The sequence below is a fragment of the Polyodon spathula genome, chromosome 39 (genome assembly GCF_017654505.1).
Source record: "Polyodon spathula isolate WHYD16114869_AA chromosome 39, ASM1765450v1, whole genome shotgun sequence".
Taxonomy (NCBI): domain Eukaryota; kingdom Metazoa; phylum Chordata; class Actinopteri; order Acipenseriformes; family Polyodontidae; genus Polyodon; species Polyodon spathula.
In genome coordinates, this window is record NC_054572.1 from 3490193 (window position 1) to 3778550 (window position 288358).

Below are 288358 nucleotides of genomic sequence, written 5' to 3' on the forward strand. Positions count from 1 at the left end.
AGATGAGGTATTTGGATCAGCTTCTGTGAAGTGGGCATGTAGACACACACGTTGGAAACAATGTTGCATATCATTGATGGCCTGAATTCATCAGCTACTTTTTTTGTTAGTACAAATCTTAATCCCTTGAACCAAACTGATTGTTCAGCCCTGGTGAGTGATACATTTTCAGGAATAGTAGCTACTTTCCTTAGGTGTGTTCTAGTTGTGATGTTCTGATCAGAGTTAGAAAGTGTATGCTTGTGACAAAGTGCCCACCCTTGTGTGTATTTTCTGTTATATGGTGCGTGTGGTGTGTTAAATGTTGATGTATAGGCATTGGTACACGGGATATAAACGGGTCTGTGTTTCACATGTGTTTAGAAATGTATCATTGTATTTAGGCACGGGATTGTACATCACTTCACGTGCATTTAAAGTAGTTAATATGTGAGCATGAGGTTGCACATAATTAATTCACGTGCTGGGATTCAAGTGAATAATTAATTGGTAATTGAATCCCAGCACAGCAGTATATATAGATGCACGTTTTACTCACTCAGGGTTGAGTGTTCGGTGAGTGGAAAACGGGAGATAGAGGAGGGGGAACAGAGTTTAATATCAATTGCTATTGCGTGCTGGTGGGACCAGCATGATACTTGTTTATTTAACTCACCGTGTTTGTTTGTCGATCTGCTCACCGTTTGTTAAGTGTTAGTCCGTTTTTGTTTGTCTATTTATTTTGGTGTAAAGTGCCGTGTCCTGTCTTGTGTTTGTTTTAAACCTCTTATTTTCAATAAACCGGCGCAAGCAAGTGCCTTCATCATTTCACCTCATCTGTCCTGTCTCTGTGTATTCATTTCCTGGTTCTGACATCACCCACTCCAGCCGTCTTTGTGACAATGCTGCTTTACATTTTTCAATGCAGACCATTTCTTACTTCTGGTAATCTTCATAAAATCATAAATATCAGCATTTGGTTCATGAATAAGGCGACGTGCATTTTAATACATGTTGATCTTGTTGCTAAGATAATTTTTTTAAAGATGTTCTAAAGTCGGTCAATTCTTGATCTAGTTTTAATACTTTTTCTTGATAGCATTTTACTGTTTGCTTCTTAAAATTGTAGATTGCACTGACCTGTAATATCTTTTGTTATCACGGTTGGGATTGAAATTGATTCTGAAACCTCTTGGAATAATGTTTTCCTTCAAACTTTTTCTGATGAAATTAATGTTTTTTCAAGACTCCCCTTGATGTCATATAGAAGAGACACGAATATAAGAGAATATGTGGTACACAGTGCTATTCATTCTTCTGGAGAACCTTTGAAAGGCACATATCCATGTAATAGACCACGATGTAACACCTGTAAATACATTCATTCTGAAACAGAGATTAGAGGCTTAAATCTTCATTCAACGTGCATGAACATTTTACATGTACCTCTAAAGGAATAGTCTACTGCATTATCTGCAAGAAATAATATATATATATATATATATATATATATATATATATATATATATATATATATATATATATATATATATATATATATATATATATACAGTGTGTGTATATATTTATTATAGCCTTCCTGTAGCTTGAGTTTCTTGTTCTAACTTTTGATAATGCCATACCAAATAAATAATATTGTGTGATCTGCTTTTTTTAAAAAAAATAAAAAATAAAACAACATTTTGTTTGTTCATTTTTTAAAATTAATTAATTAATTGATTAATTAGTTTAGATTTTAAATTAATCAGAATCTTGTCATTTATAAACAAGTGACCTAGATCTTTTGGATGTAATCCCTGACCAGTCAAATACTTTTTTTTCCCCCTGCTGTCATGACATGCAAAGCTGTTTAGTGTATTAAAGTGCATCTTGAGAGTACACTGACTCAGTCTCTCTGTTGACAAGGGGGTAGTCACAGTAACAGCACAGCCCCTGTGTTGATAGCTTAGCATCAGAATATTCCTTAAACTAGCGAATTGACGTGGTAACAGCATAGGGCCAAGGAAAAGTACATTTTAAACTTATTGGTCTTGCATTCTCACATGTAGCAATCCGAGTGACTAATAGATGCAAAATAACAAAGATAGCAAAGGGCAGTATGATGAATAGAGCAATTGGCAAGAGCAAGGGCCTTAAACAAGATGTGAGCAGTGATAGGGAGCCAGTGGAGAGTGCGCAGCAGAGGGGTAGCGTGAGAGTAGCAGGGTTGAGAATACCAGACGAGCACAGGATTTTGAACAAGTTGAAGAGGGCAAATAGCCAAAGCAGAGACCAGCAAGGATAGAGTTACAGTAATCCCATCTAGAAAGAACAAGAACTTGGACTAGGGGTTGAGTGTAATAAGAGTGAAAAAAGAGTGGATTCTATAGATGTTGTTAAGAACGAAACAACAAGTATGTTAATGAAGAGATGTGTTGAGAAAAGGAGTGTGAAGGGTACAAGATAACATCTAGATTTCTTGCAGAAGGAGAAGGATCAATGTCCTTATTCAAACACACACTTAAAAAAGAGTTCAGTCATAAATATAGACACATTGATTGGAGGCCTCTTGTATTAGGGACGGCAACACTGTTAAACACTTTAAAAGCGACTCACACACAGTTAGCAATGTTGCTTTTGTTAAAGTCCCCCTGCTTCGCTGATTTAAACAACAGTGATATTTAAATGTGACACTGTTTAGAGTGATTGAATTAGACCCCTGTGACTTTAAAGGATTCATCCCCTTCAGCAATTGCAAAAGGGGCAGTAGAGGAGGGAGGGGGATGGCTTTTTATGATCAATCTTCTGGAAGATTGATTTCTCATTACGATCTGCTGCTTATCCACTGGTCACCATCAAAGAGCTGTTGATGCTATTGCCTTTAAATTCAGATAGATGGTATTTTACTCAGAGAGAGAGAGAAAGAAAGAGGAGAGAGAGAGGGATAGAAAGAGAGGGATAGAATGAAAGAGAGAGATAGATAGAAAGAAAGAGAGGGATAGAAAAAGAAAGAGCATTCTGAGACAGAAATTTGAACAAAATAAAGAGAGTGATAGAAAGCCACACCTTGGATCATCTTTCATTCCAATTCAATAAGGCTCTTCTGAGCAGCTGCCTTCTGTACTGTGTGTGAAACTTGATTGGAGTGCCTTGTATACTGTGTCTGGACTGCTTTTATGTCAGATGAAGAATTCAGTGTGTGAGGTAGAAAAGAGAATGCCATTCTCATCAGGACTCAAATTTAATTAATGAATTAAATTTAAAAAAAAGAATAAGCAATATTAGGAAGGTTTGTATCTGTATTTTTCCAGCCATTGATTCATGTCCTTTGCAAAGCATTAGCCCCAGGGCAAAATAGAACTGTATCGCTACCGTACTTCAACCTGTAAACTATTCAACATACAGTACACATCACTCTTAGCATCTAAATACTTACTTTGAAGAAACCTTGAAACTACTGAGTCATGGCTTTATGTGACCATTCCAGTGAGAGGGTCAACACACACACAAAGGATTTCTAGTTCTGGCTATAAAAGCACTTACCAAATCCTCAAATCCTTAATCATAGCAACAGTATTGTGAGAGGACAACTCTCTCTCAGAAAAAATAACATGGAATCTGTCCACTGGGTTACTTCACTATGGGAATTATTATTATTCCACTGGACTTCCTATAATCACTGTTTTATTTCTGTAAAGATCTGCTTGAAGACCTGTTTGTTTCCACCTTGTTCCGTCAAACCATCCATAATGTTATAAAGATGCAGAACAGGATGCAGTATATATTATAAGCATAGGGCCAACATAGTAAACAGCACCAATAAAGAACAAATGCTGAGGTGGGGTCATGATTATTGAGGCACATGAACAGAAATCAATGGGGAAAATGAAGGAGTTTGGCTGAAACCAGTGGTGTTAGTCCCTTCCAGCCATCATTTTTAAAAGCACACACAGTAAATAAAACCTTTAATACAAATTACACATATTAGTGCATGTAAATGTAACAAGTTGACAAGCCTATTAAATGCCCTGTGATTAATTTTAATTAATAAAATCCTTAGCCACTGCTTCCCCTACAGTCTGAAGAAGGCAAATCCAAAGGGCACATGCACATCTAGCCAAAGCACAGTGAAAGCAGAGGAGGAAATGATGCTTTTAGTGCTTGTTTTAGAAGAAAAATCAAATTATCCATGAAGATGTGATCCAACCGAGAATTAAGACGACTTATTATGGGCTGCTTGTAGGAACGATTTTAGTTTTTATTGTTGCCCCCAGTACGCTACACTAAGTACACAGTACCAATTATTATCTTTAAAATAGTTTGTTATCTGAGATGCCCCCTGGAAAGTTCTTTGTTGTGCTGTTTCCCATTAAAATAATCAGGCGAGCAGAGGAAGAGAGGCTCAGCCCTTTGACTGTGAGCACATGCTGTTTACTTTCCACTCCCTGCATCACTAGGATAGTGCTGGAAACTGATTGGTGGGAAGCACTTGGAGAGCTCAGGTTTGGTGGCAGTGTTGTCTTGGAGAATAGGCTCCAGTAATTAACTAGCGAGGACTGCAGACTTCTGTAGACAGGCAATACTGTAACCCTGCTGTCAATGCAAATCACAGCAGAAAGGAAAGACAAAACATCAGCCTTGCTAATGATGGGGATCAGTACCGCAGGCACTGCGCTTTAGTTGAAATTGACTACTGTCAGTTGCATGGAGTGTGATTGGAATGCGTAATCTGCCGAATAGACAATAGTGAAACTAGATTACGCTGTAAACTTCCCAGTAATGCTATTGCTCGGGTTCTGGCTATTAACAATAGACCATACAATAGAAGTAAATTAGGTGGTAAGTTGAGCCTTGTTCTATCTAAGCAATGACAAACTGTGCTGCCTTTAACAAACAATGCAGGAAAAGCAAGAAAAAAGTGGGATTGAATATATGGAAAAAAATAAGACTGTGGTTATAGACAAGGCGGTTTCTTCAAATATACCCTGTGGTAGCTCCATTCAAGAGGAAACAACTTCCATGCTTTTTATGGGTGGCAGCTTGTAGACACTATTCCTGTCTTAGAGACTCTTGTCCTTTGGATAACGGTAACAAATGTATAACAGCTGGTATGTACAGTACAATAAACACTGTAATACAGGTTGGGTGGTGGCATTAGAAGCAAAGATCTTGTGCTCAACCCTCTTGACAGCTAAACTAGCCTCAGAGAGGCCAATGTTGTCAACACACCACCGCTACTCCCCAGCAGAGGGAGCAGTGCCTTCTGATTTCATGGATCTCATGCTTTGGGAAGAGGATCCAAAATGATACTGAGGGTGTGTAATCGTGGCTATTTTTAATAGGATTTAGCTGTAGGATTTGCTGCTATGGTACATTGTAAACAGTCGTTGTTGTTGTTCTGGCCTTTAAAGAAACCCTTATAGGATTACAATTTTGATCCAAATCCTTTTTGATCATGTTCTGATCTCGATCAAAACTAATTTAATACAATTTGATCGCAGACTATTTATTTAGATCTTTCACATGACATTCTTTTCAACAAAGTAGATCTGTGCTTTAAACAATTCACTATAAAACAATCTCACCTCAGGAGTGCTCCACGGCAAACAAGATATTTCAAACTGAACATGATTCCTCCCAGACAAGTTTGGCTTGATCTAGTGTGTAAGTCGTTCTGTATTTTCACTTTCCAGCATGAAAAAGATTAGACTTCCCATTTACAAAGAAAGCAATTCACCAGCAAGTATTTCAATTCCATCATAACATTTCAAACATTCTCTGGAACAGAAGCAGCAGCCCAACAATTGATTGAATGCAAATTATTACATTTTTATGTAACATTAATCATTTACCGAATTACACACAAGTCTGAATTTTAGAGTCACTGAGAAGATAAGAAAAAATAAATCTCTCTCTCTCTCTCTCTCTCTCTCTCTCTCTCTCTCTCTCTCTCTCTCTCTCTCTCTCTCCCTCCCTCCAACAGGGAGGCGTGGCAAGTGATATGACCTTTCTAAACAATGACAGTCACCTAATGATAGGCAAAGTGAGATATTGGGGGATATTTTGGCGAGTAAGGTTTACCTGGAATCGTGCATCAGTTCCTCGTGTTATTTTATAACTGGAATTCAAACCACTGCACTAGTTGACACCAGTCCTAGGATTGTATTTTAATTATGACACTGCTATCCATAAAGCGGCTTTTAAAAAAGCAAGTGATAAAGACAACTTTGGATGGTGTTGGACATTTAATGAAATGATTCCAGTGACCACTACTCATGCAGCACTTACAGAACAGCGTAGATTAAAAACTGTAGACTAGCTGTTTGCTTGCCTCAATTCACTGCAGTTTTAACTGCAGTCGTCCTCCAGGAAAAAGACTGGAGTTGTCTCCTTCACTGGAAATTTTAAAGGGATAGTAAGACATCTTTTGGAACTTATATATCGTATTTGCTGTTGCAGAGAGAGGCACAAAGAGCCAAGACCCAGGGGTATACCTCCTAATAACAGAACCCTGTCAGTGAAATGGGTTGATATGAAGCACCTTTTATACACAAGCACTAGTCAAAGCGATGCTATATATAGGGACATCACAAAAAATTGTGAGAGGGTGTGTGGGTGATTCACTTATAACACAGAAGTCAGAGACGGTCTTTGAGACAGCGTCCAGGCACATAAGATTTATTTGGTGCTTTGCTACCCTCAGGGTTACTACCAACAATGGTATCCCCCCCTGAGGTGCTGTACATGATGAAATAATAATCTATAATGAAAAGGGGAAAACAAAACACTGTAAATAAAACTACAAATGAAGTGCTCTTTTAAGCAGAGTCTCGCCACCTCCGCTAACCTGCAAGGCTCTTAATAACGTTCTCCTATTCCATAATACTTTATTGAGGGTATCAGCTCCCCTGAGCTACACTATACAATATATAACAACCCCTTTTGGGGTACATAGAAACTACCCTCACGGCTGTTGTCTCCACTGCTGGTTCTCTTTCTCTGCTGCCTCCTGCTGCTGTGTTAAGCACAGCCTTCTTTTTCTCAAAAAAACACACACACTCGATGGATTTATTTTCCAGGCATTAGTTAAATGACAGATTGATTTTCCAGCTGTTTTTTAAAACAACAGATTTTGCCTTCTGCTTCTGATATATGCCTTCAATCCCTGCTTCCTGGCTGATACATCTCCGGGGCTGCAAAGAGAATAATACAGATTACCTGCAAACAGAATAATGCATGATCTCACCTGTGAGGGAGGTGCAAAGAGCAGGTTCACTCAAGGGACTTCAACAATGGTAATACAGTCTACTCCGGATGGAGCACTGTGGCAAAGTGGCTGAGTGGATGCAGTGCAGTAATGAAACAAACAGAGATTTGTAATCCTGTTTGTAAAGGGCTTTATTTATTTATTTTTTTATCCAGGTCTGGTGACCAAACAGACAATATGCAACAATGTGTACTGCACGGGGTAGAAAATAACAGGATTACAGTCCCAAATAATAAACACAATATCTGCCCCACAATATTATTAACACTGTCACCAGTCCTGGGTGCGTGCAGTAGTGCTCATGGTGGGTGATACAAGTTTATTTAGTGATAGTGGTGAAGTGATGTTCCGGCTTAGTGCTGGCCCTCGGTGACAGCTCCATAAATGTGTTTAGACATATAGTAATTTAAAAAAAAAAGGACAATTACAAACAAATACAATACAACACTCACGATACTGTTTCTCACAGGGTCTCTCACAGTCCTTCTCGGTTCTATTTAAAACAAACCAATGTGAAGGAACAGATTATGATTCTCCATCCCCTTTTATGTTGTCAGACATGACCCCTTGGGAAATGAGTGCAACCGCCTCTCCAATCTGCGGCTGCCACGTCGTTTCCCTTCCGGGATAATGCATTATTGCAACAGACTCTCGCCCCGTTCCTGGCTGGCTGACTTTTTCCTTGAACCCTGGGAAAGAACTGTCAGGCCAGCCTGTCCAAGGAACTCTGTTCTTGCTGTTAGCGCCCTCACAGGTTGGGAGGTAGATTTACAACCAAGAATCATAGTATTTCCTTCACAAGCACACACTTGGGTCCCATTCCAACACAAATCTATTATTTTGCTTGTATTTGATAAAACAGCTGTAGTACAGGAGAGTTGAGACCATTAGCAGAGTGGGTGTGGGAGCTGAAAATCAGTTGAGGACTTGTCTTCCCATTCCAAATAGTCTAAATCAATAAATAATAAAGATCTCTGATATCTTTCCAGTATTGTCTTATTATAATAGTTCTTCTCAATAAGGAATTTGTTTCTCCCAGAAATGTATTCACGGGCAACACACTGGCTCCTTAGTAAAAAAAAAACAAAAAAAACAACACATTTGCTTCAAAGGGTTTTGTTAGGAGCGAGTTGCAAGACAATGTAAATTATTCTGAAGAAATATCTTCATTCTATATCTATCCATTTAATAATTTAATTAAATTAATCGTTCGCTTATTAAAAATTAATTGCACATGTTCGTTTATTGTGAATTTCTGCATTGAAAATGCCATCTTAGTAGAAATTAGAGGACTGGACACAAGGTGTGATGATGGGTGGCGTTTAAAATGACACTAAGGAAGTAAGGAGAGCAGCTGCGATGAAGACTGAAGCCGGATCTTGAAGTGAATTTGTGAACTCGTTATATACTAAGCATACATATTCTAGTATGATTTCATCCTTTTGGATCTCAAAAGATATTTTTGTTAGTTGTCGGATACCCTTGCATCTAAGTTGTGCCAGATTAAGTTGATGATCAAACCATACTTTAGGCACCAATCTGACCGCAGTGTCAGGGGACAGTACCTAAATTTCCCGCAGGCTGTTAATTTGGGGGGTGGTGTCTGGCCTTGTCTTTACCTGCTTTTCTAAGAGTTTTCCTGACTGAAAGGAATATATTATTGCTGGTTTTAAAAATGTTATGCCAATGCAAGAAATTCAGCTGGAGACTGAATACTGGTTCCCAGCTGAATTTCTTGTATTGGCATAAAATTCTTTTAATGTTGTTGAGATTTTTTGGACTTATTCCATAAAATTAATGTCCATATTTTTTTCTTTAAGTACATTAACCAGCCTATGCTGTAGTTTTTTTTTTTTTGCGCGTTCTTTAAATCTTTGATTTCTTCTATTTCATTTAGCTGTTCCTCATCTACTGTTATGTTTCTACTCTTGCTGGTGCACTTATTTTATTTTTTTTTTTTTTCAGATGGACTGCTGTCTTCACTCAGAAAGTTGGTGTTGTACCAGTTAAGTGGAGTATAGGAAATAGCTCAAATGTCACTCGTTTTTGGCTGTAGCTTTGTAACTAATAACAAATAAAATGGCAGTTTGTCATGGAATTTAGAATGCAGTGATGCATAGTGATTTATTCAGTGTAAAGCGGCTCATTAGTATGCAAGTGTGCTATATATACATACACGCATGGTCATGTGATGCTGTTGACCAATCAGAGGTGGTTATCTTCAAGCCGAGTTATAAATATATATTGTGTCTGTGTGTGAATGGGCGAAAGCTGTCCGACATGATTGATTTGAGACCGGTGAAAAATGTAGCTGACGTGGATAGGGTTAAATCCTCATCCCTATAAATCTTGTGGGAATGTGGCTGGAGCCTTAATAAGGTAATTATTTGATTAATGGGTAATTAAGGCTCCAGCCACAAAATATAAAAGACCCACTCCGAGCTCATGGTGGAGGGGGTGTTGGAGGAGAGACAAGACGTGAGTCTGTGAAATATATCAATTGCTATATTAATGTACACTTGAGTATGCTTTGGTTCCGTTTTTGTCTGTTTTGTTTTGGCCCATGTGCCCATTCCTTTTGTGTTTCAGAAACATGGTTATTTAATTTAAATATATAGATGCGGACGTTTCAGCCCCTTACCTTTTCTTTTTGTCCTGCTTCCTGGTCCGTGACATCATCACACACCTGGGCACTGCAACCACTCTGTCACATTCAAAAAAAAAAAAAAAATTCTAACTGTATTCATTCACTTAGCCCACAGGTTTAGGATATGAGTGTGACACGTGTGTCATCTTAGACTGCTTGTAGAGATCTGTGCAAGCAAACTACCCCTGTGGGAAAAGAAATAAATACATTCAGTGAAATGAATTCCTCATTACAGGGGGCTCTCATGGAAACAGATACAGGGTGGAGTGTTGGACTTCAGATCTCTGTGGGGTTTTGTTATCCCTCAGCATCCGCGTTGAAAACCACTTGATGAATTCTGACCCTTTTATGAAGTGTTACAATCGCCAAAACAACAAAATAGATTAAGACAGTGAGATCCAGTCATTTGTTAAAATGATTAAAATGAGGCCCCTCTAAGGGATATATGAGTATCTTGGTAGAAATTTAGATTACAAGACATGGATAGCCATGTAATTACATTATAATAACTGTTACTTGATGTAATTAAATGGTCCCTGCTCTTACATGGTTGCAACTGGCAGGCATCTAGTTGCTTGATGTAATAATATGGTAATTACACACTTATTACATCAGCAGGTACCATGTAATCAGGCATCCACTTTTCATCAGGTTATTATCATCATCTATCAGCTACCATTTGGATGAATTCACTAAACATGGGAAGTGTACTCTGTGCAATACCAAATTCATAAAGCGCAGGAGTTTTTTTAAGAATGATTTGCATTGCAGTTATTACTCAGAGAATGCATGATCGCATTTATGAATAAAATGTTTATGCAAAAGATGCTAGAAATGGTTAGTATTTCGGAATTAAGCTCTGTGGGGCTCATTTATGAAAGGGCACTAGCTGTAACATGCACATTAAACAGTGAGCCTAACATGCACCATAAATCTAAATTTACTGCCCCATTTGCTAAGACAAAGCATCAATTTACAAGCACAGTATATGGCTAATTTACATGCCATAGCGTGCACACTACATGTATTGTGAGCGATAATTTAATGTGCATGGTAATGTCAGAGACTTTCCTGTGACCACCGTGATATAAAAACCCCCAGCAGTCCCGGTGTATCTTTTGGTCTTATTATGAAAGGTGGAAGTTGCTTACATTGACCATTGGCTTTCATTGAAAATGAGCGATCAACAGACGCAGCCCTCCTCAGTGGGCAGGCAGAGGCAACACAAACTAAAACTGCACACAGAAGAGTTAGAAATTCTAGTGGAGGAGGTTGTTTTAAATGAATACCTTGTATGGTCATTGCCCTGGGTCAAAGGCAAATAGCCGTATACATGTTTAATAAAATGAACTGGGCAGAAAAGAAAAACTAAAGAGGCGATTGTTCAGACCCGCTCTGTGCAACATGCACTGGAGGAGGACCATCCAGACAGGGGGAGCTGACCAGCCTGGAAAAGAATATTGAGAGCCTCTTCTCCCCAGAACAACAAGAGGCTGTGCAGGGCCTCATTGACACCATGAGAATTAAAGGTGATTCTCAACCAGGTAAGTTACAAACCACCTCATAGCTTTTATAAAGTGTATTTCATATGCAACATACAATACAATACAATACAATACAATACAATCTGTTTTTATATAGCGCCGTTCACAATGCACAAAGCATTGTACAATCAAGAACATCTTAAGGTAAAAAATTTAATATGATCTAAGGCAAACAGACACGTTCCGTGTGTTCGATGTGGAACAGGAACAGGTTTTAGCCAATTTGCGAAACAATTTTGTTCAAATTTCAAGATGAAATCTTCAGTTTTGAATTCATTCATTCTCTGCAGCTCTTTGGATCCTTCCCATATGGCCTCTGTATGTAAGTGATGTCTCCATGATGCCAGACAGATTTCAGTCTAGAAAAATCTGTTTAAATAGTGCGCCTAACAGTGGTTAAAGCCTGGTTTCCAAACTAACTAATTATCGCTCACTTTAAGATGCACACTAAGATTATCACTCTTTAGTAAATACAGTGTGATTAAAGCTCATCTCATTATTCAGAGTGGGGTGTCTCATTTAAATAAATTAGCATACATTAGCATGCATATCACATGTTCATTCTGATTACCACAGTGTGAACCAATACAATCACTGTGCACCATAACATGCCCACTATTTTGCACATTAATGAATGCAATTGCAATAGTAAATATGGAAATCATGAATGTGCACACTAATTGAAATGAAGGTGCACCATGTTTAGTGCCCTTTTGTAAATGAGGCCATATGTGTAATGACTAAGTATAGTGCAGTTACAGTATTAAGCTCTATGTGCAGTGACTGTGTGATTACAGTGCACTTACAGTATTAAGCTCTATGTGCAGTGACTGTGTGATTACAGTGTAGTTACAGTATTAAGCTCTATGTATAGTGACTGTGTGATTACAGTGTAGTTACAGTATTAAGCTCTATGTGCAGTAACTGTGTGATTACAGTGCAGTTACAGTATTAAGCTCTATGTGTAGTGACTGTGTGATTACAGTGCAGTTACAGTATTAAGCTCTATGTGTAGTGACTGTGTGATTACAGTGTAGTTACAGTATTAAGCTCTATGTATAGTGACTGTGTGATTACAGTGTAGTTACAGTATTAAGCTCTATGTGCAGTAACTGTGTGATTACAGTGTAGTTACAGTATTAAGCTCTATGTGTAGTGACTGTGTGATTACAGTGTAGTTACAGTATTAAGCTCTATGTGTAGTGACTGTGTGATTACAGTGTAGTTACAGTATTAAGCTCTATGTGTAGTGACTGTGTGATTACAGTGTAGTTACAGTATTAAGCTCTATGTGTAGTGACTGTGTGATTACAGTGCAGTTACAGTATTAAGCTCTATGTGTAGTGACTGTGTGATTACAGTGCAGTTACAGTATTAAGCTCTATGTGCAGTGACTGTGTGATTACAGTGTAGTTACAGTATTAAGCTCTATGTGTAGTGACTGTGTGATTACAGTGTAGTTACAGTATTAAGCTCTATGTGTAGTGACTGTGTGATTACAGTGTAGTTACAGTATTAAGCTCTATTAGTAATGACTGTGTGATTACAGTGCAGTTACAGTATTAAGCTCTATGTGTAGTGACTGTGTGATTACAGTGTAGTTACAGTATTAAGCTCTATGTGTAGTGACTGTGTGATTACAGTGTAGTTACAGTATTAAGCTCTATGTGTAGTGACTGTGTGATTACAGTGTAGTTACAGTATTAAGCTCTATGTGTAGTGACTGTGTGATTACAGTGCAGTTACAGTATTAAGCTCTATGTGTAGTGACTGTGTGATTACAGTGTAGTTACAGTATTAAGCTCTATGTGTAGTGACTGTGTGATTACAGTGTAGTTACAGTATTAAGCTCTATGTGTAGTGACTGTGTGATTACAGTGCAGTTACAGTATTAAGCTCTATGTGTAGTGACTGTGTGATTACAGTGTAGTTACAGTATTAAGCTCTATGTGTAGTGACTGTGTGATTACAGTGTAGTTACAGTATTAAGCTCTATTAGTAATGACTGTGTGATTACAGTGCAGTTACAGTATTAAGCTCTATGTGTAGTGACTGTGTGATTATAGTATAGTTACAGTATATATATATAGTATATACAGTGTATATATATATATATTATATATAGTATATATATATATATATATAAATATGTAGTTCAGTATTATAGATCTATATATATAAAATAATATTCAAGGTGCTGCAAATTGTGGTATTAGACTGTTGAGAAGTGGCTTAGCAGTGGGACTAAGAAGGTATAATATAACACATGCAGTTAGCAGTGGGACTAAGGCAGTATAATACAACCCATGCAGTTAGCAGTGGGACTAAGACAGTATAATACAACCCATGCAGTTTCAGCATTCGGTGCAATGCTTAACAGTGATGACTACTCAACATGCAATTATTAATTGATTGCCCAAATGATAAATGATTTTCCTCATTTAAAATGACGTTTCAGATTATAGCTTCAGAGGCTCTTTCAGATCTCAGATGTGCTTCGCCTAGCTTATCTCATAATAGCTAACAAGCCAGTGCCACATTTTTTTTTTCTTAATTGAGTATAACAGAAACCTCTGGTTTAATGCTGTAGAAGTTACCGTGGGGTCTGGAGTTTCACATTACCATATCCCTCAGATATGTTCAGAACAGGCTGTCTTCATACACTGAATTGTATTTGCCCTGTGGGCCCACTATACAGTATGCACAGGGTGTGCTGAGGCCTTCTCTCCATATTGAGGGACGCGGGCAATATTAAATCCCATGTGAGTGTATTCTGAGAGACGGCGGCAGACTGCTACTCTCCCTGACCTGGAGCTTTCTGTGGATTCGTCTTCTTTACAGTAAGCCTGTATTTGTATGCATGCAACACGCAGTGATGATCCTTTCAAATCTCCAGATGTTTTCACTGCACTTTTCCTTTTAAACTCACCAGTTTATTGAGCTGAAATTGTATTTATTGAACAAAAGTGCTGTGTGACTGTAAACATATTTAAAACACAATGACACAGCATAGATTCATTGCATACATCCCAACGACAAGACACTCAAAGAGAACAAATGTGATTAATCCCACGGATTTTGGGACATTTGTAAAAGTATTCACTGGTGCATCTTAATTTGTGCACTTAATTTATCTACATTGCGTAAAGCCTTGCATGGATGGCTGGGTTTGTATTTTCTCTGGTGTGGATTCTGTACATTGAGCCTCTGCACAAGCTGTACAGCAGGGAGGAGGAACTAAAACAGGGTTACTGGCAAGCTGTTCAATGCACCCTGTGGACACTAAAACTAAGAGAGGGGACATTAAGCCACTAACCGATATTGAGCTCAACGGACCGATAATTCTGCAGGTTCGCAAGCTTGCTATTGATCACAGAGGGCACAGGTTCAATGCAGGGGCTCACACTGTAAATAACCACAGGAGTTAAGTAATCCCAGTGGTCCTGTGGACTTAGAAGGCTCTCTTATAAAATCTTTAATTTTTTCACACAACCTGCCAGTGAGGGTTATTAAAAAAGTTGTGGCTAGGGAGAAGGTTAATCTAGGGCTGAATGTGCTTAGCAGCAGAGAATACTGTGTGAGGCCTGTGATCTGTGATCAGGGTACAATAGCAACAGCAGTTGGCTGTACATCTGTTAATGAAGCAGGGATTTACATGGTGCTGCATTTATTATAATAATAAAAATAATCTAATTATTATAAGCATACATTCCAAACTGGTCCTTTGATGAGACAGGGATCTGATTGCAAATTACTCTGCAGCAGCAGCTGTGATGCAAAGTTCACCCTCTAGTCTGTGTATATCGCTTTGGATAAAAGTGTGTGCTAAATCACTAAATAATAATAATGACTTATTCTTCTCATTATTATTATTATTATTATTATTATTATTATTATTATTATTATTATTATTATTATTATTATTATAAAGATGGTAGACCACATATCAAGACTGGCAGATAAAAACCCTGTCCACTGGAACGTGCTCACACCCCATATTGCCAGTCCTCTGGGAAACGAGTACATGCAATTCAGCCTCCCCTGCAATGGATCGCTTTGACTGTTGACTTCCTTTTAAAGAAGGTGAAGGTTATATAATTAAGATTACAGAAAAGATTGTCGCTTGACAGATACTGCAAAAAAAAAGCCCATTAAAAGTAAAATGGTTGAATACAAGCAAAGGAAACACAATGATACCACCCATCACCCCAAGACATTAGCCATTGCTGTTGCTTGAAGACAAAATAACAACCCAGGAGGAGTTATCTGACAGCTTAAGAGCTGTCAGAGCAATCAAATACTGAGATCTACCCCCAGAAAACATTAGCGTTATAGAAAACAAAGAGTAGGGTTAGGGCTAGGGTTAGGGTTAGGGTTAGAGTTAAGCACTAGTTGTCTTTTCTAAAGGGTTGGATGTGTAGTAGGGTTAGGGTTAGAGTTAAGCACTAGTTGTCTTTTCTAAAGGGTTGGATGTGTAGTAGGGTTGGGGTTAAGGTTAGGGTTAGGGTTAGGGTTAAGCACGAGTTGTCTTTCCTAAAGGGTTGAATGTGTAGTAGGGTTAGGGTTAGGGTCAGGATTAGGGTTAGGGTTAAGCACGAGTTGTCTTTCTTACATTGTTGAATGTGTAGTAGGGTTAGGGTTAGGGTTAGGGTTAGGGTTAAGCACGAGTTGTCTTTCTTACATTGTTGAATGTGTAGTAGGGTTAGGGTTAGGGTTAGGGTTAAGCACTAGTGGTCTTTGCTAAACAGTTGAATGTGTAGTAGGGTTAGGGTTAGTTTTAGTGTTAGGGTTAGTGTTAGTGTTAGGGTTAAGCACGAGTTGTCTTTCCTACAGGGCTGAATGTGTAGTAGGGTTAGGGTTAGTTTTAGTGTTAGTGTTAGGGTTAAGCACAAGTTGTCTTTCCTACAGGGCTGAATGTGTAGTAGGGTTAGGGGTAGGGTCAGATACTATATAGCACATGCATCAATGTAAAGGTAGTGGATACATTCTTATTTCATAGGGTTGAACAGAAGTAAAATCTGAATAACATTCATAATGAAATCAAGTGAAATACCACAGTAATATCATCTAATGCACTGAAATTCAAAATCATTTGCAGCCATTCTTTTTAACTGAAAGCCATTAAACATGCATATCAGTTAAAATACTGACATGGAAACAATCATGTTCTGTCAGTGCATCCCATCATTAGTGAAACATGTGCAAAGTCAAAGCAGTTTAGTAAATTGTCAGAAGGTTTCTACAAGACCATTCAATAGCTAAGCTATGAGGTGTTGATAACACGTTTGGGGAAATTAAACAGTGTGTTACCAATTCAGAGCTTTATTTTTTTGTTTTGTTTTTTTGCACGGAAATGCGATAAGTGAGAAGGCCCAAGGCCCAGAAGTGGATAATAAATGAATCGTTGAATATCTGAATGAAAAACTTTCTAGTGAATGACTTGAAACTCCCAGGAATAGCAGCCATGCATTTCTGCAGCATACTGTACAAATGCCCAAAGCAAGTTTATGACAAATAATGAAATATTTAGTGTTATTTCTTAAATGGATGGGTACTAGTTTGGTGCAAAAGCCTGGCGACAAAAGAGAGGAATGTATGAATCTGTGTGCAGTTGTGTGTCGGGACAGAACCCAAGTTTACTTTATTTTAAAGATGGTGCTGCATGTTCACACAACTCTTTGTTCACAATATGCTTGTTCATGTATTTACTATATTGCCTCAAAGATGTTCCCTTAGTACACACACACACACAGACAGACAGACAGACATAAACACTCGGACATAGAGAAAAACAGACACATGCACGTACACACACACGCACTCACACACACACACTGACATGCACACACAGAGCACAGCACAACACAGCACACACACACACACACACACACACACACACACACACACACACACACACACACACACACACACACACACACACACATGCATTCACGACAGCCAGTCCCTGGTGTCCCCTCTCAGCAACACATGAAAGAATGGGTCAGGAATGACAAGAACACCTTCACAAGCTTCCTGCTGTCAGTGTCGGCATGATATCATTAAAAGGGCATCAGTTACCAGGAGACTGGTGGCTATTTCTGAATGTATAAACATCAGTTCCTCCAGCTACAATTAGCCCTGGCCTAGGAAAAATCTACACAGATGTTTCCAGAGGGCAAATGCAGTGGGCTTCATGACTTTGCAATGTTAATAAGTAATGCCATCCATTTTGTTGACGAAGGAAACAGGGATTACTTCAGACATGAATCAGAACAGCTCACTTGACACGTCAATCATCAGTGTTTGGAAAGCTTTGAATTATATTACTAATTAAACCAGAGTTGGAAGGAAAAGAAAGAAAGAAAGAAAGAAAGAAAGAAAGAAAGAAAGAAAGAAAGAAAGAAAGAAAGAAAGAAAGAAAGAAAGAAAAATCTGCTACACCTGGACATCTGCATTGATTTGCAGCAGAAATATGAAATAATTACAAAATTCTTTCTCTGAAAACTGTCTACAAATTCACAGATTTGCATATTAACATTTTAGGGCTAGCCCCCAATAAATAAACACAAATATTGCTAATTAGAATTGAGTACAATTTTATTTAGAATTTCCTTGCAGTGAACAACCTTCTGACCTGATCTAACCTGTAAACTGCAAAGATGAAAGCTAGTACATTTTCCTAAAATACGAAGAAAAAAAAGTATACATAAATTAGCTTCATCATTTTTTCCACTTGCCTATTTTTGCTCTCTCTTTAAGATATTTTTCCTTAAACCTGTTGATGGCACATGTGACATTATAATCATATAATGTAAGTGATGTGTCAGTCATGGATTAGAGGAGAGCTGATTGAACTAGCTATCAGAGGGGGCATGACTAAGGATAATTTAAGAGATGTGATGCCGTAATCTGTTCCTATCGATGTGGTTACTGAAACGACCCGTTAAGGAAACGGAAGTAATTAATTATCGTGAGTGTTTCCTGTTTTGTTTGTTCGTTGTGCTAACTGTTTGTCATTTGTCTTTGTTAGATGGCTAAGCACTAGCTGGTAGCTGAAAGCCAGCGCTAAACCCAGACTACACTACACCACTGTTTCACAAACTGTTTGTCTTTCACCACACCTGCACAAGAGCATGCACTATTGACCGAGGAGTGACCGTGTCTGTGTTGTGTGTTAATTATTAGTGTCTTATTGTTTCGGAACTGAAACCATTGTTTTCACACAGCGATACACATTGCTGGGTAGCACCCATGCTTAGTATTAGTATCGTAAAGCATTAAATGCACATGTGCATTTCCCTGGTAAACACAAGTCCACTATGAAAGACACTATATAAAAATAAAAAACATATTATTGTGGCAAAGTGCCCGCCCCTGTGTGTATTTTGTGTTATCTGTTGTGTGTTAATGTTGGTGTATAGTCATTGGTACACGAGATATAATCGGGTGTCTAACACGAGTGTTTAAAATGTATATTTGTATTTAGCCGCGAGGATTGCACAGCACTTCATGTGCAAGTAAAAAGTAATAATATGCGAGCACGGGGAATTGCACTTTATTAATTCACGTGCAGCTGTACTGAGATGCCAATTGATTGATTGATTAGCAATCGAGTCTCGGTACAGCTGCATAAAAGCAGCATGTTTTCACCCACTCGGGGTTGTGTGTTCGGTGAGTGGAGACTGAGGTAATAAGAATAAATAGTAAAATAATGATCTTTAAAGAAGCTAACCGTGTTTTGTTTAGTGATAGTCCGTGTTTATCTCTTTTGTTTTGGCGAATGTGCCGTGTCCTTGTGTTTTTGTTTGTTACCACCATTTATTTTTTTATCTGTTCTGTTCACTCATTAAATGCTGAGCGAAGCCATTCGCTCAGCTCCACCAAACTCAACCTCTCTCTGTTTAGTTTCCTGTTTCTGGTCAGACGTCCCCCACTCCGGCCATCTAAGTGACAATTATATTATTATATTTATGTGTTGTTGACATGCATCCCAGCCAAATAAAGGAGCTGTTTTATTAAACTTTCACTGTCTTCTGTGTGTTATTCCAGAGCACAAAATAAAACAGACCTAAGGTCAGACTGGCAGTTACCTTCACTGATCCTTATTTTTACTTTCCGTTTACTCTCTCTCGTTCCCGTTCTCCTCTTGCTCTCTGTCTCAGGTTCTCTCCTCTCAACTCCCACACAGAGCACAGAAAACTACAGGCTTTTATACTGGTGACCATCTTCCGATTGATTGAATCAATTAACTCACAGGGTTTAGAATAAACAACAAACAAAACACAGCTTTTCACCGTATTATTTATAAATAAATAAATCACACCAACAATAATAAAACAGCGTGTTTTGAACTAAACACAAAATACATGCAAATCATACTAACAATAACAAAACACTCATTTATACATACTAGAATGCACCCGTTCTTAACAAACAATGCATCCTCTTTCAAATAATAAACCACCCACACATTTCACCTGTGATAAATAAACACATCTACTCAAGCAGGGTGCCCCCTCTAATAGGATCTCTCCTGTTGCCCTGTTACATGCGTATTCACTTTTTTTTCTACATTTCACCTGACAGTGTTGGGAACTACACATTAAAAGTGAAATGGTGCTTTTGGCTGATTTACTTTTGCTGCACCAATATACCCTGAAAACACGTGCGCCAATACCATTCCTCTCAATATAACCACATGTTCAATTAGCATAATAATAGTGTCTTTCACCACCCCCTTGAACTGGAAACTTCTGGTGACTGATGACATCAGAGCTGTTTTAAGAAGTTTCATTAAGGAAGCTGGACAGGAATACCAAAAAGAAGAAGAAAAAAAGAATTACCTAGAAATCCTGATTTAGCCCCTGAATGATCTTTAAAGGTCAAGTATTCTTCCTGGGAATGCATGCAGTGAGAAAGAATACAGGCTTCATCCTGCAAGGTTCTTAAATTTATTAAAAGGTCAATTATTTGTTTTGGACAACTCCTGACCTTTATAGTGATCAGTGGAGGGCCGTGGTGGTATATTTCAATAAGTGATTTAGACACGCTCCATTGCTTTACTCTTTACTCTCTACTCTTTATATAAATGAATGCAGATCACTCCTGATGCCCATGAGAGCCCAAGTATGAGTAGCTCACATTGCTTTCTGCAGGTGTTCTACGCCACAGACTCTTCCTGTAAAGTGTCATCCTCTATAAAACCATGACTGGGTGTGGAATACAAGGGGCATTCAGAAAACATCTGAAGTGAGTGGTTCTTTGAAAACCCTCCTCTCTACTGTCAGTGAAAACGAAAATGTGTTAATTATTTCTTAGCTGGCGCCCTTGTCCTGAGCAACTGACAGCTGTCACAATATATCACTTTGTATTAACATGTATTGTTCGATTGATAAGATTATCTGATCGTAACCTCTTGTTGAGCTGAATGACCATACTTTAGTGCAGCAATTTCACAAACAGATACTTGACTACGTTTTATACTTTTGAAACCAAAAAGCTATTTTTTTTCTGGGTAATAGACTTGTGTTTACCAGGTAAAAGCACATGTCCATTTACAATTAATAACAATGCCACAGTCTTTTTCAGTGTGTTTATATGTGCAGTTACCCCTGTCTCTTCAAATATACATACATGTCCAGGAATAAATCCAACCTTTGAACACTTAGTAAACTTGCTTCACTTTTTATTTTCTGACGTTTTCAAATACCTTTATAGCTGAAAATGCATTTTCTAGATGATACATGACCTGAAATTTTGAAAAGCTATTCACACACGCACACACACACTGCAGAATTCCCACTTTGGCACTTTACAATGATTTATTGCAGAGTTTGAAAAGGTCTTACCAACCCTATTTATTGTCTTCTGGGTTAAATCTAGCTATGAAGTTAAATCATTAGTTGATACAAATAATATGCCATGGTGATGAGGGACCAAGAAAATGCAAAACACACCACAGTGAAATGCCTGAAGCGAGAACTAAGCAGCACATATAGATCTGGCATGTGAGTGTGGCAAGCAAGAATTGCAATAGGAGACGTGGGTTCATTAAAAACCACTGAAACTGATTCAATCAAAAAAACTTAATTTAGGAATAAATTAATCAAAATTCTGAGTTACGGTATTAAAGGGAGAAGGTTAAACTTGTATTCCAAAGACTTTTTTCTTTAACTGACTATGTTAAAAAATACCGGACAAAATAGTTTCTAGACAGTAGTAAGGAATGATATACGTTTCCCATTGTCATGGGGAAACAAAGGGTTTGTAGAGTATCTCTCACCAGGAACAAAGTGCTTGTAGAGTAGCTCTCACCAGGAACAAAGGGTTTGTAGAGTATCTCTCACCAGGAACAAAGGGTTTGTAGAGTATCTCTCACCAGGAACAAAGGGTTTGTAGAGTATCTCTCACCAGGAACAAAGGGTTTGTAGAGTATCTCTCACCAGGAACAAAGGGTTTGTAGAGTATCTCTCACCAGGAACAAAGGGTTTGTAGAGTATCTCTCACCAGGAACAAAGGGTTTGTAGAGTATCTCTCACCAGGAACAAAGAGTTTGTAGAGTATCTCTCACCAGGAACAAAGGGTTTGTAGAGTATCTCTCACCAGGAACAAAGAGTTTGTAGAGTATCTCTCACCAGGAACAAAGAATTTGTAGAGTATCTCTCACCAGGAACAAAGAGTTTGTAGAGTATCTCTCTCACCAGGAACAAAGGGTTTGTAGAGTAGCTCTCACCAGGAACAAAGAGTTTGTAGAGTATCTCTCTCACCAGGAACAAAGGGTTTGTAGAGTAGCTCTCACCAGGAACAAAGGGTTTGTAGTCTCTCTTGCAATCCAAGGGAGCAGGATCACCAAAGCCCAAGGGCTCATAGCTGAAGCTGATCCCAGTCATCTTTAATTGCAATCAAACAAGCTGTGAAGTAGAAGCAGAGAAAGATAGATTTGCTTCAGAAGAAATAAATAGTGGGGTGGAAACAACATGCCAATATCTGAAAGCCTATCCTGGTGAGCCGCCACTAGTAAAATATTTATAATATTTTATCATTTTTTTCCTCCCTGGAGAATACTCATGCACCTCAACAAAGGAGTGGCCTTTTTATTTTGCACCACAAGAGCTCTAAGAACGGAACTCTTCTCTTGTCAGACAGAGCTCACCTTCCAGGGGAAGGCTTGGCAGACTCCAGCTGAGATTCAAGGTGTACCACTGAGCCAATAGCGCAAAACATTCCTCATTGTTTTATCACTTATAAGTTTAAAACTCCTGGTGGTTTACATGTGATGCTGGCATGCATATCTTGCTGTTACTTTTAAGCTTTCTTCTGAGATACATGTATAGGATGTCTGTGCGGTCATGTAGACATAGTTAAGGTTCCAACGAAGGTCCTGTTTGAAGTTGATTTTACAACCAGCTCAAAAGGGGGTAAAACCCCAGCAATATGCATGAACACTGTTATGTGTGGTTAGATTAGCAGGCTCAACAAACCCTGTGAACGGGGAGCATTTGGCTGAATACTTTTTGAGTTACAGAGTGATGAAAAAACAGCTGTTATTTATTTATTTATTTATTTATTTATTTATTTTAGTGATTAACATGCTTTTTATACACCTGTATCTCAAAAAGTATAGCAAATTAAGGAACCACGCTTGGCATACACATAGTCCCGGGGCTGTAGATGTGCAACAGGGTATTAACATTTTTAGGGGGCGGGGGTCCTAGTTTTACAGAAATTGAACCTCAAAGATAACAGTCTGACGTCACTGCTATCAACTTCATTGCTGGGCAGAGTTACTTGTCACTGTTCCATTGCACTGAATAGGGAGACATGCAATATATAGTTCTGCACACATCTATGTTTCTGTCTGGATTACAAATGGTAATCAGTGATAATATTTTATGTGTTTGTGCCTTCAGCACTGGGGAAACTAATAATCTTTTTTCATTTTCTTTCCCCCTTTCACTTTTGTTGTTATGGTACAGTTGGGAGTTCAATTATACCGTTCCATTCCACAGACAAATCTATGCTGCTGCAGGTGTTAAAACTACAAACTTCTCTGTGCTTTTAAATAATAAAACATGAAAAATAAAAGTGACCTTGTGTATAGTGTTACTTATTATACAATGAATGCTCATTTTGTCTTGTTTTTTCCCAGACCATTGTCACGCTGGTAACAGAAATGACAGAATATTGTATTTTCATGCATGCTGCTTTGTTTCTACCACATCTAACTTATTACAGTCCAACACTTGACGTGACTAAAGAAGGTTGAAGGACCAGTAACACTGAAAGGTGGCTGTGCAGCGCCATGCAAATCTGGAGAATTACTGAACAGTCAACGTTCAGATTTGCAACCAATCATTGAGAATTGTGAGGGTTTATTCACTGACTGTGGCTAAAATGAACTGGTGGCTATCCTCATCTGAATGATCACTCTTGCTGCGTGAAGTGGCTAGACTACTGTAGTCTAACAATACAGGTACCATTGTTGTGTGTTGGAATTATTCTCTTCATCCATGATATTTGTATGTCTACGTGCAAACGACTTTCCTTTGTGTGTAATGATAGGCAACAATTGTGGATATCAACGCTATCATGTCACATTACCTTGACATGTTTATAAAGTGTTCAAACCACGACAATCTTCAGTGCTCAGGTCTAAACATTTTTCTCATGATTTGTCTTCAATAAATCTGGCTTTTAAAAAAAATAATTATATACTTGGTGCTGTCTCTTTCTTCTGTGAAATTTAATGTCTCAAGTTGTGTTTCCACCACTGCATTATGTGGCAGATGTGCTTGTTTGATTTTACAGGATGCCGTCTGCAAAACTATGGATACTCAAAGGCAAAAACTTTGTTAAAGTAAAGTTAAGGTTTGGTTGCAAAAGTCCAAAAGGTTAGGAAGTTGCAAGATAAAGTAGCCACGCAACCTTAACTCTGCACCCTCATGTGTATGTTTCCCATCATACTTGACATCACATATGACATCATCAAAGGCATGGGCAATGACATCATGAAGCACATGACAAATTCTCCCCGAAGACTGGCCATACTGATGTAGTCCTTGTGATTGGTTACTTGTTCAGTAACTACATTACTGCCTGACTTGATCAAGGTCACAAGAGCTGCATAAAACAAATTCCAGTTGAGGTCTCCAGGCATTATGGCGAGCAGAGTTATTGTTCTTATTGGACTATGTCTGGTGTTGAATTGCTCTGCTTGTGCTCAGAGAATAAACGCTATTTCAGCTGCAGCGCTTTGTCTTTGGAGATACGCTCCAAGGCAGTGGATGAACTTCGAGCTGGGCTTATGTTTTGATAATTAGCAGCCAGAGAAACTAATAATGCTTAAGGACATCCAAAGGGTCAAAAACAAAAAGGTCCAAAAGTCTAAAAAAAACAAAAAAGCAAACAAAAAAAAAACCCACCGTCTTTATAACAAATCTTGCTAAAGAACGTAAACATGCATTACTTGCAGAGTTGTTCCTGTTGGCATTGAAGCCGTTAGCCAAGTTTTAGAGCCTGTTTATACAGGCTGATGAGCTGCTAGCATCTGGTTCACAACAAAAGAGTGATCAACCTGAGGCTCGCTGTGACAGGAGGGGAAGGGGTGTCATTTATTGGTGGCACAGTGAATACATTTGAGATGCAAAGTAATGAACAGAAAATAAACTGTGTTAATTAGCGGAAACTTTTCATGCTTCCAAATTGTTGTTGTGGCGTGAATGAGCTTCGCTTGATAGACTGAGACGGCTCGGCAGCTCTCTCAGAGATCGCACGCTGAAATTAAATGAACGTTTTGTGAAAGACTGTGACATAGTCAGCTGGATTTCATTGATGTAAGGATGTTCAAAAAGATGTCCAGAGGACAATACATCTACTTAATTAGTTAAGCTAATTAACCAGGGATCCATGCTCAGTATCATCCCTGCCACCTGACACACACGGAAACTGCAATGTTGTAGCTAATTTGCTAGTGTGTGTGTATCAATTACATCTAATTTCTAGGCACTGGTTTCTATCTTTTGTGATCCAGAAAATGTTTGAATAAAGGGATGTATTGTGGTCTGGGCTATGGACCAAGAGCCTTGATGTTTGCAGCCCTGTGGAAATCAAAAAACAAAACAGGTATTGTTTATATTTATAAGCATTTATCTTCCATATGTGGTCCTGCTAAGCTGTTAAAAAACAACTTTAAAAGGATAAAACATAAAAAAGGCTTAAATCAGGGGGGGGGGGAGGGGGGGTATATTCGGCAGTCACAGTGTACGGAACTGAGTATTAGTGCTAGAAAATCATTTACAAGTGATAATTAATTTTCAACACCTAATTAAAGCCCAAAGGAGAAGCACTCGAGTTCTTTGGTTTAGAAGGGCAGATCAAAAGGGCCTGTGTTTCATTCCCCTCTCTGAGTTGCAGCAGCGAAGCTCACATTGCTGCTCCATTAGCTTTGAATAATGCATGCACTAGCCGTGTCACAGAATGCATTTTCTGTATTCTCTCATCTGTTACAGACAGAGGCATGCATTAGATCCCCGTCTTCAAAAATAATTTTGTAAAAGCAGGAGTGCTTTCCTGTAAACAAATACAAATTCATAAGACCTCTGGCTTCACTCCGACCCACAAGTGGCCATCCTCACGGTAGGAATGTGAGGGGCATTGGCAAAGTGGTTTATTGTAGACAGGTGCAGGGGTGATGCAGTGCATGAAAGAAGCAAACAGAGATAATTATAATCCAGTTTATAAATGTTTTATTATATTTCCAGATCTGGCGACCTAACAATAATCCCAGGCAATACACAACAAAATGAATTGCACTGTTTAATAATGACATGTTGCCGTCCCAAATAATAAACACAGTTAGTACATCCACAATATAAAAGCACGGTCACCAGTCCTGGGTGTGTGCAGTAGTGCTCGTGGTGGGTGATACAGTTTATATTTGTGTCAAAAGTGCAGTGTTGTCCGGTTTCGTGCTAGCTCACCTCCCACCAGCAGAGGGAGCAGGAGGAACCTGTCCACCCAGCGGGCTTTGGTAACTACAGGGTTAATATTCCGTAGGAGCCTGTTTTACTCTGCACCCCATCTTTCTCTTTGGGTCATTTAAAGGGCCTTCAACACTTCATCAATCAGATATTTAACGAGGCGGGAACCTACTGAGAATAGAATTTGATTTGACTCTTGTGATTCTGGGGAGACTTTTTGGTATTTTACTTTTTTAAAGTAGAAATAGGAAATCTTCCAGTGGTGTACTTCAGTGAGCAGGACCTGTGTTTAATGTCCCTTCTGAAGGACAGCACATGTTACGGCACAGTCCTCGATTCCAGTAGCATGCTGAGACACTGATGATGCTCTGAGCCACCTGCACAGTGTCCTGTAGCTCCTGATTCCCTGTCTCAGGTTCAGGTTCCATGGTGGAATGGAACCTAATATGTTTATTACAAGAGAGTAACAGAATGACCTTTGAACCCAAGAGTGCAGCCACACATGAGCAATCCTGAATAGTAAGTGTGTATGGTTTCCTACCATTCAGCCTGAGACTCAACTGTAGCTACCCTTGTAGCACAATCGTCCTTCAGTACAAAACCATTGCATGTGATATGCTGTAGCTCATTCAGGTTAAAAAGGCTTATTAGAAAGTCAGTGATTCTGTATGGAATCGTTGTAGTTTTATTAATACATTAACAGTGTCTGAGTCTGGTCTCACATTATTAGTGTTTAATTGCCAATTTACCCTTTTCAGACACCAATGAATAAAATATGAACCTATGCTATGTAAATGTGGGTTTGAAGTTGATTTATTTATTTAGTTGTTATTTTTACACATACATTTAATTTCATAATGTTGAGCTAATAAATAATTTCCTGGTTTCAATGTAATACACGATTGTGGTAAACAGTGTTGGATTTGTTTGAGGGTGGTCTGTGAGAGGGAGCTGAGATCCCAGGGTGCACCTCTCCAAACCCTGCGATCCACTTCCATAATGCATGGAACATGAACAGTGTCAGTGTCAGACTCCAGATACAAGAGATGGGGAATTAACAAACTGTCTGTAACCTCACAGTGCTCAATCAGAATCAACATAAGAAACTAAGTCAACAGACAACTTTTCTGCTACTGCCTTCTTCAGTACACCTCCTTGCCTGTATTTACTGTAGAATTAATACATGAGAAACATTGTCAATTTGTGTAGGTGTCGACATTATGGCAGCAATTAATGAAGAGCTGTGCAACAGTAGCATGGAGTAGAGCAAGGTTCTGCTTTGCCTCGTCTCATTCCTGACGTCATTCATGTTTTAAAAGTTCATGTGAAGTATGTAGGGTCTCTTATTGTTTTAAGAGATGGCATCTCATGCAGTTGGTGCAAGAGAAGCTGAGCGGTTCAGGCTGCTCATACTGTGTTCAGTGATATTGGACACCCTCCCATCAATGTATTCTCTTATTATGAATCAAACTGTTCAATGATATGAGACAAACTACACATGAAGTCCTTTCTTATTATGAATTACAAGATTGTACTCAGGAAATACTATTAAACATAAAAAAAATGTTGTTGGGTTTTTAATTGCTGGAACTAAAACAAGGTTTTGGATGTGTAGACAATTGTTTTGACGACATCTTGTTTGTACAACTTTCCAGGCTACCAGTTTAACAAAGTGTGTTCGGCCTCTGTTTTGATGGAGCGAGGAATACATTACGTGCACACTGGGTTGAATAGTAAGTATTGGTTGCCTGGTGGGACTTTTCCCCCCACTGTCCCAATGAAATGGAGTACAGGAATTAGATACGGCTATATGTGTTTTTGTACCCTGGACCATGATACAAAAAACAGCAACAAAAGAGACTTCATTAACTGAACTTTTACGATGATACTAGTAAAGAAAAACATATCGAGCAAGTAAAATTACAGTCACATTGTAGTAAAAGCTCTCTATCAGTGCTTTCAATTTACAACTCTTCGACAGTTATTGCTAAAGCAGTAAAATGTGACCGTCTGAGTGGAACCACAGCTAGTCAATAATATTAGGGCTGGGCAATGCACTATAAAACAAGCTGACACTGCACGGCAGCACAATTCAAGACCCTTCAAATGACTCTGGGATTGTCAGTGTCCCCAAGGCGTGCACACCTCATTCTTGACTTGAACACCTTCTGCCATTCAATCCCGTGCCTCTCTTTAGCAGAGGCAGTGAATCGTGTTGAACTGTGACACGTTGTGTTTTATGATGTGGACCTGGTCTGTAGGGAGCCAGACTGAGAGCAGAAACTGTTTCTAAACAAACAGGTCTTCCAGATAGCTGTCAGTCACTCAATGTAAAGCAAAGTGTGACACTTTGATGAACTGGAGGGAATACATGCACTGACAATGTTGTTAATAATGAACCGCAAGTGCTGATGCATAATGATTGTGCTCCAGGGTACACAGTAGATTACGGGCACACCAGATCAGAGTTTAATATAAACATGCTTGCAAGAAGAATTTGTGTGAGTGCATCACTAATTTAATAGAAAAGATGTTCTCCAGACCAAGCCTGTCTTTGCAATGCTACTGATGGAACCAGATTGAAGCAGGAGCCTGAATGCATCAGGTGTTCTCCCTCTGCTTGTATCTGAGACACAACATTTCATTGAAAATACATAAGAACATGAGAAAGGTTTCAAACGAGAGGAGGCCATTCAGCCCATCTTGCTCGTTTGGTTGTTAGTAGCTTATTGATCCCAGAACCTCATCAAGCAGCTCCTTGAAGAATCCCATGGTGGCAGATTCAACAACATTACTGGGTAGTTAGTTCCAGACCCTCACAATTCTCTGTGTAAAAAATTGCCTCCTATTTTCTATTTTGAGTGCCCCTTTATCTAATCTCCATTTGTGACCTCTGGTCCTTGTTTCTTTTTCCAGGTCAAAAAAGTCCCCCGGGTCGACATTAACAATGCCTTTTAGAATTTTGAATGCTTGAATCAGATTGTCACGTAATCTTCTTTGTTCAAGACTGAATAGATTCAATTATTTTAGACTTTCTACATATGACATGCCTTTTTAAACCTGAAATAATTCTGGTAAAGTTTTAACATTACTTCCCTTGATTTCAATTCAACACTTTTCACTATATATCTGAGCATTCTGTTGATTTTTTCTATAGCTTCCCCACATTGTCTAGATGAAGACATTTCTGAGTCAACATAAACTCTGAAATCTTTTTTTATATTAAATGTCAGTTACCATACTCCACTGGTTACCTCACTCCATTTTGAGGTTTCTCCTCTAATCAGTACTTTCTGTTTTCTACATGTTAGCATCCTCAAAAAAGTCAAGCAGGTTAGTTAGACACAATCTTTCTTTCCTAATGAATAAAATTAAATAATTTCCTCCATGCTGACTGTCTCCCAGGATACTGGTACCATATAAGTCATTTTTCATTTTGGATCTTTTTTGTTTCCATAAGTTTACACATAATAGAAGTCAGGCTTATTAGTCTGTAGTTACCTGGTTCGGTTTTTGGCTCCCTTTTTGTGGAATGGTATTATGTTTGCAATTCTCCTTCCTTTCTTTGATGGGGTCTGACATTTTCTCTTAATGATAGAAGACCTGTAATCTTTGTCTTTCTAAAACTTTAGCAGACGAGAACATGTCAAGTGGCATTGTTCAAATCACGGACAATCAGAATTTTCAAAATCCTTTTGCTTAGATTCAGGCATGGTAGGGTTCGCAAGTAAAGCACTTGTAGCTTCAAGTCCTTCAAGCGATGCTGCTCTGCGCTCATGTGGCCTGTGAAGGATGTGACCTTGCCGATGTTAAGATGTATCTGTGCCGTGCTTCCCCTGCAGCAGGGCTGCTCAAGGAGAGGAGTCTGAGTTTTCTTTTTTTAACTCGACCTTTAAACTCATTTTTGCATGATGATGTCTAATTACATTAGCATACAATTGCAATTAGCTGGAAAAAGGCATCCGAGCTTTCGCATGACTAATTCAGTTATCAAAACACATCAGTGTCTATTATCGTTTTTCATCTCATCTAAGTAAAAAAAAAAAGAACAGCTTTGAGGCTGGGGAAACAAGGGTGCTAATTTCAGACAGAAGGGGTGCATCATCTGCATTGCAGTCATTAAGACCCAAGCAAAGAACACAGACCCTTATAGATAATACAATTGGGTGTGCCCTGCAGCCCAAAACTGATCCATTTTAATGATTAAACTCAGAATTCATGATACAGATTGACAATGATCCCTGCACTTTCAGATAATTCAGAAGCACGTTCTAGTTTGGGTAAAAGGAAATGCACATACAGTACATAAGGATAGCCCAATAATACCATTCCAAACGTGTGTTGGACCAGAGGGAAGATCAGCATGTCTGTAACAAAAAAGGAAGAACCACTTTTTCTTTTTCACCCATGGAATAGTAAATGTGTATTTTAATTTACTGGATGTGCCTGTAATGTATAAACATTAGGGACAGTTTATTTCTAATCTGATGGTGCAGCCCAGCTTGTACAATGTGCTAACAGGGGACCAGCCTCCTCTTAAGGATAGTGGTAAAGTGGTCACCCCTTTTATTATTTATGCATTATTATTATTATTATTATTATTATTATTATTATTATTATTATTATTATTATTATTATTATTATTATGTTTGTGTGCTGACGGTCGAAAGCTCTCTGACATTATTGTTTATTATTTGAGACCGGTGAAAAGCCAGTCTCAAACAGTGTAGCTGGTGGGGGTGGGGTTAAATTCCCATCCCAGTAAAGCCTGTGGGAATGTGGCTGGATCCTTAGTAAGGTAATTGTCTAATAGGTAATTAAGGCTCCAGCCACAGTATAAAAGACACACTCCGGGCTCAGATGGGGTTGTTGTTGTGAGGAGAAATAAGTAGAAAGAGGGAATGCTACCAACCAGAGAACAAGGTACTCTTTATTATATAGAGGAATTATTTGTTATTTATCTTTTGTTTGGTTAATGTGCCCTTTTCTTTGTGTTTTGTTAAACTGTTTGTTTTATTTAATAATAAACACCCTGCACGCAGCCATAGTGCTTCAGTTTCACCCGTAAGTTCAGTTGAATCGTGAATCACTGGGGAATGGGGTTCAGCATTATATAAAAACGTGTTACATGGTAAGGAACAGTGAATGCATGCTGTGGCATAAACACGTGGAACGCGTGTTTACTTGCAAGTGGTTTGCTAATCGTTAAAGTTTTGAATGGCTGGCATGAGGGGGCGAATGGGGCGTGTCTACATCCTTTCCACTAAGATCTCTTTCCAGAGTAACCCGTATCCTTCTGCATGTTTCTGCAGGTCTAAATCGAGGAGGCTCACCGCAGCGCAGGTTTATTTGCATCTTCTCAAATGATCGCTCTGATCTTCCCCAAGAATGTTATGCAACCTTCATCATTCTCCCTCCCTGCCTGCCTGCTTGCCTCTCTCCCTGCCTGCCTGCCTGGCCTGCTTGCCTCTCTCCCTGCCTGGCCTGCTTGCCTCTCTCCCTGACTGGCCTGCTTGCCTCTCTCCCTGCCTGCCTGTTTGTCTCTCTCTCTGCCTGTCTGCTTTCCTCCCTCCCTGCCTGGCCTGCTTGCCTCTCTCCCTGCCTGGCCTGCTTGCCTCTCTCCCTGCCTGCCTGCTTTCCTCCCTTCCTGCCTGGCCTGCTTTCCTCTCTCCCTGCCTGCCTCCCTGTCCAGTGAACTTTTTCATTGTATCTCAATTATTCTGCAGGGAACTGAAAATGTTTTTTTTTTTTTTTTTTTTTTTTTTTTTTTTAAGTTTTAAGTGTCATAAAGTCTGAATTTATATGTTTTAAGTATCAAAGTCCCACGTTATATAAGCCTCTCCAAGCTTGCTCAGCTTGATGCAGAACAATAATCATGCTACTCCACCATTACTGAGAGAAACTCCTGCTGTGTAGCTAAACACAGTACGAACAGACGGTCCTCAGAGGGTAAATGTCAACGCAATATGTTCACTTGGGATGAGTCCCTCAGACTACACATTAAACTGCTAAAGAATTCCCTCAGCTGTTTCTTGTTTTCACATTTCCAGCACTCTGACCTTCACGGGTGTGACATGATTTACACCGGTTACACTTTTTTTAAAAAGGGTCGGACAGTCTGCATGCACAAAAAGGTTATCCGCATGCTCTTAAAAAGTTTATAAAGGCTCTATCACACTGTGATTTAATCTTTGGTCACTCTAATAAAAGTGAACCACTCTATTTTTGTAGTTTTCCCATAGTTATACTATGCATTTACCATAGCTCACCCTGGTTTGCCATGTTAGATAATATTATTTACTATACCTTACTATTCTTAACAATGCTTCCTTATGCCTTGCCATGCAGTCATTCTGCTTTATTACACTCAGCTATGCTTTTACTATGAGAAACTTTCATATACCACTTTCACACACAAATACCGCCACTGTGCCGTATCAGAGACATTATTTATTTTATTTTTTTAAAATGCCCATTCACACAACACGAAAATGCACGATCTATGCCAGTATAATACCATCATTACCCTTTCACACAGGCAAAGGGATCGTGTGAGGACAGCTTTCAAACCTGTCAGTCAACGAATCGCTTTCATGGCAATGGAAACAAAACAAACAAATAAGCATTGTAGGTAAGCTACTTAAAAATGCTCGCTTTGTCCTCTCTATTAATAATATATACAGTATGCATATAAGGGGAAAAATTAAAGTGGGCATTATTAATATTTTCATTCAGCCTTGTGGTACTAACTGCAGTGTATTAAAAGTTGTAGGCTTGTCGACCATAATTTTTTTTTTTTCCTGTTGCAGATGTGTTGCTTTATATACTATATATATATATATTAACAGCCTGTTCTGTCTGTTGCTCACTTTGCTTACCCCTGATCATATTAACTGGATTTGCACAGGGTCTGTGCCCCCAAAAGTGCTGCATCTGTTTAGTAGCTATCACTCCTTAGAATTGTAAAGTTAACAATTCCTTAACTTCTTTTGGTCTCCAATTCCTACCTCGTTCTTGATCAGCCATTGCATTTGAAACAAATGAAAACGTGTAACATCAATGATAACAATACCCAACAGGTCTGGTATACAGTCACATGTGATTTGACTTTGAAACCAAGAAGTGAACACAGGCACCCTAGTGGGAGCCTTGGACAAGGAGAGGCCAACTTCCTCATAAGACCTGGACCAATGGGAGACACATCAGACGATAGATCCCATATTATCTTGAGTATGGTTGTATGTGGAACGCAAGGAGGTGCCAATCACCGAGAAATGGAAATAAAAGTCTAGGGAAGTGGTCAGGCTCTTGTTGCTTCGGTACTTTGCGACAGGGTCCTAGTGCAACGACCTCAGACCCGGGAACTCAGTATCAGCAGGTGTTTGTTCCACAGGAACAGAAGCAACCGACATGGAAGGCCTACCATGTGTGGTCTGGCTACTTGGGTGCAGAGAAGACCCCAGAAAGGATTTTATTGGCTTGGGATGGATCGGGAAACAACAAAATGGCTGGCCATGTGTGAGCGCTGTATACTGCGGAAAGCGCCACTGCAGAGAAACTCGCTCCTAGTGTCCATCCTCACTGAGCACCATAGACTTCCTTACCTTGAGAATATCTTGGTGGCTACTGATCTGTTTACCCCGTATGCTTGGGCTATTCCGACGTGTGATCAGACAGCACGCACCGCAGTTCAAGCATTGCGGCAGTACATCATCCAGCCTTTTGGATGCCTGGAATGTTTTCATTTGGACCAAGGTCCGTATTTTGAGTCAGCATTGATGGCAGAACTGTATAATTACTATGGATGCAGGAAGAACCGCACAACACCTTACCACCCAAAAGGTAACGATACTTGTGAGAGGTTTAACCAAACCCTTCTGAACATGTTGGTCACATGGAAGTGGAGCAACAGAACCAGTGGATTCAACATCTACCAGAGAGGATGCATGCATACAACAGCACCACCCAATGCGACCATAAGGTATTCAACTTTGTTCAGACGTAATGCCCGATTACCAGTAGAAGTGACCCTTGGACTGGCCAGGAAGTGGTCAGTACAGAAGAGTTGGTGTAGGTCCACCACAAGAGATTGGTGCTGTCTTATGACAAAGCAGGGGAGCAATTTACCAGGGCCAAGGAAAGGGAGCTGCCCCTCTTACCAGGGAATGGGAGCCATGAAGGTGATTCACCAGAATCGGATCCAGGTCTGTCCCCACCTCAAAAGCTGCTCCAACGGAACAGGTAATGTCTTAAGAACACTATGATCCCTTGTCAATGTTTTTGAGAGGTGCATGTGGTCACTTTGTCCCCCAGGTTCAGGAAGCTGTTGGTCCTGCCACTCTTCAGGAGGAAGAAGCTTCTGTTATCGTTATGGACCTGCTGCTCCTCCAGAAGAGGAAGCCACTGCCATTATGGGTCCTGCCACCCATCCAGCAGATGCTGCTGTCTCCATGGGTCCTGCCTTTCCCCCACCTGAAGGGATCACCAAGGCTGGAAGTTTGCTACATCCCCAGAAATCGACTGAGGGATGCTTCCAGAGCAATATCGAGAGTGATCACCTGATCCTTGTTCCCAGTTAGTTCCCAGGGCGGGAACTGACAAAGCAGGGAAGTGTGTTACACAATGACATTGACCTTCTTGCAAAGCCCCAATTAAACACTATTATTATTTTTGTCACATTGTAAATAAGTATGTGTGTGTGTTTACTTGTTTTGCACTCGTTATGATTTATTTATTTATTTTTGAGCATGTTTATAAATATATCTTGTTAGTAGAACATCTACATGGTAGAAATTGCTTGTGTATGGAGCATGGGGCTGTGAGAAGGGGGAAGCAGGAAAGCAGCAGCAGGACAAGAACAGAAGCAACCGAGAGACTGACAAGGAAGGAACTGGAAGAGACTGAGGAACAGGACTAGCTGCAGCAGAAGCAGAGAGCAGGAGGAAGCAGCATGGGAAATCCTTTTTGGACTTAGACTTGGCTGGAGACGCAAAAGCACCGAAAGTACCCTGGACAAGGAGAAGGTCCTCAGCTTTAAAGGGAAGTGGAGTTTGTAGTGTGCACTTACAGCCATTTTATTCCCATTGGCATTCATCTTAGATGCCCATTTTAGTATCAGGTTGGTAGAGAGGGGGAAGAGGAGACAGCAAGTGACCTGTCATTTCTAAAGTCTTTTTTTTCCAGCATTTTTTTTCTTTGCATCTCCCTGGCAGAACCCCTATGAACTACTGGACCAGGCCATTTTAATTTGATACTTTGCACCCTAGCCTAGTGGTGGGCTCTTTTTAATTTGATACTTTGCACCCTAGATAATTGGTTGGTGGTGGCCTTTTTTGCCAAGTGTAGTTTTCGTTTTATTTTTTATTTCAATACCTCAAATAAACTTCTGTTTTAATTACATTGCTGGTGTTGTCTGTCTATGGTCGGGATGGTCTCTTTTCTCCTACCTATGTCACAGATTAAACATATGCAAATTAACGTTATTTCTGTATACTGGGTCCTGGTGCCCATTGCCACCAGGTGGCGTAGTCAAACTACATATATATATTTGTACTGCTTTGCCGAAGTGTACCACGACACAATCACATAGCACAATAAAGAGCTGAACATGAATGTGGGCTGTACTTTTCACTACATCCCTGCCACTATCATCTAGTTACGCCAGCAGCTTGCCGGCTCATACAAGGAGAATGCTTTCTATTCTTGAAAGCAATTTCATGCTTTGAAGGTGCTTTGGATAGGTGCAATAGACGGCTCCTCTGGGATTCACAGTACCATCATTGTTTTAAAGCAAATGTTTAGTTTGATCCCCCTGTTATTAATCACAGAGAAGAAACATAGATATGGATATATGGGCATAGATTAGCTTATATCAGAAAGCTACATTTTTTTTAAAAGAAATGATCAAATCTCAGTGTAGTAAATACTGAAGCCAGATTGGCATTTCCAGATCTTGCTCTGTTTCTTGTTCTTGCTCTGTTTCTTTCTCTTATCTTTCTACAGAGTCAGTAGTTTTCTTTAAAGTAGCAAAGCATCAATGTGTGCTATCTTTGGCTGTGTAGATGTAAGACACATGATTATACTTGAGGATTAGAATACAAATGGTAAAACACTAATAGGAATTCCTGTTGGAACTGACTAAAATGGTCTTCAAAGCAAACCTGTCTTTCAGAAAAAGACATTCACAGATACATTTATATCAAACCAGTCTTTATATTGAGAAGATCAAAATGTGGGAGTCGGCTATACTGGAGTATGTATGAATAACTGTTGCGTGTAGATGCCATATTTACTTCTTTGGCACTGCCACAGACTTCCCCTCAAAATTGTATTATAATGGTAGACCTCACGGTCTTTTTAGTTCTACTGTGCATCTTACAATTGCTTACTGTCCTGGGTGGGATATTTTAGTAACAGTAAATAAACATTATTATTCCAATTGAAGTACATGTACAATAGCAAAAGCAAAGTTGTTGTTTAATTACAGTGTACTTATTTATTTCATTTCAGTGTAGTTATTTATTTAATTAAGGTGTACTTATGTATTTAATTTTAAGTGTTAATAACGCTACTTAAAGTGTAAATATTATTCCAAAATGAAAACCCTACTCAGCTCAACCCTAAGGAGTACATTCAAATGACACAACTCTGGATATGACACTCAAGATATGTAAGTGATGCAAATTGGATGGTGTGTATCCCCTCGGAAGCACAAGAGCTGTGTGGCACAACTGGAAGAACTGTGAAGTGCCTTTGAGTCTGTGTCTTTTAATGAGACAGAGTCTGCTGTTAACACAGCTCCTTTATTCAACTGTAAACAGATATGCACTGTCTTTAAAGGTAACAGGCTCCTGCGACCCACCTTAAGGAAATTTTCACTTGCATACTGTCATGTCCTTAGACAGCTGCAAAGACTCTGAACTTGAATTCCAATGCATGTTCCCATTGAAGTTCAGTTTGTTTGTTTTAGATGAACACGAGGTGAGTGTCAGTTATTTCCTCTGGGAAATCTTCAGATGTCACCTGGCATTGTGGGAGCAGTGTTATAAAACAAAACAATCATATTAGCAAGCTGCTGTTTATGAAGAGGTCAAAGAACAGAGACAGGCTCCGGAGACTCACCAAAACACAGGGCTGCCCTTTGGAGCTGCTGGCTCTGACTCAGACCACAGGAAATTATATGTAATAAACTATAATTATTACAACTACTACTGCTAAGGAGAGAAGGTTAGCCCTCTCTTGACAAGGATGGAAGAGGTCCTAGTGGCCTTCAACACACATACAGTTAAGGCTTTGTCACTTACTTTGTGGCATCTCTAACTACTACTACTACTACTAATAATAATAATAATAATAATAATAATAATAATAATAATAATAACAATACTAATAATAATAATGGAATCTGACAACACATTATGGGTCCATTCACAATGATCTAAACAGTGGCAGATCTAAATACCATATTTACCTTAATTTTAACCCTGGCACATCATTCTCAAACTCATGCAAAGCCCTGATATATCGCAGACCTTAAAGAGTAAAACAGAGTTACACTTCCCCACGTGTTGCTACAACTGAATGACATGCCAGTCATTTTTCTTTTCAATGTTAACATCCTGACATCTTTTTATACTTAAAAGTCTACTTCAAAGCTCTTTTCGAAACATCCGCTCTAGTGCACTAATAAGGATGATTGCTCACATTGTCGAACAGGTGACACAGCAATAACGATCCATGATGTGGAAGGGAACAGAAAAGCCACAGCACTTCTTGTTATTTATTTATTTATTTTTTAAATCGCTCTTCCTCGGTGGTATAGTATTAAATCCAAAAGTACCAGAACGCCAACAAAATATAGATTTATTAAACAAAAATGATACAAATTCCCCTTTTATTTATTCATTGAGCTTGAGGTAACATTTAACAGGTAATGTGACTTTTATAGGCTACTCCTCTACTCAGTGCTGCCTGATTGGCAGTTTTCCAGTCAAATTTGTCTTGTTTTGAAAGCATCTTGCTGGTAAATACTGTCTTTGGTGGTTTAGTTAATTTTATCATGAATGTTCTTTTTGTATTCCTTTCGATTATGAGGTCATCACCAGCGCAGAACTTCAATCACCACAGCGTCCTGTATAGTATATCACGTCCTCCCCTGTCTATGAATCACACAAACGCTGTTATTTTCTATTTGTCACTGACTTCAGAAGTGTACAATTACAATTTTTTTTAAAGAATATATCTGCTGACAGTGGTTTTGGTACTGTAAATAATGAGAAAAACAAAACAAAAACAAGCAACGCAGATAAATAAATACATAATTTATAACAATAACTGTGTTTTTAAAATAAATGTGTAACATTTATGCTTATGTAATATATATATTAATTCTTAAATGTAAGTGTGTTTTTTGGTTACTTTGGAAACCCATTTTGGCTGCTTCTTCATCAGCATTATTACTAAAAAAAACATTGTTAGCCCTTTTAATTTTGAGTACTGTAGCTTGTAATAGAAGTTCCCAACGTTCTCTTCATTGCATCACAAGGACGGCTGACTGAATCGTACAATTGTGCAGGAATTAGGAGATGTGTGTGACTTGACTCTGCAAACATTTACAATATGTTCTGGTTATCGGAAACGGAGACTCCGATTCGTGTACCATCAGTAGTGGTACGCAGGGAATGTGGTTCCTAATGCCTATTCAATGGCATGGCACAGAAAGACTATTTGGATTTCCACACGGAAAACAGATTGCTTCAGCGGTGAGCATGCATTGAAATTATTCTTAAGTTGATTAACTTGTAAGTCAAGGTTCTGCCTATTGAAAAGAGTACCAGAATGCTGTTCCGGCACATTCCGACTGGACTACACCACTGCCCTTCCTGCAGTGATTTAGAGGGTAGATCTCAAACCCCCATACACCAGTGCAACCGTTTTGAAAAGAGCTTTGAAACCGACTTTAAAATATAAAAAGTTGTCAGGATGTTAGCAATGAAAAAAGAAATGACAGGTATATTTAAACAGTTGTAGCAACATGTGGGAACATATAAATCCACTACTTACTATGACCTTAATAACCGGGACAATAAACCAACCCCACAGGAAAACAATAAACAATTGAAAGAAGACACTTTTTAGATCCACCACCTATGTGCACACACAATGCTACATTTCCATTACCTGTTGGAGGTGTAGCCTCTTTAATGGAGTTTGCATGTATTAATGCAGTGGGGGAGGGAGGTGTGCTGCTCCGAGGAACACAGGGGTTGTGCCTCCCCTGCAATTTGAAGAGAGGTGGGTGTTCGCAAATGAAAGGCTGATGCTGAATTCAGTGTATCCCTGTAGCAATGTTACCCTGCCCGTGGGTGTATTTCTGTGTTGTATGTTGCGTGTTGTGTGTTAATGTTGGTGTATAGTCATTGGTACACAGGATGTATATGGGGTATGCGGGCAAGTGTTTAAAATGTATATTTGTATTTAGGCACGAGGTTGCACAGCACTTCACGTGCAGATAAAATGTAATAATATGCGAGCACAGGGAATTGCACTTTCTTAATTCATGTGCATTTGTATTGTTTATTTTACAAGCGCTGTTCACATTTTTTTTATTATTATTATTATAAAACAGGTTTAAAAGGCACTGCATAGCAAAGGACACCCAGTACTGCATCTCCAACCAAGCCCCACCTCTTGTTCGCTGTATTTTTCACATACCTCTTTATAGACGTGCATACTGATAAATCCTCTCCTGATCACTCGTTTTATCACCAAACTCCTCAATAATGTGAGCCAAGTCATTATTTTATTACTATAACATCTCAAAAAGCTCTGCAAATGTCTGTGGTATTCTTTGAGCGCTGGATGGAGAAGCAGCTATCTTCTTTGTTTGTGTACGTGTTATCTCTGTGGTGCAGGGGCTCTGTGTATTGCTCAAATATGCTCCTTTTTTTCCGGTTCCCCTGGCTCCTATCGGTCTAACTCGGCCATTGAAAGGTTTTCTCGGCTTTTTCTGGAAAAAAAAACAACCAGAGACCTGTGATGGACGTCTTTTCGATTATGTCGGAAAGGGTCCAACATGGAAAGGGAAAATTGTAATGTCGGACCTGGTCCGACGTAGAACTGCAAAGGGTTAATGCTAGAGTGAGGTCTGGTGGGCTCAACCTGGCATCACAACTGGCACTGAAAGGTATGGTAAAACTTCTTCCATGTGTACAATCTCTGCAACTTTAAATCCTTTTCCTTAAATGCATGCATCTTGCTACGCAAAAAGTAATTGGTAATTAAAGAAAAAAGTTCCCATTATTGATTTAATCAACAAGTACCATGGAGACATTTATAACCTATTGGCACTCAGCCAATCACTGATCCCCTGAAAAGGCAAACTAATTACTGAGTGCATGTCAATCTCCTGAGAAGAAGGTAATGGAACCGAATGGCTGTTGTCTTGTGCTTACTGACAATATATGATATAATACAATGGAGTACTTCAGGTGAGACGCAAGTCAATCCCTGGACCTCATCTGCAGTATCTGGGCTGTTACACTGTAGGGCAGATTCATGATTAAAGTTAACAGCAAATGCGTTTAAGCAGTAAGAGTCCTAACACAGAGGTGGTGTCAGTTATAGACTGTTTGGGGAAATGAAGTATGTCAGTGGATTTTAACTGGTGACCTTGTTTGACACTGCCATCATGCATCATGAGTTTGAGAAGTGTAGGAATAGTTTGAAGCTATTAAAAGATAATTTATTCTGAGTATGTGAAACTTTGCTTCTAGTGTGATTGTATAATGTCACAATAAACCCCTGGCTGTGCAGTACACTTCTAATAATGACAATGGCGTCAACCTAAATTGAACTTTTTAGCACACTGCCCAACAGTCCACGTTACCATCAGCACACTGAACTTGACGTAATGTAACCATGCCCACTGTGTGCTAAGCTTATTTTGAAATCAAACTCCTGCTAGCATTATTAATGAGTTCAGCTATGAATCCCATACTGAGTGCCCTGTGTACTGGATACCACAGAGTCACAGAAAAGAGGTAAAGAACAAAACTTTGAGCTCCCTCACTCACTCTTTCTCCTTCTCCCCATCTGTTAAACTGAGACTGGCACTGCATGTCACTCTGCAAAGGTAAGTAGGCTGACACCATAACTGTGCATAAGGAACCCCTTCCCAGCAGGACTGCAAGTGGCAGCAATTCAAATGGAATTCCGTTAATACACCTGGTTCAGACCAGAGGCCATGGCTTTATTCCTACCCATTGCTGGCAGAGCCCATCGTAATTATACAGCATGTCTAGATTTCCAAACACCATGCCAAGAGATATCAGTCAGTCTGTGTCAGACAGACTCTTCAAAAAAAACATACTGAAGGAAGACTGCTGTGACCCAGGCTGACTCAGGACCATCTGATCTCTCAGCGGTTTGTCTTCCCAGGTAACCAGACGATTGCACAGCAAAACAGTTCATGTTCTCATACACCACTTTGAACTAAGCAAGATGATTACCTCCAGGTCCTACTGGTTTAGGGTATATCATTGCAGTGGGTATCATCCTTCCTCACAATAGGCTCCTATTCTATTACTCATTTATGTATTGGAAATATTTTATTCTAGAATATCCTCTTAGCGTGGCTCACTGTGCAAAGGCAAACTACATGTATTAATCACAACCCTGAACTCAGTAGCACACTGCTCTAATATTAAAGCTAGGGGCCCAGAAAGTGAGAATCAGCTTGTCAATTCTTAGTAAAAAGCTTCTTAATGCAGCCTGTATAATGTGTTTAATGAAGAGGTATTATGTCGGGTCTTAAGGCCCCTGTTGATGTGTATGTTGTTGTGTACCATTGTTCTTGTTAACCAGCATGCCCCTTTCTTAGCCAGACTGCAAGGGGAAAATAAAGTGGCTTTGTTATCCTTTTTTAACTGGCTGTGAGGCTCAGAGAATGGGATTGTTAAGGGGCCACAATAGTAGGAAAGGCTATTTTTTGGGATGCTTGTCTGTGAAGAAAATGTTGCTTGCATACCTTACCCTGTAATTCAGATCCTTCTCACTGGATGAACGGTCTCTGTAGTAACTGAGTTTTTGTCCACCATGCCGACTGGACCAGGTCACTGTCTCCCTCATTGTGAGAGACCTCATTTACTTCCCTGAGAAACAAGTTATAAAAGTTATAAAGCTATAAACACTACTGTGACAGGGAGAGCCTTGTCTCTTGTTATTGCATAAATGTGAGCAGCTGGGATGCGTTGCTGGGCAACCAGTTGAGCAGTTAGGCTCACCCAGCGTTGAACTGATCAGGAGGTCCGGACAACTACTACGGAAGTCCTCAACTGCAAGACGGTGTCTGTGAAAGCTCTACTCAGCCAGGACCATCGCAATGACCCGCAGTCAATAAAAACCACGAGAGCTAGCGACCGCACCCCCACAGGCCAAGGGAGGGGTGAGGTGGCGGTGCACCCCCACAGGCCAAGGGAGGGGTGAGGTGGCGGTGCACCCCCACAGGCCAAGGGAGGGATGAGGTGGCGGTGCACCCCCACAGGCCAAGGGAGGGGTGAGGTGGCGGTGCACCCCCACATGCCAAGGGAGGGGTGAGGTGGCGGTGCACCCCCACATGCCAAGGGAGGGATGAGGTGGCGGTGCACCCCCACATGCCAAGGAAGAAGTGAGGTGGCGGTGCACCCCCACAAACCAAGGAAGAAGTGAGGTGGCAGTGTACCCCCACATGCCAAGGGAGGGGTGAGGTGGCGGTGCACCCCCACATGCCAAGGGAGGGGTGAGGTGGCGGTGCACCCCCACATGCCAAGGGAGGGGTGAGGTGGCGGTGCACCCCCACAGGCCAAGGGAGGGGTGAGGTGGCGGTGCACCCCCACATGCCAAGGGAGGGGTGAGGTGGCGGTGCACCCCCACATGCCAAGGAAGAAGTGAGGTGGCGGTGCACCCCCACAAACCAAGGAAGAAGTGAGGTGGCAGTGTACCCCCACATGCCAAGGGAGGGGTGAGGTGGCGGTGCACCCCCACATGCCAAGGAAGAAGTGAGGTGGCGGTGCACCCCCACAAGCCAAGGAAGAAGTGAGGTGGCGGTGTACCCCCACATGCCAAGGGAGGGGTGAGGTGGTTGTGCACCCCCACATGCCAAGGAAGAAGTGAGGTGGTTGTGCACCCCCACATGCCAAGGGAAGGGTGAGGTGGTTGTGCACCCCCACATACCAAGGGAGGGGTGAGGTGGTTATTCACCCCCACAGGCCAAGGGAGGGGTGAGGTGGTGATGTGGACATACGACATCTTTTCTCATTAACTTTAGTTTATGAATGAACATTTGCACTGCCTCCAAAAAAGTAATGAGACAACTCTTTCAACCAATTAATATTAAGCATTGCTATGCAAGGGCAGGCGTTCATTGCTTCAACCTATCACTGATAGTATCAGCACCAAGCACTATCATACGAGAGACAGCTTTTACTTTACGGGTCATGACCTAGCAGCTACTTTCGCTATGATAGCTGTGCTTAATGATGTCGGATGGCAAAATAAATAAATAAAAAAATCTCTGTATCTTCAACTTCCAGAATTACATCTATTATCTTGAGAATAAAGGACATTTAACTGTTAACTGTCAATATCTTTCTTAATAAACAAACCATAACCTTCCTGTGTTTCTGTATAGTAGTAATGACCAATCCACGTTGTGGATGTCACTTATTTTAATTTAATTAAATCAAAGAACTTGTACTCTAACTCTGTATTTTTAGTGCTGATGTCTTCTCCGTCATGTTCTTTTTTTATTTTATTCACTATGCCCTTTTGTAACTGTGTTACTGCAACGGCCCAGGCAAGTGAGCCATGATTATTTCCAGTACTAGTAGACTCTTAGTACTGTATTTAGAATTTATGATTTTACTAATGGCTTTGAGTAGAAGTGATATTTGATGTTTTCGGTAAGAGCTCAAGAAACGACGTTCATCATTAGTTAGGGCAGATTAACAAGACAAGCTTACGTCTGTTTTAATTAATGTATAACTGTGTTTCTTGGCACGGCATGACAAACCTTTTCATTTTTAGCCTCTAATACTGAATAGTTTTCCCATTGACCGTTGTTGATTGTCATTGATTTTAATGTATTGTAATTGACAGCAAGAGAATGGAGGAGTTCCAAAATACGTGTTTTGCATCTTTGATAATTCTACATTGTTGCTATTTGTTAAGTTTAACAAGCCGTGTGTGTCCAGTCAGAATATCTGTAGGCCTACATCTACATCAGACTACATCTTCCTTACAGTGAGAGGAAAGCCACCAGTTTTCATTAAGGAATGCAGAGCTACAAAATATCTGAGGTTGATTTAATCCAGCCCAGGGTTTAACAATGCTAATTACAGCTTTAAAGACAGGTAGAGAGAACAGAAATACTTATAAATCTAGCAACCCTATATTAGTAAGTAACAGTTGCTACCAAATGCCTCTAGTAGTGCACTGCTTTTTGATGTTCGGCTAGAGGGAAGCTATTCCTCTATTAAAGCTGAGCATAACCCTATATTTGGGCTGACTTAACTAACTTGTTTTTTTACTCTTGAACTCCTTGTGAGTTTCTAAGTGCCAATGCGGGTTTTCCATGTGAATTTCTAAGTGCTATTGTAGGATTTCCACATGAGTTTTTGGCTACCTGTGGGATCTCCCTGTGAGTTTCTAATTGCTACTGTGGGATTTCCTTGTGAATTTCTAAATACCACTGTGGGATTTCCATGTGGCGCACAGGGAATTGTACAGTTGGGTAAGTATTCTCCCAAGAAGAGGTCCTTGCAGATTTTAAATGGGTCCTGCACCATCAATCCAACTCTTCATATGGTGCATGCCTTTCACACTTCACTGCTGGGGAGCCATTCAGCATGTACAACAATGAAGAGTTATCTGACACTGCCACAAAGACGACTGTAGTGGGTGATGTCAGACCAGAAACAGAAACCAACACAGAACAGACAGAGAGACGTTGAGTTTTGGTGAAGCGGAGCGCTTGCTTGCGCTCAGCATTTAATGATTAAACAAACAGAAAATAAAAGGTTGAAAGACAAACAAAACACAGGACACGGCACTCGTAACCAAAACAAAGAGACAAACAAAACAAACTACAAAGACAAACATGGTGAGCTGGTATTATGATTTGTTATTAATTGCTATTACCTTTGTCTCCAATCCCATTCTCCACTTACAGAACACACAACCCCGAGTGAGTGAAATCATGCTGCTTTTATGCAGCTGTACCGAGACTTGATTGCTAATCAATCATTCAATTGGAGTCTCGGTACAACTGCACGTGAATTAATAAAGTGCAATTCCCCGTGCTCACATATTATTACATTTTACCTGCACATGAAGTGCTGTGCAATCCTCGTGCCTAAATAGAAATATACATTTTAAACATCCCATGTACCAATGACTATACACCAACATTAACACACTACACACAACATACAGCACAGAAATACACACAGGGGCAGGGCAACATTGCCACAGGCACGCATGATATACAACCTCTAATACATACTGTATAATTTTACATCATTGTAAGACATTAACATACTGGGTAAAACAAACGAACAAGCAAACAAAAAAAAAACAGTGCATTAACACGAATTAAAAAAAAAGAAAAAACATGTTTTGCCTAAATGTATATCCAGTGTGTTTTTACTACATTATCTTTTTTGTCTCAAGTCAGGTTTGCTAACGCTATTCCTAATTCCGGACAGGGTTCCTTTGATTTACCTGAAAGTTCAGTTATGTCTGGCCCAATACCTCTTTGCAGGGAGCGAAAGGAACACTTTCCTTATTATTGACTCTGCTATGCAAAGACCTTGATGAGTTCAATCAATATTCTCTTTGTTCATTAAAAAAAGTATTGATAGCCGTCCTCCACTTATTACCTGCTAAATGCAAAGCAGGAACGTTTTATATAAAATCTATTTGATGACTAGATGAACCCAAACAGCCTAACTCCGGTCTTTTTAACGTGTAGTCTGAAGACAGACAATAAATTTAGTCTGTCTTAAGCATTACAACACTGGATATTCCTGGTAAGGCTATAGGTCTTCAAGGCTCCGGTCTACAGATCCACTGCCAAACGTTTACTGCTATCGGGTGTGCGCATGACTTGTTCTGGTTGAGCACTGTGTGATCTTGAAGCTAGTAATCAGTTCCACTGACAATAAGGCTCAAGCTGTAATTAATTAGTAAATATTAGTTGAAATATGATGCTTATGATGAGTCCGAATGGTTTCTGATTAGGTTTTGAACCCTTAGCCCCTATGATGTCTTTTCCTGTTTTGACCCCTGTGTGCACATTCAACCTTCCCTATGAAGGGCAATAATAGGAGCAGTGTTGAGAATTTCAATTTACATGGCAGAGCTACAGAAGAACAGAAAAACAGAAGAAAGTTTACAAACAAGAGGAGGCCATTCGTTGTTAGTAGATTATTGATCCCAGAATCTCATCAAGCAGCTTGTTGAAGGATACCAGGGCGTCAGCGTCAACAACATTGATACATAAATATTTAAACAAAACAAAAGATTTTACATGAAACAAAGGAATGGGCACATTTGCGAAAACAAAATAGACAAACATGGAACCAACATATACTCAAGTATATATTAATATAGCAATTGATATATTTCACAGACTCACGTCTTGTCTCTCCTACAACACCCCCTCCACCATGACCCCGGAGTGGATCTTTTATATTTTGTGGCTGGAGCCTTAATTACCCATTAATCAAATAACTACCTTATTAAGGCTCCAGCCACGTTCCTACGAGATTTATAGGGATGGGGGTTTAGCACCATCCACGTCAGCTACATTTTATGAGACCGGCTTTTCAGCCTTTGAATTGTTGTACAGTGGACACCCTAGAGGCCCGTTGGATTTTGCAAAATGAGCTTGGGAACAACAACAGTCACCATTTGGGAGTTTGATAGAATATGTTTCACAAATGCAGTGTCATATTGCAGCCATGATGCCATTTGTAAAAGAGCATATGAGGCAAGCGCAGGAAGCCCAAAAGACTTCCTATAAGCTTACCGCCAGACTCGGGGCCTTCCAGCCCGAGGATACGGTTTTGGTGTTAGTCCCCACAATAGAAAACAAAAGTAAGGCAGACAAAAGCAAGGTAGGAGAAAAGCGGAACAAATATATCACATCAACCTATTAAAACCTTAGTAGTTGTAAAATCTTTGTCACAACCTGAACCCTCAGTAAGGATAGACAAGACTCTTTTGAATCATCAATAACATGATAACCAGACAATTCTTCAGCAGGAATAAAGATGTATTTTCCACAGTACCAGGGAAAATGGATGTCATTAAACATGATATTGTGACTGGCACAGGGCAAAGGGTAAACCTCAAGCCCTATTGCGTGCCAGAAGCCAGAAAAAAAGGCTATCAGTAGTGAGGTAAAGAAAATGCTGGATTTAGGTGTAATTGAGAAATCAGAATTGAGTGGTTAAGCCCCATTGTTTTGGTGTCAAAACCTGATGGCTCTATACAATTTTGCAATGACTATAGGAAATTAAATAGCATCTCAAAATGTGATGCCTATCCCATGCCGAGAGTAGACGAGTTGATAGATCCACCGGGTACTGCATGCTATATCACCACACTGGATCTAACAAAAGGGTATTTGCAGATTCCCCTTAAAGAAAGTGCCAAGGATAAGACGTTTTTCTTCCAGCCCGATGAGCTGTTCCAGTACACGGTGTTGTGATTTGGGTTACTTGGTGCTCCTGCCACATTCCAGCGAATGATGGACAGACTATTGAGACCACATAAAGCGTATTCCGCTGCGTGTTTAGACGAAGTATTCATACACAGAACAGATTGGGACACACATCTCTCTAAATCACAGGCAGTACTACAATCCATAAGGGGGGGGCGCGGGCCTAACCGCTAACCCAGGCCATAGGTTTGAAGGAAGCTAAGTATACTATTGGCTGAGGGTTAGTAAAGCGTCAAACCAGTAAACTGGGAACCAGTCAAAGGTGGCTGAGGCCCATAAACAAAAGACAGGTCAGGGTTTTTTAGGATTAATCGGAAATTACAGAAGGTTTATGACAAAGTGCCCGCCCCTGTGTATATTTTCTGCTATATGTTGCGTGTTGTGTGTTATGATGGTGTATAGTCATTGGTACACAGGATATAAACGGGTCTGTCTAACACGAGTGTTTAAAATGTATATTTGTATTTAGGCACGAGGATTGCACAGCACTTCACATGCAAGTAAAAAGTAATAATATGTGAGCACGGGGAATTGCACTTTATTAATTCACGTGCAGTTGTACCGACACTCCAATTGAATGCTTAATTAACAGTTGAGTCTCGGTACAGCTGAATAAAAACAGCATGTTTTCACCCACTCGGGGTTGGGTGTTCGGTGAGTGGAGAATGGGATAGGAGAGGGAGGTAGAAATAATAAGAATAGTAGTAATCGTTAGATAGAAGCTCACCGTGTTTGTTTGTTTGCCTATTGTTTGTTTTGTTTAGTCCGTTTTGTTTGTTTATTTATTTTGGCGAATGTGCCGTGTCCTGTGTTTGTTTGTACAACCTTTTCATTTTCTGTTCTGTTTATTAAATGCTGAGCAAAAACATTCACCACCACGCTGTTTAATTTCCTGCTTCTGGTCTGACGCCACCCACTCCGGCCGTCTTTGTGACACCGGGTTATTGATTCGACCCGAGCCAGAGGTCCGGTCATGGTAAAGTGGAGTCAGTGGTCAAGCACTGAAAGATGCTCTCTGAGCACAACCTGTGTTAGTCACTCCTGATTTTGCAAAGAAATTTGTTGTGCAAACGGATGCATTCGAAGCTGGGTTAGGGGTGGTTATGTCTCAAGAAGTGCGGGGTGAGGAGCACCCTATCATATTTCTAAGCAGAAAAATTATGCAACCAGAGAAAAAGAGTGCTTAGCATTTAAATTGGCACTCAAAACACTTAAATATTTCCTCTTAGAGAGGCGGTTTAAGTTAATTAAGGATCACACGCCATTTACATGGATGCATCAGAATAGAGAAAAGAATGCAAGGGTAACAAGAGGGTTTTTAAGCTTGCAGCCTTTTTAACTATTCTATTGAGCACAGAGCCAGAGCTAAACAAAGTTAATGCAGATGGGTTGTCTCGAGTATGCTGTTTTTTTCCTCTAGGTCGCTAGACCTGATGGATCTAAGCGGGGGGGGGGGGGGGGGGGGATGTGGTAGGATGGGGAAAAGTTATAGAGGGGCGATATGTTGGTCCCCAAACAGTTTGCAGTTTATAGCCCCTATAACAGAGCAAAGAATAAATGTAGTCCTTGAAGTTAAAAACATGGTCATGGGTAGGACTACATGGCCCAGAAACCCTGAAGGGTTTTGAACATGGCCGTTTTATAGTACTGCACTTTTAAAACTTTACATGACGAACTTGATCCAATATTCTACTTCATATTCCAAATATGCTGTTTACATGGCAGAATGTATATTCGGATTATTCAGTATTCCAAATACTAGTGAAATATTACTGGCCATGTAAACACAATGAATGACACAAATACACTAAAGAGACTCTGGCTCATTGTTAAAGATAATGGTTTTCACAAAGTCACGCTTTTTAAATGATCAATTGCTGCATTTGGATCCTCCACTGTTTCAATACAAACCCACCCCACCCGTGTGTAAAAGCTGTGCTTGTAATTCTCTGCTTTCTTGTGCGTGCTGCCCTGCTTCTTCAGTGGCTTCTTCTATGGTCTACTGCTTGCTGCATTGAGATGACTTGACCTTGCATCACTAAAACTTCTGTTTTTGCTTCACACTGTGAAATTATCTCAGGTGTGTTATACAATCCTTTTTTTCTGTGGGTAGGTTCAATCATAGGTTAATTGGTTTTCTCTGGGAAAGCTCTCATTTTACCTCACTGGCAGCCTACGCAACTAAAGAAATATAATTGAATAAAACAATATTCGGTTGCAGCTGTCACAGAGGACTCTACTGAAACATGTAAAATACCAGTTAGACAAAAATGTCCTGCTGAAATGCAGTCACATGTGCTTTTTCTCCATACATTTAATTCAATCGGGTGCAAAGTGTGTTTCTCAGTCTTAGAACAGAAACATCACAGTGGCTGGATAATCAATAGCAATCATCTACTTATTTATTGTATACACAAGCAGACATTGCTGTAACCCATTTAATCCCTGGTTAAATGGGTTACAGTTGACATGCTTTGCCAGCTCAAAGCTAATCAGGTTGCCATATCAACAAGATTTTTGCAGAAAAGCATGTCCTTGAACATTCGAGATGGACTTACAGGTGTGCTTTGAAGAAGGTGCTGACTTGCCATTGAATTGTCCATGGTCTTGCTATTTTTAAATTACTCCCATGGCCCTTTTAGTTCGATTACTCACATTCTGGTATTTATCTGAAATACTGGATAAACAGTCAAAGTGATGCCAGAACAGAAGACTGTTAGAGCTATAACAATGACCAGCATTGTTAAAGCTCTAACACAACAAGATGCTTCTTATGAAAAGGGACACACACACTGGTGATGAGATGCTTCCTACGAGAAGGGACACACACACTAGGGATGAGATGCTTCCTACGAGAAGGGACACACACACTGGGGATGAGATGCTTCCTACGAGAAGGGACACACACACTGGGGATGAGATGCTTCCTACGATAACGAACACACACACTGGGGATGAGATGCTTCTTATGACAACGGACACACACACTGGGGATGAGATGCTTCCTACGAGAACGGACACACACACTGGGGATGAGATGCTTCCTACGAGAAGGGACACACACACTGGGGATGAGATGCTTCCTACGAGAAGGGACACACACACTGGGGATGAGATGCTTCCTACGAGAAGGGACACACACACTGGGGATGAGATGCTTCCTACGAGAACGGACACACACACTGGGGATGAGATGCTTCTTATGACAACGGACAGACACACTGGGGATGAGATGCTTCCTACGAGAAGGGACACACACACTGGGGATGAGATGCTTCCTACGAGAAGGGACACACACACTGGGGATGAGATGCTTCTTATGACAACGGACACACACACTGGGGATGAGATGCTTCCAACGAGAAAGAGAGGTTGAGACAGATCAGGAGTATTGCACTGTATTCCACACCCACACCCACACATACTTTTAGATAGGGTTGCTTAAAGCTGAACTCATTGGGTGGGCTGGATTGGCTGGGGGTCATGTCCAGGGATGAAAGAGTCTGCACCACAGCTCGAGATACTACAACGCAATGTTACACAGAGGGGCAATTTGTTTACATCAAAAAGGAAAGTTTCCGCTCTGCAGGATAACTACTACGGAACCCTTAAACTGCAACGTGGTGCTCAGCCAGGTCAAAGAGTACTCTGGACGCAGCAGCAGTAGGTTAGTTTAGGGGACATTGATCCCAACCAGTATAGAGGGTTTCGTAGTGTAGTATGTTCCTGGAGAGGGATGTCTCTTTTAGTGAGGCTAGCGCTCACCTTGTGTAACAAACCTTTATTTTTTAACTTTGTTTTGCTGTGTTTCTTTATTAAACCTGACACTAAGGCTACCATTGCTGGTACCTTAGTGTCAGCATATGTGTGTTCAATAAATCTGCGTGCCTGTGCGACCTGTCAACACCCAATGCTCTGTCTTACTCATTACAATTCAGATACATGCATATTTAATTGCACACATTTGCTAATGCTTCAGTGAATATCATTTAAATGACCTCCCTTGGATATAATTTAAGAAAAAAAGTAAGCAAAGATACTTTAAAAATACAGTATGTCTCCTGACAATTTTTAAAATATAATTTTCATCTTCTAATGTCTGTCTCTGAAACACAGGACCATGCCCTGCCATCGTTGATTGTTCATGAAGCTCTGACAGTGTGTATGAGTTGCGTTTGTAGGTGAAGGTCGGTAAGAGTCATGCATAATGTATACGATTCCTGTAGCATTGTTATATGCAGTAGCCACTGATAGGATGTAGATACAGGTGTGCATTCTCAGTTTAAATGTCAGTAAGTAGTGTTTATAGAGGCGTAATCTGTCATTTGATGGGCTGTCAGAAGTCATAATTGCAGATTAATCAGCAGCCTGAGAAAACATAATTGCAAGTTTCTACAAGAATAAAATTAAACCCCCTTTCAGGAGTGGAAGGCAGCGGAGAACTTGATATAAGAGGATTGTGACCAGAACGTACCTTATCATTTCAGAGAGCACGTTCTACAAAATAATATGTATTTACAGTATAATCGTAAATCTCGAAAAACTACTTACTTCTAAATCTTTTTTTATTACTTTAGTATAAATACATGTTAATTTGGATTCATATGTTGTTTTTTTCTGACTTTATGTGAACGAAAGGACACACATTTGCCCGTTTTCCCATTGGAAATAGTGATATTTTGAAATATCACTGTTCTTGTCACAAAAGCAAAGTTATAATAGCCATTTTCTATACTTTTGAGGCATAAGCAATTAAGAAATAACACTTACTACCCAGGAACAAAAATTGTGTTACATAGTGTTATGTAATGCATTTTTTTCTAAGCCAGTGCTGTTCAATTGACCACAGCAATACTGTCTGAGTACAAGCGCTCATTGTGTTTAATGTATGTATAGTTTTAGATAGACCCAGTTCACTGTATGTATAGTTTGATATAGATCCATTACAGATGAGCTTCATGTCTTCCACAGCTTCCTAGTACTATTTTGAAAAATGTCATAGCGCAGAGATGATATCTTCTGGTGCCTCCAGTTTAGCTGTGTAATGAAACATGTCTCCTATGATGTATGGGTGTGGTGCAATCCAAATTGACAACTGAATCGCACTAACTTAATTTGTGATCAAGCAACCAAATAACTTGCTGTGGCTTTGGATTTCACTGGTGGGGAAAATTATTGTATGTTCATACATGAGCTGTCACTGGCAAGGGGAATCCTGCTGAACGTGTCATCGTTGAGGAGAAAGGATTTTTCAGCCTGTCTAAGTGTGCAGCACTGCCGTTAGAGTCAGACCCTTGACCTTGCGATCAGGTCACACAGGCGAGTCTGGCCCTTTTGCATATATCTCTGGTTTGCAGTGTGTGCGCCCAGCCTCCACCCTGTTACATGCACAGTTGTGCCTATGCAATCTGTCCAGAGTGCTGGGAAGTTCTGTGGCTTTGCAGAGCTACAGATGTTTGGGCAACCTGTCAACTTACAGTATGTACAGAATTCTCCAAGGGAAACAAAACTTCCTGAATCAGTTGGCTGATGATGAAAGCTCTGTCTTACTTTATCATGTAGAAACAGGAGGACCATTATTCTTGTAACTAGCATTAATGTGTTAGAATAAGGGTTATCCAGTTCAAAAGAATGAATTTGTGAGGTATGCATTTACTAATGTTCTAAAAGTCAGTCTTTCACTACCCAGGATTATTACTGACTCTTCGGTGCTCCTTTTAGCTGTACTTAGGTTTCGGTGGCTATTTTTTAAGTAATGAAGGCAGCTATGTTTAAACATGTCTTGTTCTGGCTAGAAGCCCCTGATCAGCAAATGCAACACTCTGTAAAACAAAGAAGCCTCTTACTGTTTCAGATTGGTACACGTTGAGGTAACACTTTACAAGAAGTGTCCCTAATTACATTGTATTTACACAGTAATTACACAGTAACTACATCTGTAATTACACAGAAATACAGTGTAATTATGTATTGTTACAATGTACTTAGTGTAAATCAGATTATCAGTATATGTAAGTACACAATCGATACATTTATAACTACAATGTAACTATTTTTTTAAAAAATCATTGTGATTGTTATAAATGTACTTTCATATAAATCTTACCTGTCCCAATTTTTCATTAAAAAAGGAGAAATTAATCTAGTGCAAAATTTGATATCAAAAGTTTTAAAGTTGAAAGCACAGTCCATGCATAACACATTAACACGGATATCGCTCTACACTTTCTCACATCACTTACATTTATAAGTGAATTGAATATCACGCAATAGCTGTGAAAGAATTCCTTTCCTGTTTTCCTTGCCTAACCAATAAGCCCACTCAATAAAAGCGAGGTGCTCCTTCAACTCTTTTTACTTGGGTTTCCTCTCAGCCTCCACACGTGTGTTTTGACTGTCTGCCATGCTCGTTCGACATGTTGAGTGTGACAGCCAGATTGTGGGGCAACAAAGTTTTGGCTATGATTGACAGAGTGATGCCTAAACCCCTGCCCTGATATATGCACGCCACTTGTCACTCAAAACTGATGCTCCTCTTCGTACATGTTTCCGAATGATTGTGATCAAAGTATCCGGAGAAAGATTTTTTACTATTTCCAGACTAGGCCGACACCAACCCTGCTTCACTTCTCAAATTTCCAAAGACCCAACCTTTTCTTCCCCAAGTTGTTCCAAATCGACGGTTGTACTGAAAAACAAAAGTAACAACAATAAATAGAACAATAAACAATAAACAATAAATTTATATTTATGAGAAAACTTGGAGTCATCAATTACAACACACTTCTGTTATGCACGGATTTTAAGATGTTTTCATCTTCTGAGCCTCTTCATTGCTTTGACACAACCCTTCAGAACAATACAAACCAGAGTGAGTATTCTGATTCAATTATTAGAACTGATTTTGTTGAGTTTGAAACAGTTTTTCATTACTTTTTATTGAATGGTATTTTTATTTATTTTTTTAATAATAAATCAGATGTAAACAGATGATTTGTTTGCTAAAAGCATTGTGGATTTTAAACATTACTCCCCAGACGCCCTATTAAAGAATGCAAAAACGATTCAGAAATAGCATTAATTAACACTTTAGCACTTTTCCGGTTGCGGCCTTATGGACCTTTTGGTCATCTTAGTTAGTATTCGAGAGCTCTGGGCAATGCCATCCTCAAGCCTATCAATCTGTCTCAGGTGAAGCCCCTGGAAATCTAACATCATACAAATATTAAGAACATAAAACACACATTTCGCATTAAAGCTTCTATTATGATTAAACTTTGGCCACTATTCCTAAATATTATTGTTGAAACTTTATACAATATAGTAACACCCTGTATACAATGTGCTTATTTCAGCGACACATCCTGCAACAAACGTAATACATTGTAAGGTCTTAAATAATTTAAGTTAAACAAAAAGTAGACATGATAAAAAAAAAAAAAGTGTTATAATTATTATTAACAACAAGTACACTTCTGATAATGATACAGAAAGTACTTACCATAGGCATCACGTCCTGCATGATGGGCAAGTTTCATGTTACACTGTATTCCTTTACATAGCAAGCCTTTCTTTAGCAACGGCTTTATTAACCTCTTTGTATTATTCATATACACAGCATCTTTAAATCAAACTGTATGCGCTGTGATGTACGCACGTTAACTTTAGTTAGCATTTAACCGAAGTTTGAAAAAATAACGGAAATAGCGAATTTGTGTAAAACCCTTGATGAATAATAGACCTAAGTGCCTTATTTGTTTGTATGTACAAAGACCCCAAAAAGTAACACTGTAGTTATTCTCAATTTATTTTGTGGATGCAAAACATTATTTTAGCTCATGCCATTGTTCTTGAACGTGCTGATGTGATGATTGCAGAGAAAGTGAGAGAGAAAAAAAAGAAAGCAAGCTGGTGGTATTGCATTAATTGATAAAAAAAAAAAAAGAAAAATAAATTGGCATAATGTTTTATTTTTTGGTACATACCGTCAGTGAAGAACAGGTAGGTTTAATGTATACACTGTGTACAGTAGAGACCCTTCAGCCATTCTGCCTTGAAACGAGTCAACATTTATCACTGTCTATGTCAATATTATTTGAGTACATACGCGCACTGAAAGAGTCCTTTGGTTTTGCTGCTAAATGTAAACGTTGGATTTTAGGCAACCATTTATTTTCATTTTTATTTCTTTTAGCTCATTGTGGCAGGCTGGCGAGTGGATAGAGGCCCAGAGACAGACTGCAGTTCAAAAAATAACTATTTTATTATAAATAAACACAAAAATGAAAGGGCACAAGGGCCAAAACCAAGCAATTTAAACACAAAGAAAGACAAAAAGCAAAATTTACAAAAATAACAATTTCCAGGCTGGGCAATGCCTTCACTGGATTCAAACTTTCCAAACAACCAAAAAAAAAACCAACCTGCTTCCTCAGCTCCCTCTCTCCAAATGAGAAGCAGAGGCCTCCTTTTATATCAGGTGGCTGGGCGCTGATTGATCGTTAATCAACCTAATCAACTAATCAACCCCAGCCACCTGAACATAATAAACCCAGGCAGGTAGGGGAAGTTAACCCCATCCCTGCCAATTTAAAGGGCAGAGCTTTGCTCTGCCACACTCATATTGTAATGGCTCCACCAAAGTCAGGAAGAAAAAGGAAAGTGACAGAACAGAAGAACATTTTAATGATGAGACTGAAAATCTGAGTGCTTTTACACAGAAGCTGCCCAAGAGTCAGAGATGAGCAGCTGTACAAATATATAAATACAGAACTGCTAGGCTTTTGAATTAATAACTTAGACTTTTATGTATGGTCTCACAGATGCTGATTAGTTCAAATTTTGGACTTATCTTCCTAATGTGAAGTCAAACAGGATACCTCAAACTAATGCTGACCAGGGTCTGTGAAACGACCCATTAATGTCACAGTTCAACTCACTAGCTGTTACTGAACTACAGTGCTATCACTACGTCTGATTTTAATTGCCTTTATTTTAATAATGAATACTGTTCTTCATGTCATATATTACAATTGACACATTACACTAAAGCTGCAATCATGCAGTGTAGCACTTATTGCAGGTTCCATAAGGCAGTAGTACTGACTGCAAGATATTTCACTTTCACCTTATTTATCTTCCATTATTATTTGAAGGGGAGGGAAATACAATGCCTGGAATCAATATATTATACTAAACCTTTTCAGATATGTATTTGGTGCTAATTATGTTTTATTTTAAATGGATTACTTTTTGTTATACAAATTAAAAAGGAAGACAGTTAAGTATTTTAAGAATAGCAACGTAGTTTGTTATATTTAAAGGAAATGTTTTATGGTGTTTTCTGTTGAAAGAACCAGATCATGATGACGAGGCCTCCACCGCTCCAGCACTTTACCAGCGTGTGAGGCAGGAAAATGCATGGCTTCAGGAAAAAGTCAAAGCAAAGCAGAGGAAAAGCGAAGAGCTGCAGGACAGCCTGACAGCTGTTTCCAGTAAGTGACACTAATTCTTACTTTTGGATAGTTAATCAACAAAATGAAATATTTCGTGCTTTTACAATAATTTCATTTCATAGGACAATGCCTAAAATAGAACAGTGCGCAAAACATAGTAGGACTTTTGTCGACATGCCGAGATTCTGATGTTTAACTCAAAAGAACATCCATGTCACAGGGCTGTTCATGAAAATTTTACTGCTGTGCTAAGCTATCACTTTTTTTCTACTGATAAAACAACATAAAAACTGGTAAGTGTTGCATAAGTCTTTTAGGATGTTAATTTAAGGCTTACTAAAATAACTTTAAATATGATATGGTACCATAAGGAGTTTGTCTGTTTTTAAAAAGAGGTGGTAAATTTAATGGGGTGTAAATGTTTTATTAGTACAGCTGTGTTTTTACACAGTGTCTTTTAGTTTTAAACATATATGATTTCAGATTTTGAAGTTATGGAAGATTATAATTAGTACATTTCTGTATTTTAAACAAAAATAAGAAAATTACACCAATGCCATGTCCCAAGCTCTAACAAATCCAGAGATTTTGAACGTCAAGATGGCTGCTTAAAACACACAAACAACAAAAAAAAAAGCCCTTAATTTCAGAACCACTGGTCCAATAATGTCTCATAGAAAGCTGGTCCATAAAATCTGACATGGTGGGAAGTTGAAATGACACTCAGATGTCATGATGTGTCACATGTTTTTATTTTATTGGTGCATATGGTAAAGTGTCAAATTATGTCGATAGGTACTCCAAGGGCCCAATAACAAAAGAATGATGACAGTCCAAATACGTTTTTCAAATTTTAAGTACATCCTCTTCAAGTGATGCAAGTTCCACATCTTCATCATCAGATTGACAGTCCCAAGAAATACAAGAAGATGAAATCATCCCCAAAAAAGAAGAAGGAGGAGCACTGCTTTGGTAAAACATCATCAATGAGAGGTAGATATAGGTCTAAACAGAGCATTGAATAAGTACACTGATTTGTTTTTGGGAAGTGCTGTTCAAAATAAACAATATACACATAAACAGATGAGTAAGGGGAGAAAGACTTCACATTTTGGGGTTTTTAAGTTTTTAAGTTTGAAAAATGTTCATAGTAAACTACAAAACAAGTTATCTAATTTATCACAAGTTTGAAATCTGCTTTCAATGGCAGTGTTTAAATAAACTATCCAAGGGTTTCTGTTGTGTTTTTAATTTTCAGTTTGCTCAATTCACAAGTACTTATTATTTATACATGTTGAGGAGAAATGAATGTACTCATATACACGGGCATTCACAGTCCTGGTCATGAAGGGCTGCAGTCCATCAGATGTTCTTTGTCTCTTTAAATCACCACTTCACAGCTGATAGAGTAGCTGTATTGTATGAGATACTAAACAGGTTCTCAGTCCTGTTCCTGGTGACCCATTCTCTTCTGGTTTTTGGTTCAATGGAACAATCAAATACTTAATTGAACTGTTTAAGAGCTTGGGGGGGGGGGGGGGGGGGGGGGGGGGGGGGGGGGGGGGGGGGGTGGGGGGGGGGGGGGGGGGGGGGGGGGGAGGGAGTATAATGTATTAAGTTATTAGTTCAATTAAGGGTTTGATTAAGTAATTGAGTGCTCAGCTGGGGAAGAGTCAGAAGAGAGAGTGGGTCACCAGAACCCTTGCATTACAAAATCATAGATTGCAATTAACATTTTTTTTTTCAGTTTAGCCTAAACATAGGTTCATATAACTAAAATGTATATTTAGCAACAAGCCCTGAAGATGTCCTAAAAAGATACCAGATGGTACTTCACACTTCCAAATCTGAAGACAGGCTTTCAAAAGAGTAAAAGTTGACCGAAACACTGGCATTAACGGCACCATTAGCTGAAATAAAGATAGCTGCACCGCATTTTTTTGTCAGAGATTGACAGCTTCAAACCACTGCAAGAAAAACGTTCTGATTACACACAACAATGCGTAAGATGCAAGACCACAGAAGTAAAGCAAAAGATAAATGAAATAAAAGCTACTAAAAAAGCTTCTGCCAATTACTTACAAACTGAAAAAATGAAAGGTGTGTGAAGTCAGGGATGGAAATAAGACTCCTAATGCACAGCAGTTTGGTTCATTTCAGGTTTTACTAACTGCAGACCCTTGTATAAACTGTAGTGAAGAAGCAAAAAACACGAGAACCTGCAGCTCATAAAACCCCAAATGGCTACAATGCTATGCAGTGGGAGTCTCATTCCTGGAAGTTAACATTAACTGATCTACATTTCTTTTTTTTCATGGTTTGATAATATCAGCAGATAACTACATGTTGATAATTGATAGGCTCTACGTACTGTAGAATTTTGATTTAGAACCCCATCAACCCTGTCATTTTTGCGGTGGGTTTTTGTTTGTTTATTTGTTCTCTACCTTTTGCAATGTCACTTCTTAAAACCTGCCAATGTTAGGTTGCTTATTGAACTTTCATGGCTGTGGCTTTGTAGGGGTAGGAGTATTTCTGACCTGTCAAAATTAGTGTTGTGAATAGAACCATGACATTTACATCAATTATCGTGCAAATTGTAATGATGATTATCGAGTTAAAATGCTTTAAAAAATAAATAAATAAATAAACACTTCCCTCACAGGAACAGTTTAAAGGAACAATAAGTCCTCTTTTTATAGAGCATGGTATAAAAACTCATTCAAACAAATTCTGATGTTTAAAGACACGTTTGATAGATGCACTGACATTTAACTATAGCACTCTTCAGTTTTCATATTCCTGCCATCACTAGCCTTAGCCTTAATTTTGTGTAAAATCTGATACATTTCCAGTGTAAACATACGGTAAATTAAGAAAAGAAAAAAAAACAACCCCACGTTTAAATATGTATAAAATATATCTTTCATACATCTATGTGGAGTAATTATAAATTAACTTACTGCCCACGTCGCAACCAAGATATGTAGAATATCTTTCATACATAGGCCTAATCAATCTACACACCACGTCATGTGTCACAAAATGTGTGACAACTGATATTGTTAAAGTGTCCTCCCAGCGAATTTGTATAACTAATAAAAAACAGCTATTTCACACACCCCAAAACAAACTCCAATGCTCTGTTTCACTCACAGGTTTGCTGTAAAGCAGTCTCATTTTAAGTTTTAAATATGTGTTTTGGTAAACAGGAAGCCTGCTTCAGTGGTTGCTATGGAACTCCTCCTGTTGCTATGTGACATGCGCAGGGGAAGCGAAGTGGAACATTAGCAGCATGGCAACGCAGGCAGCTATCAAGTGTTAACATGTTGTTAATTAACCTATATTTCTTTAACAGCGATATGTTTTATGTTTGTTGAACAATCATTCATCCTAGCAAGTACTAGTAAAGACTGCAGGTACATTATTTGAGTTCAGACAGGGGGTGCCAATACTTAGGTCTGCAACTCAGGAACTGCCCTGATTTTGAAATGTGATGTTTTTTTTTATAAAAGTACCTTTACATAATATTACTGTGTTACTATCATGTTAAATTGTACTCTTACCCACGCTTGTGTAAGGCAATCTCTATTTTGGTGTTTGGACTGCTATCTGACATCTCTCTACACCTACCCTACACCCTGCTGGAGGAAATGATTCGGATTCGCCAGTGACACCTGCACTACACCCTGCTGGAGGAAATGATTCGGATTCGCCAGTGACACCTGCACTACACCCTGCTGGAGGAAATGATTCGGATTCGCCAGTGACACCTGCACTACACCCTGCTGGAGGAAATGATTCGGACTCGCCAGTGACACCTGCACTACACCCTGCTGGAGGAAATGATTCGGATTCGCCTGCTGGAGGAAATGATTCGGATTCAAGAGTGACACCTACACTACACCCTGCTGGAGGAAATGATTCGGATTCGCCAGTGACACCTGCACTACACCCTGCTGGAGGAAATGATTCGGACTCGCCAGTGACACCTGCACTACACCCTGCTGGAGGAAATGATTCGGATTCGCCAGTGACACCTACCCTACACCCTGCTGGAGGAAATGATTCGGATTCGCTAGTGTCCTCTACGCTATCCTCTGCTATACTGTCATTTATGCTTTCGTGATCTTTACGAGACTCTTGCAAGATCTGTTAAATAAAATGATTTATAACATGACTAACAATTAATCACAGACATGTGTTTGTAAAGCTCATGGGTTTCCGTTTATTCTGTGTGGAAGATGCAGTGACCTGTACTATAACGGTGTAAAGCTAAGTAATCAGATCTTCTGAGCAAGTATTCAGAAAACAAATTACCAGACACACAGCGAACAACTTCCATTTCATATTTCTGTAGCAACAGCCAAGATATTAAATGGTAAACAAATAATGTACAAGAAAAACGTATGATTTTTTTTTAAATGAAATACATCATATATGATCGATTTCAATAAAGCACACATTGCATCCATATCAAGTAGCACATTATTGGGGATCCTTACCCAATAAAAAAAATAAATAAATAAATTCTCCGATAAAAAGGCTAAAATTGAAAACCCCCCATCATAAATAAATAAATTGGGACCAGTAAGATTTATATGCAATTACATTTGTAACAATCACAATGATTTAAAAATGAGTTACTAATGTTGTAACGATTGTGTACTTACTGTACATATACTGATTATTGGATTTACACATTAAGTACATTGTAACAATGCATAATTACACTGCATTTATATGTAATTGTGCATTGTTAGACGTAGTTATTGTGTAACTACTATGTAAATACAATGTAATTAGGGACGCTTATTGTAAAGTGTTACCCAAATTGGCAACACTCCTAAAGCCAGCACCTTCGATTCAATTCTAAAGCTAATTTCACAAAGTTAGGGAAAAAGATAAACTCACAGAAAGTACAATAAAAATGTAATTGACTGGTTCCCATGGAAACCTATTTAGGACCAAAAAAAAAAGAGCAGAACACAAACACTAGAGCTGAGAGAGAGAATGAGAATGCCTTGAGTGGAGAATTGTTACTGTGCCTTGGATTTCTAAGAACTAAGTGATACTAACTATAAAGTAAACAAATATTTGATTACTCCAGTCATTGAGATTGTATATCCATGGACATTGAATGGTTCAGTATGGGATGTTAACTTTCATCTTTAGGATGACACACCAAACTTGTGACTTTGCCAACTGAAAGTTACGGTAGTTGTCTTCAGCCGCAATCACTTACAGAACAGAACTTGCAATATCTGTCTGACTCCCTGTAACCAATCTAGCAGAATGTGCAGCACAATTCCTGTTTAACTTTCCAAAGCACACAATCTGCACTCTTACCAATGTCTTCACATAGACGTGCTGCTGCCTTGTATGTGCGCACTGCAGACTGTGTAAGCCCGCTTTGCTGGGATGCGTTCAGTGGGCTCTGTTCAGAAACACGCTCCTCGGTTTATTTTGTTCTATCTTGCAACATGTCAGCTTTCATTACTCTCTGGTTTGTGCAGACTAGCATGTAAGGATGTATTGTTGCTTTCCAAATGGCTAGAGCAACACAGCCCATTGGAGCGAGGCCTGTGATGAAGACATAATCCTTAACAGTGTTTCTGTGAGAATGAATAAACAGTGGCACCTCTAATGGTGTGTTCACTGTTCTCAGCCCTCTCAGATGAAACAACAGATGGTTAACCCTTTGCGGCCCATTTATTCAGCGTCTGTCAGGCGCGTCAGGTCCAATTTATTTTCACAAGCGCTGTTTAAGCAATGTGTTTCTGTCTGTCTCGGTTGTGCTGGCAATCCTTAAAACACTGCCCCTGTTCCTCCGCATCCCTTACCCATTTTCTTCTTGCCTAATTTAATCACTGTTTCCTTGTTGAAAAAAAAACAGAACTAATTAGGAAGTGGAATCAATTGGAATGTATTTGTTACGTTTGAGTGGCTGTGACAGAGATCCAACGATTCTTGGTGTTAGATCTCCCTCCCGACCTGTGAGGGCGCTGTGTAAAAGGAACGGAGTACCCTAAACTAAATGGCATGACAATTTATTCCTTAGGGTAGGTGGAAGTCGGTCATTTAGGAAGGGGGCTGAGCTATGGCATCCAAGCTCAATGACTTGGACGGGAGACGGCGTGGCATCTGAGGATTGGAGGAGCGGATGCGCTTGTTAACCTAGGGGTCATGGGCGAGGGTATGGTTGGAGATAACCTTGAAAGGAGTAACAATTGCTGAGAATCGTGAGTGTTTGTTTTGTGTTTGTAAAGTGTCGGCTGTAACTTTTGTCTGTCTTTTTAGACTATCAGTAACACGATCCGAAGCTGGAGTACAAGCCAGCAGCCAGCACTAACCCGGACACCACTTTTCACCCCAGCATTTCATAGAGTACTGTAACCACAACTTGCACTTAATTTCACTCACTGTCTTGTGTTTGTGTTGTGTGTTTAGTGAGGGTGTTTGGAAAACCTGAACTTTTGGTTGTGGTTTCAAACCCGGGGATTACAGTTACGAGAGATACACGGCGCTGTATCACTCCAACATTTATTATTTACAGGTGTTTGCCTTAGGGCTCTGGATATTGTTATTATTATCAATAAACACCCCTGCACCTGAAAGTAATTTTCTGTGTGTTTTGTACCTGCACTACACTCACCACTTTGCCACAGTGGCAGAACCAAACAAATATTCTGTAGAGAAGCATGTCTGTCTCTCTCTCTCTCTGGCACTCACAGACATTACCTGAAACACTGCGACATGTGTGTGCTGCTGCCTGTCTGCTTACAGAAGCACCATTAGCATTGCACCCCCTTCAGACAGCTGCTCGGCTGGATCTGATGGAGACCCCTGAGATTGAATGACTATTCATGCAAAACTGCTAAAAAGAAGTCAGGCCCTAAAATAAAAAAAGTTGGAACAAAAATCATTGAAGATTTATCAAAGAACTCAAAGGAGTGCCTGTGTTGTTTATAACTGGTTCTTGGCTAACATTAAAAGCATTAAAACTAGCCATTGCTTTTCTCCATCCAAAGGCATCCTAAATACAATGTATTGGTGTCTGTTTATAATACAGTGTGCCAAGTGTCCCTCCCCTTTATGTTTATTTGTGTTGTATGTTGTGTGTATTGTGTTAATGTTGGTGTATTGTCATTGGTACATGGGATATGAATGGGTCTGTGCAACACAAGTGGTTTAAAATGTATATTTGTATTTAGGCACGAGGATTGCACAGCACTTCACGTGCAGGTAAAATGTAATAATATGTGAGCACGGGGAATTGCATTTTATTAATTCATGTGCAGTTGTACCGAGACTCCAATTGAATGATTGATTAGCAATCAAGTCTCGGTACTGCTGCATAAAAGCAGCATGTTTTCACTCACTCAGGGTTGTGTGTTCGGAAAGTGGAGAACGGGTGAGAGAGAGGAGAGGTAGTTTAAAAATATAAGCAATTGCTAAAGTGTGCTGGCTAGAAACCAGCACGGTACTTGTTTGTCCGTTCGTCCACCGTCTTGTTTAGTGTTGTCCTTTTTGTTTACCTTTTTATTTTGGCCGCAAGTGCTGTGTCCTGTTTTGGTGTGTTGTTTTTGTTTAAATCTTTTGTTTATTATTATTATTTAATAAAACACTGAGTGCAGTCATTGCGTCTCAGTTTTCATCTGCCCAGTCCTTGTTATGGAGTGTGTTTCCGGTCTGACGTCACCCCTGCAAAGCCATCCTGTTCACGCACAGTTAGAAGGTTCTAAAGCCAAATCATGCTCTCACAGGCTGCAGCAGGGAGGTTTCAAATTGCATTTATTTATTTATTTAATATGTTTTACATTGACCTAAAAGTAACAACCCCTTTTTTTTTAATGTTTTGAGCCAGACAAATCTCTATACCTGTAACTGTTCTAGGGCCTTTTAGGGATCTGCCATTCCAAGCAGGATTTGTGTCTGGAAGGATGATAAATATATACAAGGGTTATATAAGGGGGGTGTATAAAGAGGGTTACTTGACATTCGCTTAACATTTCATATGTATGGTGAATTTTCTTATTTAAACCATGCTCTCCTCTGACCTGCAATCGCCACACACATTACCATTCACATCTGCCAGCCACAGGGTCTGTATATCCTGCAAACGTCTTCATTAGCATCCCAGGGTCAGACTTTAGTAACCTGCACAGTTTGCAGGGTAATTTACTGAGCACCTGCAACTGTTACACTTGCTAAGACTTGCCAGTCATTAACAAACAGCCTAAACCCTACAAACACTGGAGCACAAGATAACAAAAATGAAAAAGATGCATTCCTGGTGTGGACCAGTGCTCTCTTAGTGCTAGGCTGATTTACAGAAGTATAAGGGCTAAGCAGTGAGGATCACTGTCTGCAAACACATTTTCACAAATCAGGGATTTTACTAAATGTACCAAACCTTGAAAAGTTCACAAAAAGGTCATTTTCATTTGACTGTTTTATTTAACAGTGATTGTTGAGACAACAGCAAGCCTCTTAAAAGCTGAGTATAGCGCAGGCCTACACTTTTGACTGTTCTTCCTGTTGACAGATGAGAGGCTGGCCTCCAGCAGTAGGGCTTCCCAGCATTGCTGAGACACAGCCAGCCGACGGCGTCTGTCGCACTTGGGGTGTAGCCGAAAAGCTCTGAGCCACAATTGGATTGGGTGCATGTGGAGTAACCCCAGTTGCCGTCAGACCCAATAGTTTTTAACACAACAGCAATTGTGCTGTGAACCCTTGTTGAACAGGGCCAGACAGTTGCAAATGGTGGCTACTCTGTTGTCCGACAGGTAGGCTTGCATCGTAAAGGAATCCAGCCAGACCCAAGTAGACCATACTTCGCCAGCGTCTCATTCTCTCCCTTACCAGAGTACAGGAGGGAAGCACTGAGGCTACCTGCCGAGACGCCTTGCATTCTCAGTAAGAGCGCTGCAATTCCTCTACCGCTGGTCCAAAGCAATGGTCAGGCGAGGTAGGGGTTGCCTCTGAAGGAAGGAGCCACCTTCTGGTGAGGCCACGATCAAAACACATCATGGTCCTCCTCAGCAATGCTGACATCGGGTTCAGAACATCTGGGGTGACCGCCGGTGCAGACGGGGTCAGCTCCGGGGCCGGCGTTATCGGCTGAGGTGGGGCCAAAGCAAGGGCTGGAGCCTGCTGCCAGTCCAGGGGCTCCCAACGCTCCGTGTGCAGGATGTGCAGGCGTGGAATTTAGCCATACTTGATGTCTGTATGGCCCCAAGGGTGCTGTTTAAACACTGGAGGGTGTAGACCTGTGTATTAAATTACTCCCAGGCACCAAGGGTGCAGAAGCGCAGGACACTGAGTGAGGTAGAATACAGTACTGGTGCACCGAAAAATTGGGGCACCGAGTGCAGGTGTTATTGACATGCTGGGGCACTAAGCACTGAGGCATGAAGCGTCTAAGCACTGAGGGCACCGAAGCACCTAGAGATGCCTAGCCTTAACCGCTTGTAGTCAACACAACCCGGGGTAGTGCATAGCATACACCTGGGTGGATAAACAGCGTGCCGAGTATGCGGGCTGAAACAAGCTGGCGGATGCCACTCAACAGTGGGGCGCAGCAGAGCTGGGTCCTGGGGGAGGGATTGCACTTTTTTTTCTGATTCCAGGGAAGTGGCAAGTCAGCTTCCAGCAATAAAATTGCAGGGGAACTGCAAGAATTGTGAGGGTCTGGAATCAACTCCCCAGTAATGTTGTTGAAGCTGACAGCCTGGGATCCTTCAAGAAGCTGCTTGATGAGATTTTGGGATCAATAAGCTACTAACAACCAAACGAGCAAGATGGGCCGAATGGCCTCCTCTCGTTTGTAAACTTTCTTATGTTCTTATGTTCTTAAAAAGCTCAGAGAGAGAGAGAGAGAGAGAGAGAGAGAGAGAGAGAGAGAGAGAGAGAGAGAGAGAGAGAGCTGTTTCACACAGGCTCAATCACAACAACTGGACAAGGGTGTCTAGCCTGGACTACGTGCAGTCACACAACCGGGACAGCACGTAGCCTATAGCGGAGTGGAGCACCGTCTACAGACAGAGTGCATCAAGGCACTGCATGCACCCAATGTACCAAGCCCCGAGAGCGCTATCCAGCGGTGCCTACCCAACCGTGTGTAGTCAGCCGCCTGGTCGGCGCTCAACATGCACCAGGGGAGACACACAGGCCGAAGCCACAGCGGGCGCATGTGCACAGAGCAGCGACTGAAAAATCATAGCGGACAGAACACACTTTTTTTGAAAGCCCTACACCGGCGAAGTCTACTCTACAGAGGGGCAGGTTAGAACACGGCTGCCTGGTTGTTTTTCTTTTTGTGTCGCGCAACCGCATCGACACACAAAAGTGGACACGCAACAATGACAGTGCACAGTAATATATATGTTTATATTTCGTCCAACTGCGCGCATGGCAGCCGGCGGAATCGATCAACAGTGGGGATAAAGCAATGCTTAGCCCCAGTGGAGGAACTGTATTCTCCCCAAGAGTGTAGGCTACAAAAGACAACACGCACTCCTTTAAATCAATACTGCACAGGCAGTCGCTCACATATGACAGAGAGTAAGAAAAGGCAGCCTGCAACGCATGAGAGCAGGCTGCTGAGGAAAGGAGAAAAAAGAGACTCTGAAATGGAGCCGCTGACTGCAGGGGAACTGCAGTCGATTTGGAAAAGAGCTTTCAAAACATACTCAGTTAAACACAGAAGTCTTACCTTACCGTAGGTGAGAAGCAAAAGAGATCTTGGCTTCCGTGAGTTGACTGTTTAATCCCTCGGTGGGTGGGACCAAGGGCATCACTCCAGGAAGGTGTCTGCCAGCAGCTCAGTGAACACCTATCAATAGGCAGGCATATCCCATAAGTACGGTCGTCTTCAAATTGAAAGGGAAGTGAGAATTATACAACACCAGAAGATTTTCTTAAATCCATGAGCACAGATACAAAAGCATTTTAAAAATCATATTAAATTATTTGCTTTTGCTTTCCAGAGTTGTTTAATGCTTCTTTTGCTTGATTTTTTTATTGAATATTTTATATTTAAAAGTTCAACGCTTTGTAAACACAGTTAACAGCCACTGAGTCACAGAATATGTTGTTTCAACAATAAGAAAATCCCTGCTTTCCAGACTGAATGACTAATCTCATCTTTTAATATATACATACGGTGTATTGTTTTTTTTTTTTTTTATCAAAGTGTATTTTTTCCATTATAAACAGTGAACTTGCTGCAATATAATTGTGTTGCTAACAGTAGCTATTCTTACTGTAAAGACACACAGCAGATGAATTGGTTCCTAACTGATAAACAAGGCTAGGACACCACTGTCTGCCTTACATTCCACTTTTCAAATAGGCTTTTTTTCTGATTAATTAACTCAACCCACTACTCACTATCAAAGTACAAGATGCAGGTTAATTACAGTTTTAACATGCACAGCAATTACTGAAAATTTAGTGATTGATTGTTTGAAGTTAGTATTGATTCATCTAGAATAAACAAAGAATAATCTGGGCTTTACAAACTAGAGAATAAACACCTTAGAAGAAAATCACTGCGTTTTACAATTAAAACAAACATGTTTCATATTGAATTAGGGTTTGTTTCAGAAAAACGCTTTCATTCTCAGACAATACAGCTGCTAACAAGCTGATAAAAGCTTGGTCTAAGAAAAGAAGTTATTGTTGATTAAATGCACAGTCAGAACCATGCACATCATCAAAGCATTAGCAGATTGATTTAATGAGCACATTTAGTTTGAAAATCACTTCACGTCGCTCATTTCAATCAGAACACCAGCACCGATGCAGGAGAGAGCATGAACTGGATACACCACAATGCTTAAAAAAATATCTTTTTCTCCTGGAGAGTAAAAGCTGAACAAAAATGTTGGAAAAAAGTTGCCAACATGGGATATAGCAATGTTAAAGTAATGTGTTTGTTGTTACACTGCAGGGGGTTCTCTAACACTAAGTTAGCAAGTGGCTGACTGCCATTGTGTAATTCTCATTAGCACTTCAACAACCACATGTTTCAACTAAAGTGGACTTACTGTACTAACCTGTCAGTATATATTATTTTATCTGAAAGAGCAGCAGTGTGTCTTTTGTTAACAATTGTACTCCATAAAAATATTACCATAAGAAGGTATGAGCAGTGATTGACTGACAGCATTCCTTCACAGTTTAATCTTTGTGTGAACGGAAAAGGGGGGCAGCAATGCATGTGCTTAACCACACTTGAAATTAGCTTGCAGCTACCTGTCACTTGACAAACCAACCAGGCATTGGTGTGCCATGGGGGGAGGGGGGGGGGCATGAACCAGCTCAGCATACACCACCAGCTCAGCATACAGGACCAGCTCAGCATACATGACCAGCTCAGCATACAGGACCAGCTCAGCATACAGGACCAGCTCAGGATACACGACCAGCTCAGCATACAGGACCAGCTCAGCATACACCACCAGCTCAGCATCCCACCAGCTCAGCATACAGGACCAGCTCAGCATACATGACCAGCTCAGCATACAGGACCAGCTCAGCATGCAGGACCAGCTCAGCATACACCACCAGCTCAGCATACAGGACCAGCTCAGCATACACCACCAGCTCAGCATACAGGACCAGCTCAGCATACACCACCAGCTCAGCATCCCACCAGCTCAGCATACAGGACCAGCTCGACATACACAACCAGCTCGGCATGCACCACCAGCTCAGCATCCCACCAGCTCAGCATACAGGACCAGCTCAGGATACACCACGAGCTCAGCATACAGGACCAGCTCAGCATACACCACCAGCTCAGCATCCCACCAGCTCAGCATACAGGACCAGCTCAGCATACACAACCAGCTCAGCATACACCACCAGCTCAGCATACCCACCAGCTCAGCATACAGGACCAGCTCAGGATACACGACCAGCTCAGCATACAGGACCAGCTCAGCATACAGGACCAGCTCAGCATACACCACCAGCTCAGCATCCCACCAGCTCAGCATACAGGACCAGCTCAGCATACATGACCAGCTCAGCATACACCACCAGCTCAGCATCACACCAGCCCAGCTCAGCATACAGGACCAGCTCGGCATACACGACCAGCTCGGCATACACAACCAGCTCGGCATGCACCACCAGCTCAGCATCCCACCAGCTCAGCATACAGGACCAGCTCAGCATACATGACCAGCTCAGCATACAGGACCAGCTCAGCATACACGACCAGCTCAGCATACACCATGAGCTCAGCATACAGGACCAGCTCAGCATACACCCGACCAGCTCAGCATACACGACCAGCTCGGCATGCACCAAATATGAAAACTGAAAAAGGAAGTCACACACTTTCCCCCTAAGTGATGTTAACAGAAACGTTTTGCAGGATATAGTTACAGATCTCACTTTTACCACCCAGTGTGCATAAGATAGCAACTTTTTGAAAAATGTAAAAGCTATTTTTAAAATCATATATAACACAGCACTTTAAGACCTTCAGGGACTGTTGTACAGGATTTTGTTTCTCATCGCTGGCTGTTGCTGAAATTTCATGGATGCATCACATGTAAATTAACAGACATGCACATGGTACAGCAACAACGAATTAGCTTAGCAATCAAGGTCATGACAATAATACAGTGGTGGTCAATATATCAAATACTGCGATCTATTTTGGTGGATCTCAATGGAACCTTCCCCTTACTCAACCACCGAACTTCTCAGTGCAGAATCAGATCACCGTATTCTGTGTCTACTTCCTCCAGAAAATACATGAACTGTCTGTGAAACAGCTCTTTAGCGCAAATAGTACTAAAAATACTGACAACAGTATTCGTAATGAACAAAAGTCGCTGATCTGAAGCCTTGGATTATACAATGAAAATTAAGCAAATTTGGCAATTGTTATTGCATTCATGCTACAAAACCACTTGAAGTGCCAATCATTGCAGGAGCTCCGTGTATGGTGGTAGATACAATTTTTTCGAGAGGAAGTCCATTTTCCAATAACACTCTTCTGACAGCTTTAGAAATGTACTGTAATAATTTAAACGTCAATTACAAACACAACCGCGGGGCACACTATAAACCTTTGGTGGAACTTTCTCTGGTGACGTCATGGTAGGTGAGACCAGACATATATGAGATAAAGTAAAGACAAAGTACTGCCACCATCTATTGGTAGAAGTAATTATTTTTTAATGTATTAACCCTTTGCAGTCAATTTATTCAGCACTTGTCAGGCGCGTCAAGTCCAATTTATTTTCACGTGTTGTTTATCTTATATATCAGGTTTAAATGGCAGTGCATGGCAAAAGGACATCAGTACTGTATCTGCAGCCAAGCCCCAGCCCTAGTTTGCTGTATTTTTCACATACCTCTTTATAGACTTGCATAATGACAAGTCCTCTCCTGATCACTCGTTTTTATCACCAAACTCCTCAATAATGCGAATAATTACTATAACATATCAGAAAGATCTACAAATGCCTGTTATATTCTTTGAGCGCTAGATGCGCAAGCAGCTATCTTCTACGTTTGTGTCCGTGTTATCTCTGTGGTGCATAGGGCTATCAGAGATGCCCTTTTTTTGGCTTTATTCGGCTCTTATCGGTCTCACTTGGCCATTGAAAGTGTTTCTCTGCTTTTTGTGAAGAAAAAAAATGACTAGAGACCTGTGCTTGACGTCTTTTTGATAATGTCGAACAGGGTCCGACATCGGACTGGAAAGGGAAAGTTGTAATGTCGGACCTGGTCCGATATAGGACCACTAAGGGTTCATTCTTAGTCGTGCATATTTATTTGCCACCTTCCGTAACGAAAATGGTTATATGCTTATGTTAGTGTTCAGATTTGTCTTGAGATCCACATATTGACCATCATCGCATTAATAGATGGACATGTGAATATCTGAGGCAGTCTGTACCTCAAAGTAACATTCCCAATCTTAAGGTCTTGGGTCTTGGTAAATGTTTAAGAGATACAAATGGCAAAATCGTAGATGAAGAAAAAAAAACAGCAAATATATTAAATGATTACTTTTCATAAGTTTTTACAAAGGAAGATACAGACAACATGCCCCACATGTCATCCAGTTCCTATCCAGTTTTAAATAACTTTAGCATAACCGAGGCAGAAGTGTTAAAGGGACTAGGAGCTCTTAAAAAAAACAAATCCCCTGGGCCGGATGAGATCCTCCCAACAGTACTCAAAGAAATAAAATAAGTTATTTACAAACCGCTAACCAAGATCATGCAGCAGTCTCTTGACACAGGGGTGGTACCGACAGACTGGAAAATTGCAAATGTAATACCGATCCACAAAAAGGGAAACAAAACTGAACCAGGTAACTACAGACCAGTAAGCCTGACTTCTATTATATGCAAACTTATGGAAACTATAATAAGATCCAAAATGGAAAATTACCTATATGGTAACAGGGTCCTGGGAGACAGTCAACATGGTTTTAGGAAAGGGAGATCGTGTCTAACTAACTTGCTTGATTTTTCTGAGGATGAGAGGAACATCGACAATGGATAATTGCAAAGCATATGACATGGTTTATTTAGATTTCCAGAAAGCTTTTGACAAAATCCCGCACAAAAGATTAATTCTCAAACTGAACGCAGTTGGGATTCAAGGAAATGCATGCACATGGATTAGGGAGTGGTTAACATGTAGAAAACAGAAAGTACTGATTAGAGGAAAAACCTCAGAATGGAGTGTGGTAACCAGTGGTGTACCACAGGGATGAGTATTAGGTCCTCTGCTATTCCTAATCTACATTAATGATTTAGATTCTGGTATAGTAAGCAAACTTGTTAAATTTTCAGACGACACAAAAATAGAAGGAGTGGCAAACACTGTTGCAGCAGCAAAGGTCATTCAAAATGATCTAGACAAGATTCAAAACTGGGCAGACACATGGCAAATGACATTTAATAGAGAAAAGTGTAAGGTACTGCACGCAGGAAATAAAAATGTACATTATAAATATCATATGGGAGATACTGAAATTGGAGAAGGAATCTATGAAAAAGACCTAGGAGTTTTTGTTGACTCAGAAATGTCTTCATCTAGACAATGTGGGGAAGCTATAAAAAAGCTAACAAGATGCTCGGATACATTGTGAAAAGTGTTGAATTTAAATCAAGGGAAGTAATGTTAAAACTGTACAATGCACTAGTAAGACCTCATCTTGAATATTGTGTTCAGTTCTGGTCACCTCGCTATAAAAAAGATATTGCTGCTCTAGAAAGAGTGCAAAGAAGAGCGACCAGAATTATTCCGGGCTTAAAAGGCATGTCATATGCAGACAGGTTAAAAGAATTGAATCTGTTCAGTCTTGAACAAAGAAGACTACGCGACGACCTAATTCAAGCATTCAAAATTGTAAAAGGTATTGACAATGTCGACCCAAGGGACTTTTTTGACCTGAAAAAAGAAACAAGGACCAGGGGTCACAAATGGAGATTAGACAAAGGGGCATTCAGAACAGAAAAAAGGAGGCACTTTTTTACACAGAGAATTGTGAGGGTCTGGAATCAAGTCCCCAGTAATGTTATTGAAGCTGACACCCTGGGATCCTTCAAGAAGCTGCTTGATGAGATTTTGGGATCAATAAGCTACTAACAACCAAACGAGCAAGATGGGCCGAATGGCTTCCTCTCGTTTGTAAACTTTCTTATGTTCTTATGTCTGTGACCCATGGTCATGTGACAGTGACATCATCACGCTCTCCCCATTCTTCTTCACGCAAATGCTGTGCCCATCACGTCCTGAAGTTCATTTTCAAAACCTAAAGCAGGGTGTTATGGGTCAGAAACACTGTTTACATGGCTCCAAAAATGCAATATTCTGCACAGACTTTGTTTAAGCGTACTGTCAGTAAACTGCTGAATTGTACAATGTGTTGGATCGCTGGCTTGTGTTCGGTAGCTGCACCGCATAAAAGATACATATTCCTGCAGCAGTTTCAGACAGCAAAGGCTGGACAGGAGATCACAGTTTGAGAAGAAGGCTGCACAGTAGCTGGGTGTTGGTTAGCTGCTGCTGACTCATTTTATACACTCACAATATGACATGCACTCATCAGCACAACTTGGACACCCGCAATGCCGTCATTATAAGAAGTGATACCCAAAGAGTTTCATTTCACAGTTTAACAACATGGCTATAAGAAGCTATTAGCCGTCAATGATGGCACACCCTGCCAATATAGAAAGACAATTAGGAGATACTGAAAGTAATTGCATTTGTTCCACTCCAATAAGCTCTTTATTTAAATTGTAATTAACTTGATAAGGGAGATTTAGCAGTTCACTACGGATTGTCGAGCTCAGATTAATAAATGAGATAGACTGCGCTGCAGTGGCCTCAGAATGGTAGAAGAGAGAGGGCTGTACCCAAGAGAAGCATTAGCCCTGTGTGTGACATGGATTCATTCAGAAAGAACAGCTCACTCAAGCCTTGTATAAAAGCATCAAAAGTACTTTTCAGCTTTCTCTCTCCTCTGCAGCTTGCAATCTCAAACAGCAAAGCAACATCTTGCTCACCAATTGAGAAGCACTCAGCACAGCGGAGAAAAATACAGGGCTTCATCAAGTGTGTGTGCTACACTTCATCCTTGGTAGGGACAGCACTAAAGAGCTGCACTCCCTTTCATGTTGATGTGGACAGAGCGAGTCCCTTTCCACTCAGAACTCAATTTAACACATGTTGGGTTATCCAGGTAAGTAAAAACAGTTAAATACCTCCCCTGAAAGGGTCTGCATTACCTCAGATCAGAACACTCAGGGCTGCAATAAATGACTGAACACCTTGCAACATTTGGGCAAGCCTCCTCCACTCAGGACGAGTTGGAAATACAGGCTCCATGCAGAGGGTTTGCAGTTCACATATAGACCTTAAAAAAGGGTAAGGAATGCACAGGATTCACATCAAATGAGACACTGCGAAAAAGGTATCATAAACTCGCTGTTAGAGGAGTGGCAGCCTCCACACAGAAACATTGAACAAGAGGTAATTAATGATGACATTTTTAAAGGTAACAGCAACTCGGAATGAAATGCTCATTGACTCACACGGTTTCCTCCCTGTACATTGACTCAGATGATAACTGCTGGAACAATCACTCAAAACATCGAGTTCAACCAGCGTCGTGAGATTCTTCCTTCCCATGTGTGCACCAACCCCTTGGAAATGGCACTGAATAACTTATTTAAAAAAAGAAAGAAAAAACCTGCAGCACTTGTTCATTACATAAGCTCTATAAACTGTAAAAGTGCCTCTCTGTAAGTCAAGTCGATTAGTTCACAGAAGTTTAAAAGACATTTATTTCAGATGACCATCGATTATTTCTCACTCACAGACACTGAGGAGTAGTAGAGAAGGTAAGGGCTCAAGCTTCATATTTGTTAAGAAACAGTGACTTTTCTAAAGTACAGTGGAAATAGGACAATTGCACTTCATCCAGATAGTTTTAAATATGATTAATTGTTACAGGCTTAAACAGCAGCCACCTAGTGAGTTGAGAATGACACTTTGCATTTGCGTTGCCCGTGTCTTTTTCAGCAGTGTCACTGGGATTGCCTCCTCCATTACAAGCGCTGATGAGGAGTCCCGTGAGCATGTTTAGAGACTTTCCAGTGCTAGTAGCTGTGCTGCATGGGGATCGTCTCCTTCATTACCAGCCCTGATGAGGAGTCCCGTGAGCATATTTAGAGACTTTCCAGTGCTAGTAGCTGTACTGCATGGGGATCGTCTCCTCCATTACCAGCCCTGATGAGGAGTCCCGTGAGCATGTTTAGAGACTTTCCAGTGCTAGTAGCTGTGCTGCATGGGGATCGTCTCCTCCATTACCAGCCCTAATGAGGAGTCCCGTGAGCATGTTTAGAGACTTTCCAGTGCTAGTAGCTGTACTGCATGGGGATAGCCTCCTCCATTACCAGCCCTGATGAGGAGTCCCGTGAGCATGTTTAGAGACTTTCCAGTGCTAGTAGCTGTACTGCATGGGGAGCGTCTCCTCCATTACCAGCCCTGGTGAGGAGTCCCGTGAGTCTCCTGGGCCAGTATAGGGCTATTAAACGCACCCTGGCCTGGCCTGCCTGATCTTCTCCAGACACAGTGGGAACAGCGGAACGGTGGAAAAGCAGAGAGTAGAAGTGCTGGCCATAGGTGTGCCAGTGCATCTACTCCTAGAGGTCCCCCGTCTCCTTGTATGGAGAACTGCAGGGACAGTGTGCTGACTCCTGAGAGGCAAAGCAGTCTACCTCTGCTCTCCCGAATCTCTCCCGAATGAGGCTCATAACCTCGGAATGCAGTCTCCATTCTACAACGCTAGGGACCCCGTTTGAGAGGAGGTCCACAGCACAGGAGGAGGTCCTGTTGTGCCCACAGCAGAAACACAAGGTGGAGACTGGGTGACCACAGACCACCTTGGTGGTTGATGTAGGACACTACAGACTTTTTGTCCCCCCCCCCCCCGCTGCAGCTCTAAAAAAATGTATGTGGTGACCCTTCCCTGGGTACTGCCACACCCCTTGCACTGCACGTCCATGCCAAACGCCGCTCTAACCCGACTTGGACACGTCTGTGGTGACAAGCTCCCTCTTGTAGACGCTGCCTCGTGCCACACCTAGGCGTAGACGGGCCTGCTGTCTCCACTAAGAGAGTGCCTGTAGACATCGTGGAGACACTGTAAACATGAGGTTGTGATTCAACACAGGCTGACCAGCCGTGTGCTTGAACCAAGCCTACAGGGGACGGATATGCATGAGTGAGAGCGACAGTGTCGCAGTTTCTGTCAGTGGTGTGTTAACAGGGATTCCCACATGTAAAACAACCACTGGCTACCCTTCCAGCCATTATAAACACGAGACTGGAAGCAGCCTGCTTGTAAACAAGCCTTTGAAAAAGTGTGCTGATAGCTGCATTAACACAGCATCAAACTGCTAAAGTAGACACGCCCACAGTAGCTGCTTGGATTATTTTCAATCCTTACACTGTAAGAAAAAAGAGAGAGAAACACAATACTAATATATTATAATAATATCTAAATAATATACAATATATTTTACACACAACCGGAACGTGACAAGTCAAAATATTATTATTTTTTATTTATTTTTTATATTCCAAGGGAGTAGAACATTGCACAGCCGAAGGAGTGCTAAGAATCCCAGGAAGGACGGCACTGGAGCCACAGGCTTCCTGCGAGGCAATAGGCCGTGGCGGGACTTTACCACCACTCGGCTGAAAACACAAGAAAAGCTAGAAATAAACTATTTGACTTCAGCGATCCAATATTTTAATTCAACATTAAAATGACAAAGCTAAAAATTTAGAAGAAAAGTGATAATTTAATATCAGCTCTCTTTCAAGTATTCAGGATCAGCTGAAAAGGAAAATGGCATCGTGGTCAGTGTGCGCAGCTCCTTTATGCTCTCGGGGGCGGAGCAGCAGCTGCGTCACTCTGCTCTTATGAGAAGACTTTGGTATACAGTTTCAGGTTAGGATGTCTTAATGGGAAACACCCATTTTTTAAATGGTTAATATTCTCTACCTGAAAGGGAATTGCTGTTTATTGTAATAGACCATTCTTAGAAAATGCATTTTCCAATGCATTTTCTGCATTGCACAGAGCTCTGGGTAACACAGGTACAAGGCACCAATGAAAGCTGACCATGAAACAGAAACAACAACAACATTCTTCACAAAAAATTATCCTCAAAAAGAGCTTATGCATCAGGCATTGTGTGACTATTGCTGAAGACTTTCACATTTCATGTTCATTAACAAGAAGTAAGTATTTTCCATCTTCCTAACTGAACACATGTCCTTAATGGAGGTGCACCATTATTCGTCCCTGGTCCCATTTCTCCTTATTCATGTGGAATCCATGTTCCAGGAAGCACACAGTGAAAATGTATTAGTTGGGTATTTTGCTTGCATGTCATTTCATTTTTAAAAGGAGGGAATGAGAGGGAGGGGGGAGGAGTAGGGAACAGGGAGGGAGAGAGAGTAGGGAGTAGGGGGAAGTGGAGAGGGGAATGAGAGGGCGGGGATGAGGAGGGGGGTGATGGAGCAGGGAGGGAGGAGGAGGGAATTAACCAAAAAAAAGAGGCTCATTGCTTTACAACAGAACCCTGCGTCGAGGACCACACACTGCATATCTGCCACTTAAACCCATATACACAGTATACAGATAATACAAAAGCAGCAATTTTAAAGTTACTTCAAAACCCACTAAGCTAAGACAGCCATTTCATAAAAGCACATTTTTAGTCTTGAAAACTGTAACGGTCCCAGCTTCCCTGACAAACAAAAACAGAGCATTCCATAATTTAGGAGCTATACAAGAAAAAGCCCTCCCTCCTCCCATGTTGCTTTTGTTGACACTAGGAATAACTAGCACCCTTGCATCCAGTGATCTCAGAGTGCAGCTTGGAAGATACAGTGTCGGTAACTCCAGCAAATGACTAGGTGCTAATCCATTCACGTTTTGGGACACCAGAAAAAAGTGCTTTACAATAATCAATTCTAGATTAAACAAAGGCATGCATTAGTCTCTTGGCATCAGATACAGATAATACTTGATCTAAGTTTGGCTATATTTCCCAAACTCTTAATTTCTAGTTTAAGTTTTGAAGAGAGACTGCCAGGGTCAAGCTTGTGTAACCCCACATTAACTTTAAATGATCTCACGAGCATAACCTCTGTTTCATCTGAATTCAACATTAGAACATCCAAATCCTTGAACTGAACATGAAAAATGACATTATTAATAAAAAGTAACATTGGCAATGAAATTGAAAGCAGTTGAAGGTTAGATAACAGATGCAGGTTATTATCTTGTGGCTGCTTTGAAACGACTCATTGTGTAAAATGAAAGGTAAAATCCACTTTGAGTGTTCTTGCAGAAGTCGTCCTTGGTTTGTTGTACTTGTGGTTTCGATTAGTTAAGACACCCCTCAAGGACAAGGATCATATAAAGCAACAAAGAGACAGGCACACCAATCATCCTTGTATGGCTCCAAAGACATTTCTTTGTTGATGCTAAATTAGAACTCCATCTGTCGAGAACCCAGGAAGGCCGATCTGAATGTCTGCTTTCAGGATCACGTCAGCACATCACGTCAGAATAAAAAGGCTGATTACCTGGCATACCCTTGCAAACTCACTATCTTCTTGATTTGTGAGTGCGGCCAAGGCGATGGGGCGTGAGCAAGCTGGAGAAGCTGCTGCGCTGCCACTGCCCGACCAAGACTGTACACTGCATACCCCTCGGAGGGAAGGCAATGTTCAGAGCTGAGCTTGCTATGCTGCTTTGCCAGGCTGTCACTGTTAATAATTGCAGGTCCTTGCATAGACTGTCCAGAGCTGTCATTACAGGGTTCTCCCTGGTGAGGAATGGGGAGGATTGAAAAACCAGTACTGCGTTACAAACTAGAAAAATAAAGTATTTGTTTGAAGCCAGTTGTTTCTGCGAACGTGACGGGAGATTTCAACTTCTATTAGTCCCATTGTTAAAGGCAAATTTATTCTAAATTGCTCCATGTCCATCCTTGGATTTCATTAGTAAACCTTTCAAGTGCACTGTACAGTACATATAGTTCTACACATGACTCTGTCCCCACTTCATACAATGCTGATTCATGTCTCCTGTGTGCTTGCGTGATCTGGTACACACAGATTTGGATGCCGGTACTAGACTGCAAGAAACTAGGGCTCAAATTCATAATGCTAAGGGTAAGTCAGAGGCAGGAAATATGTTACAAAACAGCAGAACACAACTAAGGTGCACTTTGAAGCTCCTAAAATAATCTCCTAACTTATTTATTTGAACTTTGGAGCAAGAACATTTGACTAAACCCAGTTAGAGTCACACAGACCAAGGAAAACAACATCAGGGCATTGTTTATGCATGAAGAACAGAACACAATGATTAAAAAAATCAGTTACATCAGTACAATTAATCATTATTTTTAAATAATTTAACTAGCCAATCTGTGATAGTCTATTTTATTTAGCTTTTAAAACCAATTCCCAAAATTACACATGACTGCACAGTGTTGGTGCTACGCACTGGAAGAACACAGACTGCGCAGTGCTGGCGCTACGCACTGGAAGAACACAGACTGCGCAGTGCTGGCGCTACGCACTGGAAGAACACAGACTGCGCAGTGCTGGCGCTACGCACTGGAAGAACACAGACTGCGCAGTGCTGGCGCTACGCACTGGAAGAACACAGACTGCGCAGTGCTGGCGCTACGCACTGGAAGAACACAGACTGCGCAGTGCTGGCGCTACGCACTGGAAGAACACAGACTGCGCAGTGCTGGCGCTACGCACTGGAAGAACACAGACTGCGCAGTGCTGGCGCTACGCACTGGAAGAACACAGACTGCGCAGTGCTGGTGCTACGCACTGGAAGAACACAGACTGCGCAGTGCTGGCGCTACGCACTGGAAGAACACAGACTGCGCAGTGCTGGCGCTACGCACTGGAAGAACACAGACTGCGCAGTGCTGGCGCTACGCACTGGAAGAACACAGACTGCGCAGTGCTGGCGCTACGCACTGGAAGAACACAGACTGCGCAGTGCTGGCGCTACGCACTGGAAGAACACAGACTGCGCAGTGCTGGTGCTACGCACTGGAAGAACACACCTGAAAACTCCACTGGAGTCTGTGAAGAAAATTAAAGTGCACAGTTTGGAGACTCAGAATGCAGGAAGGAGTCCTTGGATACTAAAAAGTCAGCAACTGCTGTGATGAACAATCATTCTGAAGGTCAACTGGATATTTTATAATCTGGCGCTGTCATGATCTCGGTGTCGAGGAAGGCTGTGCAGAGTATGCTAAACCCAATACTTCAATTTCACAGTTCTCTGAGGTCTCTGAAATGCTCTTATCTTTGGGAAGACCCTGGATTAGATCACACTTCCCCCCTGTACCATCAGGTTTTACTTCATTCGCAGCTTCATTAGAGAATCTCACAAAGCTTAAATACAGGCAGGTGATATTTATTTGGAAAGACTGTTCATCTTTCTAATGTTTTTGTTTAAACTCCTCTGCTTCTGGCTTTCAGTATGGAATTGGTCTGGTCATTTCCAACCTTTGGACCTACATCTACCTGCGGATAAATCTGACCACTGAAAGAATAATAGGAAAAATATGTGTTACAGTATAGTAAGTGTCTGGTGCAAGAGAATAAAAACTATTTCTCCCAAGACTTTAGCTTTGAGTTTTACACAGCTAACGCATTTTGGTGAAATGTGATTTAATATATTCTTGCCTGAAGGGTTTTGTGATGCACATTTCTGCAGCACCCTCATGCTTAGGTTTTCACACTTGGCTCTTCGCAAAGTCAAATCAGAAGTAAGCCTCACACTTTGCAGGATGAGCAATAACTTTATTTCATCTCTTACCTTTTGAGGTCTAGCTGCTGACATTAAAAAAGAAGGAAGCACTGCCATGGTTAGTATAAGGCAGCAGCATTTTGCAGGACGGAGGATGATAATCATGAGCTTTTTTTTAAAGGGTCAGCTTAAAACTATCAGCTCCAAAAACAACAGAGAAATCAACTACTACAAAACACCAGGTAACACACCACCACCTGCCCAACAGTAAACTAAATACCATGGATGTGCTCTTTTCCAGAGGGCCAAAACAAAGGATTTACATTTTTTTTCTGTGAAGAAATATGGATTTAGAATGTATCAAACGACATAAATACAGCTTGTGTTCAGATTTTTTCAAACATAAATACATTTGGCAATGGGTCAAGAGGCTTCCTCTTTCATATACACTTACCCTGAACATGAAATGGAACACACACATTACAGAGCTTTCCCAGACACTACCCTCACAGGAGGAGGTGCTCTCTTGAAGATGCACTTGGAAAATCCATTACCTTGTCCGTTCCCCCAGGACGGATTACCAGAACGACACGTTCCTCCACTGCCCTGCAGACTATATGTGATCAATGGGATGTGTCCAGAGGGGCCGCGCATGATCGATTTAATTCATATTTGGTGACTCCACAGGCAATGGCAACATTTAGGTCCTTTGACATTTCATCCTTCATGCGTGGCGACACTGTGACCACAAAGATTTTCAACAAACAGCAGTGTTGTCTGGGGACAGGATTTATTTCATCATTAGCGCCATCTCAGCCCCCTCTTTCAGGCTGTGCACAAGCCCTGCAATGTACTGTATACCCTGCTGTTGTACGGTATTGGAGAGTCAGGGTGTGAAGCTGGCATTGGGGAGTCAGGGGGTGAAGCTGGCATTGGGGAGGAGTCAGGGTGTGACGCCGGTATTGTGGAGTCAGGGTGTGACGCTGGTATTGGGGAGTCACGGTGTGAAGCTGGAATTGCAGTGTCAGGGTGAAAAGCTGGCTTTGGGGAGGAGTCAGGGTGTGACGCTGGTATTGGGGAGTCAGGGGGTGAAGCTGGCATTGGAGAGGAGTCAGGGTGTGACGCTGGTATTGGGGAGTCAGGGTGTGACGCTGGTATTGGGGAGTCAGGGGGTGAAGCTGGCATTGGAGAGGAGTCAGGGTGTGACGCTGGTATTGGGGAGTCAGGGGGTGAAGCTGGCATTGGAGAGGAGTCAGGGTGTGAAGCTGGTATTGCGGTGTCAGGGTGTGAAGCTGGTATTGCGGTGTCAGGGTGTGAAGGTGGTATTGGGGAGTCAGGGGGTGAAGCTGGCATTGGGGAGTCAGGGTGTGAAGGTGGTATTGCGGTGTCAGGGTGTGAAGCTGGTATTGCGGTGTCAGGGTGTGAAGCTGGTATTGCAGTGTCAGGGTGAAAAGCTGGCTTTGGGGAGAAGTCAGGGTGTGAAGCTGGCATTGGGGAGGAGTCAGGGTGTGAAGCAGGTATTGCGGCATCAGGGTGTGGAGCTGGTATTGCAGTGTCAGGGTGAAAAGCTGGCATTGGAGAGGAGTCAGGGTGTGACGCTGGTATTGGGGAGTCAGGGGGTGAAGCTGGCATTGGAGAGGTGTCAGGGTGTGAAGCTGGTATTGGGGAGTCAGGGTGTGAAGCTGGTATTGCGGTGTCAGGGTGTGAAGCTGGTATTGCGGTGTCAGGGTGTGAAGGTGGTATTGGGGAGTCAGGGGGTGAAGCTGGTATTGGGGAGTCAGGGTGTGAAGCTGGTATTGCGGTGTCAGGGTGTGAAGCTGGTATTGCGGTGTCAGGGTGTGAAGCTGGTATTGGGGAGTCAGGGGGTGAAGCTGGTATTGCAGTGTCAGGGTGAAAAGCTGGCATTGGAGAGGAGTCAGGGTGTGACGCTGGTATTGCGGTGTCAGGGTGTGAAGCTGGTATTGGGGAGGAGTCAGGGTGTGAAGCTGGTATTGCGGCATCAGGGTGTGAAGCTGGTATTGCAGTGTCAGGGTGAAAAGCTGGTATTGCAGTGTCAGGGTGAAAAGCTGGCATTGCAGAGGAGTCAGGGTGTGACAATGGTATTGGGGAGTCAGGGTGTGAAGCTGGTATTGCGGTGTCAGGGTGTGAAGCTGGTATTGCAGTGTCAGGGTGAAAAGCTGGCATTGGGGAGGAGTCAGGGTGTGACGCTGGTATTGGGGAGTCAGGGGGTGAAGCTGGTATTGGGGAGTCAGGGGGTGAAGCTGGCATTGGAGGGGTCAGGGTGTGAAGCTGGCATTGGGGAGTCAGGGTGTGAAGCTGGCATTGGGGTGTCGCGGTGTGAAGCTGGCACTGGGGAGTCAGGGTGTGAAGCTGGCATTGGCGTGTCGTGGTGTGAAGCTGGCATTGAGGGTGTGAAGCTGGTTAATATCACTTATTTTTAAATATATATTCTTAACCCTTAGCACCTGTCAGGCACGTCAGGTCCAATTTATTTTCACACCCGCTGTTTAAAAGTATTTTTTTCCCCCCAAAGTAAAACAGGTTTAAAAGACACTGCATACCAACAGGGCACTCAGTATCCATTGAAAGGTTTTCTCAGCTTTTCCTGGAGAAAAAAAAAAAATGACTAGAGACCTGTGTTTTACATCTTTTTGACAGGGTCCAACATCGGACCGGAAAGGGAAAATTGTCGGACCAGGTCAAAGGGTTAAAAGTGATGTCAATGAGTTAAAAGAAAGACACTGAAAAATAGTTTTTTTAGGCCTTGTGGGCTATACAATCTTGTTTAACAAAATCTTCAAACTTCTGTATAAATATAAAACAAAAGTAATACAAATAAAGAACATTACAATATTGTGTATCTTTGCCCATATACAGGAAGAAACAACAACAAAACAACCCAGATTCAAAACCTTCACAACACAAAAAAATTTAAAAAACATACATACTTTTTTCAATCTAACATTGTGTAGTATGTTATTTTTTTTATATCAGAACAGTTGATCAATAAAAGAGATGTAATGTACCCTTTCATACTTAAGACAAGCACTTTCTGTACTCATCATGTAAGCCAATACAAGGTACCTGGTTATAAGTTTTAACAGAGCACTAAAAACAAAAACAGTAGCTAGTACACTAGGTGGTCTTTTAAATACATTTTTTGGCTGCTTTGTAATTTATAAGGTAACAAATAGATTAAAAACATAAAATCTAAAATTTCTTCTTTCTTTATTCGCTCTCCCTAAAATCAAGTCTTGATTATTTGGAATGGCATGCAATTAGTTTTCCAAAACATGTATGCATGTCAAAATACTGTGTTTGTGTTCCAAGGCCATCCTTACTGTTGCTAAATAGATGTGGTTCTGCTTTCAAATATCTTGATATTTATTTGAAAAGTTCTGCAGTCTTTCTTAGATCTGCCACAACCCTCAAGCTAATGTCCTTGGGTCTTGGGAGCTACGGACCAGTCCAGGACAATATTATGAATTGGTGAAATGTGTACTGTGTGTTTGGGACAAATGTCAAAGCATAGGACAGAACATACCAAAAAACTGTAGATACTAAACTTGATATCTAGCACTGAATCACTATTTGGGATTTATTTAGATTCTATTGAGCGAGTCCCACTGTGTGCCACCATCCAGGCTGCCGATGTAAAACTAATCATAACAAAATCAGATGTGAAGGCCAAGATGTTTAGAACATTCCAGATAGTTTGCCAAACTTTCTGCAATGACACTGTGCATGCGTACATTTGCACATCATGGTTTCATGACAGAATTGTACGAACACTGCATTTTTCTTCTAACTTTAAAGGGGCAAGTTAATCTTTTGATTCAGGTCTTCCATCTACCGACTGACAGGTCAGTTTATTCTGAATGCTGTTTCAGCATAAGGACGGAAGGCTGGAAACTACTAACCCACTGGATAAATGACCAACAAAAACTATAAGAAGAGTTCAGACACCCAGTATTCCTACAATATCTGGTTCTCTCACATTATATAGAATAGCGTAGTTTTTGCAAAAGCCCAGCTCTCACAGTATTTGCAATAGGAAACTACACAAGAAACATATATGATGTTCAATTCCAATTCTGATCCAATTCAGCTGATTTGTAGTTTCACAATAGGAATATTAAGTTACTACACCCTACATAATAGAATAATAATTTAGGAATATTGAAGGCTGCACATCCACAGCTGGAAAATATTTCCCAATCATTTATCTATACAACTAAACTGAAGCAAGGTTATTGATTGCAATCCTATGTTCCAAGTCAAGCCTATTTTAAACTTGAACGGACCTTTCTCTGTGAATTTCATCAACTGGGAAATGAAGACAGCCGTGTCCCCAGTGTCACTTTCCAGCTGACTCAGACATTAACATTCTGGTACGGCAACTTTTAAACAAAAAAAAAAAAAAAAAACAATTATTGAAAAGCACTTTAAATGTTTGCCATGACCGCGGAGCTGCTTACAGTGTACAGTACTTCACTTCACTTGTAGGTTTGCATCCTCCACTTATCTCCTGTAGTGGCTCGGCGCATCTGCAAACATATACTTGAGTCTATAAGCTTCTGCCAGCAGGAGTCCCACTTCTTCGTTCCCCCAGTGTATTGTAGGCAGGTTCTGTAACAGCAACAACAGACCCTGGATAGTGATGAAAAAGAACATGCATCACTACACCCGAAACCACACACAACCAAACCCACAGAAACATGAAGACAATAAAGCATTTCTAGCAGGGTTTCTCAGCATGCCGTACCGCTCTGATTGCAGCGCTTCATGTATTGCATTCCAGCGATGTGTTTTCTAGAATTATACTTACTTATTTGATTAATGCTTGGTGACTGCCACATTGTATTTTTTTCCCCAGCATTTTTACAATTCAAAGTATTTCACGGTTCAGTTCTGCAGTTGCTAACGGCTACTCCCTGTAGGGCAACCGGTCACAGACTGCTTTGAATCTGATCAGTCTAAATAAGACAAGTGCACTGTGTTAGAGTTAAATCACACTGATCAAAAACAGATCCCATATACCCATCCATGTCTAAAGAGAAATACCATTCCTCTCATCTTATTTATGATGTTTAACCTTGTCTCACCTTGTGAGAGAGTCCTCCAGTCTACCTGGGGGTTAAATTCAGTTAGCAGAGATTCATAGCCTGCATGATTTCCCCATTTCCTAGTTCCCACGTCTAAATGTCATAAGCATGTCTCAACATTCTAGAAGCATTCTAGAATTGAACATATATACAGCCAGCTGCTCCACGTCTCTGTATGTGTAACATGCCTTTGTCAAGGCAAGTGTGTTTGAAAAGGAACCGTAGAGGCACGTCAAGGCTTTTGATGCCACGGTAACTACACTTATTTCTATTTAAATCAATGAATGTGTTTCTGATGTAATTCATATTGAAGTTACAGTGACGTTGAAATCAATTAAAAGTTTCAGAACAATAAAAAGTATTATCAATGTAACAGCACTGTGCGTGTTATTGAAAATCCAGCTGTAAAGCTGCATTCACAATGTATCAATTTGTTTGCTGTTCACAATTAACTGCAAGCATTGGGACCATGTTAATTTGGATACAAGCAAAAGGTTTTTTTTTTTTTACTGTAAACCTCACGTTTACAATATCTTAGCAGAGACATGAGTTTTGCCTAAGAGATGTCATTATTACCAACCTAATGTTTGCCCCCTGGTCACTTTTGATTTAAAATAAAAAATAGAGAAAGAGATTTCTTTTTTTTATCTTTACAGAAAGTGAAAATGGGGATAAAATAGTTAGAAAAAACCCAGATTATTAGTGAATTCACTTCATGCTGTAACTACTGTAGCATTAACTACCGTCTCCTAGTTATTTTATACATTGACTGCTGAGCTGGTAAATCTACACATATACAGTTAATCTATAGATTAAGGGCTGTCACTCGATTACAATGTTGGATCGGTTAATTTTTTATTAAATCGGTAGATTTAAAATCAGCAGATTCATCCCTGCATATTTTTAATAAAGGTAACAATCTTTTAGTAGCTATCCTGCACAGTAATACATAAAAAAAAAAAATCAACAGAATCTAGAATAACATGAACCCAACAGGAATTTGGTCGTTTTAAAGGCATTGATATTTCAGTAAATGTAACACATTTTCACAGAACAACTTCAATCCATGAAAGAGTTTAATAGAAAAATATAATGCACAAGAACTAAGAATGTTTTTTGGGTTTTTTTGTCCTGGATGCAAACATACCGTATATAAGACTTATGGCTCCTTATGAACAACCTTTATTTTATTTATTTATTACATTATATTTAGGTCTTCCAGGTTTTCAGCATTAAAAAAAAAAACAAAAAAAAAACACACTTTTCAGGAACGTGAAACAGGTAAACATGAGTCAAAACAACTCTCTACCAGTGTTCCACAATCTAAACAGGGCTTCTGATTTTCGGTTTTAACAGATAAAACCAGATAAAACACTCCTGATGCAAAAATAATGAAATTGGTGGCTAGCCAACAAACACCAGAAAACACGGGAAAACTGTGGAAATAGTTCATCAATCCATGTTGAATTTACCCTTTTTACATTAAAAAATAAATAAATAAAAAAAATAATAAATAAATTTCCCATGCTGCTGGGCAAAGTCCCGCCTTCCTGACTTGCAACTATCATTTGTTTGTTCTGAATAGTTTAAACCCGCCCCAATTACTGAGTGACAGCACATTCCTACATTTCTATTGGAGACTCTGCTTGCAAGATTTAAAATGAGTTTACAATCCGGATGGAGGCTTGTTAGCGGGATTTAAAACTGTATTACAGTTAAGATACTGAGGATTTAAAACAGAATTGTGGCAAAATGTACGAAAATGCCTCCACACAAAAAGAACGTGCCCGTGACCAGAGGGATTTCATTGTGGAAGACAGCAAAGGAAAGAAGGGACAACTTAAGTGTGCAAGTACTGTCGAGTTACTACTATACACATTTTGTCAGAAAAACAAACAAACAAAACAAAAAAAAAAGCATTTTGGAAACACTAACTTTATACAGCATATCAAAAACAAAAACCAGAAAAAAACCTAATTTACATAAAACTTGAAAATAGCTAAAATAAGCACCGAAAAATACAATTAATAAAACCCGAAAAACAGAAGACCTAAATATAAATTAGTAAACCACCTGAACAGTAATGTAACATTAACACTGCTGACATCAATAAAACAAAACGTTACAGTCGCAGCTTGTGACTCTAGTAAAAGACATTCACTAGCCTGACACCATGCAGGCCAAATGAAGGAATCGTGAAAAATAAATGCTGCCCTGCACAGTCAACTCAAGGTAAGGTAATTGTGTCCTCGTTAGGGCAATTTCATTCATCGGTGCAAACTGGGAGCTTCCACAGCACAGGGGTTGAATACTTATGCAAGCAAGATATTTCAGTTTTTTATTTTTCTTAAAAATATTTCCCAACATAAAACCAATGTCACCTTACAATAACTGATTTTGAATTTAAGTGTTTTAAAATAAAATATCGAACAAAATGAAATTTCAATGTACCATTTGTAATTCAGTAATATGAGAGAATTGGTCAGGGGTCTGAATACTTTTGCAAGGCACTGTGTGTGTGTGTGTGTGTGTGTGTGTGTGTGTGTGTGTGTATGTATATATATATATATATATATATATATATATATATATATATATATATATATATATATATATATATATATATATATTATATATATATATATATATAATATATATATATTATACGACCGTATTAATAGAAGTATGATGGATATGGCCGTATTCATTCCTGCTTCTAGGAATGATGTTTATGCAGGTTCACATTCTGTATATAAAGCCAGCATGAACACCAAAAATAATAGCTCTGTGGGAACGAAGAGAAAGCCCAAGTAGAAGCCATTAGACCTGAATGGCATGACTGCTGCAGGAAGGAAGGGATGGCAGTGCAACGGTTAACACATGATGGGACTTCTTCAGGGCAGTGCAACGGTTAACATATGATGGGACTTCTTCAGGGCAGTGCAACGGTTAACACATGATGGGACTTCTTCAGGGCAGTGCAATGGTTAACACATGATGTAACTTCTTCAGGGCAGTGCAACAGTTAACACATGATGGGACTTCTTCAGGGTAGTGCAATGGTTAACACATGGTGGGATGACTTCTTTCTTTGCAAGGACAGACAGACAGGACTCGCTAACGTGCTAAATTTTCAATCAATTTCCATAAATAAAATAAGCATGCCGATTTCCATACATAAGAATAAATAAATAAAAATGAACCACCTTTGCAAATAAGTCACTGTTCATTCAAGCAGTGCTCTTTGCTCAAGAACCTGATGTGTAGATAATCAGGAGTCCTGCTGTCCCAGCTAAATAATCTTTTATCCTTTATATTTAAAACCTTGGTGAGAGGTGCCAAAAGAAAAGGGAAAAATAAGCAAAACTCCCTGCATGGTGAATTTGTACAATGGTTTTAAATATCGCACTTACTTGGAAGTCCACTGCCTCCAGGATTTCTTTTCTCCATTTGATGAGGAAAGCAGCGCAGATGTACAGGTGGAAATGAGAGAATCCCTCTGCCTCAGCCTGTGGGGAAATGGAAGAAGGAGAAATGTCTAATACAATCTGGACCGCTGGATTGCACCGATTCAGCAATATTCATCTTTAAATTCTATTAGCACCACTCCCCGGACACAAGCATATTCACAACAGATTCCACTGCAATTCACAAACCAGCAAGGACACAAAACCACGAGCTGCATTCACTGTAGGAAATAAATGTCATTTGCAAAAGCACTGTACGTTTAAATTGACACTGTCAATCAGGATAACTGCACATCAGCAGATTGGGACCTGAGATTTTGATGATAAAATTAGCTTGGGGGGGGGGGGGGGGGGGGGAATTGCCAACAGTGAAAATGACTAACAGATTTACTTCTATAAAACTGGCATAAAAAGTTACATGTTTTAAATGACAGTTAAAGATTTCTAAAAAAAAAAAAAAATTTACATAAAGTTTATCTCCAACATTCACATTTCCTTTGCTTTGTGAGTTCAAGGTTAGCATTTTCTGCACTGGGATCCACATACAGTACAACCTATACAACACATATGCTGTGTGGCGCTGGGCAGCTGGAAGCCACTTGAAATGCAAAAGCAAGCTGACCAAACTGCTTCACAGAGCAGACTCCTGAAGGCTCTGTAACCACAGGATAGTCAAAGCTGTTGGTACCAGATCTGTGCCTGTGATCCTGAGGCATCAGTCCTGCAACAAGGCTAATAAATGACAAAGAACTGGAGTTTCACATGACTGAGTGGAAGCTAAAACAGAGGAAGGGAGGAAGGGGGGTAAGCCAGCCAGCACTGTGTGAAAGGTCGAACGATTCTAACTCAGTGGGAGGACAGTGTGTAAGGAAGGATTATCATGTAGCCTGTGTTTTTCAGGCGGCATTGCCAGATGTCAATATGATGCGGTCTAAACAGTTGGTGTATTGCTGACATCCACTGACAAACACACAAAGAGAAGATATTCCAAGATTATTACAACAGTGGCAACATGAGAGAACTGCTGATGGCTGGGGCTGCTGCCCACCAGATATTGCAGGGGATTGGAGAACCTCCAAGTGACTCCAGTAAGATTACCTTACAGTTACCTAAACTGGGCCCAATCACCAGGCTTACCACATTATTCATGCTATATGAAAGTCCCATTATAAAAATGATTATCCTTTTGGGACTACTGCAATGATTGCCCTGTCAAAAAATGATAAGCTCCCCCCCTCGCCCCCCCTAGACTGGAGGCCTGTCTTTCAGCGCCCCCTCCTCTCTTGACTAACGGTACCTCCTGGTTTGCCTGATAATGAGATGCAATTGGTTTGCGTAAAACAAAAAATGACAAGTGATGTCTCAGACTAAGCAAGTGAGATTTGCACATTTATCTCATTTATCTCAGATTGGCAAGACACTACTGCAGTGTTGGCTTTAGAAAAGATGTTCGGATTATGGAGATTTAACACTTTCCATAATTCAGTTCAGAGAAAACATATTTAGTGCAGACTTGCAGGACACCTCCTAGAACATGAGGTTTCTTCTCAATCCTGGTCAAACATGCCACTACTAAACTGAACATAATGTAAACCCATTCTCAATCCTGGTCAAACATGACACTATTAAACTGACCATAATGTAAACCCATTCTCAATCCTGATCAATTATGACACTATTAAACTGACCATAATGTAAACCCATTCTCAATCCTGATCAATTATGACACTATTAAACTGCTTATTCACCAGGCTATACCAGGAAAATACATATTCATCCTAACCTCAGAATGCACTCACTGTTACTGTGTCAGGATTTAGAACCATTTAAACCCCAGTGTCTTCTAAATCAGTGGCTGCACCTCTGCAGAATTCACAGCTCCCGCATTCGTTCTCTGTAAAGCTACTCCCTGAGGTAGGTTAAAACTGAGGGCACATTAAGCCAGCCATGGTCTCTTTCTACAACTTGTGATGCACTCTGGAAGCAAACTTTCATTTGTTCAGTAATCTGCACCAGTGACAGCACCCCAGCACTGCACCAGGCAGAGGCAGCGGTGACAGCATTCCAGCACTGCACCAGGCAGAGGCAGCGGCGACAGCATTCCAGCACTGCACCAGGCAGAGGCAGCGGTGACAGCATTCCAGCACTGCACCAGGCAGAGGCAGCGGCGACAGCATTCCAGCACTGCACCAGGCAGAGGCAGCGGTGACAGCATTCCAGCACTGCACCAGGCAGAGGCAGCGGTGACAGCATTCCAGCACTGCACCAGGCAGAGGCAGCGGTGACACCATCCCAGCACTGCACCAAGCAGAGGCAGCGGTGACACCATTCCAGCACTGCACCAGGCAGAGGCAGCGGTGACACCATCCCAGCACTGCACCAAGCAGAGGCAGCGGTGACACCATTCCAGCACTGCACCAGGCAGAGGTAGCAGTGACAGCACCCCAGCACTGCACCAGGCAAAGGTGGGTCAGCTGTGGAAACAATTGGAAACAGCTTGGGGTTCTGACTGTGAAGTTGCTATTTTTGCAGCAGTTACTGGGGGAGAAAGGGCGAAAGAGCTGGAACACCAGTCTCAGGAGGATCCGACTAAAAATACAAACACAAGCCAATAGGTTTAGTGACTCTCCTTGCTTTGTCATTCTGTTCTTCACAATAGAAAACAAAAGAACTTACTAGCAGCAGGGAAGCAGCTTCCGAATTTCAGTAGAATATCTGAAGTGCACAAAACAGACGAAACCTCTGCATGTCTTTCATGCTATATATTCAGATTTTAGGTTGAATTTTTAAAAGATGAGGTTCTGAAGGCTGCTGCCTATGGAGCTCATGATGAAATGATCTTTGTATCTAGTATTTCCACCTAAATGTAATAAAAACCCCACATGGAAAAACGGTTTGCGTATTTGAGCTGCAATGCAGCTTGAATATGAACATTCATTAGCTCCTGCTGCTCGGGGCAGTATCAGCTACTTTATCACGTAAATGCCCATAATTAACCCTGAAGAGTTTAAGGGGTAAAAGTGAATCAGGATTTCCCAGAACCTGACCTCACACAAAACAGGAAGTACTGTATAAATAAAATGGTGTCAAACTAATCGCTCAAAGTGGTTTACCCTACAACCCAAGTAGACTCACAGGGTGCTTGGATCAAGCCTTCATTTACAACCACCTGTAGGAGGTCTTGATCTTTCATTAGTCCCTCCCTTCTCCCCTCCCCTCTCCAACCCAAATTAGCTTTGCTCCTTTAGAAATACCAAGACCAGTCCTTTTTTTTCTAAAGGTCTTGCTTATTGACTCTATTAGAGACCTTTCAAAATCGCACTGGATTGAGGTCAAGGTGTTAGACTTACATAAAACTCTGGTACTGTGTGGAGAGATTCTGTAAAGCAATTTGCTCAAGTGCGAAGGAGCTGTGGCTGTATGGCCTGCTGTCCATCTCCATTTTCACATTAAAAAGGATTGATCAGAGACAGGCAGCAGGATAAACACAGGTCAAGTGAGGACTTATCCCAGAACAAAGGTCACCCACCGCTCACTATCATAAACTCCTGGGAGCCATATGCAGGAAGCTTCTGCCCTTTCCATTTTGACAAGTAATTGCAGAGCATTACTTAAAGGAACAGTCAAGTGAGCTGTAGCGGAGACGTGTAAAAACACATTCATTCAGGTCTCAGAGTGGCTCACCGGGTAGAAGCACAGCTGCATGGTGCGCAGGGGAAGTTAAAAACACATTCCTGCAGGTCTCAGAGTGGCTCACTGGGTAGCAGCACAGCCGCGTGGTGCGCAGGGAGAGTTAAAAACACATTCCTGCAGGTCTCAGAGTGGCTCACTGGGTAGAAGCACAGCCGCATGGTGCGCAGGGGGAGATAAAAACACATTCCTGCAGGTCTCAGAGTGGCTCCCCAGGTAGAAGTGCATCTGCATGGTGTGCAGGGTGAATCATGCAGTGCAGGTTCATGTCCGGGCTGTGCAAAGTAGGCTGGTCTTCACTGGGGACTCCATTGTACTGGCTCTGGCGCTCCCAGATGAACACTTGGCTGCTGTTTTGCGAGTGGCCACAGCTACAGATATACAGCCAGATAGCAAGACACTGGTGCAAGAAATGAAAGTGCCAAGTGTCCGGACAGAAGTCATAAAAAGGTACATTTCACAGTGGTAGTGTTTAATCACATTTTCACAGGTTGCCATTATCTTTTTTTTTTTCAGTGGTGTTAAAATATATATATTTTCTATGTATATATGTGTTCTAGGAAAGCTGCTTCTTGTTATATCTGCCTATTTTTGTACTATAAAACACATTAGGTAACATGTTGATTAATTGATTGAAACCGTGCCTGCATGCTTATTGATGACTAGGAATCGTGCAGTGCGGGTAACGTGTTTTGTGTAAAGTGATATATTTGAGTATATCTGCCTACATACGATTCCTGTAGACATTTTCAGGTACATTACTATATAACATATTAAATGGCCCTTGACACCCCTGGTCTAGGATTATATCGGAATTACTAAAACTGAAGCTTTATTACCTACAAAATTATTACACTCTGCATATACAACATTAATAAGAGAAGATTTCTGCTTCTGAAAGAATGTCCTGGGGAAAAAGTCTAATTCATGAGTGCAAACGGAATGAATTCCTGCACATGCTGAAAATGTCTCAATTTAATTAACAAAGTGTTTCTCTGATCTCATTAATCATACATACACGCGTGCATGCCCTGTGCCCAAAACTAACGGTACTACTGCAGTACGTTTCCCGTTTGTACAAGTGATGCTACTGATATTAAACGTTGAATCCTCCACTACTGCAGCACAGAGGAAACTACACTCTGGACTGATGAACCTCTGTTCATGCCATCCCTAGAGGACAGGGATTTCATAATTGAAAATCGTTTCAATCATAGGAAATGCATTAGAATAAACGTAGTAGACCCTGCTAGTAATGTGACACAGCCATCTGAAAATCCTTTCTATCAGCTGGAAATGGCATCACAATAAGATTAGCTATACTGTTTTATTATTCCTACTTCACTTCAGAGGGAATGCATTTTTGCTCCACACATGTAAACTTATCTGCACTAAATAAGCAATGTAGTAAAGGCACATTAGGAATTTATAGTTTAGTTAAGACATGCTTTACTGGACCTGTAGCACATCAGAATCAGATATCGCTTTGTGCTGTCAGGGTTCGATGAGAAACTGCACTCCCTGTCGATAGAGTCATGACAAATACTGTACATATTGTATTTAATTCAGTATTAACATGTATGAGATTAATTTCAGCGAAACCCAAAACCCCACTCTATACTACATAGTCTATTTTAAGAGACCTAAACCATTAACATGTATGAGACTAATTTCAGCGAAACCCAAGACCCCACTCTATACTACCTAGTCTATTTTAAGAGACCTAACCCTTAGTGTGAAAGTATGCAGAATCCTATCTGAATCACCTTTAGTACAACATGCCCTTCTGTTAGGAAATGCAATGCTTGGGCACACAGTTTGTTTCATGCATAGCTCCAGGCATTCAGGCATTGTTTATCATCAGCTTCAGAGGTGTCAGTACAAACCTGACAAAGACAAAGCTCTGTACTGATAATTGTAAAAGTAAAACATTCAAATAAATAACAGCAAACAGAATATGCAACATGCACATGCAACTCATTGTGAAACAAACACAAACACGGATGTGAAACTCCAATCCTGTTAGATCTTAGAAGGAAGTGCTGCTGGTAGCTTTGTTCGGAATTCCGGGAAACAAGAAGTCTTCATGGATTCGTCCTATACACATACCTCGAACAAGCAATTCAATTAATTTAGCCAGCTGGTAAGCCCCTAACTTATACTGTTCTTTAAAAACAAGATTTCTGATGGTTTTAACACAGGCTTGGGAGCCAGGTACTGCACTGTACAGCAACACCAACAATGTCCAAGCAGTAGATCACAGAGGCTAGCTTATGCATTGATGCACTATAATCTTATAATTGTCTGATTGTTGTTGATTGTATTTACATCACTGTAAAGTAGATGCTGCGTCCAACAAGTTTCACAGGGAGGACACAAAGAAGTAAACTCAACAGTCAGTTGAAGACTGACTTGCCATGCACTTGTTAAGCATTAGAGCCTGCATCTATGCTAAGTCAGAGCCAGCTATGCATCATGTGTGCTGCACAGATTGTGATTTTGTCTTGCTTCTGTGTAGCTGGTGTACGGACAGCGCAGCTCTGACAGAACAGAAACAGACAGGCTGAGAGATAGACTAAACGGGCGAGGGCATGTTCTACGCTGTATTCCTAATATCATATATACTGAAGCCTTATCGTATAAACCTTACACAAATGCATCCCTATCTTTCACTCTCTGATACAGCAGGTGATGATACTGTATGTTCTCCTTCAGATTGCCTTGATGGGATCATACAGCACAATGATTCTAATACTGACTGCCCGATTCCGAGAAGCTAATTCATGCTTTTGTCTCACCTAGACTCGATTACTGCAATGCCCTTTTTGCTGGTTTACCAGACCATGTCTTGTCACGGTTACAGGCCGTTCAAAATGCAGTGGCGCGGGTGCTTAGTAAAAATAAATAAATAAATAAATAAATAAAAAGTGACAGCAGAACTCTCGTGGCGGCTTCTCTACGCTGGTTTCCAGTACGATTTACACTTGATTATAAGATCCTACTTTTGACTTACAATACACTTCATGGCCTGGCAGCTGATTATCTAAAACAGCTTTTGTCCCTGTATGTACCGAGACGTGCTTTAAGGTCGTCTGATTCTGGTCTTCTGTCCCTCCCAAAGATTAAGACAAAAAGGAAAGGAGAAAGCGCTTTCAGTTACAATGCTAGCAGATTACAGAATAAACTACCATCTGATATTAGAGTGACTCTGCAGCTGATATTATAGATGCAGAGTGACTTAATACTTTTAAACTAAAAACTCACTTTTTTAGATAAGCATTTTATACAAAATGTTTCTTCTCTTTTTATTTCTCTACTAAGTTGCTTGTTGTTTTGATTACTTTTACAAGAACACTTTTATGTTTAATTCTTGTTATTACTTTTTATATACATTTTTCACTGACTTGTGAAGTGCTTTGAGATACTGTTGAACGAAAGGGGCTATATAAATAAACGTAATTAATTGTAATATATTCAGTGAAATCTGTTATTTGAGGACTGGCGACAGTGCTGCAATGAAGGTGCATTAGTTAAGATGCATATACTCTTTGCACATCAGTGGCACAAGCAGAAAGCACTATTTCATGTTCGATGTGTCTCCGATACCCCCACACCCCTCATGGGACATCTAAAATACAATAAAGTGAATTTCTTTTAAGGGCAATGACTCATAAGCACTGTGATTAAGAGAACAGTGGAGCAAATTCATTTTTATTTTCCAACGTAAGCAAAGAGGTCATTGACATCAATGTGAAATACTGCAGATTCATAGCCACTGGGCTGTCTCCAGTGAGAGGGGCTGTTGGTGAAAGATATATTCAGAAGCAATGGCCTGGAAAAGGTTTATTTTAGCTTATCAAAGGTATTAAAAGGAACTGAAATGAAATGCAACACCCTTCAAGACGCAGCACTGAGCCACGGTTTATGGTCACTAAGATGCATTAAACATGGGCTGGTAAATAAGGAATCGCGAGTGTGAGACTGAATGTTAGTGGGAGAGAGCTGCAGCTTTAAATAGTGTGCTTCACGGACAGCCATGTACAAAGGGAAGGGACAGAAAAAGAACACAGATTATCTCTTTTTTTTAATAATATTCTGGCTTACAAAGCGAATTAGGCTTTTAAAGCTGGCACAAGTTAATTCAAGTTATGAGATATTCAAGATACTTTCAGTCCCGTCAGGGAATGGTTCACCGGCCCAGTAGTCATCATGTAATGCTTTTTCGTTTCTGACCTCAAAGCGCAGAGCCAGAGAGAGGAACAGTTTTAGTTAACGCAATCACAATTGCAATGGATTAGCCATGCAAGCCTCAAGCTGAACAAATTCAGCATGAAACGAAATTATACACTTTTTGGAATACATCCAGGATTTACAGCTACAGTATATTATCAACTTTATAAATCTACAGCCTCAAAAAAAACCAAGACAATCTATTACGGGTTTGGAAAGAGAACACAGTTTCTCATATCTTTCTTTTTAACAATGATTCATTACATTGGAGCCGTCAGTGTAAGTGTCTGATACGACTGACAGGCTGTGATTGCAGCAGGAGTTCAGCTGTTCACTCTGTGGAAAGGGATCACGAAAGAAGCTTGCAAGGAGAGTTTGGTACATTAACACATGCAACTCAGACATGTGCCTGCCATTTAAAACAGTGACTCTCAAGAGAGGCCTGGCAGTGCACTTGTACACATGGATTCAAATGTAAAGAAACCCTCTTATGTTCATATCGGTACCTTAGCTGTAATCAGATATACAGGAGACAGTGACACCTCTATTTACCAAATAACAGTCTTGAATAGACTGGGACCAGGTGGGTGTTCAGATAATTGAACTGTTCAAATAATAAATCTACAGTCGTGAAATTATTTACATGACTTTCCCAATCAAGAGATCACCTAAAAAGATATTATATGCAACCCCCTTACCTTTGAATACATGACATACAGCACTGTGCTTAAATACCAGAGAATAGGGCCATTTTTCTACAACAGGGCAGAAGAGCATAGCAGAGTTCCCAATGGGATGTAGGCTAACATAGGTATTCAGATAATCAAGGTAACACTGTATTAGCAAATCCAAACTACAGTAATATGGTTCAATATTAGTTCTCAGTAGGCTGCTATTTTTATAGTTAAATACAGTACAGTAGAGAACTCAGCAGCTGAGTTTGTAAAGCAATCATGATTCAAAACTGGCGAGCCAGAGAAATCTTGAGAGAATACAAAGTTAGTTCTTTTCAACAAACTAATTCTTGCAAGCATGTACTGGTATTTAAAAAGCCAACCAATTATCTCAGCATTTGTGAATATAGGTAATATACTTAAAAAACAAACAAACCTTATTATAACTACCTCATCTTATCAGTAATCACTCAACTGAAAAAAAAACCAGATAATTGATATAAAAATGTCTCAAGCAATTTTATAAATGACTGGTCATAATGCATCTCTGAGCTAAGCAGACTCAGCAGGTTGATTTGCTCCTGGTTTAGTGATTTCTTTCTTCAGACAGTGGAATGGCATGGCCATTACTCAGTGTAAAAGTTTCAGAAAGTTTCATTTGAGATGTTGCTGTACGTTTCTGCAGGGACGCTACATGTGCGGGAGAAAGAAGTGAAAACTGCTGCATCAGGACTAAATGGAAAAAAGTAACTTTTGTTTCTTATTTACAATAAACTAAACAGGAGGTGCTACACATTCCCAGATTTTTGTCTTTGCTAAAGAGTAAGGGTTAATCCCATGTACAGTACTAAAGATGAAGGGGTAGATGTACTAAAGTGTTGTGGCAGTCGCAGCAGTCACAAGCGAGTCAGAAGTCTGGGATGAAATGAACTAAACAAGTGCAATGCTGTAGTGACTTTTTAGGGAATGCTTTGCGGCAGCAGTTTCTTTCTGCGGTTCAGCCTTAGATCAATATGTAATTATGGGCGTTCCTGCATAAATTTGCAAAAATGTGGGTGCTCAAATAATATAATGAGATGTACTAAAGCCGCTGGCAAGTGCAACAATCTGGCAAGAACCGTGCAGTGCTGTAACCATCCAGTGCTGTGTCCATGCAGTGCTGTAACCGTCCAGTGCTGTGCCCGTGCAGTGCTGTAACCGTCCAGTGCTGTGCCCGTGCAGTGCTGTAACCGTCCAGCGCTGTGCCTGTGCAGTGCTGTAACCGTCCAGCGCTGTGCCCGTGCAGTGCTGTAACCGTCCAGCGCTGTGTCCGTGCAGTGCTGTGTCCGTGCAGTGCTGTGTCCGTGCAGTGCAGTAACCGCCCAGTTCTGTGCCCGTGCAGTGCTGTGCCCGTGCAGTGCAGTAACCGTCCAGTGCTGTGCCCGTGCAGTGCTGTAACCGTCCAGTGCTGTGCCCGTGCAGTGCTGTAACCGTCCAGCGCTGTGCCCGTGCAGTGCTGTAACCGTCCAGCGCTGTGCCCGTGCAGTGCTGTAACCGTCCAGCGCTGTGTCCGTGCAGTGCTGTGTCCGTGCAGTGCAGTAACCGCCCAGTTCTGTGCCCGTGCAGTGCTGTGTCCGTCCAGTGCTGTGCCCATGCAGTGCTGTAACCGTCCAGCGCTGTGCCCGTGCAGTGCTGTAACCATCCAGCGCTGTGTCCGTGCAGTGCTGTAACTGTCCAGCGCTGTGTCCGTGCAGTGCTGTGCCCGTGCGGTGCTGTGCCCGTGCAGTGCTGTAGTGATTTGTGAATAAGCTGGTTCCGTGGCTGCAGCTCTGGATCAATCAATGACAACACAAAATACGTACACGCTCCGGCTGGGAACTATGTCTCCACGCAAGGGGGCTCGTACTCCCCTTTGTACCAAACTCCTCCCCGCAATAAGCCCGTTACCATGGTTTATCCAATCGCTGCCTGACCCGTATCTGATTGCAATGGAGTTGTTTAGAGTGCTTGTAGCTACTCGCTTTCCCCAAGATGGTCAACTACCCCTCCAGCTCATTCTGAGTATCTGTATAGGAATAGGAAACGCACCTATTCTATTAATGTGCAGCAGTGGTGGCTGGTGACCAAAAAAATGTGGAGACAGAAAAAAGGCAGAGGGCTTGGGGTCCCCTTAAGAAGCCAACAGCAGTAGAATCATATTATTGTATCCTGACTGACACCTTTCATATTATTATTATTATTATTATTATTATTATTATTATTAAATCTCATTTTTCATACGCCTTTATCCAAGGTGACTTACAGGTGTTACAGGGCAGTACAGGGTTACAGTGCAAGATATATATTTAAATACAGTACAGTTTACAGTAAGTGCAAATAATACAACTAAAATATAATATGAGCTAGGATGCAACAAGTTAGGATTACAAGAAGTTATACTACAATGACATATTAGTAGCGCAACAGTGCAAGAACAGTGCACATCAGGAGACCTACAAGTGCAGTCTAAACAGGGTTAACCGCAATTCGGCTGTTAAACACATTTTCTACACTAGCCAACAGAGAAAAGAAAAACCATCCTAGCTTATTCTAATAAACTTAACTATTATATACTGCCAGAATATGTTTAAAAAGGCACTGTGTACAGCATGAGTATACAGCTCTCAAGACCACGCCACTAACATACTTTGAAAAGAACATTTTCTATACAGAGTTGTTAAGGCAGGAGAAAGGCAGAAAAAAAAAAAAAAATCAAGCACATCCTATTGAATTAATTTGCTAAACTTAAATAAATGACCAACAAAATAATTATATATCGTACAGGCGAAAAGAAAGTGAACAAACACTGTGGGGAAGGGCTAAAATAATATAAATACAACTTCCAACAAGCACAAACAGAGGAAAAAACAAAACCAACTAGATTTGTTCCCAGAGAAAGGAAGTGGTATCATAATATGAAACCTTGAAAATATATCTCACTTTACTGAAGCTACCGGTGTCACAATGCAACGAGCACACGGGCGCGCAATGTCTTCTGGGAATAGTAGTTTATCTGCTACGTGCCGAAAGGTGTTTCCAAGCAACAGAAATGCAGACGAAAACTACAACTCCAGTCATCCATGCAAGTCAACAACACTGGCTTTGAATAACTTTGGTTTAATGGGGACTAAACAGCTATAGGACTGTCCAGGCAATTGAGCAGTGTCTATCGTCCCATGTGTTTTTTTTTTTTTAATTTTCCTACCGTTACAATGGATTTCTTCTTCTGATCAAAATCTCCTTAAATCACATAAAATCACGCAGTAAAGCAGTGCTTCAGCGGGGGGCAGGAGGGTTTGACTTGCTCCTCCAATTAAAATCAGGGATCAGATCACTTCAACTGCCATTGCTAGCAATGTACTGTGTATGGTTACAACAGATAGAAGTTTGTAACAGAGGCTTGCCTCCTCTGATGAAAAAAATATCTGGGCCCCTCCAATTAAAACCTGTGCTTAGATAAGAATGTGGCATATGTAAAGAATGGTTTTCACCTGACGTTCTGCACCCAGTACCAAATTAGCATCTAGGCATCATTAATCTATTTAAATGATATTGAAATGCATTCAAATGAGGAAAAGAGCATGGAACTGGGTGGGGATCTGGAATACTAAGCGGGCACAAACATTCTAATGAGATGCAAGGATTTGCTGACCCTCCAAAAACGTCTGACAATGTGCAACCCATTGTAGAAGTGAGCAATTAACAGCTGTATAAAACCTTTTCTTTTCCGTGCGTCAAGAAGACTTTGCTGCCCTTCCTCTGACATTTTTTGTTTGGTTTGATTTTCGTGCTCCACAAATCTCACACAGCGCCTGCTGCTCTCTGCACTCCTGCCTCCCCTCTCCTCCGGGCTGTAAGTAAATAGCCCGATGCACAGGCGGCGCTCATTGAGACCCTCACTATCACGACTGCAGCTCATTATTTGTGTGTGCTGAGTAATTTCCATTGCTCTTAAGCTTGCATAGGCCACAGTGCAAAATAATTGCCTGTGATTTTACAACCACAATTCTTTTTGCACTGCGGCTATCCTTAATCCCATATGTACATGGTACTCTCCCACTCCTTAGACTAAACGCCACTCTCAGGCATACACAAGCAGACAACTCCCTTTCCATTCTTTTCACAATCCACCAATTCAATAAACCCCTTTGGTCCAAGCTGAAAAGGTGTTTTTCCCCAAATGCATCACTGCCTCCCTCTGAGAGGAGTGCTCAGCATCAGAATGAATGAATCCTGGTGCACATTGTTTTCTTTCTTATGATAAAAATGAGAATCAACAGGGCCAGCTAGCAATAAATACAGCATAGCGAATAGCAGTCCATTCCTTTGATTCATGCTGTTACAGCGATGGAGCTTTATGCCATTCTGCATTGATCTTCGGCAAAGCAGCCACTATGACACGTCTTTCAGTTCATCAAAGTAATAGTTTGTGAGTACAGCTTTGACACAGGAGACATGGGCGTTCATATTCCCATGTGCTCAATAAAATGGCACAATGCGGATCTTCAAATACAGTTTACATTTAAAAATGTATACACATTTCATTACATTACCTTAAAAACAGGCTGTGGCAGGAAATGGCGTTGTGTTGACGTCAGGCCAGAATAAGAAAGAGTAACACAGGTTACTGCAGTTCAAAAATACATGGCGTGTGCCATTTTATTTAGAACAAATAAATAAAATAATTAAACAAAAAGACACTGTTCACAGAGCAGAAAATAAAAGGTTTAAAGGTTTAACAAAACAAATAACGAACACAAATATACAAATATACGTCAGGCTGGGCAATCGCCTTCACTGATCCTATACTTTCCTTTAAATCGATCTCTCATCTCGCTCTCCTGTTCTCCACTTCCGAACACCCACCACGAGCAGGGAAAACTGCAGGGTTTTTATACAGGTGATCATCTCCCAATTGGCAACAAATTAATCATCTAATTAATTCAGGAGATGGACACTTTCTGCATGGGTTTTTAATGTGGATGGGGCTTCCCATACACACTGCAAAACACATACAAAAACATTAACAAAACAAAACGCACGGCCATGCCGTCATATATACAAATACATACATAAATAAATCATAAGACAAACACAAAATAACATGACACGGGCAGAGGGGGAGACCCTGTTCTAAAAATAAACACAATGCATTTAAACAGCAGGGCTTTCCTACTGCCCTGATACACAGACATAACCTATTTTGTATCCCTATGTATTGAAAATCCAATATCAAACGCAATTATTAGTTCTGTTGACTATCATGAAGCAAACCAGGGTGTTTCCTCCAAAGGCTATTTGTAGTGGCAGAATACATCCCCAGGTACTATATAGTCTGCTTAACTAGGATACACAGCTCTTCAGGGGACTTCATGAGTGGTATAAATATCAACCGTTAAAACTGTATACAAAATAACAATGAAAAAATAGATTTCTACAGAAACAAACACTTTTTTTTTTTTCTAAAAGCTATACATACACCTTTGCAACTGCTGCAGATTTCCAGGCAACAGAAATAAAAGAATGTGCCATTAAGAACTGTTTGACTGAATGGTTAAGGAGTCCTGGATAGGGAACGGGGAAATGAAAACGAGAGTGAAGCGACTGGCATACTCGGAGACCACTGCCAATGATGCATCAGCTGCCTCGGCTCATCTCCCTCGAGGGCTCGAATCCTGCAGCTTCCTGGAGAGCCACTGTGTTTATCGCTAATCATTTTCCGATTTCCTCCACAAGAGCAAAATATATCAAGGGGTGAACAACAATTTATAACCAACCGAAACCACCAGAGACTGTGATGTAACAAAGCAGCCACAGTACAAGGGACGACTGAGAAGCGGACAGAACATTCAAAATAATCAACTAATAAACACAAAACCTGCATCCTCTTGTAAGCAAGAACAACAGATAGCTGTCCAGGAAAAGTGTGCACGGACAATTGGCTGAGCTTATTCTTATTGAGAGCTGCTCTCCTTGAGTGATCTCATTTTCCCCAGCACGGTGAGGGTGTGGCTATGGAGGAGCCACACAACAGGTGGCACCTCCACACCACTGTGTCTCAGGTCATTCTACAAGCCAGGAGAGCTTGTTTGGCCACTTTCTGATTTCCTGTTGATTACAGTGCTCTGCAGGGACATGCACGGATTATCCAAACCATGCCTCTAAGTTCTCTAATACTGAACGGAATCTGAATGGTTTCAATTCACTGCCGATTATTTTAATGGTGGATTATTGTTAATTAGATGAATGGCCGAAGGTGTCTGTTAATTGGCAGAGGAACCCTTTAAGAGGAAAAGCACAGCACCACAAAATCACTTTTGAGCACTATGCACATTATTTTAAAATCATCAGCACTTGTGCACAATCTCTGCAAGAATTCAATAGGAAATAATTTAGAATTCTCATGCAGCTCTGGTATAGCTTGAACTAGTGGCTGTTTATTGTCGAACCTGCAACTGTAGCCAATCCTGTCAGCGTTAATGTTTAGACATTCAGAACCCTTGCAAAATCATATGTAAAAAAGCAGCACCGGACCAAAAGATACAACACAGGCAGCTCCGAGCTCTCTCATGTGGAACCAACACAAAGTGAGTTTCACCCACATCACATAAAACCAGAATATTTTCTCTGCCTCCCCTCAAGAGCTCATCTGTTCAAGAGGCTTATCAAGCCAGTACTCCAAACTTCATTACACTTCAACTGCATGTCATACTCTGTAATAAGGAATATATACTGTATTACACACCTTTGTCCAGGGAAAGTGTGTTTGAAAACAAACACTGGAGGTACGGGCAGGCTTTGGATGTCATGGCAACCAGTTCTAGTTCTAGTTAAATTAAATCGTATTTAAAACCGCATACTGTAGTTGGTGTAACAATTGACTGTTCCTTTCATTTAACCCTTCAGGCATCCTGGTCCTGAGGTTACTTACCCATTTATTATCTTTTAGTTTTCTATATTGCACATTGTCAAATTATTTTTTTTCTAAAACTATAAATTTTAGGTCATATTCATGTTGTGCTTGTTCTTTGTAAAGTGCTGAACCACTGGTTAATTTACTGTTGTATTTCATGTGTCTGATGGGTGATTCTTTATGCATTTGTACAATGTTGTACCGGTCTCTCCTACATATTGAATTTTACTACATTTTTGGCAAAATACCATAAACAAGGTTGCTAGTTTTGCATGAGGGATTTTTTAGTTTGTTTTTTTTTCTCTAATGTCCTGTAATGTGTCTACAATCCATTTATGTCTACTATGTACCTAAATGTCAGCTACATTTGCATCCCTTCTTAAAGCCACATTCAGAAATATTTTCCTGAATTATGAAGTATGTGTAAATGCTTCCAAACTATGTTTGAAATGTTGGGTAATAATTTAGAACATGTAATTATTACTGGTACTCCTTTAACCTTCTCTTTCCTTTACATTTCCTTTACAGAGTTTGTCAACTATTCTTAATTATTTCTCAATAATCTGTTCTTTATATCCTCTTAAGATTTTTTTTTTTTATAGTAAATTTCATCAGGACAGACACTTTTTATCCTTATGCCCAGTCCTTTAGGAATGTCTCTTTTTATATGGATAGGATATGCTGATGACATGTGTAGGTACTGATACACATCAGTAGGTTTTGAGTAAAGATCTGTTTTAATAAATCATTGACCAAATTTAACCAAGGGATCTAAGAATTCAATATCTGACTTTGTCTACCTTAGATCTATAGAAATATTAGGATGGATTTTATTTGGTAATTCATGAAGCTGGAAAAGAGATTCCTCTCCATGTGTCCATATTCCGAAAATATCACCCACAAATCTTATGTATTCTAAAGGTTTCTGATATACTTTACTCAACAACATATTCTCCCATTTACCCATATATGTGCTTGCAAAATGCATGCCTAACTTTGAGCCTATTGCTGTGCCATCACTCTGCTTGAAACATGTATTTCCAAATGTAAAACAACTATTTCCTAAAACTCTCTTGATCACATTTAATATCTCTTCTGCAGGTACTGTGTTCTTCATTTTTGGTTACCTCTAACCAAACCTGCTCTTGGATTCTGAGGAAGCATGTCATTTTTTAATTCTTCTGATTTAATAAGAACATAAGTGTTCATATTTAGCAATATATATGTGTATTATTTTTAAGCTGTATGTCCTGGCTGAGCCCTTTCTCGGTATGTGCATACACTTATTTGTTCCCCATCTGTTTTTTTGCAGGAACTTTAATCCCACAGTGGCGAATGCCTGCTGAGCAGGTTGTTTAGTGAACCCTTTCAACGCTAGCGTTATTCATCAGACAGCCCCTGTGGCACTCTCAGCTCCACCAGCTCCCTGTAACCTCTAAAACACTCATTCTCTTGTTATCACTGTTCCTTGCGAGGAGCAGGAAGGCATTTGCAGCAAACAGGCACTGCTGGAATACTAAGCAGCTTCACCAAGGCACAATCATGTATTTATATCCAGCTTCCCTTGGGGCATCTCCCTTTTACCTGAACAACATGATTTCCCGCGTCACTGTACACTGAACTTGCTTAGCAAACTGGTTGCATCTCTTTTCTTTCTCATGTCTTCATTGCAATCTCGGTGGCAAGCTCTATCAAAATTGCCATGGTCCTTTATAACAACCGTCAACTTTTGCAGAGGATACTGCCTGTAATTAGCCAGTGATGATGCCTTGTACATCGAGGACTGATGCTTAATTACATTTGTTTTATTGGTGCCCCTAGCATCATTCACTCAAGTGTAACTCCTGCATGCACCTCTGCTTGTGTGAGTGTGTGTGTACACGTTTCTATATAAACCTTAAGGGGACAGATGGACTCTGCTGTGTCACTAAGGCTGTGTATTTGCTTTTTATTCCACCCTACTCAAATTTCAGATTTTTTTGCTTGACTTCAATGCATTTTCTATCTTTTCTGTTTCAATTTCCAGAAAACACTACCCCCCTCTTCAAACCTGCCACAAGCACTCTCGCTCAGCCACTGGAGCAATGAACTGTAATAAAACCAAGGTGCACAAATTAACCAGCCGGTCACACGATTTGTCCAACCACTGCCTATTTATTAAAGCAGTGGCTAGACACACACTGGCAGACAGAACAGCAAAACAGCTTTAAAACGGATGGCTGTTGGTTTGATAATCATTAGGGGATGGTGCCAACTGTCTTGAATAGCTCTTTGCATGTTTGTTGCTTCTCTGAACAGCACACAGTACATTGATAAATTGCATTTTTGATGCTAATTGTTTGCAAACGGAATGTCTGTGAGAGGCACTTGAACACACAGCTGGACACATCTCAAGTATGGTGCTTTACTCCAGAAATACGCCTCCCTGAATCATTGGCAGACTCACCGGATCTTGGGCAGCTCAGTGTGCAGAATCAAGGCGTGCCAGCGTGTGAAACACGTTTCTATTCTGTGCCTCTCAACCCATCTTAGAGCCCACAGCCAGGCATGTTCATCACAGCTGTACAGTGGCTGTGCAATCACTGTGAAGGGGAGGCATTGAAGATTTGAGCACAGCGGTGCTGCTTCCGTCTGTTCTGCAGGAGGAACACAAACAACTCCTCGCTTTTTCATCAGAGCAAAACTGGACCAATCCCAACAACACATCCTTGGCAGCCCAATGCCTGCAGTAGAAAATGGGGGCTTTTACAGTTTTTAGTCTTTTTAACCTGACTAACAAATAAGTGTTTTTATCTATTTTATTTGCTTATTTTAGAAATTTTGTGTTCCATTATTCTTATTAATTTCCTGTTTTCTTCAAGTGTTATTTCTACTGTTATTATTTATTGATATTATTTGTCATTTGACTTCTTGATATTGCATACTTTTGTGTTTTTTTTTTTCTTTTTTTATTTATTGTTTTCTCCTCAAATTAGTAATGTCCAATTAATTTTAAGCTCAGCTCACCGCTACCACCCCTGCGCTGACTCAGGCGGTGCGAAGACAAACACATGCTGTCCTCCGAAGCGTGTGCCGTCAGCCGCCCGCTGCTTTACACACTGCAGATTCACCGTGCAGCCATCGGAGAACAACGCAGCCCTGGGCAGCTTGCAGGCAAAGCCCACAGGCGCACGGCCAGACTACAGGGGTCACTGGTGCGTGGTGAGCCGAGGACACCCTGGCCAACCTAGCCCTCCCCTGTACTAATACACATCAATGCAGCAGCCCTGTAGGTATTCCTGTTGGATTTATTCCAAAGACCTTGCTTTACAATTTGAAAGCAAATGGAGAGTGTTCTAGAACTTAAATAAAGAGCTATATTATTTGTTTTGTATTATCTTATCATACTGGAGTAAAAATAAGGAATGTCCATATATACAATAGCAAAGTGCTTTTTTTAACATCCGCCCCCAAGTTATTGAAATGATCTGCTAAAGATTAGAAACAGCATGGATTACTGTAACTTTTACACGTGCACGAAACACACTGATTATACAGCAGGTAGCAGTGCAATAAATATAGACAGAAAGAAGATTAAAGGGCAGGAATTGCATAACTTTTTCTATCTCATGTCGCCACCCTCCATATGTTACAAATATACTTAGCACACAGATACTCTGATCCTTTTTGCAAAGGACAAAAAAAACACACACAATCTACTGCATCTGGGAAATTTGTATCTTGAAACACAAACAGAGGTGGAAATACACAACAGTGCAGGCTTGCTACAGCCGCATGCTTCACTATGAATGTTGAATGTATTACTGTGACACCTTAATTGCTTTGAATTAGAGCTGCTTCTGAAGAGATTCAGCTCCCCCTTGTGTTGCAGGATGCATTGATAAGCACCTGTAAGCATTTAATTACAGGCACTGGCGAGGGTTAACAGGGGACAGCCATTTATTACGATTTTAAAATCTTGAATTTTTTTTTTTTCTAAAAATAATGAAATCACATGTTATCACAAGGCGAGGCACCTGAGATGTTGATATGCCAGCTCCAGCTCCTTCGAGAGTTCGGGGTGGCTTACACAACATACAAAAGTCACAGCACAACAGTGTAGGCCCACACTCCCTGCACTGGGCGCCACGAACCCATCTCGCTCTGAAAAGCGATCTCCATTCATTATTTCAAAATACTGTATCCCAATTAAAAGAAGTGACGTCTCAATTAAACAACACGCACAGCATCAGGAAGAACCGTCTCCCAGAGTTGTGTCCCATTTAAGCAGAAATCCTTATATCAGTATCCCGATAAGGCGGCGCAGACTGTACAATCACTCTGATAGAGCGAGGCTTCTTATTATGTTATAAAGTCAATTCCTGTATAAAGTTTGCTTTAGTTGCATGTTTTATCTTGGTATGTTTCGAATATTAGTATCCATCATTTTTATAACATATTTATAGATGATTACTTTAGCAGATAAAATGTTATCTAAAATGGTGCCTTTTTTTTTGCAGGGTGGATTTGGGGATACTAAAATGACACCAGCCCTTTTTCTGCTGCAGTGCAGGAGGACCGCAGGGTGGACACAAGTCTTTCGTGGAAGAACAGCCTGTTAAATGTTAAATGAGACAGTTGCTCCTTTTAATCCTGTAAATCTCTAGGAAGGGTTAATCAAACTGTTTTCCTGGCAGATTGTAACAATAACTGACCCAGAAATGATACCACCATGTTTGGCTTCCACACCCCCTCCATTGTAAGCTCCTGTTTATTTCTACGTACGAAACTCTGGTCAAAGCAGAAACAAAGAAAGATTGGAGGAATACTGGCTTTGAAGGGAACGATTAAGCTCAATTAAGTGCTTTGAGTTCTATTGATTTTCTTTCTTTTGCACAGCAATGGCCTCTCTTTACGCGACTTGTGGGAAAATACTATGGCTGCCATAGTGAATTAAAAACATTAATGTAGTGTTTTAAAGGGAAATGCCTCCACTTTGGTGATGCAAACAGACTGTGACAGGCGTACAGATGCAACTCTATCTAGGTCCTATGAAAGGTTACCCGTGTCGATAAACACATGCCCAGCATGCAGAAATCACCACACTGACCCTCTGCTCCTGCACTTCCTGGCATGTCAGAGGCTGCTTTTTATAGGCTAATTCTAGTTTTTTTGTGAATGGTACTTGGTATAACAACAAGATGGAATTTTTTTTTAATTTATTTCCTGTTTTCATTGTAGAAAACCAACCTATGAATATTTCCAAACCGCGAATCAATGAAATAGCACGCTCTAAAATGCAATGCAGCTGTACTTTTTGTTCATTAGCTTTTCCCCCAGAATATATTTTTTATGTGGCTGATGAAAAAAAAAAGAAATAGGCTCACAGAGCCGTTCCCCCCCCCCCCCCCCCCCCCCCCCCCCCCCCCCCCCCCCCCCCCCCCCCCCCCCGTGAGGACTGCCTGTAACTACACCATATGGAGCTAGCTGTGGTCTGTCTGAAAGATGGGTTCCACAGGATGAATCACTGTTTACTTAATGCCTCTAAATGCTTTCTCAAGAAGTAATTCAGCTTCACACTTTCTTTCAGTAGAAACACGCCCTGGAGATTACCTTGGTAAAGACAGGCAGGAAATGGGTTCTGGAGATTACCTTGAGAAAGAGAGGAGTTTTTAAATATTGTGGGAACACAACATTTCATTACAGGAAGAAATGCAATTCAAAAAAAGGAGCAATCCCTTCACTTTCTGTTTCTATAGCAGACAATGACTTACCTGCAGATAAAAGATTGAGGCTAATTAAGAACATGTCTCTTGCTTTGCAAAGCACTGAGACAGAGAAAAGAGAGAAACAAAGATATATACAGCATGTCCATCATCTGAGATGGGTTTCACCTGATCTAATGGGCAGTGGACAAAGTACGGAAACCTGATAAAAGGGCGAATTTTTGCTGACATTCCAGTAGTGAATGTGTGTGTCTAAATGTCAGGGCAATATTACCAGCAATACACAATGTCCACAGAGCATCAGCTTGCTCATGTACATCTCAAGCTGGTCTCTCGGGGCTGTGGTTAGTGCTCATCACAATAATACATTATGCCAGGCAATGGAATTAGAAGAAAACAGAAATTGAAACTGCTTTTAAATTGCAAAGCTGAAGGAATGTTTTATATCCTGACTGTTTTTTTCTTGTCATCTTTCTATGCAAATAAAGGTTATGTAAAGTAAAGCAAAGTGGGTTCTACTTGTTAAGTGCAATTGTGCACAGGGAGTCAAAGCTGCAACCTGCAAGACAGTCACATCAGATCATGCATGCAGACACAATATGGTAAATAATGAACAGAAACAGTTTTTGTTGGCTGGAAATGATCATACTTAGTCATTATTTAATCCATGTCACAAGATTAAAAAAACAAACATACACTGAACATACATACGTAAGGTCCTCTTAATCTGGACCACTTTCATCTGTATGTTAGCTAAAGTTCGTATCAATTCATTGGAATCTGAGACTGGAGGTTGGAAGACCATGACAAACGTTTGTGAAAATCCAATGCAATTACTGTTTAAACCACATAGACTGTGAAAGACAGACAGACAGACAGACAAACAAACAGCCATGATCATTGCATAAATGAGCTTCAAAATTCACATTTTACTTTTAAATACTAATTATGAAAGTGCCTAATTATGCGTATATGAAAGGCTAGAATGGCTGGCACTGCTGTGTGTACTGCTTTCTTTATTATTATTACTGCTATTCAAGTCCATGCAGCACCAGTAAATTAGCACCATCACGAAGTGTAGCAGAAACAGAATGTGGTTTTGGTAGAACTACCTGGCAAATTTGCAAGAAGTATTCTATATTCCCAAAACCACAGCTTTCACCACCAACCAGATTACAGAGCAATTAGGCACACAGTATTCAGAAAATGGGACCTGTGTCAATAATTTGAGTTCTGTAGCAAAGGTAACTGCCAGCTAACTCACTTGGCTAGAGTCTGAATCACTTGCACAATCTGCAATCCAATTAATTGCATCTGTCCCTTATGATTTAAAAATAAGTTTACCACCATAATACATTGCTGCATTCAAGGTTTTACTAAGAGCTCGATTAACCACAATGCAGGTAACAAGCTAAGCTGAGTCTTTAAACTCACAGCAAAACAAGAAATGGGTCACACTGCTAGGCAATAGGAGTAGTATTTCCACCCCTGGCATTGGCATACATTGCATAATAAAGGATTTTCGAACTTTACTGTTACAATTTCATATTTTTCAGCCAGTTAGCATATATATGTAAATACGATATTTTATTGCAGCACCAAACTGTATCAAAGAACTAAGCTTTTTTTAAACTTACTGCATGCCGGTGCTCTACTACCTCTACAGAGTACTTTTGAAAAAATGGAAGGATGATGCCCCTGGAAGCTAACACCTGTACAGCATTTAGACAGACCCTCTGCAGCTAATTATCATTCGACAATGCAAGCTCTGTGCTGGTGGAAAGCAGGATTTCTGATTAACATTTACTATGGGAGGGGAGGTTAGATTTCTTGCAAGTGTTGAAATCCGTGACCCGAGACAGCCCACGTCCGATAGATATTTTTTTCCCCACACATTAAAGACACACATACTATCCTTCTCTGACAAAACAGAGGCTTTGAAGCCAGCAGGGGTTTCTGTACCTGGTAAGTGTCCCAGAGTCTGATGGTACACCGCAGGGGAAGCTCCCTCATTAGCAGGTTATTCATCCATCTGAATGCAAACTGCAGATACTCCACTTCGTACTTCTGGAAGTGATTGTGGACATGCTCTGAAACACAACACAATGACAACTGCAGGGCAGGGCAGAGTAGGCAATGCTTGCAATAATAATCGAATCACAAATCACAATGCAACACTGCACCAAGCCTGTCCCCCCCTGTGGACTAGTACTCTTTATGGAATGTACTGAGCCACATCAACAACTCATCTGTATCCTTCTACTGTTCAAAAAACAGCAATAAAAATAAACAGCCACCGCATCCTTTTATTTTCTTCCCGTTTACTGTATCGCTTTGTCAGCTCAAGCTGCAGAGTCAAAGGATAATGATGTGTGTCTCACATGTTGTTGTTTAAACCATTGAAAGGCACGTTGGTCAAAGGTAAAATGATGCCTTCTTTTCTGTGATGAATAATTTTTACTATGTACTATGAATTGGTGACTCAGTGCTATATACTATATAATAAGTTTAAAGGGTTTCTTTTGTTTGGTTTCAGTAGCAATGCGGAGACCCTTTATACAGTGGAACAGGTTATAAGGCCATTACACTAGCACTAGTATTCTCATTATAAAGCGTAAAACAAATAGCCCAGACTCTTAACTATGGATCCCTACTACAGCGTTATAAAGGGGAAGCACTGTATGTTGTTTACAATTGGGGTAACAGGGAGGGGTCATGTTGCTGGACTGAACAGTCTTCTCTCAACAAAAGGGAACTGCAGTAACTGCTCATTTCAGCCCAGCATTGATGTTCAGGTTGTCATCTCCGAGATGTCAAGCGTCCCAAATGAAATGCGATAGGACGGAAGGCCATGATTAACACAATTTGCTCCACCATTTGTTTCCATTTCCTTTCCCTGAGAAACAAACCAGGTTATGAAGGTTCTTTATCCAAGGCGTCTTGTTCATCAGTTCGGATGATCATCAGGGCATCCGAATCATAAACACAGGGTGTTACCTTTCCATGGGGAGGGGGTATCCAGTGCACTGACAAAGACAGGGTTCTATAGTGATATCCAGCGCACTGACAAAGAGAGGGTTCTATAGTGATATCCAGCACACTCTGACAAAGAGAGGGTTCTATAGTGATATCCAGCACACTCTGACAAAGAGAGGGTTCTATAGTGATATCCAGCAAAGACACAACTGTGTTGCCTGTGTGTTCTGCGAGGCACAGCTTTGGGTTCACTTGGTAAATAAAACCTTTCACGGAAGAGCAAGACCAATCAATTTTGACAGAGCTGCGTGCAACCAAGAGACCGAGAGAAAGAAAAATGGGTACCGATCTGTAGCATATATATTCAAACTGTGGCCCAAATGCATCGCAACCTTGCTTTGTGACTACTGTTTCATAGGGATCACACAGCATCAACATTCACCTCTGGCCTTACATTTGATAAATGTGAAGACAGTAGCAAATTGAATCAGGCAAGTGTTCAGGGGTTCACAAGAAACTGAATCCTGTGGGCGCTTGAAGGAGTACATTACAGTTTTTTTTCTCCCCCCAAAGTATATGAGCCTTTTTACAGTGCTGATGCAGCAATACAAACCAAAACATTTGATTGTTGGCAAGAGTCTTTGGTCCTCAAATACAGAACCCTATGTTGTGTGGGTATTATTCCACTGCACTAACTCCCTGACAGGCAGCTGCAGTTCAGATTCAGTGAAAATCAATGTCTTGCCTCCATCACGCTGGGTCAGAAGACTGTTATACAACATTCCCTTCTGATTGACACTCCCAGCGACACATCCAGATTCCATTATTTCTTGCTTGGCTGGTGAAGGGGGACACGAGAACGGCAGCTATTTAGCTGAGTCCAATAGCAGAACCGAAGGCTATCACTGCGCAATTCTGAAAATCAGATATTGCCATACTGAATTTGTGATGGAACCGGGCTATTTACTTGTGTCATGGCATCACAAATGAAAGCAGAAATGGCAGACTGGAGAGAGCAAAACTAACAGCAAGGAAAACAAGAGACCAGACTAGAGAGGATAAAACTAACAGCGAGAATACCAAGAGACTTACCAAGAGAGGACAAAACTAACAGCAAGAATACCAAGAGACTTACCAAGAGAGGACAAAACTAACAGCAAGAATACCAAGAGACTTACCAAGAGAGGACAAAACTAACAGCAAGAATACCAAGAGACTTACCAAGAGAGGACAAAACTAACAGCAAGAATACCAAGAGACTTACCAAGAGAGGACAAAACTAACAGCAAGAACACCAAGAGAGAACAAAACTAACAGCAAGAACACCAAGAGACTTACCAAGACAGGACAAAACTAACAGCAAGAATACCAAGAGACTTACCAAGAGAGGACAAAACTAACAGCAAGAATACCAAGAGACTTACCAAGAGAGGACAAAACTAACAGCAAGAATACCAAGAGACATACCAAGAGAGACAAAACTAACAGCAAGAATACCAAGAGACTTACCAAGAGAGGACAAAACTAACAGCAAGAATACCAAGAGACTTACCAAGAGAGGACAAAACTAACAGCAAGAATACCAAGAGACTTACCAAGAGAGGACAAAACTAACAGCAAGAATACCAAGAGACTTACCAAGAGAGGACAAAACTAACAGCAAGAATACCAAGAGACTTACCAAGAGAGAATACCAAGAGACTTACCAAGAGAGGACAAAACTAACAGCAAGAATACCAAGAGACTTACCAAGAGAGGACAAAACTAACAGCAAGAATACCAAGAGACTTACCAAGACAGGACAAAACTAACAGCAAGAATACCAAGAGACTTACCAAGAGAGGACAAAACTAACAGCAAGAATACCAAGAGACAAGAATACCAAGACAAGAGAGGACAAAACTAACAGCAAGAATACCAAGAGACTTACCAAGAGAGGACAAAACTAACAGCAAGAATACCAAGAGAGAACAAAACTAACAGCAAGAATACCAAGAGACTTACCAAGAGAGGACAAAACTAACAGCAAGAATACCAAGAGACTTACCAAGAGAGGACAAAACTAACAGCAAGAATACCAAGAGAGAACAAAACTAACAGCAAGAATACCAAGAGACTTACCAAGACAGGACAAAACTAACAGCAAGAAGAGACTTACCAAGAGAATACCAAGAGACTTACCAAGAGAGGACAAAACTAACAGCAAGAATACCAAGAGACTTACCAAGAGAGGACAAAACTAACAGCAAGAATACCAAGAGACATACCAAGAGAGGACAAAACTAACAGCAAGAATACCAAGAGACAAGAATACCAAGAGAGAACAAAACTAACAGCAAGAATACCAAGAGACTTACCAAGACAGGACAAAACTAACAGCAAGAATACCAAGAGAGAACAAAACTAACAGCAAGAATACCAAGAGACTTACCAAGACAGGACAAAACTAACAGCAAGAATACCAAGAGACTTACCAAGAGAGGACAAAACTAACAGCAAGAATACCAAGAGAGAACAAAACTAACAGCAAGAATACCAAGAGACTTACCATCGATTCTGCTCACTAGCTCTTCCAGGGCTTTGACTTTTGTCTGAATTCCTGGCTGAGCAAACGTGTAGTTGTCCTTCAAAAGAAAAACAGAGCATAGCATTTTACTCTACATTAGCATAAATAAAATTACTGAGTACAATGAGGTGGTAATGCTAAACCAGTCTGCTGGAAGTGACTGGCATAAGTAGAGTTGCTATGGTAACAGGTTTAAAATGATAACGCATGTGCAGAAATGTATGGGAAAAGAAAAATTTGGTAAACAATTAACCACAGTAACCTTGTTAAATATAGTAGTTAGTTGTTAGTTGCACTTGAATAAAATAACATCTGAATAAATAATTTATATTGATAACACTATGTAACACAATTTTTGTTCCTGGGTAGTAAGTGTTATTTCCTAATTGCTTATGCCTCAAAAGTATAGAAAATGGCTATTATTCCCCACAAACTTTGCTTTTGTGACCAGGATAGTGATATTTCAAAATATCACTATTTCCAATGGGAAAACGGGCAAATGTGTGTCTTTTCGTTCACATAAAGTCAGAAAAAAACAACATATGAATCCAAATTAACATGTATTTATACTCAAGTAATACAAAAATGACTAAAAAGATTTAGAAGTGAGCAGTTTTTCGAGATTTACGATTATACTGTATTTACAAAAAACAATTAGTTACACGGTATAATTAGTAAGATAACAAAAAACAAACTCTGTAGTCACGTATGTTCTGAGCCTACTCTTGTACAAATAGCAGGAATAGAGGCACACACAGCCAGGGTAGCCTCTAACACCTCTAGGATCATTGTGGACCATCGGTGTGTCAGACTGAGTGCTCGCTCCAGGGGTTCAGGTAATCTGATCCATTGCCTATCTCTGTTAATACTAGACGCACGTATCGTGTCGTAAACAATAATGCTCAATGTAGAATGTAATGTGGGTATTTGGAACTAATAAATGGTAAACCTGTTGCACCTGTTACAACATTCCTACAAAAGAAAAGAAGCATTCTAGCATTGTAGCCTAGCTATTTCAGGTTTTTCACTCCATCTTACTCGTACGATTCTGTATGACACACACATCCACAATGTTTAGAACTCACATCCTAGCCTTGTATTTAATGTACTATGCCTGTATTTAATGTATTTGCATTTTTTTTTTTTTTTTACTGTATGTATTTAACGTACTGTGTCCTGTATTTCATTGTATTTAATGTATTATGCATTGTTCCTCACTATCTTGTAAAGCGCTTTGTGATGGTGGTCCACTGTGAAAGGTGCTATATAAAATAAAGATAGATTGATTGCTTGAAAACCAGACTCAAATGTGCAGATGGTTATGTACTGTATATTCAACAATTTTGATGCAGATAAAGAACAGTACAGATTATTTATTATGGTTTCGAATAACTCTAAACGTGGTCTTTTGGATTACTTGGTGTAATAAAGTAATAATATTCAATCCACCTGTTTGACACGGGTTCCACGTACCCTGCTCTTTCTGGTTTAGACAAGTTTTCTCATTTATATTGTAATCCCTGAGGATAAGCACCTCATAACCCTTTGAAATTCTGCATGAGCACTTCTCCATCCCAGGTGCATCTGGCCAGAGCTGGCCCCTGCAGCCTGTAAGCACTCGCTCCTGACAGCCCTTGTGATAAGAGATGCTCTTCAGCTTCACAAATAGCAGCAAAGCAAACACACATCAGCAGCTTCTCCAGTAACGCTCATCCTTCTTTGGAGGGATTTCCGCAGTTTGGGAGGGCTGTGAAGCTGTCTAACTCAGTTTCTATGTGGGCTTCAATCCCGTAATTATGTCTTTGTAACTACAGGTCGTGCATGACCTACATAACTTGAACCCCCAGAGCAAAAAAGTTCAAAGATCTCTTTGATACACAAAGCCTGCAGTATGCATAATCAATAACCCACACTACAATGTCTGGAAGATAACAATGTTTGTTCTGTTATAATAAAACTGTGCGTATGCAATTCTGAACACACTACTGCACCAGTCAGGATACACAGCAGTGAACATGCATGAGCCGCACACATTACAGAACTGTACACTCTTTCACCTCGCTTGTGTGCTGCACTTCAAAGGTTAAGTTTGCAACATTTTTGTTTTTTGTAAAAGGTGAAACAAACTACTAGGGTTAGAGCACTAGCAAGAGACAAGGGAGGTGCAGGAACTTTTAAATGAACCTACTAGGGTATATATTTGAAGCTTCACAATGAATGTTGTATAACAAAGTAGGGAAATGTTCTGTGTTCTGAACTTCAAAAGGTTTCAATGTTTTAAATGCAATCTGTACTGATTGTTCTGGACTGTGAGTGACAGCCAGCACATGTTCATTACAACATGCAATCATTTATTTTCATGAAGTAATAAAATGCTGCCGCTGAAATATAAAATCGGCACTATGAATTGAACATGCTGCAGAAGCTGTGTCCGCGCTACGAGACCTGTGTTCCCTTCTCAGAGCCCAGCTGCCACGTGGCAAATACTTCTTATACAAAAGAAATGACAGGAAAATGAGAGCCGTGGAGAGTTCCTCCTGCTGTAACAGAGCGAAGTGGCAGATATTACCTGGATTCCATCAAGCAGTTTACTCATGCACCAGAAACTGTCAGCTTCGATGTTTCTTTGCACATGTTGAGGTAGGGTTGTCACATCAAAATTCTCCACATCTTCCTCTGTAAAACAAAGTGCATGAAGGGTTTTACATAGATATAGCGCATATACATTCATAAGAGATCTGGAGTTTTGATGAATGCAAGGCTTCACCTGTACTTCAAACATAAACAGCAGGCAAGCAAGGCTAAGTTCTCCAGTTGTGCTATTCCCAGATATAGGTATAAAGCAAGGTTATCACAAAGCTGCTTCAGTGGGGAGTGTTTTTGCTTTAACCTTTAAATGCTCTTTCAATAAACTTACTACCAAGTACATATTTTGGCTTCCACAGCAATAATGTACTGAGGCAGCTAACCCTTAAACATGTTTACAGCTTATCTTAATAAAGCAGGACATGTCGAATGGGCCTGAAAAGCACAACACTTCCAATGATCTCAGGAGTTGCATCACACAGAGGGTTTAATCTTTTTAGTTGAAGATTATCACAGAACCCCTCAGGAATACAAAGGGGTGGTACTGACAAGAGCAGGGCCCCCAAGTCTCTTCTCAGGGTGCATTTAAATCCACATGGTGTATTAAACATTAAGAGTAGCTTGGTATAAACCGCAGGCTGATGAAGCGAGGCCGTGTCTCTCTCCTAAACTATCACTGGAGTTCCGGTAAATAATGAACCTGAATATTTAAAAAACAATACATAATAGATGCTTTGAAAGACTTCCAAACCCACAGCATACACTTATAAAATGAGCAGTGATGTTACAGTAAGGGGATATTAAATTGAGGTTTGAGTTTGTTAAACCAGCATTGTCAATGAAACAACAGCCACCAGAACAGACCAGTGCTCTATATATTGGGACAACATGGGTAAGGCAGGCTGGACTGAGCTCAGCTACTCAGAACCTGAGCATCTGTCAAGTTTGAATGTGGTTTTGCTGGCCAGTGTATGAAAGAGAGTAGTATACCTCTCACCAAGGCTTAGCAGGGTCTTTCAAATCTTAAAAGGAGTTGATAAAATTAGTCCCAACCAATACTTCAAGAGCAGTACAAACACCAGGACCAGAGGACACACTTGGAAATTCAGTGGAGATAGATTGAGGGTCGATGCAACAACCAATAACCCAGATTAAATCAAGAATTATATTTTAATCATGTTACACAAAACTTTAAACCAGGTTTTAGATTTAATACTTAAAAAAAAAAAAAAAAAAAAAAGTGTGAAAGGGGCTTAATAAACTTTAGTGGCCTTCAATTAATCCAATGTATCGTCTCTAACTTCAAAGCTTTTTTGCCTGAAAACATCATAATCAAGGACAATAAAATGAATATAATATAATTTGCCACTTTAGGTAGCCTACAAACACTTTCACACTGAATATTTTAAAGTTTACTCAAGGTAAAACAAAACTAATTGACATTCAGAATGAATGCAGGACAATCCGGTCGGCACAACTAGAGATCAGAAGGGTTGAAGGAAAGCTGCAGGCTGCATGTTATCGCTTTTTGAGAATTAATATAAAACATCATCCCAGCAGAGAAATAGTATATAATGAGTAAAATGAACAGAATGGAATGCTTGAACTCTTCTTTTTTGTTTACATTTCCTTTTATATTTGCTAAATCTAGTGTATACAAATACTGACTGATTGCTGATCAAAAATCTAGGATTACCTGCTTATTGCAAGATTCACTAATCCTGTTTACATGTTTGTGGTGCAATGCAGCTGTGATTAGAAAATAACCCCTGATCAACTAACCCAGGTTTAGCACTAAACTGAGCTTTATTTAATCCACGATGGTGCAATCGATCCTTAGACTTATCAATCAGACAGCAGGAACCGGGCAGGGCGAATGACATTCTCTCATTTGTAAAGAGTCTTCTGTTCTTATGTAGAAACCAGAAGAATTCGATGCACATGCAGTATACACAGTGAGAGCACACACAGGGTCCATTTTTAACTACACTAGCAGAGAAATTCTCACTCTGAGAGGCAACAGTATCACCCCATTGAGAATCATAACCACCCGTTGTCATGCAACAATACTACTCTAACAAACACAATGTAACAATCAGTGATTATTATGATTACCAGTGTGTACGCAAGGGCTGAAACAAGCAGCCGTGACTCTGGGTACAATACAATGATGGACAAACGCAGCGGCTAAAACAAGAAACTAACTGCAGCTCATCGGAAGCAGTAGTGGAAAGACTAAACGCTTCAGCGTCTTGTATACTGAAAAGTTAATACAAAAACACACTACAGCTGCACGGCGAAAGGATGACGGCTGTCCCGAAAGCTTGGAGTTAATGGTTTTAAAAAAAGTATCAGTGATGCAAGCGCGTTCATGCCGAAACAAACCCATCCGTCATGCTAATATACATTAGCATATTAGATTAGTTTACTGGTCTGTTGTTTTGAGCGGTCTGTTTCCATGAATGTCACATTATAGGTACTGAAACGATCAGATGGGTTTTTTAAAGCAGCGCCGTACCCAGGATGGACTGGAACCTCTCTTGTTAAGCCAGACCTGCCCACAGCCCACATGCAGAAATGACATCACATACACCATGACGTGCTGAACACAGAAGACGGCAGCAGTGTAACAGTTAAGCTGCCTGTACTGGTCCCCCACTATATCATGCAAATTGGATGCCACTGCCCTGGGTGAACATGGTCAGGATTCACACTGACAGTAACCAGTCCACACTGCTTGACTCAATGGTGAACATCTCACTGACTTTCAAGAGGCTCAGGCAAGCAGAAGTATTTGCTCAGTTGGTACTTCTAAAGCTGTTCCTTCCTCACAAGCTGCCTCCATGAGAAAAAATCACTGTTTCAATTTGTCCGTTTGTTGACCACCAGTATTGATGATTCCATAGATCACGGAATTGAAGCAGGTGAGTTTCAGTGAAGGTCTAGAGTTTTCATATCAGTTGTCTATAGAGATCACAGACAGCAATTCAGATAATCTACTAACTGACACACACACACACACACACACACAATTCAATTCAAACCTTCTCTGATATCAATCTGAAAGCAAACCACATCAACTACAGGTTCTAATTTGACCCCATACACACTGTCACAATGTTAGCAGGTACATTTCATAGCATGTGGAGCACAACAGTAATGAGGGTCTGCAACACATCTTCAGCTAAAGCAAAACTGAACTGGCAAGGATAAATAGCACAGAAAAGCCTAACAACCCTAACAAGCAATCAGCCAGACTCTTCAAACCAGAATCCATTCGCATACAAAAGCCAGAGTACACTGCAAACGGGAGGGCGCTTTCCAACTAATTCAAGGGCGTACACAACTTGCACATCCCTGTGCATATTAATCAAACTCTTCACTACCTAGAGGAGAGGAAAGACAGTGCATGTTCAAAAGCATGTTGATTTCTTAGAAGCGTGTAACAATGTAGCTGTTCTTGCATCCTGTGTTATTGTTACTCTCTTATTCACAAAGCGCGTTTATCTCTGCACGTGCTGGAGAGGTGGCTAACCAGAACACAATAGAATCTCGTAAAACAAGGGAAGAGCTTGTTTAAGGCTGGCTTTAACCTCTTTCAGTCACATGCAGAGCTAAAACAAACTCAGTCAATCTTTTGTTTTTCCTTTGCATGTACTATAATTACTATAATGTGCTACTATAAAAAAAAAAAAAAAAAAAAAAAAAATTGCATGACTTTTTTTTTGTGGCAATTTAATAGTAAGCGGCAATGAGGTGTAAATGCATACTTATCAAAAACACTTTGAAGTCCCTGGGATCGTTTGTCTACTTGACTTAGATTTCACTGTCACGTTTAGTGAAGAAAAGTCTACTGCCTGTACAATCTTTATTAAAATGTCGCTATGGCCTCCATTAGATTTATCACAGCCTCTAAACGTCGTGTCACTGCATGTACCAGCTTCTTTGTACCGGTGGATATCTTTTGCCAGTTTTACCGGCTCAGTTCTTATCCCAGTTTGTCAGAAAGGTCGTTCCTGAACCCCTCTCACACAGCCTGCTATTATTACATCCTGCATGGTGTGTATTCCAAGCACAGGCTGTATGCAAGCTATTCCTCCCCCTCAGGCACCTAACTTCACACACAACTCTGAGCCACACATATCAAAGCCTGAGAAAGATTCCTGTTCTCCCGAGAGCTCATCCTACAGTTTTCTAGTTGACTCTTAACACCAATTTATTCAACATTGCATTTCTGCAGAAAGGAAATGTTTCTGCCTCTTTAACCTGGTCCAATTGTTGATCAAGGCAGCTTTCAGCAGGACAGCTTCTACATTGCAAAGCCAAGAGCAGGAGGTTAAATCAGGGATCAAAATAATTGGGTAGATTCAGAAATCAAAGGCAAACCAGACTGTATGACAGCCCGTGGACAACTCTGCGCATGAGAATTAACAAGCAGCGAAGCTAGCTATATGGGTTCAACTTGAACTCTTTTTTTTTCAGTCTGTTAGATAAAATAAAAACATGATTACTCGGAGAGTAGGACTTTAGTCTCCACATTAAACAACACACTGTAAACATATGAATGATCTCAATGAACAAATATATCTTCATCAAGTCACTCCTTTCTGGTGCTGTGGTTGATTGAGGATGTCGGAGAGACACCAGTAAGACAGCAGCCTCAATGCTAATTACAAGTAGAGGGACAAACAAACATGGTGGATGATTTATTATTTATTTATTTTGGTAACTTGTTAACTATGGATTTAAAAATAAATAAATAAATAATAATCTTTCATTGCTTTTGTTTTGCAGCTAATCTTTTCTGACTTTGCCCTGACCCAGGTCAATAAGCATACCTCCTTCCTTTATGGGTCTCACCTTTTAATCACCAACCCAAGAGTCTCGCCACATGCATCTCAAAATCGTAACAGAAAAATGATTTTATAAAGCACTGGAACTCTTTGCTCAGTCTATAGAAGCCCTGCTCTACACCTAGAGGCAATGCCAGCAGCCACCACTACCCATGATCTCAACACTGGAGATCAATTGTCCATTCATCCAATCAGAGGTACACACAGCACATACCAGAGACCAATCAAACAACAGGGGTAGAAAAGAAAAACAAATTCAAGCAGTTGCTTCATCAAGTGTTTCACTAGGAATTGTGAATCAGTTCAATCAGCGAGCAGCAGTGACCCTCACAGTCTACACCTGCTTGCTCTGGAGAGCTCTAACCAAATAAATGAATCATTAAAATTATTTCATAAATAATATAATGTTACGGGCAAACCCTGAAACTGAGCGATTTGCAGATTGCCCGGGCAAAGTCTGAAATGAATCACAAAGACCTTTCATTTGACGTTTTCAGAGCTTGTTTGACCCGCCTACCCAAGTAGAATCACTCACTCGCTCATGTCATTCACAAAAACTAAACAGGAAGTCCGCTTTCAGAAAATAGGCATATATTAAAAAATGTATTTTTATTGACGACATGACTAGATAAAATATGCAATGATATATGACATTTATTTTAAACAAATTATTAAGCTTGATATGTATTACGAGCTTAACTTTAACACTCTGTCACTCCACTGAGTGCGCTCTCCCACTCTCAGATCGCTTGTCATGAACACTGAGAAACGGGAATCAGCCAATCATTCACGTTCCGCCCAGTAACTGCATCCACCTCTCTGATTGCACAGTTCAATGCAACTCTTTAGTATTATTGGTTGTGATTACATTACTAATAACACTATGTAACACAATTTTTGTTCCTGGGTAGTAAGTGTTATTTCCTAATTGCTTATGCCTCAAAAGTATAGAACATGGCTATTATTCCCCACAAACTTTGCTTTTGTGACCAGGACAGTGATATTTCAAAATATCACTATTTCCAATGGGAAAATGGGCAAATGTGTGTCTTTTCGTTCACATAGTTGTTGAGTTGTTTTTCGAGATTTACAGTTATACTGTATTTACAGTATAATCGTAAATCTCAAAAAACTACTCACTTCTAAATCTTGTGTAGTCATCTTTGTATTACTTTAGTATAAATAAATGTTAATTTGGATTCATATGTTGTTTTTTTCTGACTTTATGTGAATGAAAAGACACACATTTGCCCATTTTCCCATTGGAAATAGTGATATTTTGAAATATCACAGTCCTGGTCACAAAAGCAAAGTTTGTGGGGAATAATAGCCATGCTCTATACTTTCGAGGCATAAGCAATTAGGAAATAACACTTACTACCAAGGAACAAAAAAAAAAAAAATGTCCTTTTTATACGCAAGTGTCAGAGGAGTTTCTCATGTTCATTTTTGTTCCATTTTGTGGTTAACATTGTTCCGAAGTGCGATGCTGGTTTTATAAACATCTCGATTCCTGCCCGGCTGTTGCCGACGGTACTTTGCAAGTGTCAATGGGGGGGTCTCATGCTAATTCCTTGCTGCATAGGTCTGCCTGTCACTCAGAACAGGAATGAAAAAACAGAGGGAGTGATTCTGACTCTGCCCAAGAAGCAGTGGGCAGACCGTGGGTTGCCTGGGCAAAGCCCCAAATAAGTTGTTTTAATTTTTATTTCGGGTTTTGCCTGTAACACGCACACACACGCACAAGGGCTTGCTGTGCCTGTCTAGTGCAGTCTTCGGAGGTTTCACTATTTTTTCACTATTACACAGTCAAACACTTAAACAGTCAAACAATCATTCCCTCGTTTATACAATCAAGCAATGCCATCACCATGTAAAGCTCCAAACTCCCACAGCCCGTGCTCATATCACAATATTTATACGTATGTGTGTGTGTGCATGTATGTATAAGCACATATATGAGAGCACACAGTAATTGGTTTTGCAGTCACAGTGTAGCACACAGTAATTAACAGGTTTCACACCACGCTACCCTTGGACTATGGAAGAAGCAAGACACTTGTTAGAAGCAAGTGGGAGACGTAAGCTAACCTTACCAGAGCGAGACGTGACAAGCAAGCAGACAGTTCGTTGTAGGAAGGGAATTATCGTCTCGGGCTTAGGAGAGAGGCAGCAGGCAGTGCCTGTGTCCCTGGAGAGGGCCAGGCTGATGGAATTTAAAATAATAATTCGGGGGGGATTTTCTGAGGATGTTTTTTCATTAGATGTTATTGAAGTATCTGTCACTCATAACCGGTAGTTTTAATGAAATGCTTGTGTACAAGTGTGTGCGTACATGCAAGCACCCATATATTAGAACAAAGCTGAATTCATGTTAACTGACAATGCTCCCACCAACCACATGACCTGATGTGACGCGACCCCTTGAAATGAGGCTCCAGTCTCAATGGATAGGATCTTGCTTAAAACAATAAGACAAGAAAATCAAGGTTTTGAGGGTGACCTCATACCATGAACTGTAGCTATGCATGTATACACTCATACAATGGCCTACAGGACTACTGAATATTACTGTCCTCTCTAATGGAATAATACTAATAAATACTAATAAATCAGGACACACACTCACATGCCCATTGCGTAACTAGATGAACAGTTTGCAATGGAGATCACTGATAAGACCCCATCAATCTTCACTCTTTGTTCTTATAGACTGCTTCTCAGCACTTTGACTCCTGCTTCATTGTGCTGGAGAGGCAGATTATGCCTCATTATAGTGATCCAGCTGCTGTAAAGGGTCAGCACAGGAACACTAGAACACATCCTCTCATCAACATGTCTGCAAGCGTGTAAGTGACAATCTACCAGGTCAACATCTACAATAAAGGAGCCAGGCGATGGAAAGTGCAAAGTTGTCAGGCATTATAGTGAAGCGTTGGCTCATCAGTTGACAGAACATTGGGAAAGCTGACATCAGATCTAATTGTTCAGGGTTAAAAGTCACATTTGAATCACTAAGTGCAGCCTTGGAACAAAACCCTCTCTAGAGCTGTCACTTTTCATCCAGGCTGTTTTTACTAGAGAATGAATTGCAGCTGCCCGAGCATCTGCATTGACAGCTGCCCATTGAACCAATCCAACATGTCCCTGGTTTCTTGTTTTCATTGTTTGTCAAATCATAGGGGTTATTCATTAAACCTATGTGCCCTTTGAAGCGTGAGCATATTTAAAAACGGGAAAACAGTTTCTTATTGATTTTTTCAGCCTCCCATTTTTCTCAGCTATAATTTGCGCAGCAACACAGGTTCCAAACTAGAAATTGCTACCAATTATTTTTCCTCTCCGTCCAACTTTAAAAACCATGTATGCTTCAGGGTGCAATTTATTTTACAATACACAATCTGATTGTCTGTTTATATATTTAATGTGCTGTCACATCACAGCCAATCTGTTTTTCATACACAGGACGTGTCTGTTACAATAATTCAAAATTAACTTGCTCTAGGTAACTCTATACAGTGCTCCCTTGATATTTGTACAAATATGGTTAGTCTATGTTGTACTATATCTTACTGCAGAAGGGCGCTTCATTGATTCATAATTTCTTTGACGTGCAAGTATGTCCTTCTTGAATTATTTGCATGCTTTAAAACAGTGGTATACAGATCAAGCAAGCTTTCACAATACTGTATCCACAGCAACAACAACATCCCGCTTTATGATTGTCACATAAAAGATTATGAACATTCTGAATTCTAAATTGTACTTTACTGAGGTCTAGTAAAACTTGAAATCAATTCCAACATGCATGAACCACATTAAAAAAAAAGACAGCTTTAGTATCATTCTAGACTTCTTAAAAAGATGCCAGTTGAAACTGGACCTGCTTTAGTTTATTTACGTCTGTGAAAGGGTGGTGGGTAATTCACTAACACATAGGAGAAAGAAAGGTGTACTTGAAACACCTCACAGGTGCCCAGTTTTATTTATTCAATTTATTTGTTGTTGTTTTTTCCATTCAATGATTTATTTTAGCCTGCAGAGGGTGCTGTTATCCGTTGCCTGACTACTAGCGATGGTAGGCAGGACCACAGGGATACCAATGCTGGTAAACAATTCAAATGCGGGCACACTCGCATGTGCTCAAAAGAATAATCAAAAACAAAAGGCGAAAGAAAAAGGGAAAAATAAAACACAGTAAAAAAACTATAAAATTTGTGCACTCTGCAGCGTTACCCTGACATCACTATCCGCACGGCCCAGGTCTTTGTCCTACACTCACTCCCTCAGCCTGCTTTCTATACATGTATGGTGTCTGCCCAAGGTTCATTCTCTATTAATATTTTTATTTTCTTCTATTTGGGTTTCTTTTGTTTTTTTCTTTTTCCGACCGTTCTCGGTCCTGGAGCAGAGCTTCCACTAGCTCCTTGTTACATCCTACACTGGCACAGCTGAGGGAAGAGCAGAACGTTATTTTATAGGGCTAGCAATCCTCCCAAGGCCTGCCTCTCAGCCACTCAGAGAGAGGGAGAGCCAAACACACCCTCTCTCCTACCTCTCTGTGTCACTGCCATGACCGACAGCAGATATTGTAAGGCTGCTGCCCTCTTCCTGCAGCACTATGAACGCACCAGAAGAGTCAGCACAGATTTCCCCTGTTACAACGTCTTATTCATAAAGGGTAGCATATTTTGATACTCTGCATTGTCCAGTTAGAAAGATCTGTAATCTTTTTCAAACTGTACTGCAAGCAGGTAACCAGGCAACAGAGTCAGTGCAATGTCAGCTGCAGAAGCATGATTTAAATGAAAACTGGCATACAGTAGATATCATAAAGATTCGTATTTTTAGATTTTAAATACACACACACACACACACATTAATGGCTGTCATGCGGCAATTGCTGTGGGTGCCCTTCACAATTGCCGCAATGTCCCTCAAAATAAGTGTCTATTCATGAACATTATGGCCGCAGTGCCCTTTCAGTTACAGTAACTAGAGACGCCTGTATTTCAGGTTTCAAATAAATGATTTACTGTAACTAACTTGACTGTTTCAATTGCTGTGATCCCCTGTAATAAGAAAAGATGGTCTTGAGTTGTAATTCAGCCTCCTGATAACAGAGGGCGCTGGGCCAGTGCAAGGGTTCTTGCAGAGATCATATGACCGTGACGGACATCACGCTTTTACTCAACGCCATCTTTGTGCGGGGCAACAGTGTGGGTACGTTAACCCTGTGCACTGAGGTCAAGTGTATTAAGAACACCTGCTGCTTCTAAATAACTATTACTATTGAATTAAGCTTTGTTGTTTCTTTCTGTGGCCAATAACAAGCTTTATAATGAATCCTATATAAAATGACTCATCCCACACTTTGGCATTGACTTAAGTTTAGTAGCCTTGGTGCACTCTCCAAATATACTGAACTGAAGGCCATTTTTGTTGCCAATTTAGACACCCTGTGTCGCTGTGTGTGTGTGTGTGTGTGTAATAAACAACACACAGCTGTCCAGTTATGAGATGCCCCAACACTGATAAGCAGCAAGAGACTATGACAAGTCAGTTTAGATCACCCTGAAGTGCATTATCAGTGTATACAATGCAGCAGCACACCAGTCAAAGTGTTGACCTAGAAAGCTGAATGCAGAAAGTCTCATCAGTTTGCACAGCAGTGAGCTGAACATCTGGTCAGTTATTCTGTAATGCGCAACACTGACTAACGCTCCTTAGAGGCAGAGTGTCCGTTGGTTAGCCCGACATAAAATAATATCCCTTCCTTAGCAAGAGAACTGTACATCCCACCCCCAAGTTTCCATTCCACAGTATAGTAATGCATAGATTTGCACCGTATCAAATGATGTTGTGTTTTGGATAGGGTCCAGCAGCAGTAATACTGTGCTGGAAGCAATGCTCTCCCTCCAGACCGGTTAAGAAAGCTGTTATCTCTAGTGCCCTTCCTGGTGGGTTGATGGAATTAAACAATACCCACAGGGCATTGACAGATTCCTCCTCACAAGTCAATTTTCTTCAACGGAACAGTGTACTGAAGCACAGCAGAGTGAGTTTCAAACTATATATCTTAGGAGGAATGTACCAGAGGTATTCTCGTATGGGACGTTATGTAAGGGAAAGATAACCGTGTTAAAATCATTTCGTTCCAATTGCATGAGAAGATGTAAAAATCAAACCATACTAATTTTTGATGCTGACGTGATGGTTCTGTTGTCATGAATCAAACCATACAGTTGGATCTGGTGTAATCCTGTTTCCATTTAAATAATGCTTCTGCTGCTGACGTGCACTATGACACTGTTGCCTAGTTACCTGCTTGCAGCACAGTTTGAAAAAGATTACAGATCTTTCTAACAGGTCAATGCGGAGGATCAAACCATGCTGCCCTTTATAAATAAGATGTAATACAATAATGCGTTTTTAAGACAAGCAGATAAAACAGATGGGGTGAAACAGGCTGCTGTCAGGAACAGTGCGTTCCGTCGAAGTACTCGTTAGGAATGATGCTTTGTAACATCCAATGAAGCCCCTGGAAGACAGTCATTCCTCTTAACCTCAAGCCCCCACAAAGTTGCATTATATTTCAGTTAGGTTGTTAAAATAAATAAATCAATGATACAATAAACTACCGAGAAGCACGTTCCTCTCCTATTCAGTGCATCTGAAATGGAGAAACATGCATTGTTCTCATTGAAAAGGTACCATTCTGGGGGCTCCCTGTATTAACTTAAAATACTGAATTAATCTGCGTGGCTCTGAAGATAATGCCCCATTCAGAATTCTTTGAAATGAGGTGTCAACGGAGACAGTGTCTCTCAGTCCTGTGCAGCTCTGTGGATATGGAGAAGCAGTACGTACCTGACGTTTTCAAGCAAGGAGAGAGACACCTCTGAATAAGCTACTTTGTCTGAATCTACCACCACAAACACACATTATCAGACACCCTGGGAGTGAAATCTGTTCCCATCCGACGCTGCCATAAGTACCAATCGATTCCTATAAAAATGATCATTGTTATTGATTTAGCTGTGGAGGACAACAGCTTGTTTTTGTGAATGTTTTATTTTTACTTAACTATTTTAATTTGCAATTGCACAACTAAACACATAACATCAATATCTTCTGGTAAATAGGTGCGATACCCCAGCTTCCTGAACGACTCTTTCAAAATACCTTGCAGGCGTATGTACAGCACTCACATTACAATGTCATTTAGCTTCATGGCTCCGACTCTCTGGAACTCTCTCCGAGCTTTGGTTCGTGATGCTCCGACCGTAGCTCGCTTTAAATCAACTCTCAAAACCCACCTGTTCTCTCTTGCTTTCCATGCTCCTTAAGCCTGATATCTGTTATTAGCTGCTGCTACTATTTCACGTATTGTTACTGTCATGTATTCTGCACTTTCCATTGTATTGTACTATTTCACGTATTACGCATTTCTCTATTTGAAGTATTATGGATTTTCTTGTATTTATTGCATCTTGTAAAGTGCGTTGTGATGGTGTTCCACTATGAAAGGCGCTATATAAAATATAGATTGATTGATTGATTATACCCAAGGATATCTTAAAATGGATTTCTTCTGCTTTAATAATACCAGCTTATGAAATGACACACAATGTTTCATTGGAATTGTGTACTACAGAATAGTCATGCTAGGGCATGATGTTTACGTTGTCTAATTATGCTGGTATTACTTTCCAATACCCCTTGATTTTAGGGAGCAATAGCAGTATTGATTATTGATTTGTTGTAGGCAGTGTAAAGCTCTCAATGGCTCATTTTTAAAAGCTCCTTTTTTATTTGCAATGATCGGTAGCACCAAGTCATCTAACTCAGGCATAGGAGATATTACAACAGCAAGAGAACATTCAAAGAGGAGATTAAATGTTTAAGAGATACAAATGGCAAAATCGTAGAGGAAGAAAAAAAAATAGCAAATATGTTAAATGATTACTTTTCACAAGTTTTTACAAAGGAAGATACTGACAACATGCCTCACATGTCATCCAGTTCCTATCCAGTTTTAAATAACTTTAGCATAACTGAGGCAGAAGTGTTAAAGGGACTAGGAGCTCTTAAAATAAACAAATCCCCTGGGCCGGATGAGATCCTCCCAGTAGTACTCAAAGAAATGAAAGAAGTAATTTACAAACCGCTAACCAAGATCATGCAGCAGTCTCTTGACACAGGGGTGGTACCGACAGACTGGAAAATTGCAAACGTAATACCGATCCACAAAAAGGGAAACAAAACTGAACCAGGTAACTACAGACCAGTAAGCCTGACTTCTATTATATGCAAACTTATGGAAACTATAATAAGATCCAAAATGGAAAATTACCTATATGGTAACAGGGTACTGGGAGACAGTCAACATGGTTTTAGGAAAGGGAGATCGTGCCTAACTAACTTGCTTGATTTTTTTGAGGATGCAACATCCATAATGGATAATTGCAAAGCATATGACATGGTTTATTTAGATTTCCAGAAAGCTTTTGACAAAGTCCCGCACAAAAGATTAATTCTCAAACTGAACGCAGTTGGGATTCAAGGAAACACATGTACATGGATTAGGGAGTGGTTAACATGTAGAAAACAGAAAGTACTGATTAGAGGAAAAACCTCAGAATGGAGTGTGGTAACCAGCGGTGTACCACAGGGATCAGTATTAGGTCCTCTGCTATTCCTAATCTACATTAATGATTTAGATTCTGGTATAGTAAGCAAACTTGTTAAATTTGCAGACGACACAAAAGTAGGAGGAGTGGCAAACACTGCTGCAGCAGCAAAGGTCATTCAAAATGATCTAGACAAGATTCAGAACTGGGCAGACACATGGCAAATGACATTTAATAGAGAAAAGTGTAAGGTACTGCACGCAGGAAATAAAAATGTACATTATAAATATCATATGGGAGATATTAAAATTGGAGAAGGAATCTATGAAAAAGACTCAGAAATGTCTTCATCTAGGCAATGTGGGGAAGCTATAAAAAAGGCTAACAAGATGCTCGGATACATTGTGAAAAGTGTTGAATTTAAATCAAGGGAAGTAATGTTAAAACTGTACAATGCACTTGTAAGACCTCATCTTGAATATTGTGTGCAGTTCTGGTCACCTCGCTATAAAAAAGATATTGCTGCTCTAGAAAGAGTGCAAAGAAGAGCGACCAGAATTATTCCAGGCTTAAAAGGCATGTCATATGCAGACAGGCTAAAAGAATTGAATCTGTTCAGTCTTGAACAAAGAAGACTACGTGGCGACCTAATTCAAGCATTCAAAATTCTAAAAGGTATTGACAGTGTTGACCCAAGGGACTTTTTCAGTCTGAAAAAAGAAACAAGGACCAGGGGTCACAAATGGAGTTTAGAAAAAGGGGCATTCAGAACAGAAAATAGGAGACACTTTTTTACACAGAGAATTGTGAGGGTCTGGAATCAACTCCCCAGTAATGTTGTTGAAGCTGACACCCTGGGATCCTTCAAGAAGCTGCTTGATGAGATTTTGGGATCAATAAGCTACTAACAACCAAACGAGCAAGATGGGCCGAATGGCCTCCTCTCGTTTGTAAACTTTCTTATGTTCTTATGTTCTTATGAGACACAGCAGTTGGAAATGGTACAGCCTTTTATTCAAGATTAAGCTTCCTGAATAACTGAGAAGGGTTATGTTCTCAGATAGGGCATTTCAAGGAAAGGATTTCACTTCTACTAGGGAGTTTCAGCAGGCTGGCAGGGAGTCACAAGATACTGTTGGTTTAACAGCACCAACACCAATCTGCATTTTCACAAATGTCACTTGCGTACAGGCGCCTCTGCTAAATCCCCTACATCGGGGATAATTAAGACAGTCGCAAATCTACTGACCTTTACAGAGGAGCAATAATGTAATGAGATGATAAGCATGCAGTCTTTAGAGAACTTGCTTTCCATCCCCAGCATCAGTCATTATTGTAATAAAACAAAACCCAGGCATGAATAATAGCTCTGCAGTTTGATGAATGACAGAGACAAGAGTGCCTCAGGTTCCTTCACAAACAGCATCATGCTTTTCCCAGAGATATATCATCATAATGAATTATTTTCCTATTGGATTGCTATGCAGGTTTACTTTCTAAAGCTTACAAGTGTAACCCACACTTTTTTTCATTCGAAAGAAAATAGCCCCGTTGGAAATGAGGGCTATTTGCTGTGGAATTACAGATAAGAGTCTCTGAAATCTGTGTACAAGGGTTTATTAATGAAATCACTTCAGTAAGTCAAGAAACACAGGCAAAGCTTCTGGGTCAATAAAACTCAAGGAAATCCAGCACTTACTGGCAAGAATGAATGCACTATATATAATAATAATAATAATAATAATAATAATAATAATAATAATAATAATAATAATAATAATATAATGGATTTGCTTCAGTCAGTTACAGGAAAATAATTCCATCAAAGGTTTACATGACGTCATAAATAACATGACCGTCAGGTTCGAGTATAAACTGTCTCAGAAACCCAAGATGCAATTATTTTCCTGTAACTCACTAAAGCCAAGTCATTTTATTTTTTATTTTTTTTTTACAATACATGGACAATGGTATCTGTAATAAAAAAGACAATAAACGGGTGTTAAACTTCAAATTGCAAGTTAATTTAATGAATAATAACAATATAAATATTAAAGCATCTCAAATATAAATTTTCTTTTTGATAATTCAGGAACAATGAATTAAACTGAGTAGATAACAAACTGCAAAAAAGAATGTATTTTTAAGGAAATGGTATGCTTTTTATTTTTAATAGACAAAATAGTCGAAGACTATTTGTCTCACTCGCTTGTTTGGTGATCCCGTTGGTGGAGTACGATTGTAAATCTTCAGAGAGACAGATTTGTTAAAAGTGCCTAAAAACCATGAACTGTGGGTGTGTCGAGTGAAAACGAGACGTCTTGTTTTTGAAAGTGGTCTCGGGGTGCACAGGAGTGAAATATGTGTATCATTGTTTAGAATATGTATCTTCTAAACGATGAAGTGTATTAATATCGAACAACAATATATACTGTAGTTGTACAAATATGGCACAAACATGGGTTTTAAATGTTATAGTGTTCAAAAATGAACACGAGAAATACAAAATACCCAAAAAAAGAAGTGTTCCCTTCACGTGTGAGTAAAACAAAACAAAAAGGGAGTGTGCTTAAATAGTACCACACAATGCTACAATTGTCCTTACAATGAGTAAAGCAAACATATAAAATATTACAATCAATTCTAAAGAACACAATTTTAATAGAAGAAATCGGCCAACGTTCTCTGCTTTTTAAAATGTACCTCCTCCCGCTGTAAATCCATCTCATTTTCGCATTATGCTTCGTAGACAGTTTCGGTGTGTTATAAAAGCTGCATGAAGTATGCACATAAATCATGAAAGTGCGCTATGGAGCACTGGCAGTTAGTAATAAAGTTGTCTATAAGCAGCGTGCAGTTGCTAATATCAGAATTCCATTAACATTAAAGTCTATGGGACGGGACTGGTTCCTGGGAAAATGCTGTTAATGACCGAAAGTTGTCTTTATCAGTGTTGCTAATAAATGGCATGAAACACAGTCAATTAATGATACACACTTCAAACAATTCCCTGAGTAAGATTTTTTATTACCTTATATATATATATATACAAACAATCCCCTGATATAAGATTTTTATAATGACTATATATATATTATCAGTGATATCTTATATATATATATATTTAATCAATTCCTATAAATATATATATATATGATATATATATATTTATTACAATATTAAATGACAATATTTTTATTTGGAATTTGGGAGAAATGTTGTCAGTAGTTTATAGAATAAAACAAAAATGTACATTTTACCCAAACACATACCTATAAATAGTAAAACCAGAGAAACTGATAATTTTGCAGTGGTCTCTTAATTTTTTCCAGAGCTGTATATATATATATATATATATATATATATATATATATATATATATATATATATATATATATATAAAATGTGATTTTAAAACAAGTTGCTCATTCTTTATACCAAATGGGAACATTTCTTTTGAGAAGCAGCCTTATGCTTGCGGGTATTCATGGCATGTTTTCTAATGTATATCTTTACTGATTTATCTGTTCATGTTTATTTTCAAGATCTGTTCTACTGCTATAAGTGAACAGAGTAAACATCCTGTTGGTTTAGCATGGTAACAGTTGTCTTGCAGACCATAAAACGGCACTAAAAAAATTAACTCCAGATTTAGCAGCCATCACAGCCATTTTACAGCCTCCTCGGGGAGCATAACTCAGCACACACATCTGCTGAAAGGGATAATTAAGCCACAAAATAAATGTAAAAAAACCCTGCAAGATACAAAGCAGACAATATTTGAAATATACTCAACTGTTAATGATATCTGTGGGGTAAAAGCATGAGTCTCTGACAAGAGCAGATCAGATATCTCATTGCAGCAAGGAACATTAAAAAGCTATTATTACCGACAGGGGATTGTAATGCCCTAAGCTGCAGGCTGAGGGCATTGCACCCTGGAGGTAACAATAGTCTTCCCAAGGGGCATTTTAATGTTCTACTATGGCTGAGTCTGCAGTACATATTTAATATATGAATCAGTCACAAAGCTCCCAATTAGTTTTTTATGTCGCAAAAATACTTGTTTGCGTTTTTTAAAAATATTATTTGTTTTAAAAATATTGTGTGTTTAAAAAAAAAAAAAAAAAAAAAGTGTTTTCAAAATATTTTATTTGTGTCCTCAAAATATTTTGTGTTTTAAAAATATTTTAAGTGTTCTCAAAATATTTTAATTCCGTTTTGCACTTCCAGGCCACCTTACTGCACAGTGTTGCGAAAATACCGACTGACCTCACGTGGCCATTACTATGATAAACATATGGCAGCTTTTACATTACTATGACAACAATATAAACTCTGTGGGACAGAAACAACACCATAATTCTCAAAAAAGTAGTTTATTTTTTCATTTAAACATAAGTGTTATGATGCAGGGTACAGGCAATTGTAAACTGTAAAAAGCATTGTTTGAGGTCATTGACCTCTCAATTTAAATACATGTCAAATATCACCTTTGAAAACAATCCATAGATGTATGCAGGACACAGAAACCCACATAGGAATTGTATAACTTAGGGAGTTGATGATCATGTCATTATGACACATGGTTCTAAAATAGCAAATTATCATTGTCCGAGGTCATTGACCTCTCATGATTGTCAGAGGTCAAATCCAATATGGCTCCACATCTGAAAATAAACCTCGGGGTATGTAGAAACACGGTAGAAAATGTCACGCTTTATCATAAAATGCACCTTTGCTTATCACCTGTGCAAGCTTTCTTGTTAAAATACATGCAAGGACTAAAAGTACAATTTCAACGCCATCGATTTCATGAAAAGCCTCTCTTTCCCAGTAAACAGATAAATCCCTGGCTCAATCTTGCTCACTGCTCTTGAATTAATTGACTAAAAAACAGAAAAAGAACAGAACAGAACACAATAGGTGGAGATGTGGTGGAAAAAAGGGTTCTGACTTTTCCGATAATGAGCTTAAAACTAAATCAGCGGACGATGCCATTGATTGGCGAGCCTGTAATCATTTCCAAGTGTTTCTGTGCAAGCAAATGGCATTCGAGAGGTAATAAAAACAAAAGCAGATCAATGGCTAAAAGCTCCCCTTGGTGCTGGAAAGCCTTTGTTCAACCCTAATCCTGAGTTATTAACCTTGCAGCTGAATTTTTTCTCATTGGCAGCACAGTGCATGATACAAAGTATAAAAAAATAAATAAAACTGTCAATATCCATGGAACTAGATCCAAACAATACAAAGGGCTATATTTCCAAAGTGTTTCCCCCACTTTTGGAAAAGGGGGGGGGGGGGGGAATCACTGTACAATGAACAGGTAACAAAAAATTAGGAGTTAATTAAAGACTGGACTAAATAATTTCAAATAAGGCTGTGAAGTTTCCTTTCTTACAGAAATCTGTGACAGGTTCCAGCTCCTCACCAAACACAGGTCAGGAACAGAAACATGAAGGAACCTCGTGAAACACACGTCAGAAACATGAAGGAACCTCGTGAAACACACGTCAGAAACATGAAGGAACCTCGTGAAACACACGTCAGGAACATGAAGGAACCTCATGAAACACACGTCAGAAACATGAAGGAACCTCATGAAACACACGTCAGAAACATAAAGGAACCTCATAAAACACAGGTCAGAAACATGAAGGAACCTCATGAAACACAGGTCAGAAACATGCAGGGACCTCATAAAACACAGGTCAGAAACATGAAGGGACCTCATAAAACACAGGTCAGAAACATGAAGGAACCTCATGAAACACAGGTCAGAAACATGAAGGGACCTCATGAAACACAGGTGAGAAACATGCAGGGACCTCATAAAACACAGGTCAGAAACATGAAGGAACCTCATGAAACACAGGTCAGAAACATGAAGGGACCTCATGAAACACAGGTGAGAAACATGCAGGGACCTCATAAAACACAGGTCAGAAACATGAAGGAACCTCATGAAACACAGGTCAGAAACATGAAGGGACCTCATGAAACACAGGTGAGAAACATGCAGGGACCTCATAAAACACAGGTCAGAAACATGAAGGAACCTCATGAAACACAGGTCAGAAACATGAAGGGACCTCATGAAACACAGGTCAGAAACATGAAGGAACCTCATGAAACACAGGTCAGAAACATGCAGGGACCTCATAAAACACAGGTCAGAAACATGAAGGGACCTCATAAAACACAGGTCAGAAACATGAAGGAACCTCATGAAACACAGGTCAGAAACATGTAGGGACCTCATGAAACACAGGTGAGAAACTGGTCTTCTTACCCGCGACCCGACCCAACCCACAAGTGTCTGTTCTTTACCTACAACCTACATCAACTGACTCTCTCATGCTCTCACATTCACACATATCAATACCATTTTCCAGAGACTGAGTTTATACAATAGGCTATACAGTGTCGTAGCTTTCTCTAGTGGTCTGGATATATATATATATATATATATATATATATATATATATATTATATATATATATAGTATATATATATATATAAACTTGCAACATTAATATCTCTACTTACTTTACTATAATATACCTGTCTATTCCTTTTGGTCCACCAGTTGAAAGGCAGCTACACCTGTGCTTTCGCAGAGATGTTTCAGTTTTGTGGTTGTCGTTCACAAAAACATAATCCCACACTTCTAATTTACCTCTTTAACTATTATCAACCACATAATATAAACCCTGCACTATTGTGTGTTTCACCTCATTCACAAACATTTTTAATATCACCAAGCAAATGTGATGAAAGGATCTTGGAACGCATCAAACAAGCGAGAACACTGCTTAGTCAGCTGACTCCTCCCTAATATGAAGAAACCTCATGAAACACAGGTCAGAAAACAGAAATAAGAAAGACCCACCTGTTCTCTCTTGCTTTCCATGCTCTTTAAACCTGATATCTGCTGTTAGCTGCTGTGTTGCTGCTACTATCATGTATTATGCTCTTTCTCCTCTATTTAATGCATTATGCATTGTTTTTTTTCTGTATAGCATGTATTATGTATTTCTCTGTATTTAAAGTCTTATGGATTTTCTTCTTCTTGTTACTGCATCTTTTAAAGTGCTTTGTGATGGTGGTCCACTATGAAAGGCGCTATATCAAATAAAGATTGATTGATTGACATGTAGAAACACTGAACAGCAGCAGCTTCACCGCATCAGCTTGCTGAAGCAACTAGAATACAGAGAGCTTAAAACAAGCACGTCATGAATGCAGCAATACAAAAGCAACACGCTTTTCTTTTCCCTCCCGTTATTGCCAGTTATTTAAGAGGCGCTTCTGTTGATTTAGAGAACATAGAGAACAATATTCACTGTAGAAGACAGCCTCACAGACACAAACACACAACCACACACGCACACACACAGAAAGCCACATAGAAGATGGATCCGAGGTCAACTCCAGCAGAGTACTGACTTCAAACATTCCGCAGAGACAGAGCTTGCCCCATAATAACTCTCAGGCTCTTTACAAAGTTTTTAACTTGGTTTTGTAGAAGGGTTTTTTAAAATGTATTTCCTGGTTGTGATGTTTGTTTGTGTATAAGTGTATGTTGTTTGTTTTATGTTTTTTATTAGGCTATTTATTATTATCCCCCACCTTTTTTTTTTTTTTTGTGCCCCCCCCCCCCCCCCCCTTCATGGGTGCCATTTAAACTGTTGATAGGTAGACCTCTAAGATAAAGTGGATGTTGTCTGAAATACACATGAATTCTGCTCTGAGCTGAATGATATATAACCTGACAAAGAGAAGAACACGCCTGTGGCATTTAGAGACGTTTAAAACCATTACTTATGATTTATTTTTTATTTTTTTTATAATCATCCTTCACTTGCTACACCATTACTATACTGTGTCACAAAATAACCTTAACGTTGCATTATTTTAAGCACTGCAATTTGAATCTTGTGAATTCAGATTTTAAGATGGTCGCAATTAAGGTCATGTCCATGTCCCATTTTATAAAAAAAAATAAAAATAAAATATGACACAGTGTAAAGAACACTGTTATATTGTTTTAAAAAATAAACTGTATTCACCTAGCTATTCGTTTATTTGTTTAAAAAACATTATAAAAAACTTTACAATGAATACACTGTGATTAAACACACACACACACACACACACACACACACACACACACACACACACACACACAGACAAGACTTACCAACAAATTCTGAGAGGAAAACAACGAAAAACGGAGTGACCAGATCATTGATGCCCTGCACATACCCGCTGGCGGGATGACGAATCGCCCATATGAAGAGGATGCGTTCAAAGACCTGCAACACAGAGGAAGTGATTTATTAGACGCGCACCGATTGGTTCATTTCCAGCCTGGCCTTGCTCAGGTACTCTTCTTGAATGTACAGAGGTTCTAGGCTAGAACACTAAAACAAGGTCCTGTGCATTCTATATAGATTCTGGGGGGCTTTGTGAAGTTAAACTGCACATGAAAAAAATACATGACATTCCAGGAATCAAACTTACATAATTTGGATCCCATTATACTCAGACTAGTATTTTTACAAACGTCATTAAACCTTCAGCTCACCTTAATATTGCTCTAACAAGCCATTAAAATGAGACATATCTCCAGCAATGGAAAGTAATAAGTTCCATTATCACTTAACATTTACAGTCTAGTTGAAATATCAATATTTTAAAAACGGTCACGTGAATGAGTTTGTATTAGCACCAATACTTTCTATGCTAGTATTTCACAATTTAGATCTGCATTTATAGTGCATCCCCGCTTCTTTGAAAGGGTACCTGCAGGGGGAACGCCAGCAGAGAAGGAAACTCTTTTGCCCCCACACCTGTTTTTGCTTGTTTGACTAAATCCTCTGTCTACAGCTCAGTATTCACACTGAAGACTACACCAGCGGCAATGTCTACTCAGTTTCTTACAGTGTGTAATGAGTTGGCATCTCAGCCCATTGAACTGAATGGAAAGGCTATGGTTTGGATGCGAGGCGCAAACCATACGGTTCAAATACGAACGTCTAACCGTTCAATAAAAGAGCAAGCTCTGTAGTCGAGAGGTCAGTACGAGTTTGATGCTGATGTCAGTCAATAGCAGGAGGTTCATTACAAGTGTTCGCCCTTTTGTAGTCAGGAGCCATAGTTAGGAGGCTGTGCTACGACTGTGGGTCGCCTCTGTCACACACATCACTGAGAACTTAAACAGGTTCCTAGAGTCAATAGGAGTGGACCCGGTAGTAGTCGTCCACATCGGTACAAATATTGGAAGAGGCAAGCCGAAATCCCCACAAAACTAATTCAGAGAGCTAGGAAGGAAATTAAAAGACAAGAGAAAAACTGTGGCATTTTCTGGGATGCTGCCTGCACCTTGCAAAGGAGCATAAGGACAGCTGGAAATAAATAGTCTAAATGCAGGGCTGAAATCATGGTGCACAAGGGAAGGCTTCACCTTCTTGAACATTGGACCACGTTCTATAACAAGGACTACCTATATAGGCAGGATCGACTTCACTTAAATAAAAAGAAAACAATCTACTCGGAGAAATGATCCTTGAGGAGGTTCAGAAGCATTTAAACTAGAAAGGAAGGGGGTTGAAATCAACAAAGAAGAAGGGAGATTGCATCAAAACAAGGGCAACAACAACTTGGGTAAGACAGCCATTAAATGTATTTATCTAAATGCTAGAAGTATCAAAAACAAAATGTTAGAACCTGAAGCTACTGCACTAACAAGTAACTACGATGTGATAGGTGTTACAGAAACTTGGTTGTCTGAGAGTGATGGGGATGAACATAATATTTGTGTGTATACACTGTATAGGAAAGACAGGACAGAAAGGGTTGAAGGGTAGTGCTATACATCAAAAACAGCCCAGGTGTTAAATCTGGTAGAAAAAAAACAACGCAGAATCACTGAGTCAGAATAATGGACAAAAATTAAAAGGGCATAATAATAGGGGCATGCTGCAGACCGCCAAATTCAGAAACCGAGCAAAATAATCTGTTACACAATGACATTAAAAATGCGTGCAGCAAAGGATAAGCCACACTAATGGGGGACTTCAACTTCCCCCATATAAAAAGGGAAAACCCGGTGGGGAGCACGACAGCCGAAATTGAAATGGTAGACATGACAAATGACTGCTTCCTAGCGCAATTTATCAAGGCACCAACTAGAGGGGGGGCATGCCCTGATTTAGTCTTTTCAAATAACTAAGACAGAATAACTAAAAAACAGAGGCCCGAGAACCATTGGCAAACTCAGATCACAACATGGTCTCATTTGAAGTGCTTTTTAAACCCCCAAAAGTAATGATTAGTTAAAGTTCACAATTTTAAAAACAGCAAACTGAAGGAATGAAACAGAGACTAACAGAAGTAGATTGGAGTAAAATTGAGAAAACATCCACAGAGGAAGGATGGCTATTATTTAAAAATGTAGTACTAGAGGCGCCAAACAAATACATTCCAAAAGCAGACAAATCAAAATCTAAAACAAAATGGTCAAATGGTTTAATAGAACAATTAAAACAAATATTGACAGAAAAAAGGGCACTTTACTGAACCTATGACAAAAAGTAAGTCAAAAAAGAAGCTAGACAGGCCAAGACAAAGATAGACAAAGATAGAAATGAGCATTGCATGGAGGCTAAAACCAATTCCAAAACGTTTTTCCAATACTATGACAGCAAAAGAACATTCAAAGAGGAAGTAAAAAGTCTAAGAGATACAAACAGCAACATCATAGATGAAGAGAAAAAATTAGCAAATATATTACATGATTACTTTTCACAAGTTTTTAAAAAGGAGGATCCTATCCAGTTTTAAATAACTTTAGCATAACAGAGGCAGAAGGAGCTCTTAAAATAAACAGATCCCCTTGGCAAGATGAGATTCTTCCAATAATACTCCAAGAAATTAAATAAGTTATTTACAAACCGCTAACAGACTGGAGAACTGCAAACGTAACTTGATCCACAAAAAGGGAGACAAAACCAAACCAGGTAACTACAGACCAATAAGCCTGACTTATATTGTATGGAAACTTATGGAAACTATAATAAGATCCAATTACCTATATGGTAACAGTATCCTGGGAGACAGTCAGCATGGTTTTAGGAAAGGGAGATTTTGTCTAACTAACCTGCTTGATTTTTTTGAGGATGCAACATCGACAATGGTTAATTGCAAAGCACATGACATGGTTTATTTAGATTTCCAGAAAGCTTTTGACAAAGTCCTGCATAAAAGATTAATTCTCAAACTGAACGCAGTAGGGATTCAAGGAAATGTATACATATGGATTAGGGAGTGGTTAACATGTAGAAAACAGAAAGTACTGAATAGAGAAGACACCTCAAAATAGAACGAGGAAACCAGTGGAGTACCACAGGGATCAGTATTAGCTCTTTGTAACGTACATTAACGAGTTAGATTTTGCTATAGGAAGCAAACTTGTTGCAGACAACACAAAAATAGGAGGAGTGGCAAACACCGTTGCAGCAGCAAAGGTCATTCAAAATGATCTAGACAGCATTCAGAACTGGGCAGTTACATGGCAAATGACATTTAACATAGAAAAGTGTAAGGTACTGCACGCAGGCAATAAAAATGTTCATTATTGAATACCATATGGGAGTTAACAAAATTGAAAAAAACCTAGGAGTTAAGATAATGGGCAATGAGAACAGAAAATAGGAGGCACTTTTTTTTTTTTTTTTTTTTACACAGAGAATTGAGGTCTGGAACCAGCTCCCCATTAATGTTGTTGAAGATGACACCCTAGGATCCTTCAAGAAGCTGCTTGATGAGATTCTGGGATCAATAAGCTACTAACAACCAAACGAGCAACATGGTCCAAATGGCCTCCTCTCGTTTGTAACCTCTTATGCTCTTATGTTCTTTAATAAGAAGAGCTGTATCTGGTTTTCCTTCGTTCTCTACAGCAAGTGAAACAATACCAATCTTATGTCTCTTATAAACTGATTGGCTTTATTAGTGGTGGTAGCACGTAGCTCCCAGCACATTGGTTGGTTTTACTTACTGTACATTCTCCAGATCATCAGACAAAACCAAAGAAATCTCAAGAGACAAAACAAGAAATTAAAACAGGCAACCTCATGGGTCCCAGTAAACGTCTGTAATGAGACTGCCACCCTGCAAGAGAGGGAAAATGAGCAGAGTAATGGAAGATGGCATTGGGGAGAAAAGTGCTAACACTGAATCTATTACTGTGTTACATGCCTAATTACACAATTAATCCTAAACATTGATGGGATACAGCCTGACACAGGGATAACTACATAAACCATGAAACGGCCAGCAGGTAATTAAAAGTCTTCCCTGTGCTCAATCTGTAACTAATAACATGAAGGGTGGAGTTCCCCGAGAGCTCTCATAAGCACTGTGTTAAATAAGCATGAGGACTGCTAAATGAAGGGCCTGTGTGATCGGAGGGCACTCGTACATTCTTGTACAATATTACATTGTTCTTGTATCCCTGTAATTTGGTTTTTTAATCCTGTTTGTTGTTAACAGTGAAATGATTAGCATTTCTAGTTGCTAGACAATTCAACTCATGACTCAAGCGGTTTCTAATAAGGCACTAAAATGGTTTTGGTCATCAAGTAGCAAAAAAATTAAAAATAGGACAAAGAAAACCCTATGGCCATTTACTATTAAAAAAAAAAAAAAAAAAAAAGATGAAAAAGATGAAAAATAAATTAATATAAATTTTCTGTCTAGGTCAGCAAATTATTTATTTAAAAATCGGCCAAGGTTCAGAAAAGTCCTTGATTTCTTCAGGACCTCACAACCACCAGAGAAGCAGAGAAGCTTGTCCTTTTGTCAAACTAAGAGGGGGGTGTAAAGAGGAACCAACAGAGCAGAGCAGCACCCCACTGTCTAACATGTACACCTGCCTTGTACCACCACTGCATTGTTACACATCATTAACACATACACCTGCCTCGTACCACCACTGCATTGTTACACATGCATTGCTTGGGAGTAACTTAACAATAGCAATTTGCAGTATCCAACCACTGTGCAGAATTCCACTTTATCTGAATAAAGAAAACAGACCTTGTTGACAATCCTGTTTGTTTTCCAAAGGTCACCTTAGTTGTAAGGACACAATAAGGACACTGTGATGGAGACTCTGTTGCTGGTTCTGAGTGCATGTGTGCCTTTATGGAAGCAGCTGGGATGCACAACAGGAAATGCGTTGCTAAGCAACTAGTTTAGCAGGCAGGCTTGTCCGGTGCTGAGTTGATCGGGAGGTCCTGATTGACTGTGTGTGTGTAGGGGGGGGGGTCGTGGGGGCGTGCCCGGGGAGGCTGCGCACAGCTCACAAGGTTTCTGCGACACAGCTGGAAGCTACTGCACGGCCATAGCCATGCAGACGGGTGCTGAGCAAAAGCTTGCTGTGTTGACATCAAGGAGGAGAGCCTCCGCTCCATGGAGAGAACTACTACAAGAAACCATTCCACTCCAAGACAGTGCTCGTGAAGGCACTGCCCAGCCGAGGCCACTTGATGAGTCTTTGCGATAATGCCGGGACTCCGGGAATCCAGAAGTAGGTCAGTTTAGGAGATGTTGATCCTAAACACTCTATAGAGTTTCATGTGTCATGTATCACATCATTAGTACAGATGCTGGAGCAAATAAAATTATTTTCCTGATCTACTACCGGCCACAAAAATCGAAACAAACAAAAGAAAGAAATAATTTAGGCCGCGATCCTAATGGTTACACCTCTTGGGACACCAATGTTTAGACTCGCGCGCCCAGACACAGACTGAGTCTGCCTCAGGACTATTTGCTGACATACCCATGTTGTACATTGCCCTGTTGCACGGGGGGGGGGGAGGGGGGGGGGGGGGGGGGGGGATTTTCAAAAGTTTGTAAATGATAACTCCAGTGTTAATCAACAAATTGGTATGTACCATTGATTTTAATACCTTAAAGAGCAGTTCTTTTTTTTTCTGTTTGTTTTTTAATGATTATTTGTATTCATTTTCCAATTTTTCTCCCAATTTCGGAATGTCCAATTATTATTCAACCTGGCTCACCACTGCAAACCCTGAGAGATGAAGACGAGCACTCGTGTCCTCCGAAATGACTGCTGTCACCCAATCTGCTTTTTTTCGTTCTTTCGCAAGACCACCGTGCAGTCATATTCAGAACTAACAGCGTCAGAGGACCACACAGTTCTGAATTGCGTACAGGCAGATCTGCAGGCGCCTGGCCAGCCACAGGGGTCGCTGGTGTGCGGTGAGCCAAGGAATCTCCAGCCCACCTAACCCCTACCTCACCTGGGCAGCGCTTAGCCAATTGTGCGTCGCCCCCTGGGAACTCTATAGGGTGCATCCTGCACTCCGGGTGGAGTGCCTTAACCGGATGCACCAGTGAGCCCTAGGAGCAGGGCCTCCTGCGACGATTTCTTTTGTTTGCATGGGAATTTAAAAGCAAATCCGCGTTGTCATCATGAGTTAATTTCTACTTGGAAATAGACAAATAGGAAACATAATAGATTTTAATTAATAAATGGGTTTTCATTAACGAAAGAGTATATCACTCACCTTCAAACAGATATGTAACACACCGCGGCTGTGATGCCAACAATACAGATAGAGAATACAGGACCAGGGTTCATTTCTTACAGACTACCTAGACAATTCAATACTTGTAGTTATGAAAATATTTAACCCTTTTCTATACTTGTGGTTATGAATGAGATGTATTCACTTGTTTTAATCATTTGTAACCTTACAGAACGTTTGATGTATTACTAAAACCCTGTTATTTGCACCTAGTAACACCTGGGGATGGGTAAAGCTGTATTGTTTGGAACCCCACTGCTTACATTTTAAACCGCTTTATTCTTAATTCTCACAATACAATATGCTATTCTAGAACCTAGCTACACGATTCTAGATCATACAAACTATCTAGAAGTTAGGCAGTACTGATAATGGCCCTCTCAGCCCCATTAAACTTCATGAACCATAAGCAGGATATTTTTAGGCTATTTTCAGACCTCAAAGTTCCCTAGACGAGTAACGTTTCAGGACTTGTGAGAGACGGGTTCAATTTCAACTAGCTGAACTCATACGGCAAATGACTATGCACAGCACTTCACATCAGAATAATTTCAGGCTATTCAGCCTGGAGTGAAGTTAAAACTCATGTCCAGGAGACAGAAAGCCAGTGTGCGATGACAGAGCAGCAGACACACAAGTCCCTTAGCTAATACGCTTTCTAGAACATGGCATTGTACATTTCTGAGAAGAATACTGGCTCTATAATGTCGACTTCCATATCAAACAAAGGCAACCCTGCAGGGAGCCAAAAGAAACAGATCCTTTTGTCTTACTAAATCTTATCAAACTCAACTCCAGCCTTCTAACACTATAGAGTCATTATCGGAAAAGGCTGGAACACAAATAGCCGAATGTCTCAAATCATTTCTCTTGTTAGCAACAGAATACAAAAGCTCCCCAGCTAGCCCTAGAGTTCACATTCTTCTTCTCTTTTTGTTATTTTAGTTCTTTTTTTTTTTTTTTGTAGAATAATTGTTTCATAGCAAATGAAGATTATGCCTGTTCCCTAAGCTCTTATAATCACAGTATTTAAAAACTGATCCCAGTGATTAAAGATTGAACAATGAACTGCTTGGTGTCTAAAAGGTTAATGCTCAGGGTATACATTCAGTTTTAGGAGAGGATTAGCATTTCAGTGGGAGAAGAAAAATCGAAGCTTGAAGATAATTGAAAAGCGCAAGTACATGCAAAGCTGCTGGAATTGTACTGGCACAATCTTAGCAGTTCTGCAATTAAACACAAACTCTCTAGATCATACAAGAAATGTGTAAGAGTATTAATTATCCCTCCTTTCACACTGTGTGGATAACATTTACTGAAGTGCCGGTTGAATTCTCTGTTGATAAGACTGCCCTTACCAGAGCTGCGAGCTTGCCTTGTTATTACAAGAATTCCCATGCAAGATTGGCTTTTCTGAGTATTATGCTGCACCATTTTGCACATTGGAGGCCAGTGCCAATGGGGTATACCACAAAGCCCCTGTCTTACACACACACACACACACACACTCTCCAATAGGCTTCCATAAGAGCTCTTCACAATGCCTTACATTAAACTCCATGTATAGCTCACCAAGACCTTCAGAATCAATGTCAAACTGTTAAGAAAAGCAAGCATGTTTTAAACGACCACCGGTTACAGTACACACTGCGCACGGTCATTTAACACCAACAGGATGCTGTTTTGTGTTGTAAAGGTCTAGGGAATAGCAGAATAGAGGGGTTAGCACCCCTGCAACTCATCTAAGAATTGATCTTGCTTTATAGTCTCATCTGAAGGACACATTCTCTCTACTAGTCTGTCACTGATGACCATGGCTGTGTAGTGGGCAGAAGGGGGTCCAGTGCGATTCAACCTCCCAACATTAGGAGGCGCTGAACCAGCAGTTTCCTTTACCAGGATCTGTGGGACCATGATGTAATCACATGTTTTGGGCCGCCATCTTGGTGAAGGAGAGCGGCATATATGATCCAGACTCTATTACCCTAGTCAGCCATCTTTGACAAGACCTGCTCACAAGGGATTGCAGTTCAGCTCCATACAGGGGCACAAGCTCTGGGTACAAAAGGAGTGTGCCACCTCACAACCCTCAGTTGGTCACTGGAGCAAGGTGAGAGACAAGGGAAAGGTTGAGGTTGCTTGTGATTGAATATCCCTGTGTTATAGCCTAGCATAGCGGCAGAAGCATTGACGGGTCCCCACAGGCAGTCGGTGAGAAGGACCAACGCCACCACAGACTGTTTGTTTGTTTTGTTTGTCAAGAGCACCTGCACCAGCCTTCGCTGTGTTTCTCACCGGATTGTATATAGATCTCCATGTGCCGATAATAAAATCTATTTGTTTTTTTTTTATTTAAAAACTAGACTGTGTATTGTTCAAACTCTGGACTGTGCATTGTTTAAACTCTACACTTTGTATTGTTCAAACTCTGGACGGTGTATTGTTCAAACTCTAGACTGTGTATTGTTTAAACTCTGGACTGTGTATTGTTTAAACTCTGGACTGTGTATTGTTCAAACTCTGGATGGTGTATTGTTCAAACTCTGTACGATGTACTGTTTTCCACACACCTTCTATGCATGACCATTCACAGGCCCCCCAGCCCATACCAACAACTATCTTGTCAAGGGCCACCTCTAATGAGCTCCTTTTCAGAGATTTTATTGTACTTAAGGTTTAGTTAAGAGAGTACCACACACACCTCTATTGTCACTTTGCATTTGAAAGAAGCTGTGCCAGTGTGGTATTAACTGGTATTAACCCATGTGTGACACAGCTACGAGAACACATCTGTAGCATGTGGCTGCTGATTTTGTATTGTTAATGGGGGGGGGGGGGGGGGGACAAGGACAGGCAGAGACACACTAACAGGCAACCTTTCAAAAAGTATTGGGCCAGATTAATGCATACAGAAACAACTGGGGTGAACTGTTGCTGGCAGTTTTGGGTGTATTAAATCAAAGTTGTTATTAGCTTTTGTTGCTTGTTTTGCCAATTATATTCTCTATATTATATTATCTTTATATTAACAAAAGGTGTACCTTACAGGGCAAATGTCTGTTCGAATATTTAATAATGTACTGACGGAGAACTCTGCAGCATAATACAATAAAAATAATAATTAAAAAAAAAAAAAGCCTACTCTTTATAAAAAAAAAAAAAAAAAAAAAACACATACACCTTATAAAGTTGTTAATGATCCTTAATTAAAAAACCTAGCATTTGTTAAGTAGATAAAAAACAGGCTCTCATTTACACTGATTCCCTAAGCCCTAAGATAACTGGCTCAGAGGAAAGAGAGTGCGCCCCCATACTGTAGCAGGGAAGACAGAGCACCCCCTACTGGACCGACACCACCAGTTCAAACACGGCACCATCTGATGCTTCTTGGAGGACCGCCAGCCAAGTACTGCTCAGTTTCCGAGAGCGGGCAAGATCAGTTACCAAGGTTACAGGAATGGTTCAGGTTCAGGGTTCAAGTGCAAGGATGTGTGCCCTGCCACTGTGAGGCGCCAGTCGTCCTACAAGAAAAACTACTTCAGCTATCAACGTGGACAGTGGACACACGAAAAATAAATTAATCCATTTTAAAACACAAACTATACATCTCTAAGTATGCCTGTTGTGTACACATTTTCATCTAAATGAAAAACTGTTTTGGTATAGTTCAGTTTTTAATGTCAATCAGGCTTATAAATCCAAGGGTTATTTAAAGAATAAGGTTAGAAATTGTAAAAGTTAAATGCACTGACTCCACTGAAAGAAAACAGTGAAACAAGAAGCTGTTTCATTCAATTTGATTAACCCTGGATTTTTCTAAAGTGAAAATGCAATAGTCCATTTAATTTATTAGTATTTTGTTAAGATTCCTTCTTGTAGTCTATGAACTTCAGTGCATTGGACTACATAACAAAATTAACTGCTGATCAAACAAAATAGATGTGAAGGCGAAAACGTGTTTAAAATAAACCCGATGGATTTATTACCAAGTAGAGCAAAAAGTGATTTAGTATTTAAATACAAAAACCAAGACAGGTAAGTTTTTTTAAAAGGCTAAAGGTACATGTGATGGTTTTGAATTTAAAAATCAAAAAGGAGGAAAGAGAAGTGGAAAGACAGAAATCATATTGCCTCTGTGAAGGAAATTATCCATGAAGCTAACCCAGTGTACTGCCCAAGCATCTTCACTGCCTCAGAACCAGTGCTGGCCTTGCCTGTGACAACATGTTCATGCAAGCAGAGTCTCTCTGCACTGAGGAGACTCAAGACTTGGCTGAGTTATTCAATGGAAGAAAAACGTACTTCATCCGTGGGATTTTTCACAACCCACCTTGCACTTTGAAAGCAGGGTTTGTGAAATGAAGGTAAGAAAACACTTATCAGTACATGGAAAAGATGTGCAATATGTAATGCTGACCCTATCTGCTTGTCGGTGTTTGGACCTCAGCTAAATTATCACTCTTGCTATGGCCATGGTTACAGGGCTGCTGCAGACATGGAAAAACACATCAACACTCTAATGTAAAAATAAAATAATAAAAAGATACTGCAGTGCTTGACCTCGAGCCAGAACATAACACCTTGAAGTAACAGCAAGCTTTTAAAACACATTTTCTCTTCGTAGGCTTTAAACTTTAGTCTTTTAACAAGCCTGTGGAGCCACAGCCCTGGGCAGCTCAATTTGTTTTGTTAAGGGCCCTGGGTCAAAAGAGCATTGATCTGGAAAGCCACTGAGATCCTTCCTTAGACTAATAAATATTTTAGCAATTTTAGAAAGTTTACAAACGAGAGGAGGCCATTCGGCCCATCTTGCTCGTTTGGTTGTCAGTAGCTTATTGATCCCAGAATCTCATCAAGCAGCTTCTTGAAGGATCCCAGGATGTCAGCTTCAACAACATTACTGGGGAGTTGATTCCAGACCCTCACAATTCTCTGTGTAAAAAAGTGTCTCCTATTTTCTGTTCTGAATGCCCCTTTGTCTAATCTCCATTTGTGACCCCTGGTCCTTGTTTCTTTTTTCAGGCTGAAAAAGTCCCTTGGGTCGACACTGTCAATACCTTTTAGAATTTTGAATGCTTGAATTAGGTCGCCACGTAGTCTTCTTTCTTCAAGACTGAACAGATTCAATTATTTTATATGACATGCCTTTTAAGCCCGGAATAATTCTGGTCGCTCTTCTTTGCACTCTTTCTAGAGCAGCAATACCTTTTTCATAGCGAGGTGACCAGAACTGCACACAATATTCAAAATGAGGTCTTACTAGTGCATTATACAGTTTTAACATTACTTCCCTTGATTTAAATTCGACACTTTTCACAATGTATCCAAGCATCTTGTTAGCCTTTTTTATAGCTTCCCCACATTGTCTAGATGAAGACATTTCTGAGTCAACAAAAACTCCTAGGTCTTTTTCACAGATTCCTTCTCCAATTTCAGTATCTCCCATATGATATTTATAATGTACATTTTTATTTCCTGCGTGCAGTACCTTACACTTTTCTCTATTAAATGTCATTTGCCATGTGTCTGCCCAGTTCTGAATCTTGTCTAGATCATTTTGAATGACCTTTGCTGCTGCAACAGTGTTTGCCACTCCTCCTACTTTTGTGTCGTCTGCAAATTTAACAAGTTTGCTTACTATACCAGAATCTAAATCATTAATGTAGATTAGGAATAGCAGAGGACCTAATACTCATCCCTGTGGTACACCACTGGTTACCACACTCCATTCTGAGGTTTTTCCTCTAATCAGTACTTTCTGTTTTCTACATGTTAACCACTCCCTAATCCATGTACATGCGTTTCCTTGAATCCCAACTGCGTTCAGTTTGAGAATTAATCTTTTGTGCAGGATTTTGTCAAAAGCTTTCTGGAAATCTAAATAAACCATGTCATATGCTTTGCAATTATCCATTATCGATATTGCATCCTCAAAAAAATCATTTTGGATCTTATTATAGTTTCCATAAGTTTGCATATAATAGAAGTCAGGCTTACTGGTCTGTAGTTACATGGTTCAGTTTTGTTTCCCTTTTTGTGGATCGGTATTATGTTTGCAATTTTCCAGTCTGTCGGTACCACCCCTGTGTCAAGAGACTGCTGCATGATCTTGGTTAGCGGTTTGTAAATAACTTCTTTTATTTCTTTGAGTACTGTTGGGAGGATCTCATCCGGCCCGGGGGATTTGTTTATTTTAAGAGCTCCTAGTCCCTTTAACACCTCTGCCTCAGTTATGCTAAAGTTATTTAAAACTGGATAGGAACTGGATGACATGTGGGGCATCTTGTCAGTATCTTCCTTTGTAAAAACTTGTCAAAGATAATTTAGAAGCATCAGACACATTGGTTAAATGAAAACTCATCAAATATCTATTAAAACCCAGGCTTCTGTATTTGTTTCTTGAGTTTGTTCTTTCAAAAGATATTTAAATTGCATTTTAAATACAACTCACTAAGCACCACTAGCCCGTAATGCAATTAACATATTTAATGCAGTTCCTAAAAAAAAAAAAAAAGGATACCTTTTATTATTTCACTTCATTTTCTTGGGGATGCAGCTTAAGTCAGAATGTTTAATCTCACATGCATATTATATAACCCTTCGAATAGCTTACTGCATTGGAAACTTCATGTTCAATGAGATTATTTTAACACTACATTAAAGTTTAATAAAACTCTGCACGGTTCAAGATAAACTGAATTATCTGATTATGCAGATTCTATCTTGGCAAGAAATATAATCAAATGCACGTTTTTGAGGAGCTATCAAATGTGTCAAACTGCTACCTACTTCTCTTACCAATTGTTTTTTTTTTTATTATTATTATTTTGCTATAACAATCTTCTGCAAGCATGTCACCACAACTAAACTGCAAGATATGTGTACGCAGATACACAGATACATTGACAGAGTAAAACACAGAAAAGACCCTTCAATGAGAAGCACACACTGGCATGTACATGAGCTGCCACTTTGCTATGCAAACACAATCCCTAACATCTGTGTCTCCCAAGGGTTAAAACTGAAATGGAGAGGAGAAAGTGCATTTAGTTCAAATGCCCCAGATTGTTGCCCTTTCTATTAGAGATGCTGCTTCGCTCCATATTTTAAAAGCCTTTTTAACCTGACTTACAAATAACTTTTTTTTTTTTTAAATCTTTTTTATTTGCTTATTTGTGTTTATTATTGTGTTCTATTCTTCTTATTAATTTCCTGTTTTCTCCGTTGTTTTATTTTGATGTCTTTATTGGTATTATTATCTTAGTCATTTTTGCTACTTCTTGATATTGTATACTTCTTTCTGTTTTAACCAACATGTAAAGCGCTTTGAGATCCGGTGGTATGAAAGACTACATTAATAACATAAATTGAAATGCATTTTGTTAAAAGCTGCACGAAGTGGCAGCATAGTGGATCTGACAGACCTTGGTGGATTCTCCCAAGTATTTCAGCGAGGGCTAGTGTTGGCGGTCATTCCTCAACACATACCCATGACCCAGACTGTGGGTCCCAGTCTGTGGGGCACTATGTGGTTGGATGGGATACCCTTTCAGATGGCACTCATTCAAAGGAGTGCTAATCTGTGTCCAGAACACTACTGCTCTGCTTTATACATCCTTGTTAGAGTTCACCGCAGGCAATTTGCACAGTAATTCAGCTGTTTTTCCATGCTTTACTTTGCATTTCTCATAGTTCAGCATCACCGCCAGTCCTTACAAAGGAGTGCAGGTCATTCAGCATCACCACCAGTCCTTATAAAGAGTTAAAATAGTTTTCTTTGAGCAGCAATGGAAAGTATGCACTGGAACCTTCTACACGTTGCCTGGTAAAAATCTGTTAAAATCATGTTAATCAAACCAATCCATTCTTAATGCTTCCGCGCAGCTTTCACCTCCATGTGTGTGCTCACGAAGGCTGTAAGCTACCACTTGCTGACATATCACACATCGAAAGTGTTTAATTGCACACGGTTTAGTTGAAATCCATAATCCACGCCTCTTCCAACAACCACTTCGGCACAGCAAAGAAAAGGCATGCAATTTGATTGCGTTTGATTGCACTGCCCATGGTCACAGGGAGTTTAATAAATAAATAAATAACAAGAAGATGAAAAGTGATCCATTCTGTTGCATGAATGATTTTACAGATATTTTAAATCTATTAATTAAACACAGTGTGGGGCGCTCATGTGACATTCATTATGGATGTAAATGCGGTTCTTTTTTCTAGTGGCAGGATAAAACACAAGAGGTTGTTTGTAAAAGGTGAGCAACTGTGAATCATTTAAGCAGATGCACGTTTTAATAAGTGTATAGAAAGGCAATCTAATAATTATCCCACTGACTTAATGATATGTTATCCACCTTTTAACAAGGGCAACGGAAATGATTTGTGCTAAAACTTTACCAGTTAAGATAAAGATCTGTCCTCCTGCAACCAAACACTGTGCTAGTCAAGTGTAGTCGAGTGCAGAACAATTATATCAAATTATTGTATCTTCACTGTGACTATTAGGTTAACACAGAAGTGCAATGCAACACACATATGTGTAGAAAATGACAAATAGTAAAAATAATAAATAAAAATTATCATTAATATATGACATTATAAGTACTGTGTGGCCACCCACTTTGCAGAGCTACTGTGATAAACACACAGCAATGTGAGGTACTGAGCTGGACTAGCAAAGCAACAAGCAAGCAATGTTTCAAACCTAGAAGCAAACAGAACAGGATGTTTAAGGCGATTGTTACTTGCATCTGAGTTGATGTTTTTCACTTGTTCTGGAAAATGAACAGTTCCTTTTTAAAAATGTTTCATGTCACTTAGAAAAGGGCGACGGGATGTTGGCACACTGTGTAAATGCTGCAATCTGCGGTTTTTCAGGCTCTTTCTCAGGCTGTTTTTCAGCCCCTTTTAGACTCTAATGCAGCCTCTCAATACTGAAGCAGCCTGTCACAGGGCTCTGTATGACTTGCAAGCGTCTATTAGACTCTAATGCAGCCTCTCAATACTGAAGCAGCCTGTCACAGGGCTCTGTATGACTTGCAAGCGTCTATTAGACTCTAATGCAGCCTCTCTATACTGAAGCAGCCTGCCTCAGGACCTGGACGGCTTGCCATCATTGACACAATCATGAATTCTGCACTGTATCAGAAGATTCTAGAGGAGAATGTCATGCTATCCATCCGTGAGCTGAAGCTGAGCCGAAAGTTGGTCATGCTGCAAGACAATGATCCGAAACACACAAGCAGATCTACAGAAGAATGGCTGCAGAAGAATTCCGCGTTATAGAATGACCTAGTTAAAGTCCAGACCTAAACCCCATCGAAATGTTGTGGCAGGACCTGAAGCGAGCTGTCCATGCAAGGAAGCCCTCAGATGTCACTGAGTTGAAGCAATTCTGTCAGGGGGAATGGGCCAAAATTCCTCAAAACCGATGTGATAGACTAACCAACAGTTACCGGAAACGCTTAGTTGAAGTCATTGCTGTTAAAGGGGGTGTCACCAGTTACTGAGTCTAAAGTTTCACATACTTTTTCACACATGGATACTGAGTGTTGAATCATTTGTGGATGAATAAATGTTGAAAAAGTATCGTGTTTTTGTGTTATTTGTTTAAATCAGGTTATCTTTATTATTAGGACTGTAGACGCAGTGGTCGGCCAAGGAAACTTACTGCAGCAGATGAAAGACACATCATGCTTACTTCCCTTCGCAATCGGAAGATGTCCATCAATGCCATCAGCTCAGAACTGGCAGAAAACAGTGGGACCATGGTACACCCATCTACTGTCCAAAGAAGTCTGGTCAGAAGTGGCCTTCATGGAAGACTTGCTGCCAAAAAGCCATACCTCTGACGTGGAAACAAGGCCAAGCAACTCAACTATGCACAAAAACACAGGAACTGGGGTGCAGAAAAATGGCAGCAGGTGCTCTGGACTGATGAGTCAAAATTTGAAGTATTTGGCTTTACCAGAAGGCAGTTTGTTCGCCAAAGGACTGGAAAGTGGTACACGAATGAGTGTCTGCAGGCAACAGTGAAGCATTGTGGAGGTTCCTTGCAAGTTTGGGGCTGCATTTCTGCAAATGGAGTTGGGGATTTGGTCAGAATTAATGGTCTCCTCAATGCTGAGAAGTACAGGCAGATACTTATCCATCATGCAATACCATTAGGGAGCCATCTGATTGGCCCCAAATTTATTCTGCAGCATGACAACGACCCTAAACATACAGTGAAATTCATTAAGAACTATCTTCAGCGTAAAGAAGAACAAGGAGTCCTGGAAGTGATGGTATGGCTCCCACAGAGCCCTGATATCAACATCATCGAGTTTGTCTGGGATTACATGAAGAGAGAGAAGCAACTGAGGCTGCCTAAATCCACAGAAGAACTGTGGTTAGTTCTCCAAGATGTTTGGGCCAACCTACCTGCCGAGTTCCTTCAAAAACTGTGTGCAAGTGTACCTACAAGAATTGATGCTGTTTTGAAGCCAAAGGGTGGTCACACCAAATATTCATTTGATGTAGATTTTTCTTCTGTTCACTCATGTTGCATTTTGTTAATTGATAAATACAAACTATTAATTTGTCTATTTTTGAAAGCATTCTTACTTTACAGCATTTTTTCACACCTGCCTAAAACTTTTGCACAGTACTGTATATATATATATATATATATATATATATATATATATATATATATATATATATATATATATATATATATATTAATATAACTTTTTGTCTGCTACACGTCTGTCCTAAAACATTTAAGCACGTTTGATGGTTTTCTGTTTAACAGAACACTAAAGTCGCTACAAAATGTAAAATACTTAAATTACATTCGGCACCAAAAAAAAAAAAATGTGTTTTTTCATGATAGTGTCAGTCAATTTTGTGAGTTGGCCACGGCCATGTCTGTGACCGTCATTTTCAGGGCTCAAGAGCTCTTTTTGAGATAGTGCGTGTGAAAATAAATTGGACCTGACAAGCACTGAATAAATGGACTGCAAAGGGTTAATGATAGACTTCACTGTGCTGAGAGGGATACTCAGTGCCTTTGAAATTCTGTTGTACCCTTCTCATGCTCTGTGCCTCTCTACCACTTTATCCCTGACTTGTTTCGAAAGCTCCTTGGTCTTCATGGTTGCTTTGTTGGATCACTATGTGAGTTGCAGCTTGAAAGTCTTTATATACCTGAGGGACATTATCTACAACTTAAACCACTTTGAGTACACACAGGCTGAAACCATTTCACTAATTTTGTGACTTTTCAAACAAATCATTTGCACCTGAGCTGATTTAGGGTTGTAGTAGCAAAGGGGTTGAATACTTATGCAACTGAGATGAATCTGTTTTTCTCTGTAAATCTTAATTATTTTCTATGTGCAGTTTTTAACTTTATCAATGTGGAGTAGTTTGTGTAGATTCTACATGTAAAGTCTAATTTGAAAGCATCGTGGAGTACATGGTGCCAACAAAATGTGAAAACTTCGCAGGGGGGTGAATACTTCTGCAAACCACCTTCGTGTATATATATATATATATATATATATATATATATATATATATATATATAGAGAGAGAGAGAGAGAGAGAGAGAGAGAGAGAGAGAGAGAGAGAGAGAGAGAGAGAGAGAGAGAGAGTGATGTGATTTTTTTAGTGAAACAACCTAAATTAAATAAGAACAAATCTTATCTGCATATAATATATAGTCAACTCCAAAATTATTGGCACCCTTCATAAAGATGAGCAAAAAAAGCTGTATAAAATACAGGTAATGAGCTATATTGTAATTTTCTAACATGTGGAATATATTGTACTTTATTAATGATTCAAGGAAATCAAGCAAAATCACACATTTCTCAAATTAAAAATTAAATTTCCAAAAAAGAAAAGAAGTGCCACAATTATTGGCACCCTCCCTTTGCAAGGATAATGGCATGGAGCCTTTTTCTGTATTTTTTTTATGAGATTGGAGAACACATTGGAAGGGATCTTAGATCATTCCTCCATACAGAATCTTTCCAGACCCTTGATATCCTTCGGTCTGCGCTTATGGGCTGCCCTCTTCAATTCAAACCACAGGTTTTCAATGGGATTCAAGTCTGGAGACTGAGATGGCCATTGCAAAATGTTGATTTTGTGGCGAAATACCCATTTCTTTGTGGATTTTGATGTGTGCTTGAGGTCACTGTCTTGCTGGAAAATCCACTTGCAGCAAAGTTTCAGCCTCCTGGCAGAGGCAACCTGGTTTTTGGCTAAAATGTCCTGGTACTTGGTAGAGTTTGTGATGCCGTTGACCTTAACAAGGGCCCCAGGACCAGTGGAAGCAAAACAGCCGCATAACATCAAAGATCCACCACCATATTTTACAGTAGATACGAGGTTCTTTTCTGCAAATGCATCCTTCTTTCAACACCAAACCCACCGCTGGTGTGCGTGGCCAAAGAGCTCTATTTTCTTCTCATCTGACCATACCACCTGGTTCCAATTCAAGTGTCAATGCCGGTTAGCAAACTCCAGGTGCTTACACTTGTTGGGTGCTCTCAATTTTGTGCCCATTGCCTGATTTATAAAGGTCAACAACCAATTGTCTCTTTTCATTTGTGAGTTCTTTGCCTTTCCCCATGGTGATGGATGACAAATGAATTTTACATGCGTGTTATCTCATTTTTATACCCCAGTGAAACAGGAAGCCGTGGAAGGCTACAATACAGTTCCTTAAGACTGAGATGTACTTAAAAAAGTAGAAAGTTAATGAGATTTTATTTTGTTTGATTTTATTTATGAGAATCTTTAGGGGTGCCAATAATTTTGACACCTGACTGAGAAAAAAAATTAAAATAAAATGACTTGTTAAAAATAAACATTTTCTCTGAGGAATTGTATTAGTATAAAAGAATATAGTTTTCCCATATTTTTTAGCATAAAATATAGTTCATTACCTGTGTTGTTTATTTTATACAGCCTTTTTTGCTCATCTTTTCCAAGGGTGCCAATAACTCTGGAAGTGACTAACTCAGCCAACCTGAAACTAATCTATTTCATATTGTTGTTCAAAAGTGTTTTAGCACATAAATCTGTCACTGCCATAAGACAACTAAAAACGGCTGTATAAAGACAAATATACATAAAAATCGATTAGGCATTATAACATTAGTGAAATATCTATTTAAATTTTCAAAAGATAAAAACTTTGATTTTCATATTTATTGACTAATAAAATTAAAGTTAAACTTCGGTTTTGGCACTTTTATCAAGTTTTGTACTGATATTTTTAACTAAAAAAAGATGATGTTAGCAACGATTAAAAGTACACCAAACTATTTTATTTTTAAAATCTGAACCCCTTAACCCTTTGCTAATATAACTCACTCCTGCCAACGCGGCTGCAGTTAAAATAACTATTGTTACAGTAATGACATTACAGTTACAGTAATGACACTTAAAGATTTAAAAAGTGATAAAGAAATAAACCATTTACCATGACACTATGCAGATTCCAAGGTAGGTTTTATTGGAAATCATCAAACTTTAAAACACGTAGCGGTTGATGTAAGGATAGGCACAGTGCAAACAATTGTGGCTGCAAAAAACAAATTGCCTAGCGTCCAGGCAATTATTTTGCACTGCGGCCTAAGTATGCTTAAGCGCAATGCCAATTACTCAACACGCACAAATAGAGCTGCAATCAGGAGGGTCTCAATGAGTGCCGCCTGTGCATTGGGGTATTTAGCAGCCGCAGTTACAGCCCACAGGTGAGGGGAGGCAGGAGTGCAGAGAGCAGTAGGCGCTGTGTGAGATTTGTGGAGCATGAAAATCCAACTAAACAAAATAATGTGTCAGAGGAAGGGCAGCAAAGTCATAGAAAAGAAAAGAAACGCTGTTTTTTTTGTTTGTTTGTTGTTTTTTTTGTGGTGCAGTGTGTCGTACAACTTATTTGCTTGTCGCATCATGTCCGGTATGTAGAGGCCTTTACTCTAAAAAAGAAAAAGTGTAAACAGAGTAAAGCATTACGAAATGCACTGCCGGGCCACCTTACTGGGTGCACTTCTACCCTGCTGGATGTGGTGGGGTTCAGATCTTTATTGATCATTTCACCTTACATAACCCGCTTAAGGACTAAAGACCTTGGCATTGTTAAATAGAGCAAAATATTTATATTATAGTAAATTATTATTATTAGGCAAACACTTCAATCACAAGGCCATCATACAAGGGAATATGTGCTACAAAATATTACATATTGTAATGACCCATGCTTCTGATGATAAAGCAGAAGAATGAGAGCGTTGCCAGGTGCAATTAATAATCAATTTATTAATCGAAATAACACAGTCACTGTTCAGGCCAAGACCACACTACAAAAATAATTTTAAAAAAGATCCTAACTCCTTCCTTCACCCACTGAACCCCGCTTTCACTTTCTCTCACTCTCGCTCTCCCTCGGGCTCTCACCTCACGTCACTCCCAGGGTCTCACAGGCCCAATCTCACTGGCTATCTCTCACTAGAATTCTAATTGCTCTGTTTCTCCAGGCATTCAGAGCCTTCCACTACCCCACCCTCCCCTCTCCCTCCAGGCGTTCGGAGCCTTCCGCCGCCCACTGGGTAGGAAATGTAGGTTGCATTTGGTGCATACGAAATCATTTTACACGAGTAAAACCTTTATTTATTTTAAATGTTGCATAGTTTTAAGTTAAAACTATTGATAATAACCTACTTTGGGTTTTGTTTGTTGAAACCATCACCTGGCTCTTCCACCTGATAATTGACACCACATCTCCATGTTACTGTCTAATCACCCTGTGTTTGTATGACATGTGCATATGCTTTTCAACAGAACTAATTCAAGGACTGTTCACTTGCTTGGCTGATTTAATGGCTTGGCTGCTTATCTGTTTTAATGCTTGCTCTGAGCTTTTCTGGAATGTGTAGGACTGACAGCCTTCTTCATTATGCAGATGGAGAGTGGGCGGGACTGGCAGAGCTGCCATGTGATTTGAATGGATTGGGGAAGGTTGCACAATGCTGGTAAAGCCATATTTAGAGAAAAGGAGAATAACTGCAAGCATTCTGAGCAGTTCTGATGCTTCAATGTTAAAAAACGCCATAAAATAGCAGGACCATAAAAAACAAGAAATTGCAACGACATCTTAATCTAATTTACTCCTTGAGCTATCATATTCAGAGGTCAGGGTAATAAGGTTACAACTCATTCAAACCATTAAAAAAACACAATTACAAATTATACAATAAGACAGTTCTGATGTGAATCAGCACAAGACATTTTTACGACCTTCATGGTGTCGTGTGTCCAGTGCAGTGCACTCACTCAATGTTTATTACTTAAGGAAAAAGAAAGCTTTTTCATTTCTTCCAGGTCTCATTTTTTCTATTGAATCTTTGAACAGTGAAACATGAAGGCATCTTTATTACCGCACTGACCACGCAGGCCACCGGATCAATGTCTCTCTGTCTGTCTCTGTGACTCACCTCCTGTACAGGGGCTTGCTGGAAGAGAGGAATGAGCGGGTTCGTTCTTGGAATGTCAATATGAATCTGAGATTGGGGGAGAGAAAACAACAAAACAAATTAGAGAAATGTACAGTGAGTTTAGAAACGTCAAAAAGTACCTGGTATGAATGATTAAATATACAGTCTAGAACACAACACAAAAACAGAACTGAATATGTATAATGGAGCTCCCTTTTGGCCCGGGCACCACATGTTCAATGTGTGTGTAAGCAATGAGCTTCAATTTGAAGAGTTGTTTTACCAATCAGGGCTTCAGATAGAGCGGCACTGTCCTGATCAGGGCTGCAGATAGAGCGGCACTGTCCTGATCAGGGCTGCAGATAGAGCGGCACTGTCCTGATCTCTCAAGGTTGCAGATAGAGCAGCCCTGTCCTGATCTCTCAGGGCTGCAGATAGAGCGGCCCTGTCCTGATCTCTCAGGGATGCAGATAGAGCAGCCCTGTCCTGATCTCTCAGGGCCCTATCTCACAATGATAGAGCAGCCCTGTCCTGATCTCTCAGGGCCCTATCTCACAATCACATTGAAGGAGCACTTCCTTAGCAAACATTGTGCTACATTTTAAACACGTTAATAAAAGCAGCATTTGTAATTTAACCTTAGCCTGCATTGTACCATGAATCAGTGAAGACAGGAGTCCTTTTTAAAGGCCACACTGTGAACTTACTTTTAGAAAAATGATTTTATGGAGTATTAGCTGCCTTCTTCAGACAAAGGCACATTTATTATAAAGCTGGGATGCTACATAAATACATCTGATGGCATTCAAGCAAGGTATTTGAAAACAGAATGCAACAGTTATTGAACAGTGAACCAGCACCATTAACCCGTCTTTTACCAGCTGACAGGGATATTTATTTTTTTCAACTTAGTAGTAGCCAATTATTTTTTATTATTTTCTCCCAATTTAAAATATCCAATTATTTTTTAGACTACAGGGGTCGCTGGTTAGCCGAGGACACCCTGGCCGACCTAACGCCCCCTCCCCCCCGAGGCGGCACTCAGTCAATTGTGCTGCGCCCCCTGAGAGCTCCCGTCCACAATCGGCAGTGGAATAAACAGGGAATTGATTTTGCACGGTATTGATGAGTTGTTTCCTATTCATTTGCAGGCAGCTCTGACTGCAATGCAATCACAAGACCCAGAGCTACCTTTACTCTAAAAAAAAGACAGAAACCCAAAAGCTAGTCCTATCTATTTATTGTTTTTGACTTCATATGCCTCTGTCCTGCCATGGCTGCGTTGCTATGCTGGGAACAGCTCCAGTGAGGCGCTGACCAAAGTCCTGAACAGTGTTCCAGGGCTTAGTCTATTGTGGTCCACTTCACGCCTACTGGTCGCTGACCAGAGTTCTGAACGACTCGCTAACAACGAAGTGCACGGCCAAATGGCAAGTAGACAAACTGGAAACCAGACTCAAAACACAAATTCAGTCCCCCTGTGCCTCTGTCTTTCATGACTCACTCTCTCTGACTCAAATTTGAATAGTTGTCTGACTCTAAGTCGAACTGCACAGCAGATCCATTTTAGGCTTTATTAAAAGCTTAAGCAGGTACCGCAGACTGACTGTGGAACTAATTAAGCTCACAGTAAAGTGCAAAACAAAACTGCAAGGCACTTCTCAGATCCCAAAATATAACCTGCCTACGACTCCAAAAAAAAAAAAAAAAAAAAAAAGGCACATTAGCAGGCTGTCTGGCATTTTCAGCAGCTTTTTGCATGTGCAAGGTGTTTACATTTTAAAAGATGACAGGATTCAAACGATTGAAAAAATATTGCACAACCACAAGATTCATTTCTCGGGATACACCACTGTTCCTTTAGAGGTGGAAAGAGGGAAAAGATCCTTTCAAAAGGGGATAGGCTTAAAATAGAGAAATAACAATCACTCTGTGCTACACAGGAACTCTGAGATAGCACTCTCCATGCCAACACACACACAGGGCACTGACGCTGATACACGGGCACTCTGAGATAGCACTCTCCATGCCAACACACACACAGGGCACTGACGCTGATACACGGGCACTCTGAGATAGCACTCTCCATGCCAACACACACACAGGGCACTGACGCTGATACACACTGTACACAGGCACTCTGAGATAGCACTCTCCATGCCAACACACACACAGGGCACTGACGCTGATACACACTGTATACAGGCACTCTGAGATAGCACTCTCCACGCCAACACACACACAGGGCACTGACGCTGATACACAGGCACTCTGAGGTAGCACTCTCCATGCCAACACACACAGGTCATCAATGTCCGCTTGTGAAAAACATTCAATAGTGCAGAGTGTCCTGGTTCGACTGGGACTGGCAGGGGGGCATAGTAACTAAAAGTCCTTGCTATGTCTTGCTTTCTTGATAAAACCCATTCTAAACTGCACTTTGAAGCTTGATGGTACAAGTTACCTAATGAAGGTTCAATAAGAAGAACATGACAGGCAGTGTTTTAAATCTCTTGACTGCATAATACAAATACGTATGTATGCAGGTGCTGTGATTCAGTTACACAGCGATGGCAATACTGTAGTTCATTTATAAAAAGCAATTGCACAGAAATGTCACACATACAGGTGACCTATGACACTTGTTCAGTTTCAAATTAAAGATGAACCCATTTTATATCACCTCGCTTAATATCATACCCCGTTTACTAAAATGATAAAAAAAAAAAAAATAAACACACTCTCCGTGCAACACAGGTTCTTTAAATTAAAAAATCATGTGTGTAGTTTATAAAATGATTTCTGAGTAAACTTTGTAGTCAGGTATGTACAGGACTTGGTTTACGGTTTTGAATCATTTCAAGACTAACTGTCCCTGGCAAAATGCAATGATTTTTTTTTGTTCTTTCGATTTTAGTGTTGCTAACCCTGTTTGCTATTTACCATATCTTTGCATTTGTTTTAGATTTAAACGTTATATTTGATTTGTGAAACGACTAAAACATGAAGATTGACAAATGTTTATAATGATAGAAATGAAATGCTTATGTATGGGAGATTACCTGTACAATATTTTATTATTTTAAAATAAAATGCAGCCTGTACATCTCATGGCAATGTGTTTATGTATTAATTCATTTATCTCTATTTTTCAGTGAGAGTAGTGCAGGGAAAGAATGTTGCCCTCTGCAGTGTTCCAGTTAGCCATCAAAGGACAAGATATTGGAGGAGGAAAAATAGCTGTAAAATGTTATACACGGTTTAAACTTATATACATATACATATATACTGTATATAATAGAACAACAAAAGAAAAAACATTGTCAGAATTCGATGGAGTAGAAACACAATACAAAATGCAGAGAAACTTGACAAGTTATACACAAGTCCTTTAAAAATCTGGGGTTCAGCAGTTACAAAACTGAAGGAGTGTCAAGAAAAATCTCATTTCCACAAAGCAGCAGTAATAGTTGGCAATGACTTTGTATCTGTGATGCAATAAACTAAAACACCTGAACATCAGCAGTTCTACAAAAAGAAACAAGAAGGAGCTATTTATATTTAATAGCTCCCCAGTATTGCTTATTATAGTGTGGAAATCCATCTACCTGTCTGTAGGTGTCCTGGTGATGCTCCTCGTTCCTGGAGTCGTAATACTGCTCTATGAACCCAAAATACTCATCCCGTTTCCTCTTCAGAACGATTTCTCTCCTCTCCATGTTTGCAGGCAGATAACCCTGTAAAGAAAAGCACTGAATGTTGGTGATATTGAGGTTAATACGGTCAGACTGACGGCTCCTTGCTTGCCGCAGTTTTTTACAGCTCTGTGGTGTACAATCAGCTACACGCTTTTCAATTACACCGTGTGGTGGATATACAGAGTTCTGCCGTTTCTAGCTAAAGCTGCTTAGTACGTTAATCCTGTATTGAAATGCAATCCAAGTACAAGTGGAATTCACACAAAACCTGCATCATGGTTTGAATTTACGAATTAGAAGTCAGTACTGCAGTATGTAGAGATGTCTAAATACAGTTTAGCTTTTGGCCTTGAGATCTACATAAGCAAAAGGAACCCTGTATAGAATGGAAATGATTGCTAATCTGAACAAAACACTGAAACCAATACTCTATAAATGAACTGAAGATGTGAGATTGGGAGAAAAATATTTTTATATTTATTTTTTTATCCTGTAAAAAGGTCAGGGTCTGCTGCATGTGAATGATCTAACACCACAATTTATTTTATATTTATTTTATAGTGCAAGAATCCATATCAAATTACCTGGGGTAAAACATGTTGTAATAATATGTCATCTGTTTTTATTAAAGTCAGCTGTGTTGAAACCCCAGATGGAAATCTATAGCTGAAGCATGAAGCCCTGCCCCCTTTGACATTTGAACTCCTCCTTCCACAGTCAGTGCTGTGCTTGCAGGCTTACGAGACACCTGGGCCTCGCCGCTCTCCAACATTCTGGCTCGCAGTCATTAACATAAGGCTCCTGGGGTGCTTGCAAACGAGACCTGCGACTGATCTTCAGTCCAGACAGTTGCATAACTGCAACCCTTTAACAAAGCCTGGCATTTTGAGGTCATCCCACTGCATAACTTTCATGAAAAAACCCTGTAGGTTCTCATTGTGCAGAAAGTATCAACTGAACCAACAAATAGAGATGCATGAATCAGGCAGCCTAGAGATACAAACTCCCCTGGCATGAGCTGGTTAACTTTCTGTCAAGGACAACAGATCAATTACCCAGATCCTTTTGAAACCACTCAGCCGCTTTAACAAAAAAGAAATAAAAAAAATGCATTTCATTCTGTAATTATGCATCCTTGAAACAAATGTAAAAGATGATCACAATTATATAAAAAATATATATATATATATATATATATATATATATATATATATATATATATATATATATATATATATATTTTTTTTTTTTTCTAATTACACCACACACACAATACATGCATACCACTTACAACGGGCGCGTTTGTGTTAACGTGATTCACCCACAGTAAGCGATGGACGGTATAAACTCCCACACAATAACCTGACACTCAAAATGAACCCCACTCACCAGTACAATAAACAAAACAAACACACGTTGTGACGGTCAGATGGTTCCTAGAGAACAGTATCCTAATACCAGACACAGATAAATAGCCACGCCAGCCCCGTGCACACACACAGAAAAAAAATAAAATAAAATCAACAGACAACCGATATATACCAGCTTATCAAAAGCAGGTGGTGATCAGAACTCCAAATTATAATCACTTTGTTAATATTTAGTTAAACATCATAGCACCTTGTTTCTTTAAAATTACTTCAAATAAGAGTATCAAAATCGATAATTCAGAAAATGAAACGCAAACAAGTTAGCTCCACAGAGTTCCTCACTAACTAGCATCAACCAGATGAAACAAAACAATTGACAGCGTCGCTGATCTGCAAAGGCTGTCTTGTTTGCGTTGAAGTGCTGCTCCTTGTTCTTTGTATTTGTTCAGACAGGTAACTTTTTCAGTTTGTTCTTGGGTTTTGGCTTGAATTCAGTGGTCTCTACTGTGCTATCCAACAGATAACGGCCAACTATGCCCAACCCTGCATTTAAAAAAAGGCAATGAACCCTTAAAAAGGCAAAGGCAGCCCTTACTTTGCCACAGCATGACAGCGATTAAAAAACTTTATGAGATTAAAAATGTTTTTATTAAAACCTACGAATGCAATAAAAAGAACAAAAAACGAATGCAAGTGCTCACATGTACAGTACAGGCAGGCAGCATTACTGCAAAGTGTTTCCAGCGAAGAACTCTGTCATACGCATCTGGACGGTCTTTTTTTGCAAATCTGGAAGGCAAACTTTGTCAGCGTTTTCTAAAAAAAAAAAACGCAATTTGGCTCCGTACTTGGATGCTGCTCCACAGCACACCGTAGTGTTAAAAGCGCAGCAAGCACACATGCAGCCATTCAGAAAAAATTCCCCAGTCATCCAGGAGGTTCTGCTTGCACAGTAAACCACAGGCAGGTGCTGAAGTCCTCTAAAACAACCAGGGGGTTTCCACTTGTCAAGCACATTTTTCATTGCAATCCATATTGCAGTAAAGCAGGGCTAACATTCTTTCCTTTTCTCTTTCCAGCCATGCTTGCTTGTTGCTGCAGTCAGTGCAGTTTGTTTCAAATTGCAAACCCAACACTGATTACAGGGATTAAATAGCCAAGGTACAGTACAGGGGTAATCTCTCAGTAACAAGGTGCAAACAGCTGATTGATCGATCTGTTTTACTACAGTAAAGTTCTGCCTTTTGTATGGAAATTATGTAAATGGAAGGTAATGAGGTGAAAACAGCTGATTGGTGGATTAGTAACAGTGATTACTACAGTATAAGCAGTGTGTTTGTTATTTAAATATATGTGAATAGTACATAATGAGATCCAAACAGCTGAGTTTGCCCAAAATACACGGTGTGCTTAACACGGCATAAACGATGCCTTTGTTATTGAAATCAATGGGAATGGCAAACGCCAAACACTACTTGTGCGATATAAAAGGCTGCCCGAAATAACCCTGAATGGTGCAAGTGGTGGATGCTGTATATGCAAAATATACCCATATGGGCATTTGTTGTTTTATAAAAGAAGAGGATCACATTATTCACATTACTATTCTGTGTAATTTAATTATTACATTGGTCGACATAAAAATCAATACTTCTTCAACAGTCAGAAACCACAGATTATAACAGAAGCAAACTGGACACCGTCTTGTATCAACACACCAGTGCATGGACTGCCATTCAAGTGAACTGCTTTACACTTACACTATCTGCATACTCTGAAACTATACTTCAGATGACTAACAAACTACTTGAGCGCTCAAGAGACTGTGAATTATACAAAAAATAATAATTAAACTCTCTTTAAAATAATAATGTAATTAAATGACTGAAATAGCCACTTTGGAAATATGCACTGGTTAATCTTTCTAATATCCTGATACTGTCCTGGTTAATCTTTCTAATATCCTGATACTGTCCTGGTTAATCTTTCTAATATCCTGATGCTGTCCTGGTTAATCTTTCTAATATCCTGATGCTGTCCTGGTTAATCTTTCTAATATCCCGATACTGTCCTGGTTAATCTTTCTAATATCCCCTGATACTGTCCTGGTTAATCTTTCTAATATCCCCTGATACTGTCCTGGTTAATCTTTCTAATATCCCCTGATACTGTCCTGGTTAATCTTTCTAATATCCCGATGATGTCCTGGTTAATCTTTCTAATATCCCCTGATACTGTCCTGGTTAATCGTTCTAATATCCCGATGATGTCCTGGTTAATCTTTCTAATGTCCCGATGCTGTCCTGGTTAATCTTTCTAATATCCCTGATGCTGTCCTGGTTAATCTTTCTAATATCCCTGATCCTGTCCTGGTTAATCTTTCTAATATCCTGATGCTGTCCTGGTTAATCTTTCTAATATTCTGATGCTGTCCTGGTTAATCTTTCTAATATCCCCTGATACTGTCCTGGTTAATCTTTCTAATATCCCCTGATACTGTCCTGGTTAATCTTTCTAATATCCTGATGCTGTCCTGGTTAATCTTTCTAATATCCCCTGATACTGTCCTGGTTAATCTTTCTAATATCCCTGATACTGTCCTGGTTAATCTTTCTAATATCCCTGATACTGTCCTGGTTAATCTTTCTAATATCCCAATGATGTCCTGGTTAATCTTTCTAATATCCCGATGATGTCCTGGTTAATCTTTCTAATATCCCCTGATACTGTCCTGGTTAATCGTTCTAATATCCCGATGATGTCCTGGTTAATCTTTCTAATGTCCCGATGCTGTCCTGGTTAATCTTTCTAATATCCTGATGCTGTCCTGGTTAATCTTTCTAATATCCTGATGCTGTCCTGGTTAATCTTTCTAATATTCTGATGCTGTCCTGGTTAATCTTTCTAATATCCCTGATTCTGTCCTGGTTAATCTTTCTAATATCCCCTGATACTGTCCTGGTTAATCTTTCTAATATCCTGATGCTGTCCTGGTTAATCTTTCTAATATCCCCTGATACTGTCCTGGTTAATCTTTCTAATATCCCCTGATACTGTCCTGGTTAATCTTTCTAATATCCCCTGATACTGTCCTGGTTAATCTTTCTAATATCCCAATGATGTCCTGGTTAATCTTTCTAATATCCCGATGCTGTCCTGGTTAATCTTTCTAATATCCCGATGCTGTCCTGCTTAATCTTTCTAATATCCCGATGCTGTCCTGGTTAATCTTTCTAATATTCTGATGCTGTCCTGGTTAATCTTTCTAATATCCTGATCCTGTCCTGGTTAATCTTTCTAATATTCTGATGCTGTCCTGGTTAATCTTTCTAATATCCCAAATTCTGTCCTGGTTAATCTTTCTAATATCCTGATACTGTCCTGGTTAATCTTTCTAATATCCTGATACTGTCCTGGTTAATCTTTATTAATATCCCCTGATACTCTTTATCCCACAGTGCTGATCCTGTTGATATTTGTTCTACATATACTCTCCTGCCCTTGTGAGTTGTATGCACAGGGCATGAGAAGCTGGGAATTGGATCAAGTACATGGATTTATTTATTTATTTATTTTGTTACAAAATTACATGTAGGCTTAGCCTTCGTATCCTCTTATGACAAGCCGCCACACTAGAGCACACTTTGTCCCCCTCTCTCCCCCCCACAGGCAATGCCCAGGTCTGTGGGGAGTGAGCAGGTAGTCCCCCCCACCCTGCTTATTCAAACAGAGAGTGACTGGATCCAAGTGTCTGTAATCCCTTGGGTGCAGGTCTAGTTTTGATTGAAGAAGTCCGACGAGTTCATCCACTTCTCTGCCACGCAGGCCATAGATAACAGGAGTTCCATTTTTAAATGACCCCATTAAAGATGTTATTATATATCTTTATTTTAACAAAAAGAGACAAAATCCAAAGAGGCCCCTTGCATTAAAGCCATTCGTGCGTATTCTCTCTGTCTGCCTCAAAGCTCTAATTGCTCAGGTACCTATCGTTACTTTCCTGGGATCTTCCACACAGCGTTGGAGGGGAGAAATACTCAGAACACAGAAGAGTTTTATTCAGCAAGGTAATCCCTGTAACAGTTTCAATTAAGGAGGTACAGTTTGTGATCGGGGTCACAAGCAAAACAGGTCGCTACACAAGTGAGGTTTTCATACAAGCAGTAAATCAAGAATCGTTTCTTCGTGCTCAGCCAGAAACTATTTCAATAACAATTTCAAACATAATACTCCCAGTTCCCACTCCTCAAACTCCCCAACCAGAACGAGGCTAGACACTGCCTTATATATTCACTCAGATAACAAGCTGCAGGTGCTGAGCATTATCCCTATTGTTGAGCAGCACCTGTCCTGCAGCCCAATGCATCTTGGGAATTGTATTTTTTTTTTATTAATTTCCACCATTTTAAAACCATGTGGACTACATTTCCTTGTAATCCATTACCACATACACATTTCATAAAGGATAGGGGCTTCATAGAATTTGCGGCCGACGTACCACACATCCAGGACTTTACTCCACACCTTACTGAAGTGTGTATGTATGCATACATGTATGAAGTGTTGTTTTAATCCCTCTTTCCTTAGGCAAACCTTCCATGCGCTTGTTCCCCTTGATCCCAGCCAACAGCTCCAGCTCTGGTTACTTCTAGCAGCCTGCATGTAAACTGGCTGCCTTTACCAAATGCTGTGATGAACACTTCGTAAACCTCAAACCAATAAAACTTCCCAGTGTGTGTTCATTGCCCTAGGTCAGAAAACAGTTCAAACTCTTTGGTCCTCAGTTAAATCCTAGCTGAATTTCATGGGCTATACTTTGTAGGGCTGTACTCAATACCTGCCTCTTTCTGAAGCTTCAGCTTGCCAGTTATTTCCAGAAAGAAGCTTAGTTAACATAATCTAGTTGCATTTCTTTGGATATCTTCCAACGGAACGTATACTGCTCTTAAGCATTTGATTACTATACCCTGGTCTAAACCAAACACTGTACATAGTGTTAAATACAGTGTAAACAATCGAACAGAAATTGCACAGTGTATTCTACCAAAACATCATCTTACTTTTCTAAACGAAACCCTGAAAGACTTCAAATGTATTAATTTGCCAGTTCATTTGAGTAACAGCCATGCACTCTAGTGTCAATTAAAATCATGCATTCAGGCAAATGCTACATATTGATGCTCTATGATCCGAACAGAAACTGCAAAAGATTTGTATTGCATCTTCTTAAACACACAGGGCAGCACTGGGACCTAAACCTCACCGCTTCAGAAATGAAAGAGAAAAATTCCCAGTAAAGCTAAATAAAAAAATTGAGGTGGATTGCAGTTCGTGTTGCAATCAGCAACAAAGCTAAAGCCCTTGAGATAACAACCAACATAATGAATCTTCCAGTTCTATAAAGAAATACATTATTTCAGTTAAAAAGACAAGTATCCTCTTAAAACTGTATTGTCATCATTCAGAATACATGAATAACACTGGGCTAACTTGGCAACACATAACTATAGACATCTAACTATCACATTTCACTATCAAGGTTCAGACTCCTGAGGGGAACCATAATAGTGCCTTTACATTTACAGACCTGAACCAGCTCAGAGTCCATCCCATTAGAACAGTGCTTCCCAACCTGTGATCCATGAGTAAATTCCAGGTGGTCTGCAAACAACTCCCAAAATTCAGGTTACGCAGTTCGTGCAAAAACCAATTTCTGCACAATCATGCGTTGCGAGATTACTATTACTCAGCAACCCAACAACCAGCTTTAATCACCGGATACATCATTATAACAGATGCATGTAGTCTTATTATGGGTGTGCCACTAACTGAAACAGCTTTCCAATGGGAAACAAATACCAGCTAAATAACTTGCACATTATGAAGCACATTTGTCTTGTCAAAATTACAGGATTTCTTTTTTTTTTTTTAAAGCCAGCATTTATTAAAAAAATAACAACAGTAAATTCCATCTAGCGTTCGCGTAAATGTAACTTTTTCTGATCTACTGCTTGTGTTCACGGTTCAGGAAAAAATTAAAACCTCATCTGGTTGTCCCAGCCTTTTCGCTCTGTCTAAAAGCAGCGTATTGCATTGAATATTCCTAACTGTCTGAATGCCTCAGTGTGAAAAAACAATTAAAACCACAGTTGTAGTACTTTCCATTTTCAACAATACAAAATATGCACCACTGTGTTGCCAGGGATATAGGACTATACCTATTACTTCCACGTGTTTTTGGAGAGGATAGCTGCATACAGCAAGAGAAGTTAATGTGAAACAAAAAAAGAGGCTATATTTGTAGCTTGACTTGTGAGCTGTACCATAGTGAGAATGATCGATTTCAGCTCCATGTTATTATATGGGTTTATTCAGCCAGGTTCAATATCTCACTATATACCAAAAGGAAATTCTATTAACACTGCTTCAGGAAATGACAGTCTGTTCTTGACGCTGTCACATTTAACCAAAATGCTATAAATCCTATCGACTGTGCACCACCAATCCTGTTTAATTTACACTTCCCAGCCCACCAGAAGCGGTATGTAACATCCTGTACACTCTCCAGTCATTTTTTCAGACTGCTTCCCACCCACCTCGTCTTCGTATTTCACTTTTCTTTATACGTACATCGAGAGAAGTTAGTGAAAAATAAGTAGCGCTAGAAATGGATAGATACATTTTCCTGCACGAGAAACAGTTGCGGGGACCAGCACTGGTATTTACATTTACTGGATCCAAAGACGACCCACGCCCAGTGCATTACTTGTCAGGAGCATTTGTGTCAGCTGTGTTTGTCTACTTCAAGGTGGTCATTCCCTGCAAATTAAAATTACATGTTGCCATCAGAAATGGAAAAACAGATATTGTTGGGGCTACACTTGCACACATCAGTCGGACAGCTCATTCTGTATGTAAATGTGAATAACTCCTGTTTAGTTTCAGACTCATTCGTTTAATACCAAAAGAAACACCTACAGCTTTCAATTGTTCAATTGCTCTCCCCTAGATTTGAAGTTTATGTACCACATACTGACAACGCATCACGATACTATCATCACGAGACAATTAAAAAAATAAAGCCGTTCATAAATCAAAAGATGTTTTTCTAGGGGGTGAAAAGGTGCTTTGTTTAAAAGTAGATGTAGAAGTGCTTTTGGACCTGAAGCTATTGCTTATACATACCATTCATATTTAGGGTTACCAGACTTCCAGAGTGTAATGTGAAACCTGAAGCCCTGTCTGAAGCCATAAAAACAACAGTATAGAATAGCACAATCCGTTTGAAAAGAAAACATTAGGTGTATTTATTGCAGATCATAGCAACTGGTTTTCTTTCTATCGTCACCTAATCAAAACATATAAAATGTACAAAAAGTCAGATTAGAAAAAAAAATAGATTAGCTATTACCATTAACATGCGATATACCATAACAATCAGAATTATTAAATTGCAGCATATCAGTGACTTCAACCTACTAAAAAAATCCTGCAAATCTCTACTAACTTAATCCTGATTGCAGCGTACCAAACAGAAGACCTGTGACTGGATTAACTGACCAGAACAAGCTAGACAGCTAATGAGGACTTAATTTACAGCTATAAATAATTAACTAAGTTTGCTTCATAAAATCAAATGAAACCTGCTGAATAATGTTACGATCATATATTAACTTACATACAGCTTTGTAGTTTTTCATATACTTTCATAACAAAAAAAAAAAACTGACAAATGAAAAAAAAAAAATGGGACAATTTGAAATCTAAGATTAAATAGTGTGCCGCCATTATGGCTTCCGATAGACTTCTGCGATATCATTTTGCTGTTTATTTGATTAAACTATAAATGAAATATCAAAATTAAGTCTTAATCCAAAAATTCTAGGTGATGTAAAACTTTTGGCCAGAGCTGTATAAACTCTTCTTTACAAATCCTATAATTGGAATTCAGGGCCAGATAAATATATAGAGATACTTGTACAGAAAAAAAGAAGAAAAAAAGAGATACATTTTTATTACACCAGTGTGATTCACGCAAACATATTTAAGTCAAAATACAACTAATGCCATGTCTTTCTGTGCACAATTCAAACTGGCAGATCATGGTGACATTTCTGCATAGGCACACAACTGTTTAATTTTGTGACAATGGGCAATTGGCTGTTTATAGTTAAAGCAAATTAACTGACATTTTATTGCATTAAACTGAAAACGGTATTGGTAATCCATGCATCGAAAGTTTATTTTTAAATGTAGGATGGAGAGATAGATAGACATAGACAGAAAATATTCTCATTGTGCAGAAAGTATTGACTGAACCAGCAAATAGCAATGCATGAATCAGGGAGCCTCTCATGTACCTTGGCATTAAAAGAAACTATAAATTATTGGCTTTTTTTAATTCACTTAATGGGGTGTATTTTAATAATCTGTATAGTGGTGTCCCTATATACACTTTCTATATACAAAATACAATTGTATGAGATGTAGATGAGCTGGCGTGAGCTGGTTAACTTTCTATCAAGGACAACAGATACACTCAATTACCCAGATCCTTTTGAAACCACTCAGCCGCTTTACAAAAAAGAAATAAAACGCATTTCATTCTGTAATTCTACATATCTGTGAGACACAAAAGTATTAGTGAATTACATCCTTGAAGCAAATGTAAAAGACGATCATCACTAATAATATATATCTCCTTCCTGAATGGGACAGGCATAAGAAATGTTTGTATGGAATAAATTAATGTATGGAATAAATTTGATCATTTCAGGGAGAAAATGCAGCTATGCAGCGGTCTTATTTTAAGCAGTAAATGCTCAGGACAAGCCAGCGTCCTACGTTAGTCTTATCCTTCACAGTACTGAGTTAATTCACTTGAACAGGATCATCAGGAATCTGATTTGGTATGCTGCTGCAATCAGGATCTGGTTTAGTCTGATTTAGCAGATGACCTACCTGTGATGATTAACTTCTGGTACTCTGCAATCAGGATTAGCAGGTGTACTTTTAGTCCAATCATGCGGACTAAACCTGCTTAATCCACCAGTTAGACACATCAAGTGGACTAAGTTTGGTACGCTGCAACTGACCCATAATGAATCAGATAGTGTATTTTATTTTGCGCTGTTGCTGACACACCTAATAAATGACTCTGCTGTTAACGTGCTGATATAAAAAATAAATAAAAAAAATACAATAGCAATTTAACAAGTGTACTGCTTCTGACTGGGACAAATAATGAAGGCTGAAAGCTGTGTCTGGAAACCCTATTCACACGACAGCACCGTGAACGCTGTGTCTGGAAACCCTATTCACATGACAGCACCGTGAACGCTGCGTCTGGAAACCCTATTCACATGACAGCACTGTGAAAGCTGTGTCTGGAAACCCTATTCACATGACAGCACCGTGAACGCTGTGTCTGGAAACCCTATTCACATGACAGCACTGTGAAAGCTGTGTCTGGAAACCCTATTCACATGACAGCACTGTGAAAGCTGTGTCTGGAAACCCTATTCACATGACAGCACCGTGAACGCTGTGTCTGGAAACCCTATTCACACGACAGCACTGTGAAAGCTGTGTCTGGAAACCCTATTCACATGACAGCACTGTGAAAGCTGTGTCTGGAAACCCTATTCACATGACAGCACTGTGAACGCTGTGTCTGGAAACCCTATTCACACGACAGCACTGTGAAAGCTGTGTCTGGAAACCCTATTCACATGACAGCACTGTGAAAGCTGTGTCTGGAAACCCTATTCACATGACAGCACTGTGAACGCTGTGTCTGGAAACCCTATTCACACGACAGCAGTCTGAAAGCTGTGTCTGGTAACCCTATTCACGACACGCCACTTATGATGACACACTTTGAAAAATAAAGCCTACACATTTAAACTGATTAAACTTCCACAAGCTTGCGGCTTTATTCTTCAAACTATATAACTGGTAGTGCCGGGATGCATCTCATTTAAACAAGCGCCTTGCGCAGGGCTAAAAGCATGTTATTTTTAAACAAAAGACTGTATTCGCCCCGTGAAGGAACCCTTTAATTTTCTTACAGACTTTACTGTAATGATTTGTGCAATTACAGATACAGGTACCTACAAAACCAAACATTTTCTATAATGATATACATCAAAATACGATCACGATGTTTGCAGATATTTGTGAAAAATAACATGTTTTGTGGTAACTAGGCTTGCTTCAGTTATCTCACATGAATTATTAATTGACAGTTCACATTATAGCACAATACAAGTCTGTTTGTATTGTGAAATCCTCTGCCTCTGTCTCTCTCAGCGTTCCGCATCCTGTTGCTGTTTTCTGTGCTTGTTTGTTCTCAAGGAGCGCTAAGTTCACAGTGGAGCAAAAATCCCTCTCTGGAGCAGGCCACTTTTAGGATGGCTGGACCTGGCACGGCTGCGTTTACACTACAAAAAAAAATACCTCTGCTGTCTCAGAGCCAGCTTAAAACTGGCTAGTGTAAATGTGATATAAGTGTACTGTAAAACTGCATCATTTATAATATAATTGAAATGTACTGTAAGTCCCATTAATACTCCACACAGGCCATATCTAATGTGTTTTGGTAGAACACAACAGAGTTATAAAATGCAATAAAATGCATTGTATTTCTTTACAGGTATACACAGTATGTTTGACTAGCTATTCTACAGGGAAATATCAGAAACAGCAATACTGCTCCCCACCTTTTAGGAGTGTGTGAGTTGAATTCAATACTCTCAGTTCTGCTGCAATCACAAACAGAATTTCAGCCCCTCGCAGGAAGAGTTTCTCACGTTATTCTGTTCCCTGCAAATTTCCCCTAGTAAGACACTCTCCTTTTCTGACAGCGCTCTGATTGAAGATAATGAGGAGTTGCTCATACTGACAAAGAGCTGCCCCTTTAGAGCCAGGCCAGGTGATTTATCAGAACCCTGTCTCCTGACAGCCTGTTTCTCCAGGTAAAGATTATAAAGCCTGACCCCAACAAAGTATTGATCCCCAGCAAGTGCTGAATAGCTAAATCTATAACACTTAATTAACAAAAAAGCTACAAAAATAAAAATAAAAAGGATTCCCGGGATATGGGCTTCTTACTTGTCTGAATTGATCGAAAAACCCTGCTGACTGCCCTCATAAACTACAGAGCAACTGAAAAACAAACTAAAACCTGTCTACTCTGTATAAGAACCAGCACGGACAGCTAAAGCGAACCAGAAGAAAAATGATTGGTGTGAATAATCATATCAGAGTTCTCTCTCTTTAGTGTTTAAATAGCTATTTTGTAGCATCTTTCAAGGGACTTGTGCCATTTAACAGAGGAATTCACGAAAAAGCCGATTCTTTAGAAACATAGTTCTCCGATGTGTCTTCAATACCTTCACCGCTTGACAGGGTCTTTGCTGTAATAAATAAACCCTAACCCTTGATGCAATAAATGGAACAAACCTTAACCTTTGATGCAATAAATGGAACAAACCCTAACCCTTGATGTAATGAATGTAATGAATGGAACCCATCGAATAGGAAGCTCTGGGCTGATGTGAGCTGCTTCCATCTCAGAAACTTCCCTTGATGTAAGCGCATGATTAGAAATGACCATTTCAATTTAGAAATGACCATTTCGTAGAACCAAACAGGACTCAAGGACACATCTGTCAAAAGCGTACCCCAAGAATATTAAACATCCTCTGTTAAGGCCTTTTGAGAACAAAACTGGAGTTTGTTTGTTTTTCTTGGGCACCATCACCACTTTCATTTTCATATGGGGGGGATAAATCTGCATGAAGGTTGTCCGTTTCTACAGGGTGTGAGGAATGCCATGTACTATAGCTCTGTCTTTCTTTTACTATCCTGTCCAAAGGCAATGACCTTGAACAGCTTGTACCTTTGTTCTTGTCCAAACTGACATCGGCTTCAATGCATCTTAACCAATTCTAATTCTATCCTTTCCCCCTTGTGGCTTCAGCCTCATCCCTGCATCTCCTCAAGCGACTGGTGTTTCTGTGCTCTCTCAAATGAATACCATGCCAGCCATTATTAGTCTCTCCTTAAACTCTCTATTGATTAAACTTCGAAAGGCTGGGTGTCCAAGATTAGAACACTGCAGTCTTTCTCTGCCAGCGTATCCAGTTCAATGTGCTGTCAGGCCACAGACAGACAGAGAGAGAGAGAGAGAGAGAGAGAGAGAGAGAGAGAGAGAGAAAACACAAAACAGACACATGGCTTCATAGGGAAGTGGGAAGTCCCTGTTCTCAACACATCTTCCTTTAATTTATATCTTTGCTAACGTCTGTTATAACCTTACATTTCTGCACTTTGTACAACTGCATTCTTTTTTAAGCTTATTTCAGCAAAAATGCATGCTTGTGGTCGCCCCCCCGAGTTTTAAGCAGATACCCTGAAATCGTTAGTTGTTTTGATGTTTTTAATTTTTATATACTGCATGAGATTATTTTTCAGTTACTTCCCAAAATTCTGGTCTTTTTTCTGTCACAATATGTACAGTAACTTGACAGTACTTGCACACTTCAGTTGTCCCTTCTTTCCTTTGCTGTCTTCCACAACAAAATCCTTCTGGTCACTCGCACATTCTTCTGGGGTTTCTGTGCATCTAGGCATTGTTTTAACATTTCGCAATTCTGTTTTAAATCCTACCTACTGTAACTGTAATACAGCTTTAAATCCCACCAAACAACAGAAACACTGGAATGTGCTGCCACTCAGTAGTCGTGGTGGGTTTCAAGTATTCGTTACGAATCACTATGAGATACAAGTCAGGAAGGAGGAACATTGCCCAACTGCACTGGGAAAGGTAGATTTTATTTATGTATTTATTTATTAGTCAAAGAGGTGAATTAAGTAACCATTTCCAGTGTTTTTTTACGGTGCTTATTGGATACACACCAATTTAAGATTTAATTTTTTTGCAGCAGGGGTATTTTATTGGTGTTTAGCAGAATCCCTAATTATACTATAGTGAGTATGAGATATAGAATTAGGAACCTATTTGTACACGTTATACTTTTTTTCTGGGCCTGCAGGTGAGAAAGAAAGCAATTGCTATATTAAATGTCATCTTCTACAGCTTTAAAAATCAGGGCTGTGTCAAGGAAAGGAGCTTTTAAAGAGTAGCTGCAGGTCCTGTTCCAGTGCTGTCTCCCAGTTGCTTTCTTTATTACCATGCAGCAGTTTCAACACAGTGGGCCAGGACATCATTTATGCAAGTGGGTTCAAGTGTACTGTTCACCTTTTCTCGTTTTATACATCTTCTCTTGTTCTCATTGTCTTCTTGAGTGAAATGTCCAGAGGGACTTGGTGCTTCCAAACTAATGCATGTTTAGACATGTGCTGCTTAGCGGGTTTTCAGACAGACAGACAGGCAGACAGACCGACAGACCTCTCACAGATTAGTACACAACAGAAACTTAAAAAAAATTCCTGCAGTATGTCAAATAACATCTTTAACCCTTTAAGGACTGGGATCATATTAACACGATCATAATGAAGTGGGCTTCTAGGACTACGATCGTGTAAACATAAGAAAAAAGCACTTTGTTTTGATGACTTACAGGACCACCACACTTTACAGTACAGGATTGAAATACACATCATTGCACAGGGGAGGGACTGACGTTCACTTCCATATATATACAGTACTGTGCAAAAGTTTTAGGTAGGTGTGAAAAAATGCTGTAAAGTAAGAATGCTTTCAAAAATAGACATGTTAATAGATTATATTTATCAATTAACAAAATGCAATGCGAGTGAACATAAGAAAAATCTATATCAAATCAATATTTGGTGTGACCACCCTTTGGCTTCAAAACAGCATCAATTCTTGTAGGTACACTTGCACACAGTTTTTGAAGGAACTCGGCAGGTAGGTTGGCCCAAACATCTTGGAGAACTAACCACAGTTCTTCTGTGGATTTAGGCAGCCTCAGTTGCTTCTCTCTCTTCATGTAATCCCAGACAAACTCGATGATGTTGATATCAGGGCTCTGTGGGAGCCATACCATCACTTCCAGGACTCCTTGTTCTTCTTTACGCTGAAGATAGTTCTTAATGAATTTCGCTGTATGTTTGGGGTCGTTGTCATGCTGCAGAATAAATTTGAGGCCAATCAGTTGCCTGTACTTCTCAGCATTGAGGAGACCATTAATTCTGACCAAATCCCCAACTCCATTTACAGAAATGCAGCCCCAAACTTGCGAGGAACCTCCACCATGCTTCACTGTTGCCTGCAGACACTCATTCGTGTACCGCTCTCCAGCCCTTCGGCGAACAAACTGCCTTCTGCTACAGCCAAATATTTCAAATTTTGACTCCGAGTCAAATTGTACCTCCACGTCGGAGGTATGGCTTTTTGGCCGCAAGTCTTCCATGAAGGTCACTTCTGACCAGACTTCTCCGGACAGTAGATGGGTGTACCAGGGTCCCACTGTTTTCTGCCAATTCTGAGCTGATGGCATTGCTGGGCATCTTCCGATTGCGAAGGGAAGTAAGCATGATGTGTCTTTCATCTGCTGCAGTAAGTTTCCTTGGCCCGTTTCTTTGTGAATTGATGATCATTAGCACCTATTTGGTATAATTGTTTAATCATGCACCTGACTACGTGCCTACAAAATCCCTGACTTTGTGCAAGTGTACCTAGAAGAACTGATGCTGTTTTGAAGGCAAAGGGTGGTCACACCAAATATGGATTTGATTTAGATTTTCTGTTCACTCACTTTGCATTTAGTTAATTGATAAATATAAACTATTAACATGTCTATTTCTAGCATTCTTACTTTACAACATTGTTTCACACCTGCCTAAAACTTTTGCACAGTACTGTATATAATTTTTTTTTTTTTCCTCCACCACTGAGAAGGGGCATTTAGCATCTAAAAGGGCAGAGACAGTTTACAGCAGCCCGCAGAGACACTGTAAATCTGTTGTGTTTGACTTATAATTACCGCCCTCGTATTAAAGACGCCCTTGTATTGATGCCGTAGTCATATATCAGCTTTATAATAGAGGCCGCCCTCGAAAAAAAGCCGCTGTCAATAAAGAAACATTGAGGTATTTTTTTCTCCCCCTACAAAAATAAACACACACAGTAAACAAATAAATGCGCAACACTGACTATGTACATGTAACGCCCCCGAAGAGACGGGAGCCCCAATCTAGCACGTAAATTACAAACTAATGTACACACACATAGTAAGCACAGTTCTGAAAGAAAATCCAAGATAAACTACGTACCTTCTGAGGTTCTTATAGGTGGTTTTGTTGTTTTTAGTTCAATTGTAATTCCTGTACTCAATCCCATACAAATAAAAACAATGTGCTTACTATCTATGAGAAGATTTAGTTTCAATTTCTCTTGCAGAGAAATTACAAACAAGCAATACAGTGAGAAAAAAAATAACCAAGTAGGATATACTGTAGTTTTTACAGAAATCAAGCTGACATTCGGAGGTCATTTTTGGTGAGGAAAAACATCTGTGTCACACTCCTGATTCGCTGGTACAGTACTCCCGACCTTCCAACTCCCTCCTACTAGGCTCTCTGTAACGGTCACCGATAAATGTACTGTAGTCAAAGTAGATTAGCCACAAACACTGCTAAGCAATACTTCTAAAATGTCATAAACCATGTAATAAAATATTGCAGCGTTTGTAAATCGTAGTATTATTAATAAAGGTTGCCCTCATAGAAAGGCCGCCCTCAAGTGCCGCAGTCATTTTGATCAATTTAAATGAAATGCTGCAAAGCCAAATTAAAGTAATACGGTATATCAGAACATTTATTCAGTCATGTCCTTTAACATTAAAAAATAACTAATAAAAAAAAATTATATATATTAGCTCAAAGAGCCAGCTGCCCAACACTTCGATATATATTTACAAATATCAAGAAATGGGTGGATATAAGTATTATATCAAGAACTAAATGTATCAGGTACTTTTTTTTTTATTATTACTGATGATAATAGAATGAATAGCTATTATTTTATTTATTTTCAGGGAATAAAAAAACGTCCATTATTGTTTATATAAAGACCCTGAGAATAAACATGCATCATGTCATTGCAATCACTCGGGTGACAAAATGTCTTGTAATTTTCACAAACATCAATATTTTTCAACAGCTCTTTCAGTTCATAGAATAACACGTTATTATACACGTATCTCTAAGAAGAATACATAATAAAAAATACTAAAAAAAAAAAAAAAAAAAAACTATGAAATGTGTTGAAGAAAAAAAAATTTTGTATGGTTTTTGCTGTACTTTACAATGTTTCCAAGTGTTCTGTAAAAAAAGGACACCGTTTCCAAGATGCTACGGTAAAAAAATGATTTTTGTGAATTTCTTTCAGAACACTTTGATGTATCAGAGAAGCTCAGACAAGAGAGGAAGGGTAATGGTAAATCCAAGCCCTGCTTTAATCTGGGTTGGGTGGGGAAGAGGAGGCAATGGCACACCAGCACTGCTGGGAAACTACTGGCTGTGCACAAACACATCAACACCTCCACCATTCGTATCAATGCACGGACGATTTATTGAGAGAGGCCACAGCCAGGTGGAACTGCACACAAAGAGAGATATCCCCCTGGAGCTGCTGGTGAACTGCAATGATACCTTATACACCTACACAACAATCAGCAGTCTGGATTGGGAATTCTGTACACACAGACATTTCTCCCTCACAAAACGCCATGTGTGCGTCTGTGGTGCCGTTTCCTGTCTGGTAGTGCAGCATGCATGATATCTCAAATAGACGTTTTGTCTGCTGCTCCAACCTGCAATGAGAAAGGGTTCTCAATGGAGAACACCTGCTTAAATAAAGGAGTGGATTGTGATTGTATTTTGTATTGTAAACACAACCTCATTTGTTTGTAAATATATTAAAAATAACTCAGTCAACATTTCCAAGTAGTATTCTTGTTTAAGCCGATAGAGCTGGACAGAGATTTTGTGTATATATGTGTGTGTGTGTGTGTATATATATATATATATATATATATATATATATATATATATATATATATATATATATATATATATATATATATATACACACACACATATATATATATATATATATATATGTGTGTATATATATATATATATATATATATTTTTTTTTTTTTTTTTTTTTTTTTTTTTACATCTACTACAAAAGATCCCAGGACACAGGATGGCTCAACTGGGAACTGTAATCCTCTAAAGTTCTCATTTTAATTGAAGGGAGCAGACACTAAACTGTGAAATAGCCCTGCTAGTATCTGCATCTCCTCCTTGGCTCAGAACTGTGGGTACTCAGGTACTGCTCTCCCTATTTATGGACTTCTCTGCAGAGGGAAAAAAAAAAACACCTCAGCACGCGTGCCAGTTACAAACTGGTTTGTTGACAAGGCATTTTAGACTTTGGCTTTCAGACAAGTGTACCTATTACAGCACTTTGAGGCTTTTCACGATTGGCCCTTTATAAATTCCTACTGTACTGTACTGTATTTGTACTGTCCTTTTAAATCAAGCCTGGCGATTAGTTCTAGGGCTAACGAAAGGGCAACCTGTCCTCAAACCCTCAAGTAATCACATCGCAACAAGCCGTTTCTTAATTACATCTAAATTCACAGCTAAGCTCAACTCTGGCTAAGGCAGATTAATCTTTCAAAGACGAAAACCAGCCCCAGCAGCAGAACGATCCATCTTCCATGACCCCAAGTGACCACGCAGAGTTTCAAGCGGTTAGCGCTGAGGTGTTCCTGCCTCTGTAGAAATCGAGCAGACGAGCGCTTTGCTCCAGAAGCTTCCCGGAGCGCGGCACCGACCTGGAGATTCATGAAATTGAGCTTCGCTGTCAAGTGTCACAGTTCACTGTATCTAACTGATACCCCCGTGATCAGTTCCAGACACAAAGCGCAAGCCATTACTTCATGCTTTAATGGGTCACTGTAATGGACTCTCTCACATGCTCAGGGGACTGTTCTCCAACCTTTTACTGAAAACAGGATTTATTTATTTATTTATTTATTTTTTTACTTTGTTTAAAATGTTCCAAAATGAGAACGGAACAGATGCCTAATTCGACCTTGTATTAGACTTCTCAGCTGATTGGTTCTAGTCCCCTGTAGTTTACTGCCCATAAAGAAACAGCCCCACACCGAGATGAATGAATTCTGATGTTCCTGTCCAGAAAGGCCTTGTCCCTTATCCATTCTGCACTGGTGCTGCAGAAGCACTCGCACAGCGAGCAGCCCAATTGGGAATCTACTGATGAGACTAAGAACCAAGCACCTACTGGCTGTTTGCTCATTTGTTCCAAAGATCAGCCAGAAACCTTGCTCTCACGATATATCTTGAGATTGTGACAATTAACACTCTGAGAACATGATGGAAGCATGAGTCAGAAAGAATAAGTAATAGCCTTACAGGGGCAGGCATGAGTAGCCCCCACTGTCTCCGATTCTAAAAGGCATGTCATATGCAGACAGGCTAAAAGAATTGAATCTGTTCAGTCTTGAACAAAGAAGACTACGTGGCGACCTAATTCAAGCATTCAAAATTCTAAAAGGTATTGACAGTGTCGACCCAAGGGACTTTTTCAGCCTGAAAAAAGAAACAAGGACCAGGGGTCACAAATGGAGTTTAGAAAAAGGGGCATTCAGAACAGAAAATAGGAGACACTTTTTTACACAGAGAATTGTGAGGGTCTGGAATCAACTCCCCAGTAATGTTGTTGAAGCTGACACCCTGGGATCCTTCAAGAAGCTGCTTGATGAGATTTTGGGATCAATAAGCTACTAACAACCAAACGAGCAAGATGGGCCGAATGGCCTCCTCTCGTTTGTAAACTTTCTTATGTTCTTATGTTCTTAAGTATAATAACAGAAACAATACAAGTAGCAGCATGGGGGCTCTCCACCAGCAGAAAATCACACATTTACACAGACAGGATGTTACCCTTGGCAATAAAGTCCTTTGCAATAATTTCATCTAGAGGGTGGGCTCAACCTATTATTGTATTTTGTTTTTCTTCATCGGTTTTCTAACCACAAGGCTGCTGTATAACGGAGGGCAGACTAAGCCTGATCAACATGCATCTCTTGAATGTACCTTCAGGACAAAAATTCTGGACCAATAACAACAAATTAAAAAAAAAAAAAACTAACAAAAGTTTGGATTCAGATGTCCCCCAGCACCAGAGAAATCAAACGCATGCTCCCTGATTCAGTACTGTGAAGACATTAATCAAACGCATGCCCCCCGAATCAGTACTGTGAAGACATTAATCAAACGCATGCCCCCCGAATCAGTACTGTGAAGACATTAATCAAACGCATGCCCCCTGAATCAGTACTGTGAAGACATTAATCAAACGCATGCCCCCCGAATCAGTACTGTGAAGACATTAATCAAACGCATGCCCCCCGAATCAGTACTGTGAAGACATTAATCAAACGCATGCCCCCTGAATCAGTACTGTGAAGACATTAATCAAACGCATGCCCCCCGAATCAGTACTGTGAAGACATTAATCAAACGCATGCCCCCCGAATCAGTACTGTGAAGACATTAATCAAACGCATGCCCCCTGAATCAGTACTGTGAAGACATTAATCAAACGCATGCCCCCCGAATCAGTACTGTGAAGACATTAATCAAACGCATGCCCCCTGAATCAGTACTGTGAAGACATTAATCAAACGCATGCCCCCCGATTCAGTACTGTGAAGACATTAATCAAACGCATGCCCCCCGATTCAGTACTGTGAAGACATTAATCAAACGCATGCCCCCTGAATCAGTACTGTGAAGACATTAATCAAACGCATGCTCCCCTGATTCAGTACTGTGAAGATATTAACCCTTTGCAGTCCTATGTCGGACCAGGTCCGATATTACAATTTTCTCGTTCCCTGTCCGACATCATCATAAAGACAAAGCACAGGTCTCTAGTCGCCCCCCGGAAAAAAACGAGAAAACCTTTCAATGGCCGAGTGAGACCAATAGGAACCGAAGGAAACCAAAAGAAAAAAAAAAAGGGGGACGTATCTCATAGCCCCATCCACTACAGAAATAACACGGACATAAAAGAGATAGCTGCTTCTGCATCCAGCGCTCAAAGAATATCAGATATTTGCAGATCTTTTTGGATATGTTATAGTAATAAAATAATGACTTGCATCACATTATTGAGGAGTTTGGTGATAAAACGAGTGATCAGGAGAGGATTTATCAGTATGCACGTCTATAAAGAGGTATGTGAAAAATACAGAGAACAAGGGGCGGGGCTTGGCTGTAGATACAATACTGAGTGTCCTTTTGTAAGTCAATGCATTTTAAAACTATTTTAAAACAGCGGGTGTAAAATAAACAGCACGTGTGAAAATAAACTGGACCCGACGCGCCTGACAAGCGCTGAAGAAATGGACTGCAAAGGGTTAAAGCCACTTGCACTACATCTGATCCCAGCAGTTAACGAGCAGGAAGAACTTCTGAGTGTCGACTAAACAAAAGGACTACAGAGCAAAACCAGCCAAAAAAAAAAAAAAAAAAAAACACCCACTTCCCTTTTCTCTGCTGCCAGCAGGGGCCTGATGCTCGCTCCATCATTCTGAAAAGCAGCAACTTCCAGACTCTCCCCCCCCCCCCCCCTCACCCTCACAAAAGCACCTATTTATGAGAGAAACCCCACCTGCTTCGATGCTCGACTCCTGAAAGGTCTGTTGGTTATAAAATAAAATGAAACAAAGCGCAGAAGGACTTTGGTTACGACGAGTCACCGACTGTAGAAATCCCCTCAAGAATGGAGACGTTTCTGTGTGCTGGAGTCTACCCTTCATGCTTTTGTACCCCCAGTAAAGCAAAAATAGATGAATGCTATTTTAAGCTGCAAATTTAGATTACAGGGTATACATAACCATGGAAAAACATTGTAATCACTTAGTGACTACCAACAGTTACTGCTCTTAAATGGCAGCTACTGGTGGAAATGGGTTCAAGATGACAAGTTTCCATCTTCACCTTGTAACTTCAGCAGCTTCAGGAGCTTATTAAAAGGACTTGTACATGGAACCGATATAGAGAACACATTACAGGGCCGATTTTTTCAACAAGGGCCAAAAAAGAAGCTTGTATAGTTATGCATATAGATAAATCATGCTAGTAATGTAAGATTATTTACTTCTATCCTTCAACAGTTTGAAATAAAAGCACCCTGAGTTTTACCAGTCGCCACAGTGCAGAGTCACTACTGCGGCTCTGGTCAAGCAAAACCTAAATTCCAACAAATGCCTACAAACCAATAAAAGGAGGACATTATTTTTACTGTAAGAGTTTAACTGCAATCGGACAATGCCCTCATGAGTGACAGCTGTACAGAGGTTACTGACAGCTTCAGCAACTGAGAACAGAGGACCTCTCAAGCCAACAATCCTGCTACTGCAATGCACAACATGGAGCATGCTTGAATCCTCACGCTGCATGTTTTTATAGACCTGCATGCGTGTGAGAGATACAGAAATTGAGCGAGTGAGCGAACTAGTGTACACTGTGCACAGAGAAGATAATACAAACAGTTCTCTCTGGTGAGTCAGATCCAGTGCTATTCTGGTTCAAAAGAATGAGAAGCAATGAGACCTGACATGTGCTTTACGTTAATTAAACAACATTTAGTTCTCTAAAAAGAACACACAGCGCAAATTGGCACCGAAGGCACAGGATCAATAAACATGCTTCTGGCAAAGCACAGTCATTTAGTCAAACAACTAAACTGCTATGGTTTAATGTTGCATAGCGCCACTTGTAATGAGTCTGGCCCATATTCAAAATTGAAATACGGCAAGACATATGTAAACATATATGTACATCGACTGGCAATCAAACCAGCATGTACCCATTTGTATTATTAATATCAATGTCAAAATGACCAAGCCACAGCTTTTATCTTATGTAAATATAAATGTTTAATATTGTGTGGGAGAAGAGGAGATCAGGAACCAGCCTGGACAGCAACCCAACTGGGCTTGACATTGAACCAGGCTAGAGTTTGGTTACCATGCATTGCACAATATTTCAAAATAAAGATAGAAATAAAGAAGAAAGGCATCGTATTAGGTGTTGCATTGAGCAGATAAAAAGAAAAAATATGAAGCACCGAGATTGTGTGTTTACTGTACAGGAATGGAAGGACTGGCTGGCTGGCATTGCAGCAACTCTCTTTCCCCCAGACCAGGGATAATCAAATACAGAAGGATCCTCTATTTGAAAATGTTGCTATCAGATTTAAATCTTGCAATATTAACCAAATTGGAAAAAACTTGTCAAAACAAAACCAAAAAAAAAACCAAAACCAAAAAAAAAAAAAAACAGTAAATTAGGGACAAAGAAATAAAATAAATAAATTCTACAAACGCGTAAGGGCATGTTTAATGACTAAGCACTAAGACACACTAATAAAAATAATAAATAGAGAAATCTTACCTTAGAATTTAAAGAACGTCCAGGCAACAAAACACACAGACGCTCAGTCAGTCAACAAACAAGAAGAAACACGTGGAACACAATCCCATGCTTCAAACCTGCCTGACTGTACACAAAGATACACTTATGAATCCAAACCTCCGAATAATGTGTGATTTTAATGGGGAATGGTTCTGCGCATCAGGCTGCATTCCTAAACGAATGGTGTTCCTAGACAATGTAAATGGGAGATCCAGAGAGTGACTGCTCAAACACCCTTAGCTGTCTGTACAAGTGGAGATTATTGGGGTTTTTTTGTTGTTTAATTTAATTTCTTATTCTGAATGTGCTTTTAAAACAAACAAAGCAAAAAAAGTATAACTTTCTCTGATGCGTGGGAGTAAGTCAAAGTGAATTTCTGCACTCTACTGAGAGTGTGAACAGCAGCTTCACTGACTATATCCTTGTAGCTATTTAGTCAAGTTCAGCCCAAATCAACCAACCTGCAGGAGCGGTCTGCAAAGCAGCCGGTGCCATTGCCTCTTCCAGCCCTGTGCAGAGCAGCGGGGACAGTGTCTGGAGGCATTGTCTTCTGTATTAAAGCCCTGCTGTACGGACCTTCTGCATGCAGCTCAGGATTTTGAATTCTCTGTTTTTTTCAATCAGTGTGTAACAAGTATATTTGCATTATCTGATATGACGTAAAAGGCTGCCGGCTTCAGCCGAGCCTGGAGTACATAAGAGAGATCTGCAAAGAGACCAATCTCGTTGGGAATACTGAGCTTGAGATAAAAGGACAGACTTGTCAAGGTCTTCACATCCAAGTGAGGCTGTTAACATTACAAAACTCACAACAAACAGCAACAGCAATGCTTGTGTGCTGCTTGCTCTGTAGTGTTAGCAGCTGTATATAAATATGGATTTGTGTGCAAATGTATTAGCATACCTCAAGATTCGTCATTTATATACCTACCTGCATGAAAACCTCGGGGTATGAGATTTTCAATTTTTGTTCAGTAATCTGTGATACAGAAACAATAGGCACTCGTGTGTACACACGGTAGACCATTTTGCGCTTTAAAAATGAATAAAACAGAAGCAATGGGGTGCGCTAATAAATTTGCACGCTGTCGTGTGAATGCATGTACAGCTATGGCAAAAGGTTTTGAATCACCCTATAGAATGAACACATTTTGCTTCATGAAGTCGAATGAAACCTGGTGAATAATGTTATGCTAACATACTGAATTACATACCACTTTGTAGTTTTCCATATACTTCAATGAAAAACTGACAAATTGAAAAAACATGACATTTAAAAAAAAAAAAAGTCTTCTACTTTCTTTTTTTACAAAAAGAAGATCCAGATAAAGCCGGAGGCCATATGACCATCACCGACTTTGCAAAGAAACCAACTTCGCTAACACAATCACATAAAGAAAACAACAAGCAAGGTGGTCAAGTTCTTGGCATAGGGAATGCGTCCACTCAGCACTGTTGAAGACTAACCTTTCATCGAGTTGCTGCGCTGCCTTGAAGCACAGTACAAGGTGCCATGCCGCAAAAACCGGAACAGAACAGATTAAACAGCAACACAATGAAGGACAACAGATACATGGACAGGTGGGGCACACGTGACTAATTTGCCACTACATAGACGGTGGGTGGAAATTACAAACTAAAATTCTACCTACCAAACCAATTGCAGAGAGCCACACTGCTGTGAATCTACAGAACCACTTAGAAGAAATACTGTCAGACTTTGCAATCCCCCTCTCTAAAATATTTGCAGTAGTTACAGATAATGCCACCAATATGTCGTTCATAACAGAAAAGATGGGCTTAACTGCTGTGAGGTGTGGGGGACACAGTTTACAACTTTCAATTGGGAAATGTCTGGCAGTACAAGAGACTGATTGTGCTATTGGTGCGTCTCGAAAGTTGGTTGGCCAGAATGAGCTCCACAGCACACACTGAACTACACCAGCGACAAGAGCAGTTTGGTCTCTGAAAAGAAGTGCTTAAGCAAGATGCACCAACGAGATGGAATGCAACCTACTATATGATTGAGTGGCTTTCCAAACATAGACGGCCATTATCTGCATTACTGAGTGACCGAAAAGTCACAAAAGAACCTCACAGCTACCTTGATCTCAAACCAGAGCAATGAGATATTTTAATAGAGCTGCTTAACATATTGTCCCCAATGGAGAAGGCTATAAGGTATCTCAGCAGCGAATGGAGTCTCATGCTTTCAGCAGGTTTTACCTGTGATCAAACTTGGATGACAAAATTAAGCCAGAAGGGAGCGATTCACCAGCTGTTAGACAAACAAAAACTTTGATCAGAACTGACCTGGAGAATCGTTTCCTTAACAATATCAATCCAGCCTCTGTGCAAGTGCTAACAGTTGCTCTCAATCCTCGGTTTAAAATGCTTACGTTTCTTTCTGATGTCTAAAAAAATAAATAAATAAATAAAACCAAAAGAGAAATTGAGTCCAGATTATGCGCATGCAACCCAGAGCTGGCAAATTTCAGCCAGCAATTACAAACCTGAGGAAACGGTATAACCAGACACTCGCTGCCAATGACAGGCCATGAACTGGGAGACCAAGAGTCACAACCACTGCCCAAGATCGACAGATCAGTTTGCAGCATCTTTGTGATGTCAATTGTTAAATCAGCACAATAAAAAGTCACTGCGCCTGCTCTAAAACAGAGTTTGTCATTTTTCGATCACACCTACTGATTTTATCCAAATATAAAGTGAAAACTTTCTTTTGATGTTCAGTGATAAATATTACATAATACACACAAACAGAGAGAGAGAGAGAGAGAGAGAGAGATCTCTATATGATTTATTATTTAACATCATTCTATAGGGTGATGCAAAACTTTTGCCCACAGCTGTATGTATGCATAAAAATAAATACAAAAATTAAAATGGAAAGCACACCAATATAAAAAAAGTGTCTTAAATTATTGTAAAAGGTGCACAAAAGTACAACATAAATATAAAAGTATTTAGGACGTTTCAGACATAAGGAGTCCTTTATCAGCTAAAAATGCCCCAGTGGATGCACTTACCGACAGTAACCTCCATGTGATTGGGCGGAATTCTCTTGGGACGCCTGACCAGCTGCATCTCCGCAACTCTTCTGCAGATACAACAGGAAATGGAAAGGTTCGCATTACTGTATGTACTTTATTTATTTAAGTGATTCACAACCATGCAAAGAAGTTAACACCTACACTCACAGGGTCTCTATTTCTCTCAAACAGACAGTTTAAACTAACAGATATTCCCAAGCTATGTGAACAGCAACACATTACACAGAGCAAACCCACACAAAGCTCCAGATATTGGGTACATGTTTTCCTAAGCTGAACCAGAAGCAGCCTTCAGCAGCTTACCAAAGTATGAACCTGATCAAATAGTTTGCAAGCTGCCAGCAAAAACAGTAAAGCTGGCCCCAAAAACATACCTGCCCTTTCTATTCTTTGAAAAGGAATCCTTAATTATTACAAAAATGACCCTCACAGTAAGCAGGATACCTGCAGATACAGGGACCAGGAATTTTATACTATGAGCACAATTCCAGTTAGAAAGAACCATGCTGCTTCTGGATGTGGCCAGCTTCTACAGTAAAGGTTTTCGCTGAGACCGACACCCCCTTGTGGAAACTATCACCAGTACACACACACACACACATTTTAAAGACACACACACACACACACACACACACACACACACACACACACACCACACACACACACACACACACACACACACACACACACACACACACACACACACACACACACACACCACACACACACACACACAGGGATCTATTTTTTTTTCCCCCCGTCACATTTGGTTGCTGGCTGCCTTCTAAGGGTTTTAAAAGCGATGATGCCTAATACATGACTTTTAACAAGACCTGAAGCGCAGACTGCAGCTGAAGCACAGGGAATTGTATTAAATACTGTGGCTTGGGGTCCGAGTCACACAAAGCCTACTTAGGTTTTGGTCACACAACTTGCTGTAAATACAAACTCTTGTTTTTACGCTTGCAACCCGTATTTTAAAAGCAATTAAAATCTAATACTCCATTAAAAATAAAAGAAACAGTTGAGATATAAATGAAGCACCGCTGTGAGGGTTTGGGGTGCTTGCGATATAAATGAAGCACCGCTGTGAGGGTTTGGGGTGCTTGCAATATAAATGAAGCACCGCTGTGAGGGTTTGGGGTGCTTGCGATATAAATGAAGCACCAATATCAGGGTTTGGGGGTTCATTCCCAACAGTCACAACCTTCTATAAAATCTTTTTTGGGGACATGACTGAAAATAACCAACATGATACATTTGTAACCTGGGATGGGAAACAAAGTATTATAGATGAGCATTATCGATAAAGAAATAACAATGATGCATCTTTGCTCTGTACGCTGCACACACTTGTATTTTTCCAAAAACCTTTTCTTCCCCGCAGCTAAAAGTGAATTAAAAACCAGGTCTTCGGATCAAATGCTGTGTCCGTTTGGTCCAGAGAAGCTGACCTCCTCTATGCGTTGAAAGTGTGTAAAGGTGACCTCTTTGTTTGCAGCAGGGATGGAAAGAACACTCCTGTTGCAGAACAATAATAAGCACACTGTGCATGCCATTACTGGGGCAGAAAGCAAAGCCCAATTGCTGTGTATATTATTAGTTATTCTGTAACTGCATGGACAGATTTGCCTTTGATGCAGCTGGCTTGCTAAGTTCAAAAGGTGAGGAAGCATCTTTCTGGTGAGCGTTAGATAACAGTGTGCAGATATGAACAGACCTAACCTACACTTGTAATTACCACACAGTGGAAAGCCCTGGTAATTGGTATGGATACAGTGTTGACAGATAGCAGCTATCCGACATGTGGGACATGATATGTCATTAACAAGCCTGTCTAACACTTCAAGGTTAACCCTTTTAGTGCCAGTTCTACTCGGGCAACAATATCCGGATTTGCCTTTTTCCTCTCTTTCTCTCAACATCTCTTTCCTGACACACACTTTCATCTTCTTTCTTAGCAACCTCTACCAAATCTGTCCATTTCTCACTACTTACTCCACTCCTGGTCCAAGCTCTTGTACTCTCCAGACTGGTCTGCTGTAACTCTCTCCTTGCTGGTCTCTCTGCTTCAGCTATCCGCCCCCTTCAGCTCATTCAAAATTCTGCAGCTCGTCTTATATTCTCCCAACTTCACTACTCTCATGCTCTGCTTCAGCCTTTCCACTGGGTACCTATCTCTGCATGTATTCAATTCAAGACCCTTGTTCTTGCCTACCACTCTCTTCAACATACTGTCCCCTCCTACCTCCAATCCCTTGTGTATCCCTACACCCCCTCTCCACTCCTCTAATGGTCATGCCTTGGCTCCACTCTCCAGCCTCCTGTGCCCACTCCTTCTCTTCCCTAGCCCCTCGGTGGTGGAACCAGCTACCAGAGAACTTCAGAACTGCTCCGTCTCTCACTGCCTTCTGCCACCTCCTCAAGACCCACCTGTTAGACTGCCTTATAGATGCCACCATGTTACTGGATCCTCAGCTGATGCACCCTGTAACCCCGGTAAGTCACCTTGGATAAAACTGCCAAAGCATTATCATTCAGGAGAGGTTTACAATTTTACTTTCTCTTCAAAGAGGTTTTTTTATTCATTCATTCATTCATTCATTCATTCATTCATTCATCTCCAGCTTCTAGAAACTAACAAAGCTTCACATACATGACAAAAGGCTTTGCAAAAACAAGAGCCCCACTACGACATGGCCAAGCACCCTGAACACCAGAAGAGAGAGAGAGAGAAGTGATTTTGCTGTGCTTGACAGTTTACCCAGGTCGGTGTTCTGACTTGCTAGAAGTTGCCTGAACTTCTCCAGCCTTGTCTTCTCTCGGACGGCCATCGGTGGAGCCCCAGAGGCATTCTGGTCCGAGATCCTTGCGATCAGGGGGATGACGGGCCGCAAGGGGAGAGACTGCTGTTTGTGCAGCGGCTTCCGAAACGAAGAATCATCTAAAACACACAAGAGGACAAGGCTGTAGCATGAACATGAAAAACAGTGAATCCGGGCAAAGAGTGAGGCTCACAGGGCTTCAAAGAAGATTTGAAAGAAGCAGCCCATCTCATTGATAATATACGCGTTTCCATTAAAAATCACTTGAAATAACCGTTTCCAAAAGCGGTTGAATGCAACTCAAACCAAGTGCTGACGAACACGTGTGCTGATCTCTTCCAAATACTGCAGTACATGAAGGAGATTACCCTTTAACAAACCACAGCGTAAACACAAAATATAATAGCAGCAGCAGCAACAACAGCACTCCCCTGCATGACGCATCAGTTAGGAGCCACAGTCAAGAGGCAGTGCCACTTGTGTTCGGTCTGAGAATGAGAATGGAGCTTCTAGTGGAATGGCATTATGGGCTCTTGTGCATCTCCAAGTGGTCTGCTGTGGCATTACTGTGTACAGGGTCAATTAGAACGCAAATAGCCATTTATTGAACACTACAACTCACAAAATGTATGTCTGTTTTTGTGTCAAGCACAGAGTAATGAAACACCACTGCACACCTGGAGCATCCTATATATAGTATTATATACTCCAGAAAATTACAGCATGAAAAGAAAAAAACAAAGTGGAAAAATGAGTTGGGAGGTGAGGACTCTTGTTGAAGATACGCTGCGATAATGAACAGCAGGTTATTTTCAGTTGAATGGCAGCGGGGTGACAGACTGCACCGATTTCGGTTGGATAAAAATTTTTAATAATTGTGTCTCAAGCCTCTCCCTCTTTGAAAATTTCACACACAGACAATGCATTTTATCAATGTTGCACAGAGTCACTGACAGAACGCAATACCCCCCCCCCCCAACACCACCCTTACAGTAATAAAAAATGTATGAGTACAGAGATATGAGAGTACAGGAAGATCTTGTGTCAGGACATTCTAGAAGGCAGACAAATGTCTTACTATATCACAGGACGTGTATTGATCAGTTTCATTTATGGGGAAATCCATATGACAAATGGCGCACTGTTAAAACACTGAAATCTGCTTTTAGACAGAAAAGCTTCACTTCCAGCCTGTGGCCGCTGAGATCTGGAAAGAGTTTAAAATATGCAGAAATCCCCATAACGTCAAGCACCCAAACATGGACTATAAACCACAGCCAAAAGAGTGACATTACACAGAATCAGTCAGATAAAACAGAGGCACATTGCATGAAATTCTGATGAAAAACTGAGAAATTGAAGTGACCCAGATTCTAAAAAAGCAGAGCTACAAACCGCTGTGGACCAAGGAATTCCCAGAAGCAATTTATTACTGCTCAGTGACCGCAGAGTGGCAGTTTGCTGGTTTGGATGAAATTTCCAAACTGTCCCATGGAGTGTGCCCCTGTAATTGCTTCATCCCAGTGTTAAAATGTGCTTCATAGCAGTATTAGATCTCGATAGCACTGACCAGCCCCTTACAACAGCAGCAGAAGTCTGCAGTTCTGAATAGAGCACAACGCAAGTCAAAGGGTAAAAGAAAAGAAAAGTGAGAAGGTGTGCTTCAGTCAACAGCAGAGGGCATGAACTCCCTGCTCCCCCTCGTAGGACACAGGCACACCATCACCAGCAAGGTGTGCGAGGCAAACCAATGGGTGATTTTGCAGGGACAGTCTGATACAGGTGATAGAAATTTTATGGAACAGCATTGCTGCCATACATAAAAAATACATAAATATTATACAGTACACACAGTATATACACACACACACTATACATTTTATTTATATTTATTATATAAATATTTATATATATTATGTATATATATATATATATATATATATATATATATATATATATATATATGTATGTGTGTGTGTGTGTGTGTGTGTGTGTGTGTGTGTGTGTGTGTGTGTGTGTGTGTGTGTGTGTATATATATATATATATATATATATATATATATATATATATACACACACACACACACACACACACACACCATATATATATATATATATATATATATATATATATATATATATATATATATATATATATATATACACATATATATATAATTTCATGATAAGGAATTATCGCTTAACTATGTGATCACTTATAATCACGTGATAATTCTTAACACATGGTACTGCAATGCAGGGTTGCATGGAAGCTTTCTCTATATTCAGAATGAATGTGTGCTCTTTCATTTCTAGGTACTAGTGACAGCGGCTTAATTCAATTTCTGCAAGTGTGTCATATGATATTTGTTCCTTGTTCATATACTCTTAGTAAATTAATGGTACAACCAAAAATATATTATAAAGAAAAAAAAAAACAGCATTTATTTAATTTAACAGGTTTATAGAACACCATAAACATTATGCATGGACAAATGCGATTGTAAAGTTATATTTTTCCAAAGCTGGTAAAGGGGTAGCACATAGAGGTAGGGTTACTACATCATACTTACAGTTTATCTACTCAAAACAACATGGTTGTAAAATGCTCCCATAAATTATCCCTATCACAAAATTGTGACAATTCCTTAACACGAAATTACGCAATATCATCTAGTTTTGAGTACCGCATCAATGCGTTTCTGTACAATTGAACCCTGACATGAGAGGCTGTGGAGGCTTCCACATCCTTCCACACTATCAGGAGATCGGACACAGACACCATGTGCAGACATGAGTGTCTCAGAGTGTTTCCCAAACAAACTTGCAAGTGACACTTGAAAAACAAATTATGTAAAACAGTATTTATTGACGTCAATAGACGTCTTTCTCTCTGGACTTGGTCGAACACAACAAACACTAAATCAAAAATAAATATACGGCCAAAAGATTTCTGGCTATTGGGTCTGTGACAGCCATGCCTCCTCTGCACGCTCCACAACTCATTTACTGAGTTTGCATCAAAGTGATAATACAGATCTCCACATGTTTGAAAACCCTGGAACTAAATCATCAGCAAACAATGACCTTGGCATGCAGTCACATGGTGTTTAGGCTGTGAACTGGGAGAATCATTCCTACACAGCACAGTACAATGCGGCTCGGATGAGCGCCATGTTCACATGCCCGTGTGAGATATACATGCAATACAAATAGAACGGCTCGAGATGTAACAGGAGGCTTTCCGTGCGAGACTTCACAACACCAAGACTGATGCATAAAACATGGAAATCAAAATCATGCAATGAAAACCAGAACCCCTGAGTGCAGCACAAGCATCATCTTAATGCACAGATACACAGGACCATGAAATACATCTCTGCTTCCACCTTCAGGAGAGAGGCACTGCACCAATCCACAGCCTTCAGTCACCTCAACAGTTTCATTAAATTGTCAACCTGCTGTTTCTTACATTTGACGTCCATACATAATTCTTTTTGTAGTACAGAAAGTATCCCAGAATCCTCATCAACTCTGCAGTACAGTATTTTGTGCACAAATTCCATGCTTTGGTTTTCACACTAATTTTACATAAGGAGTTGAACTGCTGTACTTCCTGGTTCAGCACCCAGACACAAGAAGGTGCTGTGCAATCTTCTTGCTGCTGTAAAACACTTTATGATTTATGCACGTCACAGTTGTTTATTCATGGTTGACTGGGTTAAAAAAAAAAAAAAAAGTAGTGAAATGTCTCTTTGATAGTTATGTTTGGAGTCATCAGCCTGCCTTTGAAGTTGTGCATCTCTTTAGCAATATCGCCATCTTATGGGCAGAAGAAACACTGCAGCTTTCTCACAGACAATGAGAACCATACTCAGGCAGAAAAAATGAAGTTAACTGGAGTTCCACAAATGAACCAACCTCTCATGACAATTAAACTATTTTCTTAAAGCTTCAAATTAATTAATACCCAAATTACAAATTAACTCAACCAATCTGACAACTTGGTGGGATCAGTTTAAATATTCCCCCGCAAGCAGGTGAACTGCCTCTGTCCCTGTGGTTAATTGAATTACAAAGTAAGCAACTTCAAATGGCATGTGCCTTTACTGTTTTACATATTGTACAATGTTTGAAATATTTCTGGGTTCCGTTACTCCAATATCGAGTTCATATTTTACTCTAGATCACTCACGATTATTCTACCTGCTTGAGAATCCTAACAGCCGTCTTCATGCCGTTAAATTCACGTGACCGTGTGACGAACACTGCCAGCACCACCAACTCTACAGTTATACAGACACATTGAGGTGGGTTCAATACTGCCAGCACCACCAACTCTACAGTTATACAGACACAGCGAGGTGGGTTCAACACTGCCAGCACCACCAACTCTACAGTTATACAGACACAGCGAGGTGGGTTCAACACTGCCAGCACCACCAACTCTACAGTTATACAGACACAGAGAGGTGGGTTCGACACTGCCAGCCTCACGGACATTATTATCATAACCCTGGTTCCCTGAAATAAAAATGTAATCATTACCTAATGGGTATTTAATATAAAGACCCTGAAACCTGAATAAGATATCAAAGCTGCATGCAGTGTCTGTGACACAGTTATGCCCGCTCTCCAAGGGCATAAAAGGGCTACCGACACAAACATCAATCATTCTTCCTTCGAGACTGCTGCAGTCATGAACGCTGTGACCTTGGTTAATGATTCCATTTCTATTTCAGAGAACCAGGGTCATGAGAATAACCCAACGTTCCCTATCAAGTTACGAAATGTAACCATTACCTAATGGGTATGAACACCAAAGCTGTCGCAAGGCAATTCTGCAGACCAAATGTAATGCTACAAGGCTAAGCCGAAGGCCAACATGTGCTTTACCATTAGGAACCCCAGTACAAGCAGCTATGGCTAGACAAATTAGGGAGAAACTCACCCTATATGTCTATTTGACTCAGACACCCGTAATGCTCTAGTTCCAAAAATCAGGGTGTTGAGGATCCATGACTGAAGTCAGTAGAACCTAGTAAAAGTATGGGGAGTAACCTACACCACAGCATAGCAAATGTCATTGACAGATGCACCCTGGAATATAGCCCATGAAATTGCCATGCCCCTGAAGCAATGGGCAGTGAGCTTTTCTGGAGGGGCAAGTTCTGCATGTGCCTCCTGTCCATTTGGACAGCCTCTGCCTAGACAGGGCTTGATCATGGGACCTCGTCCCAGTGCAGACACCACATCGTCCTCTTTTTGTCCTGTCAGCATGCATGCTAGGGCCTGCCCAGGGCACAACATATGGAGCTGCACCTTCCTGTTAGACTGGCAGGAGGTGAAAAGAAGCCTCCAAATCCACAGACTGGTTAACATGGAATGCCGAGACAGTGTTTGGCAAAAGGCAAGATCAGTACAGAGCGTAACCCTTGTCCTGGTCTCTGTAAAAATTAAAACAGGTTCTCACTAAGGAGAAACCCTACATCTCACTCACCCATTTTGCGAAGGTGATAGCAAGTAAACAGTCGCTTGAGTGACAACATTTGACCCTAAGCACTTTCTTAATTTTTGCCCCACCAGGAAGCTAAGCTTCTGGAGAGAATGAATCAATGTTGATATGGCAAACTGGAATAGCTGCCAAATAGACCTTAAAATGCTCTGGCATTCTGCAGGGTGCCAATAACCCTGTCAGAAAGCCCCAGACGCTCAAACGTTGCCATTCAGTGGCCAGACCGAGCCACAGGCTCGATGAGTTGGGATGCCACAATGTCCCCCACGCCTGACTGAACAGGTCGTGACGTTCTGGCAGGCTCCACGACTGGCCGCTCAGGAGCCGCATCAAAACTGGAAACCAGTCTCCTGGGCCTGTAAGGAGATACTCATATCACCCTGGCCCGGTCCCGTCTGATTTTCTCCAGACACAGCAGGAGCATGGCAAGTGGTGGGAAGGCATACAGCAGCTGCCTCGGCCATTGGTGTGCCAAGGCATCTATCGCTTGTGGGTCCCCGGCTCCTTTTATGGAGAACCAGGGGGGACAATGGGTCGATTCCTGGGATGGAAAGAATTCTATCTCTGCTCTCCTGAACCACTGCCAAATGAGGCTCACCACCCCTGGGTGAAGCCTCCATTCCAAGGCACTGGGAACTCCCCTTGAGAGGAGTCCACCGCGCAGTTTATCACCCCAGGCTACTCGACGGAGATTGGGAGACCTGAGGCTGCCCTGGTGGTTTATATAAGCCACCACAGTAGTGTTGTACAAGCACATGTCACCTGTGAACTTCCTGTAAAAAAATTCTGCAAGGCTAGAAACACTGCCTGCAGCTCCAAAATACTGATATAGAGACCCTGCCTCCGGTGGGGGGGGGGGGTACCCTACCCCTTGGGCTGCCCTGCCATTCCACACAGTGCGCCAGTCCAGGAGCACTCCCAAATAGGAGGCTGTCTGCAAGAATGTAAGTTGGCTCTTTGTATGATTCACCGACAGGCCCAAACAATAAAGGTGGTCGGTGGAGAGTTCAGTGTGGACCTCTGCCTGCACTGGAGACTGAACACAACTGAGCCAGTTGAGTACTCTGATGCCTCGGAGTATCAATCGGACCGGAACAGCCTCTATGCGCTTCAAAAAGGCATGGGGAGTTAGAGAGATGCCAAAACGGCAAGACCCTGAACTCGTACGCTGTTCCCTGAAAGGCAGACCGCAGGTACTTAACTGTGCCGGTTTTTATAGAATAGGTATCTTTGAGGTCCACCCTGAACCAATCGCCTGGCCTGACTGACTGCAACTGTTTCAACATTTTGAACCTCGTTTGGCTCAGATACAGGTTGACCTGCCTGAGGTTACTTTACTTACCAAGGATTGGTCTGAGGCCACCATCCCGCTTGGGCATGGAGTAGAACCCATCCTCCAACTGGAGGGGGTGTATCATATGAATAGCCCGTTTTTGCAGCCCAGCTGCTACCTCCTGCAGTCACATCCCAAAACGGAAGGGGACCGTGTTTGAACTGCAGTGTGCGTGCCGGTCTGAACGGTAGTAAGCACCCATAAGTCTGTGGTGCACAGACACCAATACTCCAGATTGCTCCCTGAGAAGGGGCTTTGCACCTGTGGCAGCAAACCCCTAGGGCTGCTGCTCACCTTGTTACTTGACCCGAGGCTCTTGCGTCTGCACCGGGGCGGCTGTCTGGCCACAGGCACAGCTGCTCAAGCAGCAACGCTGCTGGGTAACAGGGCGGGAGCTGCAGCTCCTGTATACAGTACTTAGTGTAACAGGGCTGGTGCAGTATTACAGTATACAGTACTAGTAACAAAAACCCCACCGTCTCAGACAGAACAAGCAGTGACGCGGCTGTACAGTATGTTACGGGCAAAAGTACTGTAAAAAGACTCAAACCGGTACGGTGCGGTTAGGTGGTACACCACTCGGTGGTGGTGGTGTCTTTGGTACGGTGAGGTTCGGTGGTACACCACTCGGTGGTGGTGGTGTCTTTGGTACGGTGAGGTTCGGTGGCAGTGGTGTCTTTGGTACGGTGCAGTTCGGTGGCAGTGGTGTCTTTGGTACGGTGTGGTTCAGTGGTGTCTTTGGTACTGTGCGGTTCGGTGGTGGTGGTGTCTTTGGTACTGTGCGGTTCGGTGGCAGTGGTGTCTTTGGTACGGTGCGGTTCGGATGGTACACCACTCGGTGGCAGTGGTGTATTTGGTACAGTGCGGTTCGGTGGTACACCACTCTGCGATGGTGGTGCCTTTGGTACGGTGTGGTTCAGTGGTACACCACTCGGTGGCAGTGGTGTCTTTGGTACGGTGCGGTTCGGTGGTACACCACTCTGCGATGGTGGTGCCTTTGGTACGGTGTGGTTCAGTGGTACACCACTCGGTGGCAGTGGTGTCTTTGTTACGGTGCGGTTCGGTGGTACACCACTCTGCGACGGTGGTGCCTTTGGTACGGTGTGGTTCAGTGGTACACCACTCGGTGGCAGTGGTGTCTTTGGTACTGTGCGGTTCGGTGGTACACCACTCTGCGACGGTGGTGCCTTTGGTACGGTGTGGTTCAGTGGTACACCACTCGGTGGCAGTGGTGTCTTTGGTATGGTGCGGTTCGGTGGTACACCACTCTGCGACGGTGGTGCCTTTGGTACGGTGTGGTTTAGTGGTACACCACTCGGTGGCAGTGGTGTCTTTGGTACGGTGCGGTTCGGTGGCAGTGGTGTCTTTGGTACGGTTCAGTACGCCAGCTACAGATTTACAGACACAGAGTAAGTGCGTTCAACACTACCAGCCCCACCAACGCTACACTTATACAGACACAGAGTAAGGGGAGGTCCATGATTATCACAGGATTTAAACGGGAAAAATGCATAAAAACTACATCAAACAGTATGGGGTCCCTTAAAAGGATGCACTCAGGCAGATGATCAAGGCAGGAATAACCTGGGGAACTTGATGAAAGCTGTATGTTGTAAATATGAACATTGCCAGTTCTTTACATGTGCCATTTGTATCAGATCAAAGCTGCAGTACACTGCGTTAGTGGCAGCGGTAGGCATGTGTGATCAATGCACAAAGGATTTAGAATAAAGAGGGGAAAACGGAACAAGTATTAACAGAGAGGTCTCTGCAGTTTCAGATAGTACTGACAGACAGAAACTGTGATGAGACCCCTCGGAACACATCAAGGCTGCTCTTCTTGCTGAAGCATTGTGGCAGTACAAATGTATTTTTTTTTCTATTAATAGTGAAAAGCAGGTGCCAGCAACAACTGTAACAGTAGACAAAGCAAGTGTAGCAAGGGAGCATTGGCAGACTGTCAATCAAAGCAGAAATCCACAAATCAGAGCTAACAGATTGCCTACCTGTAGGCGGGATGTATCGCGAGAGCTCTGACAATAGGCCAGAGTTAAGGTCAGCTGATCGCTCTGCTGGCAGATGTAAAAAGCAAGCTCAGTATTAATACAATTACAATATGTTGAATCCGCTACCAAAAGAAAATGTTTTGCAAAATATAAAAGAACAAAAAAAGGCAGCTACAGGAGTTTGAATGTGTTTGTACCGTGGGCTCAGCTTTGAGGTGTTGGAATGGGTTTCTTCTTTTGTAGAAATGTTTTCATACTAACTTTTGTGCTTGATAGGCATCAATTTAATTTTTAAATTAATGTTATGAAATACATTTTTGTGACTAATTACCTATTAACATTTAAAATATTAAGTACTTTGATATATGTTTTGATATTAACTAAATCAAGTTATTAATCAAACTGATAAATATAAATTACTGGTATGTAGAAAGAATTATTAAAATGTTTGGATATACTGCTATTTATTGATTACTGGTTCATTTACAGTCTTTTACAATGCTAGAATATGTTTTGTTGAAAAATAATTTAATAATTTTTAAAAAATATTACTGACTTTGTCAAATTTTCACAATATTTATTCAAATGAATAAAGGGCAGTTTAGATTAGGTGTATTTATAATGTTACACATTTAAACAAATAAAATGTTTTTAATTTGACATTTTTCCCCCCCCAAGAAGCGCTAGTGGGCCGCAGTACCTAATGCAGCTGGACTTCGGGTAAAAAAAAAGTTTGGGAAGCCCTGCTTTAGCACTCATTACCACCTAACTGTGCAACTCAATTGTACGTACATACATAAATTCGGTTTTGTATGGTCAATCCTGAACAACAAATAAATTTGATGTTAAAAAACCCCCAAAACACTACTTCAGCATTGTTCTGTTGCCGATGTCATGCCACCACCTTCTCCTCTGCATCAGTCTCTTAATTCATGCAGCTGTTCATCAGATGGTAGTAAAATGTTTGGGTACAGTTTGTAGATGCCTGCACAGAAAGTTCTCAAATGTATTTGTTTTATTTTTTCTTTGATTACTATTTCAACAATGCAGACCGGTGTAAAGGCCTAGCAAAGAGAACACCACTCAAAACAGCAGAGCAGTCATGGGCATGCCCACTTAACCACGTAAAAACAGCTCGGTACTTGTTAAGACATTTCACTGCGTTATATGTTTGGGTTACATTTCTATACACTCTGTTTATCTTTGAGAGTACATCAATAGAGGATTAGAGGATTTCCGAACCACGTCTCACAATCCACAATGCAACGCTGCTATGCCGTGATTAAAAGGCTGCCTTTGCATGTAAAGCAACTGCAGTGATATTAAAACAGGACACAAACGTGAACAAACAGGGGCCGTAGTTTTACATATTCTGCTTTAGTTTAACCTCTTAGTGACGTTCTGCACAGAACTCCACAACGCAGACACATTCGATGATTGAGGAGCATGGCACACAAATGCAAACATTGTTTCAAAACAAACCTCAAAAGAAGAAAATCCCAACAGCTCTGGGGACCTTGTAAAACAGACCTTTACAGAAAAGGGAAGGTCTGGAGCTACAGTCCCATTCACAGTTAAGAGTCCCCTTGCACAATCACTACAGCTCACCTGAGGGTTGGGATAGCTGCGCAGCACTGTTTGATTTGACCACGCTCCCGTTGGCCTGGACCCTCTCTGGTTTCTCTCGGACCTTGCTGTAGTTGTGTATGGCCTGTGCCGCTGTTGCCACGACTACCTTGGTGTTGAGGCTGGGAGGAGGGGTAGGGGGGTGGCCGCCCAAAAACTCCTCGTCCTCATCGTCGTCAATATCCCAGGCGTCGTTGGTGCTCTGGGCAAACTCGAGAAAACTTGAAGCTCTTTTTGATTTTATAGATAATGTGTTAGTTTTGGGTTCTTCTTTTAAAAAACTGAAATGAAAGAGAAAGAAACAGAATTGGCATTAGGGTACTTTGAAGGAACTGGTAAGGGGGCATGAATTTCAAGCACGGAAATAAAACTGAACAAAGGACTTCCACAGCATCGCTGCACAGCAGGTAGACACCCAGTAGAGCAGAGATCAAAAGGCTTGCAGGACGGAGAACTTTCATGTCACTGGTGCTAAAACAAAAAATTCCTGGGAGCACACAAACTCCTGTGAGCACACACAGAAACCCCTGTGAGCACACACAGAAGCCTTGAAGGGTATTCTGTGTTAATTCATACACTGGGGTTAAGCAGGTTCTCACAACCTTCTATTCAAGGTTTTCACAACCGATGCATGGCAGAGTCGCTCAGTCCTCCCTGGCAGTGCGACCACTCGATTCAGGGGAAAGCCACCAGACTGGTACATCTCCTACATTGCAAGCAGTCTCAAGGCCAGTTAAAACAGCATCAGTTATACTATGTGCCTGAATGAAACTCCCAAAGGACATTTTTGAGCAGAATAAATCCTTTTGTTTGTTTTTTGGGGAATTTGAGAGGGTAGCGGGTGGCAGGTAACCCCGTAACCCCTTTATTATATATATTTATTTTTTTATTTATATATATATATATATTATATATATATATATATATATATATATATATATATATATATATATATATATATATATATATATATATATATATATATATATATATATATATATATATCATATATAATCAAACAAACGATAACATTAACATGTTAACTAATAGCCATTGCAAAATATATCAAAAAGTAATTAAGATAACCCCAACATAACCAATTTACCTGAGAGTCAAAGTCTACCTTTCACTTGGTGCAACACGTACTCAGTGGGTATGATTGTGATGAACGGCACAGCTTCCATAGCTTATAATACAGGATCTATACTGCATAACCCTACCCGGCAGTGCGAGTGCAGCCCTGCTCAGTAATATTTCCACCTCGAGCTCGATCAGCGTGTGCAGCTTCTCGCTCTTACGCTGTGTGGGTAACACTTCCCTTTATCTTTGTGACATTCTCCGCTGCGGAGATTCTGACCACCACTACCACGGACGTGCCCCTCGACGGCGTGCTGAAGCCCCTGCTGTCAACTGCGGGACGAGGCTGTGTCACTTTTCCAAAAAGGACGCTGTAACGTTTTGTTTTAATTCGCAGAGTCGAACACTTGAATGTGGCGCAGCTGTCATTTTTATCTCGGTAGCTTGTCCGACGTAGCAACGGTATCTAGGATGTGACAAGTGGGAGGGGTTAACGTCGGATTTGCGATCTGTGAATTCTGAGAGTCTTCACCTGGGACTCCTGTTAAATCAGCATGACATTGAGCTCACATTGCATTTATTGGTTTCTGAGATTGAGCACACCTCAACCTCTGGTGTAAAACCCAATACACAGGGACTCACAATATTGGATTTTCTTTGCACTTGCTCCTTTGCTTGATCCTATACCTTGGTTTAAATAACCTCTAAAATGAACAGTCCCCCACAGCCCCAGGTAGTGCAGTGCTTCCTTAGTCACAAGGACTGATGTGAAAGCTTGAGCAGAATGCCTTGCTACACAGTGTACAATTCAACGATTGAAAGAAACAAAGAAGCCCAGCAGGATTCTCTCACTCAGTACCAGCTGCACAGTTTTTTTCAAAAATCACTTTCGGCGATTTAAATGAAACACACAGCAAATGGTAAAAAATTAAAACATATAAAAATATGCATGCCGGTTTCTGACTGAAACAGAGTACAGTTTAAAAAACACATATATATATATATATATATATATATATATATATATATATATATATATATATATATATATATATATATATAACACATACGACGTCCGTAACATATATAATATATATCTCAATGCTGCAGGCATTGTTCTGCTATAATTAGAGATCAAACCTGAAGCCAGATAGAGAGACCCCTATCATACACATACAGCGTGTTAACCGGTTCGCGACGGGGCGGCCCCTCCTAAATCCAGTCGACCCCTGCCAGGGCGAGGAGGATTTAGTGGCCAAGCGCTGCCAGGGCGGGGAGGATTTAGGTCAGCTGGGGACTCCTTGGCTCACCGTGCACCAGCGATCCCTGTGGCTGGCCGGGCACTTGCAGGCCTGCCTGTGTGCAATTCAGAACTACGTGGTCCTCCGACACAGACGCTTCACGGCAGTTTGCAGTGCAAAAAAAGCGGATGGCTGACGGCACATGTTTCTGAGGATGCGAGTGCTCATCCTCGTCTCTCCCGAGTTAGTGCGGGGGTTAAAATAAATAGTGTGCCCCCTTCAGCAGTGTGTTCAAAGCGTGGCACAGGAGACGTGGTAAACACCCTTATTAAAATGTCGAACAGGAGCGATTAGGAGCTCCTCAGCACTGAACAGTTAATGTCAGCTTTGCTGCAGTGAGTGGCCCCTGCTCATCACAGGACACCACGGAACAGGCATGGAAATGACCCAAGCTTATAATGCAAAGTGAAGCCCTCAGGTTTACTGTATGCTTGTTATTAATCACTTTATCGTTATAGTGCACAAATCTGTCCAAATTTTTTTTTTACCTGCACATTTCTCATCGGGAAATAACAAACAAATCAATAATTGTATAAGCATTATTGAATGTTTAAAATAGATTCTATTTTGTACCTAGATGGTACCTTTACCTGGATAAACTATTTGCTAATCAAGCTGCAGCACAGTGCAATAGGTAACAGCACTGCAGCTCACTGACTTATTCATGGATATGAATTCCCTTTGGTTGTCTGCTTTTTAGACCCTGAGGGTGGTCCTGTTTTACTGAGACCGATACAGAATGTTGGCTGCTATAGGAAGCTGGTTAGACAAGGTGCATTTACCTATGAAGGTGAATAGCAGGTTAGTCACCAGGTGTGGTAAAGACATAGAAAGTTATCACAGTCAAACCACACATCTACTCAGAACGGCAGTACCTGGACAGAGCACTGTAGAGGGAACAAAACCTGTACTGTACCAGATTTGTATTTTATTGTATTTCCAGTTCTATTCTGCTTGTATACCCCAGTCTCTGGAAAGCTCAACCCAGAAGAATCAGGAGAGTTGAGCACCTCTGGCTTTTTAAGTATGAAGTATAGAAAAAAAGCAAGGGTTGTGAAAGGCTGTATTTTGGGTGTTGACTGAGAATGTCAAATGATGCAGAAAGGTGTGTGTGTAAAAGGTTTTGCATTTGTTTCGACTGTGTTTGGGTGCCCTGGGTTTGACTCTGACGCAAGGATCCCACACACACATCAGCAGTACAACAACTCATTTATCTTCATTCGTTAAAAGCTGCCCTCAGGTGTTTTACTCCTCAATAGAATGCCTCTCCCTAAGCATGACTCAAAATCAATTACCCCACAACAAAGGTATTCCATTTCCTTCCATCTGTAAGGCTTCACTGATTTTACACACATGTTGTTTCATGCTCTATAAATCGCTGCAATTAACTGCATTAAAATACAAGTAAACGCTGCAGGCACTCTAGGAGAAGTTCGATTACATTAAGGACAGCCTTATAAAGTGGTTGATTTGCAGTAACCCGACTCTTCAGTGAACTCTGAACAGTAACTGATATGAGGAGAATGTTCTCTGTGTTGGACTACTGTACTACTGTGGAAGAAACCAGCTGCTCACATGCATCCCTTACTGAAGTAAAAACAGAAACAACAATAAAAACAAAAACAGAGTATCCTGTAGATCACACACAAATAGGAGCACAGTTGAGATTTTAGGTCTCAGACTCAAACTCAGCAGCGCTGCAATCCGTAGCACTTGAAAACACTACAGAGAGTGGTGTAAAACAGATCTGCTGCTTGTACACAGAATGAGGCATGCCATGTGGTCAGGCTAGCCACCTTATACTGTAGCGCTATCTAAACTGAGGTCCGGTCTGCACCTTGCAGAATTAAGGCCCTGTCTGACACTGCATGCAGCACTATTTAAACTGTGAGGACCGGTCCGCATCTTGCAGAATACAGGCCCTCAAAGTCCTGCTCGGGTCTGAATTTTATGACCCGGTTCTGAACCGGACCCACTACTACACAACCCGACCTGACTCCGGAAGCTGCTTCAATACCATCTTCTATCCCGCAACTCGAGCCGACCCGCTTTAATAAGACCCGCAACCCGACCCGAACCGGCAATCCAATAGTTAAATGACATTCTTGTGCCATTAACTTAAAGCACTAATTTAATTTAAATCTAAAAGTCTTTTGTTCCTGCTTGATTGTTTATATTTTGACTACAATCAATAGCATATTGAAACCTATTTCTAATTTGTAGTGTCAATTTTTCAAACCACAACAGAAAAATAAAACAGAAAAACCCGAGAGCCTTATTCCAAATAAAACCAATATGAAAAGATGATATTTTAAGACAATTTTGCAGCAATACAGTTTAAAATTGAATCATGCAACAACAACAAAAAGAAGTCAGGAAAATGTTTTTGCAATATGGGACATCAAATTTAACAAAGTGTGTTTCTTATAAACTTTGCTGGCTGCCGCTTTGTAGCACAGGTAGCATTCCAAAAAAAGATATACCATATTTGCTCATGAACTTGTTCTTATTAGTAATAATAAACAAAATGCATTTCCAGTAATGTCTACTTTGAAAACAAAACTATTAAAAAAAAATATATATATATATAATATATATATATATATATATATATATATATATATATATATATATATATATATATATATATATATATATATATATATATATATATATACACACACACATATTCCAGTCGCTGCTGAATTCAAAATTGTCAATCTTCTTGGTCATTTTCATTTTCTTTGCTGGTATGCATTTGCTGTGGCGCAGGGTTGTTCCTTTTGGTCCATGATCTCAGTAGTCATGCATCGCACTTCATTATGGACACTTAAGATGTCCTTCTCGTTATCCAGAAGTTTTAAACTTTTCAGTTTTGGGTGCATGAACACGGCGATTTTGTGCAAGATGTGAACTTCACATTTGTTCAGCAGAATGGAAAGCCATTTGCATTTCAATGAAGAAAAGGTCGTTTAAAGGTTGAAGGTGACGTTTAAGCCGTTCGAGACAGACAACGGTGAGATGCAATGATGGGCTTTTTTAAGCTTCCAGAGCATTTGTGGCTTTCCTGAAACACTGTAGGAATGAAACTAGGCTTCCAACGTTCTCTGAATCCAAATAGTTTTTGCCCCTCTCTGTCAGTATTCTTTGATGTCCTCATATTGGGAATATATTGATTCCAGCACAATATAAAGACTGCTCCAGCGTGTTTCAACAGAAACCTTCAGTGTCTTCTGTAGCCGATTCTGTAGGTTGGATTGTTTAAAGTATGCAACCAGTGCCTTTTCAGCTTCAACGATGCTTGCTATTTCTTCGGAAAAAACATCCTCATTCGCATTTCGACCAATAGTATTTTGCAACACTGTATTGAGCAGGTGTGCACTGCAGTTCAAGCGTGTAACAGTTCCCCATGCTGATACGATATTAGCACCACAATATGTTACACAGACAAGTTTAGTAAAAAAGCCAGTCCAAATTGAACTCTCAGTGCATGTATGAAGGCTGGTTTAATGTTCTCTGCAGTTTTTCAAAATGTACTGTCCCACTGAGCAGTACACAGCACTCTCTCTTTCAAGAGCCAATTGAAGTTGATGTAATACACAGTCTCACAAAGATAAGAAATTTTCCGATAATGATCAGTCCACATATCTGGTGTGATCCCTCCGCGACCTGATTCACCCAAGTCTTCCATCAGTTCAGGAATAATACTATGGCGAATTTGTTGGGATTATGTTTGCAGATGTTTCAAGATCCAGCAGCTGGATCGGGCAACAGTTTTGTTCCATCAACACAGCCCACGCGAGCACCAATGTCAAGACCTCGTACGGAGTCACAAAAAACATCTCCAGAAACAGATTCAAAAGAACGTACATCTTTACAAACGTACTTTACCGTCAATTTTGTTATTGCCTCCTTGTCTTCTTTGTTGGTCGCCCTCAACTTCAGTTTTACCTCGTTCACAGACATTTATGTGCATTGGTCCTCATGGTTCATGCCATGCATAGCACTAAACTGATTACAGTGGCGTTACACTGCTCAGCTGACTTACTGCCTCCAGCAATTCCTTTGATTTTCAAATTTGTACATTCGTTATCTGGAGATTTAAATTCAGACCCTAGCCTGACCCGAAAACTAAACTTTCTGAACCGCACCCGTCAAACAAAGTGTACGTTCTGACCCGTGGTTACCCGACCCGATGCAGGACTTTGCAGGCCCTGTCTGACACTGCAGCAACCCTAGGCTCAAGTCTGCCGTGTCCTTCAGTTCAGGCCATTCAGTAGAAAAGTCTGAAATTTGTTTGTTTTTTTCAGGTCAAAAATGTCCCTTGGGTCAACATTGTCAATACCTTTTAGAATTTTGATGCTTGAATTAGGTCTCCGCGTAGTCTTTTATGTTCAAGACTGAACAGATTCTTTTAGATGAAATTCTTTTCGCCTGTCTGCATATGACATGTCTTTTAAACCCAGAATAATTCTGGTCGCTCTTCTTTGCACTCTTTCTAGAGCAGCAATATCCTTTTTGTAGCAAGGTGACCAGAATTGAACACAATATTCAAGATGTGGTCTTACTAATGCTTGATACAGTTTTAAGATTAGTTCCCTTGATTTAAATTCAACACTTTTCACAATATATCCAAGCATCTTGTTGCCCTTTTTTATAGCTTGCCCACATTGCCTAGATGAAGACATTTCTGAGTCTTTTTCATAGATTCCTTCTTCAATTTCAGTATTTCCCATATGATATTTATAATGTACATTTTTATTTCCTGCGTGCAGTACCTTACACTTTTCTCTATTAAACGTTATTTGCAATGTGCCTGCCCAGTTCTGAATCTTGTCTAGATCATTTTAAATTACCTTTGCTGTGCAACAGTGTTTGACACTCCTCCTGTTTTTGTGACATTTGCAAATTTAACAAGTTTGCTTACTATACCAGAATCTAAGTCATTAATGTAGATTAGGAATAGCAGAGGACCTAATACTGATCCCTGTGGTACTCCATTGGTTACCTCGCTTCATTTTGAGGTTTCTCCTCTAATCAGTACTTTTGTTTTCTACATGTTAACCACTCCCTAATCCATGTACATGTGTTTCCTTGAATCCCTAATGCGTTCAGTTTTAGAATTAATCTTTTATGCGGGACTCTGTCAAAAGCTTTCTGGAAATCTAAATAAACCATGTCATGCGCTTTGCAATTATCCATTATCGATGTTGCATCCTCAAAAAAAAATCGAGCAGGTTAGACACGATCTCCCTTTCCTAAATCCATTTCTCTCAAGAATGATGAATTGTTCTCTGTGCTCCGTGAAAATCCTGTTAGTCTATTATTGAGAATAATTTATTTTTTTTTTTATTAGATATAATAGAAAAATTTCTGACCTTTCTTTTAAAATCACAATTATCGAAAAACGACGTGCATCGACAAACAGCTCTGGATGAAATATGGATTTCATACAGCACACTATCCAAGCTGAGGGAGTAAGAGGTACTTCTGCACGCCTCAAGGGGTCAGAGACGGACTGAACTTTATCAGGCGTTTCCTTTGTATGACTGAATAGTGGATTAAGGGGTTTTCTCTGCCATGTACTGCCCGACTCTCGCAGTGGCACAGTGCAGCTGAATCATCTGGATTCAATGCTGACCAGTCAATTCATTACAATACATACAGATCCTTCCTTCTTTTCAGCACAAGTCGCATCATTAGTCAAGTGCAAATGATCAGACCTCAAACACTGCTGCTGCATTGGAGTTGAATCGTGTGCACAGATCACCAGGATGTACGGTGCCTCAGTCTCAGTGCACAGCTCTTAATCATCACACCCCTTTGCAGACCCTGTGCTGAAACACTTACGTCTTGTGTATCCGGGGATCAAGAGGAGGATGCTGTGCTCCATATACTGGCTGTAAACTGTGAAGAAAATGCAAGAGATTATGAGCATATTCTTCCCATGTAATCAAAATACTCATTGGTATTAAAAGAAGATTAATACTGAAGACTGGACAAAAATCATAAGACTGGGTGTAAAAAAAAACAAAAAACAAACAACAAAATAGAAAATGTATGAAATGATGACGCAGGCATGTGTTTTCTGTTCTGCCTTACAGTACAATGAAAGTGCGAGCTGGGGAAGTCTTTTCTAGAAGGGGAGTGATCTAAAAATAAACCAAGCTTTTGTTTTAAAATGCATCTGCACTTCACCCTCCCTTTCCTTTAGGAGTCTTGCTCAATACCCTTCTAATTTAGTGGAGGCACAAAAACGACAGATTAGGCTTCAATTCAAGCAGCAAGTCGTACCCAGTTAAAATGGTAAACAATTAACTTAAAGTTTACTGAGAAACAGAGCTACACAAGCATAAATTTCTTGGATCTCTCAGTTTTTAAAAGGAGAAAATAACACTTGAAACTACTAAATATTGCAAGCCACAGAAACACACTACTACAGGCAAAAAGCAACCACCCACAGTCTCTGATACGTACTGTACCTGCAGGGCCACCGTTACAGTTCTGACGTAATGGCAGTACAGCAGAGGAGTATGAAACTAAATCCATTCAGATGAGGGAGGAGTTCACACAGAGGGGCTATAGACTACATGACACAGAAAGAGCATATTTAAGAGCAAAACATACTGACAGAAGTACTTTATTTCAAAGAAAAACTAAAACTGCGGACAACCACCGCCTATATTTCTCCACCGAGTATAATCCACAAGCCAATGCAATCAGAAACATCATTTTAAACACGTTTTGGAAAGTGACAAACAACTTAATATTTTCACTTCCATGCCTCCTAGGGCTACGTTTAGACGTGCACGCAATGTCAAAGATCGGGCGGTACGTGCTGGACACTCGCCACCATCTCTTACAAAGAACTGGCTTCCCTGCAAACCAGAAGGTCATTTTCGTTGTGGCCGTTGTAAACATTGAGCCAACATTGCCCGACATTATATTACAGCTAATCACGGCACGGTGTCTTCCTTGAAATTCTATGGTATAGAGAAGGCTAGTCTCTTCAGTAGAGGCAGGTGTTGATTAATAAGTTGTGATACAGTGAGTGCTATTGGATTTATACGCTGGATACTCTAGAACTGAGGGAACTTAGCTTAGCCTCGTTTGTCTGGCTCTCTCTAGTTGTTATTGGTGTATATATAATACCATCTTTGAAGTAATCACCGTAATTATGTTGTTCCTTACAACACAATTAATAGGGGATTTCTAAATTTTATTGTACTCCTTTTTCTGTACTTTCTTTTTTTGATTTAAAATTGATATTTAATGTACGTTTAGTATGCAAGTATTTAGTGATTATTATTATATTGAGTCATCTCAGTATATCTGCCCTGTTGAAACCGGTATACACTCAGCTTTTGTAGACAATTAGATCACAAATACCCATATGGGAAGTCTTTCTAGTTATATGTAAGTGACCAATGGTGTTCTTGCTAATTGAATCAAAGTTTACATGGGGCCTGTGTATACTAGTTTCTCCAGATTGCTCTGAAGCAGCAGCTAGCAGAGTCGAAACTTTAGCACCACTGTATGGACTATAAAAACTGTCTCACATAATTGGGTTAATTAATGTTACAAACTGCGAAACTACCAAGTGTGCTCTCACCTTTTATGCTTTTGCTGGGGAGCCCATTTAGTGAAGCCATTGGTGGTAAGCAGCCTATTCTAATGCATTGTCCTGTTGTGATTGAGCACCTGCTACTGTTTGAAATTTACCTGCTGAAGCGCGGAGGCACATCTAATTACACACACACACACACACACACACACACACACAATAATACTGTGTGTGTAACTTCATGCAAAATTCCGCGTATTGAATTCTGTGTGCTGAATTCCGCGCGTTTTGACAACTTGCAAATTAATCGTTTATCTTGCTTTATTTGTGCATATAATTAGCTTAGTGAATCGAGCTACCGCTGGTTCATTTTTGCATATGGTGTGTCTTCGCCCTGCCACGCGGTAATTCTGGTCATTTACAGCCACTAGTGAATGAGATCCTTGATCTTTTGTCATCGACTTTAACTTGCCTTTTTTTGGCTGTGTCGATGAGACCCTCTTTCTTTCATTCCTTTTTGTTTTGCTCCCTATAGTTGTGCATCAGTCAGCCTGGTTTATTGTAACCTTAGAAGTGTGTCCCGCCCCTTTGTTTATTATTGTTACGATTTGTGTTAATGCGACCGCGAAAGTCGTCCGATATTATTATTATTATTATTATTATTGTATTATTATGTATTGTTTGGCCGTCCGCCAGGTTATTGTTTTTATTTTTAAGTACCTCGTGAGGATGCATGACTGATCAGCTACTGATTAACTAGCTGACAGTCACGCATCCTTATTTAATCTCGTGCAGACTGTGGCCAGAATATAAAAGCCTGCAGCTGTCTTGTGTGCGTCACAGGAGAGACGTAAATCTGTGGAGTAATAGAACAATTGCTAAGCGTGCTTGTTTAAGCGTGATACTTGTTTGTTATTTATGTGCCCTTTGTTTTGTGTGTTTTTGGTTCAATTGTTTATTTTTGTTAAATAAATATACCGAGCGTCACAGCTCAGTTTTCACCCGCTATCGGCTCACACTGGACAAAGGACACAGCAACACCCCCTCTCCACCGCGGAACCGTGGCTATCGGCTCACACTGTACGAAGGACACAGCAACACCCCCTCTCCACCGCGGAACCGTGGCTATCGGCTCACACTGGACGAAGGACACAGCAACACCCCCTCTCCACCGCGGAACCGTGGCTATCGGCTCACACTGGACGAAGGACACAGCAACACCCCCTCTCCACCGCGGAACCGTATCGGCTCACACTTTACGAAGGACACAGCAACACCCCCTCTCCACCGCGGAACCGTGGCTATCGGCTCACACTAAACGAAGGACACAGCAACACCCCCTCTCCACCGCGGAACCGTGGCTATCGGCTCACACTGGACGAAGGACACAGCAACACCCCCTCTCCACCGCGGAACCGTGGCTATCTACTCATACTGTTCGAGTCTGGACATTGTCTCTCAAAAACAAACGTACGCTTCACTTTAACTGTCATGCTCGGCTCTGTTTGGGGTGTATTTAAATAAACATGATTACATAAAGCATGATGTCCTTTTATACCCTGCGTGCCATGTACTAGCAAGCAACACAGGAGCGCAGTGACACAGCAGCGGTGGGAACACAAGCTTTCAACACAGGAGCGCAGTGACACAGCAGCGGTGGGAACACAAGCTTTCAACACAGGAGCGCAGTGACACAGCAGCGGTGGGAACACAAGCTTTCAACACAGGAGCGCAGTGACACAGCAGCGGTGGGAACACAAGCTTTCAACACAGGAGCGCAGTGACACAGCAGCGGTGGGAACACAAGCTTTCAACACAGGAGCGCAGTGACACAGCAGCGGTGGGAACACAAGCTTTCAACACAGGAGCGCAGTGACACAGCAGCGGTGGGAACACAAGCTTTCAACACAGGAGCGCAGTGACACAGCAGCGGTGGGAACACAAGCTTTCAACACAGGAGCGCAGTGACACAGCAGCGTTGGGAACACAAGCTTTCAACACAGAAGCGCAGTGACACAGCAGTGGTGGGAACACAAGCTTTCAACACAGAAGCGCAGTGACATCAGTGGAGAAGCACAAGCTTTCTGCTATTTTGTTATATTTCTTTTTACTCATTTTAGCAAAATGTCAATTTTTATTAGTAAAATGCCACCTCCAAGTCATCAGAGGGTGAAATATTAAACACAGCATTAAGAGACTTAGGGCCATATTAATGATTATCAGGATGGTTGATGTTTGGTTACAGTAAATGCATTACAGCTTTCTACATATTAGTTCTATCAAAAGTTCTCAATTATAAATGAAGTATTTTAAAATGTGTAACTCCCACGATCAGCTAGTTTATTTATTAGCTGCGTAATGGCAGTGTAGACTCCTGTTTGTACTTCTCCCCTCCATTTCAAAACGTATAAAGTTATCATTTTATTTACTGTAGACTCCCCTCCTCCCCATACTTTTTTAGATTAATTTTTTTGCCCTCTCTCTGAAATGTCTTCTCAGGTGTCATCAAAACACCAAATTTTTGGTAAATTACATTACTAATGGCAACTTAATTAAACAAAATAAAAAAAAAAAACACACACCATTCAAAACGAGGCATATTTTACATTTTTCCAATAAACAAATAAATAATGAAATGTTTGTTTTAAAACAGTGTGTCTTCTCATTTAGTTATTTTGACAGAGAATATTTTCAGGGAAGACTGTTGTGAAAAGTAGAATAAATATATGTAAAATATATACCCCCCCTGCCCCCACACACACACGTTTTCAGTAACTGTTTCCATCATGCTTACACCTAATGCAGATTAAAGTCTCACTTTTAATAGGTTTTTCCAATTGACTTGGGTCTCACCCAGTTCTGCAATGCAACACTAACCTTTGAATGGACATCTCTACGGAACGTATTTAAAACTAAACTCCCATTATCCAGAAAGCCTGGGAATCATAATGCATGTGTGGTTATAACTGGTGCTGCAGCATTCCCTTCTCAGGGCTCAAAATAGAATAATAATATGATGAGCTGCCTATACTGTTGTACCTAAAGACTCAAAGCTACTGTTGACATTGAAAACTCCCCCCCCCCCCCCCCCACCCCGCTACAGGTATGGACATGTTTCCAGATGTCTGTCTTTTTAATTTCACCTCCATGCTAAAAACCAAGGGAGTTTGGGTACAGACTATACAGAGCGATACACAGTCCACAAACACCAGATACATACCTCTGTAAGCAACTGACAGTACTTCCCATATGAGCAAGCCAGCCTAGGGTTCGAGAAAAGCGTACCACTTTATACACTGCATTTATGATAAAGAGCAACACAGGCTTCTTATCTCCCAGTGAAATTATCATAACTTGATGAATTCTTGTCCCAGCGCAGTGCTTGAGCAGAAATGAGTCACACTACACTATCCTTCTGGGCATTTGAGACTGCATATTGAATTGAGACCTCACGACTGCACATTGTTCTCAAAGTACTGTGCTTGACTGTCACAGGGGCTTATTTTCATTCATAATTCTCATTGAAAACAGCACCTGTATTTCATATCTGCTGGAAGTCCTCAGCAACACACGGTACCAGGGTGCAGTGTTTTCCATGCATCACAGGGATGGAAATAAGACTCCTATTGCATAGCAGTTTGATCCATTCCAGGTTTTACTACTGCATGAGTTTAATAGAGCGACCAGAGAGCGACCAGAATTATTCCGGGCTTAAAAGGCATGTCATATGCAGACAGGCTAAAAGAATTGAATCTGTTCAGTCTTGAACAAAGAAGTCTACGTGGCGACCTAATTCAAGCATTCAAAATTCTAAAAGGTATTGACAGTGTCGACCCAAGGGACTTTTTCAGCCTGAAAAAAGAAACAAGGACTAGGGGTCACAAATGGAGTTTAGAAAAAGGGGCATTCAGAACAGAAAATAGGAGACACTTTTTTACACAGAGAATTGTGAGGGTCTGGAATCAACTCCCCAGTAATGTTATTGAAGCTGACACCCTGGGATCCTTCAAGAAGCTGCTTGATGAGATTTTGGGATCAATAAGCTACTAACAACCAAATGAGCAAGATGCGCCGAATGGCCTCCTCTCGTTTGTAAACTTTCTTATGTTCTTAATAATACACACCTGAGCTTGTTACCTATATACCGTGGCTAATCAATCTCATAATAAAAAATGGGTGAAACTGCTATGCAACTGGAGTCTTATTTCCATCCCTGCATCACAACAGCTTGAAAGTTTAAGTGGTGTTCTCTATGTTACTCTTGCAATAAGTCATTGTCATGCTAAACAGTCGGAGACTCCTGTTCTGTTTACATGTTAAAAAAGTAAATAAAGAAATAATTGGAATGCAATATTAATGGAGCTGTTTTGTGACCCTTCGACACTAAGAAACTGCTTATTATTCCATGCCACAACTGGTAAAGAAATACATTTTAATAGGCAGCATTAAATTACTAAGCTCCATGTTGAGAAAATGCAAAACGGCTGAATACAGAACATGCAGTAAAGATAGCAAGTGTTAACGCCTGCTTTTAAAAACTATGTGTTGAGATAGTAGTCGGACACAGCAACTGAACCCTCACTTAGCAGCACAATCACTTGCAGAAATAGTATGAGCAAACAAACAGACACAGGGGGAAAAAAATCATGTTTCCAAATTATTGAAAATATAATGTTAACAAAAGAGAGGTGCAAATAACTGAACATCTTGAGCTTAGAAAAGGATGGAGTGCAAAGTATGTGTGGCTTGTGAAGCTGCTCTTCAGTTCCAGCTACCAAACACAGACATAAGCAGCAGGAGAGATGAGCCAGAAAGGGGGCACCTACTGGATCCACAGTAACTGAGACATTGGCTGATGCAGCCCGTTTAAAAATATGCCATGGCTGTGAACTAGAGCTGAACTGAACAGCATCTTCTGAATTCAGACCAAAGTACCATAGCATAGCATAAACAAACACACAAATAAAGTACCATAACAAACACACAAATAAATTGAAAAAAAAAAAAAAGAAAAAAGGAAACATTTTAGTAGCTGAAATAAGACCCAATGCAAATATCATAAAATCGTAAGTACACACACGTCTTGCTTTAAGTTTGTTAATCTTGAATGAAGGCATGCCTGTGTGATAACTATTGTCCTCGTTGTGCACACAAAATTAATACCACACACATACGTTAAGCCAACCAATGCATTTAATATAATTTCATCGAGTCCAAGTCCAGCAAGTATCATGCATACAGCTGGGCGTGTACCCTTAAGTAGTCTTGCAAACATCTAGCACAGTGCAGTAACCTCGAGAAGTTTGCACTGCAGATCAGTGTTCCTTCCGATTCAAACACTGAAGAATCAGTTAATTTACAAAAAGTGACACTGCGTGGATTCAGCCACTGCGTCTCTCTTGGTCTTGCACGTGGCCTATTTAGCAATAAACTACGGCAAAGCTGCCTTTCAAATTAGACAGCAACGAAACAGCACATGCATAGTTTACATCCGGAATCTATACACTGTCCACACATACATCAGACAGATCAGCGAACAAGCCTCGTCTGAAGGAATAATATCAGTATGTCATGAAAATAGAGCAACTGGTCATGCAAATTAAAACACCGAGGGCTACCCACCTTCCCGGAACCTTTACATTCCTTTTCCAAAACTGGATCCTGTTATCGGTAGCCATGCTGAGCAAAGTCCCCGGATATCCTGTTCAATCAAGCTGTCGCGCAATCGGTGTAAAGTGGCATGTGAAACTCGAAGAAAGAAGTGGCTGAACATTTCAAATTAGCGACGAAATAAAAACACAGGACTGGGAGCAGCCATCTTGGGGGGTTGCAAAAAGCAGAGCTCTGATTGGCGAGGCGAAGCAAGTGCCGGCAAGGAACCAATCAAAGGAGAAGGGAGCGGGCTCGCCAACACAGGTGTCATCTTCAAAGCAGGTGAGTGGTGACGTAATGTACTAAAGCAGTCTCCCTCAAACTGTGCACCTGCCCTACCTTAAGCGATGCTGCCCCGAACCAGTGTAATATGATACACTGTGTGTTCTGTATCATTCTCTAGTGTAGTTTACGCTTCGATCGTTTAAATTAATTCAGCAAAAACTCTTTGAAAAGACACGTCAAGGCTGATTGTGAGGTTGGGAAGTATATGTGTTGCACTGAATCTCCCACACGTGAAACACTGGGTGTGTGCAAGTCTGTTTTGAGAGAGGCAAAATAAAGACAAATTATAGTTATGTTTAAATATGTTACTGCCATTATATTGATTGAACTGATGTTAAGTTTTCTTTGCATTTAATAAATTAATAAAGCTGTATTTTCAAACCTGGTCTTTATCCCGTTGTGTTAATACGTATTCCGTGTTTGAAGATTGCCATTCATACTTACAGGAATGTTCATATTTAAGATAATGTTTTGTTTTTAAATAGATTAAAGCCACTTTTACAGTCATGGCAGGTTATTCATTTTTAACTAGAATAAATATTGTAATGTTCTAGCAAGAAAGAAGCGTGAAGCAGGCGTTCTCTAAACGGCAGTTCGTTAGCGATAGGCAAGCAGACAGATGTTCTACACGGTTCTGTACTCACTGGAATCTGCAGATGTGCAAGCCGATGGGGTCATATTTCAACTTGAGATCCTAACATATACACTGACCTGTTTGCGCATACCATGTGGTTAAAGATTTTTTTTAAATTGTATGCTTTGTGAGAGTTTGCGATTAGCAAGGTTCATATACAAGCCCACGATGGCTTTCACTGTGTAATAAAACTGTTACTGTGCAAATTGGAGATTATTGATTAATTTGTTAACTTTAATTATACATGGCAAGTTCATAGATTGCACAATATTGTCGGATCATCACAAAAGCTGCATTGTTTATGTATCATAGCTTATAGGTACAGGCTGTCAAATATGTTGCCCTTTGCATAACCTCTTTTAGTATCCTTCACTTTTCGTAGTCTATTATATACACCTCCTTCCGCTCACACATTTGCATTCGGATGTGTTTTTCAAAATAGTTTTGGAACCAGAATTGGAGTTGAAATACCCAGTTTCAATGACAGATTTGACAGGTGCGGGGCACTCACTCTTTGACTCAGGTGATGGCACCAGTTCCCTCGCTCGCCTCTGGGAACGGCCTCTTCTCCCCCCTTTCATATATGTGTGTGTGTGTGTGTGTGTGTGTGTGTGTGTGTGTGTGTGTGTGTGTGTGTGTGTGTGTGTGTTTGTGTGTGTGTGTGTTTTTGCTTGAAAGAGCCAACATCCTAACAATTTGGTAGAGTGTGTCTGAAAACAAACAGTGGAGGTAATTTTGGCTTTTGTTGCCATGGTAATTACACACTTATTTCTATTGAAATGTAAGAATGTGCTTGTGATTTCATTTACTACATGGTTAATTCTGCAATGATCTACTATTCCTTTCTGTTTAAACATGGTATTTTCCTTGGCCTGTGACCATTGAGACCTTCACCGTGCAATACTCGGCCTGGAAACCCCAGTCCCACTTGCAGCCGGTTCACTTTGAATATCTTTGGCAGTCAATCTCAGATTGTTATTAACCTTCCTCACAATTCTTCTACTTGTTCTTGGTGAAAGAACCTTCTTTCTTCCAGACTGAAGGAGCGTTGTGACAGTACCATGAGTCTTGCACTTCTTGATAATAGAAACAATAGTTGAAATTGGGGTGCTCAAATGCTTGGAAATCTTCTTGTATCCTTCTCCAGCTTTATGACAATAAATAATTTTCTGCCTTCAGATAGATCTTTACTTTTTTCCCAGATTGACTTATTGGTCTTATTACACTCTTAAAGAATGTTCACCTACAATCCCGCATGTTCTAGTTTTTTCTAGAATTAGATTCTGCATTATCATATTGAAATTCCTAGCACCTTGTAGACAATACTATCATAGCATCGAAGAGCATGAATACTTTTGAATTAGCATTTTTTGAGATTTGCACAACAAAAAAATAAAAAATGCTGAAATAATATCTATTTCTGGTAACTTTTTTCCTCATCCACAAAGCAAAATTTTTTCCTAAATTTTTAGGGGTAGATGTACTAAAGTGTTGCGTCTGTCGTAATCATTGCAAACCACCTAAAAACCAGTCGGAAGTGTAGTGTGAAATGTACTAAACAAACACAGTGCTGTTTGCATCATTTTAACAAATGCTTTGCAGCCGCAGTTCTTATTTGCTCTTTAGTCTTAAATGAATATGTAACTCTGGGCGTTCCTGCAGAAATTCACCAAATGAGGGATCAAAAATATTGTAATGAGATGGACTAATGCTGGCGGCAATTGCAACGCTTACAATTGCATCAGTTTAAGTTCCAGTTAAGAACTGAAAGCATGTTTTAAACAGTCGCAATTGTTGCTGGCGTTTCCCAGTCCGCTTTTCTCGAGCGTTGCCAGTTGTGCTCAATGTATTTTTGAGACATCTAATTTCCACTAAATTCAGGGTGTGCTTACAAGCCTTGAAAACAAATTTCTATGACATTTCTGGTTTTTCCAGTGTGTTGGCAACAATATACTGCACACATGTGCCACTAACCCCTCCATCTCATTTTAAGCACCTGTATGGGACCATGATCTATTGTGTGTTAATTGTCTTGGCTACTGAGTAGACCAAGTTGAAAATAATAATAATAATAATTAAAATAAAATTAAAAAAACCTCTGAAATCATTTAGTTTCAATTTAAAATAATCTTTTATTTGCATTATACACCAATGTGTACAATGCAGCAGCATGATTTATTTTGTGTTACCAATAAGCTAAAGTAAAATGAAAGTATGCTAGGTATTCATTTGATTTTACTGCTGTACTGTATACTGTATAGGCGTACTGTACAGATTGATATTTTTACATGATATAATGTGCAGCCTACCGAAAGCACATTAGTGTTATTTCAGGGGAATGATTTATATTTAAAATACATCGAGAACTGTAAATGTGTGTGTGTGTGTGTGATTTTATTGTATTTTTTTTTAAACCCGACACCTCCTTATGTCGGACAAACATGTTCAATTTAGCGAGGGGCTACTGTTTGATTATGAAAAGCTTTTTGATGGTGAAGGTTGGAACCCCACTATAGAATCTGATGGGATTAAACTGCCTTCCATTTTTTATAACAGTATTAAAATAGGTAAAATGAAGACAGAACAGAATGCATTATACAGATGATGTTTACATTTAACAAAAACAATGCTATTTTGATTCTTGCACCCTTGCATGTATAGACGTTATCCTTCGGGCTCCCTCTGTTGCAGCAAACCACAACTCAACTCAACTCAACTTTCTTAGTATATATGACAAAATGTGCACTTTGCGAATTGTCGTAACGAAAATGCAAATGGCGGCATGTTTGCGCTGCAACTGGCCCATCTTAGTACATCTACCCCTTAGTCTTTTGATTACAACTATATATGTATATATATATATATATATATATATATATAGAGAGAGAGAGAGAGAGAGAGAGAGAGAGAGAGAGAGAGAGAGAGAGAGAGAGAGAGAGAGAGAGAGTGATAGTGTGACTGGCTTGGGTGAAGAACCCAGCTGGAGACTCTTTGTTACAGCTGCAAATAAAGCAGTTCCTTTTATTTTTCCCACACAGGAGTAAAGAAGCAAAGGCCAAAATAAATCAATAAACAAACAAAATAAACCTATTTTACCACAGTCAGGAAACTGAGTTCTTTTCATTCTTAAACTTTCATATGCGTTTTGAACCACTTTACCACAATATATAAATAAAGTAAGATTTATTTTTTTTTTAAGTTATCTTAAATCTGCCTCATTGCTTTTCCTCAAAGCCAACACACATATCCTGTTGCCAGCTCTCATTTGTCTGAGCTTGATGCTGGTCGCCACTGACAGATATCATTGCTCCCTGCTGAAAATATACTGCCCCCCTACAAGGATAAACCCTTTCTGGTTCCTCTGCCTGATTATTGAAAAGCATTTGCTGCTGGAGTAACCGAGCCACAGTCCTCCGGTACTCTTGAAGTTGACAAGCTGCTGCAGTTCAGAAAGAAGTGTTAAACATCAGATGGCTGTCCCTGGATTTCGATAGAAGCTGACTGGCACACAGCTCTCGCATCACAGACTGAGTCCTGCAGTGCCTCCACTCCAGTTAGAGTTTAGTCATGAAAAGTGCTAGAGCTCATTTCAGAGTTTCTGATTGGCCTTTCAACAAGGGGACACTTTGTATTATCTACGTATAATGAATATAGATTGTATATAGCCTGTTTAATGTTATGTGTGCTTTCTATTGCTGTTTTGGCTTATTAACTAGTCCTTTCCTAATTGCTTATGAAAGCGCTGTTTCTGTGCTTTCAGGTGACTATCGAAATGAAACTGTAATTTCTACCCCCTCTTTGACTCTCAGTTTAGCAGATAGAAAAACTCTCTCTATGAAATGAAAGTTTCAGAGAGGACAGAACAGGCAAATGGGTGGGGGGGGGGGGGGGGGTTGGGTATTTTGTTTATTTAATCGGCACGTGTGGCAAAGTGGTTGGTAAGGGGAAGAGATGTCGCGGTGATGCGGTGCAGGAGTGATGAACAGACAACAGTGATTCAGTGAATAAGTGCTTTATTGCTCTTTTCCAGGTCTGGCGACCGTCAAAAATAATAAATCCCCGGCAATACACAACAATGTGTAAAGCACGGGGATAATGAAAACAAGGGCACAGTCCCGAACAAAAACAACGGCACGGTCACCAGTCCTGGGTGCTCGAAAACGTGCAGGTGCTCAGTGCAGTGGTGCTCCGGATAGTGCTCTCCTTTCGACAGCTCCGGAGATGCGCGTTAACTGTCTATTAGTGCGACAAAGACAGACAATTACAGACAGACAGAAAATAACACACAGCACGTAAAACACTCTTCACAAATACTCTGAGAGCTCCTCTCTCAGTCCTTCTCTCCTAACATTAACCCAAATGAAGGAGAAGATCAGCGTTACCCTGGCCCCTATATGTAATCCCGCATGATATCGGGGTGAATGGTTGCAGCTGCCTTATTACTTGCAGCTGCCCCTCGTTTACCTTTCGAATCAATACGGTCTTACAACAGAGTCTCACTTTCATCCAGGCTGACCCACTTCCCAGACCCGGAAACGAACTGTCAGGCCAGCCCTTCCAGATACTTCTCCTCCCGTTCTTTAGCGCCCTCACAGATCGGGAGGAAGATTCATCACCAGAACTCATCTTTCTGTCACAGCACATTAACAAGGAAAACAAGGTGTATTTTATATAAGAGATTTTTTTTTCTGCACTCTGACAGCCCTTTAAATCATCTTCTGTAATGCAATACAAAAGAGAAATGGCAATTGATTTGGGATGGTAAGGGTCAGCCCGGTAGTCTGATGCAGTTGCCAAGACCTCAGACAGCTGGGTCTTGTGTAATCCAATAGCAGTGACTTTGCAATTGAGATTAACAGCTAGATTCTCAAAGCTGTTTACTCCAAATCATCATGAGCACATTTATACAGGATAAATATAAATGGCTTGTAGGTGGTGTTTAATAACAATCTGGAGTAAAACAGCTTTGAGAATCTGCTCCTAAAACCCGTAGATCTGGAGCTGTTGCTGGCTGGCACACAGATTTCATTTACTCCTGAGTGACAGGAGATGATCAGCCTGTCAGGCGGTTTGTGGCATCGTTATCACCTGTTATACATCACCTCTCAGTGCGCAGAAACAACTTGGAAGGCTGTCAGAAAACCCCAGTTATGTGCCGACGGGATGAACCGTTTTGAAATCATGTATTGTAATATGGGTGCACGCAGTTGTGCAGAGATTGCAAGTTGAATTCCAAGAAGGCGTTCTAACTGTACGAATTACTATGCATGGATACTGTAGCTTTAAACAGCCTTCTCCTATCCCTCCCTCTGATCCTACAACACCCCAACCAGATTGTGAGAGCAGCCCTCCAGCACTCCTCCACCAGGAGCATTTTCATCTACATTCCATGTTTCAGAGCTTTCAACTTCATCACAGCGACAAGGGTTTTTGTAAAAGAAAAAACAAACTTCTATTTAGAACTAGCTATTCTGTAGATTCTCCTAAATTAATGCCCTGATTCATTTAGGAGGCGCTGGGAGGTCCTGATTGGTTGGGGGGGCGTGCCTGGAGCTCATAAGGCATCTGCACCACAGCTCCAGGCTACTGCACAGCCATTGCTATACAGATGGATGCTGAGAGAAAGCTTGTGTTTGTTTACATCAAGGAGGAGAGTGTCCGCTTTGCAGGAACTACTACATGAAACCCTTCCACTCCAAGACGGTGCTCATGAAGGCATTGCCCAGCCAAGGCTGTGAGAAAAGTCTGTTTGAAGAGGCAGGAGATGCGGTGAGAATACTAGGACTTTGGGATCCCAGAAGTAGGTCAGTTTAGGGGACTTTAATCCCAAATGGTACAGAGAGGGTTTGCGTAGAGTAGTAGGTTCCAGGAGCGGGATGTTCCTTTTAGTGGGATTAGCACTTTCTGTGGCTAACTTTTTAGCTTTGTTTTGTTTTGTTTTCTATCCCATGCCTGATAAAGGCCCGTGGAGGGTATTAGGTCCTTTTGTGTTGTGTTTCTAATAAATGTGTTGCTGGCAAATACATTTTTTTTTTTTTTTTGCCAAAGCTGAAATGTCAGGCAGCACTGTCAGAATGACAGGATTAGGTTTATCGCCCGGAGAAATCAGCGCTCCGAATTTTAGCAAAATGTCAAGAACCCTCCCCGTCAGCTTCCAGCTGCAGAAACATGCTGTCCCTATGAAGACAGTGAGCCTCCACGCTCTTTCACCAGAGCCTGCCCTGAGGGGCCCTCCATAGCACCCACATTTCTAACAGGATTTTCCTTGCTTCTCGGGCCCTAAATGACGTCTTCCCAAGACACAATACAATACATATTTATTTTGCTTGTGTTATTTAGTACATTTACCCCTAATGAAAAGGCTCCCTTATAAGTAACCCTAGAGGAGTTTGTACTTTTTCTTCCAGTTGTGTTGTGCAAGTGCACCCTCTTTTGGAAAGCAAGTGCAGAGGCAGTCACATCACCCCCATTCACACAACGGTGATGGTTGATTTAAACATGTTGAACAGATGATATGAGAAGTTAGTAAAATCACACCAGCACACCTCAGTGCAACCCACTCATCTAAAAGTGCAATATGTAGTTAAAACTAAACATCTGGAACACGTCAAATACATAAATAAATGAATACATAAAATTAAATGTTGGAGAAAGAGAGACAGAGAGAGAGACAGAGAGAAGAGAGAGAGTGTGAGAGAGAAAGAGAGACCTATAAACTTTAGTAGACAGAGACTTCAGAGAGAAGAGAGTTTCAGAAGAGATTCTGAGACTTCTGAGAGACAGAGAGAGTTCAGAGACCAAGAGTGTTTTATTTTAAGCAGCGTAGGTTTGAGATTACGAGTTATGAGATCTTTAGGCAGAGAGTATATACAGTATTGTTAAAAGACAGAGAGAGCAAGGATTTAAGTTCAAGCAGAGAGATACAGCTTGAGAGAGAGAAAGAGAGAGACTAGATCGAGAAAAGACAGAGAGAGATTCAGAAGAGGCTGGAGAGAGAGAGAGAAGGACAGAGTTTCCAGAGAGAGAGAGAGACTTTGACTTTTAAGATCCTTTATTTAAATATTCCAAATAAAATCCATTAAAATTCAAATAAAGGTAAAACACAACAAAAGTTAAGATTCCTACTGCCTGAGCAAAATTTAAAAAATCCTAAAATATATCGTGTTCTCCTTAAAAACAGATTTTAAACAAAATAAAAGGATCATTAAAAAATCAATATTAAACAGTGTTTTTTTTGAAAACAGATTTTTTTCTTTGTTGAAAACAAATAAAAGCCAAAATAAAACACTGTAAAACAAAAATTAAAGGTTAAAATTAGAACAAAAACTGGAGCTGACCCCTCCTCACTCACACTAAACTGGTCAGTCCAGAACCAGAGAGTTGATTTTTCCTTGTCTTTAAAATAGCCAATTTTGCCTGTCCAAATAAAAAATTAATAAGAACACACCTGTTTTTCATTTTAAAATTGTATAGAACCCCAAAAATAAAAAGCTCCTTACTAAAAACGACCCCTAAATTATTCAGGATTCCCTGCAGTAAATTAAAAAGTGGCCGCAGCCTCTCACACTCACTGTAGGCATGAAAGAGAGTTTCCTCTGCTGAGCAAAAAGCGCACTGCTCACTGATGCTGGGGTCCACTCTATGGAGAAACCTGCCTGTGGACACAATGCAGTGTAGAATCTTCCACTGCAGGTCCCCCACTCTCTTGGCGAGAGGCGGCTTGTACAGCACCCTCCACACCGGCCTGTGCCCCTCCTCTACAGCCAAGTAAGCTCGCCACTTAGAGTCTACCAGACCCCTTAGCCTACTATACTCTGTGGCTTTAACACACAATTTGTATATCTGTTTTCCATTCATTGTGTGAAAGATAATTTCCTCCACATTCTGCAATTTAAGCAAAGTCCCTCCATTCTCTCCACCCCCCTCACCTTCCTCACCTACTGCTGGTGACACGATCATCCCTGGAAATAAGGAAAGCTGTCTCTGCTCTGTGCCTCTGGACAACTCCTCCCTCAGGACTGCCTTGAGCCGCGGGGAGAGGCAGCCCCTCAACTCACCCATCAGTCTTTCTGCAAGCCTCTCTGAGTGCCAGCCTAGCTGTGCAGTTAGCTGGGAGGCAGTTAGCCAGCAGGAGAGCTCAAGGTTTAACAGGTGGACCATCCTGGTTACACCTGCTTTTAAAAAACTGGCACAGAGCGTCATCGACTGGAGGAACTTAACTGGAAAGAGTGGATTAAAAAATAGGGGCTCCTCAAACAGGTCCTGCCCTGTCAAGGACTCCACATCCCTTTCCACCCTCACCAGCTGCCAGGCTTTTAAAATACTTTGATAAAAAGGAGGAAGTCCTGCTTTACTAAAACTGGTGTTCTCAATTAAAAACAGGTGTTTTCCTAACCCCAGCCCCCCAAATCTATTAAGAAGGAAACAGGCCAGCCTCTTCCAATGAGCCTCCTCCTCAGTGTACAGGAGTCTCTGAACCGCCTGCAGTCTGAAGGCTGCCACCCTGCTGGCAATGCTGACTAGCCCCTGCCCCCCCTCATCACTAGGGAGGTAGAGGACTGCCGGCCTCAAACTGTGTCTCCCGCTCCAAAAGAACTCCAGCAACACTCTCTGGATCTCCTTCACCAGGCCCTGGGGTGGGTCCAAGCATACCAGCTTGTGCCACAAGCTAGAGGCCACCAGATTATTAATAACAAGCACCCGGCCCTTGAAGGACAGTTGAGCCAGCAGTCCCTTCCACCTCTGCAGCCGCCCCCTCACCCTATCCAACAAACCCTCCCAGTTCTTTTTCATGTAGTTTTCTGTTCCGAGGTACACCCCCAACACTTTAATACCTGTTCTGTTCCATTTCAGCCCCTCAGGCAGGAAAGGAGGGGTGCCCTCATCCCAGCCGCCTGACAGGAAGGTGTCACATTTTGCCCAGTTTACTCTGGCAGAAGATGCTCTCTGGAACTCATTTAGAGTCTGCTGCAGCGCTTGGACATCTGCATCCCCACTCACAAACACAGTCACATCGTCTGCGTAGGCAGACACCTTCACTGTGGCAGAGGAGGGTGTGGAGGGCGAGGAGGGCACTGTCCATCCAGCTAGCCTGACCCTCAGCAGGTGCAGCAGGGGCTCTATAACCAGTGAATACAGCATACCAGACAGGGCACAGCCCTGCCTTATACCCCTGCACACTGGGAAGGGCTGACTCAGCCCATTGTTGATCTTTAAAATACTAAAAATGTTGGAATATAAAAGCCGAATATAAGAAATAAAACCAGGACCGAACCCGAAGGCTTCCAGTGTATGAAAGAGGTAGGTGTGGTCGACTCTGTCGAAAGCCTTCTCTTGATCCAGGGAGACCATTCCTACATTAAAATCACAAATATCACTTACAGTTAAAAAATCTCGAATAAAAAACAAGTTATCAAAAATAGAGCGACCCGGTATACAATATGTTTGATCCATATGTATTACAGTTCCAATAACACTTTTTAATCTATTAGCGATTGTTTTGGATAAAATCTTTAAATCAGAACATAAAATTGACACAGGTCTCCAATTTTTAAGCTGGCATAGGTCTCCCTTCTTGGGCAGCAGTGTAACCACTGCCCTACGGCAGCTAAGAGGCAGTTCCCTGTGGCTGAGGCTCTCTCTCAGAACCTGGAGCAAATCCTCCCCCATTATATCCCAGAAATTATTATAAAATTCTGCTGGCAGTCCATCGATCCCGGGAACCTTTCCGCTGGAGAGCTGCTTGACAGCGGCGGTCATCTCCTGGTGGGTCAGCGGTGCGTCCAGCTGAATCTGCTCCTTCTCACTGAGGCTGGGTAACCCCTGGAGCAGCCGCTCAGTGTCCTCTATGTTGCACAGTTCTTTATTATAAAGTTCCTTGTAAAAACGCACCGCCTCTCTGCTGATTTCCTCCCGGGTGTGCAGTTCTTTCCCACCAGGAGTCCTGATACAACACAGCTGTCTACTGTCCGCTCTCTTCCTCTCCAGGTTGAAGAAGAAACTAGTGGGGGCATCCATGTCTCTCAACTCCATGAATCTGGAACGCACAATCGCCCCCTTCACTCTTTCCTTCAGCAAGCTCCCCAGCGCGATTTTCTGCTCCTTTAGGTTCTCCAGGGTCTGTTCTTTAAATTCTGAATTTAAACTTTCCTCTAGGAGGAGGATTTTGGACTCCAGTTCTCTCACGGCTGTGTTCAGTGACCTGGTTGCATTTATAGTATATTGTTGACAAAAACATTTAATTTGTATTTTGCCAATGTCCCACCACTGTCTTAAATCTTTATATTGTGCTTTTTCTTTTTTTCCAAATTATCCAAAAAAGTTTGAATTGTTGCTTAAATTTTACATCTTGTAATAATTTTACATTGAAATGCCAGTAAGATGCTCTGTGGGGTTCTGATTGAATTAATACTGTGATTAATAGACAGTGGTGGTCAGAGAGACTACTGGGGATGATTCTTGCTTTGATAAATTTATTTAAATCGTTTTTTGAAGTATAAAACCGGTCTAGTCTTGCTCTATATACACAGTCTGTGTGATACTGAGACCAGGTGTATTGTCTTGAACTGGGGTGCAGGCATCTCCATATGTCAACCAGGTCACTGGACTCTAACAATGCAGCCAACTCTCTGGAGGACTGAGGGTGTGGTTCATCATTATTTCTATCAATATTAAAATTAACAGTACAATTAAAATCTCCTCCTACTACCACCACATCATTATTATTAATATTAAAAAGAGCTTGCTTTAATTTCTTAAAAAATAAAATTCGTTCGCCCCCTCTATTGGGGGCATAAATATTAATAAAAACATACACTGTACTGCCCAGCCTAGCTCTTACTTTTAAAATCCTCCCTTTCTCGATTTCATCTATATCTAGTAAAACTGCCCCCAGGCTGGGTTTAAAAAGCACGGCTACTCCTGCACTGGTACTAGCGCCGTGACTCATCACGCACAGCCCCTTCCACTCCGCTCGCCACGCCTCCTCATTCTCCTGATCCGAGTGCGTTTCCTGCAGAAACACCACCCCCGCCTGCTTCTGCTCTAAAAACCCGACTAGCTGCGCCCTCTTAAAACACTGTCTGCAGCCGTTTAGATTAAAAGAAATAAAAATGCACCTTTCCATCATAGCTAAAAAAACTAACACACTAAAACAAGTAATAAAAGAAGTTTCATAAAACACAGCCATTTTTAAACAAGAGATTTTGAACCACTTTTAAGATCCTTTTTAATTTTCTGAACAATTTTTTTTAATCTATAACGTTTTGGCTGATCAAATTCTTCTATTGTGGCTTTCCTTGTTATAACGTGAGCGGAGTGGAGAAATAACCTTAGATCAGGGAAAAAACTCTCTATTTCTACTCCCCTTTTCCCTTTTGTTTCTATCATAAAATCATTTACCTGCTCAAGCGTGTATAACTTTTTCTTACTGACGGGTTGGCTATCAGGGATGTCTGAGATAAGCGAGGAGTCAGAGAGCTCCCCCTCCATCTCATCCGCGCTGTCCTCTCGCTCGCCCCCGAGAATCCGCTCCTCCGCAGCTCCCTCCGACTCCTCGACACCGGTCTCTGCCACAGCCGTCACTATTTCAGGCGGCTGAGATTCAGCTAGCGGAGAGTCTTGCACCGCGCCCGGCTCACCCTGCGCTGTGCTCTCTTCCTCCGCGTTGGGAGGGACTGACGCCCCGCCTGGAGCCCGCAGTCTCCCTGTCTGCACGGGTTCGGAGTTCTGCACTGGCTGCGCTCTGCCATCCGGCAGCTCTGCAGCCTTCCGTTGAATTCGTGTCTTTTTCGCTACTACCTTGAATGATTCTTCACCATTCTCAGTAGTAGCGGTATTATCCTCCGAACCCGTCAGTGACAGGCTGCGGCTGGGTCTCTTTGTGCGAGGCCGTGGTGTTGGTGGTTCTGCTCCGGTTTCCCTCTGGATCGCCCCCTCCTCGGTCAGCACGGGCTCGCTCTGCGGCTGCGCTGGGGGAGCCGACTCTTCCTCCCGCTCACCCCCAACACCCCCGACTTCCTCCCCGCCAGCATCGCCCTGATCCTGCCCTGTCTCCGCTCTAGCCTCTTTTCTCGGGCAGGCTTTTCTCTGGTGTCCCTGTTCTCCACAGTAAAAACATCTCATCGTTTCGGAACTGACAAAAACTACACAATTCATCCCTTCCACGTTAAAATTCCAGGCAACATTAATGACTTGGTTAGGATCATTTAGTAAGACAAACGCCTGCCTTCTAAACGACATGACGTGCCTAACACTGTTATTTTTGCACCCCAGCGGGATTCCCTTAATCGGGGACACCAGTTTACCAAAACGAGCTAAATTCTTTTCTAATTGCTCATTTTTTAAAAACGGAGGCACATTAGAAATAATAACTTTCGTAACCGGGGTTACTAGAGGGGAAACCTGAACAAATTCACCTTTCACTGTAAATCCTTCCTCTACCAGCTTGTGTACCAGAGACACCTCCACTAAAAATATTACTAGCGCTTTATTCATTCTTGACGCCGACATAATATTTTCAAACCCCACCACCTCTCCTACTGCCAGCAGGCACTCCTCCACCGAAACCCCGGGGTCAGGCAGGCAACGGACCCCGTGTCTGCGGGTGAGAGCCCCCAGCCCTCCTGAACGAGACCCCATAACGGGATCTCCAAACACCCTCCAAACAAACAAACAAACACACACACACCACTAACCTACGAACAAACAAACACACAACACACAAACTTAAGTGAACAACACCCTAATTCTACGGTACAAACAAACTATCAAACAAAATAAATAAATAAATAAATAAATAAGTAAATAAATAGATAAATAAATAAAGTTTTAAATTTCCCGGTCCTACCGCACCGGCGTTCCACCTCTCTGCAAGCCCTTCCCACAATCCTCCACGAGAGAGAGAGAGAGAGAGAAGAGAGACAGAGAGAGAGAGAGATAGAGACAGAGAGAGAGAGAGAGAGAGACAGAGAGAGAGAGAGACAGAGACAGAGAGAGAGAGAGAGAGAGAGAGAGAGACAGAGAGAGAGAGAGAGAGAAAGAGATCAGACAGAGACACACAGAGACAGAGAGAGGGAGAGAGAGAGACAGAGAAGAGAGAGAGTGAGAGAGAGAAAGAGAGAGACAGAGAGAGAGAGAGAGAGAGAGAGACAGAGGAGAGAGACAGAGAGATGATAAAGAATAGAAGAGGTGCTATGAGAGACAAGAGTGAGAGAGAGAGAGTGAGAGAGAGAGAGAGACAGAGAGAGAGAGAGAGAGAGAGAGAGAGACAGAGAGAGAGAGAGATATAGAGAGAGAGAGATAACCAGAGCTGAGGAGAGAGAGAGAGAGAGAGAGAAAAAGAGCTTTTCAGTCCCAAACTTGGAATTCATGGCCATGGGAGGAAGATTAAATCATCAAATTAATTTCACTTGAGACCTGGCACTGACTCGGGTGCAAGGATTTTGAGGACATCATGGTTTTGCCACCATCTACGGATACGTTGTAGCATTAAATCCATCCTATGGAATATTCTGCATGAGCATAATGACTGGCTGACAACGAGATTCGAAATTCAAGTCACAATATTCAGAGTTCACTTTCAGCGGTTGTGATTATTCAAAACCACTGGAGATACAGAAAAGAGCCTTAATATCCAGCTGTCTTCTGCACCCATCTGTAGCCGAATAACTAAGCAATGTGCATTTATTCATCCAGATCAGATAGCAGTTATTGTGAGAGTCTGACTGGTGCATTCATACACTGAATAATAACACCTGGTTTCCCATTCAGGCAGCTCATCTCAATGCCTTGCAATGCTCTATCGGTTCAGAATCTCTCTGTTGTCAGTTTGCGTTAAAGATTCCAATCCAGTGTTGCTTGTCTGAGGGTGATCCATTGAATGAATCATGCTGGGTTTCTGCTCGTGGTTATCCAGACTCTTCATCAATAACTCTTCTCAGAATGCATCCATGCCACTCATACTTAGCGCTTTAATGAAGCAGGCATGCACCTCACTGCAGTCCCACTGAATTGCACAGCTTGGGTAGGGGTGGAAAACCTCCAGCAATGACACAGGGTCTAGTTTGATGATCCAAATAGTGCCAGATCTTAATACAGTAAAACTCTGCTGCAGGTCATTATTGTTTTTAGCAGTGTCAGCAATTATTTACTGGACTAAAACACCAACGGGATCAATGTAGAAATGAAAGGGTGGCATGCTCTACTTCATATTCTGTATGCAACATGAGAGGTGGACAGTGAAACAAAGCCTCCCTTGCAGGCCCCCTGCTGGCTCTCACATGTGCTTTAATGACTTCATCATCACCAATGATGATTGTTAATGCTGGAGAGGGAGCCAGGGGGCAAAATACAGTATATTTCACTTACACAGGTGAGAATGAATTAGAAGAAATCAGTGATGTTAAAACCGGGGAGTATGTACAGTAGCTGCTATGTGTTTATTGTCCAGCAGGTAGCTCAGAGAGGTATTGAATGCTTTACTATCCAGAACAATATTAATATCATCCACTTTGTGCTGCTACTGCTATTCTTAACCCCTAAACCTAATGTACACAGATCATCGAACATTACCTAACCCCACACACCAAACCCAAACCCAAACCCTAACCCTAAACATAGCCCTAACCATAACCCCTAACTCCAACCATACCTCTAATCCTAACCCTTTTTTGCATTGCATTTGTAGCAATAAAATACTGCCATAAAAAGCCTCTAGAAAAAACGATTCAACAGGCCCAATTCACTAGGAGACTGATTCATACACACAGCAATACTGAATTTACTGAGCAGGCAATGCATTAGATTGGAAATGTGCAGGTTTTATTATTTGAAGCAGATGTTTTTTATGTCCCTATAAATCCAATTGCAGATAACGGAAGACCCCCACCCCTTTTCAAAATGAGTGTGTATTATTATTATTACTATCAATATCATGATCTGGCTTTTTTAAATTACAGCAGAACTAGTTTCATTACAGAGATTAATGAATCCCCCCCCCCCCCCCCAGTCCTAATCATATGTCAGATATATGAATTGAAAAAGATGCATTTAAAAAAAAAATTAAAAAATCAAGAATGACGTTTTTATTATTACATTTTATAGCGAGCTTTACAGACTGGTGTGCATCCAAAGAGCTAGGTAATTAAATCAGGTTAATAAAATATAATATGTGTACATAATAAAGCTCACTAAGTAGCTAAACCTATTATCTAACCATGCATTCTTTCAAAAAAACAGCACGCAATGTCAAGTGTGCAACAGCGCGCTTCCAGCACTTTCCCATTGCCAGAAAGCTGCTGCATGTTTAGTTGCACCTCTTGGCTGAGCAGCTCCTAAACCACCAGAGTGTAGTTGAACATGCTTCGGCACGTTGCTCTCAGTCTCCTCCTCTGTACATTAATCACAGAGGGTTACTTAAGCAACCCAAAGAAGAGGGCTTTATCCGGTAAGGCCCGTCTCGTGTCATTGAATGTCCCGAGCCGAAGATGACGGCATTTAACCTAAAGAAAAGTTCCTTACCAGGGGATAAAGCCCTCTTATGAGGGTTAGATTGCTTTAGAAAATAGATACATTAAAAAGAAAAATACAGTACTGTGCAAAAGTTTTAGGCAGGTGTGAAAAAATGCTGTAAAGTAAGAATTCTTTCAAAAATAGACATGTTAATAGTTTATATTTATCAATTAACAAAATGCAATGTAAGTGAACAGAAGAAAAATCTACATCAAATCAATATTTGGTATGACCACCCTTTGCCTTCAAAACAGCATCAATTTTTCTAGGTACACTTGCACACAGTTTTTGAAGGAACTCAGCAGGTAGGTTGGCCCAAACATCTTGGAGAACTAACCACAGTTCTTCTGTGGATTTAAGCAGCCTCAGTTGCTTCTCTCTCTTCATGTAATCCCAGACAGACTCGAAGATGTTTATATCAGGGCTCTCCTTGTTCTTCTTTACGCCGAAGATAGTTCTTAATGACTTTCGCTGTATGTTTGGGGTCGTTGTCATGCTGCAGAATAAATTTGGGGCCAATCAGATGCCTCCCTGATGGTATCGCATGATGGATAAGTATCTGCCTGTACTTCTCAGCATTGAGGAGACCATTAATTCTGACCAAATCCCCAACTCCATTTGCAGAAATGCAGCCCCAAACTTGCAAAGAACCTCCACCTTGCTTCACTGTTGCCTGCAGACACTCATTCGTGTATCGTTCTCCAGCCCTTCTGCGAACAAACTGCCTTCTGCTACAGCCAAATATTTCAAATTTTGACTCATCAGTCCAGAGCACCTGCTGCCATTTTTCTGCACCCCAGTTCCTGTGTTTTCGTGCATAGTTGAGTCGCTTGACCTTGTTTCCATGTCGGAGGTATGGCTTTTAGGCCGCAAGTCTTCCATGAAGGCCACTTCTGACCAGACTTCTTTGGACAGTAGATGGGTGTACCATGGTGCCACTGTTTTCTGCCAATTCTGAGCTGATGGCATTGCTGGACATCTTCCGATTGCGAAGGGAAGTAAGCATGATGTGTCTTTCATCTGCTGCAGTAAGTTTCCTTGGCTGACCACTGCGTCTATGGTCCTCAACATTGCCCGTTTCTTTGTGCTTCTTCAAAAGAGCTTGGACAGCACATCTGGAAACCCCTGTCTGCCTTGAAATTTCTGCCTGGGAGAGACCTTGCTGATGCAGTATAACTACCTTGTGTCTTGTTGCTGTGCTCAGTCTTGCCATGGTGTATGACTTTTGACAGTAAACTGTCTTCAGCAACCTCACCTTGTTAGCTGAGTTTGGCTGTTCCTCACCCAGTTTTATTCCTCCTACACAGTTGTTTCTGTTTCAGTTAATGATTGTGTTTCAACCTACATATTGAATTGATGATCATTAGCACCTGTTTGGTATAATTGTTTAATCATACACCTGACTATATGCCTACAAAATCCCTGACTTTGTGCAAGTGTACCTAGAAGAATTGATGCTGTTTTGAAGGCAAAGGGTGGTCACACCAAATATGGATTTGATTTAGATTTTTCTTCTGTTCACTCACTTTGCATTTAGTTAATTGATAAATATAATCTATTAACATGTCTATTTTTGAAAGCATTCTTACTTTACAGCATTTTTTCACACCTGCCTAAAACTTTTGCACAGTACTGTGTATATATATATATATATATATATATATATATATATATATATATATATATATATATATATATATATATATATATATTTACAGCTTTTCTGCTAATGAAACACACGTTTTCCTCATTATTCTGTGAGTAATATAGGGTTTCCATGCGGATCAATTTACACGTGAAATGGTTTACAGTTCTGTATAAAACCACTTACCATGCATTATACCCTTGTTATAGTATTAAATCAGCTGTTTGAGAATAACCTTGCTTTAAAAACTATGCTAAAGTTAAACACAAGAGCAAGTGAGCTGCTTAAATGTAATTAATTCCTATCCTTTTTGATCCCAGCTATGTCCAAAACTCTCATCGTGTGTCTGCCCTCCACGTTAATAAATATAATTGGTGAACTGGATGTCATGAGCCAGCTCGATCGCCCAAAACAGCACAACAACATCCAACAAGTTGTTGATGCCCTCTCGGAACTGACCAAATAAAATTGCAAATGAATGTATTGATTGTGTTTTATTTGTTTTCATCATTAATATGTAACACTAAAAAGAAAGGAGAAAATCTCTGACAACATGAGCCTCAGATCGCTGCTGTCCAATTGAAACTGATGGCTGAGATAACCTTTACAGTTGCCAAGTCAGCTTATAATAAGCGGGGTTGGGCTTGTTTTTTGAGTGTTGTGGGTTGGAGTTTGTATAAACACCCAGTCTTTAAATGGGTTGTGCTTGTTTTGGGCTTGTTCTGAAAGGCAGTTTTCTTATGAGATTTGGCAACACTGGTAACCTTCCCCGTCTGTCTCGCAGGCAGCCACTGATTCCTGAACACCTAATTTTTCTGTTGACAAGAGTTTGTGCAGGATACAGCAGTGGCAATTTTGGGAATGAACTAATGCACTTCTGTCCATTTCATCAGTGTCTGCCACCTCCCTTTAAGTGCCCACTACCCATATTTGCCCAAGGGTGGTGCTGAATGCTTCCTCAGCAGCTGTCAGCCATTTGGATAGGTAGGGTCTCTAAGCAAGGGCAGTATATGCAGCATCATCTGATCCCCTATATATGTATTGCTTGAATGAAAGGTATATATATATAGATAGATAGATATATAAAATACATTTGTTGAAACAGTTTCACTACTAATGACATGACACCCCACTAATGAGATTTGAAAAACAATTTGGGCAAGAGCAGTAAAACACATTATTAACCAACCAGGCATGAGGTGTTTTGCTTTATTACAGCAGCTTAGATTCACTCGTGTACCAGTTCTCTGCACATGGAAACCACATTTTCACAAAATGTCACTAGTAATCTTCAAAAACAGCACAAGTACTTTACGCATAGTTAATTTACATATCAACAACCACCTTTTAAATTAATTTGCGTGAAAAGCCTAGTTTATTCGAGTAAAATAAACTGAGCAGAATGGAAAACCCAAAGAAGCATTTTACACTACACATTTTTCTCATGTAAATGTCTCGAGTTAAAAAAAAACTCACATGGAAACCCCATGAAAGACACCTGAAACTTGTAGCTTGACATCACTTTCTAATGATGTTTGTGCCCTTGGCTTCAACCTTCACTCAGCTTCATCCCAGCGGTGGACGCTTTGTGGGTATTTCCAGTTGCCAAAGCATAAAAAAACCTTCTACTTACATGGAGCTGTTCTTCAGCTACCTTGTACAGAACAGTAAACAATGCTTGTGAACTGTTTGTAAAACATGTACACAATAAAACTACAGCTAACTTTCATTCTTTTTTATTTGGGTTTGCGTGCAGGTTCGTGTATTTGTGTAAGTTTCAGTATTGAAGTTACCATTAGGTCCTAACAGTTATTAACAAAATAAATACAATAAAAATGTATACTGTAGTAATTAAATATATCTAGTTGTCTGCAGTATGTGTTAATCCTGATCGTGTTTGTTAATGTCACAATCTGACTGTAAAAATAAATAACAAACTTGTGACGAGTTAGATTAACAGGCTGGGTTGAAATGTGTATCTGGTTATAGCATTTAATGGGGTGGATGTAAAAGGGGACTAGTGCAGTTTACGAGTTTGCACACTGGCTGTATCTGGTTAATTGTGTGCACACAGCCTGTAGGGGGAGGACTATAAAAGGCTGACACATGAACAGGAAAGGAGGGTGATCAGAAAGAGGAAGCACTGTTGGAGCAGAGGACTGGAGAGAAGGAATAGGGCCACAGAAGAGAAAGAGAACCAGGTGCAGATGGAATTGAAAGGCTGGAGCAGTGGAAATATTGATCTGGAAAACATAGGTATTGGTGCAGTAAAGTAACCAGTGCCGTTCTATTTGCCTTAAGAGGATTACAAATGGGGCTGTGCACATTTAGTGTACAGTGGCATTGAAATTAACCAACATGCTAACTGCTCAGGCCAAAGACCCAGCTATCTCTGATATCATCAATGACATTGCTTCCAATACTGCAAATGATAACCATATCACCTTTATCCAAAAGCAGGGACTGGGTTAGGGTTAGGGTTAGGGTTAGGGTTAGCAGGGACCGGGTGCCCATTCTTAAACAAAGATTCAGATACCAGCTGGTTATTCCGGAACAGCTGATGAATTCCTTCCTCCACACTACCATGACAACCCTTTGGGAGGTCATCGGGGTGGGATGAAGACCTTATTGTGCATGCTGGAGGTTGCATGGTGGCTCTTCATCCTCCAAGATACATGCCGCCACATAAAGGACTATCAAACCTGCCATAAGTACAAACCTTCCGACACCAAACCTGCAGGTCAACTCCAGTCCAGTACTGCGAAGGAGCCTTTGCCAAGAAGTAAAGACCAACTTTTTTACTCAGGAAATCTTCACCCGATGAGGAACACTGCAACACATATTTTCAGATTGTGGACCTAAGTTCATGAGCCACCTACTCGCAGAGGTGTGCAAGATCTGGAGAGTCGTACAAAAACTCACCACCAGCTACCACCCACAGACCAAGCTGATTGAATGTGTGAACCACACCTTAAAAACCATGGTTGCATCCTCATTGGGAAAAACCATCAGCTGTGTGACCAGTCTCTACCTGATTTCCGTTTCGCCCTCAACATCGCCAAACATGAAACCACTGGCTTCTCTCCTGCAGTCTAGCGCTTGGAAGAATCATCAGAAGCCCATTGGACTGATGATCCTGTAGCACCCACTGATCCCTACAACTGCTAGATCACCAGCAGCAGATTGCTGAAGAGGTGAGGGATCATGTTTCCAAAGCTCAGAAACGGCAAGCTCGGAATTATAACGCCTGGAAAGCACAATGTCAGTATGAAGAAGGTAAGTTAGTCTGGATAAGATCTCACCGCTTATCTGATGCCTTCGGAAAGTTTTCCACTAAACTTGCCCCTAAATGGTTTGGGCCAGCTCTTGTAACCAAGAGACTTGGACCTAACAACTACAAAGTCAAGTGGGGGGAGCCAGATTCTTTCATAAAGGATCCAGTCAATATTGTTAATTTAAAACGCTATTATGGCGTTTGTCCCTTGCACCTCCAGTGTGTGTGGGGGGAATATGTAGCAATTCCCATGCTACATAATGTGGGTGAGACTTGCACCTGTCCCTTTAATTATGGTCAGTAGCCTGGCCAGGTTAAAAGTTAATTTCCCCTGCCATCTACTCATCATCTCTCCCCATTGGCTCATTCAGATATCCACTCCTCCAATCTCAGAGCTCATTAGAATCTATCACCTGTACTAAAGCTGGCTGATTAGGCGACTCCCTTGCTCTTGAGGAATCCATGATCACAACAGCATTTTCTTTTCTTAAATCTCAGTGAATCCTTTAGCATTTTTAGATAAATTCCAGTGCATCCATTAGTTATCTTTTGTTGCTGCACTTTGTTTTCACTGTTACTTGTTTAAGTTTAGCTGTTTTTCAAGGTCTGTTTAGTGTTTTTGTTTCAAGTGTTCAGTCTCTATTTTTTCCTGATCCTCCTGATTTTTTCCAAACAACTGTTCACCATTCAGCTCACCATTCAGCTAACCATTCAACTCACCATTCAACTCACCATTCAGCTCACCATTCAACTCACCATTCAACTCACCATTCAGCTCACCATTCAACTCACCATTCAGCTCACCATTCAGCTCACCATTCAACTCACCATTCAACTCACCATTCAACTCACCATTCAACTCACCATTCAGCTCACCATTCAACTCACCATTCAACTCACCATTCAACTCACCATTCAACTCACCATTCAACTCACCATTCAACTCACCATTCAACCATTCACCATTCAACTCACCATTCAACTCACATTCATTCACCATTCTCACCATTCAACTCACCATTCAGCTCACCATTCAGCTCACCATTCAACTCACCATTCAACTCACCATTCAACTCACCATTCAACTCACCATTCAGCTCACCATTCAACTCACCATTCAACTCACCATTCAACTCACCATTCAGCTCACCATTCAACTCACCATTCAACTCACCATTCAGCTCACCATTCAACTCACCATTCAGCTCACCATTCAACTCACCATTCAACTCACCATTCAGCTCACCATTCAGCTCACCATTCAACTCACCATTCAACTCAACACTACGGCACAGACTCATCATTTTCAAACTTTGCCTTCAGTACTGGTCTTTTCCTTATCTGTTGGTGAGATCATTCCTTTTCTGTTTGTTTGTATTTTTCTACTTTAATGTGATACTTTGTTTCCTGTATTTTTTGGTTTTGTTCTTTTGTTACTTTGTTTGGTTTTCAATTACATTGCTGATCTGCTGGACTTGTTTAAGCTTAACTTTCATTCATCATCCATTGCCATCAAGACTGTCTTTGAAATTGTTTTCCATCAGTAATTATGTCATTTATCTTTCTCTGTCTGTCTGTGCATTGTTTTTTTGTTTGTGTCGTGTTTGCGTGTGTGGGTTTATTTGAGGTCTCTTCTGTGTTATTTTTTGGCTTCTATTTTGCTCACTTTACTTTCCTACTTACATGTACTTCTATATACTTACCTGTTCCCTGCAATTCTGTTTTCTTTCTTATGATTATTGTTATTATTGCTTTCAACCTTTTTTTCTTTTTCTCCTTTCTTTATCTGTTCTATACTTGTTTTTGCTTATATTTCATTTGTTGACATTATTGTTCACAACAATAAACCGGTTGTTTGTGAAATTGACACCTCTGACATCCCTGCTTTTGCTGTCTGTCACACTTGCTGACTTATTTAGTTACACAGATAAGGCCAGTAATATCTCCTTAGGGAGGACAGTGCAGCTGCTTCGTGCAGAGCGATCGTTTCAGAAGAATCCCACCAGACTAGGGCAGGCGAACTGTTAGCTGGGTTAGAAGAGCACTACGGGGATAGGGTACCTGTCCGTCAACTCCCAATGCAGTTCTTTGGGTCTAGTCATATGGTGGTGGTGGTGGCTGGGGGGGAGGTATGAATCTATTGAAACATTTACCCTGCACCTAAAATAAATATTTTGCCACCTATAAAGAAGATCTCCTCCTGGGCCCAGAATAGACGGGGTCTTCCTTTGAGACCAATGGCTGGGTGGGTTGCACTCCGGGTATATTCGACAAGAGCTAAAAAAACAAGTCCAATGTCGACCCACTGGTTCCTTTTTAAATCTTTGTAAGGAGGCCCACCAACTGGGAAACCATATGCCTTGAGAGAGCTTGGATAGCCTTCAGTGTGCGACCATCTTCCATGGATCTCAACCGGGACCATCGACTGTTGGGACGGTAACCTATGGAGATCTGGAACAATAGAAAATGAAGATGTGAACAGGATGGCATGTCTGGTGATGTCAGACATGGAAGGAAATCCAGAACACAGTATTGTGAGTAAGGCACTGATGTGCAGATTTAATAACAAACAAACAGGTTGTATAAAATAAACGGCATGATGACCAAAAGAAAGAAAAACAAAGCAGTGAACACAAACTCCAAAACAAGTATTGTGCTGGTGCTTCCAGCACAAGTACCAATTGTTTTTACTTTTATTTGACTAACTAGCTATCAATTATTATATTATCCCTTGGTCACATTCTGCACAGATTTACTGAGTCTACGTGACTGTCAGCTAGTTAATAACAAGTAGCTGACAGTCACGCATTCTCACGAGGTAATTAAAATACAAAACAATGACAAATAATGACGGCGACTTTTCATCCGTGCCACAAACAATAATAATACAGGATTTTCGCTGACATATATTTACATTAATCATAATATAATAAATAATAACAGTGCACAAATATACATAGGGGCAGGACTCTCAACCACAGTACCAGAGAATAGGGCATTATTACAATAATCAATTCTAGAAACATGTATTAATTTCTCAGTATCTGAGTGTGAAAGAATACTTTTCAATTTGGAGACATTTCTAGTAATATTCCTGATCTGTCTCAAAAGAAAGATTTGGGTCAAAGGTCACACCCAGATTTCTCTTTTCGTCTGCAAGTTCATAAGAGAAGCCACCAAGGTATAAATCACACATATTACTTTGCTGCTTCTGAGATCCCAGCTGGGCTCCGATTCTCCAGTTCTAGGATCACTTAGTATTAGTATTGGGTGAAAAAAACAAAAAAAACAAAACTTGAATAGTTAATATTGAATCAAGGTTGGAAACAAGCACTTTGTTACTACCGGGGTCTACAGTCCTTGCTAAAGGAAAATACCTGTTTAATTTGAATTATAGTAAATTGTGTTATTATTATTATTATTATTATTATTATTATTATTATTATTATTATTATTATTATTATTATTAGTAGTAGTAGAAGTATGCATTTGTATTGGCAATAATGGTAGTATTAACATTAATATTATCAGTCTGAATAATAATATATACCATATGTAGAGTAATTACAGCATGTGAATAAAAGGTAAAGTGCAAACATTAGAGGGTGCTATTGCACCAGTATATGGCCGAACACACTGCATGTAAATTCCCTCCCATTGCAAACCCAGACTTCCCTTTGTGTGATTCACTTTACATTCATAAGGGCAGGAGATGACAGGTGGTAACTCACGTGGGGGTTTGACAAAGGAAATATTATTCAAGTAAGTCTACAAAATAACACAACTGGCAAAAATTAAAATCTCATCCTTCGGTATATAATTAAACAATTATAGCAATCTTAATCAGTGATTCATAAGAACATAAGAAAGTTTACAAACGAGAGGAGGCCACTCAGCCCATCTTGCTCGTTTGGTTGTTAATAGCTTACTGATCCCAGAATCTCATCAGACAGCTTCTTGAAGGATGTCAGTTTAAACAACATTACTGGGGAATTGATTCCAGACTCCCACAATTCTCTGTGTAAAAAGTGCCTCCTATTTTCTGTTCTGAATGTCCATTTATCTAATCTCTATTTGTGACCCCTGATCCTTGTTTCCTTTTTCAGGTCGAAAAAGTCCCTCGGGTCGACATTATTGATGCCTTTTAGAATTTTGAATGCTTGAATCAGATTGCCGTGTAGCCTTCTTTGTGCAAGACTGAACAGATTCAATTATTTTAGCCAGTCTGCACGTGACAAACCCAGAATAATTCTCGCTCTTCTTTGCACTCTTTCTAGAGCAGCAATATCCTTTTTGTAGTGAAGTGACCAGAACTGAACACAATATTCTACATGAGGTCTTACTAATGCATTGTAAAGTTTCAACATGACTTCCCTTGATTTAAATTCAACACTTTTCACTATATAGCCAAGCATTTTGTTGGCCATTTTTAAAGCTTCCCCACATTGTCTAGATGAAGACATTTGTGAGTCCACATAAACCCCTAGGTTTTTTCATAGGTTCCTTCTTCAATTTTAGTATCTCCCATATGATATTTATAATTGAAATTTGTATTGCCTGCGTGCAGTACCTTACTCTTTTCTCTATTAAATGTCATTTGCCATGTGTCTGCCCAGTTCTGAATGCTGTCTAGATCATTTTGAATGACCTTTGCTGCTGAAACAGTGTTTGCCACACCTCCTATTTTTGAATCGTCTGCAAATAATATTTTATATATAGCGCCTTTAAAAGCAACATCTCAAATAAACAAAACAGGAAATAAAATCATAATCTTTAAGCTAGATTTAACTTATAGAATAAACTGTTGCATAACTGATGTGAAGCTGGTAAAGTAATGGAACAGTTAGGTTTTAGCAGCCGATCAACGGTAGAAAACAGGTATCTGGGATTACCGAGATTATTCTCAATAATATCTGAAAATAGCTAGATCTGGCTGCTGCCATAGCATCCATTTGTGCAGATGTACCATTGAACCAGTATCCCGCCACCTCCACTCACTTTTACGACAGCAAGCCTTAGTAGTGCAGAGTTGGATGGTATATCAAGGAGCATGGCGAGTATAATTGACAGACCTGGTCCTAACTGGGGCCAGGGTGGCAGAAATATTTACTAGGGAGCTATTGAAAAGCTGCACCTTTTCCTCCAGTGTAATAGAGTGAGAGAAAGCAAAGAGTGAGAAAAGAAAAGAATCAGGGAAGCTAGCAGGGTCAGCTGAACACCAGTTTCGAAACCTTACTGAGCATGTAGGGATAATGCGAGTGACAATAAGTTCCATATCAAGCAAAATAGCCATATGGTCAGATGTATCCAAATCCAGAGTAGTTGGATGGAAAGCAAGAGGGCAGTTATTAAAAACTAAATCCAATGTATGACCTCTGCTATGCATCGGAGTATAAACAGACTGAGTGAGACCAAAGCATTACAAAAGAGCTCAGAATTCCACGGCCAGACTCTAAAATTGAACAAGTTTGCTTACTATACCAGAATCTAAGTCATTAATGTAGATCAGGAATAGAAGAGGACATAATATTGATCCCTGTGGTACTCCACTGGTTACCTCGCCCCATTTTGAGGTTTCTCCTCTAATCAGTACTTTCTGTTTTCTACATGTAAACCACTCCCTAATCCATATGCGTGCATGCATTTCCTTGAATCCCTACTGCATTCAATTTGAGAACTAATCTTTTATGCAGGACTTTGTCAAAAGCTTTCTGGAAGTCTAAATAAACCATGTCATATGCTTTGCAATTAATTGATGATGGTGCATCCTCGAAAAAAATCAAACAGGTCAGTTAGACATGATCTCTTTCTTAAAACCATGCTTACTGTCTCAAAGGATATTGTTACCATATGGGTAGTTTTCCATTTTGGATCGTATTACAGTTTCCATACGTTTACATATAATAGAAGTCAGGCTTGTTGGTCTGTAGTTACCTGGTTCGGTTTTGTCTCCCTTTTTGTGGATCAGTATTACATTTGAAATATGATCTATGCTTGGGCATCTCACACAATCTATCCCCAGACCTAACCATGTGAGGTGAGACCCTGGATAGCAATCTGACCAGCCCAACCCCTCCTGTAGAGATACAAGTGCATCTTCCCAAGAGGAGATGGAATACGAGTTTCTATCTGCTGGGCCGCAGGGCTAATACAGGGACAGGATTTAACTCCATGCCTCATCTTGACATACCCAGTAAGCAGCTGTATTCCTTGTTTAATGAAATACATAAATAATTATGTGAATAAATAAAATACAGCCACGCTAAAGCTTTAATTACCCTAGGTCATTAATGCATTCACTCCATGCTGCTTCCACCTTGTACAGACCTGCTTTCACCAGAAGGATCTGTTCTAGGATAAAGGTCACAGGATGCAAGTGCATTCCCTGACATCTCCACAAGGTGGAGCTAAAGCATTGCAGCTGGTGAAAGCCGGTGGCTGGTGGTGCAGCAACAAGCAAAGGGAGGTACAGGCACAGTGCTGCTTCACCAGGTCTGGTTCAGTCTTTCTGTGGAGGATGGGAGAATCCTTCACAAATGACATGAACAAGAAGGCAAAAAACCCAAACAAACAGGAATCCCCACTTGCTGCAAACAAGTACCAAAGAGAAAGTCCTGTCCCAAATAAACCACTGGAAACTCTGGTTTACTTCATGTGGTATTCAGTAGATCTACAAGGGTTTCTCCCTAGCTGGTACTAAGGCTGAGCAGTGAAATAATAATTGCAATGTTTGAGAAGGATTTGATACTGATGCAGTGTTCCATAGAACACATGAGTGCATTTTTCCTTTGCCATACCTTTCTTGGCTTACATGCTTCACCATGCTGTGTTTAATGCTCCATGCTGTCTTTTTACTATGAGAAACCTTTACAAACGTAAGGAGACTTAGCCGTTAAGCTATTTCGTGTTCTGCTTTGTTTTATACTGGGAGCTCTGATAAAGATGGTCTGAGGCAAAACTGACCAAATTCAATGAACTTTCTGGTGATATGTTAATCAAAACACATGCTTATGCATTTCCCTTATTACAAAGATACAAGCATGCCATGGGGTATCTGAGCATAGTACATGAATAGACACCCATTCCACTTTCGTGCCCAATACTTCATCTTAACAAGAAATAAAGCTAGCAAGGACCCTTTAATGTATTGTATTGCAGTTGAGACTAAACCACTGCCAAAGTGTTACAAAGTTCTAGGCTTGTCTGAGTTCACTTCTTTGCAGTTTGATGATTTATTTAATTTTTTTTTTTTTTTGTGTGTGTGTGGGGGGTGGGTGGGTGGGTGTGTGTGTGTGTGTGTGTGTGGTGGGGTGGGGGGGGGGGGGGGGGGGGGGGGGGGTTGGGAACTGTACATTTCCAGACAGTCTCACAGAGTCCAAAAAATATATATTGGCAAGATTAGTTGTCTTTTCTCAGAAGGGAAAAAAAGGCAGAACAAGTATGACAGGAATGTGATGGAAACACTAGAGGAATTTTGCTGTGCCTGGATGAGACAGCAGCCCTTCTTGTGATAGGAAATGTACCTTCAACACAGTATAATCCTTGTGTTTTCTTTAAATTAGCCGAGCTAATCAAGGATGAATGAGCAACCCTGCAGAAAAAAAAGCATCTCTGAGGCTGCCACAGCACTGAGCCACAGCACTGACAGCACTGAGCCACAGCACTGACAGCACTGAGATACAGCACTGACAGCACTGAGCCACAGCACTGACAGCACCGAAATACAGCACTGAGACACAGCACTGCACTGACAGACACAGCACTGAGACACACACACTGACAGCACTGAGACACAGCACTGACAGCACTGAGAGCACAGCACTGACAGCACTGAGCCACAGCACTGAGACACAGCACTGACAGCACTGAGACACAGCACTGAGCCACAGCATTAACAGCACTGAGACACAGCACTGAGAGCACTGAGACACAGCACTGAGAGCACTGAGATACAGCACTGAGAGCACTGAGACACAGCACTGACAGCACTGAGACACAGCACTGACAGCACTGAGACACAGCACTGACAGCACTGAGACACAGCACTGACAGCACTGAGACACAGCACTGAGAGCACTGAGACACAGCACTGAGAGCACTGAGACACAGCACTGAGCACTGACACACAGCACAGAGCACTGAGACACAGCACTGACAGCACTGAGACACAGCACTGAGAGCACTGAGACACAGCACTGGGACACAGCACTGAGACATAGCATGACAGCACACTGACAGCACTGAAACACAGCACTGGGACACAGCACTGACATCACTGAGACACAGCACTGACAGCACTGAGACACAGCATGACAGCACTTGACAGCACTGAGACACAGCACTGACAGCACTGAGACACAGCACTGAGACACTGCACTGACAGCACTGAGACACAGCACTGACAGCACTGAGACACAGCACTGAGAGCACTGAGACACAGCACTGGGACACAGCACTGAGACATAGCATGACAGCACACTGACAGCACTGAAACACAGCACTGGGAGCACTGCAGACACAGCACTGACAGCACTGAGACACAGCATTGCCACTCACACTGAGACACAACTGGGCACTGAGACACAGCATGCAGCACTGAGACTCAGCATTGCCACTGACAGCACTGAAACACAGCACTGGGACACAGCACTGACATCACTGAGACACAGCACTGAGCCACAGCAGCATTGATTACCAGCTCAGCCTCTTGCAGCTAGTCCGATCCACTTAAGGAGGAAATGGGAAAGCATGCAGTCCTGCACAGCATTGCCACTCACAGAGCAAATGGGAAAGCATGCAGTCCCTCAGCATTGCCACTCACAGAGGGAATGGGAGAGCATGCAGTCCCTCAGCATTGCCACTCACAGAGGGAATGGGAGAGCATGCAATCCCTCAACATTGCCACTCAGAGAGGGAATGGGAGAGCATGCAGTCCCTCAGTATTGCCACTCACAGAGGGAATGGGAGAGCATGCAGTCCCTCAGCATTGCCACTCACAGAGGGAATGGGAGAGCATGCAGTCCCTCAGCATTGCCACTCACAGAGGGAATGGGAGAGCATGCAGTCCCTCAGCATTGCCACTCACAGAGGGAATGGGAGAGCATGCAGTCCCTCAGCATTGCCACTCACAGAGGGAATGGGAGAGCAGTTCCTCAGCATTGCCACTCACAGGGGTTCCTGTGGAAAGTTTAATCTCTATAGTATTCAGTATAAAGTTATAAGTGCCCCCCCACCCCCTGTTTCTGAATGTTGCGAAGGTATTATATCTGACTGAGAATGCCACTTTGTGTAGAATGTTGTAATGGCAGGATTGTAGTGACAGATACAGTGAATAAGTCTGAACAGTTTTTGTAATCATTGTAATTAAATTCACTGGTTTAAACACTGTCACCTTTTAAATATTAAATTGGACCACATTTTTGTTGCTTTTATGACAATAAATACACCAAAGAGACTCACAAACTGTCAGGGATGTTGCACTGTACAATATACACAGTGTTGCACTCTACAATATACACAGTGGTGACACCTTCATTTTAAACTGAACATAGCACCCTCCCACTCCCCGATGGCTGTTCATGCCACATCCCCCCCTCCCCGCCCCGCCCCGGCACTGTTTACTCCCAGCGGAGGGAGAGGCAGGGTGACTTCAAGGGTCTTGAAGTGCCCTTGTTGAAAGTTGAAATTCTCCAGAAATCCAATAGGTGGCATTGATAATATTACTATTATAGAATTGACAACCAATTAATATTATGCACTTAGTTCAGTTATATTACTGTGCTCAACTTACAGGGCTGGGATTGCGGTGTTGCTATATAATCGGATTCAAACCAGGATCTTTTAGTGTCCTGGGAAATCCCAGGACACCTTCATCAAAACCGGGAGGATCCAGGGAAAACGGAGAGATGGCAACCCTAGTCTATATTTGATCATATCTTTACACAGGGCTCACTTGCGAAACGGACCATTGATCTCGATGGGTAAGGCAGCACCATCTTACTGTTTTACAGACCCCAAATGTAGACAACGGGGTACCAGTCCACCGTATTCCCTTCAACAGACCTGTACTATTGCTTTGGGGAGCTTGGAAACCACTAGAAGCCTCCTTCAGTGAGGGTGCAGAACGTATCCCTGCATGTTACACCTGATCCTGTACAGCAAATAGAGGGACACAGTCATTGACTATCGGCCACAGCGATGACTGTGTCTCTCCTCTGCTTACGCTGTGCAGAGTCTCTCCTTGACAGACCAATTGAGCTGCTGTTGCCCTGCTTCTTTCTGGGTGTGTTGTTTTCTGCATTTTCCCTTTGTCACTACAGACTGGATTGCTAACAGTAGGTTTAACGCTCCACTGACATCACGAACACAATACCCGACTGTCACTCCAAGATGAAGTTTGAATTTGACTCAGCATTGAAGTGGCTTCTTGCTGCATGAATGCACAGGATCAGTCAATTTGCAGGCTCTTGCAGTCTGAGAGCACCTGTATGTGACAGGAACCCTATTCTCTCTTTCAGACTCTGTTCCTGGTCTAAATCAGCCATCACTCAGACTTTCCACTAGATCAGTTGTTGCTCACAACAGTTCTCAGACCAGCTCAGGAAGCTGATCGCTGGACATGGCGAGATTACATTTTAAACACTTTCAAACTTGCTTGTTCCCCCGACAATAACTAAAGAAACAGGTGAAGCTCTGTTATACTACTGTGCACTGCATTCCCATATAGAGCAGAATGTGTGTAAACATGCAACGTTAGATTTGAACTATACTATTCTCTTGCGACCCTGTGCACATTATAATAGTTCAAAGAGGAATAAAGTCCAATGGACATAATTTTTTGGACTTTTTTTGTTCTTGTTTTGTTTACATTGAAGCACATTAGGTATTTATTTTAATATTGACTTTGCTCAAATTAAGACAATATCAAGCAATCAAGGTTTAGTAATATTCATTCTGTCAACATTTTAGCTGTATCGTTCTCAGCAGGCAGGATTCATTGAGTGGTTGATAAAGCTCACTCACCTGGAAGAACAGCTGGGCCCGAGCCCAACGATGGGGTCGCATGCTTTTGTTATGTGCTTACCCAGATGAACAGCATCTCAGATTGGATGCAAATATAGTGACTTCTCAAAACAAATGAATATCCTCTCAAATGAATATTATCAGAGCAGCCCCCGCCATTCCAGTCAATCATTCGGGTTGCTTTGGGGGAGTTTACCACCTCAGGCATTATTTTTATTCACCCTCTTCCTACCCACAATATTTGCGTGATAATAAAGTCCTACGCTTGTCATGGGTCTCCCTCTGGCATTCTGGCAAAATACATTTGTACTAAATTATCGCTCTTCCTGGTTCGCTCAACCTGTTGTGACCCTGGGATCCAGGGAATTAAAAAGGTTACCAAATGAATAGAATAGTTTAATCCATTCCATTGCATATTTAATCAAGGACTCACCAGATGAAGTGGGACACATGAGAATACCTGGAGCTGGCTTCGCACCCTTGGCTACATAACAACGTTTTTTGTGATGAAGTTCTTTTAGATAAAACAAATCCAAATGCTTGTGTCCAAGTACATTGCATCAACACTGTCAAAGGTTCTGTATTTGCGGACATGGTTGGTGGCTTCGAAGGTTGTGTGGAAGTGGCACGTTCTAAATCTCCACCCATCAATTACAAACATACCACCTCCAATCACTTTCATACACCCTGGCCATTTGGTTTTCTCACACGTTAATTTCCAAAAACAGGGTGATTGATTCCAAAAAAAGGGGCTGATATTAATTCCAACAGGGCCACTTTCTCAATCAAGCCTCAATCAGCATCAAACTGCCTTATAAAATCTGTCGCTAATTTCCCTACCCGAGCAAATAAATAAGAGCTTAGACAAATCAAAGGACATTTTTAAGAGGCACTTGAGATGTGTGATGTTTCTTCCAAGGGGAAGCGCTATGGTTAACGACACCCCCACTTCTTCAACACCATTGATCTTTCACTAACTGCTAGCACTGGTGAATTTCACTAATGAGCACTTACAGTTCTCTCACACTCGCACCTCCTCTTGTTCAGTGGACAATCCCTTCCCACCTTGAGAGCGCTCAACACAAAGCCGCTTGTAATGTTCTCTCGTGTGTCCAAGGGGTGGAGGAACGTGCCAGTAACAGGACGTGTACTGCAGGGGACACAGGGCTGACTTTGTATGTGCCACGTGCATCATTTCTGCAGGCTGTGAGGCCTGCAAGCCAGAGTAATTCTGCATTAAACAAAATGTATGTAGGTCACTCTTGTGTCAAAGTAGGTCATCAACCTCAGCCCAGATTTAAGCTCAGCTCAGCAATAGCATGCAAATCCTGGGGCCATGGTGTGGGAGAATTCAAGGGCTCATTATGGGGGTCATTAAAGGGTCACAAAGATAACCTCTGGAGCCACAATTTACAACAGGGGGTTATGCCCAAGAAAAAAAACTGTATGCCTTAAACTTATTATTATTATTATTATTATTATTATTATTATTATTATTATTATTATTATTAGTTCAAGTGCTCTATGCCTTTACTCAGCTCATCAGGAGATTTTGAGCAGTTCTAAAAAGAAACTTGGTGATTTCTAGTTTTTAGTGGGTTTTTTTTTTTTTTCCTTAAGAGAAAAGCAGTGAGTGAAACCCTATGAGTGCTATGAGCATGTGTGTGGCTCCAGGCTCATATTGAGTGTATGCTTATTTAATACAAGGAAATGTTAGATTGCATCTGTAGTGTCTGGAGTAGAAACGTTTCTGTATATTTCCGACCCTCCTCTCTGGCACTCGGTACCGACCCCTACCGACATTCAAAGCCTTTTTTTGTGTAAAATCGGACAAATTTCCAGTGTAAACATAACGGTAACATTAAAAAAAAAAAAAAAAAAAAAAAAAACAAGGTTTGAAAACTACATTAACGTTATAACCTGTTCACATGGAAATAATTCAATCTTCTTTTTATTTATTTTTTTAATTTGCTGTTGGTTACAATTTATGAATCACGCGGCCCAGCTTCTGCGAAAGCAGCGTCCCTTCTAGAGATACATTTCACTTTGCTGTCATATTTTAATCAAAACTTTACATGGCTTTGCATAGCCACTTAGATTTGCATTCTCTTCAGTGAATATAACTATATCATCATTTTTCCAAACAGTACATTAGAAGTAGCCTCCCCTTTCCTGCAGCGGATCTTTCCACGGCGACATGCTTGAATATGTGTAACATCTCTTTCATACATGGATGTGGATTTATTACTAGTTGACTTGCTGCCCACATAGCAAAACAAGATATGTAGAATATCTCTTTCATATATGTTTAGGTCTAATCAATCTACACACCACGTCGCAACCAAAAATGCGTCTCATATGGAGAGCTCAGAGAAGCGTCTCGCCCACGTGGATTCACTTACACTTATACAGTACATAACCAAGGCCCTACCTATTTCACAGCCGTGCAAAACGCGACAAGGACTGTGAAATTCATTCTTCACCTTGAAAGCTGTCTATTCTGTGTACTTTTACCCTGCACTATATCCATTTAAATTATGTGCCTCGGTCCAAGTTCCTGATGGGATTATAAACTTGTTTCAATTTCAAAAAGAAAACAGGACACGATTTATTGATTGACTCTTAACAGCAGCCAGTAACCACTCTGGGCTCTCCTCACTGATTGGTAGATATGGGCTTAGTATCTTAGGAGATCTCAACTGATATTTTTAAGTGAACGTTTCGAGTGTGTCCAAAATGACATTTAAAAAATCTACAATAATTACTGCAGCGGCTCATGTATAGTAATTTAGCATTCTACTGGTGGAAAACTATTTTGTACAACCTGCAATGTTTCATTGGATCACATACAGCGGCATTTAGACGCAGACAGCAATCAAAAACAAAAAAGGTTACGGATAGTGCATTGGTTCAAAATGAAAAGGTTAAAAAAAAAATCTGAAACAGCGCCACATGACAACATAGTAATGTTAAATAGGGTTAATTTCACTCAAGACAGGCGGCTACAGTTGGGACTGATTATAAAATACATTAACAAACCAGGTTACTGTTGATCTCAGCATCATTATCCTATATTTGTTCACAGACGTATATTCTCAGTAACTTTTAGAATCAACACAGATTACGTTCTTGACAGTAAGTTAATATATACAAGACACGTTTTTAATTTCATGGAATATTCGATTTCATTAAAATTTAATCGATATGTTATCATGAGGTCCCAGTCGATAAATAATTTGATTATTATCGTTATCGTTACAAGCCTAGTGGCTACCCTTCCCATCAGTACAGAGACGAGGCAGGAAGCAGCCTGCTTGTAAACAAGCCTTTGTAAAAGTGTGCTAACACGGCATCAAGCTGCTAAAGTAGACACGTCTACAGTAGCTGCTTGGTTTCGTTTCAATCCTTACTCTGTAAACAAAAAGAGAAAGAAAGAAACACAAATTAATATATTATAACAATATCAAAATAATATACAATATATTTTACACAGAACCGGAACGTGAACGAACATGGTGAAAAATATTATTATTTTTATTATTTTTTTTTTTTCATTCTCCAAGGGAGTAGAATTTTGCACAGCCGAAGGAGTGCTAAGAATCCCAGGAAGGACGGCACTGGAGCCACAGGCTTCCTGCGAGGCAATAGGCCGCGTCGGGACTTTACCACCACTCGGCTGAAAACACAAGAAAAGCTAGAAATAAACTATTTTACTTCAGCGATTCAGTATTTTAATTTAACATTTAAAAGGCAAAGCTAAAAAATTAGAAAGGTGATAATTTATGAAGTTTCATGTTCGGGTGTCTTAAAGGGGAAACACCCATTAGTAATTAGGACCATAAAAATGCTATGAGCATATGTGAGTCCCCAGGTCCTGCATATTTCAAGCATATGCCTATTTAACAAGGAAATGTTAGTCTTTATCTGTAGTCTCTGGTGTAGAAATGTTTCTGTATGTGCCCACTGGTTTTTATCCCTTTGAAGTCTCACATCAAATACAGCAGTAAATACAAAAACTATTTAAAAATCAATACAAATTCCTAAACTTCTGAATCACAGGATTGCTTTCCAGTGTCAGCAAAATGGAACTTTTTTTAAAGGAACTGACAGTTCTATCAGTGCCATTGCTCTTGCCTGTTCACAAACATCAAAGAGCATGTTGTAATGGATGCACATATCTCCCTTCAGCAAACGCATAGTCATCATGCAAACAGAATGTACGCTATCAGAGATGCTTTCCATCAGGCCTGTTCCAGTAACAGGATTTTTTTCTTCATACTGTGTTGAAGGGTTGCCATGGTGTTGCAAGAAAAAATGTTCACGGCAACATTCTGGTAAACACATTCCAGTTGATCTCTTAAACTAAAAAAGGGAGAGAGAGAGAGAGAGAGAGAGAGAGAGAGAGAGAGAGAGAGAGAGAGAGAGGAGAGAGAGAGAGAGAGAGAGAGCTGCCTACATTGATAGCTTGTGCTAAACAGCTTCAGAATGAACTCATCTTCAAAAGGTTAAAAATTCATTCTCTCAGCCAAAAAGAATCATCTGTCCCAGGTGTTCTCATACCAGAGTAATCATTACTTGAGGTTTATAACAGGCAGCTGGAATGCCATGTTATGTTGTTCATACTTTGGTGAACAGTACAGTTATGCTGGCTTGTTGCATGCTGCCTGGCTGAATGGTTTAACTACATGAGAAGAGATATGTGTGTGTTGGGGGGGGCACCCTTGTTTATAAACCATAACATCAAAAAGATATGTTTAATAGTTTAACCCTTACGAGGCTGAGGTATGTGAGCATCAGCACTTTACACTATACGTTATTAACCTCTAAAGAAAAAAAAAAAAGTTTCTGTAGCAATTTTATAGCACCCTGCAGAAACTAAGCAAATGGTTCCAGACACGTTGTTCTGGAGAGCAGACGTTAAAGACAGGGCTTCACAAGGGAAGTTTAATTCTGTGTTTAATTCTGTCACTTAAATCGTACTTTGTAAGAAAGAGGAATGATCTATCCCATCCTGCTGCTCGTGACATTTCCAGAGAAGTCGACTTGTTTTTCTTTCTCCGAAGGCACTCCAGCCTTCCAAGAAAAGCCTGGAAAAGCGTGTTTATACTGGACCTGTCTGTTTTTATTAATGGTCATTGAGGCAGATGGCTTGCATGGTGGAGCTGAGGCACGGCACTCTACAATGTCTTTAGAGGATGATGGATTTCACTGCTAATGGCACAGACAGACACTTTATATATTCATTTTTTTTTTCTGTTGGGCGTTCTGAAGACTGCAATGCTGAGCGCAGCTGTAGCTGTACTTTGGGCCCACTGTTTCTGAAACTATCACAGTTCCTGTCTTAACCAGGACTTAAACACTGTTCATTTTATATTTGTAACAACAAAGACAGATTCTAGCACCACTGTGTATTGATCAGAGCTGCTGGTTTGCTGGTTTTCAATGGGTTGTGCTGGTTTGGTTTGCTGGTTTTCAGTGGGTTGTACTGGTTCAGGAGACTTTCTGCTGGTTTGGTTTGCTGGTTTTCAATGGGTTTTACTGGTTCAGGAGACTTGCTGCTGGTTGAGCTGATTAAGCTGATCATTGGAAACATTTCCCTGAACTGTTAAGTTCTAAAGTCAACTGTTTATTTTTCTGCCCATATCAACCTATTTTCTATAACCCATATCTGGGATTTTATATACCTGATAGATCCCCAGTTAGAAGCTAAATATATATTTGTACCAAATTGGAACTGTTAGCTGAGAAGCAGTGGCTGGGACTTGAAGCAGGAAGTAAGAGATTTAAATGTAGCTGAAACCAACAGATTCTTTCAGAATATATAAGACACCTGTTCATTACCGTTATAAAACAACCTAATGATTGAACTTCCTTGGTGTGCGGCTGTTCCTTAAATACATTTTTTTTAAGAAAATGACAGCTTCCATTAAATGTTTTTATTTATGAAAAATGTTTATAGGGTTGAAGCCAACACAGCAGAATATACATTGTCGTGTTACCATGCCAACGTAGATCTGGAGAGCACAGCAATTACTTGGGCATCAGTTAATGTCTGTCAGCTGGCTTTCTATTACCATACCCTGATTCAAAGTGCACTCATTTTCTCCAGATTGTAATGGATGTTCTTCATTTGCTTTCGTCTTCAGACTTCATTAGCTGCGCGGGTTTGATGACAGAAACAGATGAAGCTGCATTTTCTCTCCCCTTTCTTCCTGTTTTCAGTTCACCTTTAATTTCTATCTAATCAGTATTAACACAATGTAGAAAATGATTGAGAGCGAACAGCCAGTCAGCTTCCAGATCTAGCGGGCTTCTATTTTGCAAAGATTCCTACTGGAACTGTGAATTAAATTTTAAATTAATCTGCGCATATATACCGGCTTTTTACTTAACATTGTAATCTACAAATAATCTGAAAACATAAAAAGCTACTTAAACATACTCTCTGACGCTGGTCTAGATACAAGGGAAATCATATGTGTGACAGGACATCGTAATGAAGGCTCAATTCACAGCTACTGGACAGCAAATCAACAGGGAAGACACGATTGGTCCACACTTCTGTCATCGGCTGGCTCCAAACAACACCCTCCCTCAAAACCAGCCAGTCAAACTGCAAACCCTGTTTCAGTTCTTTCCGCACCAACCAATACACTCCCTGCCTGCTTGAATGACGCCTACATACACAGACTATACAACAATCATACATGTCCAGATAAATTATAATAAGAAAGAGTAAGACCCCAATAAATATATATGTTTGCAATAATAATCATTTTAATAATAATATTTTCTCTACTTGTATGTGGTTTTTCTATTCTAATTCTATTCTAATTATGTTAGGGACTATTTTCCTCAACGGAATGTTACCTGCCGAAATATGAGAAGTTCAAGGTTAATATAGGTTTTCAAGTTTTTTTGTTTTTTTTAAAGAGAAAATAAAGAAATAAATAATTTTCTAATAGTGATAGAACCCTCTCAATGTGGGCTCTACCATGTGGTAGATGACCTTGACTTTCGTTAGAGCCCTCGCATACGGCTCGGGACGCATAAAGCTGTTTATTTCAGTCTTTACTAGAAAATGTCAAAGTGAAACACATTTTTATCCTGCTGTTCAGCAATTCTCCTTCTATGAGTGATAATGTGACATACAGGAGGACTGCTTCCTAAAAAGGAAATGTTTTGTAAGAGGAGTAGCCAAGGTTATAAAAAATAAAAACATTTTCTCACCAGAAAAGCAGCTTTATTACTGGCCCCCACAATGTTTTGTGTTTATTGTAGATTTTATGGGCTTTTTGGGTTTTTTTCCCATCATGCTATGTAAAATATTTTTCATTTTTCAGCACAATGCTGTAGCTAAGTAATCTAACAGTTTCTCCCTGCTGTTGACTCGCTCCCTGGCACTGAGCAATAGCACAGGGAGTGCTTTCTTACCAAGGAGAAGCTGCAACATTTACCTTCATGCCGTTGAAAGCTTTGCATTTACTAAATTACAATTACTTGCAATATTATCTCCCAATAGAAAGGCCAGTGCTAATTATTATGTTATTGGCTGCAATGACTAAGCATTGCAAACTGTCTTGATCACAGTTAAAAACTTGGTAGATTATCAACTTCATCAAGGCTAACCTTTACCCTAACCCTTCCACAGAATTTCTTTGTAGTACTGCTTAGTCATTGTCAACAATGACTCTATCCTAAAGCCGCCTCATAAAACACACACATATATATATATATATATATATATATATATATATATATATATATATATATACACACATACACACACACACACACACACACACACATACATATATATATATATATATATATATATATATATATATATATATATATATATATATATATACATACACAGCTCTGGAAAAAATTAAGAGACCACTGCAAAATTATCAGTTTCTCTGGTTTTACTATATATAGGTATGTGTTTGGGTAAAATGAACATTTTTGTTTTATTCTATAAACTACTGACAACATTTCTTCCAAATTCCAAATAAAAATATTGTCATTTAGAGCATTTATTTGCAGAAAATGACAACTGGTCAAAATAACAAAAAAGATGCAGTGTTGTCAGACCTCGAATAATGCAAAGAAAATAACTTCATATTCATTTTTAAACAACACAATACTAATGTTTTAACTTAGGAAGAGTTCAGAAATCAATATTTGGTGGAATAACCCTGATTTTCAAGCACAGCTTTCGTGTGTCTTGGCATGCTCTCCACCAGTCTTTCACATTGTTGTTGGGTGGCTTAATGCAACTCCTGGCGCAAAAATTCAAGCAGCTTGGCTTTGTTTCATGGCTTGTGACCATCCATCTTCCTCTTGATCACATTTCAGAGGTTTGTGTTGTTTAAAAATGAATATGAACTTCTTTCTTTGCATTATTCGAGGTCTGACAACACTGCATCTTTTTTGTTATTTTGACCAGTTGTCATTTTCTGCAAATAAATGCTCTAAATGACAGTATTTTTATTTGGAATTTGGAAGAAATGTTGTCAGTAGTTTAAAACAAAAATGTTCATTTTACCCAAACACATACCTATAAATAGTAAAACCAGAGAAACTGATAATTTTGCAGTGGTCTCTTAATTTTTTCCAGAGCTGTATATATATATAGTATAAATCTACAATGCTGCAGGCACATTGCTCTGGCATGTGTTCTCCTGCTATAATTAAAAATCAAACCTGAAGCCAAGAGATCCTGCAGTACCAGTGCAGGCACAGACTCACATCCTTACCATACTTCAATGTAAATATGTGTCACTGTTTTCAATGTTAATAAAGCATTTAAACATGCACCCTTACCAAATTATCTTAAATGCAATAGCATTACATTAGCTCTGTACTGAGCTGCAATAGCTGCTGATACTAGGGTAGCGCCTGTAGTAGGAGCCTCTGGTTCTAGCAGAGTCAGAACAAAGCACAGGACTGCTGTAGTAAAACAGGAGAAGTCTGCAGTTCAATGAATAAAGCTGTGTTGATGTAGACTATAAATGAAGGACAGACGGCAGCAGGAATAAAATAACGACAGTAAATCGAAGGTAAAATGGCACAATTTGGAAGGATTGATGAATTTAAGCCGGATACTGAAACACGGTCAGCTTACGTGGAACGCAAGAGTTATTCATTGCAAACAATATCCAAGAAGAAAAAAAAGTGTAACTGGTTCTTCTACCTATTGGTTATTAAGAAACTTAGTGCAGTCACAGAAACTGAAAGATAAAACTTTCGATGAGAATGTCACAATCTTTCAGAGACATTTTGAGCTGAAACTGTTGTTAATTGCCAAGCGCTTTGGTTTTCATCAATGCAACCCAAAGGAGGATGAATCAGTTGCACAGTACACAGCTGAGCTGAAACAGTGTTCAGTGCAGCGCGAGTTCGGATCCTCTTGGATGAAGCACTATGGGACTGTTTTGTCAGTGGAATACTTAGTGAAGCATGTCAGCGGAGGTTATTGTCAGAGGTGAATTTAACTTTTGCAAGAGCATTTGAGATCACCACGGGCATGGAAACTGCTGAGAAAGCTACTCAACAACTTTGCAAAATGGAGTAATTTGCAACTGACACTGGCTTTCATAGAGATTGTTGCTAAGACCCGGGATTCCACGATTAGTGACGTATTGCCTGCTTAGTGAAATGGTACCAAAGAAGGTAAGTGTCCAAATTGGAGGCCAACATGAGTTTTGTAAAAACATGGAAACACAGCATTGGGGGGCAATTAGAGTGTGTACTCGAGTTGGCTTGACTATGGAAAAGAGATATTAGACACTAATAACTAACACACAACACAGACATGGTCACTTCTCCAGATAGTGAGTGCTCTTGTGCAGATGAGGTGAAAGACAACAGTTTGGGAAGCAGTAGTGCAGTGTAATCCAGGTTTGGTGCAGACTTGTAGTGACAGCTTCCAGTCAGCATTTCACCGTCTACCAGTGAAATGACAAAACAGTCAGAACAACAAAACAAACAAAACACGAAACACCCACGATAATAAATTACTTCCGTCTCCTAGGAGCCTGTTGCATAAAGGTGCTTTAAAAAAGCCAGGTTTAGTTTAAATTATCTGGTTTGCGTTAACGGGATGTAATTTAGCACGCTGATTTGGTTGCAAGAACGTAGATCGAGTTTAAATTAACCTAGATAACTCAAGCCGGGTTAATGTTTCTATGTGTGTGCGTGGAACGGACCGCTGACACAGTCTCCATTGCTAGTATACATGTTGTCACGGTAACCTTTATTACATAGTAGTTGAAAAAGAAAATGCAGAAGAAAGAGCAAGTTTTGTGTTTACTGCTTCTGAGCAGCAAATTTTAATTTCTAAATATGAGCAAGTAAAAGAAATATTGTAAGCAAAAAAAACCAGGCCACTGCCAATAAAGACAGCAAGGCAGCCTGGCACGCTATAGCAGACACTGTCAATGCATAAGCATACAGTATTGCCAGGGAGGCAGCCTGGCAAGCTATAGCAGACGCTGTTTACGCATAAGTATACAGTATCCCCATTAAGCACAAAATCACATACCCCAACTTTATTTGTATATTTCTGTGCCGCTGTATTTAGATTCATAATTGTTTATGGTCATAATTTATAGACACATAGCACGAAGAGTAAATCTACATTATTCCAACAGTGACTGATACTTCGCATACTGCATTAGGGTGATGGCTGGCTTGTGACCCTTCCTGGATGGCTGGCTTGTGACCCTGGAATGAACTACCAAGCCATCTAGTCCAGAGCACTCTGTTTCTGCTACACAGCACCCTTACAGGTCAGGAAGGAGATTGTTGACTAGGCTTCATTCCCTCTGTGTCACATTCATCCAGATATTAGATTATATACTTTGATTTCACCAGAATATTTTACTTGTCCTTATGCAGCCAGTTTGGTCTGTTTTATTTGTCTGTGAAAAACACTCTTTATGTTTAGCATTCCGAATCTCACATTATTAAAACAGCCAGTAGATCAGCTTTGCACTAGATCAGTCAGCCCAGGTGTTTCTTTCATTGTAACGAGCACTCTAGATCAGTCAGCCCCTGTGTTCCTCTCATTGTAACGAGCACTCTAGATCAGTCAGCCCCTGTGTTCCTGTCATTGTAACGAGCACTCTAGATCAGCCAGCCCCTGTGTTCCTCTCATTGTAACGAGCACTCTAGATCAGTCAGCCCCTGTGTTCCTCTCATTGTAACGAGCACTCTAGATCAGTCAGCCCCTGTGTTCCTGTCATTGTAACGAGCACTCTAGATCAGTCAGCCCAGGTGTTTCTTTCATTGTAACGAGCACTCTAGATCAGTCAGACCCTGTGTGTCCTCTCATTGTAACGAGCACTCTAGATCAGTCAGCCCTTGTGTTCCTCTCATTGTAACGAGCACTCTAGATCAGTCAGCCCCTGTGTTCCTCTCATTGTAACGAGCACTCTAGATCAGTCAGCCCAGGTGTTTCTTTCATTGTAACGAGCACTCTAGATCAGTCAGCCCCTGTATTCCTCTCATTGTAACGAACACTCTAGATCAGTCAGCCCCTGTGTTCCTCTCGTTGTAACGAGCACTTGCCACCTCGTTTCCAGGGAGCTGTAGAGAGGAGAACCACAGTCCGGCCAGCGTCCCGACAACACAGTGATAAATGCAGCCCTGAACAGACCGTAATTAAGTAACAGACCATAATTAGGGAAGTTTTTGAAGAACTTTGGCCAAGTCGCTCCAGATTTGAACATTATGTTCATTTCACATTAGGATTGAATTTGGAGAAAAACATACCCAGGGCCATTCCTTATCGGATCCAGAAACAGACCTCTGGAAATATGCATTGTTTGAAGGGCTCTATTATACAAGGGTGGTGTGTATGGCTTGTAATGTATATAGTAAAATATACCTAGCCTCTACTGGTATATAACCATCCAAACACTACATTACTGCTTGTCTGCTTATTGACAAATCTTATTTCCTCACCAGTTACAAAGTTGATTGACCCTAAGCCCTTCAAAGCTTTGCACATCACTTTTAAACATACATGTCTTGTGCATAACCACCCATCTACACCCAGACTTTAACTCGATCGTTCTGGAACAGCCCAGCCATAACCCCGCATTCCAGGATTCAAGCTGCCTCTCTTCAAAGGAATACATGAATCGCAAAGATATGGAAAGCGTTGTTGTATTCCTCTATGTATTAATGCTGTGATGCATGAGTCTGTTGCACTCCCCTTGCTCATCCAGGATGGATGTATAGAGGTAGGATCAACTACAGCCCCAGTGTAATAGTGCACCAGTGTGCTGCTTCAAGCAATTGTAATGTTCCTATCTTGCACAATGGAGGATATCAATCAACAGAACTAGCCCAGTCATTCACCATAACAGCCTAAATGGAGAAAGTGTGTAAACTTTAACCCTAAATACAGAGTCAGTTACAGTCAAACAACCCTTTAACCCGAAACACAGAGTCAGTTAAAGTCAAACAAACAGTACAACAGCCTTGTTTTGTTTTTGTTTGCATTTCCGATACTGGATAAATATTTTTGTCACTGGACTGTAAGAGGGTGGCCTTGCGATGGTGACTCACCAGCAAACAATGCTTCCTGCTATTTTGAGATGCGCTTGTTTTTTTGTGAATTGTGAAGTTTTTAACCCCACAGTCACAAGACTTGAGCTTTCAACCTTTCCCACAGATACTTTTCGGAAGCCTTAAGAATCTAAGTAGAGTTTGGAAGGACTCCAAGTGCCAGACAGGAGGAAGTTCCACTCACTGCCATGTGATTTCCAAGAAAGAAACACCGACCGCTGAACAATATTGTAATTTCCATATTTTTGTAATGGCATTTTCTGCCATTACAAAATGACTGTGTAAGACCACACAAAACCCTTTAGCAGTGCTGCTTCATTGTCAGTTTCTTGTAGTAATACTGCAATAAGTATTGGTTATTGTGGCAAAGTGGATACAGGTGAGTGCGGTGCAGAGTAGATTAATCACACAGACAATTGCTTTCAGGTACAATGGTGTTAATAAATGACAATGCCAGAGCCTGACAGCATGTATCTCTCGTAACTGTAATCCCCGGGTTAGACTCACAGCCAAAAGTCCAGGTTTTCCAAACACCCTCACTAAACACACAACACAAACACAAGACAGTGAGTGAAATTAGGTGCTAGTGGTGTGATTACAGTACTCTGTGAAATGCAGGGGTGAAAAGTGATGTCTGGGTTAATGCTGGCTTGTGCTACAGCTTCGGATCGTGTTACTGGTTGTCTACAAAGACAAAACGACAGTTACAGCTGACAATTAACAACACAATACGAACACTCACGGTTTCTAGTACAGCACGGTATTCCTTCAAGATAAAATCCAACCATTTACAAAGGAACAGATTACTTTGCTGCGCTCCTATTTTATACCCTCGCTCATGACCCCTTGGTTAACGAGCGCATCCACTTCTCCAATCCGCAGATGCCACGCGGTGTCTCGTTCAGGTCATTGAGTTCCGGTACCGTAGCTCAGTCCCTTCTCTAGCCGGTCGACTTCCACCTACCCACGGGAATAAACTATCATGCCTTTTAGTCCAGGGTACTCTGGTCCCTTTATCTAGTACCCTCTCAGGTCAGGAGGGAGATCTAACACCAAGAGTCATTTGATCTCTATCACATTTATGTACAATACAATACAGTACACATTTATTTTTGTAGAGCGCCCTTCAAGCCATGGCATCCAGGAGAGCAGTACAAAGTTAAAAACAAAACAAGTATACTCATTGTACAACACACTCCCCCTACAAGCAATTATATAAAAAGCACATAAAAAAAGTATATTGTCAATTTAGACTTAAAAGAGTCCACTGTTTCAACCTGCCTAAAGTCAACGTGAATAGAGTTCCACAAACGAGGAGAACAACACCAACAAGCTCTGGCTCAAGTTGATTTAAGATGACTTCTTGAACAACTAAGCATTCTGCATTTTCTGATCTCAAGAAATGAATATACAAAGTTAGTAGTTACTGGAGATAGGATGGCCCTAATCCATGAAGGAAGTTATTATGGTAACTTCACAATGAATTTGGTAACTCACTGGTAACCGAGGTAAGTACTGAGCGCTGGAGTAGTATGTGAAAAGACAAGTATGTAATGATGATATTGTCATGCTCAGTCCCCTGTTATTGGTCAAATGCTAAATATCTTAGAACTATAACTGTTTACACTATAGAATTACAATATCCAAAAGCTGGTATAGAGATATGCATCAACTCAGAACAGACACGTGGGCTCTTTTATTGCAGTTTTGGTGTTTTTTCCATGGAAGCTAAGATCTTGCTACAGATGATTTGACAGCTTGATACCAGCAGTGTGCAGATTTCCAGGGCTTGCTGTCTTTGCATTTAGACCATGTTACCTTTTCTTTCAGGTCATCCATTAAAGCCCCTTGTGATAAATTATACATCCCTCTATAATGACCCAGTAAAATAGTCTTTTATTGCATGCTGGTCCTAATAGAGGGTGACCTGTTTTCAAAGAGACAGAGAGTGTTCTTACTGGTGAGCTGTTCCTCAAGGTGTTGGTTCTTACTGAACCCTGATTGTAGCTGCCTTTATGAATGTGCTTTATGCTCTGTATGTGTCTGTGGGGCTATTGATGAAGAATGGGTGCTGTGTGATTTTCAGAGCCCTCCTAAAAACAAACCCACAGGAGTTCCAGGCGCCAGTCTGGTAAGAAAAATAAAAAAAAGAATATTCTTTTTTTTTTTTTTTTTTTTTTAACGTGAATGAATGATCTTTTAGTATGTGAGGCACACTGTGACGAGGTTGTCAGTTCTTGATTTTGGAAGCGTGAGAGACTGCAGAGTGCAGCTCCAAATATGAAGGAGAAAGAAACTGTATATTTTATGTCTCGACAAAATCTGAAGTTAAAAAGTTGGTACAGGCAAAAAAACAAAGAGCACAGAGCTGCACACAGTACAAGGTCTCTGTTAACAACACTTGTGTACTGTCTTGTGTACTGCTCTAGGAGCCCCCAACTATAATGTGAACCCAGATTAAAAACCTTCATCAAAACAACAGCGGCAGCAACATCAGCATTTCGATTTTGGAAGAGAAATAAAGAAGCACATTCACAACAGCATGGATACACGCAGGGAAAGCCCCAGATAATTCCCTTTAGCAAGAGAGAGTTCATTTTTACTGCCTTCCTGTAACACATTCAGTCTGGAACTGAGAACACTGCTTTTGAATGGAACAGGACGGATTCAGATAACAGAGCTGCTGCATGGAAGTGGTCATGTGGCTGACTGAATGAGAAGCAGAACAAAGGCCTCTTCACAGTAAGGGATCTGAAACTGCAGCAGCCAAACTGAAGCAGAGCATGGGGCCCCCGAAGCCAGTCCGGAATGGGGTGGGAAGAAGGGGGACTACCTATCATCACATCTGCTGCACTTTAAGATGTGACAGCTGCCATTGCGTCATTTCCTTCTGTGTGACAGTAGCAGTAGTATCAGTATTATTCTTATTCTTATTCTTATTCTTATTCTTATTCTTATTCTTATTCTTATTCTTATTCTTATTCTTATTGCAGTTGCTGGTTTCTTTAAATGACATTCCCGCTAGCCGATTGTAATATAGGGTTTTGATTCCCTTGTAACGCAGCCCTGTTTCACAATGAACTCTGTGATCCTGAGCCCAGCTCCCTTTGACACAGATCTCGCTAACACTCAGCTTGGCTTATAGTTATAGATGGATTATATTTAAACCAGGAAGCTTGTAAAACAATGTGTGCTATGTGCTTCATTGTGGTGTCACTGTGTATTGTATGACATTGTCAGTGAAATGTCAGGACACCGTGCCCTACATTAAGAGAACCGGAGTGATTCAAGAAAGGGTTCTCAAGTGTTTGCTGACCTCAGATATGTGTTGGGGTGACTGGCTGTTATGGTGTGTTTTCAGGAGTAAATAGCATAAAAGACTACTTGAATTGAATTCAATACGTATTTTTCATAAAGTTTAACAAAATCAACACGTGTAGACTAAGAGAAGCTGTGGTGTGAGCAATTGTCAGATCGATTTGTGATGGAAAACATCATAAAACAAGTAATAATAACAAAAAAGAACATGAAGCCGTTGTATTATTCTAATTTTAAACCAGATTCAGGTTTGGTCTGGTATGCGGGTATAAAGTACTGTGAAGGAAACGTTTGTTCTGTACTCATTGAAAATGTCTGTCCTGTACTCATTGAAAATGTCTGTTCTGTGCTCATTGAAAATGTCTGTTCTGTGCTCATTGAAAATGTCTGTTCCGTGCTCATTGAAAATGTCTGTCCTGTACTCATTGAAAATGTCTGTTCTGTACTCATTGAAAATGTCTGTTCCGTGCTCATTGAAAATGTCTGTTCTGTACTCATTGAAAATGTCTGTTCCGTGCTCATTGAAAATGTCTGCCCTGTACTCATTGAAAATGTCTGTTCTGTTCTCATTGAATTCCTCAATGGGATGGAATTTCTTAGATGGTATCGTGGGGGTCGCCAGAAACTCATTAGTTCAGATGAGGTCCTCAGCAGCACAACATGTATAATGCATGTGAAACTCACTCCTGCTTCCAGTTACTCAGCATCATGGAGAGCCACTTATTCTAAAATGCTTAGTGTTACCACTATCATCATTTACTTTCATCTGGTGCCCCAGAAGAGATGCTCTGAGCACTTCAACTTTGTATAGAATGTATGCCTGTCTGGGAAAATTTTTCTTGTACTGACTGATATATAGAAAAAACCCACACCCAGTAATTGAAATCAGCAAAATAAGTGATCCTGGTGCTGGTCCTCAGCAGTAAGGGCTGTACTATTCACCTGACCGCAGTATCTTTAATGGCCATGGCAAAATAATGCATCTGCACTAGGAAGGCTACATTGATGTAAGGCAACCATTGACAGTTGTAGTGCTTCAGTGGCAATCGCAATTGAAACTAGAAACTATGCTTTTCTGTTCTTTACCATGCTTTCACGTAGCATTTTGCTATCCATTTATCATGGATCTGGCCATTTAAAATAAAATGTAATATAAAATAAAATGTAATAGACAGAGAAACAATAGGATTGAGAACCACCCCCCGATGCATCTCATTACGGCTCCATGCTCATTGTAGTGCAGACACTGGTATCCCATTGGCATCAGTGAAACAACAATAGATAAGCTGAGCCAAACCAGTTCCCCTTGGCACAGATCTCTCCAACACTCGGCTCACAATTACTGCTCCTGGTTACAGATAGAGCAAGATGCTGCAGTGGAGCTGGATCCCCACAGTGGGGGCCATGTGCCCATTGTGATGTCACCGTGTATTGCATGACATTGTCAGCGAGATGTCAGGACACTGCGCCCTACATTAAGAGACCCGGAGGATCCAAGGGCAGCCTAGACTAGTGTTTGTTGATCTCAGTCATCAGCCATTACTGTGTGTATTCACAAATAAATAGCAAGTCAATAGCTTTGCCATTTCATGTTTTTTAACCCTTACCGTGTTTTTATGGTGTATAATGTATTTATGTTCTGGTCTTTGTTTTGGCATGTGAGATACTATCATACATACAAAGCTGCTGCTGACACAGCAGAACTTTACATTACATTAGAACATTTACACAAGAGGGGAAAAAAGTGCACATGGCTGCTATTATTATTATTATTATTATTATTATTATTATTATTATTATTATTATTATTTAATTATTTAGCAGAGACTTTTATCCAAAACTAAATAGAAAAATATATAAGTTACAGGCCATAAAAACACACGTACATTATATACAAAATAAATATAAATAAAGGAACATGCTAAAAGGTTGAATACGTGGGTTTTGACAATACGGCAGAAAGCAATAAAAGACTGAACAGTCCTGAGGTTAACCAGTAGCTGGTTCCACCACAGGGGGACAAGGGAAGACAAGGAGTGGCACAGGAGGAAGGAGAGTGAAGAGATGGCATAAGCAGTCAGCCAGTAGAGGATGAGCAGAGGGGGCGGGAGGGAATAGGAAGGGGCAGTATGATGAATAGAGCAATAAGCAAGAGCAGGAATCTTGGGGGAACAGCCCCAAAACAGCCCGTGTCCTTTCCTGATGTCCTCACATGCAGCCGCTCACACCAGCAGGGAATTAGACGCAATCCTTAATCGGTTACCCTGTAGAGGACAACTAATATATTTTCAACTAACTGATTTCACATTTATTATTGCTAGCCAGCTTGCTGCTGTGTTTCACACACAATCATACATGGATTGATCTTATTAATTACATTAGCATCCGCCCCCTCACTAGTTAAGCCTTGCGATGCCAGAAGGAAAGAGGCCATGAGAAGGGCCTGCGCACACATCGTACACACACAGCTTTCCACAGAGCATCTCCAATCAGTGGTGTTGCAAAACTGCAGGATTGCTCCACTGTTTGTGTTAGATCTGTGTACAGGCTAGGTCCTCTTTTATTGATATTCTCCCCCAGTTCCCGTTCTCCTATCTGATCTGGTAATCTGTTATTGACACTGTCAGAAACAGCAACTTCCCTGCATCCTCATCATTTGAAAAGGTCACAACTATAGCTTGCGATCAGGACTTAATTTGATGTGTGTATATAGAAAGCGCTATAGCTTATCTGTACTATAGTGACATGGAATTGGTTTTCAACATATAAAGCGTAAAAAAAAAAGTCTGGGTCCCAATCAGGTCTGTTTCATAAAAAATGAACAATGTGTTCCTGGTTGATATCCAATAAGGAGGCTGCAGTGCAGGAATAGCAAGCTCTGAACTTACAGTAAGCCACACCACTTTTGGGAAATCAATGATCCAGTTTGGTCAAATAAACTTGTGTCTCTTGTATTGTAAACAGAACTATGAGTGAGGGTCCATCAGCAATTGTGCAATTACACATTGTGCCAAAAATGTACAGCAACAATTGTTCAAATTTGTTGTTGTTTTCTTGAAAAATACATCATTTTGTTATATGCTTGTGACCAGGATGGCTTTGCAGGGATAACTTCAGACCCGGAAGAACACAGACTCCACACAGTGACTGGTGGGTGAAACTGAGCCGCGGCGCTAAATATTTTATTAAATGACAAAACAAACAAAATATTTAAACAAAATACACAACACTGAAAATAAAGGATGTGTTGGCCAAACAAACAGACACACAAAACAGACGTGGACGAACCCAACAAACAAGTACTGCGCTGGCACTTTCAGCACGTCATAGCAATTGTTTATAACTGTCTCCTCTCTCTCACCCATTCTCCACTAACAAGCACACAACCCAGAGTGAGTGCTTCATGCATCTATATATACAATTGTGCTGGGATTCAATTACCAATTAATTATTCACTTGAATCCCAACACGTGAACTAATCTGTGTACTCCCGTGCTCACATATCAATACCCACTTAAATATGCACATGGCGTGAGTTGTGCCATCCTCATGTCTAAATACAAATTACACTTTATAACACTCATGCTCATAACCCATATTTATATCCTATGTATTTTATACATAAACACCAACATTAACACACTACATACAACATAAAACACTAATAAACACAAAGGGGCTGGACAGTCCGCCGCAATGCTGTTATTATTATAATTATAATTTATTATTATTATATTATTATTATTATTATTATTATTATTATTATTGTGATTTATTTCTGTTTATAAATGCCAGAGTTTCTGTTATTGTTTGGCAGCATTGATGGGATTGAAGCCCCATCTACCAAAACTTGTGCAGAAGGTGGCCATTTCCTGATTAAATTAACTGATTAATTTGTTGGTCAATGGGAGATGGCCACCAGTATAAAAGCCTGCAGCTCTCTACGCTCTGGTGGGTGTTCTAGAGGAGAGAATGGGAGCGAGAGAGGAAAAAGAAACTAAAAGTAAGGATCAGTGAAGGCAACTGCCCAGCCTGACACTAGGTCTGTTTTGTTTTGTGCTTGAGAGTTGATTTTGTTTACAGCTTTAATTTCGCTCTGTGGGCAGTGTTTTTGTGTTTAAATATTTTATTTATATATTTTTGCGTCAATAAAAAATGGTGCAAGAGTGCGCTTTGCACCCGAGTTCCTACCCGTGTGTTGTAGTGTCTGTCTCTGGACTGACGTCACCACCCTCAGCCGTCCTGTCTCATATGTGTATATTGACTATCTTTTACATTATATAACGTGTAAACATCAATCTCTCGTTCCTACTTTCACCTGAAGAAGGAGCTTTGAGGTCTTGAAAGCTTGTGATCAATTATTGTTCAGTTCGTCCAATAAAAGGGATCGCTTCTCCTCTTTGTCTAACATTATAACACAAAAAACATCATCAACTTGTTTGTCGAATTTATTGCTAAGTTTCTGATTTGCACCACGATTAAGTGTTGAATTACATTATTTGATATAATATTGATTTGACGTGAAATAAAATTTGTACTACAATGTGACTTTAACTGGAACTGTTAATTATGGGCTGCAATAGTGAAACTGTTAGATTTGTAAATAATCAAAATAAGGCAGCCCTGGCTATCTACATACTTGTTACAACCGAATCGCTTTATTGAAAACCCAAACCAGAGTTGAGGCAGGTTCTTCTTTGAATTGATTGGCTGAGCAATATTAAGCGATGTATGATTGACTGCTGCCCAAAGAGGAGTGAAAGGCATTGAGAAAGAAACTGGTTAACTGGAATCAGGAGTTGATTCAGAGTTATTTATAATTTCACAAACAGAAACAAAAGAAGCCTGGGAAAACCACATAGCAGCACTTCATGAAAGGACATTATAGTTTTTACTCTATCTTGACAGAGACAGCTTCCTGTGGTAAATAGTGTTGGTAGTTGGCATTTAGTTGTGTTTTCAAATGAAAACAAGCAAAACAGAACAAGAAATCATAGAGGTTAATGAGCACCTTAAATAAGCAGTAACTCTGGGTAACGGGTGCCGCTGGTGTTTGACATCTTGATATTCAGATAAGCAAGTTTGTGCCTCCACTGATTCACTGTGGCAGAAAGCATCCCAATTAGGAGAGCTGGCTGCCACTAGGTCAAACACAGTGTCATCCTGATTAGGAGTGCTGGCTGCCACTAGGTCAAACACAGGGTCATCCTGATTAGGAGTGCTGGCTGCCACTAGGTCAAACACAGGGTCATCCTGATTAGGAGTGCTGGCTGCCACTAGGTCAAACACAGGGTCATCCTGATTAGGAGTGCTGGCTGCCACTAGGTCAAACACAGGGTCATCCTGATTAGGAGTGCTGGCTGCCACTAGGTCAAACACAGTGTCATCCTGATTAGGAGTGCTGGCTGCCACTAGGTCAAACACAGAGTCATCCTGATTAGGAGTGCTGGCTGCCACTAGGTCAAACACAGTGTCATCCTGATTAGGAGTGCTGGCTGCCACTAGGTCAAACACAGGGTCATCCTGATTAGGAGTGCTGGCTGCCACTAGGTCAAACACAGTGTCATCCTGATTAGGAGTGCTGGCTGCCACTAGGTCAAACACAGGGTCATCCTGATTAGGAGTGCTGGCTGCCACTAGGTCAAACACAGTGTCATCCTGATTAGGAGTGCTGGCTGCCACTAGGTCAAACACAGTGTCATCCTGATTAGGAGTGCTGGCTGCCACTAGGTCAAACACAGTGTCATCCTGATTAGGAGTGCTGGCTGCCACTAGGTCAAACACAGGGTCATCCTGATTAGGAGTGCTGGCTGCCACTAGGTCAAACACAGGGTCATCCTGATTAGGAGTGCTGGCTGCCACTAGGTCAAACACAGTGTCATCCTGATTAGGAGTGCTGGCTGCCACTAGGTCAAACACAGTGTCATCCTGATTAGGAGTGCTGGCTGCCACTAGGTCAAACACAGAGTCATCCTGATTAGGAGTGCTGGCTGCCACCATCCTGATTAGGAGTGCTGGCTGCCACTGGGTCAAACACAGTGCTGGTCATCCTGAGGTCAAACACAGTGTCATCCTGATTAGGAGTGCTGGCTGCCACTAGGTCAAACACAGTGTCATCCTGGTTAGGAGTGCTGGCTGCCACTAGGTCAAACACAGGGTCATCCTGATTAGGAGTGCTGGCTGCCACTAGGTCAAACACAGTGTCATCCTGATTAGGAGTGCTGGCTGCCACTAGGTCAAACACAGTGTCATCCTGATTAGGAGTGCTGGCTGCCACTAGGTCAAACACAGTGTCATCCTGATTAGGAGTGCTGGCTGCCACTAGGTCAAACACAGGGTCATCCTGATTAGGAGTGCTGGCTGCCACTAGGTCAAACACAGGGTCATCCTGATTAGGAGTGCTGGCTGCCACTAGGTCAAACACAGTGTCATCCTGATTAGGAGTGCTGGCTGCCACTAGGTCAAACACAGTGTCATCCTGATTAGGAGTGCTGGCTGCCACTAGGTCAAACACAGGGTCATCCTGATTAGGAGTGCTGGCTGCCACTAGGTCAAACACAGGGTCATCCTGATTAGGAGTGCTGGCTGCCACTAGGTCAAACACAGGGTCATCCTGATTAGGAGTGCTGGCTGCCACTAGGTCAAACACAGGGTCATCCTGATTAGGAGTGCTGGCTGCCACTAGGTCAAGCACAGGGTCATCCTGATTAGGAGTGCTGGCTGCCACTCAAACACAGGTCAAACACAGGTGTCATCCTGATTAGGAGTGCTGGCTGCCACTAGGTCAAACACAGTGTCATCCTGATTAGGAGTGCTGGCTGCCACTAGGTCAAACACAGTGTCATCCTGATTAGGAGTGCTGGCTGCCACTAGGTCAAACACAGTGTCATCCTGATTAGGAGTGCTGGCTGCCACTAGGTCAAACACAGTGTCATCCTGATTAGGAGTGCTGGCTGCCACTAGGTCAAGCACAGGGTCATCGTGATTAGGAAGGTCAAACACAGTGTCATCCTGATTAGGAGTGCTGGCTGCCACTAGGTCAAACACAGTGTCATCCTGATTAGGAGTGCTGGCTGCCACTAGGTCAAACACAGGGTCATCCTGATTAGGAGTGCTGGCTGCCACTAGGTCAAACACAGGGTCATCCTGATTAGGAGTGCTGGCTGCCACTAGGTCAAACACAGTGTCATCCTGATTAGGAGTGCTGGCTGCCACTAGGTCAAACACAGTGTCATCCTGATTAGGAGTGCTGGCTGCCACTAGGTCAAACACAGGGTCATCCTGATTAGGAGTGCTGGCTGCCACTAGGTCAAACACAGTGTCATCCTGATTAGGAGTGCTGGCTGCCACTAGGTCAAACACAGTGTCATCCTGATTAGGAGTGCTGGCTGCCACTAGGTCAAACACAGTGTCATCCTGATTAGGAGTGCTGGCTGCCACTAGGTCAAACACAGTGTCATCCTGATTAGGAGTGCTGGCTGCCACTAGGTCAAACAATCCTGACACAGGTAAATCCATGATTAGGAGTGCTGGCTGCCACTAGGTCAAACACAGTGTCATCCTGATTAGGAGTGCTGGCTGCCACTAGGTCAAACACAGTGTCATCCTGATTAGGAGTGCTGGCTGCCACTAGGTCAAACACAGTGTCATCCTGATTAGGAGTGCTGGCTGCCACTAGGTCAAACACAGGGTCATCCTGATTAGGAGTGCTGGCTGCCACTAGGTCAAACACAGTGTCATCCTGATTAGGAGTGCTGGCTGCCACTAGGTCAAACGCAGGGTCATCCTGATTAGGAGTGCTGGCTGAGGTCAAACACAGTGTCATCCTGATTAGGAGTGCTGGCTGCCACTAGGTCAAACACAGTGTCAGCCTGATTAGGAGTGCTGGCTGCCATTATGTAATTCACATGGAAGATGAGTCTGAATCACTGCCAGTACAGTTGCAAAGACATGCTGCCTTTTGCGTTCTTATGCATAATACAGCACAGATAAGAGGGCTGTGGTGGTGGAAACTGATATAAAGCATTACGTCATGCTCATAGTCTCCTAATACACTGTTTACAGAAATACACATAAAAATTTGTGTCCTGTAGTAGTTTAGTTCCTATTTGCTTTATAACTGCCTCATCAAAAGTGTCAGATTAAGAGTGCTGCTATTATACACAGTGTCACTGATGAGGAGTATTGTGCTGGCTGCCACTAATCAAACACATAGTCATCCTGATTAGAAACGAAAAACTAGGAGTCACTTCTAAATCTTTTGTAGTTATTACCATTGCTTATGCCTTTAGAAAATGTATTACTTTGCTTTTGTGACCATGACAGTATAAATACATGTCCAATAAATTTGGACATTCATATGAATCCAAATTTGTTACATAGTGTGATGTCCTTTCACAGGCACGTGCTTCCTTGCTATACGATAGATCATGGTCTCTTCGCTAACGCTCCTGACCACTACAGTGTTATAATGTTTTCTCTGTATGTATTTTTTCTCGTTAACTCCACTACTTTACTTGTTCTGTAATTCAAAAAGGCAAAACATGCTCCTTATGCTCTGATATACCTAGTGCTTCATGAATATACAATTCTAAATCTGACCGAATATGCAGGTTACGCGACACAACAAATGCACCAGTTGGTTCACAAAAGCGTGGCCGTTCAATGTTGTAGCAGCAATACGAAATCATTTATTAAGGACAAAAACAATGGGCATCATGATCTGTCCAAGCACGGCTTTAAACTTGTGCCCAGAACAGCAGGCTGCGTATCCTTTCTTAATAATTCTTTACTGTGTAAACGCTTTAAAGTGTCAGATATAATAAAGCATTACAGATCTGATCAATTGACCAAGGCTCTGATTACATAACATTCTGCTCAAATCTATTTGAAGTAGTTTTTGCAATGATCTTAATGCTGCTAGTTATTGCTTCCTCTGTATTGTTTCTCTTCTTGATGTTTTACTCAACTACATCGCACTACAAGAGCAGCTCTGCACTGGCTATGTGTATGGCTAGCTATAATGGGTTACATACTGAGAAGAAGAGCAACATCATCTACTGTGAAGAAACAGGAGGAGAGGAGGCGTGGTAGGAGGCTAAGTTTTAATTCTCAGAAAGAGGAAGTGAAAACAGGTAATTCAGTGGGTTTCCATTGAGAAGTTATCATGCTGTAATCTCAGATGTGTTTTCTGTGGTAGAGTTTCTGGAAAGTGAAGCAAGAAATGTGCCAGAGCTTACGGGAACTCTGACCGTACAGGGAGGGGGGGCAGTGGGTGGCTGACACAGAGGTCCTGCGGTCACCAGGGTGTCAGCTAATTCATCTGCGGAGGGGGGGGGGGGCAAGCTTACAGGGAGGAGTCAAAGTCAATATGATCTTTCTGTGTTAAATGCCAAAGCTTTGATTGCTTCAGTCCAGAATCCTAGTAAGAAACAACTTTGGTACCTCTGAGTGCCCCTATTCTTACATAATGAGTGTGGATTTGTTGTTCATTGACACTGATCGTTAATTGTGTTCATTTGGCTATTTCAGTTCTAATCTAATTTTTTTACATTTTTTTTTTACAATGAACCAATACATTAAAAATGTATTTTTAGCATTGAAAATACAAGTGCAGAACTTAGCTGCATGTTGGAACTTGAATGAGATCAATACACAATTAATAGGGTTAGGTTTTTTAATCCAAAATCTTGCCAAAGGGAGCTAAAGGAATGTGTGACTGCATCCTTCTACTGTGCAAGCTATTTGTGACTCATTAGGCTCTGGGTGAGTGATTGCAGCAGTGTCTTGGACTCCTGGAAAAAGAAAGAAAGAAAGAAAGAAAGAAAGAAAGAAAGAAAGAAAGAAAGAAAGAAAGAAAGAAAGAGCCTACAGTGGTTATTACGGAGATATAACCAGACAATTACAAGCCATATTTTTTGAGAGGAATAAAATTGTTGTAACTGCACTGTAGTGGAATGAACCCTGCAACAACAATGTGGTGCAGCGTGGTGTTTTAGTACATCAGACTACAAGAGCAGCTCCACACTGACTATGTGTAGATCACAACACATGTGCAAAGCACTACAAGTAAACAATTAACAAAAGCAGATACAAGAGGGCTCTATTCACAGAGGCATTCTATTCTGTATAGCTGCTCATTGATGACAGTACTGTTTATTTATCAATAACTTTCCAATCATATTAAAGATGATGTTGATGCTGGGACTACTGCTTTACAAGCATTCTGCTGCGTCCCCTATGTTTCCCTCCCAATTTATTTATTTTGTATTTGCCAAATACTAGGAAGCCATTTCTATGATAATACCCTGATAAATAATTCAGCTTCAAACCAGTATTCACAGTGGGAAGGCAGGGTTATATTTAATTCATGACCATCCAAAATGGGTAAATAGTAATTTAGTACTAATAATATTGGAGGTTGGGTTCAAGCACTGTTAATGAATTATTAATGAAAACCAACAGCAATCTCTGTTAAAACCCTATCAGTTTTATTATAGGGCGCTTGTTCTTTAGCAGTTCTTACTGTTCCAATCACAATCATTGTAGTCGTTTCCGGAGCATGAAGACAGTCCAGCTCTAAACCTGTGAGGAGGCTCCCATGCAGGGTTTAGCTCTGCGCTGCACATGCACGCTGTGTACTCGAGAAGAATGTCACCAGTGATTAACCAGAGCAAACGGATAACCAGCAGGAATCTATAACTATACAGATGTTTACCACCACTGACTGAAGCCTCTGACTCTCTGGAGACCAGTGCAGTAGCTTGCTGGGATTCTTTCCAGGGTTACCTTGGTCAGAGCTGTCAGTGCTAGTGTTTAACTGGTCATGCTGGTCCAAGAGGTGGAATGCTGCTTATAATGGTTAAAGAAAATGCCTCAATCAATCAATCAATCAATCTTTATTTTATATAACACCTTTCATAGTGGGCCACCATCACAAAGTGCTTTACAAGATAATGAGGAACAATGCATAATACATTAAATACAGTGAAATACAGGGCATAGTACATTAAATACAAACAGTAAGAAACAATGCAAATACATTAAATGCAGGCCTATTACATTAAATACAAGGCTAGGGTGTGAGTTATAAACATTGTGGATGTGTGTGTCATACAGAATCATATGAATAAGATGGAGTGAAAAACCTGAAATAGCAATTTAGACAACAGCTAATAACAGATATCAGGCTGGAAGAGCATTGAAAGCACTCGAGGTGATGTTTGTCTGCCTGAATGTACTGCAGGGAGGGAGAGTGCTGGGTTCACAAGCACCAGTGAATAAGCATTTACCTGTAAGAATTACCCTTTATCTAATTCCTGACAACCAGATATGCTCAACTTTGCCTCTTAGACTTTAGGATAAGGGTCAGTGGCACATGTGACAGGTGGAAGGTTCCATTTACAGCACAGCGAATAGGTTGAGAACCTCAGGACTAATACACCAGGATGTCAACATTGAAATTGAATAAGAAATAGGGTTACACACTCACAATCATGCTCACGCTCACACTCACACTCTCATTCACACTCACATTCACACTCACACACACTCACACACACTCACACTCACACTCATTCACCTACACTCACACTCACACACACTCACACTCACACACACTCACACTCACACACACTCTCACACTCACTCACGCACTCACACTCACACATACTCTCACACTCACTCACACACTCACTCACACTCACACACTCACACACTCTCACACTCACACACTCATACTCACTCTCACACTCACTCACACACTCACTCACACACACACACTCACACTCGCACTCACATTCACACTACACATTCACACTCACTCACACTCACACTACACACTCGCACTCGCACTCACACTAGCACTTGCACTCACACTCACACTCACTCACTCACACTCGCACTCACACTCACACTGCGCACTCACACTCATACACTCACTCACACTCACACTAACTCACTCTCACACTCACACTACACATTCACACTCACACTCACACTCACATTCACACTACACATTCACATTGACTCACACTCACACTACACATTCACACTCACATTCACACTACACTTTAACACTCACTCACACTCACACTACGCACTCACGCTCACACTCATATTCACATTCACACTACACATTCACACTCACTCACACTCACATTCACACTACATGCTCACATTCACTCGCATTCATATTCATATTCACATTCACATTTACATGCACACTACACGTTTACATATGCACTCGTACCACACACTCCGCACTCACACTCACAGTACACATTGCTTGAGTTGATATTTTCCCAGCTGCATTTTGAATGAATTGCACATTTGCAGGTATACTGCATGGATACACTGAACTGAAGCCTCCACTATTCAGCAGCTAATCTAGAAATGCAAGAACGGCTGTCCATTGCAACTACATTAGCCAGAAGGCATATTTATGGCTGTACTTTAATGCTGTAAGGCAATGTACTGCTGTATCTGGATAACAGAGAAAGAAACAAAAAACATAGTCCAAGATAAGAGCAAGGAAATAGTCTATCTCTGTAATGGGTATTTGGATGCAGTCTTCCAGTGGACTGTCAGAAATACTTATACAAACTACATCATATCCAGTAAAGGTAGGACCTTTAACTTAAACTTCTACAGACCCCCGCTCCAGGGAATTCTCCACTATGTGTATTTGCCCAGCGATGTTGTGGTTAAGCTGAATGGTTTTTGACTGCTGAGGATAATATTACCAGCGACAGGAAGGACGAAGTTATTAGTCTCCGTGCGTGACTCAGTGGCATCTCAGACTTGGCACGTGTCAGTTCTGTTTATTTTGAGTGAGAACCAAAGCCTCTCATTCAGAATAGGCAGAGGACACCGCTGTCCCACTCTGAGAGATGAGTGACCGTGTGGCAGGTGGAAAGCACTGACAAGCTCTTAAATTATCCCACCGCACTTAATCCTGGCAAACACAGCCTTTTCTTTTTCACTTGACTGAACCATGACCTTTTAGATCCAGTAGTCTCCTAGTAAGATGCAGGTGGACAGTGATCTTTGCGATGCAGACAGTCACACTGCATTCTCCTGGTAAGATGCAGGTGGACAGTGATCTTTGCGATGCAGACAGCCCCACCCAAGATCGATAACTTACAGGAAACCATAAGGCTACCGTTCCCCAATTTGCCATGCATGAAATATTGAAATATTAAATTTCCCCAGGCAATGGTGGGTACTTCAGCTAGTACAGTATAAGGCTCTGAGACAGGGAGCCCTGTCGTTGGTTCAAGGAGTGTGTGTGTGTCTTGTGGAAAGCAGCTGCAACTTGCAGCAGGAGGCGCATTGCTAAGCGACCAGCCAAGTGGTAGGTTCGCCCAGCACTGTGTGGGTTGGGAGGTTCAAATTGGCTGGGGGGTGTGCCCGGGGATGCTGCGCAGAGTTCAAAAAGCAGCTGCGCCACTGCTGCCTGGGAGGCCGGGACTTCGGCAGCAACAGAATAGCAGTAGGTCAGCTAAGAGGATGGTGATCCCAAACCAGTATAGAGAGGGTTATCGTAGAGTAGTAGGCTACCCACACACGCAACACACCCTGTTACAGGCACTTACTGAAAACTTACAGTCAGGAGAAAATACACCCCAATATGTGCCACTGCATTAGCATCACTGATACAGATTTTTTAAAAATTATTATTATTTAATCTATGTGTGTGTGTGCGTGTGTATGCGTGTGTGTGCGTGTGCGAGTGTGTGTGTGTGTGCGTGCGTGTCTGTGTGTGTGTGTGTGTGTGTGTGTGCGTGCATGGTCAGGTTCAATGACATCACTGGGTTGTCTTCACTAGTATTGCCCTGTTGCAGAGACACTAAGAACAGAAGCAGGATTGCAGAGGTACATAACTCCATAGAACAGATAAGCCCAGCATTTTAAACTATTTGACTACTGTTTTACATTTTTGTCTGATTTTACAATTTGTTCAAATTTAACTTTTAGGAGACACATGTTTTGTTATGAATCGAGTACGAACGGTTTGAAAAGTGTTCTTATTGCATCTATTCTATTTATATTTAAAATATCTCAATGTAATTCTGCTACTGGGACCTAAGTGTCCTTAACTACTCATTCTTTGCACATGAGCCTGTTTACAGATTGCTTATTTGCCAATACTTGCCTGAATTTTTACCGGTTTTAATGAAAGCCAGCCTGGCATTTTAAACAATCCCTTTTACGTCGGGTTACATTTCTTTCAATAAGCAGTTGCTGAGCGTGTTTGCCAGAGGAAGCGCCTCGGAGCCAAGTTCTGGTTTCCAGCGAGGGATGGGCTGCTCTTTTGGCAGGTCCAGCTCGAGCTCGCAGCCAACCTTACTGCACAGTCTGTCGGCTGTTTCTCCAACATCCCTTCCGTCTGAAGGTTAAATAAGGACAAGAGGATGTATACTACTGCACACTGAGGAAAATTCAACTGAAGGCTGTGTTTATTAGCAATAATGGGGTCGAATAAAAGGCTAGCCTGTCACCTGGGTAAAGCCAGACAAAGCAATGAAACTGTCAGGACCGGGATTCCCAGCACCGGGCTTGTAATATTTAGTGGTTTGTCAAAAAAGAAAACACTGGCCAGAGGCTTTATAGCTTCCGGTGAATAATGAGAGTCTGGGGTCCTTATTCAGAAAGCACTGACACCAGTGTGCAGTTTACACCTTTTTACTTTATTTTGTAAAAAAAAAAAATAATGGGCTAATGTTACAGAACCAGGAAACAACTACTGTAAGATGCATGAGCTCTTAAATAAATCAACCACACAGGTTATTTATTTATTGAAAGGTTGTTATTTTTAAGGTTAATAATCTTTATCAAACCAGAAGGGTATGGAAAAAGGAAAAACAACAAATTGTTCGATGCACTTAAAACACAAAACCCAGGGGTCCCCGAGTGGCCTATAGCTTGGAGATTGTCGATTCGAATACAAGCTACGCTACCGCCGACTGCGGACGGGAGTTCCCAGGGGACAGCACACAACTGACCAAGTGTTGCCAGGGCGGGGAGGAGTTAAGTCAGCTGGGTAATCCCTGGCTCACCGCACACCAGCGACCCCTGTGGCTGGTGGGGTGCCTGCGGGCCTGCCTGTATGCAGTTCAGAACTGTATGGTCCTCCGACTCTGTAGGTTCTAAGACGGCTGCACGGCCGGCTTGCAGAGCGGAAAAAAGCGGATGGCTGACGGCACTTGTTTTGGAGGACGCGTGTGGAGGCCCTCGTCTCTCCCAAGTTAGTTTAGGAGTTGCGGAGGTGCCAGGTTGAATAATAATTAGACATTCCAATATTGGGAGGACATCAGGAATTAATTCATTCATTAATGAAAATGAATTGCTAAAAAAAAAAAAAAAAAAAAAATACTCACTAAACCCATAGAAATGTGGTTGAAGAGTTCAATCCGGCCAGGCACGTGTCTGTCTGCATTCCTGAATACGGGTTGCTGGGCGTTCCATTTAATTGAGGTATTGGGAACAGATTGTCCTGTACTAGTGACAGCATTCAGGGAGAGAGCTTGTACACAGCCAGCAGGTGTAATTAGAGACTGGGAACAGTAAATTCATTTTTATTGAAAGGTCTTACCAGCGCATTTCATTGTACAGTAGCACGGTTGACCAGGTGTCTCTGGGAACAGAGCCGCCTTCTTCACAGGGCTTGTCTTTGTTATTGCTGGTGAGCTCCAGTAACCCAGTCAGCCAGGTAACGATGCCCGGAGCGGGTTTCATTAAAAACATGCGCGCACATTTAGGTGGGGCTATTGGGAACATATTGATAGCACACTCTGTACCACAACACACACACATTATTATTGGCTTCCTTGGGACTGTCTTGGGTGAGATTCTTTCTGTTTCAATTCTTTCTTTTTTTGCCTGCATCCAGGCTTCTTTTCACCTGAAGGTTTTCCCCCTGAGTTTTGTCCTATCAGATACATCCCCAGTGAAATCTTAGTAGCAATGTTAAAGCCTCACCTGGCTACAGAGGTGATGTGTGTCCTGGCTTTTGAGGTTTTGAGGGTTCACATTTGACATAGAATGTTATTTGAATGTTTGATGTTTATTATTATTATTATTATTATTATTATTATTATTATTATTATTATTATTATTATTATTATTCCTTCTCATGGCCTCTTTCCTTCTGGCATCGCAAGGCTTAACTAGTGAGGGGGCGGATGCTAATGTAATTAATAAGATCAAGCCATGTATGATTGTGTGTGAAACACAGCAGCAAGCTGGCTAGCAATAACAAATGTGAAATCAATTAGTTGAAAATATATTCGTTGTCCTCTACAGGGTAACCGATTAAGGATTGCGTCTAATTCCCTGCTGGTGTGAGCGGCTGCATGTGAGGACATCAGGAAAGGACACGGGCTGTTTTGGGGCTGTTCCCCCAAGATTCCTGCTCTTGCTTATTGCTCTATTCATCATACTGCCCCTTCCTATTCCCTCCCGCCCCCTCTGCTCATCCTCTACTGGCTGACTGCTTATGCCGTCTCTTCACTCTCCTTCCTCCTGTGCCACTCCTTGTCTTCCCTTGTCCCCCTGTGGTGGAACCAGCTACTGGTTAACCTCAGGACTGTTCAGTCTTTTACTGCTTTCTGCCGTATTGTCAAAACCCACGTATTCAACCTTTTAGCATGTTCCTTTATTTATATTTATTTTGTATATAATGTACATGTGTTTTTATTGCCTGTAACTTATATATTTTTCTATTTAGTTTTGGATTAGTTTTGGATAAAAGTCTTAAATAAAATAATAATAATAATAATAAATAATATATAATAATAATAATAATAATAATAATAAATAATAATAAATAATAATAATAAATGTCCTGACTTTGTGGTTTTAAACTGAACCTGTATTGTTATTTCAATGTATGTTTCTGTTATGAATTTACAAATGCCTTTCTATAGTACCAAATGCAGTCTTATTCAAAAACAAAAATCAAACATGGCATGTGTTTATCATAAAGATGGAAATGCT

The 288358-nt window shown here is 40.5% G+C and overlaps 1 protein-coding gene and 1 non-coding gene across 4 annotated transcripts; one reads left to right on the forward strand and one right to left on the reverse strand.

Moving 5' to 3' along the window:
* The first annotated feature begins 37619 nt into the window (after positions 1 to 37619).
* LOC121304798 lies at positions 37620 to 37746 on the forward strand. The gene has a single exon (XR_005947998.1). It is a non-coding gene; the product is annotated as a U6atac minor spliceosomal RNA (small nuclear RNA).
* Positions 37747 to 84683: 46937 nt separating this feature from the next.
* Positions 84684 to 223279, reverse strand: LOC121304743 (TBC1 domain family member 22B-like). 3 transcript variants are annotated; one of them, XM_041236115.1, is made up of 14 exons: positions 223061 to 223279; positions 215725 to 215781; positions 207479 to 207777; positions 205871 to 205933; positions 196956 to 197135; positions 194168 to 194238; positions 167146 to 167274; positions 163538 to 163603; positions 141617 to 141731; positions 119911 to 120017; positions 117324 to 117399; positions 113762 to 113889; positions 90516 to 90611; positions 84684 to 86647 (listed from the first exon to the last, which is right to left on the reverse strand). In XM_041236115.1, exons 1-14 carry the CDS (start codon positions 223114 to 223116, stop codon positions 86519 to 86521), a joined length of 1572 nt encoding a protein of 523 aa, XP_041092049.1. In that variant the 5' UTR covers positions 223117 to 223279; the 3' UTR covers positions 84684 to 86518. The 3 variants fall into 3 exon arrangements, with proteins under 3 accessions (XP_041092049.1, XP_041092050.1, XP_041092051.1); XM_041236116.1 differs by lacking the exon at positions 215725 to 215781; XM_041236117.1 differs by lacking the exon at positions 205871 to 205933 and having other exon boundaries at positions 84690 to 86647.
* Positions 223280 to 288358: the final 65079 nt, after the last annotated feature.

Bases quoted from the DNA above. Each gene is read 5' to 3' on its own strand.
- LOC121304743 (XM_041236115.1), bottom strand. From the start codon at position 223,116: ATGGCTACCGATAACAGGATCCAGTTTTGGAAAAGGAATGTAAAGGTT. The intron at 215,782-223,060 runs GTGGGTAGCCCT...TTTTCTTCACAG, and splicing joins AATGTAAAGGTTCCGGGAAG to TTTACAGCCAGTATATGGAG. The intron at 205,934-207,478 runs GTGAGCTGTAGT...ATCTGCCAGCAG, and splicing joins GCAGCTATCCCAACCCTCAG to AGCGATCAGCTGACCTTAAC.